The sequence below is a fragment of the Octopus sinensis genome, linkage group LG14 (assembly GCF_006345805.1).
Source record: "Octopus sinensis linkage group LG14, ASM634580v1, whole genome shotgun sequence".
In the NCBI taxonomy this organism is placed as follows: Eukaryota; Metazoa; Mollusca; class Cephalopoda; order Octopoda; family Octopodidae; genus Octopus; species Octopus sinensis.
This window is the reverse complement of record NC_043010.1, coordinates 64,244,004-64,532,361: the sequence shown is the minus strand read 5'-3', so window position 1 is coordinate 64,532,361 and position 288,358 is coordinate 64,244,004. Positions and strand designations below refer to the sequence as shown.

Genomic DNA, 288,358 nt, shown 5'->3' with positions numbered 1-288,358 from the left:
TATAATTTCTTTCAAAATCACACAAGTTTATGAATTCTTCTTTATTCTTAATCATGCTACAAGAAATATGAAGATTAACCAAACGTTTCCTACGCTACTTCATGGTAATATACGGTATGTAGAAAGTTTCTTCCAGTCCACTATAATCCACACATTGTACATTTTCGTATCATTCTAAATGTAAGCTTCGGGAAGAAGAGATTTGAAAAGGAAAACATTTTGTATTTTTTTATCACAATTTGAAACTTCGTAGAAGCTTTTCTCTTTTCTTGATCGTAATGTTATAACATCCATGTCCACGATACATTCTTTAAAACAATATTGTAAGAGAGAATATTGCAATTCTTATCAACTTCCAGTATCACACAATCCTTTGTTTTTATCGGTCCATATAGTCTTCCTCTTATACATACCGTACTTCAATCTATTTACGTGTACCAAGTGTTAAGAAGTTGCCATTTACTTATTGGAATGTTACTCGTTAGAATATTTCAACTGTGATGCAAACTTCAACATAACTCCACATTTCAGTGTGATGATAAATGATCGTTTGGCTGTTTTTTATCCTTTAAAAGAGGCTTCTTCGTGTTTTGAAAGCCACTATTTACACAGAATGTTCCGCACACGTACTATACAGAAAGATAAAGTGAATTGAGAAACAAATGTATATAACTATTGTTCAGTGAATAACATAAGTGAAATATAGGTATTTTCTTTGTATATCATTCTCGGACCGCGGTCATCTACATTCATTTCATCCCTTTATTTCACTCCTTGTCGTCTTTCTAGTACAACCAAAGAAAAATGGGCAGATGTAACATAGAGCAAAACTTATATAGATTGAGAAACAAATGTATAACTACTGTTCATTAATCTATACATGTGAAAAATAAGTATCATCTTTGTATATCCTTCTCCGATCCCGTCTATCTCCATTCACTTCATCTCTTTAACTTTACCTTCGTTCTCTATCAAACTAACTACCTGTCCCTCTCACACACACTCTCTCTCATTCTCTCTCTCTCTCTCTTTGTGTCTCTCCGCCTTCCTCTCTTCTCCCCCTCTCTTCTTCTCTACCCCTACTTCCTCTAGGACTGCATATATATATATACATATATATATATATATATATATATATATATATATATATATATATATATATATATATATATATATAGGAGCAGGAGTGGCTGTGTGGTAAGTAGCTTGTTTACCAACCACATGGCACCTTGGGCAATTTGTTTTTACTATAGGCTCGGGCCGACCAAAGCCTTGTGGGTGGATTTAGTAGACGGAAACTTAAAGAAGCCCGTCGTATATATGTATATGTGTGCGTGTGTGTTTTGTATGCCTGTGTTTGTCCCTCTAGCATTGCTTGACAAACGATACTGGTGTGTTTATGTCCCCGTTACTTAGCGGTTCGGCAAAACAGACTGATAGAATAAGTACTGGGCTTACAAAAGAATAAGTCCTGGGGTCGAGTTGCTCGATTAAAGGCGGTGCTCCAGCATGGCCGCAGTCAAATCACTGTAACAAGTAAAAGTAAAAGAGTAAAAGATATATATATATATATCGATATATATTTATGTTTGTATATCGATATAAAAATTAATCCCGCGTTCTCTTCTCCAACCCATATTTACCGCAGACTTACATTTTACCCTGTGGCTAAATGTGTCGCTCGGTTGGTTTATACGCATCATTATACATCTGTATATCACCGCTCCGTTTATGATACATGTGTCTTCATTTCTGGGTATATTACATTGTGTGTGAGTGAGACAGACAGACGGACAAAAGAGAGAAAGAGAGAGACGCAGAGAGACAGAGGGATTATGTGTGTCTCTGATTGTATGTGTGTGTATGTCTTCTCACGTGCATATGTATATATATATATGTACCTTATCTTTCACCACACAATTCATGTATACATGGCCGCAGTCAAATCACTGTAACAAGTAAAAGAGTAAAAGATATATATATATATATATATCGATACATATGTATGTTTGTATATCGATATAAAAATTAATACCGCGTTCTCTTATCCAACCCATATTTACCGCAGACTTACATTTTACCCCGTGGCTAAATGTGTCGCTCGGTTGGTTTATACGCATCAGTATATATCTGTATATCACCGCTCCCTTTATGATATATATGTCTTCATTTAAGGGTATATTACATTGTGTGTGCGTGAGACAGACAGACAGACAGACGGACAAAAGAGACAAAGAGAGAGACGCAGAGAGACAGAGGGATTATGAGTGTCTCTGGTTGTATGTGTGTGTGTGTCTGCTTACGTGCATATATATATATATATATATATATATATATATATATATATATATATATATATGTATGTATGTATGTACCTTATCTTTCACCACACAATTCATGTATACATGAAATATACATACGTACATAAAATACATAAAAACGTATATATATATATGTATACATACGTACATAAAATACATATACATATGTATACATACGTACATAGAATACATAAAAACGTATATATATATATATGTATGCATAGTATCTACATATGTTCGAGTGATCTGCAATATTATCAAACGTCAAATATATCTTTTCATGTAAACGACTTGGCAGAACAAGCTACACAAACGCTCACTTCTCTCAATTGCAACGCGGCTTGGTAAGACCACAGTTTCAGGCATGCGCACTTGTAACGTGTCTATCGTCTGCTTCTTGCTGATGAGAATCGACCGATGAAACATATGCACACCTTCGCTGACATTCCAACAAAATACTATAATTTCTTTCAAAATCACACAAGTTTATGAATTCTTCTTTATTCTTAATCATGCTACAAGAAATATGAAGATTAACCAAACGTTTCCTACGCTACTTCATGGTAATATACGGTATGTAGAAAGTTTCTTCCAGTCCACTATAATCCACACATTGTACATTTTCGTATCATTCTAAATGTAAGCTTCGGGAAGAAGAGATTTGAAAAGGAAAACATTTTGTATTTTTTTATCACAATTTGAAACTTCGTAGAAGCTTTTCTCTTTTCTTGATCGTAATGTTATAACATCCATGTCCACGATACATTCTTTAAAACAATATTGTAAGAGAGAATATTGCAATTCTTATCAACTTCCAGTATCACACAATCCTTTGTTTTATCGGTCCATATAGTCTTCCTCTTATACATACCGTACTTCAATCTATTTACGTGTACCAAGTGTTAAGAAGTTGCCATTTACTTATTGGAATGTTACTCGTTAGAATATTTCAACTGTGATGCAAACTTCAACATAACTCCACATTTCAGTGTGATGATAAATGATCGTTTGGCTGTTTTTTATCCTTTAAAAGAGGCTTCTTCGTGTTTTGAAAGCCACTATTTACACAGAATGTTCCGCACACGTACTATACAGAAAGATAAAGTGAATTGAGAAACAAATGTATATAACTATTGTTCAGTGAATAACATAAGTGAAATATAGGTATTTTCTTTGTATATCATTCTCGGACCGCGGTCATCTACATTCATTTCATCCCTTTATTTCACTCCTTGTCGTCTTTCTAGTACAACCAAAGAAAAATGGGCAGATGTAACATAGAGCAAAACTTATATAGATTGAGAAACAAATGTATAACTACTGTTCATTAATCTATACATGTGAAAAATAAGTATCATCTTTGTATATCCTTCTCCGATCCCGTCTATCTCCATTCACTTCATCTCTTTAACTTTACCTTCGTTCTCTATCAAGCTAACTACCTGTCCCTCTCACACACACTCTCTCTCATTCTCTCTCTCCCTTTCTTTCTTTCTCTCTCTTTGTGTCTCTCCGCCTTCCTCTCTTCTCCCCCTCTCTTCTTCTCTACCCCTACTTCCTCTAGGACTGCATATATATATATACATATATATATATATATATATATATATATATATATATATATATATATATATATATAGGAGCAGGAGTGGCTGTGTGGTAATAGCTTGTTTACCAACCACATGGCACCTTGGGCAATTTGTTTTTACTATAGGCTCGGGCCGACCAAAGCCTTGTGAGTGGATTTAGTAGACGGAAACTTAAAGAAGCCCGTCGTATATATGTATATGTGTGCGTGTGTGTTTTGTATGCCTGTGTTTGTCCCCTTAGCGTTGCTTGACAACCGATACTGGTGTGTTTATGTCCCCGTTACATAGCGGTTCGGCAAAAGAGACTGATAGAATAAGTACTGGGCTTACAAAAGAATAAGTCCTGGGGTCGAGTTGCTCGATTAAAGGCGGTGCTCCAGCATGGCCGCAGTCAAATCACTGTAACAAGTAAAAGTAAAAGAGTAAAAGATATATATATATATATCGATATATATTTATGTTTGTATATCGATATAAAAATTAATCCCGCGTTCTCTTCTCCAACCCATATTTACCGCAGACTTACATTTTACCCTGTGGCTAAATGTGTCGCTCGGTTGGTTTATACGCATCATTATACATCTGTATATCACCGCTCCGTTTATGATACATGTGTCTTCATTTCTGGGTATATTACATTGTGTGTGCGTGAGACAGACAGACGGACAAAAGAGAGAAAGAGAGAGACGCAGAGAGACAGAGGGATTATGTGTGTCTCTGGTTGTATGTGTGTGTATGTCTTCTCACGTGCATATGTATATATATATATGTACCTTATCTTTCACCACACAATTCATGTATACATGAAATATACATACGTACATAAAATACATAAAAACGTATATATATATATGTATACATACGTACATAAAATACATATACATATGTATACATACGTACATAGAATACATAAAAACGTATATATATATATATGTATGCATAGTATCTACATATGTTCGAGTGATCTGCAATATTATCAAACGTCAAAGATATCTTTTCATGTAAACGACTTGGCAGAACAAGCTACACAAACGCTCACTTCTCTCAATTGCAACGCGGCTTGGTAAGACCACAGTTTCAGGCATGCGCACTTGTAACGTGTCTATCGTCTGCTTCTTGCTGATGAGAATCGACCGATGAAACATATGCACACCTTCGCTGACATTCCAACAAAATACTATAATTTCTTTCAAAATCACACAAGTTTATGAATTCTTCTTTATTCTTAATCATGCTACAAGAAATATGAAGATTCACCAAACGTTTCCTACGCTACTTCATGGTAACATACGGTATGTAGAAAGCTTTCTTCCAATCCACTATAATCCACACATTGTACATTTTCGTATCATTCTAAATGTAAGCTTCGGGAAGAAGAGATTTGAAAAGGAAAACATTTTGTATTTTTTTATCACAATTTGAAACTTCGTAGAAGCTTTTCTCCTTTCTTGATCATAATGTTATTACATTCATGTCCACGATAAATTCTTTAAAACCATATTGTAAGAGAGAATATTGCAATACTTATCAAGTTCCAGTATCACACAATCCTTTGTTTTTATCGGTTCATATAGTCTTTGTCTTATACATACCGTACTTCAATCTATTTTCGTGTACCAAGTGTTAAGAAGTTGCCATTTAATTATTAGAATGTTACTCGTTAGAATATTTCAAAAGTGATGCAAACTTCAACATAACTCCACATTTCAGTGTGATGATAAATGATCGTTTGGCTGTTTTTTATCCTTTAAAAGAGGCTTCTTCGTGTTTTGAAAGCCACTATTTACACAGAATGTTCCGCACACGTACTAAACATAAAGATAAAGTGGATTGAGAAACAAATGTATATAACTATTGTTCAGTGAATAACATAAGTGAAATATAGGTATTTTCTTTGTATATCATTCTCGGACCGCGGCCATCTACATTCATTTCATCCCTTTACGTCACTCCTCGTCGTCTTTCTAGTACATCCAAAGAATAATAGGCAGAGGTAACAAAGAACAAAACTTATATAGATTGAGAAACAATGTATAATTGCTGTATATTAATCAATACATGTGAAAAATAAGTATCATCTTTGTATATCCTTCTCCGATCCCGTCTATCTCCATTCACTTCATCTCTTTAACATTACCTTCGTTCTCTATCAAGCAACTACCTGTCCCTCTCACACACTCTCTCTCTCTCCCTTTCTGTCTCTGTTTCTCTCACTTTCTTCTTTCTCTCTCTTTGTGTCTCCCGCCTTTCTCTCTTCTCCCCCTCTCTTCTTCTTTACCTCCTACTCCCTCTAGGACTGCATATATATATATATATATATATATATATATATATATATATATATATATATATATATAGGCGCAGGAATGACTGTGTGGTAAGTAGCTTGTTTGCCAACGAAATGGTTCGGTCTTCAGTCCCACTGCGTGGCACCTTGGGTACGTGTTTTTATCATAGCCCCGGGCCGTCCTAAGCCTTGTGAATCGATTTGGTGGACGGAAACTTAAAGAAGCCCGTCGTATATATGTATATGTGTGCGTGTGTGTTTTGTATGTCTGTGTTTGTCCCCTAGCGTTGCTTGACAACCGATGCTGGTGTGTTTATGTCCCCGTTACTTAGCGGTTCGGCAAAAGAGACTGATAGAATAAGTACTGGGCTTACAAAAGAATAAGTCCTGGGGTCGAGTTGCTCGATTAAAGGCGGTGCTCCAGCATGGCCGCAGTCAAATCACTGTAACAAGTAAAAGTAAAAGAGTAAAAGATATATATATATATATCGATATATATTTATGTTTGTATATCGATATAAAAATTAATCCCGCGTTCTCTTCTCCAACCCATATTTACCGCAGACTTACATTTTACCCTGTGGCTAAATGTGTCGCTCGGTTGGTTTATACGCATCATTATACATCTGTATATCACCGCTCCGTTTATGATACATGTGTCTTCATTTCTGGGTATATTACATTGTGTGTGAGTGAGACAGACAGACGGACAAAAGAGAGAAAGAGAGAGACGCAGAGAGACAGAGGGATTATGTGTGTCTCTGATTGTATGTGTGTGTATGTCTTCTCACGTGCATATGTATATATATATATGTACCTTATCTTTCACCACACAATTCATGTATACATGGCCGCAGTCAAATCACTGTAACAAGTAAAAGAGTAAAAGATATATATATATATATATATCGATACATATGTATGTTTGTATATCGATATAAAAATTAATACCGCGTTCTCTTATCCAACCCATATTTACCGCAGACTTACATTTTACCCCGTGGCTAAATGTGTCGCTCGGTTGGTTTATACGCATCAGTATATATCTGTATATCACCGCTCCCTTTATGATATATATGTCTTCATTTAAGGGTATATTACATTGTGTGTGCGTGAGACAGACAGACAGACAGACGGACAAAAGAGACAAAGAGAGAGACGCAGAGAGACAGAGGGATTATGAGTGTCTCTGGTTGTATGTGTGTGTGTGTCTGCTTACGTGCATATATATATATATATATATATATATATATATATATATATATATATATATATATATATATATGTATGTATGTATGTACCTTATCTTTCACCACACAATTCATGTATACATGAAATATACATACGTACATAAAATACATAAAAACGTATATATATATATGTATACATACGTACATAAAATACATATACATATGTATACATACGTACATAGAATACATAAAAACGTATATATATATATATGTATGCATAGTATCTACATATGTTCGAGTGATCTGCAATATTATCAAACGTCAAATATATCTTTTCATGTAAACGACTTGGCAGAACAAGCTACACAAACGCTCACTTCTCTCAATTGCAACGCGGCTTGGTAAGACCACAGTTTCAGGCATGCGCACTTGTAACGTGTCTATCGTCTGCTTCTTGCTGATGAGAATCGACCGATGAAACATATGCACACCTTCGCTGACATTCCAACAAAATACTATAATTTCTTTCAAAATCACACAAGTTTATGAATTCTTCTTTATTCTTAATCATGCTACAAGAAATATGAAGATTAACCAAACGTTTCCTACGCTACTTCATGGTAATATACGGTATGTAGAAAGTTTCTTCCAGTCCACTATAATCCACACATTGTACATTTTCGTATCATTCTAAATGTAAGCTTCGGGAAGAAGAGATTTGAAAAGGAAAACATTTTGTATTTTTTTATCACAATTTGAAACTTCGTAGAAGCTTTTCTCTTTTCTTGATCGTAATGTTATAACATCCATGTCCACGATACATTCTTTAAAACAATATTGTAAGAGAGAATATTGCAATTCTTATCAACTTCCAGTATCACACAATCCTTTGTTTTTATCGGTCCATATAGTCTTCCTCTTATACATACCGTACTTCAATCTATTTACGTGTACCAAGTGTTAAGAAGTTGCCATTTACTTATTGGAATGTTACTCGTTAGAATATTTCAACTGTGATGCAAACTTCAACATAACTCCACATTTCAGTGTGATGATAAATGATCGTTTGGCTGTTTTTTATCCTTTAAAAGAGGCTTCTTCGTGTTTTGAAAGCCACTATTTACACAGAATGTTCCGCACACGTACTATACAGAAAGATAAAGTGAATTGAGAAACAAATGTATATAACTATTGTTCAGTGAATAACATAAGTGAAATATAGGTATTTTCTTTGTATATCATTCTCGGACCGCGGTCATCTACATTCATTTCATCCCTTTATTTCACTCCTTGTCGTCTTTCTAGTACAACCAAAGAAAAATGGGCAGATGTAACATAGAGCAAAACTTATATAGATTGAGAAACAAATGTATAACTACTGTTCATTAATCTATACATGTGAAAAATAAGTATCATCTTTGTATATCCTTCTCCGATCCCGTCTATCTCCATTCACTTCATCTCTTTAACTTTACCTTCGTTCTCTATCAAACTAACTACCTGTCCCTCTCACACACACTCTCTCTCATTCTCTCTCTCTCTCTCTTTGTGTCTCTCCGCCTTCCTCTCTTCTCCCCCTCTCTTCTTCTCTACCCCTACTTCCTCTAGGACTGCATATATATATACATATATATATATATATATATATATATATATATATATATATATATATATATATATATATATATATATATATAGGAGCAGGAGTGGCTGTGTGGTAAATAGCTTGTTTACCAACCACATGGCACCTTGGGCAATTTGTTTTTACTATAGGCTCGGGCCGACCAAAGCCTTGTGAGTGGATTTAGTAGACGGAAACTTAAAGAAGCCCGTCGTATATATGTATATGTGTGCGTGTGTGTTTTGTATGCCTGTGTTTGTCCCCTTAGCGTTGCTTGACAACCGATACTGGTGTGTTTATGTCCCCGTTACATAGCGGTTCGGCAAAAGAGACTGATAGAATAAGTACTGGGCTTACAAAGAATAAGTCCTGGGGTCGAGTTGCTCGATTAAAGGCGGTGCTCCAGCATGGCCGCAGTCAAATCACTGTAACAAGTAAAAGTAAAAGAGTAAAAGATATATATATATATATCGATATATATTTATGTTTGTATATCGATATAAAAATTAATCCCGCGTTCTCTTCTCCAACCCATATTTACCGCAGACTTACATTTTACCCTGTGGCTAAATGTGTCGCTCGGTTGGTTTATACGCATCATTATACATCTGTATATCACCGCTCCGTTTATGATACATGTGTCTTCATTTCTGGGTATATTACATTGTGTGTGCGTGAGACAGACAGACGGACAAAAGAGAGAAAGAGAGAGACGCAGAGAGACAGAGGGATTATGTGTGTCTCTGGTTGTATGTGTGTGTATGTCTTCTCACGTGCATATGTATATATATATATGTACCTTATCTTTCACCACACAATTCATGTATACATGAAATATACATACGTACATAAAATACATAAAACGTATATATATATATGTATACATACGTACATAAAATACATATACATATGTATACATACGTACATAGAATACATAAAAACGTATATATATATATATGTATGCATAGTATCTACATATGTTCGAGTGATCTGCAATATTATCAAACGTCAAAGATATCTTTTCATGTAAACGACTTGGCAGAACAAGCTACACAAACGCTCACTTCTCTCAATTGCAACGCGGCTTGGTAAGACCACAGTTTCAGGCATGCGCACTTGTAACGTGTCTATCGTCTGCTTCTTGCTGATGAGAATCGACCGATGAAACATATGCACACCTTCGCTGGCATTCCAACAAAATACTATAATTTCTTTCAAAATCACACAATTTTATGAATTCTTCTTTATTCTTAATCATGCTACAAGAAATATGAAGATTCACCAAACGTTTCCTACGCTACTTCATGGTAACATACGGTATGTAGAAAGCTTTCTTCCAATCCACTATAATCCACACATTGTACATTTTCGTATCATTCTAAATGTAAGCTTCGGGAAGAAGAGATTTGAAAAGGAAAACATTTTGTATTTTTTTATCACAATTTGAAACTTCGTAGAAGCTTTTCTCCTTTCTTGATCATAATGTTATTACATTCATGTCCACGATAAATTCTTTAAAACCATATTGTAAGAGAGAATATTGCAATACTTATCAAGTTCCAGTATCACACAATCCTTTGTTTTTATCGGTTCATATAGTCTTTGTCTTATACATACCGTACTTCAATCTATTTTCGTGTACCAAGTGTTAAGAAGTTGCCATTTAATTATTAGAATGTTACTCGTTAGAATATTTCAAAAGTGATGCAAACTTCAACATAACTCCACATTTCAGTGTGATGATAAATGATCGTTTGGCTGTTTTTTATCCTTTAAAAGAGGCTTCTTCGTGTTTTGAAAGCCACTATTTACACAGAATGTTCCGCACACGTACTAAACATAAAGATAAAGTGGATTGAGAAACAAATGTATATAACTATTGTTCAGTGAATAACATAAGTGAAATATAGGTATTTTCTTTGTATATCATTCTCGGACCGCGGCCATCTACATTCATTTCATCCCTTTACGTCACTCCTCGTCGTCTTTCTAGTACATCCAAAGAATAATAGGCAGAGGTAACAAAGAACAAAACTTATATAGATTGAGAAACCAATGTATAATTGCTGTATATTAATCAATACATGTGAAAAATAAGTATCATCTTTGTATATCCTTCTCCGATCCCGTCTATCTCCATTCACTTCATCTCTTTAACATTACCTTCGTTCTCTATCAAGCCAACTACCTGTCCCTCTCACACACTCTCTCTCTCTCCCTTTCTGTCTCTGTTTCTCTCACTTTCTTTCTTTCTCTCTCTTTGTGTCTCACCGCCTTTCTCTCTTCTCCCCCTCTCTTCTTCTTTACCTCCTACTCCCTCTAGGACTGCATATATATATATATATATATATATATATATATATACATATATATATAGGCGCAGGAATGACTGTGTGGTAAGTAGCTTGTTTGCCAACGAAATGGTTCGGTCTTCAGTCCCACTGCGTGGCACCTTGGGTACGTGTCTTTTATCATAGCCCCGGGCCGTCCTAAGCCTTGTGAATCGATTTGGTGGACTGAAACTTAAAGAAGCCCGTCGTATATATGTATATGTGTGCGTGTGTGTTTGTATGTCTGTGTTTGTCCCCCTAGCATTGCTTGACAACCGATGCTGGTGTGTTTATGTCCCCGTTACTTAGCGGTTCGGCAAAAGAGACTGATAGAATAAGTACTGGGCTTACAAAACAATAAGTCCTGGGGTCGAGTTGCTCGATTAAAGGCGGTGCTCCAGCATGGCCGCAGTCAAATCACTGTAACAAGTAAAAGAGTAAAAGATATATATATATATATATCGATGTATATTTATGTTTGTATATCGATATAAAAATTAATACCGCGTTCTCTTCTCCAACCCATATTTACCGCAGACTTTCATTTCACCCTGTGGCTAAATGTGTCGCTCGGTTGGTTTATACGCATCAGTATACATCTGTATATCACCGCTCCCTTTATGATATATATGTCTTCATTTAAGGGTATATTACATTGTGTGTGCGTGAGACAGACAGACAGACGGACAAAAGAGAGAAAGAGAGAGACGCAGAGAGACAGAGGGATTATGTGTGTCTCTGGTTGTATGTGTCTGCTCACGTGCATACGTATACTATACATATATATATATATATAATATATATATATATATATATATATATATACATACATATATATATATATATATATATATATATATATATATATATATATATATATATATATGTACCTTATCTTTCACCACACGTTTCATGTATACATGAGATGTACATACGTACATAGAATACATAAAAACGTATATATATATATATGTATGCATAGTATCTACATATGTTCGAGTGATCTGCAATATTATCAAACGTCAAATATATCTTTTCATGTAAACGACTTGGCAGAACAAGCTACACAAACGCTCACTTCTCTCAATTGCAACGCGGCTTGGTAAGACCACAGTTTCAGGCATGCGCACTTGTAACGTGTCTATCGTCTGCTTCTTGGCTGTTTTTTATCCTTTAAAAGTGGCTTCTTCGTGTTTTGAAAGCCACTATTTACACAGCATGTCCCGCACACGTACTATACAGAAAGATAAAGTGGATTGAGAAACAAATGTCTAACTATTGTTCAGTGAATAACTTAAGTGAAATGTAGGTATTTTCTTCGTATGTCATTCGCGGACCGCGGTCATCTACATTCATTTCATCTCTTTACTTCTCTCCTCGTCGTCTTTCTAGTACATCCAAAGAATAATGGGCAGATGTAACATAGAGCAAAACTTATATAGATTGAGAAACAACTGTATAACTACTGTTCATTAATCAATATATGTGAAAAATAAGTATCACCTTTGTATATCCTTCTCGGATCCCGTCTATCTCCATTCACTTCATCTCTTTAACTTTACCTTCGTTCTCTATCAAGCTAACTACCTGTCCCTCTCACACACTCTCTCTCTCTCTCTTCGTGTCTCTCTGCCTTTTTCTCTTCTTCCCCTGTCTTCTTATGTACCCCCACTCCCTCTAGGACTGCATATATATATATACACACACACACACACACACACACACACACACACACACATATATATATATATATATATATATATATATATAATTATGTGAAATAGAAAGATGAATAATCTTGTAGTAGATTAATCAAAAGTTTAACCAATACCTTAGTAGCAAAAATCACAGCAGTAAACAGCACGGTTGGAGGTACAACCATATGGTGTTGCAACCGTGCGTTGGTGCGGATAATTGAAATTAAAACATTATTGGTGAATTGAAGAAATGGAGCTGAACGCAGATTGAACAGAAATCGTTTTATTTCATTCTACACGTGTTTCGAAAGGCACAAATTACCAAAATCCGATTGAATAATGGGACCATATTGTGTCTTTCTCTTCAGGAAGAAAATAGGAAATCCGTTGGAAAAACAAAAACAGAACAGTGGCGGAGCAAAAACAAATCGAACTATGCTCCTAAGAGCCCATGGCGAAACTGTTTATCAGTGTATGTTGAGAACCGGTGGCTGAAGAATTCAACGGGTCAGGCATCGGTCAATCATGTGGGTGAGGGTGTGTAGATGTTCTTTGTGACCGAGAATAAAGTTCTGACTATTTAAGGAATATTGGATGTTTTATAAGGGGCGAGAAAAAATCTACTTAGAGACGTGTGTGTGTATATACTGTTCTATATATGTGTGTGTTGGCGTAGGGGTAGAAAACATTTTTTGTGTACGTGTGTGCGTTTGATCGTTCGGCTGTCAGTGGCTACTGCCGTGAGAACCGTTGGGTGGCAGAAAAAAAAAATATATATTATGTTTTATGTGTGTGTGTGTTCATCTAAGCCTGCCTTGTCAAGGAAACACCCCGCTGTGAAAAAACCAAGCCCCGTTTGTCTTACAGGAGTAATTCCCCTTGCAGTGGTTAATCGTAGATATCTTAAAGGCTATTTCAGAATTGTTACCAAGGGCTATGGGTGCCGGTATTATTTATAAACACTATTTAAAAGCCAGATAAGTGTAACGCCGCCAATGGGGGCATCGAAAAGCCGACTGTAAAAGCCCGTTTACCATCCGGCCTCTGGCAAACAAAATATGGAAGAGTTCGGAGACACAAAGGTTGCACTGCCTTCTGCCCCTATCAAATGGGAGGGCCACCGACAAAATTGACCATTCCAGCCTGTAGCTTAAGTTCGTATCCTTCAGTCGCCATATTAGCTTACTGAGTCCCGTGGTCTGGCGCTTGTTCATGTCCCGAAAAGTTGCGTAATGGTTGGAGACACGCAAAGACAATCTTGAGGATGAGGCCCTACATAAGTGAAGACATCTGAGTCCGTGTAAACCTTGCATTGGTAGACGGCGTTTTTGATCTTGGAGTTCGCCGACAAACAAGCTACTTACCACACAGCCACTCCTGCTCCTATATATATATATATATATATATATATATATATATATATATATATATAATATATATATATATATATAGGAGCAGGAGTGGCTGTGTGGTAAGTAGCTTGTTTACCAACCACATGGCACTTTGGGCAATTTGTTTTTACTATAGCCTCGGGCCGACAAAAGCCTTGTGAGTGAATTTGGTAGACGGAAACTTAAAGAAGCCCGTCGTATAAATGTATATGTGTGCGTGTGTGTTTTGTATGCCTGTGTTTGTCCCTCTAGCATTGCTTGACAACCGATGCTGGTGTGTTTATGTCCCCGTTACATAGCGGTTCGGCAAAAGAGACTGATAGAATAAGTACTGGGCTTACAAAACAATAAGTCCTGGGGTCGAGTTGCTCGATTAAAGGCGGTGCTCCAGCATGGCCGCAGTCAAATCACTGAAACAAGTAAAAGAGTAAAAGATATATATATATATATATCGATATATATTTATGTTTGTATATCGATATAAAAATTAATCATGCGTTCCCTTATCCAACCCATATTTACCGCAGACTTACATTTTACCCTGTGGCTAAATGTGTCGCTCGGTTGGTTTATACGCATCAGTATATATCTGTATATCACCGCTCCCTTTATGATATATATGTCTTCATTTTTGGGTATATTACATTGTGTGTGCGTGAGACAGACAGACAGACGGACAAAAGAGACAAAGAGAGAGACGCAGAGAGACAAAGGGATTATGAGTGTCTCTGGTTGTATGTGTGTGTGTCTGCTTACGTGCATATATGTATATATATATATATATATATATATATATATATATATATATATATATATATGTATGTATGTACCTATCTTTCACCACATATTTCATGTATACATGAAATATACATGCGTACATAGAATACATAAAAACGTATATATATATATGTATGCATAGTATCTACATATGTTCGAGTGATCTGCAATATTATCAAACGTCAAAGATATCTTTTCATGTAAACGACTTGGCAGAACAAGCTACACAAACGCTCACTTCTCTCAATTGCAACGCGGCTTGGTAAGACCACAGTTTCAGGCATGCGCACTTGTAACGTGTCTATCGTCTGCTTCTTGCTGATGAGAATCGACCGATGAAACATATGCAAACCTTCGCTGGCATTCCAACAAAATACTATAATTTCTTTCAAAATCACACAATTTTATGAATTCTTCTTTATTCTTAATCATGCTACAAGAAATATGAAGATTAACCAAACGTTTCCTACGCTACTTCATGGTAATATACGGTATGTAGAAAGCTTTCTTCCAATCCACTATAATCCACACTTATACATTTTCGTATCATTCTAAACGTAAGCTTCGGGAACAAGAGAATTGAAAAGGAAAACTTTTTGTATTTTTTTATCACAATTTGAAACTTCGAAGAAGCTTTTTTCTGTGTTTTATTATAACGATATTACATTCATGTCCACGATACATTCTTTAAAACCATATTGTAAGAGAGAATATTGCAATACTTATCAAGTTCCAGTATCACACAATCCTTTGTTTTTATAGCTCCATATAGTCTTTGTCTTATACATACCGTACTTCAATCTATTTACGTGTACCAAGTGTTAAGAAGTTGCCATTTAATTATTAGAATGTTACTCGTTAGAATATTTGAAGTGTGATGCAAACTTCAACATAACTCCACATTTCAGTGTGATGATAAATGTTCGTTTGGCTGTTTTTTATCCTTTAAAAGAGGCTTCTTCGTGTTTTGAAAGCCACTATTTACACAGAATGTTCCGCACACGTACTATACAGAAAGATAAAGTGGATTGAGAAACAAATGTATAACTATTGTTCTGTGAATAACATAAGTGAAATATAGGTATTTTCTTTGTATATCATTCTCGGACAGCGGTTTATCTACATTCACTTCGTCTCTTTACATCTCTCCACGTTGTATTTCAATCTCTTTCTGTTTTCCTCTCTCCCTCTTTCGTTTAAAACAGTTGTATTCATGCTGGGGCACCACCTTTGAATGACCTACATGGGCACCTATATATATATAATTATATATACACACACACACATATATATAATAGATATACATATATCTATATGGACATTACTATATTATATATATATATATAATATATATACATACATACATACATACATACATACACATACATACATACATACATACTACATGTTTATATATATCAAATTTATATATATATATATATATATATATATATATATATATATATATCTATATAATATATATATGGCACTGTCATGCTTTTAGTTGTCAGAAGTGAAAGTAGTCAACTTTCGTGTATTTACGTCAGGTTTATACCTTCGTTAAGTTACGCCGTTTATTTACGTACCACCACGCTGTTAGGTTTATAAAATACTGTAATATCTTTCAAAACACGTTTATTGCACCTACTTTCATGATAACATATGGTATGTAGATAGGTTTCTTCCAATCTACTATAATCCACATATTGTGCAATTTCGTATCATTCTAAATCTGATAAGTAAGGTTTAGAAACTAGAGTACTGAGCAGAAAAAATTATTATTGTTCGACATTTGTAACTCCGTAGATGTTTTTCCTTTGTTTTATAATAATGATATTTCATTGATGTGAATAAAGCGTATTACAAGAGAGAGTATTACAATACTTATCAAGTTCCAGTAGCACACATTTCTTTATTTTTATAGCTCCATATAGTCTTTGTCTTATACATACCTCTCCCTTCGTTCTCTATCAGACTATATGTGTGTGTATATATATATATATATATAAACCATAAATCTTTCTCTCTAACCACCACCATACCAAGAACAACAACAACAACCACGACAACAACAACGTGTTTTCTCTTCAAATACTTTTCAACAGCAACAACAATGACAATCACCATCACCACAACAACAGCAACAACTGACCCAGCCTCAACCCCTAGCAATCCTTAATTCACCACTGTTTAATGATCTACATAATGAAACGGTCAACTTTTCGAATTCCATTTGTTACTCACCTGCGAAATCTTCAACAGCAGCAAAAACTACCACAACAAAGATTACCGACAGCTACAAAAACCATTTTACTGACCAGTTCTACAGTTTACCCACGCACATATGCGTTTGTAATTACCCTCATGTTTTCATATACCACTAAAATCAAAGGAAATTAAATTTATTGCCTCTTTAGCGAACTCAGATATAATGAAGATCTCGTTAAAGTGCTTAAAATTCGATAAAATGTCCACTAAAGGAAATATGAAGACTTTTTTCTTCTCTTCATTCGCAAAATGAGGCCCCCTTAATTTTGCTCAGCCTGCTTTCAATGGAATTAAAGTTGGCAAACTTGAGTAATTTTAGCCAATCAACAGACAGCGTGCCATTAGCAGCTTGTTACCATGACAACTGCACGTTGTGCTCTGGTTCACTGTTGATTTCACCAGTGTGTTTTGTTTTAATTTTTCAGCGTATATTACATATTTTTCTGTGCTTTTTCTGTGTTAGTATTTTTTAACATATTTTTCACTTCATATATTTTGGGGGCTCATTCACTCAGATAACTGGATTAATTTTATTCATAAAAATTTTAATTAGGAGTATTTCTTAAACCTTTAGCTTCACATTTCAACAGCTTAACTGAAAATTAGCCTACGTAACAGGAATTGTGAGGGATATCGTTGAACAGAGAAACTGTGGATGATACAGATAATTTGACATTATTTTTGAATTCTGCATGCAAAAACATAAGAAACAGGTATTCTTTTCCTTGGGACAAATTCTTTGTTGACCAGTGTTATTGTTATCGTAGTTTACAAATCCAAGCATGAAAACATTACTTAACTTTGGAGTTTTTGAGAGAGACAGCCCCTTTTCACACACACACACACACACACAACACATACACATACATACACACAAACACACACACACACATATGCTCTTATATATTAATGATGTTCATAATATATATATCTCTCTATATAAACGGCAGTTTGTCTGTGCGTTTTCTGTGTGTCTGTTTTCTCGTACCCTCACTTCTGACCACGGCTTTTCGACCGATTCTGATGAAAATGACACACACATAGCCCAATGTCATAATTCAAAACTAACGCAAGCGAAAATTTTGAAAAGTTCCCCCAGTTCTGAAAAAATCGATAATTCGACATGGGGTCGAGAATCAGAAACCCAAACCACAGACCGTCTAGGGGACGCAACTCCACCTTTTTTAACTCTCAAAAAAAATTTACCATCATTTTTTCCCCATTTTTTTGCTATTTTTTGGCTATAACTCTCTAAAAATGCTTTATAGTTATTTCCCTTACAAACCTGAGCAACGCCGGGCGATACTGCTAGTATATATATAAAGTAAACACATGCTGACAAATATATTAATAGAACAAATTTTTTAAAATGATAGAAACATACAATCAATGAAGTGACAAAAGAAACAGTAAGATGATACATGATGATTTTATTAGGTTTTTCTGTTTATTTAGAAACATACAATGAAATTAGGTATTTCTGTTTATTTGGAAACCTACAGTGAACTATAAATTTCACAGGGTACAGCCTTATAGTTGACACCGCTCCACTAAACGCGGAAAGTTTCTGTCTCGCTATAGGCTAAAAATACCCAGGTTTTATTTATTTTTTATTTATTTATTTATTTTTTTTTTTTTTTTTCAATTTTTAAATCTCAGTAACTTTTTTCTACAATTCTTTTCTCCACAACATCATACCTACAAAGCAATAATACTGAAAGTCTCCATTATTATAGCCTAGAAAAAAAAAAAAAACTAGATTCCAATTGTCTACTAACACACAAGCTGAGATAATGCATTCTTCCAAGAGTGAATAAAACAAATTCTCAAACTGGAGGGGCTGAAATTCTAACTGGCAGGGATGCCCAAGCACTGTATATCCCCCCCCCCACCGTGGCTACGTGCCTGCTCTGAACACATACACCCCACCCACATAATATCACTAACGTTCATAAAACGTATAAATAAAGGATAATAAAAACACATATCAAAATATATAAACATCAGTACACATACGCACACACACATGCATATATATATACATATGTGTGTGTGTGTGTTTGTGTATACATACACACACACATGTAAAAATACATATATAGAGATATATACATTTTCCCTCGTATTCACATGTATAAATGTACACATATAAAAAAATATGAATTAAAAATTACATATAAATATTGTAAATGGGATTGCTCAGAGAAGATAGGTGACAGCTGGCCAGATTTGGGTTTAATATGCTACAACAAACGTAATTTTATTAAAAAAATAACCTGAAGTCCAAGTATAGTGTAAAACAAGATAAAATAAAACAAAATAGGATAAACTGAAATAATATGAATAAAATTCGCAAGACCTTCAAAAATACCTTATAATGTTATTTACCTTTTTTTTTGCATGACACAAGTTTAAAAATATATAAATATATTTGCATGACATAAGTTTAAAAATAAAATAAATATAAGTTTTATACCACTAAATGTTGTATAAAACAGCAAAAGGTTCGTTTAAAAGCAATCAAAAAGGAAAATGGGATATAATAAATAAAATTCAAGTCGATAGCTTTAAAAAGTGATGGAAAGTACGCGATAAATTGTAAACAAAAAGTGTGGTTTATATGATTAAGTCCAAATTGGGCTATCCGTATGGAATCGTTTAGCAGCTCGCAAGGTACCTAGAAGAATGTCTACAAAAATCTAGGAGTTCCGACTTGCTGTTTAATCCATATTTATCTTGGAAAAAAACTTAAATACTTCTCGCTCAAGCATAATGGACGTCTCATTTAATTTCGGTATGATCCATGCCTGTCTGAGCTGGTCTTTTCCTGTATGGACCATTACATTTTAAGCAGGGCAGAGCCTGCTTTTTAACAACCATGTGTGTTTGGCTAATCCTTTGGAAAGCCGAATAAGAAGCTTCTATTCATTAACAAAGAATACACTTCACCCCTTTAGTAAAAGACGAAAGTAGAATGTTTAAGTCAACTAGAAATCTGATAGGGTGCCCCCTTACTAAAACGACGTACCTACAATTATACCCCGGGTGCCACTACACGAATAATTGTTCACGATCGATGTTACATTGAATACAGATAAAAGCATTCCTCGGGTTATCAGTTAGGCCCTTCTAGCCTCCGCATAAATATTAAAAAAATCGTTTGATAAACATACTTCAAAGATTAGTTTTTGATGTAATCCTGACATAAACCAGCTTGTATGTCATAATTTTCCCCCAACGACCGAGACTGGATGGCCATGCTTGGTAGTTCTGGGTCAATAAACTTTGATCTTGAGCATCTAAGATGAAGCCTTCGCTCTCTGTTTTTAGCCCTGAACTCCGTGGCCACTGATGGATGTGCTTCTGATCAATATCAGCTTGTTTGCTATGGGCCATATATTTTCCATGCAGAGGTTTTATGCTCCAGGCTATCAACCAACTGTTCTACACGCTTTTCCCCTGGCTAATTATCTCACCTTCTTTGCAACAACAGTTCAGCTTGGTATCATGCATAAACACAATAGCAAATTTTTGCTCCCCTTCATGACAGAATGAAGCTTCTTACGCCTCTCGTAATTTTCAACGTGTCTTAGTATCCAGATGTTTCAAGATATTTGGTCAGTCCAGTTGTGGTAGTTTTGTATGATATTTCAAACTGGATCAAGCCTCGACTTCTTTGGGTAAAGATGCTTAGCATCTGTCTTTAGATGGTGCATCTCATTGCAAGCTTATGAATTTTCCAGTCAGTTTTCTTTATTTCACTAATATTCCAGTTCAACACAGTGAAGCTTCATATGGAACTGCTAAAGCATTTATGGCTAATACTTTGCTGCATGCATTTTCAGGACTGCTCAAACTTTCTTGCAACATTCCTTTCTGATCTCTTTCATGGCTACATGCTGAAAGCATTTATTCATAGGTATTTGTAGGTTTGTTCATGCTCAAGATCTTTTATAATTATGTCATCATGTAACACAACTGAATTTGAAATTTTCAATTTCTCTTTCCTCGGTACATTTATGAAAACCAAACTCCATCCAGATGTCTTTACAGTACGTAATAGGCCTTCAAGTTCATCATTGTCTTTGCTATAGAGTTTTCAGTTATCCATGTAAAACAGATGGTTTATTTTCTTATTGTTATACCTTATTTTGTTAAGTTTATTTGTAAGGGATATTAGGAATATGCAGAAAGTTAGAGGTGAAAATGAGTCACTTTGGAAAATGCCATAGTTGTTGTTAATATTGTTTGGAGTAAGTACTCCATTAGAATTGCAGATTTGTATGCAGATATGTTATACTTCAGAAAGTTTGAAATTACAGGAGAAATTTTTGAAGATATCCAGAGATACCAAGATCCATTAATACGGTACACTGTCAAAGGCCTTTTTTATAATAATAATAATAATAATAATAATAATAAAAACTATAATAACAACATAACCATGTCTCACTACTACTATTTGCTGAAACTAGCTTTGGGAATCTACCATGCAAAGCTTTCTCCTGCCAGTCAGATAATTTGTTCTTTTTTCTGGTTTTTAAGTTCGTTTGATACTTTGGTTTCCCTATGTCTCGCTGTAACTCTAGCAGCTTTTAATAAACTTTCTTCACTATTACCTACATAGGAGTCAATATCAACTCTAGCTAACTCCGCGCAGTCTTCCACCTTCCTTTCTAGGTAGGTATAATCTTGCGACTCACACCCTTTGGTGGAGTCTTCCATTAATATTGAATTCCTTCCTTGTTCTTCTGTTCAGCTTTGTTAATTCAGTTTTTTTCCGATCTACAAAAGCTGCTGAGTATCTAAGTAATGATACTGTCCAAGTATTTACAGCCTTCACTAGATGCGGACCATTTAGCTTTGACTTCATTAGCTTCCTCACCCTTCTGATGTACTCCTCAATTTTCGTTTTTTTCATTTCTGTAGTTAGTACTCTGTCGGGTTCTAATACTCCTAGATACTTATAACTCTCTCTTCTTCTTTTCAATGATTTTAATGTCTAGCCATCTGGTATTTGAATTCCTTCGCTATTGACTATCTGTCCCCTTCTCATCACTAATATTGCATACTTATCTATGCCAAATTCCATGCCCACATCTCTGCTAAAGAGTCTTACAGTCTGTCTGTATTAAGAAATCTATCTCTTTCTCATTCTTACTAAAAAGCTTCAGATCATCCATGTAGAGCAAATGGTTAATTTTTCCATTACTATTTCTAAACTGATACCCTGCCTTTGTCTTCTTTAATACTGAACTGAGGGAGATCAAACATAGTACAAATATTAAAGAGGACAACGACTTCCCCCTGGAAAATTTCTTTTAATATTAACTATCTCTAAAGACTGTGCCACCTAAGAATAGATCTACTTTCCATTTCTTCATGCTAAAGCTAATTAATTCTCTTATGCTCTCTGCTATACTGAACATACTCAAACATTCACATATCCATAAGTGTCTGATCATGTCATAGGCTTTCCATGCTATTGTTAGATTTTTCTTTCCAGCTTTTACATCATTTAGAACTGCTTTCTCGATATATAATAGATCATACGTTATTCTAGCCTTCTTCCTGCAACATTTCTGTTCTTCTGGTAGTAATTTATGGCTGTCAAAGTGCTCGTAAATACTTTCTAAAAGCATTCCTGTTAACAGCATCCTCACTAATGGTGAAGCAAGTAATTGGTCTATAGTTGCTAGCTGTATTACCCTTGTTCTTATCCTTCATAATGAGTATTGTCCTCCTAGTCATCTAATCTGGTATTATTCCTCCATTAAGGCAATCCTGAAGTTGTTTCCTCAGCTTCCCATGTAAACTATTGATTTTTTTTAGCTGGTACCCTTGAACTAAATCTGGTCCTGGGGCTTTCCAATTCGGAATTTTTTCTAACACTTTACACATTAATACACTAGTTAATCTTAGATCTAGCTGTTTCTCACTCACTACTTCTTCCAATCTACATCTCCATTATGACTGACTGGCTTATCCCAAATATTACTCCAGAACTTTCTAGCCCTCTCTGCATTAGGTTTCTCACCTTCAGTACTTCGTTCTCCACTATTTATTTGGTTATAAAATTTCCTTTGGTCTGTCTCAAATGATCTATTCTTTTCTGATATCTGGGGAGCTTGCCTGCTACTGCTATGATACGCTGTTTCAACTCTTCTATTACTATTCCAAATTACTTTCTCTTTGACTAAATATCTTTTCTCGAGGGAAGATTTGCATCTTGTGTTTCCTAACTTATTCAGTTTCCTGGTTTCTATTCCACTCAGAACTTGTCTTAAAGTCTTCACTTTATTTTGTAGTCTCCTTTCCCACATTTGCTCTTTTTTAATCTTTTCCTGTGAGATATGTAATCTTCTGGTGACTACTACTCCACCTGAGTAGATCAATATGTTAGTGTCTTCAATGATTTTAGTATATATGCTACTGATAACAGAATCCACTTTCGAAGTCCTCTTGCTCTATTATCAGCTGATGCCGTATTAGGATGACAACTGCGGTCAGTCTGCATTTTTCCTGATCCACTGCCGAGCAAGAAGCCTTCCCTTAAAGGTCTAGCTTTACTGTCTTTGCAACTACAGTTGTTGCACTTCCATCATGCTGTTCAACTTGGGTATCATGCATAAACTCACTTGAAAATGCTTTGCTCTCCTTCATAACAGAATGAAGCTTCTTACGTCTTTCATGGTTTTCAAAGAGCTTTAGCATCCAATTATTAAATGTTTCAAGATATTTTGCCAGTTCAATTGTGATGATTTTGTAGGAGATTTCAAATTGGATCAAGCCTCAACTTCCTTGAGCTCTGGGTAGGTAAAGACGATCTGCGTCTACCTTTGAGTGGTGCATCTTATTGCAAGTCAGCAGCTTACGGATTTTCCTGTCAATCTTCCTTATTTTGCTCATATTCCAGTTCAACACATTGAATTGTAAATAGCAACTGGAACTGCTAAGGAGTTTATGGTTAAAACCTTGTTACGTGCATTTAACTCGAATTTTAGGACTGCTCGATCTCTTCTGTAACACTCCTTCCTGATCTTCTTTCATACTTGCATGCTGAATGCCAGAGCCCTCATTTATTCCAAGGTATTTGTAAATTTGTTCCTACTCGAGTTCTTTTATGACTGTGTCAACATCCAACAACTTGTGAGGTCTTCCATTTCTCTATCTGGACAGTTGCCATGGCACATTTATCATGACCAAATTCCATCCCAATGTCATCACTGAATGCTTTCACAGCATGTAGTAGCCCTTCAAGCTCATTATTGTCTTTGTCATTGAGTTTTAAGTCACCCATATAAAATAGGTGATTTATTTTCTTGTCGCCAATTTTATATTCATACCCTGTCTTAAGTTCTCTTGTAAGGGGTACTAGAGCTATGCAGAAAATTAAAGGTGAAAGTGAGTGACCTTGGAAAATACCACAGTTGATATTAATATTTTTTGTGGTCAGTGTTCCATTAGAATGGTATAATTCATTTTCCACATTGACATGTTGTACTTCAGGAAGTTTGAAATCACAGGAGGCCTACATCAAGCGCCTGGAAGAGATAGTGCTACTCCGGGTCAAGAGGGTTGCTGCTGGAAGACTCTGTGTCTGGCATCAGGATTCTGCACCATGCCACACAAGCAGGAGAACTCAGTCGTGGCTGTCAGATAATTTCTGTGACTACGTCACCCTTAACATCTGGCCACCTAACTCCCCAGATATCAGTGTTGAACGCAGTTGAGCAAGAAAGTAACAAAACTCCTTGTAACACAAACGATGAACTGAAGGCAAGGATTATGCACCATTCACCAACTTAAACAAGGAGACCATCTAGAAGATTTACAGAAGATTCTGAAGTCGTCTGGTGGCCGTAGTTGGCTATTTTATTGAATAAATTTACGCTTTAGTATTTCAAGATATTTTTATGGAATTTTGGTAAATATATCTGTTAAAATGAGCTATCAGTGTTATTTTCATTCTTGCATAATTTAAACAACAATTTATTCACTGCACGCTGTGTGTGTACGAGCATACTCTTTTATTATTTTACTTATTTTAGTCATGCCGGAGTACCACCATACATACATACATACATACATACATACATACATACATACATACATACATACATACATACATACGACATACATACATACATACATACATACATATATATATATATATATACACAGGGATGGCCACACATCACTTTACCCATTTCTCTATTATTATTAGAAATGGGTAAAGGGACTAATAGCCATCCCTGTGTCTCTCTCTCTCTCTCTCTCTCTCTCTCTCTCTCTCTATATATATATATATATATATATATATTAATTTATTTATATATTATATTTATACTCATATACATTGCATATATTTTGCCTGTATTTTGCTTCATTCATAGACGCTATAGTATAATTAACATGTGTTAACAATTCTTTTCTGTGCATGAATGTTTATTTAATGCTTATAACATATTTAATGATTACAAATAGGCTTCAAGTATAATATTGGTTTAGGTGTTTATGCGCTTGTTCCGAAACAACCCATTTTAGTGACTCGAATGAGTGATGTTTTCAGATTGGACTCATATTGAACAGCCATTCTACATTGTAACAGGATAAGGGATTTTAACAAATAGAAAGCGTTACAAAACTTTAGGGAGTGTCATGTATTACCAAACAATAGGGAACATCATAGAGCACGGTTATATGTAATATTTATAGCATACAAATATTGTTCATACAGGCTTAAACTTTCTCCCATGTATTGTATACTTCGCATATTCAAAGTGCAGTATTGGCAAATATTTATGAATTTCAGCACTTGGAATAAAGGGAAAATGTCTTGTAGTAATATTTCACAACTTCCCAGCAATATTGATACGATTTCTGAAAAAGATTGAAATTTCTTTAGTGTAGAAAAATAAAATTGTAACAGAATATTATGGTAAATAGAGCGTGTTGTTTGTTGAAAATATTTAGTCGATTAATTTATTTGTTCGTTTTAGTATTAAGCATTGTCGCGCATTACACACACACACACACACTCGCACATACATACATATCAGTGTTTATATATATATGTATGTGTATATGTGTGTGTGCATGCGTGCGTGTGTGTACCATATATATATATATATTATATATATATATATATATATGTGTGCTTGTGTGTGTTTGTGTGTAAAGCGAGCAGTGTTATGTATAAATGTGTACATAAAACAAGCAATTTTTAACTGAACAACTTGCGTATGAAATTAATGTGCAAGTGGCTGAACACTCACTCCACAGACACGTGTATCCTTAACGTAGTTCTCAAAGTTTCAACATGACACAGATTGTGATATGGCTGTACAACTAATTTTTGCCAGCTGAGTAGACTGGAGCAACAAGAAATAAAGTGTCTTGCTCAAGATAGAACGCGCCGACTGGAATCGAACTCAAAACATAACGATTGTGAGTCGAACATTCTAATCATTAAGCCATACGCCTTCTCCATTATATGTGTGAGTGTATGTGTGTGTGTGTTTGTGTGTACGTAAATAGAGAGGCTGTTTTTATCAATGCCCTTGTTTTACTTTGGTGAGCTGTAGCAGACGCATCCAGCATTGCTCGGGATTTAAATGGCATAGTTTGTATGTATGGTACAGTTAAGTTGAAACATGTGATACGGTGAAGTGCTGCATTGACGGCAAAAGCATTTGTGGAATAAATGATGAGCTAATTCGACTTAGTGACATGTAATGCGTCTGTTTGGGAGATTCAGGCCCTAACCTTGTCATGGAAAAGTGGGTGAGGCGTAAGTGATTTTTGCACCAAAAAATCTCAGTGGATATTCTCTCCTTTGCAGACATAGGAAGTACATCTATGTGATAAATTAAGCCTGTAGGCGCCTGAACAGCACCAAATGAGAGAAATCTACTTAAAAGAAAGGACGTAATAAGCAGGAAGATTGGCTGAAGCTGTCAATGCAGCATTTCTGGCCAAGCAAATACTATGCTCCTCATCGCTTTCCATTGCAGTAGCTGTACTTGCAGCATTTTGTGATTGTCTAAATAAAGCCTTATGTGACGATTCATCTGCTCTCCTGCTTTTCCATTTCTCTGCTGTTGCCGTTTTTCGACCAACGGGGGATCTCTTTGGAGACATTATGTCAAGAAATATGACCTAATAAACTAAGATGACGATTGTACGTTAATAATGAAATGTCAATAAAAATAAGTAAATAATATCAATATCTCTGCAAATTTTAAGTAAAAGTTACTTTGCAAAGAGTTACCTCCCTCTCCACAGTAGTACTTACCCCAGGAAAGGAGGTTTTCTGGCCCCAGAGGCCCCGTTACTCATTATGTAAAAAATTTTAAGAGTCTAAAAACCATCTCTGGAACATAATTAATGCATGTTCCCAGATTGAAGAAAATCTGTTGCAAACTTCAGAAGTTATCCAGTTTACACACACACACACATACTGAGTTTTATATATATACTAGCAGTATTGCCCGGCTCGTGCACTCGTGCATTCTCTGCACGCGCGAATTAAGCTAAACTTGGATGAAGTTCAATCAAAATTCAATTATTTTGGTTTTAAAATCAAGCATTTAATGCCCTCTATTTTTGCGCTTATGTGTTCCATTTCCTCAATAGGAAGTACGTAGAAGCGTTTCATAAATTTTTGTTGATCAAATAATTGCATTGTTGAATTATTCTTTTAGATCAGTATTTCTCAACAAGGATTTCAGGGGAGAGTTTCAGGGAGTCGCTGGCGATGTATCGTGATGATCAAAAATCCGGCCTGCTAAAATTTGGTTAAAGTGATTCAAACTGCAGACTCAACGCAAAATGGTCACATTTAATTCAAAGCGTTAAAAATGTTATGAAAACAATTGGTATGTGTTCACAAAGTCCAAACGATTAATACGAAAAAACCCTCCAGGCTACATCCCGAAAATTCATTTCTTTGCCGAATTTCTACAATGTTTACGGCGATTCGTTTTTATATCTTGAATTTTTATTTTTCATGCAATTTACGCATGCTTGCATGCGTGGTGAACACAGTTCACGTCAAAAAGCTGACTGAGTAAAGTTCACTATTCAATGCATGGGATAAGGCCTAAATAAGCACATTATCGATTTTTGCACTTGCGAGATTAATTTCGGAACAGAAATAGCGCAGTTCAATTTTCATTCGCCTAAACTTTAAGTGACCCATTTTTGGTGGTTCTACGATTTGTTGGCTAGGAGGAGATATGCCGGGAAGTTAAACACACAGACACACACACAGATACACACACAGACACACAAGTTGAGTTTTATATATATATATATATATTGATTATTTCTAAACAATATTCTCATTTTAATATTGGTTTCAAGTTTTGGCGGGCGCAAACCAGCAATTTCAGGGAGAGCTAAGTTGACTACGTCGACCCCCATCGCTCAACTAGTACTTATTTTATCGACCCTGAAAGGATGAAAGGCAATGTCAACCTCTACGTAATTTGAATTCAAAGCCTTCCAATTCCACTGTGGTTGATTTGTTTTTATCTTTTCAGCGTCGATAAAATAGATATCAATTGATCACTTGAGTCGATGTTATTGACTTATCCCCTGCCTTGAAATTGCTGGTTTTGCGCTAAAACTTTAGACCAATATTAATGGGAGACATACTTTTAAGCAAATTACACTTACAATATACTAGTACTTTTCTCACTGAAATCAAATTATGAGCGTATAACTTATTTGATTTAGATCTAATGATTTATGAATTTTAACAATTTATTTTATAAAAGTATTTCTTTTACTCTGGGAAATAATAACAAAATCAATTGAAATGTTATCTGTTTGAAAGGTATCACTCACATAATCAGCTACGATCTCGGGGTTCCTTTTCTTCTGTAATCGTATAAGTCTGACAATATTTATGAAGGTATCGTTTGACATTTTGTTCACAAGATTGTACAGTACACAAAATAAACCACTATTTTTCATTCCATCACTGTCAAAAGAAAATAATTTCACTGTATATGTAGGATTTTTCTTTTTTATGGTTTAATCTGAGGATGAACAACAAAATTTCTCTAATAATAAACCCTTGATCAATAGCGATATTTTGATGAAAAGCATTAATTAGGAACTGAATGGCACGTTTATTGTAAATACATTTTCCCTGAAGCTTTTTCCTTAATTTTCAAATAAAGTTAGAATTGTGTGATTCTTTTCATCCATGTTGTTTGATGTGATTGGTCACATTCGAGTAAACAAATATATTAAATGAAATCATAAAAATATCTTCAACGTGCCATTGAACTTCACTGATAACTTATAAAATTGCATTGCCAAAGTGAATTAGTGGAAGTCGAACAGAATATATCGAGATTATTAATTATATACACTTGCTAAAGTTATTTTTACTGAACTACTACAAGCCATGCATCTACCTGCCATGTACTGCGACTTGCTGGTGTTTCTGATCTTGTTGTCCACTGTTTAAGAAGGCGATAAATGACGCTATCTTATCAGGAGACGGGTAGGATTTGTCCGGCCATATAATCACTTGAAAGTGATTTATTATAAGTTGTGCAGCATTTTTCTGCAAAAAATATTAATTTAAGAATACGAGTCAAACGATTGAAAAACAGAGTATTATAATATTCCATCCATCATTTTGATGAATGCACTACAATGTCAATGACTGTTCAATGGTGACAATGTACAGCTTTCAGAAGACACCATTATTATTGGTGTTGTTATTTTAATTTCAATATTTTGTTCTTTTATTGTTGACATTGAAGACATAAATGTACTTACCCTTTCTTTGGAAGATAATTTTAAGACTCTGTGCACATACATGTCCTTCAAATCTAGACTTGTTAACAACTCTATGGTAAATTTTCCAATAATAATTTTGGAGTTGACTTTGCTTGGAAGATAGACAAGTGTATCCTTCAAAGAAATGATTATATGGATTAAATTCGTATAATAGTTTTGTTTCGGTAAATTATTATTATTTTTTTATTATTATTTAACAAGTCGCCAATTTATTAATGGGAAGTGTTTTACCGATTTCACAAGAGTGGCAAGAAACGCCGATTCTTGCAGGGCTTATACTCGGAACGTAGAGTGAAGAAAATAATATCTTAAAAGCATTCACTTATACTTCATTTTCACCAATCCCACCGACTCGGTAAATTTCTGAGCCAGAACATATCTTAGTAAATGATAATTAGACAACTAGCTAAAATATTAATTTAAAATAGGATTAGATAGACTTTAAATCAATAAACTGCTTCTTGCCTGTGTATTGTTGATTCTTCAACTTGATATTGTATATACTATTATTGTGAAGGAAAACAACAGTGAATTAGGACAGGGAGCCATGTTTAAATATTTCATTTTATGTGTAACCACTACAGTTCTGCTCACGTATATTAATTCTTACAAAATGTATGACATTCCAAATTTTATAAATCTTCTTCTTTAGTTTTTCGTGCTAAGTATCGAAAGCTGATTGACTGATTTCATAAAGGAATATATTCCAATTCTTATTTTTAAAATGTGCAGTGTTATATACTTGACACGAAAGGTGGGTTATATGTTTGCTTTTATTTCATCGTAATTTGCTTTATTCTGTCATTATATTTATATATATATATATATATATATATATATATATATATATATATATATATATATATATATATATATATTGTAGTTTGTAGATTGTCATTTATTTTCTCTATTCGGTATTATTAAATAGCTTCGACCGAAAGGAAAAGAAGTTTTTGTTACCTTTCTCAGGATTTCTAAGAAGCGAGGAAATAATCTTTGACTGTGATAAAAAGCTTGATCCCGAACCACGTGGTTCTGGTTTCGATCCTACTGTGTAGGACCTTGGGCAAGTGTCTTCTATTATAACCTCGGGCTGACCAAAGACTTGTGAGTGGGTTTGGTAAATGGAAACTGAAAGAATCCCGTAGGATTATATATATATATATATATATATATATATATATATATATATATATATATATATATATATATGTATATATATATATATATATATATGTATATATATATGTATATATATATGTATATATATATGTATATATATATATATATATGTATATATATATGTATATATATATGTATATATATATGTATATATATATATATATATATATATATATATATGTATATATGTATGTATGTATGTATATCTTTGTGTCTGTCCCCTACACGCTGCTTGACAACTGGTGCTCTTGTGTTTATTTCCCGTAACTTAGAAGTTCGGTAAAATAAACTTATAGAATAGGTACCAAGCACTTTGTTTTAATAAAAATGCCAAGATATTTGTACTGCTCAATTATTTAGCAATTATAAGAAAGTGCCATATTTCTTGCCGAACCTAAATATATTATTCCAAAGCCATTTTCCATACAATTGAATTATACTGGCTTCCAACAGAAACTTAATGGCTGACTAGGTTTTTCCGAGAGTTTATCACTGTTTGGTTGTTAGTCCTATAAACAATACGTTTAGACATACCTGGCATGAATTCGTAAAAGCAACAATTACTGGACATTGGGTTTGGAAAATAACACCGAGAAATTCCTCACTCGTGTCTTGTTTAGGTGACTTCATTAAAATCAGTTCATTTGACATCTTGTAACCCTGAAAAATATGAGAAAAAAATGTTAACAATTATCATACACTAGCCATTCTACAAAACAGCATGACAAAGATAATTAATTAATACAGCAAAAGCCAATTATTCTAACCAGAAATACTGTTAGTAAATGGTTATAGTTGCCGAAATAAATTAAGAACGAAAAACATTCGAAATATTGTCACACATCTGCTTAACGTATCAATTGGTTAGTTTTATTGAAAAGGCTCTGTCGCAAAGGGAGGCGAATGCCTGGTGATGTTGGCATGAACCCAACCTGCTTCGAGGTGTAGAAGTCATTATATTACTAAAAGAGAAAATAGACATGGGAAATAGTGAGTATGTGAGCCAATGACTGGAGCATGTCTGTGAGTGACTTTATGCCAATCAGTTGGGTGACCAATTTTGGGATGCAATTTAAGATGTGGGTGTGTGCAATAGCAGCACTATCCCAAATGCGGGTACAATATTCATTATTGGCCTCATCAGAGCTTTAAGATTTTAGCATTGATTGGATGATTTGTGCCGGCTTTCAAATTTTTAAATTTTTAATTTATATATGTGAATATGACATTTCTAATAATCATAGATCGGTATTTATCAAAGATAACCTCATGAGGCAACATTTTAATTAAAAGGTCTGATTAGAATAATTAACATTATAACATTATATACCAATTCCATGTATAACATTATATAAAGAGAGAGAGAATAGAATTCAATGGCGTCTACAACAGCCATGTCAAAGTGAAGAATGCGAATTAATAAACACTCGAATTATTTCAGCACAAATAAATACTATACCAAGTTCTGTAGCATATCATTTAAAGTTCACGAGCATACGAAACCTTAGAAGAAAAGTAGCAAGGAATTACGGCTGATACAAGTCACTGAAATCATGCAACAGATCTGAATAATATATTTTCTTATTAAACTTGGGAAGGAATTCCATAATCTGGTGGATCTTAGTGCGGTTCGTTAAAACTTTTACTTCATGCATTGTATTTAGTGAAGTTTACATGGAAACACCGTCCTCCAAAGCTTTTACCATTGTTGGGTCTATATACAGTACGAGCTAACGAAGATTATTTTAATATTCTAGCTCCTTAAAGCTGTAAATGTTGGTGCTGTTGTTGTGGGCGGTGGTGTTAAAGTATTGATAGATTTCAATAGAGCAATCCTGTGATCTAAAGCATTTCAGTAGCAATCATTCTCTCTTTATTTCCAATATTGAATCTCATTTTACAGTATTCAGTGTTTCTTTAATAATCCCAATTCCCAAGTTTGCTCTGGATCGGGATGCAAGTACCTATCAAGGACCCCAGTAATAGGTCAAACAGCAGAAGATGGTCCTGTGATTAAGGCGCAGATGACTGGACTCGGGGAAAGGCATGTTGGTGTGTGGACATTCTTTAATGTCGTATGAGCTAGGAACCCTGCCTCAAAGGTTAAATAGATCCTGTGCCACAATGATAAGCTCAAAAAAGCTTGTGACTAACACGGTAAACTATAAGTAAACTGGCAATAAGAAGCCATTGCTATATATTCTCTAAGCAATATGATAAATCTTCATAATTTGGCACGGAGGCCTCTAACGGCCTATTCCTGCAGTCATAGTGCATGAAAAAAAATTCTAGTAAATCAAGCGAAAGGATAGAAGACAACAGTCCGTTGGATCATGTTATACGATATCTACTCGTGATAACTATTATTATCAAAATATATTGAGTTGCTAAGTTATAACCACTATGTCAATGACAAGATCTAGTTGGCACTCTCCCCTAACCGTAATTTCTACAAATAAAAACTTCCATCGAATTTTATTATATTAGCCAGGAAATTTAAGTTGCTTACATCAAGGAAAACCGTATCTTCGGACAATATATTTAATGTTGTGGTAGCTGTAAGTAAAAGGAAAAACTGTTTCATAATAAAAAAATAAATTACATCAGAAGTATTCTTAATTCTTTACTGATTTACAATATATATGTGTGTGTGTGTGTGTGTATTCCCCACTCTCGCCTCCCAACAACATCACACAATACCACACTACACATCACAAAACACACCACCCACACACCAGCACTGACCAATTCCAATCCCCACATTTTCACACCTACACATACACACACGCACACATCAAGACCACCAGCCCTCTTTCACATGCACATAGTACTATCTTACGCTCACGCGCACCTTCGTTGTGGGATCACCTTTACTTTATTATCTCCCCTACTTCTTCGCTCTCCTGTGTGACACTTTTGTCCGGCAGTGGTCATGATAGATCAGTAGCCACTACACACAGTTTTTCTCTCCTTGTTTCTTTCTGTGTTCCTTTCTGTGGAAGAGCGTAGGCTCGCAACGTAAACGTTTTTTCAATTCCTGCACATTATACTAATACATCTGTTTGTTTTTTACACCACCTGTCTTCGTCTTTTGTTTTTTCGTGAATTCTCCCTATATATATATATATATATGTATGTATATATATATATATAGGCGCAGGAGTGACTGTGTGGTAAGAAGCTTGCTTCCTAACTTCATGGTTCCGGATTCAGTCTCACTGCGTGGCACCTTGGGCAAGTATCGACCAGAGCCTTGTGAGTGGATTTGGTAGACGGAAACTGAAAGAAGCCTGTCGTATATATATATATATATATACATATATTTGTTATTTGTGTCTGTGTTTGTCCCTCCCCCATCGCTTGACAACCGATATCGGTGTGTTTACATCCCCGTAACTTAGCGGTTCGGCAAAAGATCCCAATAGAATAACTACTAGGTTTACGAAGAATAAGTTCTGGGGTCGATTTGTTCAATTAAAGATGCTGCTCCAGCGTGGCTGCAATGAAATGATTGAAACAAGTAAAAGAATAAAAGAATATATCTTTACAAGGTTATTAATTTTATATCTCAGTTTGCGAAGAATAGCGTCGTTGGTCAAAGGCTTCCAGCAAGTGGCACTTTATCGGCTATGACGACGAGGGTTCCCATTGATCCGATCAACCGAACAGCCGGCTCGTAAAATTAACTTGCAAGCGGCTGAGCGCACCACAGACACATGTACCCTTAACGTACCTCAAGGAGATTTGGCGTGACACAGAATATGACAAAACTGGGCTTTTAAAATACAGAGCTACTTGTTCTTGCCAGCTGAGTGGATTGCAGCATCGAGAAATAAAGTGTTTTACTCAAGGACACAATACGCTGCTATGTAGTGATCTGACAACCATACAATTGAGAGTCGAAAATCCTAAACACTTAGCCACGCGCCTTCACAAAAGTTTCCGGCAATGCAGTCATTGATTCACAGTATTCTAATAGTGTGAATGACAAAACGAAATTTTAACTTGGTGCAGGAAACTTCATTCGTAAAGAACCGTGTTCCCCCAATTTTTCAGCTGATACTTATTCACTGCACTAATGATTCCTAACCTGTGCTCAAGCAGAACCCTTGGTAACCACGAATAAGGAGTCTGTTCAAAATTTCAAGAGATATATAGTACAAAATGCTTAATTACTTACGATAGGACTGACAAACTTTCATAATTTGAAAACCGTTTCTAAATCTGCAAGAATAGTCTCATATTTTTCTCTAGATGCTTTTTAAAAGATCTTTTGTGTTAAGTATAATTTTTCAGATCATTTATTCAAGATATTATGTAACTCAATGTGGCAGCATTGATCACATTTTGTTTATCACAACTTCTGATTACCTGTTGATGACACTCAAGGAAAATCTGGGATGTGATTTGTAGGTTAGAATTTTTAAGTTATGAGCTATATCTTATTTTGTGATCGTTATATTTTGGAACAGATGTTGAATTTTATGAATTCCGTTATTTTTAGTGGAGTGGGGTTGTAATGAGCGTGTTCATGAACAATTGCTCATATTCTCAAGTATGTTGGTTCTATCGCAGTGCTTATACGCAAGTTGCGTAACAGGAACCGATTACAATAAACAATCCCATGGCAGCATGATTATGAAATTAGAGTGTTTGATTATTTTAAAACAGTCTTATTAAACCTTTGTGTGACACCTCACTGAGTCCAAGTTTCATCCAATGTGACTTATTAGAGTAGTAAGTACTTGTGAGAAATGCGTACACAAGTGACATCCAAAGAACTAAGATAGTTAATGCGTACTCAGGATAGCATATGAATAAATAAGGTATCTAATGGGCAAGTAGATTTGACATCTAAAGCGCTGCACTGGGATACTTAATGAATTCAGTTCCCAGAACTGACATCTAAAGTACTGAGGTATTTTAATGAGTATACAGAATTAACATCTATAGTACTGAAATATATGAGTACCTAGAACTAACTTCCGTAGCACTGAGCCATTTAATGCTACTCCTCGCGGCATATTTATGTGATCAGGTTTACCCCCGACAGAAAAAGATGAGAAATCTGATCTAAACTTAAAACTGTTTGCCGTTAAACCGGAAAACCTCATGCTTCCCGAAATCCGTCGAAACTACACCTGATTATATATACACTTTAGATGAGTTGTAGTGCACCTGAGCACTGTACACAATTATTATTATTATTATTATTATAATGTCAAAAACAAGCAGTTTCAACAATCTCATTAAAGTAATTAATTACTTTTGTTTAAAGATGACATATATTTAATTGCATTTTAAGGAACATATATCTTTCGGGTGAAAGACGAAACTACGCAAGCGGAAAAATCAACAGATATTTCAAAATCAATTTGTATCGGCTGTGCCAAATTATTACCACGCTAACAATTTATCAGGTAAAACAAGGGATATGAGATCTTACTGAAAAATTTTCTCTAATACTCAATTGACCAATATCTTTGATGTTAAAATATTTCGTCTTAGCTCGTTCAAAATTTTCAGAAGTCTCAGTACACGCCTGACCTTGTTCCATCTATCATTGTTTCAAATCATTGCAATGTTACTAAGAAGGGGAGCTATTTATTAATTGTGAATAAGTCAAAAATGATTTTTAAGAAACGTGAAGAATTTTAACCACGAAAGATTAATAATTTTACAAATAAATGCAATTATGTTATAAATAATGAGAGGAAATTTTTTGTTGATTAAATATATGAATTAAAACTAAAGAAACATTTACTGCTTTCTCCCTCACCGTGTACCCACAGAATCTGAAATAAGGTGAAAAAGATAGTGAATAAAATAGAACGACGCACTGCAACACAATACTTGATGCCTCTTCTAGCAGACCGGAGGCTTGGAAAAAAAATTGGTAGACTTGAGGTGGTGGTAAACAGATTTAAAGTCTGGTTGATATATAACCTTCATGTAAATATAATAAAGCAGATGTATTCAAAAATAAGACAATTCTTATTCAATTGCAGCACGCTGTAATATGAAACTTGTAAGTTCGTTTTTAAAATCTTAATTAAGTCTACTCCCCTGTGTGTTTGTGTGCATGTGTGTGTGTGTGTGTGTGTGTAACCAGGGGGAACTGATATAATGCTCATCTATTCAACAGTAATTTCACCTGATGACCAACGGCGTTCTTATATATACATGAATGCATACATATATACATCCCATAACATCCCCTCCAATACCAGCCCAATTCCTTGTCCCACTAAAAACTACTTTTGACCATCTTCTCACCCCCTCTCCAGCCACTGAACCAGTCAACCCATTTCCTTCAAATAATACCCATCTCCTTTTCACTATCTCAACATTTAACTCTATAGCCTTCATACAAACTAGCACAAAAGTCATCATTCACATACTACCCTTCCTCCTTTCTCCCTTCTTCCATCTTTACTACTATCACTAGCTTCATTATTAACCCTAACTCTGAAATTTATTTTCTCCCCCCACTACGTTCTACCTAAACTCCCACCAAGTCCTCTTTCTAATACACTTAGTTCTCAAAATCATTCCATCTTTAAATTCCATTCTGTCAACACCTCAAATGTAAAATTCTTCCCTTAAGCCGGGGGGGGGGGTATTTTTCGATATTGGAATTAAGTTACAATCATTATTTTGGACCTCCAAGTCCTCAGAAATATTTGTTAGACTCGTAAAATTCTTACTCAACCCCTTTAATTCCGGATATCATTTCTATTCTGTGTAAGTCGGGCTTTTATTTGTGTACATATGTACATTTTTGTATTAAATGTATTTATTTTTTATGTTTTTTTTTGTATATCGACTCGCCTAATTTGCTTGTCATTACATTCACTCCTCTACCTACTCAAGTTCAAATCTCTTGATCACAACAAAGAATATTTCATTGAGAGGATATCTGTCTCTAATCTCTAAACTACATGCATACATACATATGTCGGTTCCTAAAAACAAAGCTCTACATTCTAATGAAAGAGCAATATCTAAAAGAAACGTCTCCCACTGCAGTTTTTCCTTGTAAGAAGACATGGGAGTAATAGCCAATAGAGATTTAAATGACAAATGTTTATTGATCTAACATACATGTGATTAATTGTGCGAAACTAAGGATGAAACAAGCCGAAACATGTCCATGGCTGTCATTAATCTGCCAAAGACCAGATTTTGTATCTCCTCATCTGAATTTTAGTTAATTGAGATTCTGATTCCTCAGTTCATTTGAAAAAAAATTCTTGCTTTCGGCTCTTTCCCTTGACATTGTTTGAGCAAAGTATTGTTCAACAATGTTTACCTCACTTCTATAATTGTGCAGTTTGGATTAATTAAAGTTATCATGAAGTATGTTAGTGGCTACTTCATTGTCAGTTTGTTATTTCGCAGACTCTAACTGAAACCGCTTTGCATAGATAAATGTATAGGCGTGCATATTCGTTCTGAGAGAACAAGTACGTCGTGTTTATAGCTTACTAGCAGTATTGCCCGGCGTTGCTCGGGTTTGTAAGGGAAATAACTATAAAGCATTTTTAGAGAGTTATAGCCAAAAAATAGCAAAAAAATGGAAAAATATGGTAAATTTATTTTTGAAAGTTAAAAAGGTGGAGTTGCGTCCCCTAGACAGTCTGTGGTTTGTGTTTCTGATTCTCGACCCCATGTCGAATTTATCGATTTTTTTCAGAACTGGGGGAACTTTTCAAAATTTTCGCTGCGTTAGTTTTGAATTATGACATTGGGCTATGTGTGTGTCAAGTTTCATCAGAATCGGTCGAAAGCCGTGGTCAGGGTGAGGGTACAACCTAACAGACACACAGAAACACACACAGACAAACTGCCGTTTATATAGAGAGAGATTAACCAGTTATGGGACGTCCATTTAAAGATGAAGTCAAAAACGGTAGCAGCTGTTCTATTTTTAAAGGCGAAAACATTTTTTAAAAATTTTTTATAAGTCATTTATTTCATGTCTAACAAGTGAAGGATTTGGTCTTGCATGTCATACCTTGCTACACTTGCATCTTTTGTCAAAATGTCCAGTAACTCAATGAATATGCAAACTGACGTTCGATGTACTTCAAAGAATTAATAAGAAAAGGTGGTCATCTTACCGTCAGGGCTCGACTCGATACTTTTGCGACATTCTTCAATAGTGAAAGGTTTGATTGATCTTATAAGGTCCTTGAATTAAAACGCAACAAGATTACATATCCATTTGTACATACAAATTATAAGTAATTTATATCAGCCAAAGTAACTTATCTAACACGTCTAAGATATATGTAATGAAGCAGAGTAATTTACAATGTGATGTATAACTTATTGTTGCAATAGCATTTACTTATTTAAAAGTCTATGTAAGTCTCTATTTAGGTATTTAACAATTCCCGTGCTTCATAAAGTAACATAAATGTTCCGAGATTTTTCAAGGAAATTTAAATTTCAAGCGAGGCATTTTATTCAGAAAGTTCATATTTTGTACAGAGTTCTAGCCATTGCATCTTCAGAACGTCTTAGGAACCTAAAAGTTTGATAATGAACAAAGTGACAAAATACTCTGAATTATCAAATATTTTCGAAGCTTACGGATATTTTGCTAAACAGGATAACTCGCACTGAAATAGCTAAAAGAACCTAGAAGTTCTGCAATGGTGTTGCTGTTGAAAAAAAAAGAAACCAATGTTTATACATGCATTTTTATAAAAGGAACAATTTCATTTTATCCCAATAGCTACTTATTCTTTTTAATGGCTTTGTTATCTGTTGGATATCCGAAAGCATAGCTAAAAATTTTAGGTGTTTACATTTTCCACAAAACGAACATATTCAGTACAGAAAGCATTAATGAACAGAATTATCTCATTATGTTTAGGTTGTTTTTGTTTGTTTCTTTCTTTGTTTTATGCATAAAAGCAGTGTTCAATCGAAAGCATTTTTACTTTCTTTCTGTCGATTTAAAAATTCTGACACCAGTTCTATCTAGCAAAGTCGCTAACCTTCTATAAGAAATTTTTCTGAACGTGAATAGACCCAAATTACCATTTACCCACAAATATATCTGGAAAAAACAAAATTGCTTGCACAATTTCAATTAATCTTAATAGTAATCAATATTCAATACACCAATATTTATTATCTTGATTGACTTAATTATTACTTTCATTTCAACAAAAGGTCACTTCTTCAACAATAAGTGAACACAAAATAAGATAAATTAAAAATTACTTGAAAAGTTATCAAAAACCCTACTTACCTGAAATTGCCCCTCAAAATTTGATATTCTCGTCACATTGTTTTGCTTCTTTAATCCCGCATATTGGCTCTCGATTTCATCGTGCCTGATAGTGAAGCGTTCGGTAATAATACCTTCAGCTAATGCCCGATAAATAAATTCTAGCTGGGACTGAAAGAAATTAACATACGAGAAATTAATAGGAAATAGGTGGTAGACATAATTTGTCCGCCAGTTTAATAGCGCTTGCTACCTAGGCTGTTTTGAGTAGAATCAAGTTTTAACCACCAGTCTCAGTAACAATGAAATGTTTTCGGTTATGAGCTTTCTCCTTTCAATAGAACATTAACAATATAAAGATAAATCTCTTAACTATCCTCTATAAGATTTGTTATTATTATTATTATTATTATTATTGTTATTATTATTATTATTATTATTATTCAGTAGTTTTATTTTTATAGCGTGCTTTCACTTCACTGCCGAGCGCAGCTCTGTGTGCCTTGGGTATGTGCTGTGATTTGTTGTGATGCTCTGATGGTTATTGTATGGAAAGTGTTCTGCGTAGGATGTGTGCAGTGCCTAGTAGTGCAATTTTCTGTATGTTATATGTGTTTGTAAGTCCTGGTGTTTTTGTTATGTATTTGTCTGAATATTTTTTTATCATGCCTAATGCACCTACTATGATAGGAATTGTTTCTGTTTTCAGATTCCACATTCTAGTTACCTCTATTTCCAGGTCTTTGTATTTTGAGAGTTTCTCCATTTCTTTTAGAGACACGTTGTCATCAGCCGGTATTGATACATCAATTAGAAAGCATTTTTTTCCTTCATGATCTCTGACAACTATATCTGGTCTGTTGGCCTTAATTTCTCTATCTGTGTGTATCGGCATATCCCAGAGTATGGTTGCTTTCTCGTTTTCTGTGACCTTTTCTGGTGTGTGCCTATACCATCTTTTTTCTGTTGTTATTCCATAATGTTGGCATAGCTTCCAATGTATGTAGGTTCCAACTCTGTCATGTCTGTGAATATATTCCTTCTTAGCCAGGACTGGGCAGCTAGAGATAATATGATTTATTGTTTCTTGTCCATCTCCACATATTCTGCAGTTACTTGTAATATTTCTTTTCATTACATGTTTTTGGTAATTTCTGGTGGGGAGGCTTTGGTCTTGTGCTGCAATTAAAAATCCCTCTGTCTCTGCTTTGAGTCCTGAGCTTCTCAACCACTGCTGGGATATTTTTTTGTCTATTTCTTTTGCGTTTAGTTTAGTCCAGTATTTACCATGAAGGGGCTTTTCTTGCCATCGTTTTATCATGGTTCATTGCTGTTCTATTTTTAGTTTGGATTTCATTTGTTTTATAGCTTTTGTTGTTTCTTCATCTTCTTCTTCTTCATGTTTATTAGGTGGTATGATTTCTTGTTTGTATTTGTCAGCTTCCTTAAATACTGAGAACAGTTTTTTGTTTTGCTCGTGTTTTGCCGCTATCTGGATCAGTTTTCCTTCCTTCTGAAGTAGATATTTTTGCAGTCCTATGGTGGTTATTTTATAGTAGTTTTCCAGCTGTTTAAGGCCTCTACCACCTTCTATACGTTGTATATATAGTCTTTCTATGTCAGATTTTGGGTGATGCATCCTAGATCCTGTCATTATTTTTCTTGTTTTCCTATCTATTTTGGTCAGTTCATTTCGTGTCCAGTTAAGGATATTGTAGCTGTAACTTATAACTGGGACAGCTAAAGTGTTGATACCTATTATCTTGTTTTTAGCATTGAGCTCTGTGTTTAGTATTGATCTAACTCGTCTATAATATTCTTTTTTATTTTCTCTTTCATTTGTGTGTGTTGTGTCTTATCTAGTTCATGGATTCCTAAGTATTTGTAAGTTTGGCTTTGGTCTAATTCTTTTATTTCATTGGTTTTATCTAGTGTGATGTTGTTACTCTTAACTAGTTTTCCTCTTTTCATGGTTACTTTGGCGCATTTTTCTAATCCAAATTTCATATCTATTTCTTTGGTAAATCCATGAACTGTCTTTAATAGTTCCTCTTCTAATGGGATGTCTTTGGTTTTCATGAGTCCCTACTTTTGTTTGGAGGTGTAGGACTGTTTGCCATTTATTCATAGAGTGCTCTATGAATTTATGATTGTTGGTGCTACTTTGTTATGGCTTTTTCGAGGATCCATGTGTGGGGGATGCTATCAAACCGCTTTTTGTAGTCAATCCAGCCATACTGAGGCCTTTTCTTCTTTCTGTAGCTGTCTTCAGTTATGGCTTTATTAATCATTAGTTGATCTTTACAGCCATATGAGCCTTTGCAGCATCCTTTCTGCTCTTCTGGGACCAGTTTGTTTTCGTCCAGGTGCTTGTTCAGCCTTTGTGATATCACTGCAGTAAAATGCCTTGAACATAGTAGGGAGGCAGGTTATTTGTCTGTAGTTTTCTGGTTTTCTGTTTCATTTGATTTGGGAATTAAGATGGTTTTCCCCTTCGTGAGCCATTCAGGCATTGTCTCTGGCTCTGCTCTTAGTACGTTGTTAAAGTTTTCAGCCAGCTTTTTGTGCATTCCTGTTAGATATTTCAAACCAAAGTTGGGGATCTTGTCATGCCCAGGTGCCTTCCAGTTGCTTAGTCTTGCAGTGCCTGGGTGACCTCTTCAGTTGTTATGGGGTCCAAAGTTGTTCAGAATGCCGAGTTTGTTATTTTGATACTCTTTTTTTTGGTGGTTCGTTCGCCGACCATATTTCTCTCCAGAATCTTCCAATTCTTCTGCTCGTGGTTGGTGCTGCAGTGACTTCTATTTTATTTTTGCCCAGTTCTTGGTAGAACTTTTTGGGGTGGGAGTTGAACTTTTTGTTTTCTTCAAAGAAGCGTTGGCGTTTCTTGTACCGGCGGATCCTTTGTGCTTTGGCAAGGATATCTTGCTTCAGCTTTTCTTTTATTTCAGCAGGCAAATCTTCTCTGTGATGTTATATTTGCGGAGTATTTTTGTTCTCTTTTTGTTGCTCAGTAGCGTTGATTGTTTGCTGATTTCATTAAGATTGACAGGTCTTTTCTTTTTTTAATTTTTTTTTGCTTTGGATGTTATTTATCCACAGGGTTTTGTTTGGGTGGTGGTACTCCTGTTTGGGCGGGTTTGGGTGAGTATCCAGCTTCTTTTGTGGCTGCAGTGGCTGCTGCATATATGAAGTTATTTAGCTCAGTGATATCACTTTTTTTTATTCAGTGGCTATCAGTTCAGTGACGCTAGGTTTATGCTGTTTATAATAGGTGGTGTTATTTCGTTTATTTTGATTCTTGGGAGGTATGGTCGGTGGTCCATTTTGAGCTCTGTGGTTTTCAGTTCTTTGATTATTTTATTTTTTATATTATCATAATCATTAGGCTCCCCTTCAGTTGTTACATCGTTGTTGTGCGGATGTTGCATTTTGACTTGGTGTTTACAAGTTTCAGTGTTTATATTATGGGCATTGTTGTGTGGCTTCTACAACTACATTGTCCTGGTTTATGTTTTCTTTATGGTGTATCTATTTCTATTTCTGATATTTTTTTTGTGTGAGAATGTATCTTCGTACGTTGGCTATTTATTAGGGTTCATTGCTGGATCCAAGTCTATATCTCTATTATTTTCCTTCCATATTTATATAGTATGTGTTGTTTGTATTTTCATTTTTTGGGTAGAGTACTGCTGGAAGTATGCGTGTAAGATAGAAATGTATTCCTCACGTGTCCATTTACGTTTTTGGGTTTTATTTGCGGGACATGAGGTACAACGTCCGGCCCATTATTTTGACGGTCGTCATTTTCGTAGGTAGGTACCGGTCCGTTTATTTCTGTGTGTCACATTATTTCGCACGTGTAGTTTTTTCGTACATTTTTTGTTGTAAGTTTAATGTACGTACCGCTCGATTGTTATTCTTGGGTTGAATAGTATCGGTGGCATTTAATTTCTTCGTAGTTCCTTTGTACATGGTGTTTGGGGTTGGGGATGATCGTGATGTTCCACGCATGTTTACATGTGTTGCGTTAGAGGTGGAGACGATATCGGGTCAAAATACATCATTTCGTTTCGAAAATAGTAATAAATTTCAATTAGTATTACTTACTCGGATACAGTCCAATTCTTTGTTAGTAAAACTTTGGCTCCATAGGATGTCCTTGTTTTCGATGTTTGTGGATAGATTTCGGAGCTCTGAATTTTCCTTCTTACATCTTAAACGTCCCCCTTATTATTATTATTATTATTATTATTATTATATTATTATTATTATTGTTATTGTTATTATTATTATTATTAAGGTGGCCAGCTGGCAGAATCGTTAGCACACTGAACGAAATGCTTAGCGGTATTTCACCCGTCGCTACGTTTTGAGTTCAAAGTCCGCCGAGGTCAACTTCGCCATTCATCTTATTGGTGTCGATAAAATAGGTACCAGTCAGGTACTGGATTCGATGTAATCAACTTATCCCCTCCGAACATTGCTGCCCTTTTGGAAAAATTTGATCCAGCTATGTGGTAGACTGTCTTTCCAGGATATCGACAAGTTCTTGTGTTGATTGTGCCAATCTTCCAAGATCATCTTATTAATAAGTAGCTGGTCTTTACAACCATAGGACCACGTTTACATGCTTTTTGCCACTTTCTATTAAAATAACTATAAGTGTACTCAGTCAAAACAGATGTTAGTATTTTATATATTGTTGTTAAGCAGGTTATGGGTTTATAATTTTTTAGTTCATTTGTTTCTTCATTTTTTTGAAAGAAGGAATGTAACACCATTAACTAATCAAAAGGGAATCGTACTAGGTTGTTGTAAAACACTGTTGTAAATTTTGTTAGCTTCATGACTCTCTGGGGATTTCCATTTGCTTGATGTTCTGAGAGCAGATCTTACATCCTCTACCTTGATACCCTCCCACTTTTGCTCTTCTAAGTAGTCTAAGTATGTAGATATTCTATCAATCCAAGGGGCCTTATTGTGTGTTTTTTCTTCTACCCAAATTTTATTCCCAAATTCCAGCACTTCTTTTGATGGGACAGACTTTACTGTAACAGGTTTACAGGAAGATTCCTGTAAACATTTTTGGGTTATTTTTCAACATGTTGACTTTGAAGAATCTAACACACTTTTCATACCTTGCTATGCGGGCAGCTTTAGCACATACCTTTTGCTCGATAGCTTCTATGCTGGTATCGATGTCAAATATGGTTTTCATATTACACCTATTCTTTTATTTTCAAACTTTTGTTGGTTTGATATTCTTGTCAAACTCAAGGTTTTTTAAACATTCGATGTCAGAACTAAGTGGTTGAATTTGGTGCTGAATACGCTCTTGCCAAATATGCTTTTTGTGTAAATGCTGTTGTTTTCTAATCTTTTCACCATATAAAATCGTTGAGATCTTCGCAGATGCATAGTACAGGCGGTTGAGATCTGTAATATCAATATCATTAAATGAAATTATATCTTTAAATGCAAGCGGAATTTACCAATTACTTTCAGGTTTTGGTTAGAATTACGAATTTTTGGGAGAGTGTCACGCTCATTCATATTGATGTATTTAATTTTCAGTCATTCAATCATGATTTTATTTTTTAGATTATGTAGCTCAGTTGGGTCAATTTCTGTGTGATTTTCTTCATCTTTATGGCGTCTATGGCTGGTTCAGAGAGTATTTCACTTGGCTTATCAGTTACATTGACTCTTTTTATCATTACTGCATTTTCATCAGACCTGGGTTGGTCTGTAATCATTTCCTCAGTAGAATCTTCTTCAGCTGCAACTTCGTTTCTTTTATCACTTACTGATTGTTTAATTTGGTCAATCTCTAATTCAGTTAGTAATTTCTTTTTAATAATGTTTCAACGGACGTTGGCAACTTTGTTACTATGTAGGGTCTTACTTCAGGGTGCTTCTCTCTCTAGTTTATGTAGGTTTGTTCAGTATTACATTTATTTATGGTGAAATACGATAGAAGGCTTTAAGAACTTCTTTATTATCTCTCCTTGACCATTTTCATTCTTTTTCTTTTGGTTATTTGAAGACGGGTATAGATGGCCATCTGTTGGAATATTCCAGTTGTTGGGTCTTCCAGCTCTTTGTTTCAGGAAGATTTGAACCCTCAGCTGATTTTTCAAACCCAGTCTGGTTCTTCACTCTGGTACGCGACCCTTGTTGACCCAGGTGACGGCAGATTCGATTTGTACTTCGTTTTGTTATCAATGAGGCATGACGAGCTCATGTCCTCAAGGGACATGCTCAACGGGTTAAGGTCAAACAATTGACAAGTAAATCTGTGGTATTGAGCAAAATATTTGCTGTAGCTCATCTTAACAAAGCTCAATTTTGGTCTTATTCCTGGTAGGATTTATGTGGGTAGCGGTTTACTACCTGTAACCTTAGGCATTCACACGTTTTTGGCAGCCTTTCAAGTGTTTAGAACCTTCCTGATAATCCTTGACGTCACTAAGAGGTAAACTTTCTATACAAGCTCTATCGAGCATTCTACTTAAATTTCCTTAAGCTATTTGTCTATATCTTAGCTTACTGTTCTGAACACACCAATTATTACAGCCAGACCTTTACTGTTCTCATGCTCCAAATTCTTCCTTTATAGGATTCTATTTTCTTTGTTTTTCTTCCTGGAATCAAACGGGCATGGTGGGTCGATGTGTAAGCAACTTCGTTTTTCTTTATCTAAGAATATAAGTCTGATCTATTGTTTTCTAACTTCTTGTCTGCTTGAAGAAGAAAGTCCCACAATATCTTGTATTTCTCCGACTCCAGTACTCTTTCAACTCAATGATTGTACTATGTGTTTCCAGCTTCAAATTTCCATTTCTGGCTAAGTCACCAGTGTAAAACGTTTACAACCTGGTCATGCCTCCATTTCTTATATTCTTCCTGTCCTAAATTGGGGCATTCTACTACAATGTCTGTCACTGTCTCGTTTCAAGTTCCACACGCTCTACTTTCTCTGATACATACTCTCCATATTTATTTTTCTTCAAGTAGTCTTTTATCGATTGATCTTGGGCTGTATTTAGGCTCTCTGTTTCTTTTTCTTTTTTTTTAATTGCCTGTTTCTTAACCAAGCCCGGAATTTTGTTCCACCTACATTGGTGTCTCTCCAAAATTGGCCTGCAGAGGTTTCTCTTCGATCTGTCTGGTGTGCTCCCTTTGTATTTCATTCTTGTCCTTTGCCCCTATTACGTGTTTGATCACCTCTTTTTTCTTAACTGCCTTTAGTAGGTTTTCTGTGTTGTTCTGTAAATACTCTACTAGAATTTTTTTCTATCTGTACACATTCTTCTACAGCTTTTAAGATTCATCCGCCAGGTCTCTCCTCAAATATAGCCAGTTGAAATCAGCTTTCGGATGGTGGGCCCCATACTTCGTTAATAACTTCCTAATTTTTGTGTCAAGTTTCTTTACTTCGTTTCTGATCCAGTCTATAATTCCAACTCCGTATCTGGAATCAGCTCCTGGTGTTGGCCTCCCTCTATTTCCTCAAATAGACACCTTCTATTAGATTGGAACAGTCTATTCTGTTCGAAACCTTTGCATCTAGCATCATATTTTTTCAATTTGACCTTTAATGCTGTCACCTGTTTGTCAGTTCTTCATGTACTGTTTGTTTTCCCCTTTCTTCTAACTTGTACTGTCCATTCAATTTTCTGATTACAACCTTATTTTTGAGCTCTCTTCTTATTATTCTATTCAATTGCCTCAGTTCTTTCCGGGTCCTCTCCAACTTCATCCGTATTCTCTTCCTCCAGTTTGGTTCTTTATTTTTATTTTATAATATATCTTCAGTTTTTCGCTTGTAGCTTACTATGATGTTGTTATTATTGTTAATATTGTTATTATCATTACTACTATTATTATTAGTAGTAGTGGTGGTGGTGGTGGTGTTGGTGGTATGAAGAGAACAGCGCATGTCATCAAAGCTTAGTCACGGGCATAATAGCATTAGTTTTAATTAGATGTAATATACTAACCCTGTTTTCAACAATGAAGGCCCTATCATCACGAAATCCTTGGATTGTTACCATTGGATCAAATGCTTTCCTCTTGAAATCCATATTTAACAATGTATCTATGCACACGTATATTCCACTTCGTCCCACTCCATTACTGAAAGTAGTTTTAATTATAAGTTTATTACACATAAATTGTTTGAGAAACGCAAAAGTAGCATTTATCCAATAGTTAGAAAAACTTAACCATCTACGTAACATGAACTGCAAATATACCAATTGCGTTTGCCATAAAATAAACTGATTACAAAATAATCCAACTCCACATGCTATTTGCAGGGAAAATACACAAATACACACGAGCACACACATAAATACACATACACACACACACACACACACACACACACACATATATATATATATTATATATAATAAATCTCTGAGCAAGGTATACACAGTAGCTGCACGACATCGTGAAGCATATTTGCCACTTAAATGTCGCTAACCCTTAAGGATGAATGCCACTGTAGCTTGTAGCCCCAAGAAGACATCTCCTCCAGCTGGCTATTGACACACTTTCTGTGCCCTATCAGTATTTGCAAAGGGAAGTCATCCTTCCCATCTTCAACCTGATGTGATACACACGGACCCGGGTTTCTGAGCATTGACCCGTCATCAGCGTGTAACAATCACCGGTTGCCGTTGTGAAGTGCTTTCCCGATGCAAATACATATATCCTTTTTCCAGTGACGAAAAGTGACTGATCTCGATAAAGTGTAAACAAGCAATAATAAATCTCTGAGCGAGGTATACATAGTATAGATCCTGTCGTGGTCTACAGATCCTATCATTAGAAGTACAGGTGACTTGCTTCATCCTAAATACGCTAACCCATTGCATTTTGATAATAGTGACGTTATCACCCCTGTTTCCACCTGTGAGACTAATGATAGTATAGACCACAATATAACCTATAAGGGGGCACAGTCTGCTGCCTTTAGGAAAATGTACAATATCAGGTTACCTTTAAATTGTCCACTGAATGGCAGTTTCTTGCGTTGTGATGTGTGTAAATGTACGGTCACAACACCACACACGTACCAGAGCAGTAAGAGCTACAGTTGAGGTACTATTGATTTTAAGTAGTGCCACCTTGAATATTTGAGCTCCATCTCATATATAGCCACGGAACAATCTACATCCTTCACCACACGCATACCCTATAGCTTGTACTGGTTCATAATTTGTAGCGAAACCCTTACACTGCAAATTGTTCTAAGTTGAAATTCCACCGAGATCAATTTTGCCTTTCATCCTTTTGGGGTCGATAAATTAAGTACCAGTGAAACAGTGGGGCTGATGTAATCAACTAATCCCCTACCCCAAATTTCAGGCCTTGTTCCTATAGTAAAAAGGATTATTAGTATTACTACTATCATTTGTATTCGCGTTGTCCGAGCTTGCAGCATTTACTAACAATATGGCTTATACTTTCTCTCTTCTCAGAACACATCCTCCCCTGTGGTGAGTCAGTGCTCTTATCAATGTGATATTTGGAATAGTTTGTTCTGAGAGCTTGTTCTTGCGCGCTGCACACTAATGCCTCAGTGAACCCTTTTAAGTCTCCTTTCTGCACCCATTGCCAGGTTCTATTCCAATCAATCACATCTTTATTCTTCAAGAACTGACTGTGCATTTTCTTGTCTTGCCAAAACTTCTTCATCTGCTCTCTCTCTCTCTCTCTTCTCTCTCTCTCTCTCTCTCTCTCTCTCTCTCTCTCTCTCTCTCTCTCTCTCTCTCTCTTTTTGGTCTTTCTTAAATTGTGCTGGATCTACGGCTGCTTTCACTTTTAAGGATCCCTACATTTTCATTGCTTCAATCATTATTTCTTTACTCCCCTTGGTATACGAAGCCAGGCTATTCTCCTCTTCTTTTACACAGCCTTCACAACCCACTAATCCCCGTCCTCCTTTCCTCTTTACATACAACTTGACAAATCACTCCTGGGGTGCAGTTCCTTGATCATTATCATTAATTTACGTGTCCTACGGTCTATCTCTTGTAATTCATGTTTCTTCCAAGATATTATTTCTGCTCCATGTCTCATCAAAGCAACCGGCCAAGTGTTAATTGCTCTCATCTTATAGCGGCCATTTAGCTTCGACTGGATTACAAGCCGAGTTCTCCTCAAATACTCTTTCATGTACACTTCTTTCCTCTTGTGTTCATTCATCTTATCTCTTTCAATGATACCCAGGTACTTATATCCTTCCTCTCCGACTTCCTTTATAGTTTCACCACTTTCCAGTTTGATCCCATGGCTTTTACTGATTTTCCCCCATTTGAGAATCATTGCACCACATTTCTCATGCCAGTATCTTTATCATCATCATTTTTTTCTTCTTCTTTCAAATTTGCTTCCATTTCTTGCCAAGTGTCTTCCTGACTCCTAGGGCAAAGAAACTCATAGTATACATTGGTAGGCCATTAAACTAAACTCACTAGTTCGTTCATTTTTTTTTTTTATAGAAATAAAGTTAAATTAAAATACATTGGTAGTAATAGTTCTCACATCGACAATGCTCTTCTCAATACGTGTGATGTACCAGTTAAGACAATCTTTTGCACTGCTTGCAGGGATGGTAAGCCAGGGATCATTCTCATATAATTTTCGGTTCCCTTCTTGATCATCCCTAGTGCTCCTACAATCACTGGTATTGTAACCGCCTTGGGATGCCACATTTTCTCAATTTCAATGAGCAGGTCTTTATATTTTCTGAGCTTGTCAAACTCTTTCGCCGAGATATTATGATCACAGGGGATGCTCATGTCGATCAATAAGCAAACTTTATTGTTTTGATCTTTCACAACAATATCCGGTTTATTGGCTTTGATGGTTCGGTCTGTATGTACTGGGAAGTCCCACAGAATCGTTACATTTTCTCCTTCAGTTACAGCTTCAGGGTGGTGATTGTCGGCAGTTTTGATATTGTAATGCCGACTTATTAGCCAGTGTAGATATTGGCCAACTCTGTCATGTCTTAATTTATACTCCACTGGTGCTAAGACTTTACATCCAGAGATTAGGTGGTCCACTGTTTCAATCATGTCGTTGCAGAATCGGCATTTTGGGTCTGCTCCATTTTTCATCACATTGGCCTGGTAGTTCCAGGTTAATAGGCTTTGATCTTGAGCAGCCAGGATGAAACCTTCGCTCTCTGCTTTTAGCCCTGAGCTCCGTAGCCACTGATGGGTTTGCTTCTGGTCAACATCAGTTTGTTTGCTACGGGCCACATATTTGCCGTGCAGAGGTTTCTCCTCCCACCTATCAGTCAATTGCTCGTGCGCTTTTTTCGTTGCCATTATTTTCACCTTCTTTGCAACAATAGTTGCCATACTTCCCTCGGGTTGTTCAGTTTGGGTATCCTGCACGAGATCAATAGCAATTTTTTTGCTTTCCTTTATGATAGAATGAAGCTTCTTTCGTCTCTCGTGATTTTCCACGAGCTTTAGCATCCAGTCATTCGTTATTTCAAGATATTTGGCCAGTCTAATTGTGGTTGTTTTGTAACCTAGTTCAAATTGGATCAGGCCTCGACCTCCTTGGGCTCTGGGGAGGTAAAGGCGATCTACGTCTGCCTTTGGGTGGTGCATCCTATTACAACTCAGCAGCTTGCGTATTTTCCTATCTATATTCTTTACTTCACTCATATTCCAGTTCAACACATTGTAGCTATAAGTAACAACTGGAACTGCTAAGGAATTTATAGCTAACACCTTGTTATGTGCATTTAGTTCAGATTTGAGGACTGCACGAATTCTCCAATAACATTCCTTTCTGATCTTCTCTTTCATGCTTGCATGCTGAATACCAGAGCCTTCATTCATCCCTAAATATTTGTAGGTTTGTTCTTGCTCAAGCTCTCTTATGACTGTGTCAACATCTAACACGACTGAATTTGTGGTCTTCACTTTCCCTTTCTGGAAAGTGGCCTTGGCACACTTCTCAAGCCCAAACTCCATCCCGATGTCATCGCTGAATGCTTTCATAGTGCGCAAGTTCATTATCGTCTTTACCATAGAGTTTTAAGTCATCCATATAAAATAGATGGCTTATTTTTTTATTGGCAATTTTATACCCATACTCTGTTCTGTTTAATTCACTTGTAAGGGGTATTAGGGCTGTGCAGAATATTAGAGGTGAAAGTGAGTCACCTTGAAAAATTCCACAGTTGATGTTTATATTCTCTGAGGCAAGTATTCCATTAGAGTGGTATAGTTAGAGATTCGTATTCCACAACGACATATTGTGCTTCAGGAAGCTTGAAATCACAGGGGAAATTTTGAAGATGTCCAGCGATCTCAAGATCCATGGATGCAGTATACTGTCGAAGGCCTATTTATAGTCAATCCATGCGGAGCTGAGATTTCTGCGCTTGTTGTGACAATTCTCAAGGATCATACGATTAATTAGCAGTTGATTTTTGCATCCGTATGAGCCTCGGCGGCACCCTTTTTGTTCAATGGGGAAAATATCGTTCTTCTCCATAAATGCATATGTTTTCTCCACCAGGATAGATGTTAGGATTTTATACGTGGTGGATAGACAGGTTATAGGCCCATAGTTTTTTGGAAGGTTGGTTTCGTTATTCTTTGGGAGTAGGTAAGTAATACCACATGCTAACCATTCAGATGTTTTCTTTGGGTCTCTCATAATTCCATTGAGCAGCTGAACTAGCTTACCGTGTGCGCATGGGAGCGATGAGAGCCAGAAATTCAGCACCCTATCTTTACCGGGGGATTTCCGATTATGGGCCTTCGTGAGTGCCTTTCTTAGGTCTGCTATTGTGATGTCTTCCCATGCTTGTTGTAAATTTTGGTAGGATCCTTCTGTTTGTATAATCCAGTCTGCATTTATGTTGTACGACTTCTTGTCACTCCAAATCCTTTTCCAAAAGTTTTGAACTTCTTCCATGGGAGGGGGATCTTAACGGTTACTTTCTCCTTCCCTATTTCTCTGTAGAATTTTTTGGCATTGGATGTGAACAGCTTATTTTGCTTGTAAAACTTGTTTCTCTTCTCAAATCTTCGTATTCTTTGGGCTTTTGCTTGGACTTTTTGTTTCAGCATTTCTTTTATTGATATCAGTTCTTCTCTTGGTGAGGATCCAAATTTTCTCTTCATCTTTCTTCCTGTTCTGGATCTTACATCATTTCCACATATTAGTTCATTTAATATTGATGTTCGCCAGCCTCATCTAGCACCTGTGTCGGTGGCACATAAAAACACCATCCGAAGACCCGGCAAGACTAGTCAGGCCATAACCCATGGCCCCTACCTGGGACGTAGTCAGTCCACCTGTGCATACCTTCCTTCTTGTGACACTTGTGAAGACCTGTTGAGGCAAGTGAAAATCAAATCAAATCAAATCAAAACAAATCAAAATAGATGAACATCAATGGAATTTGTATCTTTGTGGTACCAGTGCCGGTGGCACGTGCACATAAGAAAACCATCCGAACGTGGCCGTAGCCAGTACCGCATCGACTGGCCTCCGTGCTGTGGGCACGTAACAAGCACCATCCGATCGTGGCCGTTTGCCAGCCTCATCTGGCACCTGTGTCGGTGGAACATAAAAACACCATCCGAGCGTGGCCGTCTGCCAGCCTCGTCTGGCACCTGTGTCGTGGCACATAAAAACACCATCCGAGCGTGGCCGTCTGCCAGCCTCGTCTGGCACCTGTGTCGGTGGCACATAAAAAACACCATCCGAGCGTGGCCGTCTGCCAGCCTCGTCTGGCACCTGTGTCGGTGGCACATAAAAAACACCATCCGAGCGTGGCCGTTTGTCAGCCTCGTCTGGCACCTGTGTCGGTGGCACATAAAATCACCCACTACACTCTCGGAGTGGTTGGCGTTAGGAAGGGCATCCAGCTGTAGAAACACTGCCAGATCTGATGGACTGTGCACTTTCGGGCTCCCCAGACCCCAGTTGAACCGTCAACCCATGCTAGCATGGAAAGCGGACGTTAAATGATGATGATGATGATGATGATGATTTCCCCTCTCATAAATTCAATCTCTTTTTCAATTTTACTTCTCCAGGTTTGATTTCTTCCCAGGTTTGGTTTTCTTTGTTTTTTCGGGGGCATACAGCTGGTTTCAATTGCCCTAGCAGAAGCGTAAATGATTTCATTTAACTCAGTAAAATCAGGTTTTAATTCTTGTATTATTTCATTTGTTACATAGTTGCCAATTTTGATTTTTTTTATTATTTTGGTTTGTATTTGAGAATTTATGAAGTGGTTCTCTATCATTCATACTTGTATGTCTTACAACTTCAAGCGTATTCAGGATTTTCTGCCTCATTTCTGCCATAGACTCTCTGTGTTTTTCAGCAAATGCGAGATCTTCAATTACTGTTGTTTTATCATTTTCCTGGCTATCTTTAACAGGTTCAATAGAATTTCTTGTATCTTCAGGCCTTTGCATACTTAGGTCAGATGGCAGTCTTTCAATTAAGCCTCGTGGCGGGCTATTCTGTTCATCTCATTCTTCATTTCCTTTGTGTCTTATATTTATGTCATTTTCCATTGCGTGCTTGATCGCGCTTCTTTCACTGTCTGTAAGTCTGTTATTTCTAAGGATATCCCTCCTCACATTTGCCAATTTGTTCTCGCCCAAATAGGGCCTACTGTCTTGATTCCGTGTTCTCCATATACTGTAAGAGTTTGCGGTGTGTCTCTCTTGAGATGACCTACCTAATGCATAGTAATAAGCGTATATTACTTCTTTATACTCTTCTCGGGTCCATTTGTTCCGCTTACATTTTTCTTTCTGTGGTGGTTGTGGTGGTGAACTTGGAGGGATCGAGTTGGGGAATTTCCTGTTCAAGTGACCATCCATGTCCGTATTCGGAGAAGAGTTTGTGCCAGTTGATGACTTTTCGATCCCAGGCTGGCTCTTCCCTGGGGGACACGCTTCCAGATTAACCATAGGACAAGCAATTTGGTATACTGATTTAGTTTTCCTTTTAGTTTCCAAAAACATTTTGGTGCTACGATAATGTTATCATTTTTGAGCTTTGAGTGGCTCGTGGGGAGACGGCCATCATTGCCGTTACAATTATAATCGTACCATTATAGCAGCCGTAGTCGGCTTATTATTGTTATTATCATCACCATTATTATCACCACTATTACTATCATTATCATCATCATCACCATCACCATCATCATCATCATCATCAATGATATTGTTTTATGTGTAGTCACAGCAGTATCTTATTATTGTTATTTTGGTTTTTATCATTATCACCATCACAGTACGTTGGCAGCGGGTTGAGTTGTGTGTCTGTCTGTCTTGTTGGCTGGCTGGGTGGTTGGCTGGCTGGCTGGCTGGTTGGCTGGCTGTCTTCAACGCCAGAATTCTTGCCTGGCAGATGATACATTCGTATTTGGTTAACATCTAAAGAGCGGAGGTGAGGTTTGTGTTGGCTGAACTCTGTGTGTGTGTGTGTGTTTGTGTACGTGTGTGTAGATAGATAGATTATCAGCACTATTACTATCTATTATTATTATTATTATTATTATTATTATTATTATTATTATCACTATTGTTGTTGTTGTTATTATTATTATTATTGTTGTTGTTGTTATTATTGTTATTGTTATTATTATTATTATTATTATTATTATTATTATTATTGAGTGAGAGAGCAACGCATGTCATTAAATTGCCTCTGGGGTACAAACATACGAAGCTCAGTATGCCCATTATGACTACCCGTCTAATAAGAATACATCAGGCACATGCACCACAACCACATGTGCGCGACATGGTGATCTCACAAGATAAACAGCATATGACCTTGCAGGTGGCGCCAAATTAGAATTTTCTCCAGGTCCAGTTACCCATCCCGCTCAAAAGTTCCCTGTAAAAGGTTTAAGGATAATGAACGAAATAATTATGTTTCCATAGCTGAATCATTGAAAGCTCCAAAGAATTCCTCTCAGCACATGGCTATGATGCTCCCCATCTACTGCTCGTCATCAATGATGCAGATATCGTCAGTAACTAACGGACATGTTCAACTGGTTAAGGTCAAGCAACTGACAAGCAAATCTGTTATTGAGCAGAATATTTACTGTAGCCCGTCTTTTGTACCAAAACAAAACATGTACATGACAGTACTTCCAATTAGTTACTATCAAACGACATGAGGGCCACTGCCTGGTACTGCATAAGAGCATTTATTATTATTATTATTATTATTGAGTGAGAGAACAGCGCATGCCATCAGTATGATACACTGGAGTATGAATATACGAAATCCAATACACCTATCATGACTACCTGTTGTAGTCATCAAGATAAACAATGCATGACCTTGGAGACTGGGCCCAGTTAAAATTTTCTTCAGGTCAAGTAGCCTATAGCACTCAAAAGGTCTCTGCACATGATCAGAGATGCTCATACTGTCAGCCACTAAGATACATGCTCAACCGGTGTTTTTGTTATATATGTGTCTGAATATTTTTTATTACGCCTACTATGCTCCTAGTATGATAGGAACTGTTTCTGTTTTTAAACTCCACATTCGAGTAACCTCTATTTCCAGGTCTTTGTATTTTGAAAGTTTCTCCGTTTCTCTTAGAGAAACATCGTCCTCTATTAGTGTTGAAACATCGATTAGAAAGCAGTTTTTCTTGATGATTTCTGACAAGTATATCTGGCCTATTGGCCTTAATTTCTCTATCTGTGTGTATTGGCATATCCCATTGTATGGTTGCTTTCTCATTTTCTGTGACCTTTTCTAGCATGTGCCCAAACCATTTTTTTTATGCTGTCATTCTATAATGTTGGCATCGCTTCCAGCATATATAGGTCCCAGCTCTGTGAATATATTCCTTCTTAGCCAGGACTGGGCAGCCAGAGACAACTTAATTTATTGTTTCTTGTCCATCTCCACATATTCTGCCATTACCTGTATTTCTTTTCATCACATGTTTTTGGTAATTTTTGGTGGGAAGGTTTTGGTCTGACGCTGTAATTAAAAATCCTTCAGTCTCTACTTTGAGTCCTGAGCTTCTCAGCTATTGTTGGAATTTTGATTTGTCTATTTATTTTCTGTTAGTTTAATCCAGTATTTGCTATGAAGGGGCTTTTTCTGCCATCGTTTAATCATGATCCGTTGCTGCTCCAGTTTTAGATTGGATTTCAGTTGTTTTACAGCGTTTGTTGTTTCTTCTTTTTCTTCATAGTTGTTAGCTACTATGATTTCTTTCTTGCATTTGTCAGCTTCCTTAAAGATTGAAAACAGTTCTTTTGTTTTGTTCGTTGTTTGTGAGTAGCTATTTGTATTAGTTTTCCTTGCTTGTGAAGTAGGTGTTTCTATAGTCTTATGGTGGTTATGTTGTAATAGTTTTATAGTTGTATAAGGCCTCTACCACCTTCCATACATTGTATGTATAAACTTTCTATGTCAGAAAGGTAGTGCATCCTAAATCCTGTCATTATTTTTCTTGCTTTCCTGTCTATTTTGATTAGTTCATTTAGAATCCAGTTAAGTATATTGTAGCTGTAACTTATAACTGGGATGGTTAGAGTGTTGATACCTATTATCTTGTTTATCGCAATGAGCTCCGTTTTCAGTATTAATCTAACTCGCCTATAGTATTCTGTTCTTATCTTCTCTTCATTTGTATTTGTTGTACTGTAACTAATTCATTGATCCTTAAGTATTTGTATGTCTGGCTTTGATCTAATTCTTTTATTTCATTTGCTTTATCTAGTATGATATTGCTACTCTTAACTAGCTTCCCTCTTTTCAAGGTTGCTTTGGAACATTTTTCGAAGCCAAATGTCATGTTTGTTTTTTTAGTAAATCCATGTACTGTCTGTAGTAATGTTTTCAGCTGTTGTTGGCCGGTGGTTATGTGCCATCCATATATTGTAGACAATGTGTCTGTAAGTGAGTGTTTGTAGATAACTGACTACTTTCTGTAAACCGATAATATTACTGCTCAGTTATACTGACCTGCTTTGCACAACAATTGGTAGTTTCTTATTGAAAATGTTTGTAACAGCATTTCGAAAATCTAGAATGTGTTCTGGATCAATAGGTACACCTCGTTCTGGCCATTTCAAGAAAGTGAAATGATTAATTTCCCAACCTTCAGTTTTCACCAGTTCTTTCTGCAATGTAAATGTAACTTTCCAAATTTCAGTAATTTTGATAAATATAGTTTACTTACATATTACTCAAACGTCCTCACTCACTCACTCTCTCTCACACACGCGCGCGCTCACATACACACATGCACACACGCTCAAACACGTTCACACACACACTCACTCTCTCTCTCTCTCTCTCTCTCTCTCTCTCTTTACTTCATTCTCTCAAACTCTTTCAATTGACTTCATTCACTCTTTAACCTTTTTCTATACCTAGTTTTCTTTCACTCTCTCTTCCTCTTTATTACTCTCTCTATCCTTGTTTCTCTCTTTCTCAGTCTCTCTCTCCCTTATTCATTCTTTTTCGCTCATTCTTTTTACCTCTTATTTAATTCTTTTGCTCTGCTTCTTCCATCCTTCCCCTTCTTTTTATTTTCCCTTATGCATTTTGGCACTAAGATTTCGTCAGGGTCTTTTTTCTAAATAATGCATGCTATATGATCTATAACATGCAGCATGTTAGAAGATAGAAAACATACATTCCAGAACCTAAGTAATGATACAAGAGCCATAAAGATGTAGAAAGCACTGCATGTTGCTGTAAAAATATAAAATGCTACATTTTACACAATACAGAAACACTATATTATTAACTTCAACTTTATGAGCAATAAAAGTTTGCATGTTACACAATATAGGAAAATTATGCATTATCGGACCTAAATAATTCTACACGAACTAGTCAATCAACTCTTACGAGTTATAATCTAAAGAAAATACATCTTACAAATCCTGCACCAACTCGTATGAATAGAAAAATATGTGTCTTTTCAAAGAATGTTTGGCTACAGTAGATGTTCAAATCCAGCTACTGTCGTTTGCTTTGCTTATACGTTCTATGTCAAGAGTATAATATATGCGAAATCATGCTTGGAATTTGAGTTAGAAATCATCCTTTCACCCCGTGTGTGCGTGTGTGTGTGTGTGTGTGTGTGTGTGTGTGTGTGCGTGTGTGTGTGTGGTGTGTGTGTGTGTGTGTGTGTGTGTGTGTGTGTGTGTGTGTGTGTGTGTTTGTGTGTGTGTGTGCATGCAGTTTTACACATTTGTAAAAATAACCTTGGAATATATTTTCTGCAATGTCCAAATCACTCCTTTTCTCTTTCTCTCTCTTATATTCCTCTCTCGATCTTTCTCTCTTTCCCTCTCTATTATTCTCCTCTGTTTCTTCTGTTCCTTTGCTCTCCACGACTCTTTTTCTTTCTCCTCCCACTACCACGTGACCATCTAAGCCTGCGTCATTTTGTTTTGCTTTGCTGGCGACCAGGTCGATCATGCTTCTTCATGTTTCTTCATCTTTTTCCTATAAGGTTTGATTATTTCATCGTTCGTACTGCCCTTCTCGTGTTCCAGTCCTTCAGGACATTTTCGTTTTCCTTTGCGTTACCTATATTCATCTGTCTGGTACCCGCACAGCTTTGTTTGTTTTTGTCATTGTCCTATACGTCAATTAGCTATTCTCAGTGGCTTTTGGCAACTGATGCTTCCAAGAAGATAACGGCACCAAACTATTATGATCTCTTGAACGTTGACTGGTAAGAAATTAGCTACGAATTTTCCGTGTGCTGTGGCTTTTTCAAATTTTCCGTTTGTTGTTTTTATTAAATCCTAGATAGATAGATAGATAGATAGATAGATAGAGAGAGAGAGAGAGATAGAAAGATAGATAGATAGATAGAGAGAGAGAGAGAGAGAGATAGATATAGAAAGATAGACAGACGGACGGATGGATGGATGCAAAATTTCACAGCTCTAGTATCGCTCCTTTATAGTCAGCCTATGAACTTTTCAGCCCACCCTCGCATATTCTATTTTGTATTGACTATCAGAAGTAAGGGTACTCGATACCATAGTTAAGATTATTATAATTAAGGTTATTTGGTACACAGGGTTTTCAAGCAAGTTACGATATACAGTCGCAACTGGATATCCGCAGTCGAAACTAAAACTGGTCATTTAAGAAATACTAAAACAAACGCCAAAGAATATATCGAGTAGTACCAATATAAATAAACATTATATCAACTTTCTAAATAAACCCCTTAACAAAACAGATTGCTTCCATAAAAATAGGCCACCTTCCAAAATTACTAATTATCCCCATAAAGCAATAAATAAATTGAGTTCAATGCTGTGGTATATTGTAATATTTGGTAGGTAAATAATTACATTCCCGCGAAATTTTTGGCGGCTGGATAGGTGTTTCCTCTCTAAACATTCCTCGTTTCTCTGTTCTTTCATCTTCTCTGAACATCTTTTTCACCACCACACTCTATTCTGCTTAAAACTTATAAATATATGTATGTATACATACATACATACATACGTACATACATACGTACGTACATACATATGTACGTACATACATACGTACATACATACATACATGGTGGCTGCCCCCTCGTTATCAAGTATGGCCATTGCACAAAGCTTAATCAATGTTGTTATTGTGCAATGCCTGTGCAAGAAGATTTTTTTTAAAGTGAGGAAAGGCTGTGCCCTGAGTCAATCCCACTCACTAAGCAACAGCAGCCATAATCCGAAAAGAAGAACAAGTCAACATCATCGGTAACCACTGAGCCGCAGGTTTTATGTCGGAGTTATCCCAGTTACCTGAGTTACCTTCTCCTAGAAGGATGCCCTAACAAAGGCTAGGAGTCCTTCACTCCCAATGGTTTAACCGCCCGATCGGGTATTCAGTCCGATTATTTCTATGTCCCCGCACATGATACAGCCTTAAGACATTTATTGGATGGCTGTTGACCCTCAAGAGTTCCTCCGCCCATTGACGGGTTTTGTTTTTCATCCTGCAGGGTGTCCAATAAACACCCTCCTCACCAAGCAAGCTTGGTGGGGTTGCCGGTTTAGTCGCCGACGACCCGACCATGCTACAGGTTGTACTGGGTTACATGTTACCAGTAGCATTCGAAAGTGACCTGACATACATACATACATATAAATATACACATTTTTGAGAAGATTAATCGAAAGTGTGCACACGCACTAGGAATAAAGCTTGTTTCAAAAAGGTAACATCCAGATAAAAGATTTTATAATTTTTTTTAAAAGTAATTTTCACAAAGACATTCAAATATACATACATACATACACACACACACACACATATATATATATATATCATCATCATCATCATCATCGGTTAACGTCCGTTCTCCATGCTAGCATGGGTTGGATGGTTCAACCTGGGATCTGGGAAGCCAGAAGGCTGCACCAGGCTCCAGTCTTATCTGGCAATGTTTCTACAGCTGGATGCCCTTCCTAACGCCAACCACTCCGTGAGTGTAGTTGGTGCTTTTTACATGCCACTGATGCTTCTTAGGTACAACATTTCTCTCAAGGTACTAACGCTCTGTCGAGTATGTACACTGACATTACACATCCATCGGAGCATACTGGCTTCATTTCTCACGAGCTTACGCATGTCCTCAGCAGTCACGGCCCATGTTTCACTGCCATGTAGCATGGCTGTTCGTACACATGCATCAACAGTCTGCCTTTTACTCTGAGCGAGAGGCCTTTAGTCACCAGCAGAGGTAAGAGCTCCCTAAACTTTGCCCAGGCTATCCTTATTCTAGCAGTTACGCTTTCAGCGCACCCACCCCACTACTGACTTGGTCACCTAGATAACCGAAGCTATCAACTACTTCTAGTTTCTCCCCCTAGAAAGTGACGGAAGTTGTTTTCTGCAGATTTTCGGAGGTTAAGTCTCCCGAGCATCTGCCACACAAAAACTATCTTCCCAGTTAGCCTACCTTTGACATTGCTGCACCTCTTATGTGTCCATAGCTTACACTGGGTACATCTTATATATATATAACATACATACACATATATATACATACCTATACATATACATATATATATATATATATATATATATATATATATATATACTACATAAATAATATCTTTATAAACAAACCCGAATGGCTTTGCGAGTTACGGAGAGAAAGCTACTATGGAAGGTTCATAGTATAATAACTGTATATAATATCATTTGTGTTGTATCAAGACAGATTCGAAGCTCTTTCGTTGGAACTTCTACCCCAACACAGGGTATTTTTGTTTGTATGTATGTATGTATGTATGTATGTATGTATGTATGAATGAATGAAAGTATAGAGTGGAGTGAAGGCTTTTGAAGAATTCAAGATGACCCATCCAAAACTTAAAAGAAATTTAAAGAAAAATGCTGCGATCAACGAGAAAATAAATTCGAACTACCTTTTTTGTGTGCACAATATGTGGAAGACCATTCCTTTCTTTTGCTGGGCTCAAGTCTCATTTACAGACCCTTGAAAAACAAACCTCCACCAATTACTCTATCAATCTGTCTGTGCATATGTCACACAGTCTGCAAATCTAACAGTGGCCTCAAAAGACATTTTAAGATCAGAACTTAACTGCAGGTCTTGATAGTCTAAAGCAGATATGTAATATATGTGGGTGTCTTTTTAAAATATTGACTGGTTTAAAAAGCCACATTAGACGCCATGATAAATCTAAGGTGTAAGTAAAAGAGGTGGTCAGACTTTGTATAAGAAGTAAACAACCACCTTATATGTATGTATACAAAATATGTGTTTTGCGTGCAAACATTGATCATCCGTTCACATCGGTTGGTCTGGAATATAGACTATATCAAACCTGCAGATGAATCCTTCTGATATCAGTTTATATTTCCGTTTACAGTGCAAAATTGTAACAGACTGTCTAAAATTCTAAGAGACCTGTATTAAGTACTTTGCATTTTTATACGTAAATAAAAAATAAACACCCAAAACTCGTACATTCACACACACACACACACAATATATAAATATATATATGTATGTATGTATGTATGTATGTATATATATATATATATATGTATGTATGTATGTATGTACATGTATATATCCATCTCCTCCCTCCACTATTCCTGGGAGGATCGTAGTGGGTAGAGACCAGACACTCATTCCACTTGATTCATCTGGAATGAATTTATTTCTATCCCATTCATTCTACATATCGATCGGTGGTACACCATCCAAAGTCAAGGCTGTTAACTTTTACTGGCCCAGTTCATATGGCTATAAATAATTACATTATAAAAACTACAATTTTTTGGCTGTGAAATGTAAAACTTCGTATTCAAATTTATTTTGTTGTCTTGAAATGGTGATTTTGAAATTTTTGTTGGGGCAGAAATTGAGCTTGGAAAATATCACAGGGAGTAGCTTCAGTCCTGAACCTGAGACTACGGTCTAATCGTTTTCGTCAGTCGTGCTATTGTTTACTATTTCTTATTCTAATACGTTACAACTGGTGATGATACTTGGTGATAAACACCACAACAGACGTTACACTCTCCTTTTATTTCCTTCACTAGCTCTCTCTCTCTCTCTCACGCGCGCACATACACACACACACACACACATACATACATACTCTCATCCATCCACCCCCATACGCACACACGCACACATCCACTACTACGTAGATGTCTTGCTTATTTACGCGAGGTTTTCCCATATAATATTTTCTGCTAAGTGAAATCGAATTTATTAGGTTAGCACATTACCTTGAAGATGTGGAATTTCCTCTTTTCGTAGACTGCGTTTGTAGCTATACTAATGGTTTTAATTTTCATTAAACCATACTCCACTGTTTCTGTGACATTTGGCCAGTACTGAATATTTTTTATCTACAATCAAGTAAATCTATGTTTTAGTTATTATACACTGATAAATCTCAATTACAGCACCCATATCTGAGACCCAGCCAGTACACGAAGATAATAGTACTACATTAAGGAGTCAGATAATACTAGAAAATCTTACGTGTACAAGGTATAAAATATACTACTACTAAATAGAAGCTAGATAATAAAATAGTATAAAATGTTACATTTTACAAGTTATGTTATAACTTTTTATTCACATCTAGATTCTTTTACAGAAATATTATATTGACCCTAGAGTTGAATGCTACTTTATTTCATCAACTCTTGAATGATGGCAGTCAACGTTGAACTCAGTGGAACTTCAATTAACACTCTGATATATCTACTATATTTTAGCTGAGTCCATAGTTATTTTTCTATGAAATAGTTGAAACTTCTTAGCTTCATTCACATTTTGTCAGTCCTATACAGGGAAAAGTAAAGTTACAAAATACTTCTTTATTTTTCAACAGGCAATGTAATGACCAACATTAACCACTTGTTCACTAACATGAATTGGGGCAATAAAGGCGACCTATGACACTCATATCAGTAATGGCAACATGAAATGAAGTGGGAGAAAAAGTATTCCCTACATCATATTGCAAAAGTTCTTATTTGTAAGCATTTACATAGAACTAAAATACAAAAGTGCATATTCTTTTGGAATATCTGGAAGGACACACATAAAATTATAATAGCATATAAATATTGGGTTAAAAACCCTTTGGGGTAGAAAAAGGCAAATACTGCCTGTTAGATGGCAACCTACTTATTCTGTAGACATAACATTCATCCTACCATAGAAATCCTTCGAATTTATCAATCCATTTTTGAAATTTAATTCTTACCCACGAGAATTGTATGTTGTTGACGTCGTAAGAATTTTATAAACTTTCGAGACAACGTGAACTAGATTTTTTTTCTTTTCTTCTTTTTGAAAACCTTCAAGCTCGTAAATATTGGGTTGCAAAATCCTATTGGATAAAAAAAAATTCGAAAGCTAGCTGTAGAGCTCGAACCCGCATCTTCTGTAGAATGCCTGTCATGTCTACAAGATATGTAGGTTCGAGGCCCACGGGTAACTTTCGACTTTTTCTATCCAAAAGTATTTACGTGATATTATTTATGGCTTTGTGTGCTAAGAGATTTTCCAAAAAATAATTAGTTCATAAAATTTTTATAACAAAATGCATGTAAGTGACACGCCAATAACAGGAAGATTAAAGAAATTAAAATTTTGAGAAGCCCAATAAAAAAGGTTTGGCATTACAGTCATAAAAAAATTGATACCTTATAACAAATATCTAGCACTATTTTCAGGTGTATGGAACTGTCAGTCTAACATTTACTGAAACGCAAAATATAAGATCCAAAGCAATTCCAACAGCAACATATGAGGAGGTGCTAAGAATTTCCCCGCTTTAAGGGTATCGCGAAAGAGGAATTAGAAAAACTGAAGAATGCTACAATAAGTGTATCAATATGAGAGGAGAATATGTTGAACCGCTTGTATTTTCTTTTACCCAAAGCCATAAACTTTTCAGCATCCCTTCGTATTCAACAAACAGAAGAAGAAATAAGAAGTATCGCCAATTTATATTCTCAAAACAAGTCTAATAATGATAACACTATGAGCTCTAAGTCATAAAACGGCACACCCAAACAAGGAACTAGTTTTGAGCAAGAAAAAAAAACAGAATCTTAAACCAAACCAATAAGGGAGCCTTTACTGATCGTTTGATTTGCTAAAAATAACAGCGAAATCTCTCCAATCATACATACTCTTTTAAATATACAACGGATACATTAGAAAAATAGTCCAAGATAGATATCTTTTAAAAACGATATAATGGACACGGTTATAACAGCTTTGCTCATTGGTCTTCTCGATCAGCATTGACCTAAGGTGACGTAGTTACAAGAGTATTATAAAGTTTTCACAAAACAGTAGCATGTGATTAACTCTGAAGTGAAAAAGTCTTCAGTCATAAATAGCACCACTGTGGTATAGGTGAAATTAAATGCACCGTATCGGGTTTACAAGTCAAAACAATAAGCGTTTTATAGTTTCACGTTTTACTCATAAATCTAAGCATTCTCAGATGACTATGGCTAACTATCATCATCATCATCATCATCAATAGCAGCGGATGCTAACTGTTTTATCATCTAATTCAACAACAGTCACATCTGGAACGCATTTGGAACATAAACGTACTTCGTCGGTCCTCACCAAGGGTTAAACAACAACAACATCAAAAACTACAGCAACAACAACTTTGATCACTAATAGCTACTTCGCTGAAAACATAGCTACAGTAAAAATCAGGAGGAACGCCAACAACTAAATTAGAAGGAATGAGTAATTGTTCAGAGGAGCATTTACACAGCATTTCTACATCCTAGAAATAGCGATTGCATCTTCCTCAAATTACATCCCCATAAAAGAAGAAAACGTGTTTAGAGTAATATAGTCTTAGATATATTTTATCTAAAACTGAAGACAGAATGTTTATGGTTGGAATGATGTGGCTGGAATCATAAGTGCCCTCAGTCGCGACTGGTCTGGACCTAAACAACATCAATAACAACGCGGATCAAGTTGACCAATGGGTCACATCTATATGTTCGTGTGGCGACCTCTAATCTGATATTGTTTATCAAAGTTGATACAGGCAATTCAGTAGCAAACAAGACAATCTTTGTCACATAGTCCCCCGTACTACTAGGAACAGCAACAAAATCTCCTTACCATTTTGAAAGAGGAATGAAACACTGCATAATGTAGTTTTAAGTAGAGAATATCAGAGAGAGGAAAGAATCGGAAGGAGAAGGACAGAAAATCTTTGACTTCGTGTCTGCAGAGTGAGAGCTGACAAGGGGTCCAGCAACAAAATCACCAGTGCTAGACATACTGTTTACTACACCAAGAACAATTTGCATCGTATCAGAATAACTGATCCTGAAATGATGCTGATGCTTAATTTATCTTCGTCACCTTTCCTTTTTCTTCATATTCTGAAACATGATAATCGTTGTACATTCTTGTTGCCATATCATTCTCCAAAAATCTACAATGGTTTCTTTTAGAGGCCCTGTAAAAAGAGAAACATAAAATCTATGAGATCAACCAATTCATCAGGCGGATCTACAACTTGGATAAGATTTATTAGTATACGATAAATAATTGTCTCACGACCGGAAACACTAAACTTTTCAATAGATAGATAGATACATAGCTAGACAGACAGACGCATACATATATAACTACATACACACACACATATACATACATATATGCATACATATGCACACACATGCACAAACGCGCATGCGCACACACACATACACATATACACACACATTTAATAAAACTGTCACTTAGTTTTACATTGCTTAAAATTTCATGGGTGTACTAGGAATTCACCATATCAAATCGGAGTGCTCATAAAAACTTTAAACAAATATACTGGGACCTACTTTCTTTTGTTTGTGCACTCATTATATCATTGTACTTATAAAAAGCTAAGTTTGTTTGTACGTTGACCACTATTTTCACTAAATAGAATTGGTAGGAAGTTAGTTTTTGTATGTTTAAACTAATTTAACTTACGTCATGTTCACTATGGACCTTTTTTTTTCCCCCGAAAACGGGTTTAAGGTGGTTTAGGTTAGTTATCTTTACAATTTCAAGTTCCGAAGTGTAGAAGTTGAAAAGATAATTTATTGACAAGCCTCTTACGCTGGAAAAGAAAGCTAAAACAGCTAATGGAGTGGGAATGTGTAACAGAAGCTGATAATAAATGCAGGCGAACTAAAAGTTGCTGCTGTTTTAATCAAAATATACTGCAATTTTTTATGGTAAAATGATTAGTTTATCAGTTTCTCTCTCTCACACGCACACATACGCACACACACACAAACACACACATGTATATATATATATAGTCAATTCAAATAAATTATCATTCAAGTAAACGAATAAAATTAACGAACAGGACGTGCAAAAGTAACCTATTAGCTTGACGCTCGGTAAATATGTATACAAGGGAGTGTACAAAAGTAACCGGAAATGTTCTCTGTGGGACAAGCTAGTTGTAGTTCAGGCTTCTGACACTAGAAGCTACTTTGTGCGACCCTCAAACATCAGTCTGCCACTGGCGTTCTGTACAGATATCGTATTGCCACGTGGTGCATCTTTGTTTTCCATTGTTTCATCGATTTTTGTGATGGCTAAAACGAAAGAACAGCGTTCTTCCGTGAAATTCTGTTTCCTGCTCGGGAAAATGGCACCGAAACAGTTAAGCACTAAGTGCATCACTCTTAGCAGTTTGAAATGGCCTTAAAAAATCATGGATTAGATACCAAAAAGAAATAACATCAGATGCTGTGGATAGAGGAGAGTGCTTGGGGCAGTGGGGAACGTATAATTTCACCAATTTTGAATGAAATATAGACCAGAATTTTTAAACTATGACTAACCAACGACTCTACTCAGAAACTAGGATGCATCTTGTTACTCATTTAATTTGGGAGTGCCAGCTCAGATTGTTTGGCCATGTTGCTCGATTTCCCGAGTTAGATCTTGTTACAATGTTTTCTTCATTGAGGACCCAGATAGGTTGACAATTTGTATTGGTCGACCATATGCCACATGATCACGGAAGATAAGGCGGTGTCTCGTGGAGATGAAGACTGACTGGAACTCTGTTTGACGGGTCGCCCGGGAGAACTCGGGAATATACCGACAAATGGTGATTGCAGCATGTCCCCTCACCTGACCTGATTGTGTCAGAATCAAACCACTACACAAACCTCTATAGTCAGGTACTTTAATTATCATAATCAATAAGTTACAAAAGCATAACGCTACTGTTATTATTTAGCCCGTGGTTAGCCTTAATTGAGCAGGCCTACTTTCAAGATCATTTAAGCCGTGACCATTCCACCTATTTTCTGGGACTGCATTAAATTAACTTACGTGACCAATCTTTTTCTGACGAGTGTGACTTGAAGAAGATTTATGTGATATTTCTAACTGTTTGTTCTGCAGCATTGTAAGGCCCCTTCGTGAGCTTGGCATGTTGCTATTATTGTATAGTCCTAAGTAAACCTAATTGAGTTTAACTGTGGTCAAAAACGATCAAGCTGTCACCATCCTGTCCTTTTTGTATAGTAGGTACTACATTGTCCATTGCACTCTTCTGTTGATAGCATATCGAGTGACCACATAAAAGTTCCCAAAATATGCTGTATTGTGAAATTGAGAAATAACAATCACCACTTATAAATAAATATATTATTTATAATCTGAGAAAGCTATTGTTATTTTACATCAGCAAAGAAAATATATATAACAGATAATAAAATTATTAAAATAACATAAGTTCGTGATAGATTGCTATGTTCAGTCTGAACCCACTTACCTTGAGTTATTATGTACTTCCGATTCTGTAACAGAGAAACAGATTAAGCAAACAAGTGACAGAAAGAACATATAGCGTCAACAAAATAGCTAAAGTGAAAATACTTCCAAGCAGTTTCTACATATTAAATACAAATACCTAATATACATAGACAATTAGGCGTCGCGATGTACTCTTGAGCAATTCACTTCGTTTCATGTTAGTCTACTTTACTTAGATGTAATTAGTACCAGCCGTGTTCTGATGCAGCCCCATTTTCTCTCTCTCTCTCTCCCTCTCTCTCTCTCTCTTTCTCTCTCTCTCTATCTCTTTCGCTTCTTACCTCTTCCTCTCTGCGTCTCTCTCTCTCTCTCCTCTCTCTCGCCTCAGTTAAATTCTGGAGTTTCCGCTTGGTCAAAAGTGGAAGGACCAAGGGGGTATTAATATCTGCTCGCGACTTACGACTGTAGTTTACCGTGATTTGTTCTTATTACCAAGACACATGTCATGTTTCTTTAAACCAGTTAATCATAGAAAATTTCTTGGAATATTCATCAGCCGGAGTGAACGATAGAAATATTGAATTTACCTGAGTAAAACCATGAGATGCTAATATTTTGTTTAAAAGTTACAAAATTGAATCTTCCACATTCAAATGTCAATTTACTACCAGAGAAAAAATACGAAGAATAGAGATTATCAAAGAAATTTTCAGGCAGGAGCTCTTACTAAATGTTAAATCCGGCCAAGATGAAACCTTTGTCGACTAATTACAAGAATAAACTCATATAATTGAAGATTTTTATATTACGAATGTGATTTTGTATCACGTTATATAATGTGTATATTGCATATTACACATTATATTACATATGTGAGACCCTAACGTTTCTATCGTTGTTACCGAAGATGTGGTACATGCATCAACTACATACATGACAATGTTATTTTTGTTGTTGATGTTGTTGTTGTTGTTGTTGTTTAACCCCTGGTTAACTTTGATCAACAAAGTTTGTTATGAAGGTCGTGTTAGAGATGAGTATCCTGTTTTAAGGATATATGAAACTGCACTATCCACTGCACCCTTTTCTTCTTCTTTTACTTGATAAGTGAGTTTACAAGGGTGTTTGGCTACTATTGCTAGAAGGTCAGGTCGAGCAGCCACTTAGAAGCTCCACTTCAATTTTATGTAGTACATACAGAATATAGATACAAATATTTTATATCTAAGACGCCAATTATCAAAATATTTCTATTACAGCAAGTCACACGCATATGCTTGCGTGTGTATGTATGTATGTATGTATGTATGTATGTATGTATGTATGTATGTATGTATTTATGTATGTATGTGTTATGTTTGCATGTGTGCACGTATGTATGTATGTGTTTATGCATGTATTTATGTATGTATGCATGCATGTATGTGTGTATGTATGCATGTATGTTTGTGCATACATTCAGAACACATACATATAGAGTGATGTATCAGCGTGGATTTGGCCATGAAGGCTAAAAGCAAACTAAAGAGCTGATGAAATATTTCCTACACAAGATACACTACGCTTTCTACAGATATGTTGCAAAATGACGTGGCAAACGTTGTTTAACTCCAGCTCTGACTTGATTGTTCTGACCTATGAACACATCTTGATATTTGAAAGACATCTAGGACCACAGTATCCATTTTCATTTTTAAGATGTTTGGATTTTATTTCAAAGAACTACGTGGGTGTACTCTCGTTGGCTTATATTACATAATACTTGCTCATATGTGTGTATTTTGCTTAATGAATTAGAATATAGGTAAATAATATATAATATATTGCAAGCATATATTATATATGTCCATATATTCCAAAGATGGGTCATGTATACAAATATGACACAAAAATGTTTTAGGACATATATACGTTATATGTTGCATGTACACTATACGTATGGTACATCTTATATGCTGTCATGCCGTATAAAAATCTAAAGAAACATGTTGCATATAGTGTATGTAATGTAGAGATAACGTATATGTATTTCACACATATGTTAGACGTATTGCACGAACCTTTTAAAAGTCTTATAATAATATGCTATGTGTATTTTATAATATTAATATATAAGATAAAGATAAACGTATGGAATATAATGTTTAACGATCTAAACTGCATATAAATTACATTGAAGTGTACTCTAAATATATTCTTTGTAATACTTACGTTTAAATAGGATGCATTAATGTAATCTGAATATGATATCTCATCTGGATGCAGAATTATGCGAGAATGATCATCTGAAATAAGATAATATAATTATCAATAGTAATTACATAGACATAATATATAATGTGTAAAAACAAATGTACGTATATGTATGGTTATATGCATATATTTTTCATATAAATGATCGAACGCCACGCATCCATTTCCAAGTAAGTTATATATATATATATATATATATATATATATATATATATATATATATATATATATATATATATATATATACACATATATATATATACACACACACATATATATATATATATATACACCACCGTGACCGACCAGGCTATCAGATGTTGCTACACATCGCTGGTCACAATGCGCCTCGCATTGTTTCAGCCTTCAAATGATGCCATCCCGCTGGCTAGGCATGCAGGCCAACAGAAGAAAGAGTGAGAGAAGGTAGCGAAAGAGTACAGCAGGGATCGCCACCACCCGCTGCCGGAGCCTCGTGGAGCCATAGGTGTTTTCGCTCAATAAACACTCACAATGCCCGATCTGCGAATCGAAACCGCTGCCCTAAACACTGGGCCATTGTGTCTCCACACACACACACATATATATATATATATATATATATATACAGGCCAGGTAAGGTTGCGCTTGAGTGCTACTGGTACCATGTATTCCAGTACAACTTGTTCCATGGTCTGGTCGTCGGCGACTAAACTAGCAATGCCACCAGGCATGCTTGGTGACATGTGTGCTTGATGAACACCCTGCGAGACAAAAAATAAGACCCGTCAAAAGGCAGAGGAACTACAACGTAGTCAACGGCCATTCAAATTCGTGTGTTTGTGGAGTGTTTGCATGTGTGTATTGTAAATATTGCATTTTAGACTCTGTGTGTGTGTGTGTGTGTGTGTGTGTGTGTGTGTGTGTGTGTGTGTGTGTGTTGTGCATATTGTATTTCAGCATGTGTGTGTGTACATATTTTATATTGTGTTTTTAAATTGTATATGTTGTATGTCAATCTTATGTATTCCATATCGTATATTTTATGTATATATTGTATATCAATATTTTTATATATTGTAGATTTTTTTATCTAGTTTATCCAGCGTATGGCTGTATCTTGCGCGGGGACGTAGAAATAATCGGACTGAATACCCAATCGCGTGGTTAAACCATTGGGAGTGAAGGACCCCTAGCCTTTGTTAGGGCATCCTTCTAGGAGAAAGCAACTCAGGTAACTGGGATAACTCCGACATAAAACCTGCAGCTTAGTGGTTACCAATGATGTTGACTTCTTTTCGGATTATGGCTGCTGTTGTTTAGTGAGTGGGATTGACTCGGTGCACTGCCTTCCCTCACTTAAAAAAAATCTTCTTGCACAAGCATTGCCCAATAACAAAATTGACTGATTGATTGATTAATTAATTAACTAATTGATGATTGTTGATAGTGCTATGAATGTCAACCGAATGGCTGGCTGTAGCGTTAAAAAGCAAACAATCAATGATGTACCTAAACAGTATAAAAATAAATGGCAGTAAGGACTCTGGAACCATTTCAAATGAAAGAGTCTGGCCCGGCAGGGACTCCAGGGAATCACAGTCTGAACCCGGCCGTCATCGTGCTACTGTGATAGAACCAAATAAAATATTGAATATTGGCTGTTGTAATGTATGGACACTGCTTGACCGCGAGTCCTCAGAATGTCCTTAACGAAAGACTGCTCTTGTTGTGAAGGAGCTTCGATGCTATGATCTTGACATCATTGTTTAATCTGAGACGAGATTAGTTGGAGATGGTCATCTTACTGAATCTTGTGGAAAATATACATTCTTTTGGAAAGGGAGAGATGAAATATTTAGAGGAGAGGCTGGCGTAGCATTTGCTGCTAAGACTACTCTTGTGGACAAGTTGGAAGAATTCTCAGTCGGGATTAACGAGCGTCTGAGAATTCCTTTGATTAAAGGAAATTATGTGACCTTGGTGAGTGTGTATGCTCCAACTATCTGCTCTATTGATGACAAAAAGTTTCTTTTTGCCATGCTTTGAAGGGCATTATAAAAAATATCCTTCGAGCAGACAAAGTCATTGTACTGGGTGACTTTAATGCTAGAGTGGGTAGGGATTTTAATACATAGACTGTAACTGGAAAGCATGGGGTGGGAAAGTGTTATAGTAATGGTATGCTTCAGCTGCAGATGTGCGAGGATCTGCGTCAGTGTGTTACCAATACCATGTTTCAACAAAAGAATAAGTTTATGACTACATGGATGCAACCTGCATCTAAAGAATAGCATATTCTGGATTACATCCTTGTTAGGGTGCATGACAGACGAATGTGCAGTGTGTTCGTATTCTTCGTAGGGCTGAGTGTTGGACTGACCACAGTCTGGTACGTGCAAAAGTGAAATTAATCACAAAAGGTAAAATCCGTGCTGCAGGTATTACTCTGTCTAAAAGACTGAATGCTACTAGTCTTAGGCGTAATAGTGTGAAGAGAACTTTACGAGAGGAAATGAATGTAGCAGATATTGGTGAGGATTGGCCGACCCTTTAAAAGCCAGTTTATGATATAGGCAGGAAAGTTCTGGGATTGATGCAAAGAGCGCATCAAGATTAGTTTAAAGAAAATGATGAGCATATAGATGATTTATTGACTGATAAAAGATGTACTTTGTCACGCTGTTTGTCAGCAAAGCCACAGGAGAGAGTGTGTTGCATGGGGAACTCAAAGATGTGAAATTACATGTGAGGCAGAGGCTCTCTCAAATGAGGGATACGTGGTGGAGTAAGAAGGCTGATGAGATACAAGCGGCGTCAGATTCCAACAACATAAAGTTTTATGGTCTCTTGCGAAAAGTCTATGGATCGACTTCTCTGATGACACCACTTCGAAGCAGAGATGTTAAAGAACTCCATGATTCACAAGGGATTCTGCGAAGGTGGTGAGAACACTTTGATGAACTTTTGAATCAGCAGTCTGTAGTTAGTGAGGATATTCTCAATCTCATCCCTGAGTTACCTGTGAAGGTGGCTCTCGCGGAATCACCAATGCTGAAGAAGTTACTGTAGCTGTCTCAAGGATAAATAATGAGAGATCTCCGGGTATGGATGGCATACAGGCGGAGTTACTGCATGGCGGTGGGAAACTTCTGCAGCAACTTCACTCCTTGTTTGGCAGGATATGGGCTAGTGAATCTGTACCTGAGGACTGGAGAGATACAGTAATGGTGGTCTGATATTAGGAAAAGGGCAATAGGAATGATTGTGGTAACTATAGGGGAATATCATTGCTTTCTGTCGTAGGAAAGATTTTATGCAGGGTACTTCTGGATCATCTGCTGAAGCACGTTGCAGATTGTGTTCTTCCAGAAAGTCAATCTGGCTTTCGTGTGGGACACGGCACTGCTGAGGTGATCTACTCAGCTAGACAGCTTCAGGAGAAGTGTGTGGAACAGGGTCTGGATTTATATCAGTTTTTTGTCGATCTGACAAAGGCCTTTGATACCGTTAATAGAAATGCACTGTGGAAAATCCTCCAGAAACTTGGTTGTCCTAAAAAGTTCCTTGCTTTGGTAAGATCTTTTCATGAAGACATGAAGGGTAAGATTAATGTTGGAGGTAAAATGTCGGAGCCTATCTCAATACAAAATGGAGTGAAACGGGGATATTCTGGCACCGATCCTATTTGCCATATATTATTTGATGGTTTTCAGTATTGCGTTCAAAAACTGCAGATATGGTGTTTACATCCATTATCGAACCCCTGGCAGCATATTTAATATCAGGCGCTTTGCTGCAAAAACAAAGGTATTTACCACTATCATAAGAGACCGTTTGTATGCTGATGATGGTGATGTTGTAGCTCACACAGACATTTTGAATGCATTCTCCGATGCTTGCGCTGCTTAGGATTGACAGTCAGTTTCAAGAAAACTATTCTCATGTACCAGCCTGCCTCCGGTAAGCAGTATAGTGAACCAAATATCTATGTGTATGGTAAATGACTTGGTGTAGTGGATCAGTTTGTCTACCTGGGAAACACTGTTTATAGATATAGCAATTTGTATAGTTAAATTCCATACAGAATTAGGAAAGCAAGTAATGCTTTCGGAAGGCTAGAAAGGCGCCTCTGGAGTCGGTGAGACATATGTAGGAAGACAACGATATAGGTGTACAAGGCATGTGTGCTCTCTGCTCTTCTTTATGCCTGCGAAACCCGGGTCACATATCGATACCACCTTAAACAGCTGGAGCGTTTCCATCAGATGTATATCAGTGATCTTGAGATATTGAAAAGCTCTCGGTGTGAAAGTATAGAAGTTCTTGTGTTGAAGCAAAGGCTCTGATGTAGTGGTCATCTAGTCAGGATGAAAGATTCAAGAATGCCAAAACAACGCTTTTATAGAGAGTTAACTAAAGGAGAACGACCTCAACATAAACCAAAAAAGAGGTATAAAGACATGCCAAAGGCTTCATTGAAAGATGCTAGCATCTCTCCTGACACATAGGAGGGCATAGCTTTTGACTGTAGTATGTGGAGAGGGTTGTGCAAGAGGGACAGCTTCGTTTGAGAAATCTTGAGTTGCGCATGAGAAAGTAAGGAGGGATGTCAGGAAGGGCATCGCTGTTGCACTTCCAGACAAGGGTCCTCCTATGACTCTGACATGCAGTGTCTGTGCAAGACCGTACGCTGGTGGTGGTGTTACACACCATACTAATCATTTCTGTCAGGCATGAAGAAGGAAGTGTGATTCAATGGGAGGACTTAAATGACATGCAAAGGTACATGAAGCCCAATTACAATTACAGCCGGCTATTGCCAGTGAAGGTTTTAGCTGCCAATTCTGTCCAAGACATTGTAGATCTTTAGCTGTGCTAAGAAGTCACATTCGATCACAGCACCAATAACAGTTAAGCCATGTGCAATGGCCATACATACACATACATACATACAAATAAATAAATATACATATATATGCCGCAGGAGTAGAGTAGTTGTGTCCTAAGAAGCTTCCTTCCCAACCACATGGTTCTGGATTCAGTCCCACTACGTGGCACCTTGTGCAAGTGTCTTAGCTCCGCTCGAAACGTTAAACCCTTCTTCTTTCCTAAGCGTCCAATAATACTATACTTTTTCCACGTCCTTGCGTTGTGTTTTCATGTTTGGATTAACTTTATATATATATATATATATCGTACTTATATATATATTTGTATTTATGTTCACTTAAGCTTTTTATTTTCTATGTTCTTCTGAGGAAAGAGCTGATTTCTAACAAAGATACAAAGCTCCGTCGTTATGATGTTGATAGCAAAAACAATGTCACATTTTCAACTTCAGAAAAGCCTTCTATATTTTTAGTGTTCCACTTACAAATTGTTTTTGGAAATTGCGAGTTAGTTGGTTGATTCATTTTTCTGAAAACTCAATCTTATCCAGATTGTCACTTAGGCATTTGCTCACAAAACTAAGTGCACCAATTATTATTAATGCAAATTTGAATTTATGATCTAGACAAGATGGTACATAGTTTTTCTTGTCTGTCTCAAATAACAATGTCCGACCTGTTACGCTTTCACTTGACAGCTGTTTTGATGGGAATGTTCCATCTGTATTCCTTGTGTTGGTTTTTGTGTTTCTTAGTTGTCTGAAGAGACTATTCGACATTCAAAGCTATACCTTGATACTGTGTGGACTAAGATCGCCGTTGACAAACCGCTGGTATTTATAGAGTGTTAAACAGTTTCAGTACGGAAATTATGGACTCTTTCATAGAGTAACTGCTGCATTTGTTGAGTATATAAACAGTTTGGCTGATTGTTTCTCTGGAGACTGTCAGAATAGTGTAGACACCTCTGATGAGAACCCAATAAGGTTCGAAAAGAGATTTTTTTCAGTCTGCGGAGAAATGGTTAAAATTTGCCCTGTTTATAGTTATACCATATGTTATATATTTATATATATATATATATATATATATATATATATATATCACAATAGGAGAAAGAATGAATAAATATAATCTTGTATATGTGCATGTAGGTTTGTATTTCTTTTGCATGATTATTGAAATGAGGATGTGTGTTGAAACTGATGTTGTTATATTCTGGGAGTGCTTTTTGATTAAAGGCACACACATATACACACACACACATACATACTAAGTGTAATTCATTTAGTTATTGTTAATAAATAAATTGTTGATAAGGATGTGAAAGTCTTTATCCAGAGAGCTGTGATCTTCTCAGTGATTTTGTCTTCTACAATTGACTCAAAATCTAAGAAAGTTAAGATATTCACCATTGTAATAATTGTTATTTTAATTTATAATTACTTAAAGGAAGAGTTTATTTCATTTCTCATTTGATCATTTTTGTGGCTTCACGTTGTTTAGAACTCAGTCATCTTTCAGTTATATCTTGTACTTCATTGCAAGTTTTTAAAATTCACTACTTTTCCATACCACAAACAAAAGGAAAACCTTCAATATATAAGCAAAATATCTAACCACCCTAAAATTATCAGAAATATTTTAGTCAAAACACACCTGCAACGTATCTAAATTTACCTCTCCTTTAATATGAAAATCAAAACATCAGAAACAAAAGTATATATAGAAATGGCTTTCTCTAAATATATGTACAAATATTATTTTCCCAAATAAATTGCACTTCCTATTCAAAACTCCAACGAAGCTATAAAGTGTTATTCAGGTATTCAACTATGAGTTTATTGCATCTATAGCAGAAACAGTTGTAAGTTAATGAAGTACATAACATAATCATTATATTCCTTTGTTATTTCATGTTCTTATTACTACTCTATACTCGTCTAACACCTCGTTCTGAAGCATACGTATATGGAGTTCTAAGCTAATAATCTCGCAAGACCTGTGTGAAATATCAAGATACTGTGTGTGTGTAGCAAGAATGAATAAGTTTGATATTACGTAACTATATCCACTTACGAACGTTTCGAGTGCCTTAAGGAATTGTTTCCACGCTAAACGATGGCTTGCATGTATAATCAATCAATAAATCGATTTACCAATTAATCGATTAATTAACGGAACAGTTAGTCTCCAATCATTTTCTTCAGAACTTAAAAGATATAATGGCAGATTTTCAGATTCTGCCACAAATAAAACTTGCGTAAGATTGTAGAGCCATCTTTCATCGCCATCTGTATCCGTACTCCTCTTTCTCTCTCTCTCACTCTCTCTCTCTCTCTCTCTCTCGCAAACTGACCCTATATCGGTTTCCATTCCATTTACTTTCGACTTCCGTACTTCTTTGTAGTTCTCTGCCTCCACGCAAGTTTCTGTCTTGGCTATACCAGATATTACCCCTGAACACGGAAAGATTTTATGGCACTGTTGATACAACACTCTAAGCTATTCTCTTCTAAGAATATATAACATTCATAGCTTATTAGCCCTCATCTTTGTGTCTGGTTACATACAGCCTGTCAATATTGTTCTTGCTGTGGATTGCTCCGTGCATTGTGAGTAGATTCCTCTATTTTCGATGTAGCTTCTGTAACTTCTCTTTCCTCTCATTGAGGATAATTATCTCATACTTCACGAATGCAGTTGCCCATGTATTGATTGCTTGAAACTTTTTTCCTTCCATTACATTTTGACCGCATCACCCGTCTAATTCATCAGAGACACTCAAGCATAAGCCTTTTCTCCATTATTATTATCATCATCATCATTATTCAGTAGTCTTGTTTTATCACGTGCTTTCACTGCACTACCGAGCACAGCTCTGTGTGCCTTGGGTTGTGCTATGGTTTATTGTGATGCTCTTATTTTTACTGTATTGAAATTGTTTTACGTAGGATGTGTGAGGTGCCTAGTAATGCTATTTTTTGTATGTTATATATACTTGTTAGTTATGGTAGTTTTGTTATGTATTTGCCTGAATATTATTGTAATACCTAATGCGCTTACTATGAGAGGAATTGTTTGCATTTTTAGACTCCATATTCGAGTTACCTCTATTTCCAGGTCTTTGTATTTTGAAAGTTTCTTCATTTCTTTTAGAGAAACGTTATCATATGTTGGTATTGATACATCGATTAGAAAGCATTTTTCTTGATGATTTCTAATAACTATATCCGGCCTATTGGCCTTAATTTCTCTATCTGTGTATATTGGCATATCCCATAGTATGGCTGCTTTCTCATTTTCTGTGACCTTTTCTGGCGTGTGCCTATACCATCTTTTCTGTTGTTATTCCTTAGTGTTGGCATATTCCTTCTTAGCCAGGACTGGGCAGCCAGAGACAATATGGTTTATTGCTTCGTATCCATCTCCACATATTCTGCAGTCACTTGTGTCCTTTTTTTTTTCATTATATGTTTTTGGTAATTTCTTATGGGGAGGCTTTGGTCTTCCGCTGCAATTAAAAATCCTTCAATTTGGGCTGAGCCTCTCAGCCATTGTTGGGATTTTGCTTTGTCTATTTCTTTCGCATTTAGTTTTGACCCAGTATTTGCATGAAGGGGCTTTTCTTGACACCGTTTTATCATGATCCATTGCTGATTCAGTTTTAGTTTGGATTTCAGCTGTTTCTTCTTTTTCTTCATTGTTATTAGGTACAGGGACTTCTTTTTTGTATCTGTTAGCTTCCTTAAAGACTGAAAACAGCTTTTTGTAATGTTCATCTTTTGAGGCTATTTGTACTAGTTTTCCTTGTTTCTGAAGTAGGTATTTTTGTAGTCCCCTGGTGGTTATTTTGTAATAGCTTTCTAGCAGTATAAGGCCTCTACCACCTTCCACACATTGTATATATAAACTTTCATGTCAGATTTTGGTTGGTGCATCCTAAATCCTGTCATTGTTTTTCTTGTTCTCCTTATATTTTGATAAGTTCGTTTAGAGTCCAGTTAAGGATATTGTAGCTGTAACCTATAACAGGGATGGCTAGAGTGTTGATACCTATTATCTTGTTTTTCACATTGAGCTCTGTTTTCAGTATTAATCTAACTCATCTATAGTATTCTTTTCTTATCTTCTCTTTCATTTGTATCGTATCTTGTTCATTGATTCCTAAGTATTTGTATGTCTGGTTTTGGCATAATTCTTTTATTTTATTTGCTTTATCCAGTGTGATGTTGCTACTCTTGACTAGCATTCTTCTTTTTACGTTTGCTTTGGAACATTTTTCTAAGCCAAATTTCATGTTTATTTCTTTGGTAAATCAATGTGCTATCTGCAGTAATGTTTCCAGGTGTTTATCATTTGTAGTGTATAGTTTTAGATCATCTATATATAAGAGGTGGCTAATTGTTTTGCCGTAACCGTTGTATCCACATCCAGTTTTTTTAGCATATCAGATAAAGGTGTCAGTGCCAAGCAGAAAAGGAGTGGAGAGAGTGTCTCTCTGGAATATTTCTCTTCTAATGGGGATAGATTTGGTTTTATGAGTCCCTCATTTGTCTGGATCTCTAGCACTGTCTGCCATTTATTCATGAAATGTTTTATATATTTTATGATTATTGGTGTTACCTTCTTCATATTGGTGGTACCTTGTTCATGGCTTGTTTGTAGGATCCATCTGTGAGAAATACTATCAAAAGCCTATCGGTAATCGATCCAGGCCATACCCTTTGTCTTTCGGCGACTGTCTTCAGTTATGGCTTTATTGATCGGTAGCTGATCTTTACAGCCGTATGAATCCTTGCAGCATTCCTTCTGCTCTCCAGGAAATGGGTTGTTTTCTTCCAGATGCTTACTCATTTTCTGCAACGTTATTGGAATAAAGGCTTTGTAAACTGTATGGAGATAAGTTACCGGTCTGTAATTTTTGGGTTTGCTGTTTCAGTGAATTTGGGAATTAGGATAGTTTTCCCATCTGTGAGCCATGCCGGCTCTGATAGTATTTCATTAAATTTCTCAGCCAGCTATTTATGTATTTCAGTCAGGTATTTTAACCAGAAGTTGGGTGTCTTATTGTGCCCAGGTGTCTTCCCGTTGCTTAGTTTTTGCAGTGCCTGGGTGTCCTTTTCAGTTGTTACTGGAGTTCAGAGTTGTTCAGGTGCTGAGTTCGTTGTTTTGATAGTTCTTTTCTGAGGTTGTTCCTTCACTGACAACATTTCTTTCAGACACTATTCCACTTCTTCTGTTGTTAGTGCTGCATTGTTCTCTGTTTTGCTTTTGTCAAGTTCTTGGTAGACTCTTTTGGGGTTGGAGTTGAACGTTTGTTCAAAGAAACGTTGGCATTTTTCATACATGCGGATTTTTTGTTCTTTGGCGAAGATATTTTGTTTTAGCTGTTCTTTTATTATTATTATTATTATTATTATTATTATTGAGGGAGCAGTGCATGCCATCAAAGTGACACTGGGGTAAAATATACGAAGCCCAGTATACCCATAATGACTACCCGTCTAATAAGGGTACACCAGGTACATGCATCATAACCATATGTGCGCAACATGGTGATCTCATATCAAGATTAACAGTGCATGACCTTGTAGATGGGGCCCATTTAGAATTTTCATCAGGTCGAGTGACCCATCCCGCTCAAAAAGTCCTTGAAAAGGGGTTGTTTGAGGATGTTGGACGAAACACCCATGTTTCCAGAGGTGAATTATCCAAACATCAAAGAATTCCTCTCAACACATGGCTATGATACTCCCCCACTACTTCTGCTCACAATCAGGGATGCACATATTGTCAGTCATTAAGGGACATGCTCAACTGGTTAAGGTCAAGCAACTAACAAGCAAATCTGTCGTATTGAGCAGAATATTATCTGTAACCCATCTTTTATACAAAAACAAAACAATGTACATGAGAAGCCATGAAAGCCACTGCCTTGTACTGCATCAGGGAATATTACCGTTATTATTATTATTATTATTATTATTATTATTACCACCGCCTTAGCGAAGGCAGAGGTATTGTTTTCATTCGTGTTCGTTTGTTTGTTTGTTTGTCCGTGGACAAGATATCTCAAGAACCGCGGGATGGATCCGAAACGAACTGCAGGGATATTTGGCTTTGCAAATGGGACGGTCTCATTAAATTTTGGGGTCGATTCGGCACCGGACAAGGATTCTGGATTATTTTTCCGATTTTGTTTTACTTTATATGCATATGTAAAGTTTTACATAGTTTTCTTGTACACACACACATACACATATTTGTGGAATACCCCACCTGAGACAATCCATGCTTCGATATGTCGCACAGTGACATACCGTACAATCGGGTTAAAGTCAAGGAGGGTGGAAAGAGCCGCAGAGGCTCAAATATAACAAGCTTTAGGTTCAGTCTGGAATCTAAAGGAATATATACAGTAAGGAAAGACCTATGGAATGGTGGACGTTCAATTCTACACAGAGAAAGAAGCCAAACATCACTCTCTGAATCCCCTCAAAAATTATAATCCAGCCGGTGTGCCAGAAATAGCCATTCCTTGGCTAATTGCGGCAGTGCTGATAGATATTGAGGAAAACTCGAAAATCCTCGAAGCCTATCATACCATAAAGGAAGACTGCTCTGGGATGGCCGTAGAACTCCTCATTCAAACAACACAATAAAATGTGGATCTCTCCCAGGCTAGATCCTTCCTCCTAGAGGTAGCATAATTCCGTTCAGGGTTGATGGAAGAAAACCAAAAGGCTACTTTTGCTTTTCACCCAAGCATTTAAAAATTGACTGCCCTAAGATAAACGAAAAAGAGAGACGGGCACCTTCGCTCTCTACACCAACATCGGCCACCAGAACTCCAACGACAACAGCAGCAGCACCATCACCAGCAGTAGATTCAACCATAGCACCACCAACACTAACACCAATAACCATACCGACATCGAATTCACTCAAACACTTCTCATCGCCGGAAGATATTCCACTTCCCGATGCAGAGCGAGTGGACATCATAGCTGGAGAGACGGACCGCGATGAAGACTAGCAGTTAAAAACAAAAAAAAAAAAAACATAAGAGAGAGAAGGAAAAATAAACATATGGACAAACAACTACCACAACAATCCTCATCCACACAAGAAGTGGAGAAGAAAAAATCAAAACAGCAAAAACAAACACGCCCAAAACAAACACTGCATCGACACCACCACCTCTAACACCGGAAACACAAACCATTTCACACATGCAACAACAATCACAACCACCACCACCACAGCAACAACAACAACGAACACAAAATTCAAACAACGATGAATTAATGACATATATAACATGCACAAATATTACACCAAAAGATTTTACCACACTCAGATTCTCCGTACCTGCAAACATACAAATCATTCAAACAACACAAAGAATATACACACACACACTTTTCGCCAGAACATCACCAAGAGAGCTGTGGGTGATTTGCTGTTGGAAACACCCCCATACCAACGGGTGGGACGGGCAATCTACCACTCCAAACAAAACCAAGTAAGTTTTCCATTTCTTTTCTTCTCTTTTTCCGACAATATGGTCGTGTACAAAATCGACAGCGTGAAGGTACGTGGCCTGAGGTCGCCTTGGAAGCAGGTCACCTGCTCAACGACCCCAGGTAACTGAATGTTGACGTAGTGGCTATTAGTGAAACCAGAATTTCCAACTCACGGGACTTCCGACCTATTTTCCATGACTCTGAGGTGTACGCATCTCCAAGTCGTCCGGGAGTGGGAGGTGGTTCGGAAAAATCTGGGTTTTATAATACGGACGATCTTCCTGAATCCGGAAAGTAAGTCGGTGGTCTTAGACGTGAGAGACAGCGAAGGACATATTTTTAGGCTAGTTGCCGTCTGTGCCTCGACAGGGGTAGGACGGCTATATTTCTTTAGACACCTGGAATCTTTTCAAAGAGCGTCCCGCTCTTTAGCATTAGTGGGGTATTGGAATAGAGTTTTAAATGTAAAATGTGTCAAAAGAAAACATTATTGTAAACAAAATTGAAAACAAAATTGTAATTCGTAACTTTAACATAGTTTAATTCTACGAATTTTAACCAATGAAATCCTAGCATTCGAGCTCAAACCATTTGCTGCGTCTAAAAACTCACACACACACACATCTTATTCATCCTTTCTCTCTTCTGTCTTCTGTCGTCTGTCTTCTACATGTGCTAGAAATAACAGCTATATCTCTTAAATCGATGAATTTCGTCGCCCAATAAAAATATTAACGATGTATTTTGAATATTTTCTTTATTTTTTTTTTACCGAAAAGGCTTCTTCCATGGTTTTGAAGGGCCAGAAACAACAAAAACAAAACAATAATATGCCTAAAGCGGTCTAAAAAATTGCGAAATATTTTTTCATAAAAGGATGTCCCAGCTTGTCGGATGCTGTGATATAAAATGGGGAAAAAATCCTCGACACCAGTGCGTAATTGGTACTTAATTTATTGACCCCGAAACGATGAAACATTGACCCCCCCTTCTGGTTTATTTACCTTTTGTGTAAATTTGTTGCGGCAAGGGCCAACTCACGAACGTGTATGTATGCTTGTGTGCGTATGTGTGTGTATGTATATCTCCGTTTGTATGTGTGTGTATGTATATCTCCGTTTGTATGTGTGAGTACGCTTATATATTAATTGCTATGTGCTTGTGCAAATGTATATGCATGTGTTTGAGAGAGAGAGAGAGTGACAGAGAGTGTGTGTGTGCAAGTGTACGTGTGTATGTATCTGAATATGTGTGTGTGTGTGCGGCATGCGTCTGCTACGTTTCTTTATCAATATCGATAATGCAGCAAATGATTTGAGCTCAAATGCTCGGATTTCATTGGTTAAAATTCGAAGATGCTGGGATTTCATTGGTTAAAATTCGAAGAATTAAACTACGTTAGTTACGAATTACAATTTTGTTTTCAATTTTGTTTACAATAATGTTTTCTTTTGACACATTCTACCAGTATACGAAGTTTCAAATTTTTTAGTTAACTAGAAAATTCCGTCCATCAAAAAGAAAAGATCCACTCTATCTTTTCTTGAGAGATGTTTGCCAGTGGACCGGTGCAAGATCTGAAAGGTAAATCCCCCCAACACAAAAATAATATTTTAAAACCAGGGGATTTATCCCTCAATGAAGATGTAAATAACTAACTCTGAATGAAAAACTATTCTGTATAAAAGCGTTTCTCACAAGGAGAGAAAACTTAAATTTCCTACTCTGGCAGAAACAGAAAAAATTCCTCCAAACTATGTGATCCTCAGTGCTACACATATAAAGGAAAACAATATGGGACGGCAAGAGCTATGTGCAGCAGCAAGAAAGAAGGCAGAACAATGATAAAAATTACTCGCATGTCCCAGACCTTTATGATTCCTCATCATATGGGTAAAAGGTTGACTTGAATTCACGTCAAGAACGGGCTGGTTCATCGAGATCCGGCAAGAATCTGTCATTTTGGAGGAGCAAGGAGATATTGTGATGAAATCCACCCAACAATTCAACAGGAGGAGAATTCTTATGGAATTCCAGATATTAGTTCCTCCAGAAGAAATAAGTCGGATTCCCTTTTTTTTTTCGCAAATATTTCGTTTGAGGAAATACTAACCACCTTGAAGCCTTTTGCTCCGCAGTGGAGAAGGCACGATTTACTCTGCCACCGCTACCAACTCCTCAAGAAAAATTCCTTCCTTAAACAATAGGTGAGAATACTAAAACTACCTCACAACTGCGTCTTTCCTCTAACTGAGGCCTCACAAAAGCAAAGACCTCGTTGGGGATGAAGATCCGTTGAAATCTCACCATAAGGCCTTTGTCAGGGATAAGAGGAAGACTCAAATTCATATAAATAGAGGCCGGCCCAAATTGAAAGCCTTAAGACATGATGGCAATATAGTACATCCGTCACAATATCAAGTACCAAAACATCAACATCAGCACCTTCATCACAGCAAGGAAACCAGCTTTTAAAGACTTTCACAAGCACAAACGAATTAAAAATTGCGGAAAAAAAAAGAAACACCCGATCAACAAAATGACCAACAGTCACCAGCTTGTGTATGTACTTCTTTCATCAACTCCACTGTTGTTCAAAAGAGCAACATTGCGTTGATTGGAGAAGAGACTAACAACAAAAACATTCTGATAAGTGAGGAATGCTTTGCTGAACACCCCCTGAAAATTCCTTCAAACAGAATGTTAATTTAAATGTATCTGAATTTAAAACAGAAATTTTCCCAGGACATAGAAAACTCTTTCCACAACCTTCAGTCAAAAGTAAAGGCTGTTTCAACAGTCGTCCACGATGACGAAGATAAATAACTTAATTTTCTTTATTTTAACCTAAGTGGCTACACTTATAGTAAGATGTGCAAATGTCCGGAGTCTGGTTTCGGTTTGGAAGTAGGTCACTTGCTCAACGATCTCAAGTCGCTTGATGCAAATGTGACCATCATTAGTGCAAGAATCTTCTAAAAACCTTTTGCCTACAACAAAAGAGAGAAGGGAGTCCCCCAAATTTGCAGACACCTCCGCAACTACAATATCAACAGCACAAGCAGGGGCGGGGAACCACTACAACTGTAAAATCAACCGCAACTGCAACAGCGACTACAACAGCAGTAGCAGCAGCAACAACAAGAAACAACAGTGGAAGCAACTGCAGCAAACAGAACAGATAACTCACCAACATTTATGGCTTCCACATATCACACAGCAGCATAAACAACAGCATTAGAATCCCCTAAAACAAGAACTTTATTATCAACAGAACAATAGTAAAAATCTCTTTCAGATATGCCCCTTCCGTGTTCGGATCAGACATATTCAGTCGGTAGGTGTAAAACAAGAAAAAGAAATAAAAACACTCCGACACCAACAAAAAAACTGGTAGATATGATCAGAGGAGAGAGACGCTTTGCGAACAAATACACAAATGCCAACCACAACAGCAACCATACCAGTTCCGTCAACAACAACATCCCCATTACAATCATCACAGACACCACAATCAGAAACTCAACCCAGTTCAGTCACATAACTCTCAGAAAGCACATCTCAACACCAGCAATATTCAAATATCCTTAATTACACAGCAATAAACATGAACAATGAAGAACTGATTGAACACATATGAAGCTGTACAGACCTCAAACAGCGATTTTAGCACACCAACAAAAACATACGAACACGCATAAAATTCATCCTAACACCACAAAACACATACAGTTCCATAAAAACTAAATATCCCGAAGTAGTGGAATCTTTCGGGAGAAATATCAACAAAAGACTGTATAAACGACTGCTTGTGGAAACATTCATATATAATCATGGGAACGGAACATCTATCCCCACCTCGCCACAAAAATCACTGTAAGTAATCTTTTCTGCATCTATTCTTTATCTGACATTGCCTTGCTTAGGATAGGAAGTATATATGTGCCTGTTTTACACTGCTGGTCAATTCTAACTCTCCTGGATAGAAATTTAAAATTGTGGAACGTAATAACCTTCATATCGTTATTGTCTTTTTTATAAATGTATAATTAGAAAATCTCACATGGAAGTATAGATTTGTCGCGGTTTTTTCCTGTGTTCACTGTCTTACTAGCCGCTTTAGTAGGGTGGATTAGGCCTTTTGGTAACGTCTGCAAAATCATAGATATTTTAGCAACATGAATATTTAAGCATGTATTTAATTAATCGATTAAAAAATAAATTAATTCTAAAGGTCAATATATGAAGTGGAATGTTCTGGCAATGAAGAAGGATGTTTTAATGAAATGGTAATGTACAGATCGTCCCTATTTGCCTTTTTATAAGCCAAAACTTATTAGTACACTTTAGATCCTTGTTACAGATATTCGTTCTTTTTAACTTTTGGGCTACTCACCTGCCATAGACCAATGAAGATGGAAAATAAGTTGAAAACGCATTCCGAATAATGTACTACTGACTAAAAACTTGCTTCATTTTGAGATTACATGCTATATTTCTTGTCTGAAAGATTTAATCTCTAGATATGATCAATATCTTGATTTTAAAGCAGACGATATGTAATGGTGTAATGTTCACGCCTTTCTCAAGTGTATTTGCAACATAAATGAAAATTACAAATAAGAATTATATTCTAGTTTAAAAATTGTTGCTCACCAGCATTGAAAATAACATTGCACATTTTCAGGACGTTACACTAAAGTCTCCCATACTCTCCTATATGAGTGCAGATGTTGTTGCGTGGTAAACAAGTTCATTTAACAGCCACCATGGATCCACGTTCCCTTCCACGATGTGACGCTTTGAACAAGTGACTTTTGTCATGGCCTATAAATGGCCAATAAGTTGTGAATGGAATTTGGTACACGAAATCTTTTGCAGTCGTACATGTTAAATGTTCATGTATGGGTGCTTGCATGAGTGTGTGTGTGCGCGTGCACTTGTGTGTATGTATGTCTCTGTGTAGCCTTCATCAATGTATATCATTAAATGGTGTAACATCGATGAGAAACAAACATCGATTCTCTTTGAACAAAGTTTCTTGCGCGATTTGTTCGACATTGAATTAGACACTTCTTTATCCTTAACCTTAACCCTAACCCTGTCAAAAATGCAACGGGCCAGAAGGGTTTTTTTTTCACATTTTACAAGATGTATTTATAATTGTATTCAAATTAACAACTTAATGAAAACACTTACCAAAAAGTCATCTAAAAACGGTTCAGACAGTTGCAATTGTTGTTTTATGTATTTCATAATTGGTGGATCACTTAATGGCCGATAACTAGAAGTAATTTCGTCTTCAAACCTCACATGGTCCTTAGGTAATCCTCAGAAAACAACAGACCAAAAGAAGGTGGTTAAGAATTTATGCGGTTTTACCTATATTTTTACTACCCTCAACCAACAATGTATTATATTTAACGTTATTCACAATTTTCATCGTTCCAATATCTAATATCATTCATTTTTCCTATAATTTTTTTTTTTACTTTTTTCTATGGGACGGTAACTGAAGCGAGTTTAATTAAAGCAGTAATGCAGAATGAGTGGAAGGATGGGTGGAGAGAGGGAGGGAGCAAGCGAGGGATGGAAGTCTAGGAATGAATGGACTGGAATACGAACTAGCAGGAGCTTGGATATTATGTGTGTGTGTGTGTGTGTGTGTAAAAATGTATATATATATATATATATATATATATATATATATAATATACAAGCTCCTACCAGTTCGTATTCCAGTCCAATAAACACTATAGTTCCTGAAAGTTGCTATTTTTATATTTTCTACAGATTTAAGCTCACTTACTTCCTATACCTTAATCTTTGGATCTTAACTTTATATACCTATATAGATAGATAAATAAGTAGACAGATAGATAGATAGCTGGCTTGATAGATAGATAGATAGATAGATAGATAGATAGACAGACAGACATATATATATATATATATATATATATATATATATGTCTAAATATATATATAAGCATACACCTATGTGTATATGGGGATGAAGTTGCGTGCATATATACGTATATGTCTGTGTGCGTGTATGTATGTGTATATTTGTATGGGTACGTAAATGCACATATATATTTCTGTGTGTATGGGCATGTACTCATACGTTTGTGTAAGTGTGTACGTAAGTAGACGTTATAAACGCAGGTGGTTTTTATGTCAATGTATTATGAGAATATAGTTGCATGTATTTTTCTTTTTATATTTTTTCCTATTAGAGTAACTTTACTTTCATTCAACGGTTTTTTATAGCATCTATTCTCATAACAGCTGATGAGAATGCATCGTAGCTCTTAGCCCCGGCATTTGAAACTCTGAGTCCTGTTATGACAACTTACTGACAAAACTTACGACAAAACAATGTACATGATAACACTTCCAATCAGTTAAGATCAGAAGCCACGTGAGCCACTGCCTGGTACTGCATCAGGGCATATTATTATTATTATTATTATTATTATTATTATTATTATTATTATTATTATATAGATAACTTGCGTATGTGAATATGCATGTGTGTATGTATACAAAAATGATGGGTGTATGTGTGTGTATATATATATAAGTATATATAAATATGTATATATGAATATGTGTATTGTGCAATAAAATTGGTTATAGAACTGAATATTTATAGATTAAATTTAGGAATTTCAGTTAGATTATTTACTTATTTATGATTAGGCTCGCTCTTAAAAAGCGTTTTCGTAAAGCCTTAGCAGTTATAAATATTTTCATTTCTGATGAAGCATCTTTACATATTTAAACGGATTTGATTATTCTTGAAAAACTTTGTTTTATTAATGAAGTGGAAACAGTTGTTATTTATGAGATGTGTCATTTGTTTGTATAAAATATTTAAATTGAATTGAATTTATAGTTGTTCAATTTATTGTTTTCCATTTCTTATTTATATTTATACTAGCAGTATCGCCCGGCGTTGCTCGGGTTTGTAAGGGATATAACTATATAAGCATTTTTAGAGAGTTACTTCCCTTATAGATGCCAATTCGGGCTTTCTTAGCCATTTCTGTTTTGGTGTCTTCAAGCCATGAAGTCGTTGTTCTAAAAGAACGCTGGTCTCCTTGACAACGCTTTACGACGTTGATTTCCTTACACTCCCTTCCCCACAGCTTCACGAGGGAGGGAAGAAGGGGGAGAAGCAAACAGGTGCAGGTGTGACCATGGACGCCAACTCCGCCGCCATCGACACACGAAAAATTATGCATTAAAATGGAATAAAAAATGATGTTAAATTATTTTTAAAATCGTAGACTCATCGTAGACGCGCACTAATACCCACACGGGCTCGATATGAATCACGACTATAAGATACCCGAATTTGGTTAAACTGCACCGCAAAATGTGGGAGTAGTTAGGAATCTAAATCGAAGGGGACAGACACTCACACAACTACAGTTTTATATATAGAGATTTATATATTAATAAACTTATGTTTATTTTTTATTTACCTATTGGAATAACATTGTTATTGATATAGATAATATAAACCAGTAAAGTTTTTGGATATTTAATATCCCTTGCGTGAATTTTACACCTCGCTAAATTTCTTTTCTCATTCTTGTCTCTCCCTTCTTTATTCCCCCCCTCTCTCTCTCTCTCTCTCACTCGGTATATATATATATATATATAGAGAGAGAGAGAGAGAGAGAGAGAGAGAAGGGAAAGAGAGACAAGAATGATGGACATTGTTAGATAGATAGATAGATAGATAATCTTACCAATTATTTTTGTCCTAGGTATCAGCCCATACTCAGATATATGAAAATATTTAGATAACTCCCCAGTTGCCTGCTTGGCCTCCTCTTTCGGTGTCTCCTCGGACATTTCTTCAGATATCTCTTTACATTCAGGAATCTGTACCTCCCTACGTTTCTGGAAAAACTTAGATATCCTATTAAACCCAGGTAGCTTTATTTTCCAAGTTTTTGGTTGTTTTTCAGGAGTTCGTATTCTCTCAAATATCTGTTTATCTTCCGGAATCTGGATTGTTATTGATTTCTGCGATCTCTCAGGTACTTGATAATAATCAGTGTGTATTTTACCAGTTTTTGGTGTTTTTGCATGAATTTGTGTTTTATCGGATACCTGTTTATCTTCAGAAATCTGTATTCTTTCAGATATTGGCGTTCTCTCAGTCTTTTGTGTTTTCCCAGGTACCTGGAAATGCTCAGATATCTTTTTGCTTTCAAGTGACTCTATTCTACTAATTTTTGGTGTTTTTTCAGGAAAATGTATTTTCGCAGCTTTTTCTTTTTTATCAGCTATCTGTGGTTCCTCAGAAATCTTTTCCTTTCTGTATATCTCTTTACTCTCATATTTCTGTTTTATGTCGCGTATCGCTTTACTAAAAGGTCTCGCTTTGCTTTCAGGTATTCGTTCTTTTTCAGGCCAGTCTTTAATATCAGCTCTCTGGGGTTTTCCCCATTCCTCCTTACCCTCGGGTCTCCATGCCGTTTCAGGCCTCTCTTTACTCTCAGCTTTCCATGCTTTTTCCCGTTCTTCTTTACCCTCGGGTCTCCATGCCGTTTCAGTCCTCCCTTTACTCTCAGCTTTCCATGCTTTTAACCATTCCTCTTTACTCTCGGGTATCCGTGCCATTTCAGGCCTCCCTTTACTCTCAGCTTTCCATGCTTTTTCCCGTTCCTCTTTGCCCTCAGGTCTCCGTGCCTTTTCAGTCCTCCCTTTACTCTCAGCTTTCCATGCTTTTAACCATTCCTCTTTACTCTCGGGTGTCCGTGCCTTTTCAGTCCTCCCTTTACTCTCAGCTTTCCATGCTTTTAACCATTCCTCTTTACCCTCGGGTCTCCATGCCGTTTCAGGCCTCTCTTTACTCTCAGCTTTCCATGCTTTTTCCCGTTCTTCTTTACTCTCGGGTATCCGTGCCATTTCAGGCCTCCCTTTGCTCTCAGCTTTCCATGCTTTTTCCCGTTCCTCTTTGCCCTCGGGTCTCCGTGCCGTTTCAGTCCTCCCTTTACTCTCAGCTTTCCATGCTTTTAACCATTCCTCTTTACTCTCGGGTATCCGTGCCATTTCAGGCCTCCCTTTACTCTCAGCTTTCCATGCTTTTTCCCGTTCCTCTTTGCCCTCGGGTCTCCGTGCCGTTTCAGGCCTCCCTTTACTCTCAGCTTTCCATGCTTTTAACCATTCCTCTTTACTCTCGGGTCTCCGTGCCGTTTCAGTCCTCCCTTTACTCTCAGCTTTCCATGCTTTTAACCATTCCTTTTTGCCCTCGGGTCTCCGTGCCGTTTCAGGCCTCCCTTTACTCTCAGCTTTCCATGCTTTTTCACGTTCTTCTTTACTCTCGGGTCTCTGTGCCGTTTCGGGTCTCTCCTTACTTTCAGGCTTCCGTGTGGTTTCAGGTCTCTCTTTACTCTCGGGTTTCCGTGCGGTTTCAGGTCTTTCTTTAGTCTCGGGTCTCCGTGCCGTTTCGGGTCTCTCCTTACTTTCAGGCTTCCAAGCGGTTTCAGGTCTCTCTTTACTCTCGGGTCTCCGTGCCGTTTCGGGTCTCTCCTTACTTTCAGGTCTCCGTGCCGTTTCAGGTCTCTCTTTACTCTCAGGTTTTCGGGCTTTTTCCCGTTCCTCTTTAATCTCGGGTCCCCGTGCGATTTCAGGCCTCCCTTTACTCTCAGGTTTTCGGGCTTTTTCCCGTTCCTCTTTGCTCTCGGGTTTTCGTATCGCTTCGGGTCTCTCTTTACTCTCAGGTTTCCATGCTGTTTCAGGCCTCTCTTTACTCTCGGGTTTTCGGGCTTTTTCACGTTCCTCTTTACTCTCAGGTTTCCGTGCCATTTCGAGTCTCTCTTTACCCTCGGGTTTCTGGGTTGTTTCAGGCCTCCCTTTACTCTCAGGTTTTCCTGCTTTCTCGCGTTCCTCTCTACTCTCAGGCTTCCGTACTTTTTCACGTTCCTCTTTACTTTCAGGTTTCCGTGCTGTTTCAGGCCTCTCTTTACTCTCAGGTTTTCCTGCTTTCTCGCGTTCCTCTCTACTCTCAGGCTTCCGTACTTTTTCACGTTCCTCTTTACTTTCAGGTTTCCGCGCCGTTTCAGGCCTCTCTTTACTCACAGGTTTCCGTGCTTTTTCACGTTCCACTTTACTTTCAGGTTTCCGCGCCGTTTCAGGCCTCTCTTTACTCACAGGTTTCCGTGCTTTTTCACGTTCCACTTTACTTTCAGGTTTCCGCGCCGTTTCAGGCCTCTTTTTACTCTCAGGTTTCCGTACTTTTTCATGATCCTTTTTACTCTCAGGTTTTCGTGCTTTGTCTGTACTCTCTTTGCTTTCAGGTTTCCGTTCTTTTTCATTTTTTTCTTTACTCTCAGGTTTCCGTGCTTTATCAGGTTTTTGTTGATCCTCAACTTTAGGCTTTTTTTGGGGTTTCTCTTTGCTCTCAGGCTTCTTTGTTTCCTTTGGCTTTTCTTTACTCTCAGGTTTTGGGGCTTTTTTGGTTTTCTGTGTTTTATCATCTTTTTTAGTTTTACTTGGCTTTTCTTTAGCCCTATCAGTTTTCTCTTTTTCTATTTTTTCAGGTTTCTGTTTAGCCTTATCAATTTTCTGTTTTTCTATTTTTTCAGGTTTCTGTTTAGCCTTATCAGATTTCTCTTTTTCTTTCTTTTCAGGTTTCTGTTTAGCCTTATCAGTTTTCTCTTTTTCTTTTTTTTCAGGTTTCTGTTTAGCCTTATCAGTTTTCTCTTTTTCTTTCTTTTCAGGTTTCTGTTTAGCCTTATCAGTTTTCTCTTTTTCTTTCTTTTCAGGTTTCTGTTTAGCCTTATCAATTTTCTCTTTTTCTATTTTTTCAGGTTTCTGTTTAGCCTTATCAGATTTCTCTTTTTCTTTCTTTTCAGGTTTCTGTTTAGCCTTATCAGTTTTCTCTTTTTCTTTCTTTTCAGGTTTCTGTTTAGCCTTATCAGTTTTCTCTTTTTCTTTTTTTTCGGGTTTCTGTTTAGCCTTATCAGTTTTCTCTTTTTCTTTTTTTTCGGGTTTCTGTTTAGCTTTATCAGTTTTCTCTTTTTCTTTTTTTTCGGGTTTCTGTTTAGCCTTATCAGTTTTCTCTTTTTCTTTTTTTTCGGGTTTCTGTTTAGCCTTATCAGATTTCTCTTTTTCTTTTTTTTCAGGTTTCTGTTTAGCCTTATCAGTTTTCTCTTTTTCTCTTTTTTCAGGTTTCTGTTTAGCCTTATCAATTTTCGCTTTTTCTTTTTTTTCAGGCTTCTCTTTAGTCTTCTCAGGTTTCGGTTTTTTTTCGCGTTTTTCTTTACTCTTCTCAGCTTTGGTTTTTTTTTCAGGCTTCTCTTTAAACTTTTGGGGGTTCTTTTCTTTCTCAGCCTTTCGTTTCTTGGAAACCATTGATATACTACGAAAGAAAAAAGTTTTTTTCGAGATATTACGTTGCTTTCAGGTTCTCAGTGATATGTGTGTGTGGTGGGGTACATGTACATGTAAGAGTGCATGCAACATGTATTATTATGTACACGCATGATATATATAGGTATATATATATGTGTGTGTGTGTGTGCCTGTTTATATATATATATATATATATATATATATATATATATATATATACGTAAATCTATACATGTTCAGAATGTGTGTATGTGTGTAAGATATCGATTGTCTGCTACTATACAAGGACACAACTTGCAAGTCTGTTCATTATTTTACAACATATTTACATTTATGGAGATTATATATATATATATATATATATATATATATATATATATATATATATATATATGCACATATATATATACATACACTTACATATATATATACACACATATGCATTTATACATACACATACATATATATATGTATGTGTATGTATATATATATATGCATATGTATATATATATATATATATATATATATATATATATTTATATATATATAATATCCATAAATGTAAATATGTTGTAAAATAAGAAACAGACTTCATACCTGAACGTATTGTGGCAAGTCAAATACCAGACTACGATATATATATATATACTCAAAATAAGCAACAAGAATGTCTTCGGTAATCACCCCATAGATTTATATGGATAACACCGTACAAAATTCCGGTGCATCTGACTTAAGTACCATATTCATTTGAATCTAAATTTTGCTGAACTTACATATATATGTGTGTGTGTGTGTGTGTGTGTATGTACGTATGTATATATATATATATATATACACACACACACACACTATATATATATATATATATATATATACACATGTAAATATCGAACTATGAGAATGAGTGCTTAATACGACATAAAGATTATATATATATATTCTTTATCTGTGCTTTAAGGCTACCATTGATTTCCTGTTAAGAAAATCTTAAATATTCAACCCGATCATACAGAAAAATTGGTGTTCGTCTCCATTTAGTATTAAAGCTAGAAAAGTCACGGGAAGTCTCGCAAGCATTTTCGGTAAACAAAAACATCAAGGCGATGACTCTTGGGGAACAACTCATGGGTGATTATCACCCTCGGATTTGACTTTTGAGTAAAAAAAAATGAAGTATCAATCTTTTTGCACGCACGAATTTGTATTTATATTTTACACTTAAAAGCTTCTATTTACTTGTAAATATAGATAGATTATAATTATTGTTGTTGTTGTTTTTGTTATTATTATTATTATTATTATTATTATTATTATTATTATTATTATTATTATTATTATTGAGTGAGAGAGTAGTGCATGCCATCAAAGTGACACTGGGGTAAAATATACGAAGCCCAGTATACCCATCATGACTACTCGTCTCATAAGGGTACACTAAGCACATGTATCATAGCCATATGTGCGCAACATGGTGATCTCATATCAAGATAAACAGCGCATGACTTTACAGGTGGGGCCCAGTTAGAATTTTCTTCTGGTCGAGTAACCCATCCCACACAAAAGATCCCTGAATAAGGGTTGTTTAAGGATATTGAACAAAACACCCATTTTCCGGAGGAGAATTATTCAAACCCCAAAGAATCCCACTCAACATGTGGCTATGATGCTTCTCCACTACTTCTGCTCGTGATCAGAGATGCACATATCGTCAGTCACTAAGGGACATGCTCAACTGGTTACGGTCAAACTAACAAGCAAATCTGTGGTATTGAGCAGAATATTTGCTGTAGCGATCGCTAGTAGTTTCACTCTAGCGTTCTATAGAGGCTTATTGGATGAAAAGTGCGACGACATTCTCGGGGAAACTCTAAGTGTCGATGATGATCAGCTAAGCAGTCTATTTCGGAGAACTTTCAGGCCAGGGCTCATGGATAACTTCCAGAATTCCCCCGCCTGGCAGTGCTACCGAGGGGCGCTGCTTGTTTGGGATAAACTTTACAGGCACGGAGTGCCATCAGCCAGGCTTTCCCGAGGTGAGCTTAGAGCGATGAAACCGTTCTGCACACACTCGTCAGTGCCCGAGCATTACTGACCTGTGGGTTTATGTCGAACAGCTGCTGTTGCATGTAGGACGAATCCAACTGTCTACTGAATCCAAAGTGAAGATTGCCTCACCGGCCTCCTTTAACCGCGCGGGGAAGGCAATTTTCATTTGTCTGATGGCTGTAGCGAAAGAAATAGTATGGTGAGCCCGTTTGAAAAGGCTATTCAGACACTTTCCTCTTTAGCCAAGGCCTCATCAACGTTTTTAAGTTCCACTTGTAAAGGAAGATGAGAGTAGAGAGGGAAGTGTTGACTTCTAGCAAATTTATTGAAAGGAGAGTGAATGTCGGAAAAATGGCCAGCATGGAAGGACCAATTCTGAGAGTACACCTGTAATAAGAGGTATAAAAGGGAGAAAGGACTCTTGCTCTGTTGACCAGACACCCGTGGCTTTTATGGGTTTTTCCACGAGTAACCTTCAAAGCACCTCCCCCTATTGGGAGTTTTTACTTGCTATATTGTTATTTTCGTTATCAAATGTTTACACTGGTCTTTTTTTTGCAAAACCTTTTGTTTATCGTCTTTTTATTATTATTATTATTAGTATTATTATTATTATTATTATTATTATTATTGAGTGAGAGAGCAGTGCATGCCATCAGAGTGACACTGGGGTAAAATATACGAAGCCCAGTATACCCATCGTGACTACCCGTCTGATAAGGGTACACCAGGCACATGCATCACAACCATATGTGTGCGATATGGTGATCTCATATCAAGATAAACAGCACATGACCTTGCAGGTGGGGCCCAGTTAGAATTTTCTTCTGGTCGAGTAACCCATCCCACTCAAAAGGTCCTTCAATAAGGGTTATTTAAGGATATTAAATGAAACCAGAGGTGAATTATTTAAACCCCAAACAATCCCTCTCAACACATGACTATAATGCTCCCCCACTACTTCTGCTCGTGATCAGAGATGCACATATCGTCAGCCACTAAGGGACATGCTCAACTGGTTAAGGTCAAACAACTGACAAGCAAATTTGTGGTATTGAGCAGAATATTTGCTGTAGCCCATCTTTTATACCAAGACAAAACAATGTACATGATAACACTTCCAATCCAATGTACATGATAACACTTAACAATCAGTTAAGATCAGAAGCCATGAGAGCCACTGCCTGGTACTGCATTCAGTGAGAGGACAAGGCATGCCATCAAAGTGACACTGAGTACAAATATACGAAACCTAATATACCCACCATGATTACTCGTCTGATAAGGGTACACCAGGCACATGCATCACAACTATATGTGCGCAACATGGTGATCTCATATCAAGATAAATAGCGTATGACCTTACAGGTGGGGCCCAGTTAGAATTTTCTTCAGATCGAGTCGCCATCTTGCTCAAGAGAATAAGTTTTTTTTTTTTTAAGGAAAATGAACAAAACACCCATGTTTCCAGAGGTGAATTACTCAAACCCCAAAGAATTCCTTTCGACACATGGCTATGATGCTCCCCAACTACTTCTGCTCATGATCAGAGATGCACATATCGTCAGCTTCCAAGGGACATGCTCAACTGGCTGACAAGTAGATCTCTGGTATTGAGCAGAATATTTACTGTAGCCCATCTTTTATACAAAGACAAATCAATGTACATGATAACACTTTCAATCAGGTAAGCTCAAAAATCTAAAAATGATTATACTATAAAAATAATTCTGATGAACCAAATACGGTTTGATTTATTGCTCCATATGCAATACAAATTAAAAATAATATAATAAAATCCATATATTAGCCTATTTATAAGCATTTCAACATCGATAACAAACATAGTGAAATTACCAATTATAAACTTGTCCGAATTAGTTTTAGTCTAACCCATAACTTGTTCACAATCATATCATCTATTAATAACAGAAAATTAAATAAATTCTACACTAACAGAAATATCCAAGACAATAAATCATCGCAACTAAAACCTCCCACATTTATACAATAATACTAAAAGCCATAGATTCTATAACGACGGAAGGGAAATAACTTATACCCTCTCCCTTACTGCTAATTCTTCTAATAAATATGCACATAAAGATGGAAATGAAAATTGTGACTGCAAAGTTAGAACTAATTGTAAATTAATGCAGTGAAATATGTGTTCTCTAATTTTAATTTTAAAATATATAATTATATTGTAGGATAATGTAATTAGAAAAATATAATATTATTAACAAATTGAAATAAATATGTGCCCTTTTATTGGAAGAATTTTCAGAACCTTTTGGAGTCATCAATTCCGCTATTATAATTCTCTGCCTCCCGTGTATTTACACATAACTAAATAATATTGATTACAACACTTATATTACACATTATCGTTGGCTTCATGACCTTAAATTAATAGGTATAATTTAACATATTCTTACAAATTATTTAATTATCATTAACCATATATATTAATTAATAATCATTAACCTATATAACAAATTGAAATTAATATGTGCCCATTCATATGATGTTTTTTTTTTCTGAACCCATTGGAGCTATTATTTCCAATAACGTAATTCTCTTCTTCCCATATATTTACACGTAACTAAATGATATCAACTATACAACTTACAATACAACATATCGTTGCTTTTATTACCTTACATCAGCAACTATAATTTAACATATTCATTAAACCAATTTGCAAGCTATTAATCGCATATGAGTGTATGATTATACGCAAAATATATGTACTTATGTGAAAGTATGTGTATATCTGTACATTTATGTACACAAATATGTATATAGGTACGTATGTATGTATACATGAATGTATATGTATGCATATCTATATGTATGTATATATACGTGTGTATGTATGTATATCTGTGTATATATATATATGTGTATGTGTATGCATATGTATATATGTATATATATATATATATATATATATACCTATATATGTGCGTATCTGTATAGCTATATATGTATGTATACACGTGCTATTATAACTGCTAGTCTTATGACCACATAGCTCCACACATTCCCATATTTTGAATAAGCGTTATGACTAGATACATTTCTCTCTAGAGACGCTATTGCGTATGTACACTATTTTAAAATTTCTTCAACCAATTGGAACTGATTGATTAATACTGGGTTTGTATGTTAATTTTTTATATATGTAAGTGAGTATGAATATACAGGGTGCATATGGTATTTGAGGTCATACCTTTTTGGGGTCATTGCTGTATTTTTTTTTTTGCTAACTCTGTATAATCTTTGTTTCAGAAAATAATAATAGCAGACCCTCAGATTACTCAACAAATGAAGAGGCAGGCTGTTATTGTGGTTATAAAGGCTGGGCATTACGATTTAGAAATATCTCGATTTTTAAAAGTTGCCAGATCTTTCGTCTACAAAGTTTGTAAGAAGCTAGAGACTGAAGATGGAAATGTATCACCAGTGTCAAAGCATGAAAGGCACTCTAAAAGCATTCTAAAGGCATCCTAAAGCAAGTTCAACACACTATTGATTACAGTCCCAGAATGTCCATGAGGTCAATTGCAAAAGATCTCCATGTGTCAGAATGAAGAGTCAGAAATGTTGTCCACGGAAACATCGGATATAAGTTTAATATGATGAGAGAACATCAATTTGTCAGAAAAAGCAAAAGAAAATCACCTATATCAGATCTAAAAGGCTCTTAAACTAGATTTGATTTTGTTTTTCTCAATCGAGAAAAACTTTGAACAAGATCAAAACGTTAACAGAAGAAATGACAGATGGTTATGTGCAGACCCTTCTGAAGTTCCAAGTGCTATGCATACAAAATTTCTTGCAACTGTCATGGGTTTAGGGGTTGTCCGCAATGAAGGATATTTGATGCCTCATTACTTCTTTCCACAAGGCCTTAGAATTAACTCTGCCGCTTACACTGAGGTCCTGGAAATAATTGTTAAGCCCTGTATTGACAGTGTATGCAATGAAAGGTCATATGTGTTTCAGTAAGACTCTGCACTATCACACATGGCTCTAGTAACACAGGAATGAATAGCTGAAAATTTTCATGATCACATAACGCCTAACATTTGGCCTCCTAATTCCCCAGATCTCAATCCATTGGACTATTACATGCGGAGCTTTGTTGAGACAGAAGTCAATGAACACGCCCACAACACCAAAGATTCTTTGAATGCTACTATAGTCAGAGTATTGTCCAAAATGAACCAGGACCACTTGATTTGAGCATGTAAATGATTTAGATCTCATATAGAAACAGTAGTTGAAGCTGAAGGTAGCTTTATTGAATAACATTATAGAAAAGAAGGTTTATTTTTATCCTCAAAGCATTTTTTGATAAATAAAGTTATTATCCGTTATTATATATCTGCTTTTTTATAAACATAAATCTGTCCTCAAATATCTTATGCACCCTGTATATGTATTTACATATTCTTTTATATATCTCATAAATGGATATTCTTGTCCTTCCTTTTATTTACTTACTTTACACATATTTTATTTATTTTAAATTATCTTCATTTTATTATATTTCCATTTTTTACTTTATTTACTTTTTCTTTTGTATTCCATCTTATTCTTTACTTTACCACTCATTATATTCTAATTAATCCGTTAATAATAATAATAATAATAATAATAATAGTTAAGAGTAGCAACATAACACTAGATAAAGTCAATGAAATAAGAGAATTAGACCAAAACCAAACTTACAAATATTTAGGAATCCATGAACTGGGTAAGACACAACACACACAAATGAAAGAGAAAATAAAGAAAGAATACTATAGACGAGTTAGATCAATACTAAAAACAGAGCTCAATGCTAAAAACAAGATAATAGGTATTAACACTTTAGCCGTCCCAGTTATAAGCTATAGCTACAATATCCTTTACTGGACGATAAATGAACTAACCAAAATAGATAGGAAAACAAGAAAAATAATGACAGGATCTAGGATGCATCACCCAAAATCTGACATAGAAAGGCTATATATACAACGTATAGAAGGTGTTAGAGGCCTTATAAAGCTGGAAAACTACTATAAAATAACCACCATTTGACGGCAAAAATACCTACTTCAGAAGCAAGTAAAACTGATACAAATAGCGGCAAAACACGAGCAAAACAAAAAATTGTTCTCAGTATTTAAGGAAGCTGACAAATACAAACAAGAAATCATACCACCTAACAAATAAGAAGAAGAAGAAGAAGAAAAACACAACAAAAGCTATAAAGCAAATGAAATCAAAACTAAAACTAGAACAGCAACGAACCAAGATAAAACGATGGCAAGAAAAGCCCCTTCATGGAAAGTACTGGACTAAACTAAATGCAAAAGAAATAGACAAAGAAATATCCCAGCAGTGGTTGAGAAGCTCAGGACTCAAAGCAGAGACAGAGAGATTTTTAATTGCAGCACAAGACCAAAGCCTCCCCACCAGAAATTACCAAAAACATGTAATGAAAAGAAATATAACAAGTAACTGCAGAATATGTGGAGATGGACAAGAAACAATAAATCATATTATCTCTGGCTGCCTAGTCCTGGCTAAGAAGGGATATATTCACAGACACGACAGAGTTGGGACCTACAAACACTGGAAGCTATACCAACATTATGGAATAACAGAAAAAAGATGGTATAGGCACACACCAGAAAAGGTCACAGAAAACGAGAAAGCAACCATACTCTGGGATATGCCAATACACACAGACAGAGAAATTAAAGCCAACAGACCAGATATAGTTGTCAGAGATCATGAAGAAAAAAAATGCTTTCTAATTGTTGTATCAATTCCAGCAGATGACAACGTGTCTCTAAAAGAAATAGAGAAACTTTCAAAATACAAAGACCTGGAAATGGAGGTGACTAGAATGTGGAATCTAAAAACAGAAGCAATTCCTATCATAGTGGGTGCATTGGGCATGATAAAAAAATATTCAGACAAATACATGACAAAAACACCAAGACTTACAAACACATATAACATACAGAAAATTGCACTACTAGGCACTGCACACATCCTACACAGAACACTTTCCATACAGTAACCATTAGAGCATCACAACAAATCACAGCACATACCCAAGGCACACAGAGCTGCGCTCGGAAGTGAAGTGAAAGCACGTTATAAAAATAAAACTACTGAATGATAATAATAATAATAATAATAACTCCTAATATTTAGTTTGCTTGCATTAATGGATAGGTCAGCATGTAATATCTTAATGTATATTGTTTTCTCTGATGGAATTATGCTCATAACAAATGCAAATTTAAAGCATAAGTTTTTAATTTACCTATTGGGCACTAATGGAAACGGCTGTTGGAAGTAAAGATTACCAATTTTTTTAATAATAAATAAACATTAACTTTTAATTTTCCATTTTCTTTCCTTCAGTTAATGAACATGAATTATATGCTTAATACATACCTATTTATTTAAGGAAATTTCATTTCCCAAAAATACTACGTATAGAACCAGTCTTTCCTTAGATGCAACAAAACATCCCTTTGTGAGTTTAACATATTCTCCATGCAAATTAATATATATATATACATATACATATAATATGTATATGTGTGTATAACTTTTCCCTTTTTACTTGTTTCCACCATGGGCTGTGACCATGTTGGGGTAATGCCATTTTATTTACTAAACCCTCCCTCCGTGTTTTGTTCAAGTGAATGAGTTGGACAACACTGTCTTTATATGCCTTTCTTGTGTTCATCCGAAAACAAATTTTTGAACACATTCAGCTCTATGTTTTGTAGATACCTGGGGTGTTTTGTCAAGGTGTTGTAAAACTCTGGACTCATCTATTACAGTACTTTTTTCTTACTCTAGACTGAAATAATCAGCCCTTTGCTACCATGTAGTGGCGTCCAGTTTGGGGGTTGTTATCTCTTTCAGTCCTATATTTAGGCGATAGACCCTCCAGGATTTTTCGTATATATCCTTCACATCTTCTCTCTAGGGAGTATGAGCTGTTCTTTTAGCTTCTTCCAGTAGCTCATCTGTTTCACTGAGACAATCCTCGTGGTGTAACACTGTTGGATTGCCTCAAGCTCTGCTGTTAGTTTGGTGCAATTGGCATCTACAGTAGGGAGCGGTAGACTAGTCCAAACGACTGAGAATAAGGCCAACATGATTTCCCTTCTACTCGTTTTAAATTATCTTAGAATTCAACTAAAGTAACCTGCACATCGTCATCGTCTTAGAAATATTCTCATGGAACGATGTCTCATTACTCAGGGGGATTCCCAGATCACCACTGTGACTCCGTGATTACAATAGCTCCCCATCCCGGGATCTGCTTTATTGAAGTCATTTGCAAAGTCATATGTGACATCCTTGCTTAAATAAATTCAGTCATAAAGTTATAGTAGTTGTGTGGAACAGTTCTTTCTCGGACGGGAGCTGTGCTTTGTGTGAGTAAGCAAACGATTTTCTTCTAGGCATGTGATCAGCTCCCCTCTGACAATGCATTCTATGAGATCAGAAAGACAGGCATCTGCTCTGCTTCCTCCTTTATGGATTGTGTAGATTATATTCTATTTTAACACTTGGGGAATCTTGCCACATGAAAGGAATCCCTGGGAAGAGCTTCTTAACTTGTGTTTAACTGAATTTCTGGAAACATATCAGAGCCTGTTGTTGAGTTCAATAGTCATATTATTTTTATTGGAAGCTGGAACTTTTTGAAATGTTATTTTGAGTTTCATGTTGCCAATTATTGAAATTTATCAAGAAATAATGCAAAAATGCATTAGCAAAATATTCATATCGAAATATGTCTAGTTATCGAGAAGGTAACTAAAAAGGTAAGAAAATGTGCCACACATTTATCTATTTGATTAAAATACGCGAAGCATTAGATATTCATCTGTGGACATATACAAATACATGACACTTTCATGTCATGAGAATCATATGTATAAAACACACAGAAGCAAGCATTGTAGCTATTGTTAAAGTAGTTTTAGTGTTTCAATATATGGCCACATTTCAGGTTATGAGAAATCCATCACGGAAGAAATAATGTAATGTTTCCCAGTTGGTATTTGGAAAATTCTTCAATAAATATCGATAGATATGTCTGCAAAATTCAACAATTCCAATTTTTCAAAATTGCAACTGGTTTATAACATGGTGTTATACGTCTATGCATGACAATGGGCATATTCTGTACAATAATAGCTCTAATAGGTGTCATTTGAAATCGGTGACTTTTTGCAAAATTTTCTATTGATATTCACAGAGGAATTACTAAATACCTGAGGAAAATATTGCGTTTGAATATATGATGTTCTGCATATAATTGAATAAATGAATATCTGACACATTTTCTAACCTTTTTTCAGTGACAATTCAATTTTGATTTCACGAATATTTTCGAATATATATTGTTACAAAGTGTCTATTCTTCATTCCTTTAAAGAATTGGCAATTGTAAAATCATTGTAACGATTGAAGAAGTTTCAGCTTCTAATAGATTATGCAAACGCAGCCTTAAATATTCTGTACTTTGTCTTTATAAATACAAGCGTTCGTGAATCCTTAGTTTATGAGAGTGTGCATATGTGTGTATGCACTGATATGTTTTTGCATGTGTTGTGTTGTGTGTGTGTGTGTGTGTGTGCGTCTGTGTATGCATGCGTGTGTGCACGTGCATTCCAAGTTCCTTGTTGTTGGACTTAGGGTAATTGGGAAAAATATTTATGAAATTTAATCTATCCAGCATTCAGGGGAAATATTTGGACACCAATCTTACTTAGTAAGTACGAAAAGTATTGACACAGAATAAAACAAACAAAATTATACATATTGATGGTGGTGGGCATGAGAAGATATGTGTATATATAAAATATACGCACGGATGCGACCCGTTGGTACGGAACTCTTCTCTACTTCGGTCTTCGAAAGTTTCGTTCAAATAATTGCTACTACCACCGAGATCTGCACCTGCGATCGGTTTCATCCAGGATCGTGCTCATAGCACCGTCCTACTAGACCGAGCATCAGAAAGTCGCCTCACCGGTGATCGCGCAACCTGTCGCCCAGCAGGTCCGATATCGGTTGCTTGCTCGAGCCATATATTTTCGAAGCCAGTCGATTCGGCAGGAAATTGTTACACACTCCTGAGCGGATTCTGACAACCATGGCCATCATCCTGCCGTCTATCTCGACCGACATCCTTTCGGGGATCTAGAGTGCGAGGTGTAAGACACCTTAGCCGGACGTTCGGTTCATCCCACATCACCAGTTCTGCTTACTAAAAGTAGCCCACTTACCACCATGCGTTCGTGACGCATTACAATGGCTGCAATAATTTACGGCCACCTCCACGCAAGAGAAGCGGACCTTTTCGTCCGTTCGAGAGAGGATTGAGGCCCTCAACATCACTGGGTCCGCCAGCTTTACCGGACAGAGTTACAAATCGTTCTCGTGATTTCGCCAGCTGTGCTGAGGGAAACTTCAGCTCGATTCATGTTTTCATTCCTACATCATATTACAACGATTGATTTGCACGTCAGAGGCACTTCGAACTTACACCAGAGTTTCCTCTAGCTTCGTCCTGACCGAGCGTGGATCGCTATCTTTCGGCTCCCCAGCAACCTGCTACACTTGAGTTAGAGCGGGAATGTGCGGCCCTTGGGGGTAGACGTGAACTCGCGGACTAGACCAGGAAACGATACTTAGAAACGTTGTGCAACACACCGTTCCCAGGAGGAGCAACACAAGTACGATTACGTATCGCATTCTAGCTTCCCCTGTGCCGCCAGAGTTCACGAAGTCAAAGGCTGCAACGACTCACAGTTGACTGGGACTCCTAGGTCCATGTTTCAAGACCGGTCAGGCAGATTGCCAATGCTTGTCGCTGATCAGCAGCAGCGGGAAGCTTATATAAGTTCATGCAGAAATGTGAATAAGTGAACACCAGAGTGTGTAAAAATCTACAACGCAAGCAAAATAACTTAAGGTCGAACCCAGAACTACAAGTTTGCAAATGGAAATTCTTAACTTCACGAAATCGAACTGCACTTCGATATATTTGATTATCACATCAAAAATATCAAGGGGCAGTTCATTCGGCTAATATGAAAGATTCATTCAGCTTATATAAGATATTTATATGAGAGATTCATAAACTTAAAATAAATCGACCACTTACCAGCAGTAGACACACACAGCTATTAAAACTAGACACACTAGTATTCCGGTTCCAATAAGTTCGAATATATACGTTGCTGTAAAAAGTATAAAATCATTGACTGAGCTGAGCCTTTTCATTGAAAAAAGAGTGATGAATTATTAAAATGTTAACAGAATATTACGTTCACTGTCTCATTCACTTTAAACTATTCATATCTCATTCTCTTTATCGCTCGTCGCTTTCTTATGTGTGTAGATATATATGTGTATCATAATTATTTATATGTGTATCATCATCATCATCATCATCATTATTATTATCATCATTATTATTTACTTTTAATCTACTTGTTTGTTACAATCACTTGACGAGACACACCTAGCGTCTAGGGGCGAGTGAAGGATAGATGTTACAATATAACTGAAAGCTTGGGGAGGGAAAGTGGCAGGGGCAGTAGCGAAATATATTCATGTAATACAGCACACACATTTAAATTAATAATGTTTTTCTAAGGATGTGGGCAGTACTTGTCAGTACAATCTTTTGGATTTCTCTGAGACATGGTTCTCCTGGGATATTATCTAGATGTTTCTGACATCCCTTTCTTATCATAGCTAGGGCACCTACAATAACACGTCTTTTGTATTTCAATTTCCAGGTCCTTATATTTACTTAGTTTGTGAAATTCCTTGACAGATATATTTTTATCAGTGGGAACACTGACACCTATAAGTCTACAAGTATTTTCTTTCCTGTCTTTAATAATTATCAAAGTCGATTTGCCTTGATCGTTCTGTCAGTGTTGACTGGAAAATCCCGGAGGATAGTGACATTTTTACCTTCAAGAATTGGATCAGCATGATATTCATAACAGTAAGCAAGGGTGTTGATTTTGTAGTGTTTACATATTTTCCAATATAAATACTGCCCTATCCTATCGTAGCAATTTTTGTATTCGTTTGTTGTCAGCACAGAACATCCCGTAACAAGATGGTCAATAGTTTCGTCAAATGCACCGCAGAATCTGCATTTAGGGTCAGAACCGTTTTGAAGGACATTAGGCTTGTAGTCTTTAGTAAGTAAGCTTTGGTCTTGTGCCGCTAATATGAAACCTTCAGTCTCTGGTTTCAGTCCTGCACTTCTCAGCCACTGATGGGTCGTTGCTTAATCTACATCAACATTATTAAAAGTAAATAATAATAATGATGATAATAATAATGTTTCGACTTCGAAGTATATACTGCCCATTATTATTATTATTATTCTGGCTCCACCGCTCTTCAATTTCTGCCAGTTCTTTTTTTACCCGTTTCACTTGTTTTGTGACAATGGTTTCAGGTTCTTCATCTAATCCAGGGTTAATACCGAGTTCCCTTGCGAATTTGCAGGCTTCCTTGACAATAGAATGTGATTTTTTTCTGCTTTCGTGTTTGCACACAAGCTGCAGCATCCAGTCCTGTGTACTAGATACATACCTGTTCATTGCTGTTGTGGAGGTCTTATAGTAGTTCTACCTGCATCACTCCTCTTACACCATTACTTCTAGGTTGGTTCAGACGATCAACGTCTGCTTTTGGGTAGTGCATGTTCTTAGATGTTAGTAGTCTGCTTGACTTCCTGTTCAAGCGTTGGAGCTCTAACTTTCCAGTTAATGATGTTAAAGCTGTATTGGACTACTGAAAGTGCCAGGGTGTTAATGGCTTTGATGCGATGTTTGGAGTTGAGTTCAGTTTTTAGTATGAGCCTTACTCTCCTGTAATACTCCTTTCTTATTTTTTCCTTCATAATAGCATGTTCTATACCATCTCGTTCGTTTATTCTCAGGTATTTATAGCTTCCTTGTAGGGTAAAGCTCCTTGATGGTAGTATCGGTATCTAATGTAGTGAAGGCTGTTTGTTTGAGCTTGCCTCTTACAAAAGTTGCTTATCAAGGCTAAAATCCATCTGAATGTCATTTCTGAACTCTTTAACAGTTGTTAACAGCCCTACTAGCTCTTCGTCATTTCTAGCAAACAGCTTTAGATCGTCCATATAATATTATATACTTTGAACCCATACCTGATGTTTCTCAGTTCGTTTGAGGGTGGGATCAGTGCATTTATGAGCGTGTGTGCGGAAGTGTATACATTCTTGCATTTGTGTATAAACGTATGAGTGCGTGCAGGTTTGTCTGGATGAACATATGTGCGTACGAGTGTTTCGTCTGGTGTGGGCATGTGTGTGTGTTTACATATATATAAGTGTGGGCGCTTGTGTGTATAAGTATGTACATTCTTACATTTGTGTCATTTGAGTGTGTGCGTATATTCTTGTCTGGAAGAAAATGTATGCGTGCATGCTTGTCTGGAAGAAAATACATATGCATGCGTGTGTTTTTGTCTTGTGTGTGCATGTGCATGTGTATGTGTGTGTGTGAGTGTGACAAATGTATGATAGTTTTATATCCTTCTATTCCTTGGATGCACATATTTCATGAAGTGGGGATAGACATAACTGTCCTCACACGACTTACTTCAAATTACTCCAATAAATACAAATTCTCGTCAATCTCAATGACTTCCACGAACTCTCAGTGACTCCTACGACTTCTCTGTCGTCTGGACTAATACGCTACTTTTTCTAAGAGTTCGACTAATCCATTCTTCCAATCCCATAGGGCTGTCAGTGACTCTCGCCACAACATCTCCCCTTTTGAGATTGACTTCCGTTGGAAGTTAATGTTATTTTTTTTCTTCTTCTTTCACCACACCTCCCTTTTTGAGATTTTCTTCTTGGGGAAATTTAATATTTCTTCTGTTTAGGCTCTATTTCCAACCGTTCTGTTTGTTTCCTCTTTTTTGTGCTGTTACGCCTCGGTTCGACTTCTTGTGGCGTTGGCACTTCCATAGGTATCTCTTTTCTTTTGTCTGTATATCTATTTTTAGCTGGTTTAAATGTCTTGCGCTCCCATTTTTCGCCTCTTTTCATATACATCATTTTGTCTATTTCTTTTGTTACTACTTCGTCCACCAAACCTTCTCTTCCATTTTTATACTTTTAAGTACGAAAAGCAAAGCGAAAGTTTTTTTGTTAAATAATGCAACAAACTTGTTCGGTACTGACTGGATGGAATTGTTTCATTTATGGGACCTCCCTATAAATCTTATCTGTAAAAATATAAATGTTTTTTTCTTCCAGTAAAAACAAGTCATCAGGCAAACTGAAACAAAAAATAACAAAAATATTTTTCCTACAACTTCCACAAACTCTCAACAACTCCTACGACTTCTCTGTCGTCTCAACCAATACGCTCTTTTTTCTAAGAGTTCGGCTAGTCCATTCTTCCAATCTCACAGGGTTGTCAATGACTCTCGCCACAACAGATAGTATAGCTGTAAGAGCATTGCTGACGGGGGCAGGGAACAGGCATTGGACTGAGGTTGATGGTGTCTCTTGGGGAGGAAGGAGAGAGGTACACGTAGATCTGTGTATGCGTGGATAGGCATGTGTGTACAGACTTGTGTATGGGGATTGCATGCCTACACCACCTGAATGGAGGTGAATGTAGAGTGTTGCAGGGGATGAATGTCAGTCTACTGCCTGCATAGATATTGGTGATTAGGAACCCTGTTCTTGGTTATGGAGAAGCCAGTGTTGAGGGGTAGCCAATGTTAAGGTGGTATGTCTTTTACTTTTGATTATTTTGTGTATTTCGAATGCTTGCTTCATTTGAAATACAGAAAATAATCAAAAGTAAAAGCCAATCAAAGTCCCTCAAAAAATTCCTAACAATTGTTAAATTAACTTTCACAATTCCTACGCCAACAATCAAAAAGTGCGGCCGCCCCAATTGCGGGACCTTCATCAAATTTATTGAAGACACGACACACAAATTCAAATCAGGACAGACTTTTACCGAAAAAAATCACTTTACATGTTCTTCAGGCAATTTAATATACACTATCAAATGTCGAGGATGTAATGAAGATTTCATAGGTCAAACAAAACTTACTCTAAAAATAGACTGACCATTCACTGACAACAGCTACGAGACCCTAGTAGTAGACAGATTCCACTGAGTGGTCACATAGACCAATGTTCAAAAAGTAAGTCACTGAAATTCCAGGTCTTCTCACTCTACCTATGTTCAGCGAATATTACAGATGAAGCACAGATAAACAAAGAAAATACTTTCATACAAAAGTAAAAACCAAGACTAAACAAAGTTTAACAGAGTACATACACAAATAACTATTCACACACAAAATTCATTCTGCCACATATCATGATGAAGCTACACAGCTATCAACCTAAATTGTTGCCCCTGGACTACATACAAACGACTCCTGTCTACTCTCCCGCCAGACAGAGTAAATTTGGAGTGCCTTGATTATAACTAAACATGTTCACTCAACCGTGTCAGCCATCTATTTAGAACAAATGCACGAACATAGCAGGAGACGTACAAACGGTTATAAACTTAATCATGTGTTCATTCTCTACAAACACTTGACAAAAAACATTCAGAGCTTTGATTGTTTGAACTTATTCAGTTAAACGTGTCAGCCTTAACTTACGACACCAAACATTGACACTTGATACTAGCAAAGTCATGTGACTATCCTGTACCTATCAAATCCTGTTCAAGACGTATACTAGTTTGAGCCATGAACTCCCTATAAAAATAGGAAAGCTTCAAACACTAGTCAGAAGCAAGACAGCTGCGACATAAGCCACGTCTTTCTATTTGAGCTTTTTGTAAATCATTGTAAACTGTGAAACCGGTTAAAGCTTTAAATATATCAATAAAAAATATTTCAACTATTCTTGGTGCATTTTCAACTTCTATTTTTCCTATATTTCTACCTGTGTAGGATAAAATGATTTATAATATATGTGTATGTATGTATCTATCTATGTATGTATATATGATTTATAATATATATGTATATATATATATATATATATATATATATATATGATATAGATATATCATCACCATCATCAGCACTATCATAATGCTTACATTAATAAGAAAATACTTACGAGTCTGACAATCAGCTCCTGTGTAGGTGATTTCGCATCCATTTGAACAGTTACCATTCATTATGTAACAAGTAGCATTATCACGACAGTTGCAAACTCCTGTACAATCATAACCATAAGTCCCGGGTGCACATGCTGAAATTATAAATAAAGCATTTTATGATAGCAGATACATTCCATAGTGAAATAATTTCAGTGGGGACATACATTATACAGAGAAGATCATTAAGTTTGAAGAGAATAATACAGGGACCAAACTGCCATAGGGTCATATATATTAGGATGGTTACACAATCACGAAACTCTGGGTTCGATCCCCACAGCCCAGCATCGTAACATAATCCTCACAGAGTCATCGTGGTACTGTGTGACAAAGCTGAACCTTTGAATTAAATGTTTTAGCCATCCACTATCTATTCTAGTGTATACATGCTATCTTTAAGGTAGCATGTTTTACATTGGTTTGATATCATTGTATCATATACTTTTATAGTGTATATGTGCAAATATACATATAGTATGCATGTGGGGAGAATGCTGGCAAGGCATGCAATATGAAATGAAACAGCTCGAACATGAATAAGGGAAAACATAGAGCTATAACATAAAATGCAATCATATTGAAAGAACGTGCATTTATAAAGTAATGAAAAATGACTGAGTACCTGAGTACAGCCGATACACTTGTGTGTGTGTGTGTGTTTTGTATTTTGGAGTAATGTGTGTGTGTCAATTAGTGTGTTGAAGTACTCAATAGAGCACTGGCACAGTTTGTGCTACCTGGTATCATCCGTAGTCGGGGTATATTTCCGTTGGATCTACTTCAGAAACTCTGCAGTGTTGTTGAGATAATAACATTTTCTTAAGTAACGAGAAAATGGGTTTGGTGTTAATGTTTATTTTGTACAATGGTTGTTTCAACCCACCCTACTCTTGTCCCTTATGGGTGGGACTCCGATCAATATGTTGTGTTGCATCAATTTTGCAGTCAGGGTCTCTTCAGGTACATCTATACATAAAGTTGTGTCTGACTAAAGATCCTGAGTTTTGGCTGTCATCTTATACATATATAAAAGCAAGTTTTCTGTTTGTTTGTCTGTTTGTGTCAAGTTGCCGTCTACACCCATTAGCGAATTTTCGTGAAACTTTGCAAACATGCTAAAGTAGCATCCAGTTTGTTACTAGACTCATTGAAGTTTAATTTCAAAAAATCTATAATAGGATAGCTAGTGCCCCTAGAAGGGATCAGCAATACTCGCCAAGGGAAATAATCCATTCATTTTCCTATATATAATAAATGAAAACATATATAATAAATACTTCTCGATTTATTAAACAAACATTCTACATTACGAGGACTTTCTTACTAGAAATCGTCAGTCAGTGATTTTATTTGGTATAAATCAAGTTGAGTATGCTTATTTCTTCGTATTTGAACAGTTAGAGATATTTTCGCAATTTGAACTGTTCTGCTTTTAGACAAATGCACAGTCATCACAAAGGTTTACATATAGGAACACCTTCTTAATTTATATTGTCAGATGTGTTAATGTTTTGTAACAATATACTCTATGTAACAATCTACCACACAAGCAGACAGAAATCTTTATTTATCAATCAATAACATTGCAATCTGCACTGTATTCATACAGTTCACACACTGTTTGCATGTAGGAACATTTTCTTAATTCATATTGATAACTGTATTATGTTTTTTCTTAACATGCACCCTTTGCTTTTCTTTAATGGCCAAGGAAAAATGACTCATTTAAAATCCCTTATCTTTCTTTTCCGCCCACTGGTCATTGCAGTGTCATAAAGGTCACACGCTGTTTGCATGTAGGAACACTTTCTTAAAAAAGATCAAATTTGAGTTCTTGATCAGTGCACGCCCAAAAACTGCGGCAAAAGCGTTCAACAATAGATCCACTTACTTCGGTTTGTGACTTATTCACAAATATACCGTGAATGACTGTGCCTTTCATGTCACTTCAGCCAATTGGCAGGCGCTGCATGAAGAACTGTTCCACTTTTAGACAAATGCACTGTCATCAAAAATGTCACACCTTGTTTACATATACACCTTAATTTATATTGATAGTTGTGTTAATGTTTTGTAACGATGTACTCTATGTAATAACCAACCACACAAGCAGACGGAAATCGCCATTTATCTATCAATAACATTGCAATCTGCACTGTATTCATACAATTCACACACTGTTTACATGTAGGAACATTTTCTTAATTCATATTGATAGTTGCATTGATGTTTTCGAAAGAGTTGTAAATGTATTGATAATCTACATGCTGTTTTATTTTTAAATCTATATGCAAATTTATTTGTATGTCTACTATAAAACTAAATTTCAGACTGTTTCTACATTCATTGTAAATCTGATTCAACACTAGCGCTCCTGGGGTCAATATTCTCTGGGAACGCACAAAAACCTTTTTCAGAGTTATTTACTTTGAACTGTTATCTGATATCTGGTTAGCCTGTTATTATGTAACATACTTCATGATTTTGGTATACATACCTTATTGGTATTTCTTCCAAAGTTCTATATACTCTTGTAAACGCATTAAAGCCCTTTTCGGGGCTACTTTATTTGAATTCTTACAATCGTGTAACTAATTTGTGTTATTATGTAACTGACTTCATAATTTGGGTATTCATAACTTATTGGGATTTCCTAAAAACAACATCCTATGTAAGACAGTTCGGTATTTTCTGTAAATAGAAATAGATTAGGGGAGGAACTAGCTAGTAGACTAGAAGAAGCCATAAATAAAGGCATCACGACTGACGGGTTAGCGGCGAAACACCTGCTCAGTGGTTAAATTAAACGGCTGTCTATCGTAATCATTTAGCATCACACGCTCGCTCCATCAGGGTTACCCGCTGTCATCTCTTTTGAAGCCTCCGAAGCGGAGAAGGCCGGCTCCATTCTAAAGGAATATGAGTTGGTTGCAGGTGCCAAAATCAATGCCGACAAGTTGGTGGGCTGGAGAGGCAAGTCAATGCCGTCGAACACTGGACTGACGAACCAGTTAAACTGCTCCAGGTGGATAAAAACTGGGACGCGGTGTCGAAAAGTGTGGTCAGTCTTATCCAGAAATGGATGAAAGATAGACCAAGACTGGGTGCCCGGTACCTATAATGTTGTTAGGCACACACTGCCCTCTACCGGTCGGGTAATAGGATTGGTGGATGTCCCACTATAGTTATATAGAGAGGATTAGTAGCGGTGAAGTGTGACGACATGCTTTCGGGTAGACTCTGAGCGTCAATGAAAATGAACGAAAACGTCAACGAAAACGAACTTCCGGAGGACTTTTCGGTCAGGGACTACTATAGATAATTTCCAGATGTCTATGGCTTGGCAGTGCTACCAGGTGGCGCTACCGATTTGAGATAAACTCTACAGGCACGCATATGCTGTCAGACGGGCTTGTCCAGAGTGCGCATGGAGCGACGAAACCGTTCTGCATGCACTCGTACAGTGCCCTGTAATTGCTAACTTGTGGATTTATGTTGGACAGCAGCTGTTGCGTGTGGAATGGATCTATCTGTTGGTTGAGTCTATTGGGCAGGCAAGGCAGTTTTCCTTTGTCTGGTAGCTGTGGCAAAAGATGTTGTCTGGTTGATGAGGCTGAAAGGAATGTGGACAGAGGCATTCCTCTTCTGTAAAGCCCATATAGACTTTTTCAAGTTTCACTTCAAAAAAGAGTGAAGAGGCAGGTGCTGTCCTCGAGTGAATTTATTGAACGGTGGGTGAAAGTTGTGAAAATGGCAAGAATGGTACTGCTCTAAATGTAGACCCATAAGTCAGAGGAAAGGGGTTGGAGAAGGCACTTGTTCTTCGCATTCAGGGAGATCTTGGATGGCGGAGTTCCACGGTTATCCCTAGAGGTCCTACTGTATCAGGGAGGAACCCATCACTATCACATTTTTTTTTCTTTCTTCTACTGTCGTATACTATGTGTACTTACCTTCTTTTAATGTATAGCATAATACTTTTCTTTTTTATTTTAATCATTCCTTTATACGTAAATCCCCACATTTTAAGTCTGTCTATGTATTGTTCCCGCATCCTTTGCTCTGGTGTCAAATAAAATAAATCATTAGTAGTAATAGTAGTAGTAGTTGTAGTAGTAGTAGTAAGTATGATTTTTATGGCCGCCCTACTAGGGAGACACGGTAACTCGAAGCTCAGTAAGTTGTAGTAGTGTTCATAATTTTTTCGGAATTCTAAGGCACCGTTCTTTTGTTATTTTTATCACCACCTTGTTTCTGACATTGCCTGGACTGCGCTAATAGTATTTTTGCTTAGAAATGCATTCTGTTTTGCAGGGGATGCGCATCATTTTTTTTTTTCGCCAACTAATGGAGAAGACAAATATTTTCTTATTTTCCATATATATTGAAACATGGCTGATAAAGAAGTCATTATAATGTTCGACGATGGGGTGCGTTCCTTGTCAGAGAAAAAAGAGAATACTGGCATACCATTGACTACAGTATGTGACCACCGTGCCAGCGAAAAAGAAAACCGAGTTGAATACATCTTCGTCTCTAAACAATGCTGAAACAGTGAAGTAGCAATTAAACAAAACATATGAAGACGATGGTGACGATGACAACAACAACAACGTCAACAGCAATACCGATAATAACGAAGTGAAAGTTAAAGAAGGAAAGATAAACAAAGAAAATTTTAAAGGAAACGTGAACATCACTACCGCCATAGACGCCACAACAGTCTCCGCTGCAGCCGCAAAAGCAGCAAGGGATCCTGGAATTAGGATTTTTTAAAATTTTATTATTTTTTTTTTTGTAAATGCTACGAGAAATCTTGAAGATTTCCCCATTGACGAAGAAGAATTGAAATTGGCCCAAAAAATCGTTCAAAGAAATGGAAGAAAAGTTGCCCAAAACTCTCCACTCGACGTGATCGGAAACATCTTGAGATACTTGGTTACATACTGCTGCATTGGAGTAAAATCGCTCCGAATGAAAAATGTTTCTGAAAGCCAAATCCAGAAATGCTTTGAATGTGCATGACAACAGAAGACCCACATCATCCGAGGAAAGAAATTTGGGACGATTGAAGCTATTGCAGCTAACACCTTGCTAAAGCTGTGGTGACGAATGTGAAATATCGCCAGAAATATCCATCGCCAGATGGATATGTTGCCCGATGGTTAGTGGCCGCCGTCTTGGCAAGTATAGAGGAAGACAACGTGACTATCTTGGAGGTAAAGAAAATACCTCAACAAAACTGGTCATGTACAGGTATGAAACTAACATTACAATGTATGCAAACCTATATCGACGAGCTACCTAACCTAATAGGCCTCCCGGATGGTACTCACCTGTCAACCAAGATGCCATATATGTGAACCATTTAAAGGCTTTCTGCACTTAAGCAAGGAAAACAAAACTCCCACTGCTACCAACACCACAACCACCACAAAAACACAAAATCATGAAGACGTGCTCAAGATTCCTTTGCCCACACCAATACAAAGAAATCTACTCCCGGCTACCACGGAAATCAAGCTTCACCTGGACGTCCTGCCTCCCGAACCAACATCAACAGCAATGATATGGAGAGAGAAGAGCAGACCGAATAATGTATCATTAACACAAAAAAAAAGAAGAGACGAAAGGGGAGGAAAGTACATATACCTGCTCCAAGAACACAGCAAAAAGAAACTCAAACACCACTACTGCAACCCAATTCGCAACCACTCCAACAAAAATAACAACGACAACTTTTACAAAAACAGGAGCATCTTCAACAATAACTTGAAAACATAGAAACAGCCAATAATGAAACTGCAAAAACAAGAAAATACTTTCAATTTTAGGTGAAATGTATTCATCAATTTCACTTTGTGAACAAATGCAACAGTGAATTGATGGATTTTGTAAATGAAAATAAAATCAAAATTACAACACAGGGAAAGGAATTTAAGGATTTCATCTTCAAACTCCGAAGGACAGATTATTAGTTAAAATGTCCTCAGACTTTTAAAAACACTCAGCGAAAAATTCCTAATTAGTGTGGGATTTTTAAAAATCAATTGACAAAAGGCTTTTGGGAGGGCCTTTTAAAAAACATTTGCCAACAGAGAGGCCTGCAACTTCCGGGATTCTCGAAAATCAAGGAGAGCGACCTCTTTTCTTTCTCCAACTAGCACGACTATGATGAGAGTTGGAGCGTGAATGTGCGTGGCTTGGGATCAGCTTGGAAGCAAGGACACTTACTCAACGATCTCAGGTTTCTTGATTTAGATGTGGTTACCATTAGTGAAACAGTTGGGATGTACAGAGCGACTAATCTAAAAACACTACCTTCGCTATTGCTTACATCTAGGGCCATCAACTTACCATCCGGGCCCAGGAGGATCTGCCATACCTCGAAATGCAGGCCTTTGCTAAACAGCACTGCCGCTCTTTTTCCCATTCCAAGCCAAAAGATTCGTAAATCTTAAAATTGTCGAAAATAGGTGTTAGATCGCTGTGTCAGAAGTCCTGGTTTTGCTGACAGCCTTCACATCCGTCGTTAGTAACCTGAGATCGTTGAGCAGATAACCTTGATTCCAGGGCAAGTCATGAACATTTGTACAACTCACTCTTAAGCCCACCATGATGATCGGAAAGAGCTTGGAGGAAAACTTAGGCCTACATACTCACCAAGTGCCGCTGAAGGTCAGGTGGTTCAACTTCCATATCTTAGGGTTTCTTTGGGAACCCTGTTAAAGGCCTACTCATGGCTTTTACATTAGGAGTTGCCAATCCGTAGATTTTACATTAGGAGTTCCCTAATGCTTTTAAATGTTTCAACAGTCATACACACTATCATTAATGTTTCTGTCACTAGAATGGTGGTGGCGCCGACGATCTTACCCTCTCTCTCTCTCTCTCTCTCTCTCTCTCTCTCTCTCTCTCTCTCTCTCATATATATATATATATATATATGTAGGGAGAGTTTACGATAAAAACAAAAGACAAAGACAGGTGGTGTACAAAACAAACAGATGTATTAGTATAACGCTCAGGAATAGAAAAAATCTTTTACGTTTCGAGCCTACGCTCTTCTACAGAAAGGGACACAGAAAAACAAGGAGAAAAAAAACGTATATATATATATAAATGTATATATATATATATATATTTCTTTCCTTCATGCTGTGAGAACCCTCCTCACGAGCACTAAGTTTTGTGTTTGTGATTGGTTGTTATTGCTTGGGGTGTTTTCTTTTTGTGAATTGTTGCAGTGCTGCTAGTATTGGTGGAGATGGTTGTAATAGCGGTGGATGTGTTGGTAATCGTAGTACAAGAGAGGTTGGCGTTGCTGTAGGTGTGTTTGTGGATGTTGTGAGCATATTTTCGAGGATTTTGGCGTGCGTTGGCGAGGGGAATGATACTTTATGCTTTTTATATTTCTTTTTCAGGTGGGTTTTCTCCCTCGTTTTCACTTTGTGTTGCAGAGGTATCAGAATCTGTAGAATCAGGGTGCAAGTCTGTATGTATTTGACCTTAAAGGAGATGGAGTGGGGACAGGAGAGGCCGGGCTTCGTTGAAAGGGACACCCTGAGTGTCGGGTGTACGTTATAATTATTCTTTCTGCTGAGGGTGGTGGTGGTGGTGCATCTGTTACTCGCGTTATTGGTATTGTTGATGTTGTTGTATTCCTTGGTTTCTTCCAGCATTTGCTGATTTTGTTGTTCTTGTTGATGATGCTGTTGTTTCCAGAGTTGTTGCAGCCTTTATTGTTGTTCGCTGATAGCTGACTTGTGGCCTATGGGGACCTGGTATTGACTTGTGGCTTGTGGGGACCTGGTATTGACAATAAGTAGGCCCTATTGTTCCCTATCTTCTGTTTAGAAGAGAAAGCTTTCAAGTGGCCAACCCCCCAACCTCCACGTAGGTTGTGCCATGGCCTTCTAACATCAACTGTAAGATGCAGCACTTCTTCTCCAAGAATACCAAAGAGATCTGGGATCTTGTGGATTGTGTCTGGTTTAATGTAGAGTAGTACCTTCACACTAATCCCAGACCAATTTCCACGACGGGTTCGCTTCACTTCGAGGCGGCTGTTATTCCCTCCCAATACGACGCACGCTAAAATCCACCATAAATTTAACTCAGGTGGAATTCTTGAGATCTTCACTCTCACAGTCCTCCTTCCTAATACGATGGATAGAGAAGATGTCTTTCGCTTGGCTCTCGAGATGTGCTGAATGTCAGATATTATTTCTTTCTCCAATGTACGGACACTGAATTATTGCATGCAAGACGGTTTCGTCCCCCTGCATGCACCTCAAGCAGGCTCAGCTTTTGGATCTTCCATGCCTGAAGAGTTATTCTCTAACAGGCAATGTCTCACTGTAGTACTGCTATACCAAAGACTTTTAGAAATTGTCCATGAACATCGACCCGAAGATCTTCTGTCAAGGCCTAGATTCAATCCTAAACCATCATCGCTCACACCCTCAACTAGCTCCGCACCCCAGAGATCTTGAGGTGTTTTCCCGTTAATGGTTTTGTGCAGCTAATGCAATTCAATGAGTTCCTGGCTATATTCTAGATGCCAAATACTCAAATTTGGTCTTCGTTTGATCCACGACTAGAGTTCTGTCAACAAGAAATGCTGCAGAAAAGCTCCTTCTTATTTTCCCTGCCGTCGTTCACATCATCGCTGTGATTTACATATCTCTGTAGGTGATACAGCTTTAAGACTTGGCACTTCATCCTCAAAGATGTCATCCCAAGACTACCACAGTGTGAATGCCGGCATCAATTGGTTTTTCTGACCATAAGAATCAAAAAAATAAGCAATTCAATCTGATATAGGTTGTCTTAGGACAAGGTACGACAGTTAGGCGATAGTACACCACCGAGGCAATATATGCATTTGCTATAATGATAATGATGATTTCAAATTTAGGCACAAGGCCAGCAAGATCGAGGAAGGAAGTAAATAGATTACATCGACCCCAGTGTTCAACTGATACTTAATTTATTGACCACGAAATGATGAAATGGCAAATCGACTTCGACGGAATTTGAACACAGAACATAAGGTCGAACGAAAATACTGCTTACTATTTTACTTGGCATACTAATGATTCTACCAGCTCGCCACAATAATAATAATAATAATAATAATAATGATAATGATGATGATGACAATGACGACGACGACGACGATGATGATGATTTTGCAACAGGGACAGCAAGTTCGGGGTCGGTGATGAGTTGATTTCATCGACCTCAGTACTCAACGACTACTTACTTTATCGACCCTGAAAGGATAAAAGGCAAAGTCGACTTGGGAGTAATTTGAACGTGAAAAAGAAGAAGAAGAACAAGAACAACAACAACAACATGATCATCTTTATCATCATTAAGATATTTATGTACTGAGTGCATTAGATACGGAGAGGTAACTTTACCTGTGTGGGTGTTACTTCCACAAATTCTTGGATGTTAAACATGTCTGTTGTTCACATTTACTTCCCTCAGTTTTCATTAATAATCTCTATGTATATATACGGCAAAATGTCTGCGTGCGTGTCCTCTATACAAATCCACAATTTTTCAGTTAGAGGGCTCGCACTTTCTATGGTCATTCAAAACCGTCCAAGGGTGGTCGAGCACATCTTTACATTTCCCCGGTTACCCCGTAAAGACATTAAAAAATCAATAGAAGTGACTTTTTTGTGAATTTTCTTTCCAAAACTCAATCAAAATGCCTGAAACTTGATACGCCAATTGAATGCCAGCTAGCTGTATGTGATTGGTCGGAGATTTGGACAGTACTCGCGTGTATGTGTGCACACACGCAGCTGTATATGCATGCACTAGCACTAAGACCCGGCGTTGCCGGGTCATACTGCTAGTTCAACATAACTCAATACTTAGCAAAATAAGTAATTATATACTTATGCTCTTGTAGAGAGTATGACAACTTGAATTAATCAATACATGTATATACAATACATGTATATATACTATACCTATATACATGTATATAGGTGAGATAGACATTGTTAAAGTAAGATTATAACAATCAAAATTTTAAGTAAGACATCTCAATATCAAATAGTAAAAATTTTTGAATGAGTTTATGCACTTGTATACCAGTTAATTAAAGTTAAGAACAGATCATGTGTGTGAGTTGTGGGGAATTAGTTTGATTATTAGTATAGATGTATACTTACGTTCCTGACAGTCGAAACCCCCATATCCATGTAAACAGCCTCTAGGACATGCACCATGAATCGGGTTGCAGGCGTCATAATCAGAACATCTACATGTTTTGGTGCAATGTAGTCCATATGTGCCTTCGTGGCAGACTGTGAAACAAACGTATTATATCTTATATTGCGTAAAACGGTAAAGAACTCATTTCATAAATGAAAAGATGGCAAAAAATCAATCAATGACTGATGACCAAGACAACCATAATAGGAAATCATTTAACCAACTACGGCGCCTCAATATTTTCGATTGATCTGCTAGTAACAGCGACCAAATCTTCCTCAAACAATACCCTGTTAGACTACAAACAAGAAACATTAAACAATGGAGACCTAAATATCTCTTAAGATGGCCACGGGTGGAATATCTATAACCGTAGATTTTTTCTAATCAGTCAGGATTCATCAGAATATAAACAACAGCAGTAGTAGTGGTTGAATAACATGGGACTGCCTTCTTGATCTGAGTTTACCCAAATGTAAAAAACATCATCAACAACAACAAAAGCAATGATATACAAACAAATAAGAAAGCCAAATCTCTCAGCAATCGCTCAACTTGCTAGTACATCGTATCAACGAGGGAACTGACTTGGGCTTCATCTTTACCATAAAGTTTGAGGTCATCCATGAATAACAAGTGGTTGACTATTTGTTGCTGGCTTTTGAATACATACCCAGCTTTTGCTTTCCTGAGAATTAGTGTTAGTGGTATCAAGCACAGTACAAAGATCAATGGAGACAGGCAGTCCTCTTGGAAGATGCCTTTCTGATTTCTACTTTCCCTAAACTTCTTTCGTATGCTACCAGGTCCGTCCTCCAAATCACCATACTTTTTCCAAGCAAATCGCTCAACATTCGATGCAATACCAAATAGGTTCATACATTCCATAATCCAAGAATGTAGGATCATATCGTACACCTTACGATAGTCGATCCATGACATGGCTAAGTTACTTTTCCTCCTCTTACAATCTCTAAGAACAGTTTTGTCTATCAGGAGTTGATCCTTGGTACCTCTGCACTTACACTTGCAACCCTTCTGCTCATGTGGCAGGACTCCAAATTTTTTTCCAGATGTTCGTACATTGACTCTGCGAGTATTCCAGTTAATAATTTCCATGCAAGTGGCAAACAAGATATCGGCCAGTAATTGTGTACCATATTGCCTTTATCAATGTTTTTCAAGCACAGCACTGTCCTACCCAATGTCAACCACTCTGGTGTTACTTGTTCGGCATTTAACAAGGTGTTGATTTGTGCAGCTATTCGTGCATGACATTCACCAGATCTTTTGATCCAGTAGCCTTGAACTCCATCTGATCCCGGGGCCTTCCAGTTGCTCTTTTTTTTGTTTTTTTTTTTTGCTTATTTCCTTCACTTTCCGAACTGAAATGACTAGTTCTGTCTGTTTTGGACAGGCTACTGATTGTTTCAGTTCTTGCAACCATAACCATTCAGCATCCTTTTCGTGCTCCTTATCTTTGCTCCAGATGTCACTCGAACATCTTTGACTTTCATTGTTATCTGGTATCAACTTTTCATCTGTACATTCTCCATTTATTCCTTTATAGAATCTCTTCTGATCTACTCTAAATAACCCATGCTGGTGGTAACCCTTCCTTCTTTGGTCGTATCTTACCATCTTTACTTTCTTTGCAACGAAGTGCTGTTTCAGTTCTTCTATTACCACTTTCAGGCCCTTTCTTTCAGTATCATACTTCCTGTTCGGTGTCATGTATTTTTGTTTGTTTTTAAGTAACCTCTTCTCTTTTCGGTTTCACCAGTAATGTCTTTCGGGAACATATTTAACCCCACCTGTATTCTTCTTTTCTACCATGGATCATAGATAAGTTGTCGGGGTCCCCTAATATATGAACACCATTTTCGTCTACAGGGTTGCTCAGGTAGTAACATTCCATGACCACAGCATTGATTTATTAGTTCCATCTACTCTGTGTGGCTGGGTCCCTTGCTGGATAACGACAGGCTGGAGTTGGACCATTAGCTCTGAGCCTGCCAGGTGCAACGCTGTCACAATCATGGACTTCAGTTTCATTACTACCGTTATTCACAATATTTTTCATCGTCACTCATATGAGATAGCGATTATCAGATTGCACAATTACAAGTGTTTTTATTGTGACCCCATCACTAGATGTATCATCAATCAGAACATGGGAAGTTTCCAATCGCTTCCTATTATTATTATTATTATTATTATTATTAATATTATTATTACTATTATTATTATTATGTTTTTTTCCTTCTTTCTTCAAATTTTCTTCCGTTCCTCGCCGAGTGTATTCCATACACCTACGGCAGAGAAGGGCACTGTATGCATTCCCAGATTACACGCGCAAATTCACAGATAAAATATGTATTTAAAAATTAATAAATAAATAAATTCATGGATGGATGTTATTTTCACAACGATAGTGCTCTTCTCAGTAGATGAGCCGTTCCTGTTAATACGATTTTTTACACTTCCTGTAGGGATGGTAAGCCTGGAATCATTTTCAAATAGGTTTCAGTACCTTTTTTTATCATTCCTAGAGATCCTATAATCACTGGTACTGTAGTCGTCTTGAGATGCCACATTTTTTCAATTTCCTTTAGCAGGTCTTTATATTTACTAATCTTGTCAAATTCTTTCGCCGCTATATTGTGATCACGGGGAATACTCATGTCAATTACTAAACACATCCTTTTTGTCTGATCTTTTATAATGATATCCGGTTTATTAGCTTTTATAGTCCTGTCGGTCAACACGAGAAAGTCCCATAGAATCGACACATTTTCTCCCTCAGTCACAGCTTCAGGATGATGTTTATACCATTTGTCAGCGGTTTTGATTTTGTAATGCTGACATATTGTCCAGTGTAAATACTGGCCTACTCTGTCATGTCTTGCTTTATATTCTGCAGGTGCTATGACTCTACACCCTGAGATTAGGTGGTCTATTGTTTCAATCACATCGTTACAGAATCGGCATTTTGGGTCAGCTCCATTTTTCATCACTTTGGCTTGGTAGTTGCGGGTAAAAAAGCTTTGGTCTTCAGCAGCTAATATGAAACCATCACTCTCTGCTTTTAGCCCTGAACTTCGTAACCATTGGTGCATGTGTTTCTGGTCGATATCAGCTTGTTTGCTACGGGCCACATACTTGCCATGGAAAGGTTTCTGTTCCCATCTGCTAGCTAAATTTTCATGTGCTTTTGTCTTTGCAATTAATTTTATTTAATTACAGCTGTAGTTGGTGCATTTCCTTCACCCTGCTCAATCTGGTGGGTATCTAAGAGATCAGCAGCGAATTTTTTGCTCTCTTTGAGAATAGAGTGAAGTTTTTTAGGCCTTTCATGTTTTTTACAAGTTTTAGCATCCAATCGTTGGTTGCTTCAAGGTATTTGGCCCATCCGATTGTGGTGGTTTTGTATGTAAGTTCAAGCTGGATCAAACATCGACCTCCCTGAGCTCTGGGAAGGTAAAGGCGATCCACGTCTGCCTTTGGATGGTGCATCTTATTACAAGTCAGCAGCTTGCGGATTTTCCTGTCAATTTTCATAATCATCATCATCATCATCATCATCATCATCATCATCACTAATATTATTATTATCCTTTTTTTACTATTGTTAATATTTTCTCTGGTCCTACATGAGTTTTGACTTTATTATTATTATTATTACTACTACTACTACTACTATTATTATTATTATTATTATTATCATTATCATTATTATTATTATTATCATTATTATTATTATTATTATTATTGAGTGAGAGAGCAGTGCATGCCATCAAAGTGACACTGGGGTAAAATATACGAAGCCCAGTATACCCGTCTCATAAGGGTACACCAGGCACATGCATCACAACTATATGTGCACAACATGGTGATCTCATATCAAGATAAACAGCGCATGACCTTGCAGGTGGGGCACAGTTAGAATTTTCTACTGGTCGAGTAACCCATCCAGCTCAAAAGGTCTCTGAATAAAGGTTGTTTAAGGATGTTGAACAAAACACCCTTTCTACTTTTGTTAGCCACTCCGCACTTTCTTTATATCTCGCCGGCTTCTTCTACAGTCTTCCTCCAAATTCTTTACTTTCTTCCGCATCTCAAATCAGTTCTTAGTGTTGGCGTCCCTCTGATTCCTCATATAGATGCCTTCTATTTTATTGGAACGGTCTATGCTGTTCGAAACCTTTGCATTTATCATCATTTTTTTTTTAATTTGGCTTTTTTTTTTGGTGTCAATTCTTCCATCCGTTTCATATTCTTCATGTTTTACCCTTTCATTACCACTCTCTGCTACCGTTGTTTCACTCTCCTTCTGCTAATTTATTATTATGTTTCTCTGAATTTCTTCAATCTCTACTGCCATAACCCAGTCGTCCCCACATATTACTCTTGTTTAGTCTATCAGTCACAGGGCGGATGCTTCAAAGCCTCCTTTCTTCATCCCATATTCTCTTCATTTGATTCATGAAGCCTCTTTTATTTGGCTCACTTCTCAGTCAGTATTCGATTACTATTTAGTTTACTTCTTTTCCCCCATTTCATTCTTTTTATTTTGCACTTTTGACTGCGACTTTGGTCCTGACCAATAGCTTGATGACGATCTGCCGGAACTTGACCAGATACTCCCTGCCTGCCGAGCGCGACACCTTTACCGTTTACAGTTCCAGTCCTGTTAGCGCAGTTGTGGTTATTATTTAATTATGACATCACTCATGTAGAGGTACCATTTGTAAGATTGTGCAACCACCAGTATTTTTATTGTGACACCATCACTAGGTGAGTTGCTAGTCAAGGCTCTGATAGTCCACATCTACCCTCGTGTACAGTTTTTAGTGTCATTCTCGTTCATTCCAATGTTTTATATTTTTATATTTGACATTTTCACTCCTGGGAATTTTTGTTAAGGCGGCTAGCTGGTAGAGTCGTTAGCACGTTGGACGAAATGCTTAATAGTATTTCACCCATCGTTACATTCTGAGTTCAAATTCCATCGAGATCGACTTTGCCTTTCCTCCTTTCGGGGTCGATAAATTAAGAACCAGCGGAACACTGGGGTCGATGTATTTGACTAGTCCCCTCCCCCAAAACTTCAGGCCTTGTGCCTTTACTAGAAAAGATTATTGTTGTTGTTGTTGTTGTTATCTCAACTGAATCACAAGTGTCGAATCGTTGGCGACTAAACCAGCAACTCCACAGAACCTGCTCTGTGGAGAGTGTATTTTTCTTTCTATTTGCTAACCCTTCAGGATGAAATACAAGGCCTGTTGAAGAGTAGATGAACTCAGGGTAGTCAGCTGTCACCTACACAGCAACTTTTCATTAGTTGTGCATCCGATTAGATCATTCCCGCTCAGAAATAATAAACCAGATATAACAATAATAGAAAAGGAAAGGCGAAGTTGCTTACTAATTGATACATCGTGTCCGTTCGATTCCAGGATTGTTAAGAAAGAAGAAAAACATTTTAAAATCCAATCCTTTAAAATTTGAAATTGCAAGAATTTGGAGCATGAAATATGTAAAGGTTATGCCTGCAATAATTGGTGCATTAGGATCTGGGAGTAAGGATATAGATGAATGGTTGGAAGAGATTGGAATAGAATGTCCTGAAGAGCTTCCACAGAGAGTTTGCCTCTTAGGGACAGGAAAGATTATCAGAAGGGTTTTCATCACTTGAAAGATTAACGAAAGCTTGAGGATATATAAAGTTACTGGTTGTAACCCATTACCCACATAAATTCTAGCAAGAATAAGAACGAACCTGAGTCAAATAATATCTTTTATTGTTACAGGAACAACAAAAGAGTCGATTTCGCAAGGACAAATTAGAAAGCGAAACAAAAAAATATACTTCAAAAGAAAATCCTAAAGAGAGTAGGTTGACAGGGTAATTTTCAGTCAAATGAGGAAAAGAATTACACTAGGCCAATCACAGAAGGCCAGATAAATTCTGGCAGGTGAAGTCCTAACATAAAATTCGTCCATAAGTGATTTGAACTAAATATATTCACTTTGAAATTACTTCATAATTCCAATGGTATAATCAGTTGTTTCATACTCACATTCTTGACAGCTTTTACCCCGATATCCAGCAACACATCCATGAGCACAATGACCATAAACTGGGTTGCAAGTGTCGTTAATACAATGACAGTTGTGATGACATTCATCTCCATATGTGCCTTTAGGGCATACTGAAAAAAACCCCAGAAGAAACACATTTTAATTTACGAATTTATTGTTGCCTTTTAAATATCAGTAACATAATATTACTGGTATCATAGTTGACACCAACTGAAGACAGAAACATATTCTTTTGCAAATTTCACAGAGTTTTCCTGAAGCTTCCAGATGGTTTGTTTCATTCACAAGTCTTGAATCAAACCAGGAATTTCACAGAAGATATTTGCCAAACTTTTTTTGCATCGAAATCAAACCTTAAACTGGCTAAACTAGCTTCTTAATAAATTAACCAACCCAAAACTAAAAATGTATAAGACAGACGACTATTTCAAGCAATTAGTTAGATGTCTTCAGGCACACAATCTTCTGCCATCTCCCTCCTTAGTACACACTGTGCGACTCTTGCGTACTTTGTTATCTTCCCTGTTAGCACACATTCTTCGCCCATGTTAGTATACTATGTAGTCAACGTTGACAATACATGTTATTACTTCCCTTGTCATCACAAGTTGTCGTTCCCTGTGATGTACCCCTAGCTGTACCCCTTGTTAGTATACTTTGTTATGTTTTTAGCTTAGGCTGTTGTTTCTCTAGTTTGTATATCTTGTTGTCTCCCTTGTTTTTATATTTTGCTGAAAAAGCAAGTACATTGTTAGTACACTGTTCCATGTCACACACAGTACTGTCACCCTTGTTGGTAATCTTTGCTATATCTTGTATTAGCATCTCAGAATACATAACTGAAAAGAACAACAATTGCAATACACAATGACAACAGAAAGCAAACGTTATTAACCTTCTTTACAAGTGCCTGACGTGAAACCAGGTGGACATCCATGTGGGCATATTCCAGTGACTCTGTCGCACACGTCCTTATCTCGACAGTTGCATTCCTCATTACAGCCAGAACCATACTTTCCAGGAGAACACTCTGAAAAGAACAATTTCTGTTAATATCCACCAGATTTGACGTTAAACAGACTCTGTTAAAGTTTAGAATATCAGATACACTTCATTGACTACATGAATTAAGAATTAGAAGAGACAAGTTAAAAGCTACCGAAAGAATTATGTGAAGGATTTCCTTACGATGCCATTAATCAAATGCTGTTTCTGTTATTGCGGAGTTTAGTTTAAAATTAGATACGATGAGCATATCTATAATAGTTGATCGAAAGAGTAAGTGCAAGTCACAGATCTATTACACTTGATATACGAAGCCTTCACCACTTGGTGGGCCTTCGCACTAATACATCCTGAATATGAATTATTGTCAGTTGGGACATGTGTTTCTTTTTTTGCCCAGTCTATTTTTGTATGCTTGTCGGTTCAAGTGATGAACTCCTCGAGGACAAATGTGATATCCAGAGAGCGTTTAAGGTGGTTCTTGGAGTTGTTTGGCCCCAAAACAATGACCACCCAGCTTATTTTCAGAGAGTGTATACAGTATCTGAATAGCTAAATTATCTTATGTATTCTTTCTTTGTATACGAGGGTAGTGTGTGATTTGCAGAAGATTTGGCTACTATTTCTTGCAGGTCAGGATTGTGTGTGTGTGTGTGTTTCCCCTGGACGGATATTCTCGTCAGAATAGTGTTGAAATGGTTGTTGCATCTAGCACTGTTAGCCTTGAACAGACATCTAAGGTATTCCGTCATTCGCTGTTGGTTTTAAGTGTAAAATATCTTTTTAAGATGGAGAATGCAATTTGAATGGCATTTGGCTGCTATTTTTAACAAATCAATCAATCCTACAAAATTTCTTTTGTGGTCCTTTGGTGTTGTAGCAGTGTTGGGCTGTGTAACAGATATGTTTGAAGGAGTATGAGAGATTGATATTGCAGTAGTTGTGAAGGCGTTGTATATGCAAATGTTTGCTAACGGAGTTATAGAGATTGTAAGGGTTAGATTTTGCTGTACCAACACAATTTGTTCTTCGCTAGCTTTGGAGTGATTTAATTTTTAGGGCTAACTTAGAATGAGGAATGAAAGTAACGTATGATAGTGATGCATATCTGTTATTGGAAGTTATGTGCAGTTTAAGATTAAAAGGAATGGGTAGAGTTTGGGTCTTTGTGGTAACTATACGGAATTTCTCTTGTATTTCATGGCTTAAATATTTTTAAAATCTTTACTCTTATCTAAACATATATTTTGAGTAACTACTATACCAATAGTTGCCCCTGTTAAGTACTACTCAACAAAATCGCATATGTCTGCTTATAAACTGTCTGCTCTACAAGTCAGACACTTAGACTTCAGAAATCCGATCCTTTTCTTCCAAAGACTTGGCGGATTAAACTATCTTCTAATCTCTGTCATTAACTCTTTGTTGATTAATCCATTATCTCCAATTTGACAGAGAAATTAGGAGAGGTATTTTATTTCTTCAGAAACTGACCTTCTCTGATGTCCAAATTTACTTTTCTTTACTATATATGAACTTCTCTATTTTACAAATTTTAATATTCTTGTAATAATACCCAAACTGGGTGTTGCAATACAATGATGTACCTCGAGGTGTAATTAGATGTGCCACGATAATAATACAATATTTTAAAGCAGAAAAGACAAAATAATGTACTTAATATAAAGTACTTCCTTTATTTACTAGCATTACATGTAAAAAAAAATAGATTGAAGAAGAAATAAGGTATGTTTATCTTTAATAAATTCAAACATTGAAATATATTGATAAAAATATCAATATTGCTTTTCTCATTCATAACTAAATCCAAGTCAGTACCAAATAGATCCCTCTGGTTTAATTTGTTTATATTTCCTAGTTGTACAAGTAAGTAACTTGAATCAACTACATCGTGGAACAGCCATTTAATCAATAGCACACAAAACTGTTAAATCTTATAAAATTTGACGTGATTTTAAACGTATTGACGCACAACTGCGAATTGGTCACTAACTCAGCGTTGCAGTGGATCTATGTCAAGAACCATTTTACAGCTGCGTGACGAAAATTTTGATACCTCATGAAATAAATTTAGATTTATAATGAATTTAACAGTGTGTTATTAAATGGCTTCACAATATAGTTGATTATCTAATCATTTACATTTACATGCTAAAATATATTAATAGATTGTTGTTAAATAAATACATTATTTTACTTTATTTACTTTGAAGTGTACAGCAGATGAAAAGACATAAACTCTACTGATCGGATTCTTAGGACGTTAACTGTCAAACAATTTACCAATCAACAAAGAATAAGTTACATAGATTAGAATCTGGACAACCGGACCACACTGTGTTTCCTTTAATGTGTTTTGGTCATGTCAGTAGCATTTCTACCGACTGAGTCCACCAAGATGGATTTGAGTACACTGAACTAGGCAAGAATTTTGTAAACTGAATATGGTGTACACAGCCACTACCATAACCTAGAGAAATACAGTTTCGAAGTTAAGAATACAGATTACTCGTTGATGTATACATCTCATAAAGATGTCTTAAGTAGCTATTTTTGTTTCAATTCTGTTTGAAAATTTAATTAAATATAACTAGATTTAATACATGCACATCTTCATCATTTTAAACTTTGTGTATCCTATCTCCCACTAAGAGCCGATTTTTTCAAGAAGGAAAAAAAATTATTGGATTAGTTCTATATTCTTGACGCCAAAAGGATGAAAGGAAAAATTGACATCAGTGGTATTTGAAATCACTGTATAAATATTCTTAAGAAATACTGCAAGGTACTCTATTCGATGTTTTAACACCTCTGCCTATTCTGCGTCTATTGGCATTCATTATATTGGGAAAGTCATTTTTTATGTCAGGAATGTAGTGCAATGAAATTACCTGTAAAGTATATTACTGACACTAAATTTATCTTGTGGATTTCAACTCAAAGCCTGCAAACAAAAGTGAACTCTGTAATTTCTTTATTCGGTTGTTTTACTTTATCAACCATCGATTTTTGCTTGAAATATATGAATATGTTGATTTCTTTTTGTTTCCTTTTGATGAGACATAGAAAAAAGATACTAAATTGAAAGAATTGTTGCAGTGTATTGCAAAATCCTTGCAGTATTTAGCTTTGGCCATTTACGTCTGAAGTTCAAATTCTGTTGACATTAACTCCACTTTCCATCCTTCGAGAATTAATAATATTAAAAAAAATTTACCAATACTGGAATTGGTTTAATCGACTGATACTGATATCTCCCAAATTTTTGGAAGTATGAAACCTACGGCTGAAAATGAATCTTTAATGTCTTCATAGTCGTGTTTGCACTTTAAGATTGCGTGAGAATATAAATTCCAACAGCTATAGTATTCTTATATGAAAAAACCCAGGTATTATTAACTTTGAAACATATTCTACAAAATGTTAACGTAATAGTAGTAGTAGCAGTAGCATCAGCAGCAGCAGGAGGAATTCAAAAACTGGTGGAAGATACAGGGTAATTTATCCTCAGAACAGAGACGATCCGGAATGCGACAGGGTGGTTTCTTCTAAAGGCAGCCAAGGGGTAGGTCATGATGTTAAAATGTTTATGTAGTAGTAGTAGTAGTAAGTATAATTTTTATGGCCGCCCTACTAAGGAGACGCGGTAACTCGAAGCTCAGTAAGTTGTAGTAGTGTTCATAATTTTTTCGGAATTCTAAGGCACCGTTCTTTCGTTTTTTTTATCACCATCTTGTTTGTGACATTGCCTGGACTGCGCTAATAGTATTTTTGCTTAGAAATGCATTCTGTTTTGCAGGGGATGCGCATTAATTTTTTTTGGGGGGGGGGGCAACTAATGGAGAAGACAAATATTTTCTTATTTTCCATATATATTGAAACATGGCTGATAAAGAAGTCATTATAATGTTCGACAACGGGATGCGTTCCTTGTCAGAGAAAAAAGAGAATACTGGCATACCATTGACTACAGTATGTGACCACCGTGCCAGCAAAAAAGAAAACCGAGTTGAATACATCTTCGTCTCTAAACAATGCTGAAACAGTGAAGTAGCAATTAAAGAAAACATACGAAGTCGACGGCGATGATGACGACAACAACAACGTCAACAGCAATACCGATAATAACGAAGTGAAAGTTAAAGAAGGAAAGATAAACAAAGAAAATTTTAAAGGAAACGTGATCATCACTACCGCCATAGATGCCACAACAGTCTCCGCTGCAGCCGCTAAAGCAGCAAGGGATCCTGGAATTAGGATTTTTTAATTTTATTTCTTCATCAAAGAAGAATTGAAATTGGCCCAAAAAAATCGTTCAAAGAAATGGAAGAAAAGTTGCCCAAAACTCTCCACTCGACGTGATCGGAAACATCTTAAGATACTTGGTTACATACTGCTGCATTGGAGTAAAATCGCTCCGAATGAAAAATGTTTCTGAAAGCCAAATCCAGAAATGCTTTGAATGTGCATGACAACAGAAGACCCACATCATCCGAGGAAAGAAATTTGGGACGATTGAAGCTATTGCAGCTAACACCTTGCTAAAGCTGTGGTGATGAACGTGAAATATCACCAGAAATATCCATCGCCAGATGGTTAGTGGCCGCCGTCTTGGCAAGTATAGAGGAAGACAACGTGACTATCTTGGAGGTAAAGAAAATACCTCAACAAAACTGGTCATGTATAGGTATGAAACTAACATTACAATGTATGCAAACCTATATCGACGAGCTACCTAACCTAATAGGCCTGCCGGATGGTACTCACCTGTCAACCAAGATGCCATATATGTGAACCATTTAAAGGCTTTCTGCACTCAAGCAAGGAAAACAAAACTCCCAGTGCTACCAACACCACAACCACCACAAAAACACAAAATCATGAAGACGTGCTCAAGATTCCTTCGCCCACACCAATACAAAGAAATCTACTCCCGGCTACCACGGAAATCAAGCTTCACCTGGACGTCCTGCCTCCCAAACCAACATCAACAGCAAGGATATGGAGAGAGAAGAGCAGACCGAATAATGTATCACTGTGACAAACAGGAAGAGACGAAAGGGGAGGAAAGTACATACACCTGCTCAAGAACACAGCAAGACGAAAGTCAAACACCACTACTGCAACCCAATTCGCAACCACTCCAACAAAAATAACAACGACAACTTTTACAAAAACAGGAGCATCTTCAACAATAACTTGAAAACATAGAAACAGCCAATAATGAAACTGCAAAAACAAGAAAATACTTTCAATTTTAGGTGAAATGTATTCATCAATTTCACTTTGTGAACAAATGCTACAGTGAATTGATGGATTTTGTAAAGGAAAATAAAATCAAAACTATGACACAGGGAAAGGAATTTAAGGATTTCATCTTCAAACTCCGAAGGACAGATTATTAGTTAAAATGTCCTCAGACTTTTAAAAACACTCAGCGAAAAATTCCTAATTAGTGTGGGATTTTTAAAAATCAATTGACAAAAGGCTTTTGGGAGGGCCTTTTAAAAAACATTTGCCAATAGAGAGGCCCAAAACTTCCGGGATTCTCGAAAATCAAGGAGAGCGACCTCTTTTTCTTTCTCCAACTAGCACGACTATGATGAGAGTTGGGGCGTGAATGTGCGTGGCTTGGGATCAGCTTGGAAGCAAGGACACTTACTCAACGATCTCAGGTTTCTTGATTTAGATGTGGTTACCATTAGTGAAACAGTTGGGATGTACAGAGCGACTAATCTAAAAACACTACCTTCGCTATTGCTTACATCTAGGGCCATCAACTTACCATCCGGGCCCAGGAGGATCTGCCGTACCTCGAAATGCAGGCCTTTGCTAAACAGCACTGCCGCTCTTTTTCCCATTCCAAGCCAAAAGATTCGTAAATCTTAAAATTGTCGAAAATAGGTGTTAGATCGCTGTTTCAGAAGTCCTACTTTCGCTGACGGCCTACACATCCGAAGTTAGTAACCTGTGGTCGTTGAGCAGATAACCTTGCTTCCAGGGCGACCACAATTCATGAACATTTGTACAACTCACTCTTAAGCCCACCATGATGATCGGAAAGAGCTTGAAGAAAAACTTAGGCCTACATTCTCACCAAGTACCACTGAAGGTCAGGTGGTTCAACCTCCATATCTTAGGGTTCCTTTGGGAATCCCGTTAAAGGCCTACTCATGGCTTTTACATTAGGAGTTGCCAATCCGTAGATTTTACATTAGGAGTTCCCTAATGCTTTTAAATGTTTCCACAGTCATACGCACTATCATTAATGTTTCTGTCACTAGAACGGTGGTGGCGCTGACAATCTTACCCTCTCACCCTCTCTCTCTCTCTCCCTCTCTCTCTCTCTCTCTCTCTCTCTCTCTCTCGCTATATACTTATATATATATATATATAGGGAGAGTTTACGAAAAAAACAAAAGACGAAGACAGGTGGTGTAAAAACAAACAGATGTATTAGTATAACGCTCAGGAATAGAAAAAATCTTTTACGTTTCGAGCCTACGCTCTTCTTCAGAAAGGGACACAGAAAAAACAAGGAGAGAAAAAAATGTGTATATATTATATATATATATATATATATATATATATACATATATATGTATATATATATATATATATATATATATATATATATATATATATATATATATATATATATATATATATATATATATATATATATATATATATATATATATATGGAGGCGCATGGCTCAGTGGTTAGAGCGTCGAGCTTACGATCGTGAGGTTGTGAGCTCGAATCCCGGACCGGGCTGCGTGTTGTGTTCTTGAGCAAGACGCTTTATTTCACGTTGCTCCAGTTCACTCAGCTGTAGAAATGAGTTGCGACGTCACAGGTGCCAAGCTGTATCGACCTTTGTCTTTCCCTTGGATAACACTGGTGGCGTGGAGAGGGGAGGTCGGTATGCATGGGCGACTACTGGTCTTCCATAAAACAACCTTGCCCAGACTTGTGCCTCAGAGGGTAACTCTAGGTGCAAACCCATGGTCACTTATTTATATATATATATATATAAATGTATATATATATATATTTCTTTTCTTCGTGCTGTGAGAGCCCTCCTCACTAGCACTAAGTTTTGTGTTTGTGATTGGTTGTGTAAAGGGAACTGGTTGCTTCTTTACGCTTTTGGGGTGCAACACAATTTCCTTTCTTTTTGTTTCTAGAAACTACCAGTCAGGAACGAAACGCAAGTTTAAAAATAGATATAATTCTTTATTTTCTTGGTTCAACAATGAAACACGATGGTATGCTGGTATCCACCTACGAGGGGCGTTCAATAAGTAATGCCCCTGATCCACTTGAAGTTGTTCGATCTAGCTGAAATTTTGCATGTACAATTACTTATATCTCTATGGATTAAGTGGCAAATTACAGCTCTAAACTAATTGTGGTTTCTGATTTACAGGTGTTTGAACTGAGTCAAGTGTGAAATGGAGTCTGTTGAATGTCGAGCAGTGATCCAGTTTTTGTATTTGAGAGGACGCACACCACGGGAGACTTTTGATGAAATGAAAGTAACTTATTGTGATAATGCCCCATCATATGGACCTTGTAAAACGCTGACATCGTGAATTCAAACATGGTTGGAACTCTGTGGAAACAGCTCCCAGATCTGGTCGCCCCCTTCTGCCATTGATGAGGCATCTGTCAGTCAAGTTGAGGCTGCCATTTTGGAAGATCGATGCATAACTATTCGCAAAATAGCCCATGAGGTCAAGATTAGTACCGGGTCTGTGGAAACTATCATTCATGACCATTTGCATATGCAAAAGGTGTCTGCCAGATGGGTTCCCAGGTGGCTCATACCTTTCCAGAAGCAAGAACGCGTTGAGTGCTCGAGAATGAATTTGGAGATGTGCCAAGAAGATGAGTCAAAATGTTTCAAAAGACTGATTACACAGGATGAAACCTGGGCCCATCACTATGATCCAGAGACCAAAGCCCAGTCAATGCAGTGGAAGCACCGTGACTCCCCTTCTCCAAAGAAGGCAAGGGTGCAGCCCTCCGCTGGCAAGGTCATGCTCACAGTCTTCTGGGACCAGGACGGAGTAGTGATGACAGATTTCCTGGGAAATGGTGCCACAATTACAGGAGCCTATTATGCTTCACTTTTGAAGAAATTAAGAGAAGCTATCAAAATCAAGAGGCGGGGCAAGATCAGCGAAGGCATCCTCCTCCTGCAGGACAATGCTCTGGTCCACAACTCGCGTGTCACCAGATCAGAAGCACAGGCGTGCGGCTATGAACTCCTCCCCCATCCCCCTACTCTTCTGACCTTGCACCTTCTGATTTTCACCTCTTCCCAGCCATGAAGTTGTTTTTGAAAGGAAAGCGTTTCCCAGATGATGCAGCCTTGATTTCTGAAGTCACATCGTGGCTTGAGGACCAAACTGGTGTCTTCTACAGAAATGGTCTTCAGAGCTGTATCAAACGATGGGAGAAATGCGTAACTCTGGGTGGTTCCTATGTAGAAAAAGACTAATAACTATGCCAAGTTTCGTTGCTCTACTCCTTGGGAAGTGGGTCAGGGGCATTACTTATTGAACGCCCCTCGTAGTTCAACACAGCAAGGCTGAATTCAAACGTTTGTAAGCTTTACAACAATTCAGCAGCAATAGAACAGGTTAAATCCTAAGCGTCTGGGACAGGAGAATAGGCTAATCACAGGTTTCAAAATATACGTCCTTTCTCTTCTATCGCCGTGTCTCAAGTCCCCGGCGCTATTAAGGAACGCTATAGAATTTATTCTTCAGTCTCTAGTGCATGTGAATGAGGGAACTTCCTTATGCCTTTCCATAAGGTTCCAGAAAGCTCCAACCCCGTACACGCACACTGAAGAAGGACATTCCGCACACGCACACTGAAGAATGACGTTGCGTGTGCGCACACTGGCATATGACATCACTACAAAGGTGACGTTCCGCACACGCACACTGAAGAATGACACACTGCGTGTGCGCACACTGGAATATGACGTCACTACAAATTTTCCCCCTCGAGTGCGGAAGCACGAAACAAAATTCCTTGTAGTGGTTTCAGAATATAAGGTGGATACCAAATCACCAAAATAGCTCATAATATGACAAATTAAAACAACAACAAAAATCCATAATATAAACAAGCATGCAGCAAAGGAAAAGAAAAAAATAATACTCAAATGAACAAAGTTCAATTAGTATCATAACTGTCACTGGGAAGTCAATTGAGAATGTTAAATATAAATCGTCTTTGAAAGTTTCTTCGGCCAGTGAACAGTTGTGCCTGACCTCGTAACATAAGGTTTGTTCGAGGCAGGCTGCGACGACGAAGGTGGTGTTGCCGATGTTGGTGTTGATAAAGGTGCATGTGTAAATGGTGGTGTTTTCAAAGGTGCATGTGTGAATGGTGGTGTTGTCAAAGGCGCATGTGAAGGTTCAACGATGGTTGTGGCAGTGGGGTCATCAAAAGATATGGACACCTCAAAATATGCCCTTTTAAGACGATCTACGGAGACGGTCTCCGAACGACCGTTAATTTCAAGTTTGAATACCTTCGACGTGCGAGACATCACACGAAAAGGTCCTTTATAAGGAGAAACAAGAGGTCCTTTGACAGAATCATCACGAACAAAAACATGCGTCCAAGAATCAAGATTTGATGGCACATTAGAAGGATTTTGGTGTCGAGGGCCCATAGGAGGAAGGGCAGAAAAATATCTGCGTAGACGAGCAACATAAGACTCTAAATTAAGAGACTGTGACTTGTCTGGCACCAACATCATACCAGGCAATGCCAGTGTGGTACCATACAAGAGCTTGGCAGAAGAAAAAAACAAAGTCTGCTTTAATCGCAGTCCGACATCCAAGCAGGACGATAGGAAGAAATTCAGTCCACGACTGTGGATTTGGCGAGGCACGCAACGTGGCCTTAAGTTGCCTGTGGAAACGCTCCCCCATCCCATTACAAGCGGAATGGTAACTAGTGGTGTGTATATGATGCATTCCCAGGATTCGTGATAACTCACGAAATAAAAACGCTTCGAATTGTCGACCACGATCTGTGGTTAAACTGGACGGTACACCATACCTAGAAATCCAATTAGACATGAAAGCTTTCGCAACAGTTTCAGCAGAAATGTCTGCTATAGGAATAGCTTCCGGCCAACGTGAGAAACGATCAATACAGGTTAAAATATATGAGAACCCGCGACTCACAGGCCATGGTCCAACCAAATCAAGGTGGACATAGCGAAAACGGGCCTCAGGAGAAGAAAACTGTCCAAGTGGAGCACGAACGTGTCTATGGACTTTAGCACTCTGGCACCTCAAACAAGAGCGTGCCCAAGAGGTAATCGATCGTCGCATATTGGGCCAGAAGAACCGAGCAGTAACAAGCTTTACTGTGGCAGAGATACCCGGATGTGACAATGAATGAAGAGCTTCAAAAACAGAACGTTGATGTTTCTCAGGTACTAACGGTCTAGGAGAACCGGTGGATACGTCACAAAGAATAGAGCCTTCTGCTGAAGGGAGCGGTTGGTAGGCAAACTTACAATTGATAAACTTGGGCGAAGTTAAATCCAACTCCGCTAAAGGTGGTTGATCCTGCGAAATAGCAGTTAAGTCAATTTCTGCCGGAGAGGAAATGGAATTGACAGGGTGTCTAGAAAGAGCATCAGCTGGGACGTTCTCCTTCCCTGGCACATGTCGAATGTCTCTTGTAAACTGAGAAATATAGTCCAGGTGACGGAAAGCACGAGGAGAGAGTTTATCCGTTTTAGAAGATAGTGCAAAAGTAAGGGGCTTGTGATCAGTATAAATCACAAACTCTCGTCCCTCGAGCTGGTGCTGAAAATGCCGAACTGACAGATAGATTGCTAGTAACTCTCGATCAAAAGTACTATATCTGCGTTCAGCCGGCTTTAGCTGGCAAGAAAAGAAAGCCAAAGGTTTAGTTTCACCATCTACGGTGTGCTGCAAGACAGCGCCAACTGCAGAATCTGATGCGTCCACAGATAAAGTAAGTGAAGCATCAGGAGCTGGATGTGCTAAAACAGGAATTGAAGCTAGTTCCTTTTTAACTAACTCAAAGGCAGACAGTGCTTCAGCTGAAAGAGTAAGACGGGCGTCCTTTTTAGAATTGCCCTTTAGCAACTGCGTTAAAGGAAACAACTTGTCCGCACACCGATTTATGAAGCGTCGATAGAAATTAACTATACCCAAAAAATGGCGAAGTTGACGCAAAGAAGAAGGTGGTGCGATGCGCTGAATTGCATCGACTTTAGACGAGAGTGGTTTGATTCCACTCGAATCAATATAATGACCGAGAAAATCAAGAGATGGTTGCCCAAAAACACACTTGTCTGGATTAATGCGAACACCATAGTCGCGAAGACGCTGAAAAAGCTGAGACAAGTGCTGGAGATGATTTTCATGCGTATCACTTGCGATGAGAATATCATCGACATACGCGAAAACAAAATCAAGTCCACGAACAACTTCATCTATAAAACGTTGGAACGTACTAGTGGCGTTCCGCAAACCAAAACTCATATATAAAAATTCAAAACAACCAAAAGGAGTGGTAATAGCCGTTTTAGGAACATCGTCTGGGTTGACCGGTATTTGATGATAAGCACATATGAGGTCAACCTTAGAAAAAATGGTACAGCCATGGAGATTCGCTGAAAAGTCATTGAGATTCCTAATTGGATATCTGTCCGGAATCGTCACAGAATTTAGACGCTGATAATCTCCCACCGGGCGAAAATCTGTATCCCCTTTTCGAACTAAATGAAGGGGTGATGCCCATGGACTGGTGGCTAGGCGTATCAGACCAAGCTGGAGCATATGCTCAAACTCTTCTTAAGTTTGACTGCCTGTTATGCTTGGTCACGGATCACACTAACAGCTTAAGTCAAACTTTTTTCGTCGACGATGAAATTGCTGAAACTGCTTGAGACGACTGGAGACAAATTGTTGAAAGATAATGACTGCGGTGGGTTGATTGTTTCAGACTAGGTAGATTCTAGATTTCAGTTAAATGTTCTATGTTCGGGGTCACCACTGTAAAGGGAACTGGTTGCTTCTTTACACTTTTGGGGTGCAACTTGGGTGCAACACAATTTCCTTTCTTTTTGTTTCTAGAAACTACCAGTCAGGAACGAAACGCAAGTTTTAAAATAGATATAATTCTTTATTTTCTTGGTTCAACAATGAAACACGATGGTATGCTGGGTTTTTTTTCTTTTTTTTTTAAATATATATAATTCTTAATTTTCTTGGTTCAACAATGAAACACGATGGTATGCTGGTATCCATCTAGTTCAACACAGCAAGGCTGAATTTAAACGTTTGTAAGCTTTACAACAATTCAGCAGCAATAGAACAGGTTAAATCCTAAGCGTCTGGGACAGGAGAATAGGCTGATCACAAGTTTCAAAATATACGTCCTTTCTCTTCTATCGCCGTGTCTCAAGTTCCCGACGCTATTAAGGAATGCTATACAATTTATTCTTCAGTCTCTAGCGCATGTGCATGAGGGAACTTCCTTATGCCTTTCCAGAAGGCTCCAACGCCACACACGCACACTGAAGAAGGACGTTCAGCACACAAACATTGATGAATGACGTTGCGTGTGCGCACACTGGCATATGACATCACTACAAAGGTGACGTTCTGCACACGCACACTGAAGAATGACGTTGCGTGTGCGCACACTGGAATATGACGTCACTACAGTTGTTATTGCTTGGGGTGTTTTCTTTTTGTGAATTGTTGCAGTGGTGCTAGTATTGGTGGAGATGGTTGTAATAGTGGTGGATGTGTTGGTAATCGTAGTACAAGAGAGGTTGGCGTTGCTGTAGGTGTATTTGTGGATGTTGTGAGCATATTTTCGAGGATTTTGGCGTGCGTTGGCGAGGAGAATGATACTTTATGCTTTTTATATTTCTTTTTCAGGCGGGGTTTCTCCCTCGTTTTCACTTTGTGTTGCAGAGGTATCAGTATCTGTAGAATCAGGGTGCAAGTCTGTATGTATTTGACCTTAAAGGAGATGGGGTGGGGACAGGAGAGGCCGGGCTTCGTTGAAAGGGACATACTGAGTGTCGGGTGTACGTTATAATTATTCTTTCTGCTGAGGGTGGTGGTGGTGGTGCATCTGTTACTCGCGTTATTGGTATTGTTGATGTTGTTGTTTTCCTTGGTTTCTTCCAGCATTTGCTGATTTTGTTGTTCTTGTTGATGATGCTGTTGTTTCCAGAGTTGTTGCAGCCTTTATTGTTGTTCACTGATAGCTGACTTGTGGCTTGTGGGGACCTGGTATTGACAATAAGTAGGCCCTATTGTTCCCTATCTTCTGTTTAGAAGAGAAAGCTTTCAAGTGGCCAACCCACCAACCTCCACATAGGTGGTGCCATGGCCTTCTAACATCAACTGTAAGATGCAGCACTTCTTCTCCAAGAATACCAAAGAGATCTGGGATCTTGTGGATTGTGTCTGGTTTAATGTAGAGTAGTACCTTCACGCTAATCCCAGACCGATTTCCACGACGGGTTCGCTTCACCTCCAGGCGGCTGTTATTCCCTCCCAATACGACGCACGCTAAAATCCACCATAAATTTAACTCAGGTGGAATTCTTGAGATCTTCACTCTCACAGTCCTCCTTCCTAATACGATGGATAGAGAAGATGTCTTTCGCTCCGACAGGGAGCCACAGAGTATTTGACGGCCAGAACTTCAATCTTGAAGAGCAATCAAATACCCACAAATTGCTTGGCTCTCGAGATGTGCTGAATGTCGGATATTATTTCTTTCTCCAATGTACGGACACTGAATTATTGCATGCAAGACGGTTTCGTCGCCCTGCATGCATCTCAAGCAGGCTCGGCTGTTGGATCTTCCATGCCTGAAGAGTTATTCTCTAACAGGCAATGTCTCACTGTAGTACTGCTATACCGAAGACTTTTAGAAATTGTCCATGATCTTCGACCCGAAGATCTTCTGTCAAGGCCTAGATTCAATCCTAAAACATCATCGCTCACACCATGAACTAGCCCCGCGCCCCAGAAATCTTGAGGTGTTTTCCCGTTAACGGTTTTGTGCAGCTAATGCAATTCAATGAGTTCCTGGCAATATTCTAGATGCCAAATACTCAACTTTGGTCTTCGTTTGATCCACGACTAGAGTTCTGTCAACAAGAAATGCTTCGGAGTAATTTGAACGTGAAGAAGAAGAAGAAAGAAGAAGAAGAAGAAGAAGAAGAAGAAGAAGAAGAAGAAGAAGAAGAAGAAGAAGAAGAAGGAGGAGGAGGAGGAGAAGAAGAAGAAAAAGAACAACAACAACATGATCATCTTTATCATCATTAAAATATTTATGTACTGAGTGCATTAGATACGGAGAGGTAACTTAACCTGTGTGGGTGTTACTTCCACAAATTCTAGGATGTTAAACATGTCTGTTGTTCACATTTACTTCCCTCAGTTTTCATTAATAATCTCTATATATATAAACGGCAAAATGTCTGCATGCGTGTCCTTTATACAAATCCACAATTTTTCAGTTAGAGGGCTCGCACTTTCTATGGTCATTCAAAACCGTCCAAGGGTGGTCAAGCACATCTTTACATTTCCCTAGTCACCCTGTAAAGCTATTAAAAAATCAATAGAAGTGACTTTTTTGTGAATTTTCTTTCCAAAACCCAATCAAAATGCCTGAAACTTGATACGCCAATTGAATGCCAGCTAGCTGTATGTGATTGGTTGGAGATTTGGACAGTACTCGTGCGTAGGTGTGCACGCACGCAGCTGTATATGCATGCATTAGCACTATGACCCGGCGTTGCCGGGTCATAGTGCTAGTTCAACATAACTCAATGCTTAGCGAAATAAGTATTTATATACTTATGCCCTTGTAGAGAGTACGACAACTTGAATTAATCAATACATGTATATACAACACATGTATATATACAATACCTATATACAATACGTGTATATAGGTGAGATAGACATTGTTAAAGTAAGATTATAACAATCAAAATTTTAAGTAAGACATCTCAATATCAAATAGAAAAAAATTTTTTATGGGTTTATGCACATGTATCCCACTTGATTAAATTTAAGAACAGATCATGTGTGTCAGTAGTGGGGAATTAGTTTGATTATTAGTATAGATGTATACTTACGTTCCTGACATTCGGAACCCCCATATCCAAGTGCACAGCCTTTAGGACATGCACCATGAATCGGGTTGCAGTTGTCATCATCAATACAATTACATGTTTTGTTGCAATGTAGTCCATATGTGCCTTCATCGCAGACTGTAAAACAAACGTATTATACCTTATATTGCGTAAAACGGTAAAGAACTCGTTTCATAAATGAAAAGATGGAAAAAAATCAATGAATGACTGATGACCAAGACAACCATAATAGGAAATCATTTAACCAACTACGGCGCCTCAATATTTTCGATTGATCTGCTAGTAACAGCGACCAAATCTTCCTCAAACAATACCCTGTTAGACTACAAACAAGAAACATTAAACAATGTAGACCTAAATATCTCTTAAGATGGCCACGGGTGGAATATCTATAACCGTAGATCTTTCTAATCAGTCAGGATTCATCAGAATATAAACAACAGCAGTAATAGTGGTTGAATAACATGGGACTGCCTTCTCGATCTGAGTTTACCTAAATGCAAATAACATCATCAACAACAAAAGCAATGATATACAAACAAATAAGAAAGCCAAATCTCTCAGCAATCGCTCAACTTGCTAGTACATCGTATCAACGAGGGAACTGACTTGGGCTTCATCTTTACCATAAAGTTTGAGGTCATCCATGAATAACAAGTGGTTGACTATTTGTTGCTGGCTTTTGAATACATACCCAGCTTTTGCTTTCCTGAGAATCAGTGTTAGTGAAATCAAGCACAGTACAAAGATCAATGGAGACAGGCAGTCCTCTTGGAAGATGCCTTTCTGATTTCTACTTTCCCTAAACTTCTTTCGTATACTGCCAGGTCTGTCCTCCAATTCACCATACTTTTTCCAAGCAATCGCTCAACATTCGATGCAATACCAAATAGGTTCATACATTCCATAATCCAAGAATGTAGGATCATATTGTACGCCTTACGACAGTCGATCCATGACATGGCTAAGTTACTTTTCCTCCTCTTACAGTCTCTAAGAACAGTTTTGTCTATCAGGAGTTGATCCTTGGTACCTCTGCACTTACGCTAGCAACCCTTCTGCTCATGTGGCAGGACTCCAAATATTTTTCCAGATGTTCGTACATTGACTCTGCGAGTATTCCAGTTAATAATTTCCACGTAAGTGGCAAACAGGATATCGGCCAGTAATTGTGTACCATATTGGCTTTTTCGATGTTTTTCAAGCACAGCACTGTCCTACCCAATGTCAACCACTCTGGTGTTACTTGGTCGGCATTTAACAAGGTGTTGATTTGTGCCACTATTCGTGCATGACATTCACCAAATCATTTGATCCAGTAGCCTTGAACTCCATCTGATCCCGGGGCCTTCCAGTTGCTCCTTTTTTTTTTTTTTGCTTCTTTCCTTCACTTTCCGAACTGAAATGACTAGTCCTGTCTGTTTTGGACAGACTACTGTTTGTTTCAGTTCTTGCAACCATAACCATTCAGCATCCTTTTCGTGCTCCTTATCTTTGCTCCAGATGTCACTCGAACATCTTTGACTTTCATTGTTATCTGGTATCAACTTTTCATCTGTACATTCTCCATTTATTCCTTTATAGAATCTCTTCTGATCTACTCTAAATAACCCATGCTGGTGGTAACCCTTCCTTCTTTGGTCGTATCTTACCATCTTTACTTTCTTTGCAACGAAGTGCTGTTTCAGTTCTTCTATTACCACTTTCAGGCCCTTTCTTTCAGTATCATACTTCCTGTTCGGTGTCATGTATTTTTGTTTGTTTTTAAGTAACCTCTTCTCTTTTCGGTTTCACCAGTAATGTCTTTCGGGAACATATTTAACCCCACCTGTATTCTTCTTTTCTACCATGGATTTTTTTTCTTTTGTCACTCCCATTATATATCTTTTTCTTGACATCATCATCTACATTTTCTGCTACAGAAATACTTGCTGCCTTCATCAAATTTTTTGTTTCTGTAATGTTTTTTTGTTCTCGTGTATTTCAGAATTTCATGTCTCTCATCGAGCAAGTTATCACTGTTCCTTTCCTGTGGTTTATTAGAGATCTCACCTCTGCTTTCTACTATGAGATTACTTTTATCAGTATGAACAGCATTTTCATCGTTTCCTCTACTGCTGTTTCCCAATACCCGTCTTTTGATAGCTTTGAGCTATACTTCCATGAACCAACAATTTTTTTCTTATTTGTCTATCTTGATCACATAATCTCTGTTCTGTGTATTGAAACTATCCTCTTTCTCTTCCTTGATCATACATAAGTTGTCGGTATCTCTTATTATAAAAGGCAGATTTTATCTGCCTCCCTTTGGGAGTTATACAAATCTACAATATAGGATTTCTTCAATTACAATTTACCTAGCAATTTTAAGAGTACAATGCATCGCGTCATGCCAGCTCCAGTTTTTAAAATTTAAACTCCAATTAAGCAAAATTTACAGAAAACTCACATTCTGGTGTGTGTGTCAAATGCTTTTCTTAGTCTGGTTTACAGCACACGCAAACGCACACACACACTGTGTAACGAATAAAATGAAACTAGATGTAATATTTGTTACTGTCCATGAACGCTGATAGATACATGAGTAAAATGTATGGGAAGCTAACAAATAAGAGTGAGTGAAAATGTTCTTGGAAGAGAGTAAATTTGAAGCTTGAGAACAATCAGATACATTTGCAACACATCTGTTGAAAATATTATTATTCACACACATACATATACATATATACATACAGACAGACAGACAGATAGACACACACACACACACACACACACACACACATGATCCAGCATGGCCACAACCTCAAGGCTGAAACATATAAAAGAATAACAGAATATAAATGTGTGCATGTGTGAGAGAGAGAGAGTGTGTGTGTGTATATGTATGTATGTATGTATATATATATAATAATGCGGTTTTTTCAACAGCTTGAACTAAAAGTCAGAGGGGAATGGGATAAACTACTTATATTAACTTGCTATAAAAGCAGGTAGTAATTTTATCTTGTCCTTATTCATAGTGCAAGTTTTGAAGAGTGCATTTCGATTTTAACAGCTATTTTTTTCAAAGCTATGTTGGAAGTAACAAAGGAGCATATTTGGCATATTTTGCTTTATGACTTCAATAAAGACAACAACGCAACGGAAAGTACAAGAAATATTAATGCAGTATATGGGGATTGGACAATAAGCGTAAGGCAGTGTCAATGGTGGTTCCAGAAATTCCGAGCCATAAACTACAGCCTAGAAGACGAGCCTCATCCTGAAAGATCTGTAGAACTCGACAAGGACATCCTGAAAACCCTGGTGGAACAAAATCTCATCGTAACTGTTGAGGAACTAGCAGAGAAGCTTGGATTTGATCATTCAACCATTCATTGAGACCTGTGTGCTATCGGAAAAGTCAGCAAATTGGGTCAATGGGTTCCTCACGAACTTTCCGAGCCTAATTGCATGCAGAGAGTGAATGTATGCTTTTCTTTGCTGTCACATCTCACCACTACTGCGCTATGTATATCTATATATATAAAACTGTAGTTGTGTGAGTGTCTGTCCCCTTCGATTTAGATTCCTAACTACTCCCACATTTTGCGGTGCAGTTTAACCAAATTCGGGTAGCTTATAGTCGTGATTCATATCGAGCCCGTCTGAGTATTAGCGCGCGTCTACGATGAGTCTACGATTTTAAAAATAATTTAACATCATTTTTTATTCCATTTTAATGCATAATTTTTCGTGTGTCGATGGCGGCGGAGTTGGCGTCCATGGTCACACCTGCACCTGTGTTGCTTTTCCCCCTTCTTCCTTCCCTCGTGAAGCTGTGGGGAAGGGAGTGTAAGGAAATCAACGTCGTAATGCGTTGTCAAGGAGACCAGCGTTCTTTTAGAACAACGACTTCATGGCTTGAAGACACCAAAACAGAAATGGCTAAGAAAGCGTCTACATGAGTCTACGATTTAAAAAAAAAATTACCATCGTTTTTTTTCCATTTTAATGCATTTTTCGCTATTATATAAGGGAAGTAACTCTCTAAAAATGTCTACGATGAGTCAACGATTTAAAAAAAAATTTACCATCATATTTTTTCCATTTTTAATGCATATTTTGCTATTTTGGGGCTATAACTCTCTAAAAATGCTTATATAGTTATTTCCCTTACAAACCCGAGCAACGCCGGGCGATACTGCTAGTCCCCTAATATATGAAAACTATTTTCGTTTACAGGGTTGCTCAGGTAGTAACATTCCATGACCACAGCATTGATTTGTTAGTTCCATCTAATCTGTGTGGTTGGGTCCCTAGCTGGATAACGACAGGCGGGAATCGGACCAGTAGCTGTGAGCCTGCCAGGTGCAACGCTTTCACAATATTTTTCATCGTCACTCATATGAGATAGCGATTATCAGATTGCACAATTACCAGTATTTTTATTGTGACCCCATCACTAGATGTATCATCAATCATAACATGGGAAGTTTCCAATCGCTTCCTATTATTATTATTATTATTATTATTATTATTATTATTATTATTATTATTATTATTATGCTTTTTTCCTTCTTTCTTCAAATTTTCTTTTGTTTCTCGCCGAGTGTTTTCCATACACCTAGGGCAGAGAAGGGCATTATATGCATTCCCAGATTACATGTGCAAATTCACAGATAAAATATGTATTTAAAAATTAATAAATAAATAAATTCATGGATGGATGTTATTTTCACAACGATAGTGCTCTTCTCAGTAGATAAGCCGTTCCAGTTAATACAATTTTTTGCACTTCCTGTAGGGATGGTAAGCCTGGAATCATTTTCAAATAGGTTTCAGTACCTTTTTTAATCATTCCTAGAGATCCTACAATCACTGGTACTGTAGTCGTCTTGAGATGCCACATTTTTTCAATTTCCATTAGCAGGTCTTTATATTTACTAATCTTGTCAAATTCTTTCGCCGCTATATTGTGATCACAGGGAATACTCATGTCAATTACTAAACACATCCTTTTTGTCTGATCTTTTATAATGATATCCGGTTTATTAGCTTTTATAGTCCTGTCGGTCTGCACGGGGAAGTCCCACAGAATCGACACATTTTCTCCCTCAGTCACAGCTTCAGGATGATGTTTTACCATTTGTCAGCGGTTTTGATTTTGTAATGCTGACATATTGTCCAGTGTAAATACTGGCCTACTCTGTCATGTCTTGCTTTATATTCTGCAGGTGCTAAGACTCTACACCCTGAGATTAGGTGGTCTATTGTTTCAATCTCATCGTTACAGAATCGGCATTTTGGGTCAGCTCCATTTTTCATCACTTTGGCTTGGTAGTTCCAGGTAAAAAAGCTTTGGTCTCAGCAGCTAATATGAAACCTTCACTCTCTGCTTTTAGCCCTGAACTTCGTAACCATTGGTGCGTGTATTTCTGGTGGACATCAGCTTGTTTGCTACGGGCCACATACTTGCCATGGAAAGGTTTCTGTTCCCATCTGCTAGCTAAATTTTCATGTGCTTTTGTCTTTGCAATTAATTTTATTTTCTTTGCAGCTGTAGTTGGTGCATTTCCTTCAGCCTGCTCAATCTGGTGGGTATCTAAGAGATCAGCAGCGAATTTTTTGCTCTCTTTGAGAATAGAGTGAAGTTTTTTAGGCCTTTCATGTTTTTCAACAAGTTTTAGCATCCAATCGTTGGTTGCTTCAAGGTATTTGGCCAATCCGATTGTGGTGGTTTTGTATGTAAGTTCAAGCTGGATCAAACTTCGACCACCCTGAGCTCTGGGAAGGTAAAGGCGATCCACGTCTGCCTTTGGATGGTGCATCTTATTACAAGTCAGTAGCTTGCGGATTTTCCTGTCAATTTTCATTATTATTATTATTATTATTATTGTTACTTTTTTTTTCTTCTTTCAAATTTGCTTCCATTTCTTGCCGAGTGTCTTCCCGACTCCTAGGGCAAAGAAACTCATAGTATACTTTGGTAGGCCATTAAACCAAACTCAGTAGTTGGTTTTTTTTTTTTTTTTTTTTTTAAAGCTAAATTAAAATACATGAGCAGCAACAGTTCTCACATCGACAATGCTCTTCTCAATACGTGTGATGTACCAGTTAAGACAATCTTTTGCACTGCTTGCAGGGATGGTAAGCCAGGGATCATTCTCATATAATTTTCGGTTCCCTTCTTGATCATTCCTAGTGCTCCTACGATCACTGGTATTGTAACCGCCTTGAGATGCCACATTTTCTCAATTTCAATGAGTAGGTCTTTATATTTTCTGAGCTTGTCAAACTCTTTCGCTGAGATATTATGATCACAGGGGATGCTCATGTCGATCAATAAGCAAACTTTATTGTTTTGGTCTTTCACAACAATATCTGGTTTATTGGCCTTGATGGTTCGGTCTGCATGTACTGGAAAGTCCCACAGAATGGTTACATTTTCTCCTTCGGTTACAGCCTCAGGGTGGTGATTATACCACTTGTCGGCAGTTTTCATATTGTAATGCCGACTTATTAGCCTGTGGAGATATTGGCCAACTCTGTCATGTCTTAATTTATACTCCACTGGTGCTAAGACTTTACATCCAGAGATTAGGTGGTTCACTGTTTCAATCATGTCGTTGCAGAATCGGCATTTTGGGTCTGCACCATTTTTCATCACATTGGCCTGGTAGTTCCGGGTTAATAGGCTTTGATCTTGAGCAGCCAGGATGAAACCTTCGCTCTCTGCTTTTAGCCCTGAGCTCTGTAGCCACTGATGGGTTTGCTTCTGGTCAACATCAGCTTGTTTGCTGCGGGTCACATATTTGCCGTGCAGAGGTTTCTCCTCGCACCTATCAGCTAATTGCTCGTGCGCTTTTTTCATTGCTATCATTTTCACCTTCTTTGCAACAATAGTTGCCGTACTTCCCTCAGGTTGTTCAGTTTGGGTATCCTGCACGAGATCAATAGCAAATTTTTTGCTTTCCTTTATGATAGAATGAAGCTTCTTTCGTCTCTCGTGATTTTCCACGAGCTTTAGCATCCAGTCATTCGATATTTCGAGATATTTGGCCAGTCCAATTGTGGTTGTTTTGTAAGCTAGTTCAAATTGGATCAGGCCTCGACCTCCTTGGGGTCTGGGAAGGTAAAGGCGATCTACGTCTGCCTTTGGGTGGTGCATCCTATTACAACTCAGCAGCTTGCGTATTTTTCTATCTATATTCTTTACTTCACTCATATTCCAGTTCAACACATTGTAGCTATAAGTAACAACTGGAACTGCTAAGGAATTTATAGCTAACACCTTGTTACGTGCATTTAGTTCAGATTTCAGGACTGCACGAACTCTCCTATAACATTCCTTCCTGATTTTCTCTTTCATGCTTGCATGCTGAATACCAAAGCCTTCGTTTATCCCTAAATATTTGTATGTTTGTTCTTGCTCAAGCTCTCTTATGACTGTGTCAACATCTAACACGACTGAATTTGTGGTCTTCACTTTCCCTTTCTGGAAAGTGGCCTTGGCACACTTCTCAAGTCCAAACTCCATCCCGATGTCATCGCTGAATGCTTTCACGGTGCGCAATAGGCCTTCAAGTTCATTATTGTCTTTACCATAAAGTTTTAAGTCATCCATATAAAATAGATGGCTTATTTTTTTATTGGCAATTTTATACCCATACCCTGTTCTGTTTAATTCACTTATAAGGGGTATTAGGGCTATGCAGAATATTAAAGGTGAAAGTGAGTCACCTTGAAAAATTCCACAGTTGATGTTTATATTTTCTGAGGCAAGTACTCCATTAGAGTGGTATAATTGGAGATTCGTATTCCACAACGACATATTGTGCTTCAGGAAGTTTGAAATCACAGGGGAAATTTTGAAGATGTCCAGCGATCTCAAGATCCATGGATGCGGTATACTGTCGAAGGCCTTTTTGTTGTCAATCCATGCGGTGCTGAGATTTCTGCGCTTGTTGTGACAGTTCTCAAGGATCATATGATTGATTAGCAGTTGATCTTTGCATCCGTAAGAGCCTCGGCGGCACCCTTTTTGTTCAATGGGGAAAATATCGTTCTTCTCCATGAATGCATATGTTTTCTCCGCCAGGATAGATGTTAGGATTTTATACGTGGTGGATAGACAGGTTATAGGCCGATAGTTTTTTGGAAGGTTGGTTTCGTTATTCTTTGGGAGTAGGTAAGTAATGCCACTTGCTAACCATTCAGGTGTTTTCTTTGGGTCTCTCATAATTCCATTGAGCAGCTGAACTAGCTTACCGTGTGCGCATGGGAGCGATGCGAGCCAGAAATTCGGCACCCTATCTTTACCGGGGGATTTCCAATTATGGGCCTTCGTGAGTCCCTTTCTTAGGTCTGCTATTGTGATGTCTTCCCATGCTTGTTGTAAATTTTGGTAGGATCCTTCAGTTTGTATAATCCAGTCTGCATTTATGTTGTACGTCTTCTTGTCACTCCAAATCCTTTTCCAAAAGTTTTGAACTTCTTCCATGGGAGGGGGGTCTTTAACGGTTGCTTTCTCCTTCCTTATTTCTCTGTAGAATTTTTTGGCATTGGATGTGAACAGCTTATTTTGCTTGTAAAACTTGTTTCTCTTCTCAAATCTTCGTATTCTTTGGGCTTTTGCTCGGACTTTTTGTTTCAGCGTTTCTTTTATTGATATCAGTTCTTCTCTTGGTGAGGATCCAAATTTTCTCTTCATCTTTCTTCCTGTTCTGGATCTTACATCATTTCCACATATTAGTTCATTTAATATTGATATTTCCCCTCTCATAAATTCAATCTCTTTTTCAATTTTACTTCTCCAGGTTTGATTTCTTCCCAGGTTTGGTTTTCTTTGTTTTTTCGGGGGCATACAGCTGGTTTCAATTGCCCTAGTAGAAGCGTAAATAATTACATTTAACTCAGTAAAATCAGGTTTTAATTCTCGTATTATTTCATTTGTTACATAGTTGCCAATTTGGATTTGTTTTTTATTTTGGTTTGTGTTTGAGAGTTTATGAAGTGGTTCTCTATCATTCATACTTGTATGTCTTACAACTTCAAGCGTATTCAGGATTTTCTGCCTCATTTCTGCCATAGACTCTCTGTGTTCTTCAGCAAATGCGAGATCTTCAGTTACTGTTGTTTTTTCGTTTTCCTGTCAATTTTCATTATTATTATTATTATTATTATTATTATTGAGTGAGAGAGCAGTGCATGCCATCAAAGTGACACTGGGGTAAAATATACGAAGGGTACACTAGGCACATGCATCACAACCATATGTGCGCGACATGGTGATCTCATATCAAGATAAACAGCACATGACCTTGCAGGTGGGGCCCAGTTAGAATTTTCTTCAGGTTGAGTAACCCATCCCGCTCAAAAGGTCCCTGAATAAGGGTTGTTTAAGGATGTTGAAAGAACCACCCATGTTTCCAGAGGTGAATTATTCAAACCCCAAAGAATCCCTCTCAACACATGGCTATGATGCTCCCCCACTACTTCTGCTCGTGATCAGAGATGCACATATCGTCAGCCACTAAGGGACATGCTCAACTGGTTAAGGTCAAACAACTGACAAGCAAATCTGTGGTATTGAGCAGAATATTTGCTGTAGCCCATCTTTTATACCAAGACAAAACAATGTACATGATAACACTTCCAATCAGTTAAGATCAGAAGCCATGAGAGCCACTGCCTGGTACTGCATCAGGGCATTTATTATTATTATTATTACTATTATTATTATTATTATTATTATTATCATCATCATCACTAATATTATTATTATTATTATTACTACTACTACTACTATTATTATTATGATTATAATTATCATTATTATTATTATTATTATTATTACTACTACTATTATTATTATTATTATAATTATCATTATTATTATTATTATTGAGTGAAAGAGCAGTGCATGCCATCAAAGTGACACTGGGGTAAAATATACGAAGCCCAGTATGCCCCTCATGACTACCCGTCTGATAAGGGTACACCAGGCACATGCATTCCAACTATATGTGCGCAACATGGTGATCTCATATCAAGATAAACAGCGCATGACCTTGCAGGTGGGGCACAGTTAGAATTTTCTACTGGTCGAGTAACCCATCCCACTCAAAAGGTATCTGAATAAAGGTTGTTTAAGGATGTTGAACAAAACACCCTTTCTACTTTTGTTAGCCACTCCGCGCTTTCTTTATATCTCGCCGGCTTCTTCTACAGTCTTCCTCCAAATTCTTTACTTTCTTCCGCATCTCAAATCAGTTCTTAGTGTTGGTGTCCCTCTGTTTCCTCATATAGACACCTTCTATTTTATTGGAACAGTCTATGCCGTTCGAAACCTTTGCATTTATCATCATTTTTTTTTTCAATTTGGCTGCTTTTTTTGTGTCAATTCTTCCATCCGTTTCATATTCTTCATGTTTTACCCTTTCATTACCGCTCTCTGCTACCGTTGTTTCACTCTCCTTCTGCTAATTTATTATTATGTTTCTCTGAATTTCTTCAATCTCTACTGCCATAACCCAGTCGTCCCCACATATTACTCTTGTTTAGTCTATCAGTCACAGGGCGGATGCTTCAAAGCCTCCTTTCTTCATCCCATATTCTCTTCATTTGATTCATGAAGCCTCTTTTATTTGGCTCACTTCTCAGCCAGTATTCGATTACTATTTAGTTTACTTCTTTTCCCCCATTTCATTCTTTTTATTTTGCACTTTTGACTGCGACTTTGGTCCTGATCAATAGCTTGATGACGATCAGCCAGAACTTGACCAGATACTCCCTGCCTGCCGAGCGCGACATCTTTACCATTTACAGTTCCAGTCCTGTTAGTGCAGTTGTGGTTATTATTTAAATTTGACATCACTCATTTAGAGGTACTATTTGTAAGATTGTGCAACCACCAGTATTTTTATTGTGACACCATCACTAGGTGAGTTGCTAGTCAAGGCTCTGATAGTCCACATCTACCCTCGTGTACAGTGTTTAGTGTCATTCTTGTTCATTCCAATGTTTTATATTTTTATATTTGACATTTTCACTCCTGGGAATTTTTGTTAAGGTGGCTAGCTGGTAAAATCGTTAGCACGTTGGACGAAATGCTTAATAGTATTTCACCCGTCGTTACATTCTGATACAAACCCTCTAGAGAAAGTGTCTCGAATGAAAATACTGGTGGTTGTTAAATCACTTTCCTTTGTATGAGAGTAATGGATAAAAGTATTAATACAAACAACGGCGTAAATGTGGACGAAACTTCAGGTGACGGGCTCTTGCCTTGTGGGTGAGTAGCACAGGCCCGGTCGTCATTATATGTTTGCCAGGACAAAATGGTCTAAGGTGATGAAAATAGCTGCCATAGAATGTTATTTTTTTAGCAGACCTGTTGATGATGAAGGGAAACCTATAAAAGGATACAGAAAGAGAATGCGTGGCATTTGGATGGAGATGCTCAACTTAGATATTTCAGAGAGAGTCTACATGACCAAGCAAGGATAATAAGGAAGAAAGAATGGTTAACAGCATTAGAATTTGATGAGATTAAGAAGACGGGGACGATCAAAAACACTGTGAGTGAAGTTGTATTGTTACAGAAAATGTTGATGAGTTGTATTGAATGAAGTTGCTCTGGAGAATGGTGCTGACTTAAGTTTTGAGAATATCGAAGGATTGAGCGACGAGGATAGAGTAATGATTGAAGATATCACTAGTATCATTCAGAAAAATTTGAACATAGAAGTAAATGAATTCAAGAAAGTGGTATAATTTTGCTCAGCGGATTGACTCGGAAGATGAATAAAATACTGAAAGTAACTAAGAAAGATAATATAAATGCTACAGGTAGATTGGTTAAAACTAGTATCATCTATATAAGAAGAAAAGTAACCCTCAAACCAAATTGTAAAAGAGGAAATGAGACAAAAGAGCCTTGGAAGAAAAGAAGGATAATGTAATCAATGAATGAATCACGAAAGCATATCAACACTCTGAAAAGAAAGAAACAAGGTGAAATCAAATAGGAGAAATATCAAAACTAGAACGTAGGTTTAGTATCACGAAAAAGGGATTGAATGTAGCCCTGCAGATATACAAAAATCAAGGGATCTGACCACAGAATTTTACAACATAAAATCAATATATTGTTCCAGCCAGATCAGAAAATGGTTTATCAGCAGATGGAGAGGTTAGCAGCAATGAGAAACCGAACGCTGAAGAAAGTAGGAGTTTTTAGAGTAACATCTGAGATAATGGAAGAAATCATCAGAAAGATGCTTGAAGGAATTAAGATCCGAGAAAATTTAAATGGAACAGAGCAGTATACGAATATCAACTGAAATGTGACCGAGAAGACAACAATGATCTCAAACTGGAAGTGTCCTGGCCCGGATGGGGTTCAAAGGTAATGGCTGGAAAATTTCCCAGAATTATACAAAAGAATAGATATGCAAATGGATAAAATGATCAACAACAGGGTATAAATCCCAAAATGCATTACCACAGGGAAAACAGCTCTTTACCAAAAAGGACTCCAGTAAATGTAATGCAGTGGAAAATTACCGGCCATTCTCCTACTTACTACTGATTTGGAAGTTGATGTCAGGAATGTAACTAACTGTGCGTAAGACATGCTGAAAATAACTGACAAGCTGCCAGTGGAACAGCAGAGATGCACATAGGCATTGATATGTAGTACCCAGGAACAAACCCTGAGAAATAATTACTCCAAGGTCCAAATAGACAAGAACAGTGAATCGCTCCTTTGTGGGTTTATGGCATCAAAAAAACGAAATAATCTCACATATTGTGAGTGAATTTAGCAAACTAATCCAAAAGGAATACAAAAAGAGGCACGATAACAGGGCTAAGTTTGTTCACTAGAGATTGCATGAGAAGTATGGTCTTGAAAGAACACAGACAAAGCCTGTTAAAATATAGTAGGCTACTATAGAACAACACACAGAAAATACTAAAGGCAGTGAATAGAGAGCAGGTGGTCAAATGTGGAAATAGGAGGAAAAGATGAAAATGATATTCAAAGAGAGCATTATAAACAGATTGAAAAGAAACCTCTGCATGGTCAGTATTTGAAAGCCACTGAAGATGTACGTGAAACAAAAATCTGGGCTTCATTAAAAACAAAAGGACATTTAAAAAAAGAAACAGAGTGCCTTGTTAAAGCAGCTGAAGATAAAGCAATAAAAACAAATAATTTGAAAAAATATGTGTATGGGGAGGTGTCAGCAAAATGTAAAGTGTGAGGTATTTGAGATAAAACAATGGTGCACATTGTTGCAGAATATCCCAGGTTGGCTCATACAGAATATACGAAATGGAGACATGACCAAGTATTGCAAGTTTTTCACTGGGCGCTTCATCAGAAATGGGGATTTGAAGCTCAAAGTACTTGGTATCACCATTGGGTTGAGAGGGTGCTTGAGTCGGAGAAAGCAAGATTTTATGGGATTTTCCCATTCAAACAGATAAGAAGCTAGGAAATAATAAACCAGATATAACAATAATAGACAAGGAAAGGCGAAGTTGCTTACTAATTGATCCATCGTGTCCGTTCGATTCCAGGATTGTTAAGAAAGAAGAAAAACATTTTAAAATCCAATCCTTTAAAATTTGAAATTGCGAGAATTTGGAGCATGAAATATGTAAAGGTTGTGCCTGCAATAATTGGTGCATTAGGATCTGGGAGTAAGGATATAGATGAATGGTTGGAAGAGATTGGAATAGAATGTCCTGAAGAGCTTCCACAGAGAGTGTGCCTTAAGGGACAGGAAAGATTATCAGAAGGGTTTTCATCACTTGAAAGATTAACGAAAGCTTGAGGATATATAAAGTTACTGGTTGTAACCCATTACCCACATAAATTCTAGCAAGAATAAGAACGAACCTGAGTCAAATAATATCTTTTATTGTTAGAGGAACAACAAAAGAGTCGATTTCGCAAGGACAAATTAGAAAGCGAAACAAAAAATATACTTGAAAAGAAAATCCTCAAGAGAGTAGGTTGGCGGGGTAATTTTCAGTCAAATGAGGAAAAGAATTACACTAGGCCAATCACAGAAGGCCAGATAAATTCTGGCAGGTGAAGTCCTAACATAAAATTCGTCCATAAGTGATTTGAACTAAATATATTCACTTTGAAATTACTTCATAATTCCAATGGTATAATCAGTTGTTTCATACTCACATGCTTGACAGTCTATACCCTGATATCCAGCTGCACATCCATGAGCACACTGACCATATACTGTGTTGCAACTGTCGTCAATACAATGACAGGTTTTACTACAGTTATCTCCATATGTGCCGCTAGAGCATGCTGAAAAAAACCCCAGAAGAAACACATTTTAATTTACGAATTTATTGTTGCCTTTTAAATATCAGTAACATAATATTACTGGCATCATAGTCGACACCAGCTGAAGACAGAACATATTCTCTTGCAAATTTCACAGAGTTTTCCTGAAGCTTCCAGATGGTTTGTTTCATTCACAAGTCTTGAATCAAACCAGGACTTTCACAGAAGATATTTGCCAAACTTTTTTTGCATCGAAATCAAACCTTAAACAAGCTAAACTAGCTTCTTAATAAATCAACCAACCCAAAACTTTGTAAAGTCAAAAACTTTAACCAACAGAAATCTAAAAATGTATAAGACAGACGACTATTTCAAGCAATTAGTTAGATGTCTTCAGGCACTCAATCTTCTGCCATCTCCCTCCTTAGTACACGCTGTGCGACTCTTGCATTCTTTGTTATCTTCCCTGTTAGCACACGTTCTTCGCCCATGTTAGTATACTATGTAGTCAACGTTGATAATACATGTTATTACTTCCCTTGTCATCACAAGTTGTTGTTCCCTGTGATGTACCCCTTGCTGTACCCCTTGTTAGTATACTTTGTTATGTTTGTAGTGATCCTGCAACGGCGCGCGATCGCGCACCGACCATTTGTATTTCACGCGTGTTGGTGCCTTTGCCAAGGCAGAGAAAGGAAGGGCCCTCTCGTGCATGCGCGAACCACCGGAACCACGACCCGCTTGCCTATCGTGGTGGTTAGCGATGCAAGGGGGTCGTAGAACGTTTGACCACTAGCAGCAGCAAGCGGCGACTTGGGACCCAGCGATTGAAGGCAGCGGTCAGGCATATTTTCTCTCCGTTCGAACTGATTCTAGCAGTCCTTTGGCCGAAGACTTTTAACCAAATTGTTGCCGACCACATTCAACTTCCCTGTTCGACGCCATCTTGACCCCTTTCTGGTATAGCGGCTGGACATTGTAAATATTGCAATCTATTAACTTTCAGCCTTGCGCGCCCAGAATCAAGGACATCAGATAACACACTTATTGTTATTGTTACCAAGAAAGAGAATAAAGTAGTTATATATATTTCACGTCTGCGTCTTGTTGTTTCTGACGGGCAGAGATTCTGGATTATTAAAGCAACGGCTAGTGAGTGATTGCCTTCTTGTACCCCGAAAGTACAAGATAAGACTTTCACACTCTCGAAGTTCGTTAACACTGGTGGACCCCCGACGTGATTCTGGTCTAAAACCAGAGATCACTTATCAACAACAAAAAAAAATCCAGTTTTTCTGCGAAGTCGGAACACGATTTAACTCTACGCATTCATCTTTCGACGATTTGTTTCCGTCCTCTCGGACCGTTATAGAAGGAGCCCTTTTTCTTATTCTACAGCCATGATGACGAATGCCATCATATATTCGATGCCTTTTCTCCACCTTCGTCATCATCATCGTTGTCTGTCTACTTCACGTCGTCGCTATCTTCGTCGCTATCTTCGTCGCCATCATCACTAAGAACGATGTTGTCCCAAGTCCACTACAGTCGCCTTCCACCACCAACGTCGCCTTTCAACACCGTCGACCTCCACCAAGATGTACATAGCAACTCGCGGAAGTTTGGTCCACTTGCCGTTTGTGCATTAGCACACCAAGAATTCACAGCCCAGCACTATCTACGAGATTTCTTCTGTTCCAGTTAACCTATCACAGCATTGAAGCCACAACCGTTACACGATATGTGTTCAACCGGCATCTGCAGTTTGTGATTTCAACATTTCTGTTACAGAACGAACTGCTATTGTGCATCAGGCTATTATAGACTGGTAAACTAATTCCATTGTCTGGAATAGCCCGAGAGACATTTTTTCTATGCGCTGTTTTTATATTTTGCTCGCATTCACCTTGTATGTATTTCTGTCGCACACACGTACACACACATAAATGCTCTCTCTCACATACATACGTCACACATGCTTTTCTCGTTTGTTTTTTCCATGCTAAATTTGCCTTTTGTGGACACCCCTCATTTCTATAGACCCTAGGTCGGTCACGTATACATAGAGAGGGTTGTTTGTCCATTATAACGCGCCAGCATGTCATACCTTTGTTCCTGTACGAACGAGGCATATAATCGCTCAACCACTGGCATATTCTTGCTGTTTTTTGGTCTGGCAAGCACTATTGCATTTCATGCGCCTTTTGCTTCGCACGTGTATTGCCTTGTTTTTTGCAACACGTTTGCGTTAGCCTAATTCTTTTCCCGACTCATAGACGTCGGATGTTCAAATGCGCTGCGCCGATTTATAGGCGTAATTATTTTTCCCTGTTAGACCACTGTTTGGTCACGTAATTAACAGAAAATTATCTGTGTCGCGCATCACACCAGCATGTTTGCACTTTTGCCTTTTGTGTTACTAGCGAGCTTCTGTCAATTCCATTTCCTCTCCTGCAGCAATTGATTTAACTGCTATTTCGCAGGATCAACTACCTTTAGAGAAGTTTGATTTTAATTTCGTTTAGGTTCAATAACTGTGAGTTCTGCCTTTTCTTCCGCTCCCTTCAGCGGAAGGTTCTATACTTTGTGACGTATACACTTTCATGCCTGCACTCTTGATTTTTGCTCATTGAGTATTTTTTCTCTTTTTCCTTTAGTAAATTTCTTGTGTATGTTATAAATTTTGCCATTATATTATTGTGTGCTATTTGGTTATCTGGTGTCCACCTTGAGTTTTGCAGTCACTACAATAAGTTTCCTTTCGTGCGTACGCACTGGAGGGGAGCCTGTAGTGATCCTACAACGGCGCGCGCTCGCGCACCGTCCATTTGTATTTCACGCGTGTTGGTGCCTTTACCAAGGCAGAGAAAGGAAGGGCCCTCTCGCGCATGTGCGAACCACCGGAAGCACGACCCGCTTGCCTATCGTGGTGGTTAGCGAGGCAAGGGGGTTGTAGAACGTTTGACCACTAGCAGCAGCAAGCAGCGACTTGGGACCCAGCGATTGAAGGCGGCGGTCAGGCATATTTTCTCTCCGTTCGAACTGATTCTAGCAGTCCTTTGGCCGAAGACTTTTAACCAAATTGTTGCCGACCACATTCAACTTCCCTGTTCGACGCCATCTTGACCCCTTTCTGGTTTAGCGGCTGGACATTGTAAATATTGCAATCTATTAACTTTCAGCCTTGCGCGCCCAGAATCAAGGACATCAGATAACACACTTATTGTTATTGTTACCAAGAAAGAGAATAAAGTAGTTATATATATTTCACGTCTGCGTCTTGTTGTATCTGACTGGTAGAGAATCTGGATTATTAAAGCAACGGCTAGTGAGTGATTGCCTTCTTGTACCCCGAAAGTACAAGACAAGACTTTCACACTCACTAAGCTCGTTACATGTTGTTAGCTTAGGCTGTTGTTTCTCTAGTTTGTATATCTTGTTGTCTCCCTTGTTTTTATATTTTGCTGAAAAAGCAAGTACATTGTTAGTACACTGTTCCATGTCACACACAGTACTGTCACCCTTGTTGGTAATCTTTGCTATATCTTGTATTAGCATCTCAGAATACATAACTAAAAAGAACAACAATTGCAATACACAATGACAACAGAAAGCAAACGTTATTAACCTTCTTTACAAGCGCCTGTCTTGAAACCAGGTGGACATCCATGTGGACATATTCCAGTGACTCTGTCACACACGTCCTTATCTCGACAGTTGCATTCCTCATTACAGCCAGTACCATACCTTCCACCAGGACACCCTGAAAAGAACAACTTCTTTTAATATCCACCAGATTTGACGTTAAACAGACTCTGTTAAAGTTTAAAATATCAGATACACTTTACTGACTACATGAATTAAGAATTAGAAGAGACAAGTTAAAAGCTACCAAAAGAATTATGTGAAGGATTTCCTTACGATGCCATTTATCAAATGCTGTTTCTGTTATTGCGGAGTTCAGTTTAAAATCAGATACGATGAGCATATCTATAATAGTTGATCGAAAGAGTAAGTGCAAGTCACAGATCTATTACACTTGATATACGAAGCCTTCACCACTTGGTGGGCCTTCGCACTAATACATCCTGAATATGAATTATTGTCAGTTGGGACATGTGTTTCTTTTTTTGCCCAGTCTATTTTGTATGCTTGTCGGTTCAAGTGATGAACTCCTCGAGGACAAATGTGAAATCCAGAAAGCGTTTAAGGTGGTTCTTGGAGTTGTTTGGCCCCAAAACAATGACCACCCAGCTTATTTTCAGAGAATGTATACAGTATCTGAATAGCTAAATTATCTTATGTATTCTTTCTTTGTATACGAGGGTAGTGTGTGATTTGAGGAAGATTTGGCTACTATTTCTTGCAGGTCAAGATTGTGTGTGTGTGTGTTTCCTTGGACGGATATTCTCATCAGAATAGTGTTGAAATTGTTGTTGCTTTGACCACTGTTAGCCTTGATCAGATATCTAAGGTATTCCGTCATTTGCTGTTGGTTTTAAGTGTAAAATATCTTTTTAAGATGGAGAATGCAATTTGAATGGCATTTGGCTGCTATTTTTAACAAATCAATCAATCCTACAAAATTTCTTTCGTGGTCCTTTGGTGTTGTAGCAGTGTTGGACTGTGTAACAGATATGTTTGAAGGAGTATGAGAGATTGATGTTGCAGTAGTTGTGAAGGCGTTGTATATGCAAATGTTTGCTAATGGAGTTATAGAGATTGTAAGGGTTAGATTTTGCTGTACCAACACAGTTTGTTCTTCGCTAGCTTTGGAGTGATTTCATTTTTAGGGCTAACTTAGAATGAGGAATGAAAGTAACATCTGATAGTGATGCATATCTGTTATTGGAAGTTATGTGCAGTTTAAGATTAAAAGGAATGGGTAGAGTTTGGGTCTTTGTGGTAACTATACGGAATTTCTCTTGTATTTCATGGCTTAAATATTTTTAAAATCTTTACTCTTATCTAAACATATATTTTGAGTAACTACTATACCAATAGTTGCCCCTGTTAAGTACTACTCAACAAAATCGCATATGTCTGCTTATAAACTGTCCGCTCTACAAGTCAGACACTCAGACTTCAGAAATCCGATCCTTTTCTTCCAAAGACTTGGAGGATTAAACTATCTTCTAATCTCTGTCATTAACTCTTTGTTGATTAATCCATTATCTCCAATTTGACAGCGAAATTAGGAGAGGTATTTTATTTTTTCGGAAACTGACCTTCTCTGATGTCCAAATTTACTTTTCTTTACTATATATGAACTTCTCTATTTTACGAATTTTAATAATCTTGTAATAATACCCAAACTGGGCGTTGCAATACCATGATGTACCTTGAGGTGTAATTAGATGTGCCATGATAATAATACAATATTTTAAAGCAGAAAAGACAAAATAATGTACTTAATATAAAGTACTTCCTTTATTTACTAGCATTACATGTAAAAAAAAGTTGATTGAAGAAGAAATAAGGTATGTTTATCTTTAATAAATTCAAACATTGAAATATATTGATAAAAATATTGATATCGCTTTTCTCATTCATAACTAAATCCATTTACTTAATAAGGAAGTCAGTACCAAATAGATCCCTCTGGTTTAATTTGTTTATATTTCCTAGTTGTACAAGAAAGTAACTTGAATCAACTACATCGTCGAACAGCCATTTAATCAAGAGCACACAAAACTGTTAAATCTCATAAAATTTGACGTGATGTTAAACGTATTGACGCACAACTGCGAATTGGTCACTAACTCAGCATTGCAGTGGATCTATGTCAAGAACCATTTTACAGCTGTGTGACGAAAATTTTGATACCTCATGAAGAAAATTTAGATTTATAATGAATTTAACAGTGTGTTATTAAATGGCATCACAATATAGTTGATTATCTAATCATTTACATTTACATGCTAAAATATATTAATAGATTGTTGTTAAATAAATACATTATTTTACTTTATTTACTTTGAAGTGTACAGCAGATGAAAAGACATAAACTCTACTGATCGGATTCTTAGGACGTTAACTGTCAAACAATTTACCAATCAACAAACAATAAGTTACATAGATTAGAATCTGGACAACCGGACCACACTGTGTTTCCTTTTTCTACCGACTGAGTCCACCAAGATGGATTTGAGTACACTGAACTAGGCAAGAATTTTGTAAACTGAATATGGTGTACACAGCCACTACCATAACTTAGAGAAATACAGTTTCGAAGTTAAGAATACAGATTACTCGTTGATGTATACATCTCATAAAGGTGTGTTAAGTAGCTGTTTCTGTTTCGATTCTGTTTGAAAATTTAATTAAATATAACTAGATTTAATACATGCACATCATCATTTTAAACTTTGTGTATCCTATCTCCCACTAAGAGCCGATTTTTTCAAGAAGGAAAAAAAATATTGGATTAGTTCTATATTCTTGACGCCAAAAGGATGAAAGGAAAAATTGACATCAGTGGTATTTGAAATCACTACAAATATTCTTAAGAAATACTGCAAGGTACCCTATTCGATGTTTTAACACCTCTGCCTATTCTGCGTCTATTGGCATTCATTATATTGGGAAAGTCATTTTTTATGTCAAGAATGTAGTGCAATGAAATTACCTGTAAAGTATATTACTGACACTAAATTTATCTTGTGGATTTCAACTCAAAGCCTACAAACAAAAGTGAACTCAGTAATTTTTTTATCTGGTTGTTCTACTTTATCAACCATCGATTTTTGATTGAAATATATGAATATGTTGATTTCTTTTTGTTTCCTTTTGATGAGACATAGAAAGAAGGGTTAATATAAAGCGTTACGCCTTTCAGAAAATCAAAAAAAAATGTGTGTAACAAGTGTAAAACAACTTGCTCTAAACGAATATGATTAAAAAAATGCGCGCTCGCGAAAGCGGGGTTGGGGAGAGGCTTCGGAAATTTTCCATCTTCAGTCCATGGCCTTTAAACTAAGAAAAAATAGTGTAATTGGTATAAAACTACTTGTTCTAAACGAGTATCAAGAACACACACTCACTCATGAATCATAAACTCTGTATTTTTGTACATATTTCGCAAAAAAAAAAAATAAAGTGAAGAAATTCTGGAAAAAGTGAAGAAATGTTGGATCTCCGCCATGTGAATCAAAATACGTGTCAGAAACATCTTGAAATACTACAGAAATTATGTTACAAAAATGATAATGTATACATACCTCTTTGAGTGGTCCATCGACAGTGTTGATAAAGAAATGAGATGGGTTGCGTTTGGAGGAAAAAATTATTTCGGGCCAGGATAAAGACTTGTATGATAGAGAATGGCACTTTGCAATTCATGTGAATTAACATTACAGGATGGGATTCGCCGATTTACTAATGACAGTGAGGCATTAGATTTCTTTCGAAAACATAATATCATTCCCAACACAGTTGACTGCCCCAGATGCAATTTACCATGTACATTGCGCGAAAATACATACATCTTCCGATGTGGAAGGACTGTTCGCCGTCAAAGGCAAAGGCCAATGCAATGTAGATATTCAATATCCCTATACAGCAACACATTTTTGGAGCGGAGTCAGCTACCACCCTGTAAAATCCTGTTATTTGTGAATTACTTCCTTACAGACTGTTGGTCGCATGTATTAGTCGTTGGAAATTTGAACATTTCGTATCCGACCTCAATTGATTGGCAATCCTTCTGCTCCGAGGTTTGTCAGCATTGGGTAGAGAATTACCAGGACCAAATCGGTGGACCAGGAGTTGAAGTAGAGATCGATGAAACAGTTATTGTAAGGAGAAAATACAATCGCGGAAGACTCACAAAAACTATCTGGCTTTTCGGTGGGATAGAGCGAGTAGCCAAAAAGAAATTTTTGGTACCTCTTTCATCTGAGTGCAGTGAAGAGGAAAGGCGAGATGCCGCCACACTGATCCCCTCAATTAGCCGATATATACGCCAAGGGTCGGTAGTATATAGCAATTCTTGGGCTGCGTATAACTCTCTTGGAAATCTCGGGTATACCCACTTCCGCATCAACCACAGTAAAAACTTTGTTGATCCGACAAACGCGTCGGTGCACACACAGACGATAGAGAGATTGTGGAGGTCAGTGAAGAGATCGGTTGTTCGCCCAGGCATTCATGCCTGTTACTTAAAACAATACCTCGCGAAGTACCTTTATATGGACAGCATTAAACCTGCTGCCAAGAGAATACACATATTCTTATTGGCAGCAGCAACTCTGAAAGGCTTTATATTAACCGAAAAAAGATACTAAATTGAAAGAATTGTTGCAGTGTATTACAAAATCCTTGCAGTATTTAGCTTTGGCCATTTACGTCTGAAGTTCAAATTCTGTTCACATTAACTCCACTTTCCATCCTTCCAGAATTAATAATATTAAAAAAAATTTACCAATACCGGAATTGGTTTAATCGACTGATACTGATATCTCCCAAATTTTTCGAAGTATGAAACCTACGGCTGAAAATGAATCTTTAATGTCTTCATAGTCGTGTTTGCACTTTAAGATTGAGTGAGAATATAAATTCCAACAGCTATAGTATTCTTGTAAGAAAACACCCAGGAATTATTAACTTTGAAACATATTCTACAAAATGTTAACGTAGTAGTAGTAGTAGTAGTAGTAGTAGCAGTAGCAGCAGCAGCAGCAGCAGCAGCAGGAGGAATTCAAAAACTGGTGGAAGATACGGGGTAATTTATACTCAGAGCAGAGACGATCCGGAATGCGACAGAGTGGTTTCTTCTAAAGGCAGCCAAGGGGTATGTCATGATGTTAAAATGTTAACGTAGTAGTAGTAGTAAATATAAATTTTATGGCCGCCCTACTAGGGAGACAGGGTAACTCGAAGGTCTGTAAGTTGTAGTAGTGTTCATAATTTTTTCGGAATTCTAAGGCACCGTTCTTTTGTTATTTTTATCACCACCTTGTTTCTGACATTGCCTGGACTGCGCTAATAGTATTTTTGCTTAGTAATGCATTCTCTTTTGCAGGGGATGCGCATCAATTTTTTTTTTTTTTGCCAACTAATGGAGAAGACAAATATTTTCTTATTTTCCATATATATTGAAACATGGCTGATAAAGAAGTCATTATAATGTTCGAAGACGGGATGTGTTCCTTGTCAGAGAAAAAAGAGAATACTGGCATACCATTGACTACAGTATGTGACCACCGTGCCAGCGAAAAAGAAAACCGAGTTGAATACATCTTCGTCTCTAAACAATGCTGAAACAGTGAAGTAGCAATTAAAGAAAACATACGAAGACGACGGCGACGATGACGACAACAACAATGTCAACAGCAATACCGATAATAACGAAGTGAAAGTTAAAGAAGGAAAGATAAACAAAGAAAATTTTAAAGGAAACGTGAACATCACTACCGCCATAGACGCCACAACAGTCTCCGCTGCAGCCGCTAAAGCAGCAAGGGATCCTGGAATTGGGATTTTTTTTATTTTATTTATTTTTTTTTTGTAAATGCTACGAGAAATCTTGAAGATTTCCCCATCGACGAAGAAGAATTGAAATTGGCCCAAAAAATCGTTCAAAGAAATGGAAGAAAAGTTGCCCAAAACTCTCCACTCGACGTGATCGGAAACATCTTAAGATACTCGGTTACATACTGCTGCATTGGAGTAAAATCGCTCCGAATGAAAAATGTTTCTGAAAGCCAAATCCAGAAATGCTTTGAATGTGCATGACAACAGAAGACCCACATCATCCGAGGAAAGAAATTTGGGACGATTGAAGCTATTGCAGCTAACACCTTGCTAAAGTTGTGGTGATGAACGTGAAATATCGCCAGAAATATCCATCGCCAGAGGGATATGTAGCCAGATGATTAGTAGCCGCCGTCTTGGCAAGTATAGAGGAAGACAACGTGACTATCTTGGAGGTAAAGAAAATACCTCAACAAAACTGGTCATGTATAGGTATGAAACAAACATTACAATGTATGCAAACCTATATCGACGAGCTACCTAACCTAATAGGCCTCCCGGATGGTACTCACCTGTCAGTGTTAATAGAGGGTAGAAAACCAAGATGCCATATTTATGACTCATTTAAAGTTTTTCGGCCCTCAAGCAAGGAAAACAAAACTCCCACTGCTACCAACACCACAAACACAAAATCATGGAGACGAGCTCAAGATTCCTTCACCCACACCAATACAAAGAAGTCTACTCCCGGCTACCACGGAAATCAAGCTTCACCTGGACGTCCTGCCTCCCGAACCAACATCAACAGCAATGATATGGAGAGAGAAGAGCAGACCGAATAATGTATCATTAACACAAAAAAAAAGAAGAGACGAAAAGGGAGGAAAGTACATACACCTGCTCAAGAACACAGCAAGACGAAAGTCAAACACCACTACTGCAACCCAATTCGCAACCCCTCCAACAAAAGTAACAACGATAACTTTTACAAAAACAGGAGCATCTCCAACAATAACTTGAAAACATAGAAACAGCCAATAATGACACTGCAAAAACAAGAAAATACTTTCAATTTTAGGCGAAATGTATTCATCAATTTTACTTTGTGAACAAATGCAACAGTGAATTGATGGATTTTGTAAAGGAAAATAAAATCAAAACTACAACACAGGGAAAGGAATTTAAGGATTTCATCTTCAAACTCCGAAGGACAGATTATTAGTTAAAATGTCCTTAGACTTTTAAAAACACTCAGCGAAAAATTCCTAATTAGTGTGGGATTTTTAAAAATCAATTGACAAAAGGCTTTTGGGAGAGCCTTTTAAAAAACATTTGCCAATAGAGAGGCCCGAAACTTCCGGGATTCTCGAAAATCAAGGAGAGCAACCTCTTTTTCTTTCTCCATCTAGCACGACTATGATCAGAGTTGGGGCGTGAATGTGCGTGGCTTGGGATCAGCTTGGAAGCAAGGACACTTATTCAACGATCTCAGGTTTCTTGATTTAGATGTGGTTACCATTAGTGAAACAGTTGGGATGTACAGAGCGACAAATCTAAAAACACTACCTTCGCTATTGCTTACATCTAGGGCCATCAACTTACCATCCGGGCCCAGGAGGATCTGCTGTACCTCGAAATGCAGACCTTTGCTAAACAGCACTGCCGCTCTTTTTCCCATTCCAAGCCAAAAGATGCGTAAATCTTAAAATTGTCGAAAATAGGTGTTAGATCGCTGCGTCAGAAGTCCTGGTTTCGCTGACGGCCGTCACATCCGTAGTTAGTAACCTGAGGTCGTTGAGCAGATAACCTTGCTTCCAGAGCGACCACAAGTCAAGAACATTTGTACAACTCGCTCAGGAATAGAAAAAATTGATTACGTTTCGAGCCTATGCTCTTCTACAGAAAGGGACACAGAAAGAACAAGGAGAGAAAAAAAATGTATATATATATATATATATATAAATGTATATATATATATTTTTTTTTGTTCATGCTGTGAGAGCCCTCCTCACTTTAAGTTTTGTTTTTCTGATTGGTTGTTATTGCTTGGGGTGTTTTCTTTTTGTGAATTGTTGCAGTGGTGCTAGTATTGGTGGAGATGGTTGTAATAGCGGTGGATGTGTTGGTAATCGTAGTACAAGAGAGGTTGGGGTTGCTGTAGGTGTGTTTGTGGATGTTGTGAGCATATTTTCGAGGATTTTGGCGTGCGTTGGCGAGGGAAATGATACTTTATGCTTTTTATATTTCTCTTTCAGGTGGGTTTTCTCCCTCGTTTTCACTTTGTGTTGCAGAGGTATCAGTATCTGTAGAATCAGAGTGCAAGTCTGTATGTATTTGACCTTAAAGGAGATGGAGTGGGGACAGGAGAGGCCGGGCTTCGTTGAAAGGGACACCCTGAGTGTCGGGTGTGCGTTATAATTATTCTTTCTGCTGAGGGTGGTGGTGGTGGTGCATCTGTTACTCGCGTTATTGGTATTGTTGATGTTGTTGTTTTCCTTGGTTTCTTCCAGCATTTGCTGATTTTGTTGTTCTTGTTGATGATGCTGTTGTTTCCAGAGTTGTTGCAGCCTTTATTGTAGTTCACTGATAGTTGACTTGTGGCCTATGGGGACCTGTTATTGACAATAAGTAGGCCCTATTGTTCCCTATCTTCTGTTTAGAAGAGAAAGCTTTCTAGTGGCCAACCCCTCAACCTCCACGTAGGTGGTGCCATGGCCTTCTAACATAAACCGTAAGATGCAGCAATTCTTCTCCAAGAATACCAAAGAGATCTGAGATCTTGTGGATTGTGTCTGGTTTAATGTAGAGGAGTACCTTCACGCTAATCCCAGACCGATTTCCATGACGGGTTCGCTTCACCTCCAGGCGGCTGTTATTCCCTCCCAATACGACGCACGCTAAAATCCACCATAAATTTAACTCAGGTGGAATTCTTGAGATCTTCACTCTCACAGTCCTCCTTCCTAATACGATGGATAGAGAAGATGTCTTTCGCTCCAACAGGGAGCTACGGAGTATTTGACGGCCAGAACTTCAATCTTGAAGAGCAATCAAATACCCACAAATTGCTTGGCTCTCGAGATGTGCTGAATGTCGGATATTATTTCTTTCTCCAATGTACGGACACTGAATTATTGCATGCAAGACGGTTTCGTCGCCCTGCATGCATCTCAAGCAGGCTCGGCTGTTGGATCTTCCATGCCTGAAGAGTTATTCTATAACAGGCAATGTCTCACTGTAGTACTGCTATACCAAAGACTTTTAGAAATTGTCCATGATCTTCAACCCGAAAGATCTGTCAAGGCCTAGATTCAATCCTAAACCATCATCCCTCACACCCTCAACTAGACCCACGCCCCAGAAATCTTGAGGTGTTTTCCCGTTAACGGTTTTGTGCAGCTAATGCAATTCAATGAGTTCCTGGCAATATTCTAGATGCCAAATACTCAACTTTGGTCTTCGTTTGATCCACGACTAGAGTTCTGTTAACAAGAAATGCTGCAGAAAAGCTCGTTCTTATTTTCTCTCCCGTCATTCACATCATCGCTGTGATTTACATATCTCTGTAGGTGATACAGCTTTAAGACTTGGCACCTCATCCTCAAAGATGTCGTCCCAAGACCACCACAGTGTGAATGCCGGCATCAATTGGTTTTTCTGACCATAACAATCAAAAAAGTAAGCGCTTCAATCTGGTCTAGGTTGTCTTAGGACAGGTACGACAGTTAGGCGATAGTACACCACCGAGGCGATATATGCATTTGCTATAATGATAATGATGATTTCAAATTTAGGCACAAGGCCAGCAAGATCGGGGAAGGGAGTAAATAGATTACATCGACCCCAGTGTTTAACTAATACTTAATTTATTGACCACGAAATGATGAAATGGCAAATCGACTTCCACGGAATTTGAACTGAGAACATAAGGTCGAACGAAAATACTGCTTAGTATTTTACTCAGCATATTAATGATTCTACCAGCTCGCCATAATAATAATATTAATAATAATATCAATAATAATATTAATAATAATAATAATAATAATATTAATAATAATGGTAATAATAATGGTAATAATAACGACGACGACAATTTTGCAACAGGGCAGCAAGTTCGGGGTAGGTGATGAGTTGATTTCATCGACCTCAGTACTCAACGACTACTTACTTTATCGACCCTGAAAGGATAAAAGGCAAAGTCGACTTGGGAGTAATTTGAACATGAAAAAGAAGAAGAAGAACAACAACAACAACAACAACATGATCATCTTTATCATCATTAAGATATTCATGTACTGAGTGCATTAGATACGGAGAGGTAACTTAACCTGTGTGGGTGTTTCTTCCACAAATTCTAGGATGTTAGACATGTCTGTTGTTCACATTTACTTCACTCACTTTTCATTAATAATCGCTATATATATAAACGGCAAAATGTCTGCGTGCGTGTCCTTTATACGTATCCACAATTTTTCAGTTAGAGGGCTCGCACTTTCTATGGTCATTCAAAACCGTCCAAGGCTAGTCGAGCACATCTTTACATTTCCCCAGTCACCCTGTAAAACCATTAAAAAATCAATAGAAGTGACTTTTTTGTGAATTTTCTTTCCAAAACCCAATCAAAATGCCCGAAACTTGATACGCCAATTGAATGCCAGCTAGCTGTATGTGATTGGTCGGAGATTTGGACAGTACTCGCGTGTATGTGTGCATGCACGCAGCTGTATATGCATGCACTAGCACTATGACCCAGCGTTGCCAGGTCATAGTGCTAGTTCAACATAACTCAATACTTAGCAAAATAAGTATTTATATACTTATGCTCTTGTAGAGAGTACGACAACTTGAATAACTCAATACATGTATATACAATACATGTATATACAATACCTATATACAATACATGTATATAGGTGAGATAGACATTGTTAAGCTTAGATTATAACAATCAAAATTTTAAGTAAGACATCTCAATATCAAACAGAAAAAAAATTTTTAATGAGTTTATGCACTTGTATCCCACTTAATTAAAGTTAAGAACAGATCATGTGTGTGAGTTGTGGGGAAATAGTTTGATTATTAGTATAGACGTATACTTACTTTGCTGACAGTCGTAACCCCTGTATCCAGATGCACAGCCTCTAGGACATGTGCCATAAATCGGGTTGCAGTTGTCATAACCAGAACATCTACATGTTTTGGTGCAATATTGTCCATACTCGCCTCTCGCGCAGACTGTGAAACAAACGTATTATACCTTTTATTGCGTAAAACAGTAAAGAACTCGTTTCATAATTGAAAAGATGGCAAAAAATCAATGAATGACTGATGACCAAGACAACCATAATAGGAAATCGTTTAACCAACTACGGCGCCTCAATATTTTCGATTGATCTGCTAGTAACAGCGACCAAATCTTCCTCAAACAATACCCTGTTAGACTACAAACAAGAAACATTAAACAATGGAGACCTAAATATCTCTTAAGATGGCCACGGGTGGAATATCTATAACCGTAGATCTTTCTAATCAGTCAGGATTCATCAGAATATAAACAACAGCAGTAGTAGTGGTTGAATAACATGGGACTGCCTTCTCGATCTGAGTTTACCCAAATGCAAATAACATTATCAGCAACAACAAAAGCAATGATATACAAACAAATAAGAAAGCCAAATCTCTCAGCAATCGCTCAACTTGCTAGTACATCGTATCAACGAGGGAACTGACTTGGGCTTCATCTTTACCATAAAGTTTGAGGTCATCCATGAATAACAAGTGGTTGACTATTTGTTGCTGGCTTTTGAATACATACCCAGCTTTTGCTTTCCTGAGAATCAGTGTTAGTGAAATCAAGCACAGTACAAAGATCGATGGAGACAGGCAGTCCTCTTGGAAGATGCCTTTCTGATTTCTACTTTCCCTAAACTTCTTTCGTATGCTGCCAGGTCCGTCCTCCAATTCACCATACTTTTTCCAAGCAATCGCTCAACATTCGATGCAATACCAAATAGGTTCATACATTCCATAATCCAAGAATGTTGGATCATATCGTACGCCTTACTATTGTCGGTCCGTGACATGGCTAAGTTACTTTTCCTCCTCTTACAGTCTCTAAGAACAGTTTTGTCTATCAGGAGTTGATCCTTGGTACCTCTGCACTTACGCTAGCAACCCTTCTGCTCATGTGGCAGGACTCCAAATTTTTTTCCAGATGTTCGTACATTGACTCTGCGAGTATTCCAGTTAATAATTTCCACGTAAGTGGCAAACAAGATATCGGCCAGTAGTTGTGTACCGTATTGCCTTTTTCGAATGTTTTTCAAGCACAGCACTGTCCTACCCAATGTCAACCACTCTGGTGTTACTTGGTCGGCATTTAACAAGGTGTTGATTTGTGCAGCTATTCGTGCATGACATTCACCAAATCATTTGATCCAGTAGCCTTGAACTCCATCTGATTCCGAACTAAAATGACTAGTCCTGTCTGTTTTGGACAGACTACTGTTTGTTTCAGTTCTTGCAACCATAACCATTCAGCATCCTTTTCGTGCTCCTTATCTTTGCTCCAGATGTCACTCGAACATCTTTGACTTTCATTGTTATCTGGTATCAACTTTTCATCTGTACATTCTCCATTTATTCCTTTATAGTCGTGTCGGTCTGCATGGGGAAGACCCATAGAATCAACACATTTTCTCCCTCAGTCACAGCTTCAGGATGATGTTTATACAATTCGTCAGCGGTTTTGATTTTGTAATGCTGACATATTGTCCAGTGTAAATACTGGCCGACTCTGTCATGTCTTGCTTTATATTCTGCAGGTGCTAAGACTCTACACCCTGAGATTAGGTGGTCTATTGTTTCAATCTCATCGTTACAGAATCGGCATTTTGGGTCAGCTCCATTTTTCATCACATTGGCTTGGTAGTTCCGGGTAAAAAACCTTTGGTCTTCAGCAGCCAATATGAAACCTTCACTCTCTGCTTTTAGCCCTGAACTTCGTAACCATTGGTGCGTGTGTTTCTGGTGGACATCAGCTTGTTTGCTACGGGCCACATACTTGCCATGGAAAGGTTTCTGTTCCCATCTGCTAGCTAAATTTTCATGTGCTTTTGTCTTTGCAATTAATTTTATTTAATTACAGCTGTAGTTGGTGCATTTCCTTCACCCTGCTCAATCTGGTGGGTATCTAAGGGATCAGCAGCGAATTTTTTGCTCTCTTTGAGAATAGAGTGAAGTTTTTTAGGCCTTTCATGTTTTTCAACAAGTCTTAGCATCCAATCGTTGGTTGCTTCAAGGTATTTGGCCAGTCCGATTGTGGTCGTTTTGTATGTAAGTTCAAGCTGGATCAAACCTCGACCTCCCTGAGCTCTGGGAAGGTAAAGACGATCCACATCTGCCTTTGGATGGTGCATCTTATTACAAGTCAATAGCTTGCGGATTTTCCTGTCAAATTTTCATTATTATTATTATTATTATTATTATTATTATTATTATTATTATTATTATTATTGAGTGAGAGAGCAGTGCATGCCATCAAAGTGACACTGGGGTAAAATATACGAAGGGTACACCAGGCACATGCATCACAACCATATATGCGTGACATGGTGATCTCATATCAAGATAAACAGCACATGACCTTGCAGGTGGGGCCCAGTTAGAATTTTCTTCAGGTTGAGTAGCCCATCCCGCTCAAAAGGTCCCTGAATAAGGGTTGTTTAAGTATGTTGAAAGAACCACCCATGTTTCCAGAGGTGAATTATTCAAACCCCAAAGAATCCCTCTCAACACATGGCTATGATGCTCCCCAACTACTTCTGCTCGTGATCAGAGATGCACATATCGTCAGCCACTAAGGGACATGCTCAACTGGTTAAGGTCAAACAACTGACAAGCAAATCTGTGGTATTGAGCAGAATATTTGCTGTAGCCCATCTTTTATACCAAGACAAAACAATGTACATGAAAACACTTCCAATCAGTTAAGATCAGAAGCCATGAGAGCAGCTGCCTGGTACTGCATCACGGCATTTATTATTATTATTATTATTATTACTAACATTATTATTATCCTTTTTTTACTATTGTTAATATTTTCTCTGGTCCCACATGAGTTTGACTTTATTATTATCATCATCATCATCATCATCATCACTAATATTATTATTATCTTTTTTTTACTATTGTTAATATTTTCTCTGGTCCTACATGAGTTTTGACTTTATTATCATTATTATTATTATTATTATCATTATCATTATTATTATTATTATTATTATTATTGAGTGAGAGAGCAGTGCATACCATCAAAGTGACACTGGGGTAAAATATACGAAGCCCAGTATACCCAACATCACTACCCGTCTGATAAGGGTACACCAGGCACATGCATCACAACTATATGTGCGCAACATGGTGATCTCATATCAAGATAAACAGCGCATGACCTTGCAGGTGGGGCACAATTAGAATTTTCTACTGGTCGAGTAACCCATCCCGCTCAAAAGGTCTCTGAATAAAGGTTGTTTAAGGATGTTGAACAAAACACCCTTTCTAGTTTTGTTAGCCACTCCGCACTTTCTTTATATCTCGCCGGCTTTTTCTACAGTCTTCCTCCAAATTCTTTACTTTCTTCCGCATCTCAAGTCAGTTCTTAGTGTTGGCGTCCCTCTGTTTCCTCATATAGATGCCTTCTATTTTATTGGAACAGTCTATGCTATTCGAAACCTTTGCATTTATCATCATTTTTTTTATTAATTTGGCTTTTTTTTGTGTCAATTCTTCCATCCGTTTCATATTCTTCCTGTTTTACCCTTTCATTACCGCTCTCTGCTACCGTTGTTTCACTCTCCTTCTGCTAATTTATTATTATGTTTCTCTGAATTTCTTCAATCTCTACTGCCATAACCCAGTCGTCCCCACATATTACTCTTATTTAGTCTATCAGTCACAGGGCGGATGCTTCAAAGCCTCCTTTCTTCATCCCATATTCTCTTCATTTGATTCATGAAGCCTCTTTTATTTGGCTCACTTCTCAGCCAGTATTCGATTACTATTTAGTTTACTTCTTTTCCCCCATTTCATTCTTTTTACTTTGCACTTTTGACTGCGACTTTGGTCCTGACCAATAGCTTGATGACAATCTGCCGGAACTTGACCAGATACTCCCTGCCTGCCGAGCGCGACATCTTTACCGTTTACAGTTCCAGTCCTGTTAGTGCAGTTGTGGTTATTATTTAATTTTGACATCACTCATTTAGAGGTACCATTTGTAAGATTGTGCAACCACCAGTATTTTTATTGTGACACCATCACTAGGTGAGTTGCTAATCAAGGCTCCGATAGTCCACATCTACCCTCGTGTACAATGTTTAGTGTCATTCTTGTTCATTCCAATGTTTTATATTTTTATATTTGACATTTTCACTCCTGGGAATTTTTGTTAAGGCGGCTAGCTGGTAGAGTCGTTAGCACGTTGGACGAAATGCTTAATAGTATTTCACCCATCGTTACATTCTGAGTTCAAATTCCGTCGAGATCGACTTTGCCTTTCCTGCTTTCAGGGTTGATAAATTAAGAACCAGCGGAACACTGGGGTCGATGTATTCGACTAGTCCCCTCCCCAAAACTTCAGGCCTTGTGCCTTTACTAGAAAAGATAATTGTTGTTGTTGTTTTTGTTATCTCAACTGAATCACAAGTGTCGAATCGTTGGCGACTAAACCAGCAACTCCACAGAACCTGCTCTGTGGAGAGTGTATTTTTCTTTCTATTTGCTAACCCTTCAGGATGAAATACAAGGCCTGTTGAAGAGTAGATGAACTCAGGGGAGTCAGCGGTCACCTACACAGCAACTTTTCATTAGTTGTGCATCCGATTAGATCATTACCGCTCAGAGTACTGGGTTGGTGTACAATGCAAGATTGCTTACTTAAACTTTTAAAGGGTAGAGAGGCCCCGATGATTTTTTTGATACAAACCCTCTAGAGAAAGTGTCTCGAATGAAAATACTGCTGGTTGTTAAATCACTTTCCTTTGTATGAGAGTAATGGATAAAAGTATTAATACAAACAACAGCGTAAATGTGGACGAAACTTCAGGTGACGGGCTCTTGCCTTGTGGGTGAGTAGCACAGGCCCGGTCGTCATTATATGGTTGCCAAGACAAAATGGTCTAAGGTGATGAAAATAGCTGCCATAGAATGTTATTTTAGAATGATATTTCAGAGAGAGTCTACATGACCAAGCAAGGATAATAAGGAAGAAAGAATGGTTAACAGCATTAGAGTTTGATGAGATTAAGAAGACGGAGACGATTGAAAACACTGTGAGTGAAGTTGTATTGTTACAGAAAATGTTGACGAGTTGTATTGAATGAAGTTGCTCTGGAGAATGGTGCTGGCTTAAGTTTTGAGAATATCGAAGGATTGAGCGACGAGGATACAGTAATGATTGAAGATATCACTAGTATCATTCAGAAAAATTTGAACATAGAAGTAAATGAATTCAAGAAAGTGGTATAATTTTGCTCAGCGGGTTGACTCGGAAGATGAATAAAATACTGAAAGTAACTAAGAAAGATAATATAAATGCTACAGATAGATTGGTTAAAACTAGTATCATCTATATAAGAAGAAAAGTAGCCCTCGAACCAAATCGTAAGAGAGGAAATGAGACAAAAGAGCCTTGGAAGAAAAGAAGGATAATGTAGTCAATGAATGAATCACAAAAGCATATCAACACTCTGAAAAGAAAGAAACAAGGTGAAATCAAAACGGAGAAATATCAAAACTAGAACGTAGGTTTAGTATCACGAAAAAGGGATTGAATATAGCCCTGCAGAGCTACAAAAATCAAGGGATCTGACCACAGAATTTAACAACATAAAATCAATATATTGTTCCAGCCGGATCAGAAAATGGTTTATCAGCAGATGGAGAGGTTAGCAGCAATGAGAAACCGGACGCTGAAGAAAGTAGGAGTTTTTAGAGTAACATCTGAGATAATGGAAGAAATCATCAGAAAGATGCTTGAAGGAATTAAGATCCGAGAAAATTTAAATGGAACAGAGCAGTATACGAATATCAACTGAAATGGTGACCGAGAAGACAACAATGATCTCAAACTGGAAGTGTCCTGGCCCGGATGGGGTTCAAAGGTAATGGCTGGAAAATTTCCCAGAATTATACAAAAGAATAGATATGCAAATGGATAAAATGATCAACAACAAGGTATAAATCCCAAAATGCAATTCCACAGGGAAAGCAGCTCTTTACCAAAAAGGACTCCAGTAAATGTAATGCAGTGGAAAATTACCGGCCATTCTCCTACTTACTACTGATTTGGAATTTGATGTCAGGAATGTAACTAACTGTGCGTATGACATGCTGAAAATAACTGACAAGCTGCCAGTGGAACAGCAGAGATGCACATAGGCATTGATATGTAGTACCCAGGAACAAACCCTGAGAAATAATTACTCCAAGGTCCAAATAGACAAGAACAGTGAATCGCTCCTTTGTGGGTTTATGGCATCAAAAAAACGAAATAATCTCACATATTGTGAGTGAATTTAGCAAACTGATACAAAAGGAATACAAAAAGAGGCACGATAACAGGGCTAAGTTTGTTCACTAGAGATTGCATGAGAAGTATGGTCTTGAAAGAACACAGACAAAGCCTGCTAAAATATAGTAGGCTACTATAGAACAACACACAGAAAATACTAAAGACAGTGAATAGAGAGCAGGTGGTCAAATGTGGAAATAGGAGGAAAAGACGAAAATGATATTCAAAGAGAGCATTATAAACAGATTGAAAAAAAAATCTGCATGGTCAGTATTTGAAAGCCACTGAAGATGTACGTGAAACAAAAATCTGGGCTTCATTAAAAACAAAAGGGCATTTAAAAAAAGAAACAGAATGCCTTGTTAAAGCAGCTGAAGATAAAGCAATAAAAACAAATAATTTGAAAAAATATGTGTATGGGGAGGTGTCAGCAAAATGTAAAGTGTGAGGTATTTGAGATAAAACAATGGTGCACATTGTTGCAGAATATCCCAGGTTGGCTCATACAGAATATACGAAATGGAGACATGACCAAGTATTGCAAGTTTTTCACTGGGCGCTTCATCAGAAATGGGGATTTGAAGCTCAAAGTACTTGGTATCACCATTGGGTTGAGAGGGTGCTTGAGTCGGAGAAAGCAAGATTTTATGGGATTTTCCCATTCAAACAGATAAGAAGCTAGGAAATAATAAACCAGATATAATAATAATAGACAAGGAAAGGCGAAGTTGCTTACTAATTGATCCATCGTGTCCGTTCGATTCCAGGATTGTTAAGAAAGAAGAAAAACATTTTAAAATCCAATCCTTTAAAATTTGAAATTGCGAGAATTTGGAGCATGAAATATGTAAAGGTTGTGTCTGCAATAATTGGTGCATTAGGATCTGGGAGTAAGGATATAGATGAATGGTTGGAAGAGATTGGAATAGAATGTCCTGAAGAGCTTCCACAGAGAGTTTGCCTCTTATGGACAGGAAAGATTATCAGAAGGGTTTTCAGCACTTGAAAGATTAACGAAAGCTTGAGGATATATAAAGTTACTGGTAGTAACCTATTACCCACATAAATTCTAGCAAGAATAAGAACGAACCTGAGTCAAATAATATCTTTTATTGTTACAGGAACAACAAAAGAGTCGATTTCGCAAGGACAAATTAGAAAGCGAAACAAAAAAATATACTTCAAAAGAAAATCCTAAAGAGAGTAGGTTGACAGGGTAATTTTCAGTCAAATGAGGAAAAGAATTACACTAGGCCAATCACAGAAGGCCAGATAAATTCCGTCAGGTGAAGTCCTAACATAAAATTCGTCCATAAGTGATTTGAACTAAATATATTCACTTTGAAATTACTTCATAATTCCAATGGTATAATCAGTTGTTTCATACTCACATGCTTGACAGGTTATACCCCGATATCCAACAGCACATCCATACTTACAAGTACCATATTGTTTGTTGCATACGTTGTAACGACAATGACAGGTGTCCTTACAGTCATATCCATATGTGCCTCTAGGGCATACTGAAAAAAAACCCAGAAGAAACACGTTTTAACTTACGAATTTATTGTTGCCTTTTAAATATCAGTAACATAATATTACTGGTATCATAGTTGACACCAACTGAAGACAGAAACATATTCTTTTGCAAATTTCACAGAGTTTTCCTGAAGCTTCCAGATGGTTTGTTTCATTCACAAGGCTTGAATCAAACCAGGACTTTCACAGAAGATATTTGCCAAACTTTTTTTGCATCGAAATCAAACCTTAAACAAGCTAAACTAGCTTCTTAGTAAATCAACCAACCCAAAACTTTGTAAAGTCAAAAACTTTAACCAACAGAAATCTAAAAATGTATAAGACAGACGACTATTTCAAGCAATTAGTTAGATGTCTTCAGGCACACAATCTTCTGCCATCTCCCTCCTTAGTACACACTGTGCGACTCTTGCATACTTTGTTATCTTCCCTGTTAGCACACGTTCTTCGCCCATGTTAGTATACTATGCAGTCAACGTTGACAATACATGTTATTACTTCCCTTGTCATCACAAGTTGCCGTTCCCTGTGATGTACCCCTTGCTGTACCCCTTGTTAGTATACATTGTTATGTTGTTAGCTTAGGCTGTTGTTTCTCTAGTTTGTATATCCTGTTGTCTCCCTTCTTTTTATATTTTGTTGAAAAAGCAAGTACATTGTTAGTACACTGTTCCATGTCACACACAGTACTGTCACCCTTGTTGGTAATCTTTGCTATATCTTGTATTAGCATCTCAGAATACATAACTAAAAAGAGCAACAATTGCAATACACAATGACAACAGAAAGCAAACGTTATTTTACCTATTTTACAAGTGCCATCCTTGTAACCAGCTGGACATCCATAGGGGCATTTTCCATTGACTCTGTCACAATTCCAACGAAAAGGACAGGTGCATCTCTCTTTACAGCCAGAACCATACGATCCCTCAGGACACCCTGAAAAGAACAATTTCTTTTAATATCCACCAGATTTGACGTTACACAGACTCTGTTAAAGTTTAAAATATCAGATACACTTTACCAACTACATGAATTAAGAATTAGAAGAGACAAGTTAAAAGCTACCGAAAGAATTATGTGAAGGATTTCCTTACGATGCCATTTATCAAATGCTGTTTCTGTTTTTGCGGAGTTCACTTTAAAATCAGATACGATGAGCATATCTATAATAGTTGATCGAAAGAGTAAGTGCAAGTCACAGATCTATTACACTTGATATACGAAGCCTTCACCACTTGGTGGGCCTTCGCACTAATACATCCTGAATATGAATTATTGTCAGTTGGGACATGTGTTTCTTTTTTTGCCCAGTCTATTTTTGTATGCTTGTCGGTTCAAGTGATGAACTCCTCGAGGACAAATGTGAAATCTAGGGAGCGTTTAAGGTGGTTCTTGGAGTTGTTTGGCCCCAAAACAATGACCACCCAGATTATTTTCAGAGAATGTATACAGTATCTGAATAGCTAAATTGTCTTATTTATTCTTTCTTTGTATATGAGGGTAGTGTGTGATTTGAGGAAAATTTGGCTACTATTTCTTGCAGGTCAGGATTGTGTGTGTGTGTTTCCCTGGACGGATATTCTCTTCAGAGTAGTGTTGAAATTGTTGTTGCTTTGACCACTGTTAGCCTTGATCAGATATCTAAGGTATTCCGTCATTCACTGTTAGTTTTAAGTGTAAAATATCTTTTTAAGATGGAGAATGCAATTTGAATGGCATTTGGCTGCTATTTTTAACAAATCAATCAATCCTACAAAATTTCTTTCGTGGTCCTTTGGTGTTGTAGCAGTGTTGGGCTGTGTAACAGATATGTTTGAAGGAGTATGAGAGATTGATATTGCAGTAGTTGTGAAGGCGTTGTGTATGCAAATGTTTGCTAATGGAGTTATAGAGATTGTAAGGGTTAGATTTTGCTGTACCAACATAATTTGTTCTTCGTTAGCTTTGGAGTGATTTCATTTTTAGGACTAACTTAGAATGAGGAATGAAAGTAACATATGATAGTGATGCATATCTGTTATTGGAAGTTATGTGCAGTTTAAGATTAAAAGGAATGGGTAGAGTTTGGATCTTTGTGGTAACTATACTGAATTTCTCTTATATTTCATGGCTTAAATATTTTTAAAATCTTTACTCTTATCTAAACATATATTTTGAGTAACTACTATACCAATAGTTGCCCCTGTTAAGTACTACTCAACAAAATCGCATATGTCTGCTTATAAACTGTCCGCTCTACAAGTCAGACACTCAGACTTCAGAAATCCGATCCTTTTCTTCCAAAGACTTGGCGGATTAAACTATCTTCTAATCTCTGTCATTAACTCTTTGTTGATTAATCCATTATCTCCAATTTGACAGAGAAATTAGGAGAGGTATTTTATTTCTTCGGAAACTGACCTTCTCTGATGTCTAAATTTACTTTTCTTTACTATATATGAACTTCTCTATTTTACGAATTTTAATAATCTTGTAATAATACCCAAACTGGGCGTTGCAATACAATGATTTACCTCGAGGTGTAATTAGATGTGCCACGACAATAATACAATATTTTAAAGCAGAAAAGACAAAATAATGTACTTAATATAAAGTACTTCCTTTATTTACTAGCATTACATGTAAAAAAAAATAGATTGAAGAAGAAATAAGGTATGTATAAATCTCATAAAGATGTGTTAAGTAGCTGTTTTTGTTTCGATTCTGTTTGAAAATTTAATTAAATATGACTAGATTTAATACATGCACATCTTCATCATTTTAAACTTTGTGTATCGTATCTCCCACTAAAAGCCGATTTTTTCAAGAAGGAAAAAAAATATTGGATTAGTTCTATATTCTTGACGCCAAAAGGATGAAAGGAAAAATTGGTTTAATCGACTGATACTGATATCTCCCAAATTTTTCGAAGTATGAAATCTACAGCTGAAAATGAATCTTTAATGTCTTCATAGTCGTATTTGCACTTTAAGATTGAGTGAGAATATAAATTCCAACAGCTATAGTATTCTTGTAAGAAAATAGGTACGTTTATCTTTAATAAATTCAAACATTGAAATATATTGATAAAAATATCAATATCCGTTTCTCATTCATAACTAAATCTATTTACTTAATAAGGAAGTCAGTACCAAACAGATCCCTCTGGTTTAATTTGTTTATATTTCCTAGTTGTACAAGAAAGTAACTTGAATCTACTACCTCGTCGAACAGCCATTTAATCAATAGCACACAAAACCGTTAAATCTCATAAAATTTGACGTGATGTTAAACATATTGACACACAACAGCGAATTGGTCACTAACTCAGCATTGCAGTGGATCTATGTCAAGAACCATTTTACAGCTGCGTGACGAAAATTTTGATACCTCATGAAATAAATTTAGATTTATAATGAATTTGTTGATTTCTTTTTGTTTCCTTTTGATGAGACATAGAAAAAAGATACTAAATTGAAAGAATTGTTGCAGTGTATTGCAAATCCTTGCAGTATTTAGCTTTGGCCATTTACGTCTGAAGTTAACTCTTCATTAGGATCTGAAGTTAACTGACATTAACTCCACTTTTCATCCTTCCAGAATTAATAATATTAAAGAAAATTTACCAATACCGGAATTGGTTTAATCGACTGATACTGATATCTCCCAAATTTTTCGAAGTATGAAACCTACGGCTGAAAATGAATCTTTAATGTCTTCATAGTCGTGTTTGCACTTTAAGATTGAGTGAGAATATAAATTCCAACAGCTATAGTATTCTTGTAAGAAAAAACCCAGGTATTATTAACTTTGAAGCATATTCTACAAAATGTTAACGTAGTAGTAGTAGTAGTAGTAGTAGTAGCAGTAGCAGTAGCAGCAGCAGCAGCAGCAGCAGCAGGAGGAATTCAAAAACTGGTGGAAGATACGGGGTAATTTATACTCAGAGCAGAGACGATCCGGAATGCGACAGAGTGGTTTCTTCTAAAGGCAGCCAAGGGGTAGGTCATGATGTTGAAATGTTAACGTAGTAGTAGTAGTAGTAGTAAGTATAATTTTTATGGCCGCCCTACTAGGGAGACACGGTAACTCGAAGCTCAGTAAGTTGTAGTAGTGTTCATAATTTTTTCGGAATTCTAAGTCACGGTTCTTTCGTTTTTTTTATCACCACCTTGTTTGTGACATTGCCTGGACTGCGCTAATAGTATTTTTACTTAGAAATGCATTCTGTTTTGCAGGGGATGCGCATTAATTTTTTTTTTTGGGGGCCAACTAATGGAGAAGACAAATATTTTCTTATTTTCCATATATATTGAAACATGGCCGATAAAGAAGTCATTATAATGTTCGAAGACGGGATGTGTTCCTTGTCGGAGAAAAAAGTGAATACTGGCATACCATTGACTACAGTATGTGACCACCATGCCAGCGAAAAAGAAAACCGTGTTGAATACATCTTCGTCTCTAAACAATGCTGAAATAGTGAAGTAGCAATTAAAGAAAACATACGAAGACGACGGCGACGATGACGACAACAACAACGTCAACAGCAATACCGATGATAACGAAGTGAAAGTTAAAGAAGGAAAGATAAACAGAGAAAATTTTAAAGGAAACGTGAACATCACTACCGCCATAGACGCCACAACAGTCTCCGCTGCAGCCGCTAAAGCAGCAAGGGATCCTGGAATTAGGATTTTTTTTATTTTATTTATTTTTTTTGTAAATGCTACGAGAAATCTTGAAGATTTCCCCATCGACGAAGAAGAATTGAAATTGGCCCAAAAAATCTTTCAAAGAAATGGAGGAAAAGTTTCCCAAAACTCTCCACTCGACGTGATCGGAAACATCTTAAGATACTCGGTTACATACTGCTGCATTGGAGTAAAATCGCTCCGAATGAAAAATGCTTCTGAAAGCCAAATCCAGAAATGCTTTGAATGCGCGTGACAATAGAAGACCCACATCATCCGAGGAAAGAAATTTGGGACGATTGAAGCTATTGCAGCTAACACCTTGCTAAAGCTGTGGTGATGAACGTGAAATATCGCCAGAAATATCCATCGCCAGATGGTTAGTGGCCGCCGTCTTGGCAAGAATAGAGGAAGACAACGTGACTATCTTGGAGATAAAGAAAATACCTCAACAAAACTGGTCATGTATAGGTATGAAACTAACATTACAATGTATGCAAACCTATATCGAAGAGCTACCTAACCTAATAGGCCTCCCGGATGGTACTCACCTGTCAGTGTTAATGGAGGGTAGAAAACCAAGATGCCATATATGTGAACCATTTAAAGGCTTTCTGCCCTCAAGCAAGGAAAACAAAACTCCCACTGCTACCAACATCACAAACACAAAATCATGGAGAAACGTGCTCAAGATTCCTTCGCCCACACCAATACAAAGAAGTCTACTCCCGGCTACCACGGAAATCAAGCTTCACCTGGATGTCCTGCCTCCCAAACCAACATCAACAGCAATGATATGGAGAGAGAAGAGCAGACCGAATAATGTATCACTGTGACAAAGAGGAAGAGACGAAAGGGGAGGAAAGTACTTACACTTGCTCAAGAACACAGCAAGACGAAAGTCAAACACCACTACTGCAACCCAATTCGCAACCACTCCAACAAAAATAACAACGACAACTTTTACAAAAACAGGAGCATCTTCAACAATAACTTGAAAACATAGAAACAGCCAATAATGAAACTGCAAAAACAAGAAAATACTTTCAATTTTAGGTGAAATGTATCCATCAATTTCACTTTGTGAACAAATGCAACAGTGAATTGATGGATTTTGTAAATGAAAATAAAATCAAAACTACGACACAGGGAAAGGAATTTAAGGATTTCATCTTCAAACTCCGAAGGACAGATTATTAGTTAAAATGTCCTCAGACTTTTAAAAACACTCAGCGAAAAATTCCTAATTAGTGTGGGATTTAAAAAAATCAATTGACAAAAGGCTTTTGGGAGGGCCTTTTAAAAAACATTTGCCAATAGAGAGGCCCGAAACTTCCGGGATTCGCGAAAATCAAGGTGAGCGATTTCTTTTTCTTTCTGCAACTAGCACGACTATGATGAGAGTTGGGGCGTGAATGTGCGTGGCTTGGGATCAGCTTGGAAGCAAGGACACTTACTCAACGATCTCAGGTTTCTTGATTTAGATGTGGTTACCATTAGTGAAACAGTTGGGATGTACAGAGCGACAAATCTAAAAACACTACCTTCGCTATTGCTTACATCTAGGGCCATCAACTTACCATCCGGGCCCAGGAGGATCTGCTGTACCTCGAAATGCAGGCCTTTGCTAAACAGCACTGCCGCTCCTTTTCCCATTCCAAGCCGAAAGATGCGTAAATCTTAAAATTGTCGAAAATAGGTGTTAGATCGCTGCGTCAGAAGTCCTGGTTTCGCTGACGGCCGTCACATCCGTAGTTAGTAACCTGAGGTCGTTGAGCAGATAACCTTGCTTCCAGAGCGACCACAAATCATGAACATTTGTACAACTCACTCTTAAGCCCACCATGATGATCGGAAAGAGGTTGAAGAAAAACTTAGGCCTACATACTCACCAAGTACCACTGAAGGTCAGGTGGTTCAAATTCCATATCTTAGGGTTCCTTTGGAAACCCCGTTAAAGGCCTACTCATGGCTTTTACATTAGGAGTTGCCAATCAGTAGATTTTACATTAGGAGTTCCCTAATGCTTTTAGATGTTTCCACAGTCATACGCACTATCATTAATGTTTCTGTCACTAGAACGGTGGTGGCGCCGATGATCTTACCCTCTCACCCTCTCTCTCTATCTCTCTCTCTCTCTCTCTCTCTCTCTCTCTCTCTCTCTCTCTCATTCCCTCTCTCTCTCTCTTTTATATATATATATATATATATATATATATATATATATATATATATCAAGATATATAGGGAGAGTTTATGAAAAAAACAAAAGACGAAGACAGGTGGTGTACAAAACAAACAGATGTATTAGTATAACGCTCAGGAATAGAAAAAATCCTTTACGTTTCGAGCCTACGCTCTTCTACAGAAAGGGACACAGCAAAAAAACAAGGAGTGAAAAAAAATGTGTATATATATATATATATAAACGGATGTATATATATATATTTCTTTTCTTTGTGCTGTGAGAGCCCTCCTCACTAGCACTAAGTTTTGTGTTTGTGATTGGTTGTTATTGCTTGGGGTGTTTTCTTTTTGTGAATTGATGCAGTGGTGCTAGTATTGGTGGAGATGGTTGTAATAGCAGTGGATGTGTTGGTTATCGTAGTACAAGAGAGGTTGGCGTTACTCTAGGTGTGTTTGTGGATGTTTTGAGCATATTTTCAAGGATTTTTGTGTGCGTTGGCAAGGGGAATGATACTTTATGCTTTTTATGTTTCTTTTTCAGGTGGGGTTTCTCCCTCGTTTTCACTTTGTGTTGCAGAGGTATCAGTATCTGTAGAATCAGAGTGCAAGTCTGTATGTATTTGACCTTAAAGGAGATGGAATGGGGACAGGAGAGGCCGGGATTCGTTGAAAGGGACACCCTGAGTGTCGGGTGTATGTTATAATTATTCTTTCTGCTGAGGGTGGTGGTGGTGGTGCATCTGTTACTCGCGTTATTGGTATTGTTGATGTTGTTGTATTCCTTGGTTTCTTCCAGCATTTGCAGACTTTGTTGTTCTTGTTGATGATGCTGTTGTTTCCAGAGTTGTTGCAGCCTTTATTGTTGTTCACTGATAGCTGACTTGTGGCCTACCGGGACATGTTATTGACAATAAGTAGGCCCTATTGTTCCCTATCTTCTGTTTAGAAGAGAAAGCTTTCTAGTGGCCAACCCCTCAACCTCCACGTAGGTGGTGCCATGGCCTTCTAACATCAACTGTAAGATGCAGCAATTCTTATTCCAAGAATACCAAAGAGATCTGGGATCTTGTGGATTGTGTCTGGTTTAATGTAGAGTAGTACCTTCACACTAATCCCAGACCAATTTCCATGACGGGTTCGCTTCACCTCCAGGCGGCTGTTATTCCCTCCCAATACGACGCACGCTAAAATCCACCATAAATTTAACTCAGGTGGAATTCTTGAGATCTTCACTCTCACAGTCCTCCTTCCTAATACGATGGATAGAGAAGATGTTTTTCGCTCCGACAGGGACCACAGAGTATTTGACGGCCAGAACTTCAATCTTGAAGAGCAATCAAATACCCACAAATTGCTTGGCTCTCGAGATGTGCTGAATGTCAGATATTATTTCTTTCTCCAATGTACGGACACTGAATTATTGCATGCAAGACGGTTTCGTCGCCCTGCATGCATCTCAAGCAGGCTCGGCTGTTGGATCTTCCATGCCTGAAGAGTTATTCTCTAACAGGCAATGTCTCACTGTAGTACTGCTATACCAAAGACTTTTAGAAAGTGTTCATGATCTTCGACCCGAAGATCTTCTGTCAAGGCCTAGATTCAATCCTAAACCATCATCGCTCACACCCTCAACTAGCCCAACGCCCCAGAAATCTTGAGGTGTTTTCCCGGTAACGGTTTTGTGCAGCTAATGCAATTCAATGAGTTCCTGGCAATATTCTAGATGCCAAATACTCAACTTTGGTCTTCGTTTGATCCACGACTAGAGTTCTGTCAACAAGAAATGCTGCAGAAAAGCCCCTTCTTATTTTCCCTGCCGTCGTTCACATCATCGCTGTGATTTACATATCTCTGTAGGTGATACAGCTTTAAGACTTGGCACCTCATCCTCAATGATGTCATCCCAAGACCACCACAGTGTGAATGCCGGCATCAATTGATTTTTCTGACCATAACAATCAAAAAAGTAAGCGCTCCTATCTGGTCTAGGTTGTCTTAGGACAGGTACGACAGTTTGGCGATAGTACACCACCGAGGTGATATATGCATTTGCTATAATGATAATGATTATTTCAAATTTAGGCACAAGGCCAGCAAGATCGGGGAAGGGAGTAAATAGATTACATCGATCCCAGTGTTCAACTGATACTTAATTTATTGACCACGAAATGATGAAATGGCAAATCGACTTCGACGGAATTTGAACTCAGAACATAAGGTCGAACGAAAATGCTGCTTAGTATTTTACTCGGCATACTAATGATTCTACCAACTCACCATAATAATAATAATAATAATAATATATAAAATAATAATAATAATAATAATAATAATAATAATGATAATAATAATAATGATGATGATGATGATGATGATCATGACTACGATGATGATGATTTTGCAACAAGGGCAGCAAGTTTGGGGTCGGTGATGAGTTGATTTCATCGACCTCAGTACTCAACGACTACTTACTTTATCGACCCTGAAAGGATGAAAGGCAAAGTCGACTTGGGGGTAATTTGAACGTAAACAAGAAGAAGAAGAAGGAGGAGGAGGAGAAGTAGAAGAAGAACCAGAACAACAACAACAACAACAACATGATCATCTTTATCATCATTAAGATATTCATGTACTGAGTGCATTAGATACGGAGAGGTAACTTTACCTGTGTGGGTGTTACTTCCACAAATTCTAGGATGTTAAACATGTCTGTTGTTCACATTTACTTCCCTCAGTTTTCCTTAATCTCTTATTATAAAAGGCAGATTTTATCTGCCTCCCTTTGTCTCTTATAGAAATCTACAATATAGGATTTCTTCAATTACAATTTACCTAGCATTTTTAAGAGTAAAATGCATCGGGTCGTGCCAGGTCCAGTTTTTAAAATTTCAACCCCAATTAAGCAAAATTTAGAGAAAACTCACATTGTGGTGTGTATGTCAAATGCTTTTCTTAGTGTGGGCTACAGCACACGCACACACACACAAACGGAGCGAACTGTTTCACTGACGCTATCACCCTAATTACTCCTTTCTCTTTGCAAGTGTGCAACGATTAAAGTGAAAACAGTGAATCCGACAGCGATAAAGAAAATGAATTGGCACCTGAATGGAGTGAAAATTTAAAAACTGTTTCTTTCGGTGATTTTTCTGAAGAAACTGGACCAAGCCACAGACTTTCCCAGAAGAGTAAAGCCTTAGACTATTTCCTTTTACTTTTTCGAATGAGCCTATTTGAAATCATTACGGCGGAAACGAACTGTTACGCTAAACGTAAACAAAGCGAAAGAAAGGATAGTTTGTTATTTCCCATAACCTTAAATGAAATTAAGGCCTATTTTGCCATAAATATTATTATGGGTATCAGAAAGTTACCCAGAATAACAAATTCTATCGTAAAATTTTGTTGTATACCCAATTGAATATTAGCTAATAACCCATTTTCTATAGCGATGTTTGAACAAAATTTTAATAATTTTATATATTGTTGAATTTACCTGTATCTACCTTTGTGACAAAAATTATAGTATAAAATTGGTTGAGAACATTTCATTAAATTATCTTCCAAAATTCATGTTAATATATTGATAAATAAAAAAGTTATTGTTGTTTAATGAAACCAGACTAAATTTATGATTACGTTAGAAAATAATTGAAACACATAAGGGGTGTATTTTGGTCAGAAATATAGTAACGAAAGGGTTAAGAAAAACCAAAAAATATTTTATTCTTTATAAATGTTGTGTTCAAAATAACATTTTCTTTTAAGAATGTGTATATAACAAAGTATGTGTATATAACTACGTGGCTTATATTTTTATTTATATATGAAACTGAAGTTGTGTGTCTGTCTCCTACAATTTAGATTCGTAACTACTCCCACATTTTGCGGTGCAGTTTCACCAAAAGCGGGTATCTTAAAGTCGTGAGTCATATCGAGCCCTTCTGGGTATTAGCGCGCGTCTACGATGAGTCTACGATTTTAAAAAAATTTACCATCATATTTTTCCATTTTAATGCATTTTTTTCGCTATTATATAAGGGAAGTAACTCTCTAAAAATATCTACGATGTGTCTACGAATTAAAAAAAAAAAATTTACCTTAATTTTTTTTCCATTTTTAATGCATTTTTTTGCTACTTTTGGGCTATAACTCTCTAAAAATGCATATATAGTTATTTCCTTTACAAACCCGAGCAACGCCGGGCGATACTGCTAGTAAGCTCTATATATATAAACGGCAAAATGTCTGCGTGTGTGTCCTTTATACGTATCCACAATTTTTCAGTTAGAGGGCTCGCACTTTCTATGGTCATTCAAAACCGTCCAAGGGTGGTCGAGCACATCTTTACATTTTGCCAGTCACCCTGTAAAGCCATTAAAAAATCAATAGATGTGACTTTTTTGTGAATTTTCTTTCCAAAACCCAATCAAAATGCCTGAAACTTGATACGCCAATTGAATGCCAGCTAGCTGTATGTGATTGGTCGGAGATTTGGACAGTATTCGCGTGTATGTGTGCACGCACGCAGCTGTATATGCATGCACTAGCACTATGACCCGGCGTTGCCGGCTCATAGTGCTAGTTCAACATAATTCAATACTTAGCAAAATAAGTATTTCTATACTTATGCTCTTGTAGAGAGTACGAAAACTTGAATTAATTAATACATGTACGTACAATACATGTATATATACAATACATGTATATAGGTGAGATAGACATTGTTAAAGTAAGATTATAACAATCAAAATTTTAAGTAAGACATCTCAATATCAAATAGAAAACAATTTTTAATGAGTTTATGCACTTGTATCCCACTTAATTAAAGTTAAGAACAGATCATGTGTGTGAGTTGTGGGGAAATAGTTTGATTATTAGTATAGACGTATACTTACTTTGCTGACAGTCGGAACCCATGCGTCCCATTGCACAGCCGCTAGGACATGCGCCATGAATCGGGTTGCAGGCGTCATTATTCATACAGTTACATCTTTTGGTGCAACGTAGTCCATATGTGCCTCCTTGGCAGACTGTGAAACAAACGTATTATATTTTATATTGCGTAAAACAGTAAAGAACTCGTTTCATAAATGAAAAGATGGAAACAAACCAAGCAATGACTGATGAACAAGACAACCATAATAGGAAATCGTTTAACCAACTACGGCGCCTCAATATTTTCGATTGATCTGCTAGTAACAGCGACCAAATCTTCCTCAAACAATACCCTGTTAGACTACAAACAAGAAACATTAAACAATGGAGACCTAAATATCTCTTAAGATGGCCACGGGTGGAATATCTATAACCGTAGATCTTTCTAATCAGTCAGGATTCATCAGAATATAAACAACAGCAGTAGTAGTGGTTGAATAACATGGGACTGTCTTCTCGATCTGAGTTTACCCAAATGCAAATAACATCATCAGCAACAACAAAAGCAATGATATACAAACAAATAAGAAAGCCAAATCTCTCAGCAATCGCTCAACTTGCTAGTACATCGTATCAACGAGGGAACTGACTTGGGCTTCATCTTTACCATAAAGTTTGAGGTCATCCATGAATAACAAGTGGTTGACTATTTGTTGGTGGCTTTTGAATACATACCCAGCTTTTGCTTTCCTGAGAATCAGTGTTAGTGAAATCAAGCACAGTACAAAGATCAATGGAGACAGGCAGTCCTCTTGGAAGAAGCCTTTCTGATTTCTACTTTCCCTAAACTTCTTTCGTATGCTGCCAGGTCCGTCCTCCAATTCACCATACTTTTTCCAACATTCGATGCAATACCAAATAGGTTCATACATTCCATAATTCAAGAATGTAGGATCATATCGTACGCCTTACAATAGTCGATCCATGACATGGCTAAGTTACATTTCTTCCTCTTACAGTCTCTAAGAACAGTTTTGTCTATCAGGAGTTGATCCTTGTAACCTCTGCACTTATGCTTGAAACCCTTCTGCTCATGTGGCAGGACTCCAAATTTTTTTCCAGATGTTCGTACATTGACTCTGCAAGTATTCCAGTTAATAGTTTCCACATAAGTGGCAAACAAGATATTGGCCAGTAGTTGTGTACCATATTGCCTTTTTCGATGTTTTTCAAGCACAGCACTGTCCTACCCAATGTCAACCACTCTGGTGTTACTTGGTCGGCATTTAACAAGGTGTTGATTTGTGCAGCTATTCGTGCATGACATTCACCAAATCATTTGATCCAGTAGCCTTGAACTCTATCTGATCCCGGGGCCTTCTAGTTGCTCCTTTTTTTTTTTTTTGCTTCTTTCCTTCACTTTCCGAACTGAAATGACTAGTCCTGTCTGTTTTGGACAGACTACTGTTTGTTTCAGTTCTTGCAACCATAACCATTCAGCATCCTTTTCGTGCTCCTTATCTTTGCTCCAGATGTGACTCGAACATCTTTGACTTTCATTGTTATCTGGTATCAACTTTTCATCTGTACATTCTCCATTTATTCCTTTATAGAATCTCTTCTGATCTACTCTGAATAACACATGCTGGTGGTAACCCTTCATTCTTTGGTCGTATCTTACCATCTTTGCTTTCTTTGCAACGAAGTGCTGTTTCAGTTCTTCTATTACCACTTTTAGGCCCTTTCTTTCAGTATCATACTTCCTGTTCGGTGTCATGTATTTTTATTCGTTTTTAAGTAACCTCTTCTCTTTTCGGTTTCACCAGTAATGACTTTCGGGAGCATATTTAACCCCACCTGTATTCTTTTTTTCTACCATGGATTTTTTTTCTTTTGTCACTCCCATTATATATCTTTTTCTTGACATCATCATCTATATTTTCTGCTACAGCAATACTTGCTGCCTTGATCAAATTTTTTGTTTCTGTAATGTTTTTTTGTTCTCGTGTATTTCAGAATTTCATGTCTCTCATCGAGCAAGTTATCACTGTTCCTTTCCTGTGGTTTATTAGAGATCTCACCTCTGCTTTCTACTATGAGATTACTTTTATCGGTAAGAACAGCATTTTCATCGTTTCCTCTACTGCTGTTTCCCAATACCCGTCTTTTGATAGCTTCGAGCTATACTTCCAGGAACCAACGATTTTTTTCTTATTTCTCTATCTTGATCACATAATCTCTGTTCTGTGTATTGAAACTATCCTCTCTCTCTTCCTTGATCATACATAAGTTGTCGGTATCCCCTAATATATGAACAATATTTTCGTCTACAGGGTTAGGGTTGCTCAGGTAGTAACATTCCATGACCACAGCATTGATTTGTTAGTTCCATCTAATCTGTGTGGTCGGATCCCTTGCTGGATAACGACAGGCGGGAGTCGGACCAGTAGCTGTGAGCCTGCCAGGTGCAACGCTGTCACAATCATGGATTTCAGTTTCATTACTACCATTATTCACAATATTTTTCATCGTCACTCATATGAGATAGCGATTATCAGATTGCACAATTACCAGTATTTTTATTGTGACCCCATCACTAGATGTACCATCAATCAGGACATGGGAAGTTTCCAATCGCTAAGCAGCTAATATGAAACCTTCACTCTCTGCTTTTAGCCCTGAACTTCGTAACCATTGGTGCGTGTGTTTCTGGTCGATATCAGCTTGTTTGCTACGGGCCACATACTTGCCATGGAAAGGTTTCTGTTCCCATCTGCTAGCTAAATTTTCATGTGCTTTTGTCTTTGCAATTAATTTTATTTAATTACAGCTGTAGTTGGTGCATTTCCTTCAGCCTGCTCAATCTGGTGGGTATCTAAGAGATCAGCAGCGAATTTTTTGCTCTCTTTGAGAATAGAATGAATTTTTTTAGGCCTTTCATGTTTTTCAACAAGTTTTAGCATCCAATCGTTGGTTGCTTCAAGGTATTTGGCCAGTCCAATTGTTGTGGTTTTGTATGTAAGTTCAAGCTGGATCAAACCTCGACCTCCCTGAGCTCTGGGAAGGTAAAGGCGATCCACGTCTGCCTTTGGATGGTGCATCTTATTACAAGTCAGAAGCTTGTGGATTTTCCTGTCAATTTTCATTATTATTATTATTATTATTATTATTGAGTGAGAGAGCAGTGCATGCCATCAAAGTGACACTGGGGTAAAATATACGAAGCCCAGTATACTCATCATGACTACCCGTCTGATAAAGGTACACCAGGCACATACATCACAACTATATGTGCGCAACATGGTGATCTCATATCAAGATAAACAGCGCATTACCTTGCAGGTGGGGCACAGTTAGAATTTTCTTCTGGTCGAGTAACACATCCCACTCAAAAGGTCTCTGAATAAAGGTTGTTTAAGGATGTTGAACAAAACACCCTTTCTACTTTTGTTAGCCACTCCGCACTTTCTTTATATCTCGCCGGCTTTTTCTACAGTCTTCCTCCAAATTCTTTACTTTCTTCCGCATCTCAAGTCAGTTCTTAGTGTTGGCGTCCCTCTGTTTCCTCATATAGATGCCTTCTATTTTATTGGAACAGTCTATGCTATTCGAAACCTTTGCATTTATCATCATTTTTTTTATTAATTTGGCTTTTTTTTGTGTCAATACTTCCATCCGTTTCATATTCTTCCTGTTTTACCCTTTCATTACCGCTCTCTGCTACCGTTGTTTCACTCTCCTTCTGCTAATTTATTATTATGTTTCTCTGAATTTCTTCAATCTCTACTGCCATAACCCAGTCGTCCCCACATATTACTCTTATTTAGTCTATCAGTCACAGGGCGGATGCTTCAAAGCCTCCTTTCTTCATCCCATATTCTCTTCATTTGATTCATGAAGCCTCTTTTATTTGGCTCACTTCTCAGCCAGTATTCGATTACTATTTAGTTTACTTCTTTTCCCCCATTTCATTCTTTTTACTTTGCACTTTTGACTGCGACTTTGGTCCTGACCAATAGCTTGATGACAATCTGCCAGAACTTGACCAGATACTCCCTGCCTGCCGAGCGCGACATCTTTACCTTTTACATTTCCAGTCCTGTTAGTGCAGTTGTGGTTACTATTTAATTTTGACATCACTCATTTAGAAGTACCATTTGTAAGATTGTGCAACCACCAGTATTTTTATTGTGACACCATCACTAGGTGAGTTGCTACTCAAGGCTCCGATAGTCCACATCTACCCTCGTGTACAGTGTTTAGTGTCATTCTTGTTCATTCCAATGTTTTATATTTTTATATTTGACATTTTCACTCCTGGGAATTTTTGTTAAGGCGGCTAGCTGGTAGAGTCGTTAGCACATTGGACGAAATGCTTAATAGTATTTCACCCATCGTTACATTCTGAGTTCAAATTCCATCGAGATCGACTTTGCCTTTCCTGCTTTCAGGGTTGATAAATTAAGAACCAGCGGAACACTGGGGTCGATGTATTCGACTAGTCCCCTCCCCAAAACTTCAGGCCTTGTGCCTTTACTAGAAAAGATAATTGTTGTTGTTGTTTTTGTTATCTCAACTGAATCACAAGTGTCGAATCGTTGGCGACTAAACCAGCAACTCCACAGAACCTGCTCTGTGGAGAGTGTATTTTTCTTTCTATTTGCTAACCCTTCAGGATGAAATACAAGGCCTGTTGAAGAGTAGATGAACTCAGGGGAGTCAGCGGTCACCTACACAGCAACTTTTCATTAGTTGTGCATCCGATTAGATCATTACCGCTCAGAGTACTGGGTTGGTGTACAATGCAAGATTGCTTACTTAAACTTTTAAAGGGTAGAGAGGCCCCGATGATTTTTTTGATACAAACCCTCTAGAGAAAGTGTCTCGAATGAAAATACTGGTGGTTGTTAAATCACTTTCCTTTTTATGAGAGTAACGGATAAAAGTATTAATACAAACAACGGCTTAAATGTGGACGAAACTTCAGGTGACGGGCTCTTGCCTTGTGGGTGAGTAGCACAGGCCCGGTCTTCATTATATGGTTGCCAAGACAAAATGGTCTAAGGTGATGAAAATAGCTGCCATAGAATGTTATTTTTTTAGCAGACCTGTTGATGATGAAGGGAAACCTATAAAAGGATACAGAAAGAGAATGCGTGGCATTTGGATGGAGATGCTCAACTTAGATATTTCAGAGAGAGTCTACATGACCAAGCAAGGATAATAAGGAAGAAAGAATGGTTAACAGCATTAGAGTTTGATGAGATTAAGAAGACGGGGACGATCGAAAACACTGTGAGTGAAGTTGTATTGTTACAGAAAATGTTGACGAGTTGTATTGAATGAAGTTGCTCTGGAGAATGGTGCTGGCTTAAGTTTTGAGAATATCGAAGGATTGAGCGACGAGGATAGAGTAATGATTGAAGATATCACTAGTATCATTCAGAAAAATTTGAACATAGAAGTAAATGAATTCAAGAAAGTGGTATAATTTTGCTCAGCGGGTTGACTCGGAAGATGAATAAAATACTGAAAGTAACTAAGAAAGATAATATAAATGCTACAGGTAGATTGGTTAAAACTAGTATCATCTATATAAGAAGAAAAGTAACCCTCAAACCAAATCGTAAAAGAGGAAATGAGACAAAAGAGCCTTGGAAGAAAAGAAGGATAATGTAATCAATGAATGAATCACGAAAGCATATCAACACTCTGAAAAGAAAGAAACAAGGTAAATCAAAATGGAGAAATATCAAAACTAGAACGTAGGTTTAGTATCACGAAAAAGGGATTGAATATAGCCCTGCAGAGCTACAAAAATCAAGGGATCTGACCACAGAATTTAACAACATAAAATCAATATATTGTTCCAGCCGGATCAGAAAATGGTTTATCAGCAGATGGAGAGGTTAGCAGCAATGAGAAACCGAACGCTGAAGAAAGTAGGAGTTTTTAGAGTAACATCTGAGATAATGGAAGAAATCATCAGAAAGATGCTTGAAGGAATTAAGATCCGAGAAAATTTAAATGGAACAGAGCAGTATACGAATATCAACTGAAATGGTGACCGAGAAGACAACAATGATTTCAAACTGGAAGTGTCCTGGCCCGGATGGGGTTCAAAGGTAATGGCTGGAAAATTTCCCAGAATTATACAAAAGAATAGATATGCAAATGGATAAAATGATCAACAACAGGGTATAAATCCCAAAATGCATTACCACAGGGAAAATAGCTTTTTACCAAAGACGACTCCAGTAAATGTAATGCAGTGGAAAATTACCGGCCATTCTCCTACTTACTACTGATTTGGAAGTTGATGTCAGGAATGTAACTAACTGTGCTTTTGACATGCTGAAAATAACTGACAAGCTGCCAGTGGAACAGCAGAGATGCACATAGGCATTGATATGTAGTACCCAGGAACAAACCCTGAGAAATAATTACTCCAAGGTCCAAATAGACAAGAACAATGAATCGCTCCTTTGTGGGTTTATGGTATCAAAAAAACGAAATAATCTCACATATTGTGAGTGAATTTAGCAAACTAATCCAAAAGGAATACAAAAAGAGGCACGATAACAGGGCTAAGTTTGTTCACTAGAGATTGCATGAGAAGTATGGTCTTGAAAGAACACAGACAAAGCCTGCTAAAATATAGTAGGCTACTATAGAACAACACACAGAAAATACTAAAGGCAGTGAATAGAGAGCAGGTGGTCAAATGTGGAAATAGGAGGAAAAGACGAAAATGATATTCAAAGAGAGCATTATAAACAGATTGAAAAAAAAATCTGCATGGTCAGTATTTGAAAGCCACTGAAGATGTACGTGAAACAAAAATCTGGGCTTCATTAAAAACAAAAGGGCATTTAAAAAAAGAAACAGAGTGCCTTGTTAAAACAGCTGAAGATAAAGCAATAAAAACAAATAATTTGAAAAAATATGTGTATGGGGAGGTGTCAGCAAAATGTAAAGTGTGAGGTATTTGAGATAAAACAATGGTGCACATTGTTGCAGAATATCCCAGGTTGGCTCATACAGAATATACGAAATGGAGACATGACCAAGTATTGCAAGTTTTTCACTGGGCGCTTCATCAGAAATGGGGATTTGAAGCTCAAAGTACTTGGTATCACCATTGGGTTGAGAGGGTGCTTGAGTCGGAGAAAGCAAGATTTTATGGGATTTTCCCATTCAAACAGATAGGAAGCTAGGAAACAATAAACCAGATATAACAATAATAGACAAGGAAAGGCGAAGTTGCTTACTAATTGATCCATCGTGTCTGTTCGATTCCAGGATTGTTAAGAAAGAAGAAAAACATTTTAAAATCCAATCCTTTAAAATTTGCATTTGCGAGATTTTGGAGCATGAAATATGTAAAGGTTGTTCCTGCAATAATTGGTGCATTAGGATCTGGGAGTAAGGATATAGATGAATGGTTGGGAGAGATTGGAATAGAATGTCCTGAAGAGCTTCCACAGAGAGTTTGCCTCTTATGGACAGGAAAAATTATCAGAAGGGTTTTCAGCACTTGAAAGATTAACGAAAGCTTGAGGATATATAAAGTTACTGGTAGTAACCCATTACCCACATAAATTCTAGCAAGAATAAGAACGAACCTAAGTCAAATAATATCTTTTATTGTTACAGGAACAACAAAAGAGTCGATTTCGCAAGGACAAATTAGAAAGCGAAACAAAAAATATACTTGAAAAGAAAATCCTCAAGAGAGTAGGTTGGCGGGGTAATTTTCAGTCAAATGAGGAAAAGAATTACACTAGGCCAATCACAGAAGGCCAGATAAATTCTGGCAGGTGAAGTCCTAACATAAAATTCGTCCATAAGTGATTTGAACTAAATATATTCACTTTGAAATTACTTCATAATTCCAATGGTATAATCAGTTGTTTCATACTCACATTCTTGACAGCTTTTACCCCGATATCCAGCAACACATCCATGAGCACAATGACCATATGCTGGGTTGCAACTGTCATCATTACAATGACACTGTTTATGACATTTATCTCCAAATGTGCCTTTAGGGCATACTGAAAAAAATAACAGAAGAAACACGTTTTAACTTACAAATTTATTGTTGCCTTTTAAATATCAGTAACACAATATTACTGGCATCATAGTCAACGCCAATTCAAGACAGAACCATATTCTCTTGCAAATTTCACAGAGTTTTCCTGAAGCTTCCAGATGGTTTGTTTCATTCACAAGTCTTGAATCAAACCAGGACTTTCACAGAAGATATTTGCCAAACTTTTTTTGCATCGAAATCAAACCTTAAACAAGCTAAACTAGCTTCTTAATAAATCAACCAACCCAAAACTTTGTAAAGTCAAAAACTTTAACCAACAGAAATCTAAAAATGTATAAGACAGATGACTATTTCAAGCAATTAGTTAGATGTCTTCAGGCACACAATCTTCTGCCATCTCCCTCCTTAGTACACGCTGTGCGACTCTTGCATACTTTGTTATCTTCCCTGTTAGCACACGTTCTTCGCCCATGTTAGTATACTATGTAGTCAACGTTGACAATACATGTTATTACTTCCCTTGTCATCACAAGTTGCCGTTCCCTGTGATGTACCCCTTGCTGTACCCCTTGTTAGTATACTTTGTTATGTTGTTAGCTTAGGCTGTTGTTTCTCTAGTTTGTATATCTTGTTGTCTCCCTTGTTTTTATATTTTGCTGAAAAAGCAAGTACATTGTTAGTACACTGTTCCATGTCACACACAGTACTGTCACCCTTGTTGGTAATCTTTGCTATATCTTGTATTAGCATCTCAGAATACATAACTAAAAAGAACAACAATTGCAATACACAATGACAACAGAAAGCAAACGTTACTAACCTTCTTTACAAGTGCCTGACGTGAAACCAGGTGGACATCCATGTGGGCATATTCCAGTGACTCTGTCGCACACGTCCTTATCTCGACAGTTGCATTCCTCATTACAGCCAGAACCATACTTTCCAGGAGAACACTCTGAAAAGAACAATTTCTTTTAATATCCACCAGATTTGATGTTAAACAGACTCTGTTAAAGTTTAAAATATCAGATACACTTTACTGACTACATGAATTAAGAATTAGAAGAGACAAGTTAAAAGCTACCGAAAGAATTATGTGAAGGATTTCCTTACGATGCCATTTATCAAATGCTGTTTCTGTTTTTGCGGAGTTCAGTTTAAAATCAGATACGATGAGCATATCTATAATAGTTGATCGAAAGAGTAAGTGCAAGTCACAGATCTATTACACTTGATATACGAAGCCTTCACCACTTGGTGGGCCTTCGCACTAATACATCCTGAATATGAATTATTGTCAGTTGGGACATGTGATTCTTTTTTTGCCCAGTCTATTTTTGTATGCTTGTCGGTTCAAGTGATGAACTCCTCGAGGACAAATGTGAAATCTAGAGAGCGCTTAAGGTGGTTCTTGGAGTTGTTTGGCCCCAAAACAATGACCACCCAGCTTATTTTCAGAGAGTGTATACAGTATCTGAATAGCTAAATTATCTTATGTATTCTTTCTTTGTATACGAGGGTAGTGTGTGATTTGAGGAAGATTTGGCTACTATTTCTTGCAGGTCAGGATTGTGTGTGTGTGTGTGTGTGTTTCCTTAGATGGATATTCTTTTCAGAATAGTGTTGAAATTGTTGTTGCTTCGACCACTGTTAGCCTTGATCAGATATCTAAGGTATTCCGTCATTCGCTGTTGGTTTTAAGTGTAAAATATCTTTTTAAGATGGAGAATGCAATTTGAATGGCATTTGGCTGCTATTTTTAACAAATCAATCAATCCTACAAAATTTCTTTCGTGGTCCTTTGGTGTTGTAGCAGTGTTGGGCTGTGTAACAGATATGTTTGAAGGAGTATGAGAGGTTGATATTGCAGTAGTTGTGAAGGCGTTGTATATGCAAATGTTTGCTAACGGAGTTATAGAGATTGTAAGGGTTAGATTTTGCTGTACCAACACAATTTGTTCTTCGCTAGGTTTGGAGTGATTTAATTTTTAGGGCTAACTTAGAATGAGGAATGAAAGTAACATATGATAGTGATGCATATCTGTTATTGGAAGTTATGTGCAGTTTAAGATTAAAAGGAATGGGTAGAGTTCGGACCTTTGTGGTAACTATACTGAATTTCTCTTATATTTCATGGCTTAAATATTTTTAAAATCTTTACTCTTATCTAAACATATATTTTGAGTAACTACTATACCAATAGTTGCCCCTGTTAAGTACTACTCAACAAAATCGCATATGTCTGCTTATAAACTGTCCGCTCTACAAGTCAGACACTCAGACTTCAGAAATCCGATCCTTTTCTTCCAAAGACTTGGTGGATTAAACTATCTTCTAATCTCTGTCATTAACTCTTTGTTGATTAATCCATTATCTCCAATTTGACAGCGAAATTAGGAGAGATATTTTATTTCTTCGGAAACTGACCTTCTCTGATGTCCAAATTTACTTTTCTTTACTATATATGAACTTCTCTATTTTACAAATTTTAATACTCTTGTAATAATACCCACACTGGGCGTTGCAATACCATGATGTACCTCGAGGTGTAATTAGATGTGCCACGACAATAATACAATATTTTAAAGCAGAAAAGACAAGATAATGTACTTAATATAAAGTACTTCCTTTATTTACTAGCATTACATGTAAAAACAAATTGATTGAAGAAGAAATAAGGTATGTATACATCTCATAAAGATGTGTTAAGTAGCTGTTTTTGTTTCGATTCTGTTTGAAAATTTAATTAAATATGACTAGATTTAATACATGCACATCTTCATCATTTTAAACTTTGTGTATCCTATCTCCCACTAAGAGCCGATTTTTTCAAGAAGGAAAAAAAATATTGGATTAGTTCTATGTTCTTGACGCCAAAAGGATGAAAGGAAAAATTGACATCAGTGGTATTTGAAATCACTGTACAAATATTCTTAAGAAATACTGCAAGGTACCCTATTCGATGTTTTAACACCTCTGCCTCTTCTGCGTCTATTGGCATTCATTATATTGGGAAAGTCATTTTTTATGTCAGGAATGTAGTGCAATGAAATTACCTGTGAAGTATATTACTGACACAGAAAAAAGATACTAAATTTAAAGAATTGTTACAGTGTATTGCAAAATCCTTGCAGTATTTCGCTTTGGCCATTTAAGTCTAAAGTTCAAATTCTGTTGACATTAACTCCACTTTCCATCCTTCCAGAATTAATAATATTAAAAAAAATTTACCAATACCGGAATTGGTTTAATTGACTGATACTGATATCTCCCAAATTTTTTGAAGTATGAAACCTACGACTGAAAATGAATCTTTAATGTCTTCATAGTCGTGTTTGCACTTTAAGATTGAGTGAGAATATAAATTCCAACAGCTATAGTATTCTTGTAAGAAAACACCCAGGAATTATTAACTTTGAAACATATTCTACAAAATGTTAACGTAGTAGTAGTAGTAGTATAGTAGTAGTAGTAGTAGTAGTAGTAGTAGTAGTAGTAGTAGTAGTAGTAGTACCAGTAGCAGCAGCAGCAGGAGAAGGAATTCAAAAACTGGTGGAAGATACGGGGTAATTTATACTCAGAGCAGAGACGATCCGGAATGCGACAGAGTGGTTACTTCTAAAGGCAGCCAAGGAGTAGGTCATGATGTTAAAATGTGTAGTAGTAGTAGTAAGTATAATTTTTATGGCCGCCCTACTAAGGAGACACGGTACCTCGAAGCTCAGTAAGTTGTAGTAGTGCTTGAATTTGAACAGTGCATAGCAGCCAATCCTGACAGCAAGGTTTTCTGGATATATGTGCATTCAAAGCAGAGACCTCACTCTCCAGTGGGCCCTCTTCGCAACCCTCACACAAATCAGATCACTGACGACCCCAAGGAATGCGCAGAACTCATTGCCGAGTGCTATTCAAACATATTCACTGTTGAAAGTCAAAATGTACCATCTTCACCATCACTAACAGCAAATTCCATAACAACTATGGAATTTACACCTGCAATGCTGCGACGTCACCTTCAAAATAAGTGCAACTATGCCTCCCCTGGTCTTGATGGAGTTACATACCTGCTTCTCAAACGTGGCAGGTACTTCCTTTTATACCAGCTTTCTATTTTCTTCCAGTACTGTCTCAACAATGGTGCTACTCCGGAGCAGTGGAAAACTGCCAGTGTCATTCCTCTGTTCAAAAAGGGCGACCGCACATCACCTGTCAACTATCCCCCAGTCAGTCTCACTAGCTGTATTGCAAAACTGATGGAATCGTGTGTCAGAGAAACACTCTGGAACTTCTGGAGCTCTCACAGTCTCATCCGACCCTCACAATATGGATTTGTCCCTGACACAAGCTGCAGTGATCAGCTTGTCGAGTTCCTTGAGGACATTACTCAGATCACTGACAGTGGCTCATGGGTGGATGTTGTCTACCTTGACTTTGCTAAGGCTTTCAACTCTGTGCCACACAAAAGGCTTATGGTGAAACTCTCTGCAATGGGTGTGAGGGATGACCTTTTTAACTGGTTGAAATCCTTCATTCTTAGCCGAAAGGAGGTAGTCACAGTTCTAGGACAGCATTCTACACCATATGAGATGTCATCGGGTGTACCACAGGGATCTGTCCTTGGTCCCCTCTTGTTTGTGGCATACATTAATGACATAGATGCCAATTTAAAGAATGCCACAATATTGAAATATGCAGACGACATCAAGCTGTACCTTGAAATCAAGAGGACAGATCCTGATGTCTACAACTCTTTCCTGCAATCAGACCTAGACACAATGCAGCAATGGATCACAGACTGGCAACTGAAACTGGCTGTGGACAAGTGTACCACCATGCATTTTGGGAGAAAAAACCCTGCGTCCACATACTCCCTCCACAACACTGATATCAAGAAATCCTCCTGCGAGCGTGACCTAGGCATCACTGTCAGCAGTGATTTGCGTTGGACAAAGCATATCTCTAAAATTGTCGAGAAGGCCGAGGGTGTCTTGGCATCATTCAGCAAGACTTTTCTTAGCCACTCTCCAGCCATCTATTTAAAACTGTATACAGCTATGGTACGACCACACTTGGAATTCGCATCATCAGTTTGGAACCCCTATCTTGCTCAGAACATTGACCTCCTGGAATCTGTCCAGAGACGTGCAACCAAACGCATACCCTCCATCAGACACCTACCATATTCTGAGCGCCTTGTTTCCCTGGGCATGGATTCACTGAAGCTCCGGCGTCTGGTGACGGACTTGATAAGCACCCACAAAGTTATCAACCACCTCACCAACAACAACACTGAACGCCTTCTTGATCTCCATGTGTCTAACACATGTGGACATGCCTACAAAGTCAGAAAACAACACAGCTACCATGACTTTCGGGAACGTTTTTTCACGCTCAGAGTTGCTGAAGCATGGAATAAACTGCCTGCGTCAGTTGTTGACTGCCATGACACTACATCCTTTAAGGCCCTCATGCTTTCCGAAATCCGCCGAAACTACACCTGATTGTATATACACTTTAGATGAGTTGTAGTGCACCTGAGCACTGTACACAATCATTATTATTATTATTATTATTATTATTATTATTATTATTATTATTATTATTATTATTATTATTATTATTATTATTATTATAATCATTATTATTATTATTATTATTATTATTATTATTTTAATAATAATAATAATAATAATAATAATAATAATAATAATAATAATAATTTTTTCGGAATTCTAAGGCACCGTTCTTTCGTTTCTTTTATCACCACCTTGTTTCTGACATTGCCTGGACTGCGCGAATAGTTTTTTTGCTTAGTAATGCATTCTGTTTTGCGGGAGATGCGCATCAATTTTTTTTTTTCCGCCAACTAATGGAGAAGACAAATATTTTCTTATTTTACATATATATTGAAACATGGCTGATAAAGAAGTCATTATAATGTTCGAAGACGGGATGCGTTCCTTGTCGGAGAAAAAAGAGAATACTGGCATACCATTGACTACAGTATGTGACCACCGTGCCAGCGAAAAAGAAAACCGAGTTGAATATATTTTCGTCTCTAAACAATGCTGAAACAGTGAAGTAGCAATTAAAGAAAACGTATGGAGACGATGACGACAACAACAACGTCGACAGCAATACCGATAATAACGAAGTGAAAGTTAAAGAAGGAAAGATAAACAAAGAAAATTTTAAAGGAAACGTGAACATCACTACCGCCATAGACGCCACAACAGTCTCCGCTGCAGCCGCTAAAGCAGCAAGGGATCCTGGAATTGGGATTTTTTTTATTTTATTTATTTTTTTTTTGTAAATGCTACGAGAAATCTTGAAGATTTCCCCATCGACGAAGAAGAATTGAAATTGGCCCAAAAAATCGTTCAAAGAAATAGAAGAGAAGTTGCCCAAAACTCTCCACTCGACGTGATCGGAAACATCTTAAGATACTCGGTTACATACTGCTGCATTGGAGTAAAATCGCTCCGAATGAAAAATGTTTCTGACAGCTAAATCCAGAAATGCTTTGAATGCGTGTGACAATAGAAGACCCACATCATCCGAGGAAAGAAATTTGGGACGATTGAAGCTATTGCAGCTAACACCTTGCTAAAGTTGTGGTGATGAACGTGAAATATCGCCAGAAATATCCATCGCCAGAGGGATGTGTAGCCAGATGGATATGTCGCCAGATGGTTAGTGGCCGCTGTCTTGGCAAGTATAGAGGAAGACAACGTGACTATCTTGGTGGTAAAGAAAATACCTCAACAAAACTGGTCCTGTATAGGTATGAAACTAACATTACAATGTATGCAAACCTATATCGACGAGCTACCTAACCTAATAGGCCTCCCGGATGGTACTCACCTGTCAGTGTTAATGGAGGGTAGAAAACCAAGATGCCATATTTATGACTCATTTAAAGTTTTTCGGCCCTCAAGCAAGGAAAACAAAACTCTCACTGCTACCAACACCACAAACACAAAATCATGGAGACGAGCTCAAGATTCCTTCGCCCACACCAATACAAAGAAGTCTACTCCCGGCTACCACGGAAATCAAGCTTCACCTGGACGTCCTGCCTCCCGAACCAACATCAACAGCAATGATATGGAGAGAGAAGAGCAGACCGAATAATGTATCATTAACACAAAAAAAAAGAAGAGACGAAAGGGGAGGGAAGTACATACACCTGCTCAAGAACACAGCAAGACGAAAGTCAAACACCACTACTGCAACCCAATTCGCAACCACTCCAACAAAAATAACAACGACAACTTTTACAAAAACAGGAGCATCTTCAACAATAACTTGAAAACATAGAAACAGCCAATAATGAAACTGCAAAAACAAGAAAATACTTTCAATTTTAGGTGAAATGTATCCATCAATTTCACTTTGTGAACAAATGCAACAGTGAATTGATGGATTTTGTAAAGGAAAATAAAATCAAAACTACGACACAGGGAAAGGAATTTAAGGATTTCATCTTCAAACTCCGAAGGACAGATTATTAGTTAAAATGTCCTCAGACATTTAAAAACACTCAGCGAAAAATTCCTAATTAGTGTGGGATTTTTAAAAATCAATTGACAAAAGGCTTTTGGGAGGGCCTTTTAAAAAACATTTGCCAATAGAGAGGCCCGAAACTCTCTGGATTCTCAAAAATCAAGGTGAGCGACCTCTTTTTTTTCTGCAACTAGCACGACTATGATGAGAGTTGGGGCGTGAATGTGCGTGGCTTGGGATCAGCTTGGAAGCAAGGACACTTACTCAACGATCTCAGGTTTCTTGATTTAGATGTGGTTACCATTAGTGAAACAGTTGGGATGTACAGAGCGACTAATCTAAAAACACTACCTTCGCTATTGCTTACATCTAGGGCCATCAACTTACCATCCGGGCCCAGGAGGATCTGCCATACCTCGAAATGCAGGCCTTTGCTAAACAGCACTGCCGCTCCTTTTCCCATTCCAAGCCAAAAGATGCGTAAATCTTAAAATTGTTGAAAATAGGTGTTAGATCGCTGCGTCAGAAGTCCTGGTTTCGCTGACGGCCTTCACATCCGTAGTTAGTAACCTGAGGTCGTTGAGCAGATAACCTTGCTTCCAGGGCGACCACAAGTCATGAACATTTGTACAACTCACTCTTAAGCCCACCATGATGATCGGAAAGAGCTTGAAGAAAAACTTAGGCCTACATACTCACCAAGTACCACTGAAGGTCAGGTGGTTCAACTTCCATATCTTAGGGTTCCTTTGGGAACCCTGTTAAAGGCCTACTCATGGCTTTTATATTAGGAGTTACCAATCCGTAGATTTTACATTAGGAGTTCCCTAATGCTTTTAAATGTTTCCACAGTCATACGCACTATCATTAATGTTTCTGTCACTAGAACGGTGGTGGCGCCTATGAACTTACCCTCTCACCCTCTCTCTCTCTCTCTCTCTCTCTCTCTCTTCTCTCTCTCTCTCTCTCTCTCTCTCTCTCTCTCTCCCTCTATATATATATATATATATAGATAGGGAGAGTTTACGAAATAAACAAAATACGAAGACAGGTGGTGTACAAAACAAGCAGATGCATTAGCATAACGCTCAGGAATAGAAATAATCTACAGAAAAAACAAGGAGAGAAAAAGAATGTATATATGTATATATATATATATATATATATATATATTATTATATATATATATATATATATATATATATATATATATATATATTAATGTATATATATATATATATATATTAATGTATATATATATATATTTCTTTTCTTCATGCTGTGAGAGCCCTCCTCACTAGCACTAAGTTTTGTGTTTGTGATTGGTTGTGTAAAGGGAACTGGTTGCTTCTTTACACTTTTGGGGTGCAACTTGGGTGCAACACAATTTCCTTTCTTTTTGTTTCTAGAAACTATCAGTCAGGAACGAATCGCAAGTTTAAAAATAGATATAATTCTTTATTTTCTTGGTTCAACAATGAAACACGATGGTATGCTGGTATCCACCTAGTTCAACACAGCAAAGCCGAATTCAAACGTTTGTAAGCTTTACAACAATTCAGCAGCAATAGAACAGGTTAAATCCTAAGCGTCTGGGACAGGAGAATAGGCTGATCACAGGTTTCAAAATATACCTTTCTCTTCTATCGCCGTGTCTCAAGTCCCCGACGCTATTAAGGAACGCTATAGAATTTATTCTTCAGTCTCTAGCGCATGTGAATGAGGGAACTTCCTTATGCCTTTCCAGAAGGTTCCAGAAGGCTCCAACCACGCACACGCACACTGAAGAATGACGTTCCGCACACGCACACTGAAGAATGATATTGCGTGTGCGCGCACTGGAATATGACGTCACTACAGTTGTTATTGCTTGGGGTGTTTTCTTTTTGTGAATTGATGCAGTGGTGCTAGTATTGGTGGAGATGGTTGTAATAGCAGTGGATGTGTTGGTAATCGTAGTACAAGAGAGGTTGGCGTTGCTGTAGGTGTGTTTGTGGATGTTGTGAGCATATTTTCGAGGATTTTGCCATGCGTTGGCGAAGGGAATGATACTTTATGCTTTTTATGTTTCTTTTTCAGGTGGGGTTTCTCCCTCGTTTTCACTTTGTGTTGCAGAGGTATCAGTATCTGTAGAATCCGGGTGCAAGTCTGTATGTATTTGACCTTAAAGGAGATGGAGTGGGGACAGGAGAGGCCAGGCTTCGTTGAAAGGGACACCCTGAGTGTCGGGTGTACGTTATAATTATTCTTTCTGCTGAGGGTGGTGGTGGTGGTGCATCTGTTACTCACGTTATTGGTATTGTTGATGTTGTTGTATTCCTTGGTTTCTTCCAGCATTTGCAGACTTTGTTGTTCTTGTTGATGATGCTGTTGTTTCCAGAGTTGTTGCAGCCTTTATTGTTGTTCTTGTTGATGATGCTGTTGTTTCCAGAGTTGTTGCAGCCTTTATTGTTGTTCACTGATAGCTGACTTGTGGCTTGTGGGGACCTGGTATTGACAATAAGTAGGCCCTATTGTTCCCTATCTTCTGTTTAGAAGAGAAAGCTTTCAAGTGGCCAACCCCCCAACCTCCACGTAGATGGTGCCATGGCCTTCTAACATCAACTGTAAGATGCAGCACTTCTTATTCCAAGAATACCAAAGAGATCTGGGATCTTGTGGATTGTGTCTGGTTTAATGTAGAGTTATACCTTCACACTGATCCCAGACCAATTTCCACGACGGGTTCGCTTCACCTCCAGCCGGCTGTTATTCCCTCCCACTACGATGCATGCTAAAATCCACCATAAATTTAACTCAGGTGGAATTCTTGAGATCTTCACTCTCACAGTCCTCCTTCCTAATACGATGGATAGAGAAGATGTCTTTCGCTCCAACAAGGAGCCACAGAGTATTTGACAGCCAGAACTTCAATCTTGAAGAGCAATCAAATACCCACAAATTACTTGGCTCTCGAGATGTGCTGAATGTCGGATATTATTTCTTTCTCCAATGTACGGACACTGAATTATTGCATGCAAGATGGTTTCGTCGCCCTGCATGCATCTGAAGCAGGCTCGGCTGTTGGATCTTCCATGCCTGAAGAGTTATTCTCTAACAGGCAATGTCTCACTGTAGTACTGCTATACCAAAGACTTTTAGAAATTGTCCATGATCTTCGACCCGAAGATCTTCTGTCAAGGCCTAGATTCAATCCTAAACCATCATCGCTCACACCCTCAACTAGCCCAACGCCCGAGAAATCTTGATGTGTTTTCCCGTTAACAGTTTTGTGCAGCTAATGCAATTCAATGAGTTCCTGGCAATATTCTAGATGCCAAATACTCAACTTTGGTCTTCGTTTGATCCACAACTAGAGTTCTGTCAACAAGAAATGCTGCAGAAAAGCTCGTTCTTATTTTCTCTGCTGTTGTTCACATCATCACTGTGATTTACATATCTCTATAGGTGATACAGCTTTAAGACTTGGCACCTCATCCTCAAAGATGTCATCCCAAGACCACCACAGTGGGAATGCCGGCATCAATTGGTTTTTCTGACCATAACAATCAAAAAAGTAAGCGCTCCAATCTGGTCTAGGTTGTCTTAGGACAGGTACGACAGTTAGGTGATAGTACACCACCGAGGCGATATATGCATTTGCTATAATGATAATGATTATTTCAAATTTAGGCACAAGGCCAGCAAGATCGGGGAAGGGAGTAAATATCAACTGATACTGATACCACATGGAAATGATGAAATGGCAAAACTTTCAGAATTTGAACTTAATTTTACTTAGTATTACTCGGCATAATAATAATAATAATAATAATAATAATAATAATAATAATAATATTAATAATAATAATAATAATAATAATAATAATAATAATAATAATAATAATAATAATAATAATGATAATAATGATGATGACGACGACGACGACGATGATTTTGCAACAAGGGCAGCAAGTTTGAGGTAGGTGATGAGTTGATTTCATCGACCTCAGTACTCAACGACTACTTACTTTATCGACCCTGAAAGGATAAAAGGCAAAGTCGACTTGGGAGTAATTTGAACGTAAACAAGAAGAAGAAGAAGGAGGAGGAGGAGAAGTAGAAGAAGAACCAGAACAACAACAACAACAACAACATGATCATCTTTATCATCATTAAGATATTTATGTACTGAGGGCATTAGATACGGAGAGGTAACTTTACCTGTGTGGGTTTTACTTCCACAAATTCTAGGATGTTAAACATGTCTGTTGTTCACATTTACTTCCCTCAGTTTTCCTTAATCTCTTATTATAAAAGGCAGATTTTATCTGCCTCCCTTTGTCTCTTATAGAAATCTACAATATAGGATTTCTTCAATTACAATTTACCTAGCATTTTTAAGAGTAGAATGCATCGGGTCGTGCCAGGTCCACTTTTTAAAATTTCAACCCCAATTAAGCAAAATTTAGAGAAAACTCACATTGTGGTGTGTATGTCAAATGTTTTTCTTAGTGTGGCTTACACCACACGCAAACGCACACACACACAAACGGAGCGAACTGTTTCACTGATGCTATCACCCTTCTCCTCCTTTGTCTTTGCAAGTTGGCAGCTATTAAAGTGAAAACAGTGAATCCAACAGCGATTAAGAAAATGAATTGGTACCTGAATGGAGTGAAAATTTAAAAACTGTTTCTTTCGGTGATTTTTCTGAAGAAAGTGCACCAAGCCACAGACTTTCCCAGAAGAGTAAAGCCTTAAACTATTTCTATTTACTTTTTCGAATGAGCCCATTTGAAATCATTACGGTGGAAACGAAACGTTACGCTAAACGTAAACAAAACGAAAGAAAGGATAGTTTGTTATTTCCCACAACCTTAAATGAAATTACGGCCTATTTTGCCATAAATATTATTATGGGTATCAGAAAGTTACCCAGAATAACAAATTCTATCGTAAAATTTTGTTGTATACCCAATTGAATATTAGCTAATAACCCATTTTCTATAGCGATGTTTGAACAAAATTTTAATAATTTTATATATTGTTGAATTTACCTGTATCTACCTGCAATTAGAGTCACTTTGTGACAAAAATTATAGTATAGAATTAGTCGAGAACATTTCACTAAATTATCTTCCAAAAATCAGATTAATATATTCATAAATAAAAAAGTTATAGTTGTTTAATGAAACCAGACTAAATTTATGATTACGTTAGAAATTAATTGAAACACATAAGGGGTGTAATTTGGTCAGAAATATAGTAACGAAAGGGTTAAGAAAAACCAAAAAATATTTTATTCTTTATAAATGTTGTATTCAAAATAACATTTTCTTTTAAGAATGTGTATATAACAAAGTATGTGTATATAACTACGTGACTTATATCTTTATATATAAAAGTGATGTTGTGTGTCTGTCTCCTACAATTTAGATTCGTAACTACTCCCACATTTTGCGGTGCAGTGTAACCAAAAGCGGGTATCTTATAGTCGTGAGTCATATCAAGCCCTTCTGGGTATTAGCGCGCGTCTACGATGAGTCTACGATTTTAAAAAATTTACCATCATATTTTTCCATTTTAATGCATTTTTTTCGCTATTATATAAGGGAAGTAACTCTATAAAAATATCTACGATGTGTCAACGATTTAAAAAGGAATTTACCTTAATTTTTTTTCCATTTTTAATGCATTTTTTTCCTATTTTTTGGCTATAACTCTCTAAAAATGCATATATAGTTATTTCCCTTACAAACCCGAGCAACGCCGGGCGATACTGCTAGTCTCTTATTATAAAAGGCAGATTTTATCTGCCTCCCTTTGTCTCTTATAGAAATCTACAATATAGGATTTCTTCAATTACAATTTACCTAGCATTTTTAAGAGTAGAATGCATCGGGTCGTGCCAGGTCCACTTTTTAAAATTTCAACCCCAATTAAGCAAAATTTAGAGAAAACTCACATTGTGGTGTGTATGTCAAATGCTTTTCTTAGTGTGGGCTACAGCACACGCACACGCACACACACACAAACGGAGTGAACTGTTTCACTGAATCTATCACCCTAATTACTCCTTTCTCTTTGCAAGTGTGCAACGATTAAAGTGAAAACAGTGAATCCGACAGCGATAAAGAAAATGAATTGGCACCTGAATGGAGTGAAAATTTAAAAACTGTTTCTTTCGGTGATTTTTCTGAAGAAACTGGACCAAGCCACAGACTTTCCCTGAAGAGTAAAGCCTTAGACTATTTTCTTTTACTTTTTCGAATGAGCCTATTTGAAATCATTACGGCGGAAACGAACTGTTACGCTAAACGTAAACAAAGCGAAAGAAAGGATAGTTTGTTATTTCCCACAACCTTAAATGAAATTAAGGCCTATTTTGCCATAAATATTATTATGGGTATCAGAAAGTTACCCAGAATAACAAATTCTATTGTAAAATTTTGTTGTATACCCAATTGAATATTAGCTAATAACCCATTTTCTATAACGATGTTTGAACAAAATTTTAATAATTTTATATATTGTTGAATTTACCTGTATCTACCTTTGTGACAAAAATTATAGTATAGAATTGGTTGAGAACATTTCATTAAATTATCTTCCAAAATTCATGTTAATATATTGATAAATAAAAAAGTTATAGTTGTTTAATGAAACCAGACTAAATTTATGATTACGTTAGAAAATAATTGAAACACATAAGGGGTGTATTTTGGTCAGAAATATAGTAACGAAAGGGTTAAGAAAAACCAAAAAATATTTTATTCTTTATAAATGTTGTGTTCAAAATAACATTTTCTTTTAAGAATGTGTATATAACAAAGTATGTGTATATAACTACGTGGCTTATATCTTTATATATAAAACTGAAGTTGTGTGTCTGTCTCTTACAATTTAGATTCGTAACTACTCCCACATTTTGCGGTGCAGTTTCACCAAAAGCGGGTATCTTAAAGTCGTGAGTCATATCGAGCCCTTCTGGGTATTAGCACGCGTCTACGATGAGTCTACGATTTAAAAAAAATTTACCATCATATTTTTCCATTTTAATGCATTTTTTTCACTATTATATAAGGGAAGTAACTCTCTAAAAATATCTACGATGTGTCAAAGATTTAAAAAGGAATTTAGCTTAATTTTTTTTCCATTTTTAATGCATTTTTTTGCTATTTTTCGGCTATAACTCTCTAAAAATGCTTATATAGTTATTTCCCTTACAAACCCGAGCAACGCCGGGCGATACTGCTAGTAAGCTCTATATATATAAACGGCAAAATGTCTGCATGTGTGTCCTTTATACGTATCCACAATTTTTCAGTTAGAGGGCTCGCACTTTCTATGGTCATTCAAAACCATCCAAGGGTGGTCGAGCACATCTTTACATTTCCCCAGTCACCCTGTAAAGCCATTAAAAAATCAATAGAAGTGACTTTTTTGTGAATTTTCTTTCCAAAACCCAATCAAAATGCCTGAAACTTGATACGCCAATTGAATGCCAGCTACTTCAACATAACTCAATACTTAGCAAAATAAGTATTTATATACTTATGCTCTTGTAGAGAGTATGACAACTTGAATTAATCAATACATGTATATACAATACATGTATATATACAATACCTATATACAATACATGTATATAGGTGAGATGGACATTGTTAAAGTAAGATTATAACAATCAAAATTTTAAGTAAGACATCTCAATATCAAATAGAAAAAAATTTTTAATGAGTTTATGCACTTGTATCCCACTTAATTAAAGTTAAGAACAATCATGTGTGTGAGTTGTGGGGAAATAGTTTGATTATTAGTATAGACGTATACTTACGTTCCTGACAGTCGGAACCCGTGTATCCAGTTGCACAGCCTCTAGGACATGCACCATGAATCGGGTTGCAGTTGTCATCATCAATACAATTACATGTTTTGTTGCAATGTAGTCCATAAGTGCCTTTATCGCAGACTGTAAAACAAACGTATTATACCTTATATTGCATAAAACGGTAAAGAACTCGTTTCATAAATAAAAAGATGGCAAAAAATCAATGAATGACTGATGACCAAGACAACCATAATAGGAAATCATTTAACCAACTACGGCGCCTCAATATTTTCGATTGATCTGCTAGTAACAGCGACCAAATCTTCCTCAAACAATACCCTGTTAGACTACAAACAAGAAACATTCAACAATGTAGACCTAAATATCTCTTAAGATGGCCACGGGTGGAATATCTATAACCGTAGATCTTTCTAATCAGTCAGGATTCATCAGAATATAAACAACAGCAGTAGTAGTGGTTGAATAACATGGGACTGCCTTCTTGATCTGAGTTTACCCAAATGCAAATAACATCATCAGCAACAACAAAAGCAATGATATACAAATAAATAAGAAAGCCAAATCTCTCAGCAATCGCTCAACTTGCTAGTACATCGTATCAACGAGGGAACTGACTTGGGCTTCATCTTTACCATAAAGTTTGAGGTCATCCATGAATAACAAGTGGTTGACTATTTGTTGCTGGCTTTTGAATACATACCCAGCTTTTGCTTTCCTGAGAATCAGTGTTAGTGGTATCAAGCACAGTACAAAGATCAATGGAGACAGGCAGTCCTCTTGGAGGATGCTTTTCTGATTTCTACTTTCCCTAAACTTCTTTCGTATGCTGCCAGGTCCGTCCTCCAATTCACCATACTTTTTCCAAGCAATCGCTCAACATTCGATGCAATACCAAATAGGTTCATACATTCCATAATCCAAGAATGTAGGATCATATCGTACGCCTTACGATAGTCGATCCATGACATGGCTAAGTTACTTTTCCTCCTCTTACAGTCTCTAAAAACAGTTTTGTCTATCAGGAGTTGATCCTTGGTACCTCTGCACTTACGCTAGCAACCCTTCTGCTCATGTGGCAGAACTCCAAATTTTTTTCCAGATGTTCGTACATTGACTCTGCGAGTATTCCAGTTAATAGTTTCCACGTAAGTGGCAAACAGGATATCGGCCAGTAGCTGTGTACCGTATTGTCTTTTTCGTTGTTTTTCAAGCACAGCACTGTCCTACCCAATGTCAACCACTCTGGTGTTACTTGGTCGGCATTTACAAGGTGTTGATTTGTGCAGCTATTCGTGCATAACATTCACCAATCATTTGATCCAGTAGCCTTGAACTCCATCTGATCCCGGGCCCTTCCAGTTGCTCTTTGTTTTGTTTTTTTTTTGCTTATTTCCTTCACTTTCCGTACTGAAATGACTAGTCCTGTCTGTTTTGGACAGACTACTGTTTGTTTCAGTTCTTGCAACCATAACCATTCAGCATCCTTTTCGTGCTTCTTATCTTTGCTCCAGATGTCACTCGAACATCTTTGACTTTCATTGTTATCTGGTATCAACTTTTCATCTGTACATTCTCCATTTATTCCTTTATGGAATCTCTTCTGATCTACTCTGAATAACCCATGCTGGTGGTAACCCTTCATTCTTTGGTCATATCTTACCATCTTTGCTTTCTTTGCAACGAAGTGCTGTTTCAGTTCTTCTATTACCACTTTTAGGCCCTTTCTTTCAGTATCATACTTCCTGTTCGGTGTCATGTATTTTTATTCGTTTTTAAGTAACCTCTTCTCTTTTCGGTTTCACCAGTAATGTCTTTCGGGAGCATATTTAACCCCACCTGTATTCTTCTTTTCTACCATGGATTTTTTTCTTTTGTCACTCCCATTATATATCTTTTTCTTGACATCATCATCTACATTTTCTGCTACAGCAATACTTGCTGCCTTGATCAAATTTTTTGTTTCTGTAATGTTTTTTTGTTCTCGTGTATTTCAGAATTTCATGTCTCTCATCGAGCAAGTTATCACTGTTCCTTTCCTGTGGTTTATTAGAGATCTCACCTCTGCTTTCTACTATGAGATTTCTTTTATCAGTAAGAACTGCATTTTCATCGTTTCCTCTACTGCTGTTTCCCAATACCCGTCTTTTGATAGCTTCGAGCTATACTTCCGTGAACCAACGATTTTTTTCTTATTTCTCTATCTTGATCACATAATCTCTGTTCCGTGTATTGAAACTATCCTCTCTCTCTTCCTTGATCATAGATAAGTTGTCGGGGTCCCCAAATATATGAACACCATTTTCGTCTACAGGGTTGCTCAGGTAGTAACATTCCATAACCACAGCATTGATTTGTTAGTTCCATCTAATCTGTGTGGTCGGATCCCTTGCTGGATAACGACAGGCTGGAGTCGGACCTGTAGCTCTGAGCCTGACAGGTGCAACGCTGTCACAATCATAGATTTCAGTTTCATTACTACCGTTATTCACAATATTTTTCATCGTCACTCATATGAGATAGCGATTATCAGATTGCACAATTACCAGTGTTTTTATTGTGACCCCATCACTAGATGTACCATCAATCAGGACATGGGAAGTTTCCAATCGCTTCCTATTATTATTATTATTATTATTATTATGTTTTTTTCCTTCTTTCTTCAAATTTTCTATCGTTTCTCGCCGAGTATTTTCCATACACCTAGAGCAGAGAAGGGCATTGTATGCATTCCAAGATTACATGCGCAAATTCACAGATAAAATATGTATTTAAAAATTAATAAATAAATAAATTCATGGATGGATGTTATTTTCACAACGATAGTGCTCTTCTCAGTAGATAAGCCATTCCAGTTAATACAATTTTTTGCACTTCCTGTAGGGATGGTAAACCTGGAATCATTTTCAAATAGGTTTCAGTACCTTTTTTTATCATTCCTAGAGATCCTACAATCACTGGTACTGTAGTCGTCTTGAGATGCCACATTTTTTCAATTTCCTTTAGCAGGTCTTTATATTTACTAATCTTCTCAGATTCTTTCGCCGCTATATTGTGATCACAGGGAATACTCATATCTATTAATAAACACATCCTTTTTGTCTGATCTTTTATAATGATATCCGGTTTATTAGCTTTTATAGTCCTGTCGGTCTGCACGGGAAAGTCCCATAGAATCGACACATTTTCTCCCTCAGTCACAGCTTCAGGATGATGTTTATACCATTTGTCAGCGGTTTTGATTTTGTAATGCTGACATATTGTCCAGTGTAAATACTGGCCTACTCTGTCATGTCTTGCTTTATATTCTGCAGGTGCTATGACTCTACACCCGGAGATTAGGTGGTCTATTGTTTCAATCTCATCGTTACAGAATTGGCATTTTATCTCAGCTCCATTTTTCATCACTTTGGCTTGGTAGTTCCGGGTAAAAAAGCTTTGGTCTTCAGCAGCTAATATGAAACCTTCATTCTCTGCTTTTAGCCCTGTACTTCATAACCATTGGTGCGTGTGTTTCTGGTGGACATCAGCTTGTTTGCTACGGGCCACATACTTGCCATGGAAAGGTTTCTGTTCCTATCTGCTAGCTAAATTTTCATGTGCTTTTGTCTTTGCAATTAATTTTATTTAATTACAGCTGTAGTTGGTGCATTTCCTTCAGCCTGCTCAATCTGGTGGGTATCTAAGAGATCAGCAGCGAATTTTTTGCTCTCTTTGAGAATAGAGTGAAGTTTTTTAGGCCTTTCATGTTTTTTACAAGTTTTAGCATCCAATCGTTGGTTGCTTCAAGGTATTTGGCCAATCCGATTGTGGTGGTTTTGTATGTAAGTTCAAGCTGGATCAAACCTCGACATCCCTGAGCTCTGGGAAGGTAAAGGGGATCCACGTCTGCCTTTGGATGGTGCATCTTATTACAAGTCAGAAGCTTGTGGATTTTCCTGCCAATTTTCATTATTATTATTATTATTATTATTATTATTATTGAGTGAGAGAGCAGTGCATGCCATCAAAGTGACACTGGGGTAAAATATACGAAGCCCAGTATACACATCATGACTACCCGTCTGATAAGGGTACACCAGGCACATGCATCACAACTATATGTGCGCAACATGGTGATCTCATATCAAGATAAATAGCGCAGACGACTATTTCAAGCAATTAGTTAGATGTCTTCAGGCACACAATCTTCTGCCATCTCCCTCCTAAGTAGACGCTGTGCCACCCTTGCATACTTTGTTATCTTCCCTGTTAGCACACGTTCTTCGCCCATGTTAGTATACTATGCAGTCAACGTTGACAATACATGTTATTACTTCCCTTGTCATCACAAGTTGTCGTTCCCTGTGATGTACCCCTAGCTGTACCCCTTGTTAGTATACTTTGTTATGTTTTTAGCTTAGGCTGTTGTTTCTCTAGTTTGTATATCTTGTTGTCTCCCTTGTTTTTATATTTTGCTGAAAAAGCAAGTACATTGTTAGTACACTGTTCCATGTCACACACAGTACTGTCACCCTTGTTGGTAATCTTTGCTATATCTTGTATTAGCATCTCAGAATACATAACTGAAAAGAACAACAATTGCAATACACAATGACAACAGAAAGCAAACGTTATTAACCTTCTTTACAAGTGCCTGACGTGAAACCAGGTGGACATCCATGTGGGCATATTCCAGTGACTCTGTCACACACGTCCTTATCTCGACAGTTGCATTCCTCATTACAGCCAGAACCATACTTTCCAGGAGAACACTCTGAAAAGAACAATTTCTTTTAATATCCACCAGATTTGATGTTAAACAGACTCTGTTAAAGTTTAAAATATCAGATACACTTTACTGACTACATGAATTAAGAATTAGAAGAGACAAGTTAAAAGCTACCGAAAGAATTATGTGAAGGATTTCCTTACGATGCCATTTATCAAATGCTGTTTCTGTTATTGCGGAGTTCAGTTTAAAATCAGATACGATGAGCATATCTATAATAGTTGATCGAAAGAGTAAGTGCAAGTCACAGATCTATTACACTTGATATACGAAGCCTTCACCACTTGGTGGGCCTTCGCACTAATACATCCTGAATATGAATTAATGTCAGTTGGGACATGTGTTTCTTTTTTTGCCCAGTCTATTTTTGTATGCTTGTCGGTTCAAGTGATGAACTCCTCGAGGACAAATGTGAAATCTAGAGAGCATTTAAGGTGGTTCTTGGAGTTGTTTGGCCCCAAAACAATGACCACCCAGCTTATTTTCAGAGAGTGTATACAGTATCTGAATAGCTAAATTATCTTATGTATTCTTTCTTTGTATAAGAGGGTAGTGTGTGATTTGAGGAAGATTTGGCTACTATTTCTTGCAGGTCAGGATTGTGTGTGTGTGTGTGTGTTTCCTTAGACGGATATTCTCTTCAGAATAGTGTTGAAATTATTGTTGCTTCGACCACTGTTAGCCTTGATCAGATATCTAAGGTATTCCGTCATTCGCTGTTGGTTTTAAGTGTAAAATATCTTTTTAAGATGGAGAATGCAATTTGAATGGCATTTGGCTGCAATTTTTAACAAATCAATCAATCCTACAAAATTTCTTTCGTGGTCCTTTGGTGTTGTGGCAGTGTTGGGCTGTGTAACAGATATATTTGAAGGAGTATGAGAGATTGATATTGCAGTAGTTGTGAAGGCGTTGTATATGGAAATGTTTGCTAACGGAGTTATAGAGATTGTAAGGGTTAGATTTTGCTGTACCAACACAATTTGTTCTTTGCTAGCTTTGGAGTGGTTACATTTTTAGGGTTCACTTAGAATGAGGAATGAAAGTAACATATGAAGGTGATGCATATCTGTTATTGGAAGTTATGTGCAGTTTAAGATTAAAAGGAATGGGTAGAGTTCGGGTCTTTGTGGTAACTATACTGAATTTCTCTTATATTTCATGGCTTAAATATTTCAAAAATCTTTACTCTTATCTAAACATATATTTTGAGTAACTACTATACCAATAGTTGCCCCTGTTAAGTACTACTCAACAAAATCGCATATGTCTGCTTATAAACTGTCCGCTCTACAAGTCAGACACTCAGACTTCAGAAATCCGATCCTTTTCTTCCAAAGACTTGGTGGATTAAACTATCTTCTAATCTCTGTCATTAACTCTTTGTTGATTAATCCATTATCTCCAATTTGACAGAGAAATTAAAAGAGGTATTTTATTTCTTCAGAAACTGACCTTCTCTGATGTCCAAATTTACTTTTCTTTACTATATATGAACTTCTCTATTTTACAAATTTTAATATTCTTGTAATAATACCCAAACTGGGTGTTGCAATACAATGATGTACCTCGAGGTGTAATTAGATGTGCCACGATAATAATACAATATTTTAAAGCAGAAAAGACAAAATAATGTACTTAATATAAAGTACTTCCTTTATTTACTAGCATTACATGTAAAAAAAAATAGATTGAAGAAGAAATAAGGTATGTATAAATCTCATAAAGATGTGTTAAGTAGCTGTTTTTGTTTCGATTCTGTTTGAAAATTTAATTAAATATGACTAGATTTAATACATGCACATCTTCATCATTTTAAACTTTGTGTATCCTATCTCCCACTAAGAGCCGATTTTTTCAAGAAAGAAAAAAAATATTGGATTAGTTCTATATTCTTGACGCCAAAAGGATGAAAGGAAAAATTGGTTTAATCGACTGATACTGATATCTCCCAAATTTTTCGAAGTATGAAATGTACGGCTGAAAATGAATCTTTAATGTCTTCATAGTCGTATTTGCACTTTAAGATTGAGTGAGAATATAAATTCCAACAGCTATAGTATTCTTGTAAGAAAATAGGTACGTTTATCTTTAATAAATTCAAACATTGAAATATATTGATAAAAATATCAATATCGCGTTTCTCATTCATAACTAAATCTATTTACTTAATAAGGAAGTCAGTACCAAATAGATCCCTCTGGTTTAATTTGTTTATATTTCCTAGTTGTACAAGAAAGTAACTTGAATCTACTACCTCGTCGAACAGCCATTTAATCAATAGCACACAAAACCGTTAAATCTCATAAAATTTGACGTGATGTTAAACATATTGACACACAACTGCGAATTGGTCACTAACTCAGCATTGCAGTGGATCTATGTCAAGAACCATTTTACAGCTGCGTGATGAAAATTTTGATACCTCATGAAATAAATTTAGATTTATAATGAATTTGTTGATTTCTTTTTGTTTCCTTTTGATGAGACGTAGAAAAAAGATACTAAATTGAAAGAATTGTTACAGTGTATTGCAAAATCCTTGCAGTATTTAGCTCTGGCCATTTACGTCTGAAGTTAACTCTTCATTAGGATCTGAAGTTAACTGACATTAACTCCACTTTTCATCCTTCCAGAATTAATAATATTAAAAAAAATTTACCAATACCGGAATTGGTTTAATCGACTGATACTGATATCTCCCAAATTTTTCGAAGTATGAAACCTACGGCTGAAAATGAATCTTTAATGTCTTCATAGTCGTGTTTGACACTTTAAGATTGAGTGAGAATATAAATTCCAACAGCTATAGTATTCTTGTAAGAAAACACCCAGGAATTATTAACTTTGAAACATATTCTACAAAATGTTAGTAGTAGTAGTAGTAGTAGTAGTAGTAGTAGTAGTAGTAGTAGTAGTAGTAGTAGTAGTAGTAGTAGTAGTAGTAGCAGCAGCAGCAATAGCAGGAGGAATTCAAAAACTGGTGGAAGATACGGGGTAATTTATCCTCAGAGCAGAGACGATCCGGAATGCAACAGAGTGGTTACTTCTAAAGGCAGCCAAGGAGTAGGTCATGATGTTAAAATGTGTAGTAGTAGTAGTAGTAAGTATAATTTTTATGGCCGCCCTACTAAGGAGACACGGTACCTCGAAGCTCAGTAAGTTGTAGTAGTGCTTGAATTTGAACAGTGCATAGCAGCCAATCCTGACAGCAAGGTTTTCTGGATATATGTGCATTCAAAGCAGAGACCTCACTCTCCAGTGGGCCCTCTTCGCAACCCTCACACAAACCAGATCACTGACGACCCCAAGGAACGCGCAGAACTCATTGCCGAGTGCTATTCAAACATATTCACTGTTGAAAGTCAAAATGTACCATCTTCACCATCACTAACAGCAAATTCCATAACAACTATGGAATTTACACCTGCAATGCTGCGATGTCACCTTCAAAATAAGTGCAACTATGCCTCTCCTGGTCTTGATGGAGTTACATACCTGCTTCTCAAACGTGGCAGGTACTTCCTTTTATACCAGCTTTCTATTTTCTTCCAGTAATGTCTCAACAATGGTGCTACTCCGGAGCAGTGGAAAACTGCCAGTGTCATTTCTCTGTTCAAAAAGGGCGACCGCACATCACCTGTCAACTATTGCCCAGTCAGTCTCACTAGCTGTATTGCAAAACTGATGGAATCGTGTGTCAGAGAAACACTCTGGAACTTCTGGAGCTCTCACAGTCTCATCCGAGCCTCACAATATGGATTTGTCCCTAACTCCAGCTGCAGTGATCAGCTTGTCGAGTTCCTTGAGGACATTACTCAGATCACTGACAGTGGCTCATGGGTGGATGTTGTCTACCTTGACTTTGCTAAGGCTTTCAACTCTGTGCCACACAAAAGGCTTATGGTGAAACTCTCTGCAATGGGTGTGAGGGATGACCTTTTTAACCGGTTGAAATCCTTCATTCTCAGCCGAAAGGAGGTAGTCACAGTTCTAGGACAGCATTCTACACCATATGAGATGTCATCGGGTGTACCACAGGGATCTGTCCTTGGTCCCTTCTTGTTTGTGGCATACATTAATGACATAGATGCCAATTTAAAGAATGCCACAGTATTGAAATATGCAGACGACATCAAGCTGTACCTTGAAATCAAGAGGAGAGATCCTGATGTCTACGACTCTTTCCTGCAATCAGACCTAGACACAATGCAGGAATGGATCACAGACTGGCAACTGAAACTGGCTGTGGACAAGTGTACCACCATGCATTTTGGGAGAAAAAACCCTGCGTCCACATACTCCCTCCACAACACTGATATCAAGAAATCCTCCTGCGAGCATGACCTAGGCATCACTGTCAGCAGTGATTTGCGTTGGACAAAGCATATCTCTAAAATTGTCAAGAAGGCCGAGGGTGTCTTGGCATCACTCAGCAAGACTTTTCTTAGCCGCTCTCCAGCCATCTATTTAAAACTGTATACAGCTATGGTACGACCACACTTGGAATTCGCATCATCAGTTTGGAACCCCTATCTTGCTCAGAACATTGACCTCCTGGAATCTGTCCAGAGACGTGCAACCAAACGCATACCCTCCATCAGACACCTACCATATTCTGAGCGCTTTGTTTCCCTGGGCATGGATTCACTGAAGCTCCAGCGTCGGCGACGGACTTGGTAAACACCCCACAAAGTTATCAACCACCTCACCAACAACAACACTGAACACCTTTTTGATCTCCATGTGTCTAACACACGTGGACATGCCTACAAAGTCAGAAAACAACACAGCTCCTATGACTTTCGGAAACATTTTTTGACGCTCAGAGTTGCTGAAGCATGGAATAAACTGCCTGCGTCAGTTGTTGACTGCCATGACACTGCATCATTTAAGGCCCTCATGCTTTCCAAAATCCGCCGAAACTACACCTGATTATATATACACTTTAGATGAGTTGTAGTGCACCTGAGCACTGTACACAATTATTATTATTATTATTATTATTATTATTATAATAATAATAATAATAATAATAATAATAATAATAATAATAATAATTTTTTCGGAATTCTAAGGCACCGTTCTTTCGTTTCTTTTATCACCACCTTGTTTCTGACATTGCCTGGACTGTGCGAATAGTATTTTTGCTTAGTAATGCATTCTGTTTTGCGGGAGATGCGCATTAATTTTTTTTTTTTTTGCCAACTAATGGAGAAGACAAATATTTTCTTATTTTCCATATATATTGAAACATGGCTGATAAAGAAGTCATTATAATGTTCGAAGACGGGATGCGTTCCTTGTCGGAGAAAAAAGAGAATACTGGCATACCATTGACTACAGTATGTGACCACCAAGCCAGTGAAAAAGAAAACCGTGTTGAATACATCTTCGTCTCTAAACAATGCTGAAACAGTGAAGTAGCAATTAAAGAAAACATACGAAGACGACGGCGACGATGACGACAACAACAACGTCAACAGCAATACTAATGATAACGAAGTGAAAGTTAAAGAAGGAAAGATAAAAAAAGAAAATTTTAAAGGAAACGTGAACATCACTACCGCCATAGACGCCACAACAGTCTCCGCTGCAGCCGCTAAAGCAGCAAGGAATCCTGGAATTAGGATTTTTTTTATTTTATTTATTTTTTTTTTTGTAAATGCTACGAGAAATCTTGAAGATTTCCCCATCGACGAAGAAGAATTGAAATTGGCCCAAAAAATCGTTCAAAGAAATGGAAGAAAAGTTGCCCAAAACTCTCCACTAGACGTGATCGGAAACATCTTAAGATACTCGGTTACATACTGCTGCATTGGAGTAAAATCGCTCCGAATGAAAAATGTTTCTGACAGCTAAATCCAGAAATGCTTTGAATGCGCGTGACAACAGAAGACCCACATCATCCGAGGAAAGAAATTTGGGACGATTGAAGCTATTGCAGCTAACACCTTGCTAAAGTTGTGGTGATGAACGTGAAATATCGCCAGAAATATCCATCGCCAGATGGTTAGTGGCCGCCGTCTTGGCAAGAATAGAGGAAGACAACGTGACTATCTTGGAGGTAAAGAAAATACCTCAACAAAACTGGTCATGTATAGGTATGAAACTAACATTACAATGTATGCAATCCTATATCGAAGAGCTACCTAACCTAATGGGCCTCCCGGATGGTACTCACCTGTCAGTGTTAATGGAGGGTAGAAAACCAAGATGCCATATATATGACTCATTTAAAGGCTTTCTGCCCTCAAGCAAGGAAAACAAAACTCCCACTGCTACCAACACCACAAACACAAAATCATGGAGACGTGCTCAAGATTCCTTCGCCCACACCAATACAAAGAAGTCTACTCCCGGCTACCATGGAAATCAAGCTTCACCTGGACGTCCTGCCTCCCGAACCAACATCAACAGCAATGATATGGAGAGAGAAGAGCAGACCGAATAATGTATCACTGTGACAAACAGGAAGAGACGAATGGGGAGGAAAGTACATACACCTGCTCAAGAACACAGCAAGACGAAAGTCAAACACCACTACTGCAACCCAATTCGCAACCACTCCAACAAAAATAACAACGACAACTTTTACAAAAACAGGAGCATCTTCAACAATAACTTGAAAACATAGAAACAGCCAATAATGAAACTGCAAAAACAAGAAAATACTTTCAATTTTAGGTGAAATGTATTCATCAATTTCACTTTGTGAACAAATGCAACAGTGAATTGATGGATTTTGTAAATGAAAATAAAATCAAAACTACGACACAGGGAAAGGAATTTAAGGATTTCATCTTCAAACTCCGAAGGACAGATTATTAGTTAAAATGTCCTCAGACTTTTAAAAACACTCAGCGAAAAATTCTTGATTTAGATGTGGTTACCATTAGTGAAACAGTTGGAATGTACAGAGCGACAAATCTAAAAACACTACCTTCGCTATTGCTTACATCTAGGGCCATCAACTTACCATCCGGGCCCAGGAGGATCTGCCGTACCTCGAAATGCAGGCCTTTGCTAAACAGCACTGCCGCTCTTTTTCCCATTCCAAGCCAAAAGATGCGTTAATCTTAAAATTGTCGAAAATAGGTTTTAGATCGCTGCGTCAGAAGTCCTGGTTTCGCTGACGGCCTTCACATCCGTCGTTAGTAACCTGAGGTCGTTGAGCAGATGACCTTGGTTCCAGGGCGACCACAAGTCTTGAACGTTTGTACAACTCACTCTTAAGCCCACCATGATGATCGGAAAGAGCTTGAAGAAAAACTTAGGCCTACATACACACCAAGTACCACTGAAGGTCAGGTGGTTCAACTTCCATATATATTTGGGTTCCTTTGGGAACCCCTTTAAAAGCCTACTCATGGCTTTTACATTAGGAGTTGCCAATCCGTAGATTTTACATTAGGAGTTCCCTATTGCTTTTAAATATTTCCACAGTCATACGCACTATCATTAATGTTTCTGTCACTAGAACGGTGGTGGCGCCGATGAACTTACCCTCTCACACCCTCTCTCTCTCTCTCTCACTCTATATATATATATATATATATATATATATATATATATATATAGGGAGAGTTTACGAAATAAACAAAAGACGAAGACAGGTGGTGTACAAAACAAGCAGATGTATTAGTATAACACACAGGAATAGAAAAAATCGTTTACGTTTCGAGCCAATGCTCTTCTACAGAAAAAACAGGGAGAGAAAAAAAATGTATATATATATATGTATATAAATGGATATATATATATATTTCTTTTCTTCGTGCTGTGAGAGCCATCCTAACTAGCACTAAGTTTTGTGTTTGTGATTGGTTGTTATTACTTGGGGTGTTTTCTTTTTGTGAAGTGTTGCAGTGCTGCTAGTATTGGTGGAGATGGTTGTAATAGCAGTGGATGTATTGGTAATTGTAGTACAAGAGAGGTTGGCGTTGCTGTAGGTGTATTTGTGGATGTTGTGAGCATATTTTCGAGGATTTTGGCGTGCGTTGGCGAGGGGAATGATACTTTATGCTTTTTATATTTCTTTTTCAGGTGGGGTTTCTCCCTCGTTTTCACTTTGTGTTGCAGAGGTATCAGTATCTGTAGAATCAGAGTGCAAGTCTGTATGTATTTGACCTTAAAGGAGATGGAGTGGGGACAGGAGAGGCCGGGCTTCGTTGAAAGGGACACCCTGAGTGTCGGGTGTACGTTATAATTATTCTTTCTGCTGAGGGTGGTGGTGGTGGTGCGTCTGTTACTCCCGTTATTGGTATTGTTGATGTTGTTGTATTCCTTGGTTTCTTCCAGCATTTGCTGATTTTGTTGTTCTTGTTGATGATGCTGTTGTTTCCAGAGTTGTTGCAGCCTTTATTGTTGTTCGCTGATAGCTGACTTGTGGCCTATGGGGACCTGGTATTGACAATAAGTAGGCCCTATTGTTCCCTATCTTCTGTTTAGAAGAGAAAGCTTTCAAGTGGCCAACCCCCCAACCTCCACGTAGGTGGTGCCATGGCCTTCTAACATCAACTGTAAGATGCAGTAATTCTTCTCCAAGAATACCAAAGAGATCTGGGATCTTGTGGATTGTGTCTGGTTTAATGTAGAGTAGTACCTTCACACTAATCCCAGACCAATTTCCACGACGGTTTCCCTTCACATCCAGGCGGTTGTTATGCCCTCATAATACGACGCACGCTAAAATCCACCATAAATTTAACTCAGGTGGAATTCTTGAGATCTTCACTCTCACAGTCCACCTTCCAAATACGATGGATAGAGAAGATGTTTTTCGCTCCGACAGGGAGCCACAGAGTATTTGACGGCCAGAACTTCAATCTTGAAGAGCAATCAAATACCCACAAATTGCTTGGCTCTCGAGATGTGCTGAATGTCGGATATTATTTCTTTATCCAATGTACGGACACTGAATTATTCCATGCAAGACGGTTTCGGCCCCCTGCATGCACCTCAAGCAGGCTCGGCTGTTGGATCTTCCATGCCTGAAGAGTTATTCTCTAACAGGCAATGTCTCACTGTAGTACTGCTATACCAAAGACTTTTAGAAAGTGTCCATGATCTTCGACCCGAAGATCTTCTGTCCAGGCCTAGATTCAATCCTAAACCATCATCGCTCACACCCTCAACTAGCCCAACGCCCGAGAAATCTTGATGTGTTTTCCCGTTAACAGTTTTGTGCAGCTAATGCAATTCAATGAGTTCCTGGCAATATTCTAGATGCCAAATACTCAACTTTGGTCTTCGTTTGATCCACGACTAGAGTTTTGTCAACAAGAAATGCTGCAGAAAAGCTCGTTCTTATTTTCTCTGCTGTTGTTCACATCATCGCTGTGATTTATGTATCTCTATAGGTGATACAGCTTTAAGACTTGGCACCTCATCCTCAAAGATGTCATCCCAAGACCACCACAGTGTGAATGCCGGCATCAATTGGTTTTTCTGACCATAACAATCAAAAAAGTAAGAGCTCCAATCTGGTCTAGGTTGTCTTAGGACAGGTACGATAGTTAGGTGATAGTACACCACCGAGGCGATATATGCATTTGCTATAATGATAATGATTATTTCAAATTTAGGCACAAGGCCAGCAAGATCGGGGAAGGGAGTAAATATCGACCCCAGTGTTCAACTGATACTTAATTTATTGACCACGAAATGATGAAATGGCAAATCGACTTCGACGGAATTTGAACTCAGAACATAAGGTCGAACGAAAATGCTGCTTAGTATTTTACTCGGCATACGAATGATTCTACCAGCTCGCCATAATAATAATAATAATAATGATAATGATAATGATAATGATAATGATAATGATAATGATAATAATAATGATAATAATAATAATAATAATAATGATAATGATGATGATGATTTTGCAACAAGGGCAGCAAGTTTGGGGTAGGTGATGAGTTGATTTCATCGACCTCAGTACTCAACGACTACTTACTTTATCGACCCTGAAAGGATAAAAGGCAAAGTCGACTTGGGAGTAATTTGAACGTAAAGAAGAAGAAGGAGGAAGAGAGGAGGAGAAGTAGAAGAAGAAGAAGACGAACAACAACAACAACAACATGATCATCTTTATCATCATTAAGATATTTATGTACTGAGTGCATTAGATACGGAGAGGTAACTTTACCTGTGTGGGTTTTACTTCCACAAATTCTAGGATGTTAAACATGTCTGTTGTTCACATTTACTTCCCTCAGTTTTCATTAATAATCTCTATATATATAAACGGCAAAATGTCTGCGTGCGTGTCCTTTATACAAATCCACAATTTTTCAGTTAGAGGGCTCGCACTTTCTATGGTCATTCAAAACCGTCCAAGGGTAGTCGAGCACATCTTTACATTTCCCCAGTCACCCTGTAAAGCCATTAAAAAATCAATAGAAGTGACTTTTTTGTGAATTTTCTTTCCAAAACCAATCAAAATGCCCGAAACTTGATATGCCAATTGAATGCCAGCTAGCTGTATGTGATTGGTCGGAGATTTGGACAGTACTCGCGTGTATGTGTGCACGCACGCAGCTGTATATGCATGCACTAGCACTATGACCCGGCGTTGCCGGGTCATAGTGCTAGTTCAACATAACTCAATACTTAGCAAAATAAGTATTTATATACTTATGCTCTTGTAGAGAGTATGACAACTTGAATTAATCAATACATGTATATACAATACATGTATATATACAATACCTATATACAATACGTGTATATAGGTGAGATAGACATTGTTAAAGTAAGATTATAACAATCAAAATTTTAAGTAAGACATTTCAATATCAAATAGAAAAAAATTTTTAATGAGGTTTATGCACTGTATCCCACTTAATTAAAGTTAAGAACAATCATGTGTGTGAGTGTGGGGTTTTAGTTTGATTATTAGTATAGACGTATACTTACGTTCCTGACAGTCGGAACCCGTGTATCCAGTTGCACAGCCTCTAGGACATGCACCATGAATCGGTTGCAGTTGTCATCATCAATACAATTACATTTTTGTTGCAATGTAGTCCATATGTGCCTTTATCGCAGACTATAAAACAAACGTATTATACCTTATATTGCGTAAAACGGTAAAGAAAAACTCCTTTCATAAATGAAAAGATGGAAAAAATCAATGAATGACTGATGACCAAGACAACCATAATAGGAAATCATTTAACCAACTAATATTTTCGATTGATCTGCTAGTAACAGCGACCAAATCTTCCTCAAACATACCCTGTTAGACTACAAACAAGAAACATTAAACAATGGTAGACCTAATATCTCTAAGATGGCCACGGGTGGAATATCTATAACCGTAGATCTTCTAATCAGTCAGGATTCATCAGAATATAAACAACAGCAGTAATAGTGGTTGAATAACATGGGACTGCCTTCTCGATCTGAGTTTACCTAAATGCAAATAACATCATCAGCAACAACAAAAGCAATGATATACAAATAAATAAGAAAGCCAATCTCTCAGCAATCGCTCAACTTCCTAGTACATCGTATCAACGAGGGAACTGACTTGGGCTTCATCTTTACCATAAAGTTTGAGGTCATCCATGAATAACAAGTGGTTGACTATTTGTTGCTGGCTTTTGAATACATACCCAGCTTTTGCTTTCCTGAGAATCAGCGTTAGTGGTATCAAGCACAGTACAAAGATCAATGGAGACAGGCAGTCCTCTTGGAAGATGCTTTTTCTGATTTCTACTTTCCCCTAAACTTCTTTCGTATGCTGCCAGGTCCGTCCTCCAATTCACCATACTTTTTCCAAGCAATCGCTCAACATTCGATGCAATACCAAATAGGTTCATACATTCCATAATCCAAGAATGTAGATCATATTGTACGCCTTACGATAGTCGATCCATGACATGGCTAAGTTACTTTTCCTCCTCTTACAGTCTCTAAAAACAGTTTTGTCTATCAGGAGTTGATCCTTGGTACCTCTGCACTTACGCTTGCAACCCTTCTGCTCATGTGGCAATGACTCCAAATTTTGTTACTCTGCGAGTATTCCAGTTAATAATTTCCACGTAAGTGGCAAACAAGATATTGGCCAGTAGTTGTGTACCATATTACCTTTTTCGATGTTTTTCAAGCACGGCACTGTCCTACCCAATGTCAACCACTCTGGTGTTACTTGGTCGGCATTTAACAAGGTGTTGATTTGTGCAGCTATTCATGCATAACATTCACCAAATCATTTGATCCAGTAGCCTTGAACTCCATCTGATCCCGGGGCCTTCCAGTTGCTCTTTGTTTTTTTTTTTGCTTATTTCCTTCACTTTCCGTACTGAAATGACTAGTCCTGTCTGTTTTGGACAGACTACTGTTTGTTTCAGTTCTTGCAACCATAACCATTCAGCATCCTTTTCGTGCTCCTTATCTTTGCTCCAGATGTCACTCGAACATCTTTGACTTTCATTGTTATCTGGTATCAACTTTTCATCTGTACATTCTCCATTTATTCCTTTATGGAATCTCTTCTGATCTACTCTGAATAACCATGCTGGTGGTAACCCTTCATTCTTTGGTCATATCTTACCATCTTTGCTTTCTTTGCAATGAAGTGCTGTTTCAGTTTCTTCTATTACCACTTCAGGCCCTTTCTTTCAGTATCATACTTCCTGTTCGGTGTCATGTATTTTTATTTCGTTTTTAAGTAACCTCTTCTCTTTTCGGTTTCACCAGTAATGTCTTTCGGGAGCATATTTAACCCCACCTGTATTCTTCTTTTCTACCATTTTTTTTTTCTTTTGTCACTCCCATTATATATCTTTTTCTTGACATCATCATCTACATTTTCTGCTACAGAAATACTTGCTGCCTTGATCAAATTTTTTTTTTCTGTGTAATGTTTTTTTGTTCTCGTGTATTTCAGAATTTCATGTCTCTCATCGAGCAAGTTATCACTGTTCCTTTCCTGTGGTTTATTAGATATCTCACCTCTGCTTTCTACTACGAGATTACTTTTATCAGTATGAACAGCATTTTCATCATCGTTTCCTCTCTTCTACTGCTGTTTCCCAATACCCCGTCTTTTGATAGCTTTGAGCAATACTTCCGAGAACCAACGATTTTTTTCTTATTTCCCTATCTTTATCACATTACTACCGTTATTCACAATATTTTTCATCGTCCCTCATATGAGATAGCGATCTATCAGATTGCACATTTACCATTTTTTAATTGTTACCACCCCTCCACATCACTAGTGTACCATCAATCAGGACATGGGAAGTTTCCAATCGCTTCCTATTATTATTTATTATTATTATTATTATTATATTATTATTATTATTATTATGTTTTTTCCTTCTTTCTCTTCAAATTTTTCTAAATCGTTTTCTCGCCGAGTGTTTCCATACACCTAGAGCAGAGAAGGGCATTGTATGCATTCCCAGATTACAACGGCGCAAATTCACAGATAAAATATGTATTTAAAAATTAATAAATAAATAAATTCATGGATGGATGTTATATTCACAGATAGTGTCTTCTTCAGTAGATAAGCCGTTCCAGTTAATACATTTTTTTGCACTTCCTGTAGGGATGGTAAACCTGGAATCATTTTCAAATAGGTTCAGTACCTTTTTTTGTATCATTCCTAGAGATCCTACAATCACTGGTACTGTAGTCGTCTTGAGATGCCACATTTTTTTCAATTTACATTAGCAGGTCTTTATATTTACTAATCTTCTCAATTCGTTCGCCGCTATATTGTGATCACAGGAATACTCATATCAATGAATAAACACATCCTTTGTGTCTGATCTTTTATAATGATATCCGGTTTATTAGCTTTTATAGTCCTGTGGTCTGCCTGGGAAAGACCATAAATCGACACGTTTTCTCCCTCAGTCACAGCTTCATTATGATGTTTATACCAATTGTCAGCGGTTTTGTTTTGTAATGCCGACATATTGTTCCATTGTATACTGGCCGACTCTGTCATGTCTTGCCTTTATATTCTGCAGGTGCTAAGACTCTAAACACCCTGAGATTAGGGTGGTCTTTGTTTCATCTCATCGTTACAGAATCGGCATTTTGGGGTCGCTCTCCATTTTTCATCACACTTTGGCTTGGTAGTTGCGGGTAAAAAAGCTTTGGTCTTCAGCAGCTAATATGAAACCTTCACTCTCTGCTTTTAGCCCTGAACTTCGTAACCATTGGTGCGTGTGTTTCTGGTGGACATAGCTTGTTTGCTACGGGCCACATACTTGCCATGGAAAGGTTTCTGTTTCCCATCTGCTAGCTAAATTTTCATGTGCTTTTGTCTTTTGCATTAATTTTATTTAATTACAGCTGTAGTTGGCGCATTTCCTTCAGCCTGCTCAATCTGGTGGTATCTAAGAGATCAGCAGCAATTTTTTGCTCTCTTTTAGAATAGAGTGAAGTTTTTTAGGCCCTTTCATGTTTTTCAACAAGTTTTAGCATCCAACCGTTGGTTGCTTTCAAGGTATTTGGCCAGTCCGATTGTGGGTCTTTTGTATGTAAGTTTCAAGCTGGATCAAACCTCGACCTCCCTGAGCTCTGGGAAGGTAAAGGCGATCCACGTCTGCCTTTGGATGGTGCATCTTATTACAAGTTAGTAGCTTGTGGATTTTCCTGCCAATTTTCATTATTATTATTATTATTATTGAGTGAGAGAGCAGTGCATGCCATCAAAGTGACACTGGGGTAAAATATACGAAGCCCAGTATACCCATCATGACTACCCGTCTGATAAGGGTACACCAGGCACATGCATTCCAACTATATGTGCGCAAGATGGTGATCTCATATCAAGATAAACAGCGCATTACCTTGCAGGTGGGGCACAGTTAGAATTTTCTACTGGTCGAGTAACCCATCCCGCTCAAAAGGTCTCTGAATAAAGGTTGTTTAAGGATATTGAACAAAACACCCTTTCTACTTTTCTTAGCCACTCTGCGCTTTCTTTATATCTCGCCGGCTTCTTCTACAGTCTTCCTCCAAATTCTTTACTTTCTTCCGCATGTCAAATCAGTTCTTAATGTTGGCATCCCTCTGTTTCCTCATATAGACGTCTTCTATTTTATTGGAACAGTCTATGCTATTCGAAACCTTTGCATTTATCATCATTTTTTTATTAATTTGGCTTTTTTTTTGTGTCAATTCTTTCCATCCGTTTCATATTCTTCCTTGTTTTACCCTTCATCAATACCGCTCTCTGCTACCGTTGTTTCACTCTCCTTCTGCTAATTATATTATTATGTTTATCTGAATTTCTTCAATCTCTACTGCCATAATCCAGTCGTCCCCACACATTACTCTTGTTTAGTCTATCAGTCACAGGGTGGATGCTTCAAAGCCTCCTTTCTTCCAAATATTCTCTTTATTTGATTCATGAAGCCTCTTTTATTTGGCTCACTTCTCAGCCAGTATTCGATTACTATTTAGTTTACTTCTTTTCCCCATTTCATTCTTTTTATTTTGCACTTTTGACTGCGACTTTGGTCCTGACCAATAGCTTGATGACAATCTGCCAGAACTTGACCAGATACTCCCTGCCTGCCGAGCGCGACATCTTTACACCGTTTACAGTTTCCAATCCTGTTAGTGCAGTTGTGGTTATTATTTAATTTTGACATCACTCATTTAGAGGTACCATTGTAAGATTGTGCAACCACCAGTATTTTTATTGTGACACCATCACTAGGTGAGTTGCTAGTCAAGGCTCTGAGAGTCCACACTCTACCCTCTTGTACAGTTTTTAGTGTCATTCTTGTTCATTCCAATGTTTTATATTTTTATATTTGACATTTTCACTTTAGCAGCAATGAGAAACTGGACGCTGAAAAAGTAGGAGTTTAGAGTAACATCTGAGATAATGGAAAAATCACCAGAAAGATGCTTGAAGGAATTAAGATCCGAGAAAATTTAAATGGAACAGAGCAGTATACGAATATCAACTGAAATGGTGACCGAGAAGACAACAATGATCTCAACTGGAAGTGTCCCTGGCTCGGATGGGTACAAAGGTAATGGCTGGAAAATTTCCCAGAATTATACAAAAGAATAGATGCAAATGGATAAAATGATCAACAAAAGGGTATAAATCCCAAAATGCATTGCCACAGGGAAACAGCTCTTTACCAAAAAGGACTCCAGTAAATGTAATGCAGTGGAAAATTACCGGCCATTCTCCTGCTTACTACTGATTTGGAAGTTGATCAGGAATGTAACTAACTGTGCGTATGACAAGCTGCCAGTGGAACAGCAGAGATGCACATAGGCATTGATATGTAGTACCCAGGAACAAACCCTGAGAAATAATTACTCCAAGGTCCAAATAGACAAGAACAATGAATCGCTCTTTGTGGGTTTATGGCATCAAAAAACGAAATAATCTCACATATTGTGAGTGAATTTACAAACTAATCCAAAAAGAATACAAAAAGAGGCACGATAACAGGGCTAAGTTTGTTCACTAGAGATTGCATGAGAAGTATGGTCTTGAAAGAACACAGACAAAGCCTGCTAAAATATAGTAGGCTACTATAGAACAACACACAGAAATACTAAAGGCAGTGAATAGATAGCAGGTGGTCAAATGTGGAAATAGGAGGAAAAGACGAAAATGATATTCAAAGAGAGCATTATAAACAGATTGAAAAAAAAATCTGCATGGTCAGTATTTGAAAGCCACTGAAGATGTACGTGAAACAAAAATCTGGGCTTCATTAAAAACAAAAGGGCATTTAAAAAAAGAAACAGAGTTCCTTGTTAAAGCAGCTGAAGATAAAGCTATAAAAACAAATAATTTGAAAAAATATGTGTATGGGGAGGTGTCAGCAAAATGTAAAGTGTGAGGTATTTGAGATAAAACAATGGTGCACATTGTTGCAGAATATCCCAGGTTGGCTCATACAGAATATACGAAATGGAGACATGACCAAGTATTGCAAGTTTTTCACTGGGCGCTTCATCAGAAATGGGGATTTGAAGCTCAAAGTACTTGGTATCACCATTGGGTTGAGAGGGTGCTTGAGTCGGAGAAAGCAAGATTTTATGGGATTTTCAGCTCAAAGTACTTGGTATCACCAGGGTTGCTAGAGGGTCTTGAGTCGGAGAAAGCAAGATTTTATGGATTTTCCCATTCAACCAGATAAGAAGCTAGGAAACAATAAACAGATATACCACTAATAGACAAGGAAATGCGAAGTTGCTTACTAATTGATCCATCGTGTCCGTTCGATTCCAGGATTGTTAAGAAAGAAGAAAAACATTTTAAAATCCAATCCTTTAAAATTTGAAATTGCAAGGATTTGGAGCATGAAATATGTAAAGGTTGTGTCTGCAATAATTGGTGCATTAGGATCTGGGAGTAAGGATATAGATGAATGGTTGGAAGAGATTGGAATAGAATGTCCTGAAGAGCTTCCACAGAGAGTTTGCCTCTTAGGGACAGGAAAGATTATCAGAAGGGTTTTCAGCACTTGAAAGATTAACGAAAGCTTGAGGATATATAGAGTTACTGGTAGTAACCCATTATCCACATAAATTCGCATGGACAAATTAGAAAGCGAAACAAAAAATATACTTGAAAAGAAAATCCTCAAGAGAGTAGGTTGGCGGGGTAATTTTCAGTCAAATGAGAAAAAGAATTACACTAGGCCAATCACAGAAGGCCAGATAAATTCTGGCAGGTGAAGTCCTAACATAAAATTCGTCCATAAGTGATTTGAACTAAATATATTCACTTTGAAATTACTTCATAATTCCAATGGTATAATCAGTTGTTTCATACTCACATGCTTGACAGTTTATACCCTGATATCCAGCAACACATCCATGAGCACACTGACCATATATTGGGTTGCAACTGTCGTCAATACAATGACAGGTTTTACTACAGTTATCTCCATATGTGCCTTTAGGGCATGCTGAAAAAAACCCAGAAGAAACACGTTTTAACTTACGAATTTATTGTTGCCTTTTAAATATCAGTGACACAATATTACTGGCATCATAGTCGACACCAACTGAAGACAGAACCATATTCTCTTGCAAATTTCACAGAGTTTTCCTGAAGCTTCCAGATGGTTTGTTTCATTCACAAGGCTTGAATCAAACCAGGACTTTCACAGAAGATATTTGCCAAACTTTTTTTGCATCGAAATCGAACCTTAAACAAGCTAAACTAGCTTCTTAATAAATCAACCAACCCAAAACTTTGTAAAGTCAAAAACTTTAACCAACAGAAATCTAAAAATGTATAGACAGACGACTATTTCAAACAATTAGTTAGATGTCTTCAGGCACACAATCTTCTGCCATCTCCCTCCTTAGTACACGCTGTGCGACTCTTGCATACTTTGTTATCTTCCCTGTTAGCACACGTTCTTCGCCCATGTTAGTATACTATGCAGTCAACGTTGACAATACATGTTATTACTTCCTTGTCATCACAATGTGTCGTTCCCTGTGATGTACCCCTTGCTGTACCCCTGTTTTAGTATCTTTGTTATGTTGTTAGCTTAGGCTGTTGTTTCTCTAGTTTGTATATCTTGTTGTCTCCCTTGTTTTTTATATTTTGCTGCAAAAGCAAGTGCATTGTTAGTACACTGTTCCATGTCACACACAGTACTGTCACCCTTGTTGGTAATCTTTGCTATATCTTGTATTAGCATCTCAGAATACATAACTAAAAAGAACAACAATTGCAATACACAATGACAACAGAAAGCAAACGTTATTAACCTTCTTTACAAGTGCCTGACGTGAAACCAGGTGGACATCCATGTGGGCATTTTCCAGTGACTCTGTCGCACACGTCATTATTTCGACAGCTGCATTCCGCATTACAGCCAGTACCATACTTTCCACCAGGACACTCTGAAAAGAACAACTTCTTTTAATATTCACCAGATTTGACGTTACACAGACTCTGTTAAAGTTTAAATATCAGATACACTTTACCGACTACATGAATTAAGAATTAGAAGAGACAAGTTAAAAGCTACCGAAAGAATTATGTGAAGGATTTTCTTACGATGCCATTTATCAAATGCTGTTTCTGTTATTGCAGAGTTCAGTTTAAAATCAGATACGATGAGCATATCTATAATAGTTGATCGAAAGAGTAAGTGCAAGTCACAGATCTATTACACTTGATATACGAAGCCTTCACCACTTGGTGGGCCTTTGCACTAATACATGCTGAATATGAATTATTGTCAGTTGGGACATGTGTTTTTTTTTTTGCCCAGTCAATTTTTTGTATGCTTGTCGGTCCAAGTGATGAACTCCTCGAGGACAAATGTGAAATCTAGAGAGCGCTTAAGGTGGTTCTTGGAGTGGTTTGGCCCCAAACCATGACCACCCATGATTTACATGTTATTTTCTCTATACAGTATCTGAATAGCTAAATTTCTTATGTATTCTTTCTTTATAGAGGGTAGTGTGTGATTTGAGGAAGATTTGGCTACTATTTCTTGCAGTCAGGATGTGTGTGTGTGTGTGTTTCCCTGGATGGATATTCTCTTCAGAATAGTGTTGAAAGTATTGTTGCTGCTTCGACCACGACCACTGTTATTGATCAGATATCTAAGGTCATTTCGCTGTTGGTTTTTAAGTGTAAAATATCTTTTAAGATGGAGAATGCAATTTGAATGGCATTTGGCTGCTATTTTTAACAAATCAATCAATCCTAACAAAATTTCTTTCGTGGTCCTTTGGGTTGTAGCAGTGTTGGGGTTGTGTAACAGATATGTTTGAAGGAGTATGAAAAATTGATATTGCAGTAGTTGTGAAGGCGTTGTATATGCAAATGTTTGCTAATGGAGTTATAGAGATTGTAAGGGTTAGATTTTGCTGTACCAACACAATTTGTTCTTCGCTAGCTTTGGAGTGATTTAATTTTTAGGGTTCACTTAGAATGAGGAATGAAAGTAACATATGATAGTGATGCATATCTGTTATTGGAAGTTATGTGCAGTTTAAGATTAAAAGGAATGTGTAGAGTTCGGACCTTTGTGGTAACTATACTGAATTTCTCTTATATTTCATGGCTTGAATATTTTAAAAATCTTTACTCTTATCTAAACATATATTTTGAGTAACTACTATACCAATAGTTGCCCCTGTTAAGTACTACTCAACAAAAATCGCATATGTCTGCTTATAAACTGTCCGCTCTACAAGTCAGACACTCAGATTCAGATAGAATCCGATCCTTTTTCTTCTTCCAATGGCGGATTAAACTATCTTCTAATCTCTGTCATTAACTCTTGTTGATTGATCCATTATCTCTCTAATTTGACAACGAAATTAGGAGATGGTTTATTTCTTCGACTGACCTTCTCTGATGTCTAAATTTTACTTTTCTTTACTATATATGAACTTCTCTATTTTACGAATTTTAATAATCTTGTAATAATACCCAAACTGGGCGCGCAATACAATGATTTACCTTGAGGTGGTAATTAGATGTGCCCACGAACGAATAACAATATTTAAAGCAGAAAAGACAAAATGATGTACTTAATATAAAGTACTTCCTTTATTTACTAGCATTACTATGTAAACAAAAAATTGATTGAAGAAGAAATAAGGTACGTTTATCTTTAAAAATTCAACACTTGAAATATATTGATAAAAATATCAATATCGCTTTTCTTTCATTCATAACTTAATCTATTTACTTAATAAGGAAGTCAGCAAAATAGATCCCTCTGGTTTTGTTTATATTCCTAGTTGTACAAGAAGTAACTTGAATCAACTACATCGTGGAACAGCCATTTAATCTAGAGCACACAAAACCGGTAAATCTCATAAAATTTGACGTGATGTTAAACATATTGACGCACAACTGCGAATTGGTCACTAACTCAGCATTGCAGTGGATCTATGTCAAGAACCATTTTACAGCTGCGTGATGAAAATTTTGATACCTCATCATCATCATCATCATCGTCGTTTAGCGTCCGTCTTCCATGCTAGCATGGGTTGGACGGTTCTACTGGGGTCTGTGAAGCCAGAAGGCTTCATCAGGCCCAGTCAAATCTGGCAGTGTTTCTACGGCTGGATGCCCTTCCTAATGCCAACCACTCCGTCAGTGTAGTGGGTGCTTTTTACGTGCCACCCGCACAGGTGCCAGACAGAGCTGGCAAACGGCCACGAACGGATGGTACTTTTTATGTGCCACCGGCACAAGGGCCAGGCGAGGCTGGCAACGGACACGAAACGGGGCGGTCCGTTGCCAGCCTCGCCATAATGAATTTGTTGATTTCTTTTTGTTTCCTTTTGATGAGACATAGAAAAAAGATACGAAATTGAAAGAATTGTTGCAGTGTATTGCAAAATCCTTGCAGTATTTAGCTTTGGCCATTTACGTCTGAAGTTCAAATTCTGTTGACATTAACTCCACTTTCCATTCTTCCAGAATTAATAATATTAAAAAAAATTTAGCAATACCGGAATTGGTTTAATCGACTGATACTGATATCTCCCAAATTTTTCGAAGTATGACACCTATGGCTGAAAATGAATCTTTAATGTCTTCATAGTCGTGTTTGCACTTTAAGATTGAGTGAAAATATAAATTCCAACAGCTATAGTATTCTTGTAAGAAAACACCCAGGAATTATTAACTTTGAAACATATTCTACAAAATGTTAACGTAGTAGTAGTAGTAGTAGTAGTAGTAGTAGTAGTAGCAGTAGCAGCAGCAGCAGCAGCAGCAGCAGGAGGAATTCAAAAACTGGTGGAAGATACGGGGTAATTTATCCTCAGAGCAGAGACGATCCGGAATGCGACAGAGTGGTTTCTTCTAAAGGCAGCCAAGGGGTATGTCATGATGTTAAAATGTTAACGTAGTAGTAAAGTAGTAAGTATATATTTTTATGGCCGCCACTAGGGAGACACGGTAATCGAAGCTCAGAAGCTCAGTAAGTTGTAGTAGTGTCATCATAATTTTTCGGAATTCTAAGGCACCGTTCTTTTTCGTTTTTTTTTTTATCACCACCTTGTTTCTGACATTGCCTGGACTGCGCTAATAGTATTTTTGCTTAGAAATGCATTCTGTTTTGCGGGAGATGCGCATCAATTTTTTTTTTTTCGGCAACTAATGGAGAAGGCAATATTTTCTTATTTTCCATATATATTGAAACATGGCCGATAAAGAAGTCATTATAATGTTCGACGACGGGATGCGTTCCTTGTCGGAGAAAAAAGAGAATACTTGCATACCATTGACTACAGTATGTGACCACCGTGCCAGCGAAAAAGAAAACCGAGTTGAATACATTTTCGTCTCTAAACAATGCTGTGCGCCCTACTAGGGAGACACGGTAACTCCGAAGCTCAGGTTGTAGTAGTGTTCATAATTTTTTCGGAATTCAAAGGCGGCTCTCTTTCGTTAGTTTCGTTTTTTTTTTTTCACCACCGATTGTTTCTGACATTGCCTGTGCGCTAATAGTATTTTTGCTTAGAAATGCATTCTGTTTTGGCGTGAGAGTGCGCATCAATTTTTTTTTTTTCGGCAACTAATGGAGAAGGCAAATATTTTCTTATTTTCCATATATATTGAAACATGGCCGATAAAGAAGTCATTTATGTGCGACGACGGGATGCGTTCCTTTCGGAGAAAAAGAGAATACTTGCATACCATTGACTACAGTATGTGACCACCGTGCCAGCGAAAAAGAAAACCGAGTTGAATACATTTTCGTCTCTAAACAATGCTGAAACAGTGAAGTAGCAATTAAAGAAAATATACGAAGACGACGGCAACGATGACGACAACAACGACGTCAACAGCAATACCGATAATAACAAAGTGAAAGTTAAACTAAGAAAATATTAAAGGAAACGTGAACATCACTACCGCCATAGACGCCACAACAGTCTCCGCTGCAGCCACTAAAGCAGCAAGGGATCCTGGAATTGGGATTTTTTTTATTTTATTTTTTTTTTTTTTTGTAAATGCTACGAGAAATCTTGAAGATTTCCCCATCGACGAAAAAGAATTGAAATTGGCCCAAAAAACGTTTCAAGAAATGGAAGAAAAGTTGCCCAAACCTCTCCACTCGACGTGATCGGAACCTCTTAAGATACTTGGTTACATCTGCTGCATTGGAGTAAAATCGCTCCGAATAAAAATGTTTCTGAAAGCCAAATCCAGAAATGCTTTGAATTTCCCGTGACAAGAAGGTTAAACGAGAACGTCGACTCAGAGATATTGCTTGGGCTGAATTCAAAAATCTGGATTCGACTGCAGCTTTTGAGGTGTACACAACTCAACGAGACTGAGCGTGAAAATTGAAAGAAAGAATGCTTCAGTTATGAATACAAAATCGCGGCAAATGCCAGTAGCAATCCAAAAACCTTCTTTGCCCATGTCCAGCGAATTCCCGCTTGAACAACCAGATTGCAACGTTGAGACTCACAGGCGTATCGATTGAGGACCCTTATCACACAACAGTCAATTATTTGCCGAGCTTTTTCTACTATTTTCAAACAATATGATGGTCATGAACCCCCTCCATTGATAGATCGGTACCCTCCAATGCTTCGATTGATCATCACGCGGGACCAATCAAACGTGTTATTCAAGGCCTCGATGTCAACAAGGGTCACGTCCCTGACGGCATACACCCACGGGTTATCAAAGCGTTGGCTCCGGTCATCTGCGAGCCCTTAACACAACTATTCAATATGTCTTGGGACGGGTGTTATACCTGCAGACTGGAGAACAGCGATAATTTGCCCAATTTTCAAGAAGGAGCCGCGAGAACCGCTTAAAATCCTAAACCACCGACCGTTTCCCTTACATCAATAATCAGCAAAATGTTCGAAACCATCCTTAAGAAAAGTATGATGCTCTTCCACCTCCTAAACACAGCCTCGATCACTGATTCCCAACACAGCTCGTGTGCTTGACCAACTTACTAGTAATGGAAGAATTGGTATGCGCATCCTCGATGATAGTGATGCTGTTGACATCGTTTTTTGGACTTTGCCAAAGCTTTTGACTCGGTAAACCACCGCCTACTACTTGTCAAGCTTCAAGCATATAGTTTTCCATCCGGATATTGTACGATGGGTTGGTGCTTCCTCTCAGATCGTTCCTTCCAAGTTCAAGTTAATGGTTCGCGTTCCGACGTCTCCAGTGCGAGCAGTGGCGTGCCTCAAGGTTCAGTGCTTGGGCCCTTGTTGTTCTTAGTCTTCATAAATGACTTGCCCGACGACCTCACGCAACACACCCTTCTATTTGCCGACGATATCAAACTGGTCGCTCCTCGCAGTAGTATAGAGGATCTTCGTCGATGCCTCCACCAAATGTGGAAGTGGTCTAAACGATTGGACCTGTGTCTGAACGTGTCAAAGTGCTGTCATCTGCCTGTCGTCTCTCTTCTCCTGCAACTCAACTTGATTTCGAGCCGGGTCGTCTGCTGCTGGAGAGGACCGATCAGGTAAAGGACCTGGGTATCTTGGTGGATTCCTCCTTTTCCTTCTTCGCCTTCGGCCCGTGCGTCCATGCTGCAACAAAGCGCGCGGAATTCTGCTTTTGATTCGACGGTCATTCGGATGCTCACAGCAGCCATATTCCTGCCACTCTATGTCACGCTGGTGAGACCCATATTGGAGTATGGGATTCAAGCCTCTTCTCCTTATCTATCTCCTCAAAGACATCAGCACCTCGAAAGAGTCCAGAGGCTGGCTACCCGCATGGTTCATGGTCTCAAAAATTTGTCCTACGAAGAAAGGCTGAGGACGCTCGACCTTTATTCTCTTGAAAGACGCCGCCGCCATGGTGATCTCATTCTCGCCCACAACATCATAAGCGGGAAGTGTAACCTCTCGAAAGAGCTGTTCTTCACTCCTGCTCCGGAGCGTCGGCTGCGGGGTCATTCTGAAAAGCTCTACCTGCGACGATTTCATCTCAATAAAAGGAGAGGAGCTCTCTCCGTCCGGGTTGCGGATCCGTGGAACAAGCTGCCAGACGAGATGGTGAAGATGCTGACGACCGCTTTGTTCAAAGCCTCCCTGGACCTCAAGTGGCCTGAACTCTTTACATGAACACCACCCTGTACTTATCTCCATGTCCCCCTACATGGCCTTGCTATTTGCTTTTGAGCCAAATTAACTAACTAACTAACTAACTAACAACAGAAGACCCACATCATCCGAGGAGAGAAATTTGGGACGATTGAAGCTATTGCAGCTAACACCTTGCTAAAGTTGTGGTGATGAACGTGAAATATCGCCAGAAATATCCATCGCCAGATGGTTAGTAGCCGCCGTCTTAGCAAGTATAGAGGAAGACAACGTGACTATCTTGGAGGTAAAGAAAATACCTCAACAAAACTGGTCATGTATAGGTATGAAACTAACATTACAATGTATGCAAACCTATATCGACGAGCTACCTAACCTAATGGGCCTCCCGGATGGTACTCACCTGTCAGTGTTAATGGAGGGTAGAAAACCAAGATGCCATATATATGACTCATTTAAAGGCTTTCTGCCCTCAAGCAAGGAAAACAAAACTCCCACCTCTACCAACACCACAAACACAAAATCATGGAGACATGCTCAAGATTCCTTCGCCCACACCAATACAAAGAAGTCTACTCCCGGCTACCACGGAAATCAAGCTTCACCTGGACGTCCTGCCTCCCAAACCAACATCAACAGCAATGATATGGAGAGAGAAGAGCAGACCGAATAATGTATCATTAACACAAAAAAAAAGAAGAGACGAAAGGGGAGGAAAGTACTTACACTTGCTCAAGAACACAGCAAGACGAAAGTCAAACACCACTACTGCAACCCAATTCGCAACCACTCCAACAAAAATAACAACGACAACTTTTACAAAAACAGGAGCATCTTCAACAATAACTTGAAAACATAGAAACAGCCAATAATGAAACTGCAAAAACAAGAAAATACTTTCAATTTTAGGTGAAATGTATTCATCAATTTCACTTTGTGAACAAATGCAACAGTGAATTGATGGATTGTGTAAATGAAAAGAAAATCAAAACTACGACACAGGGAAAGGAATTTAAGGATTTCATCTTCAAACTCCGAAGGACAGATTATTAGTTAAAATGTCCTCAGACTTTTAAAAACACTCAGCGAAAAATTCCTAATTAGTGTGGGATTTAAGAAAATCAATTGACAAAAGGCTTTTCGGGGGCCTTTTAAAAAACATTTGCCAATAGAGAGGCCCGAAACTTCCGGGATTCTTGAAAATCAAGGAGAGCAACCTCTTTTTCTTTCTCCAACTAGCACGACTATGATGAGAGTTGGGGCGTGAATGTGCGTGGCTTGGGATCAGCTTAGAAGCAAGGACACTTACTCAACGGTCTCAGGTTTCTTGATTTAGATGTGGTTACCATTAGTGAAACAGTTGGGATGTACAGAGCGACTAATCTAAAAACACTACCTTCGCTATTGCTTACATCTAGGGCCATCAACTTACCATCCGGGCCCAGGAGGATCTGCCGTACCTCGAAATGCAGGCCTTTGCTAAACAGCACTGCCGCTCCTTTTCCCATTCCAAGCCAAAAGATGCGTAAATCTTAAAATTGTCAAGAATAGGTGTTAGATCGCTGCGTCAGAAGTCCTGGTTTCACTGACGGCCTTCACATCCGTACTTAGTAACCTGAGGTGGTTGAACAGATGACCTTGCTTCCAGGGCGACCACAAGTCATGAACGTTTGTACAACTCACTCTTAAGCCCACCATGATGATCGGAAAGAGTTTGAAGAAAAACTTAGGCCTACATACTCACCAAGTACCACTGAAAGTCAGGTGGTTCAACTTCCATATCTTAGGGTTCCTTTGGGATCCCCGTTAAAGGCCTACTCATGGCTTTTACATGAGGAGTTGCCAATCCGTAGAGTTTACATTAGGAGTTCCCTAATGTTTTTAAATGTTTCCACAGTCATACGCACTATCATTAATGTTTCTGTCACTAGAATGGTGGTGGCGCCGACGATCTTACCCTCTCCCTCTCTCTCTCTCTCTCTCTCTTTTTATATATATATATATATATATATATATACATATATATATATATAGATATATAGGGAGAGTTTACGAAAAAAACAAAAGACGAAGACAGGTGGTGTACAAAACAAACAGATGTATTAGTATAACGCTCAGGAATAGAAAAAATCTTTTACATTTCGAGCCTACGCTCTTCTACAGAAAGGGACACAGAAAAAACAAGGAGAAAAAAAACATATATATATATATATATAAATGGATATATATATATATTTCTTTTCTTCATGCTGTGAGAACCCTCCTCACTAGCACTAAGTTTTGTGTTTGTGATTGGTTTTTATTGCTTGGGGTGTTTTCTTTTTGTGAATTGTTGCAGTGGTGCTAGTATTGGTGGAGATGGTTGTAATAGCATTGGATGTGTTGGTAATCGTAGTACAAGAGAGGTTGGCGTTGCTGTAGGTGTGTTTGTGGATGTTGTGAGTATAGTTTCGAGGATTTTGGCATGCGTTGGCGAGGGGAATGATACTTTATGCTTTCTATATTTCTTTTTCAGGTGGGGTTTCTCCCTCGTTTTCACTTTGTGTTGCAGAGGTATCAGTATCTGTAGAATCAGAGTGCAAGTCTGTATGTATTTGACCTTAAAGGAAATGGAGTGGGGACAGGAGAGGCCGGGCTTCGTTGAAAGGGACACCCTGAGTGTCGGGTGTACGTTATAATTATTCTTTCTGCTGAGGGTGGTGGTGGTGGTGCATCTGTTACTCACGTTATTGGTATTGTTGATGTTGTTGTATTCCTTGGTTTCTTCCAGCATTTGCTGATTTTTTGTTGATGATGCTGTTGTTTCCAGAGTTGTTGCAGCCTTTATTGTTGTTCTTGTTGATGATTGTTTTCCAGAGTTGTTGCAGCCTTTATTGTTGTTCGCTGATAGCTGACTTGTGGCCTATGGGGACCTGGTATTGACAATAAGTAGGCCCTATTGTTCCCTATCTTCTGTTTAGAAGAGAAAGGTTTCAAGTGGCCAACCCCCCCAACCTCCACGTAGGTGGTGCCATGGCCTTCTAACATCAACTGTAAGATGCAGCACTTCTTCTCCAAGAATACCAAAGAGATCTGGGATCTTGTGGATTGTGTCTGGTTTAACGTTGAGTAGTACCTTCACACTAATCCCAGACCAATTTCCATGACGGGTTCGCTTCACCTCCAGGCGGTTGTTATGCCGTCATAATACGACGCACGCTAAAATCCACCATAAATTTAACTCAGGTGGAATTCTTGAGATCTTCACTCTCACAGTCCTCCTTCCTAATACGATGGATAGAGAAGATGTTTTTCGCTCCGACAGGGAGCCACAGAGTATTTGACGACCAGAACTTCAATCTTGAAGAGCAATCAAATACCCGCAAATTGCTTGGCTCTCGAGATGTGCTGAATGTCGGATATTATTTCTTTCTCTAATGTACGGACACTGAACTATTCCATGCAAGACGGTTTCGTCCCCCTGCATGCACCTCAAGCAGGCTCGGCTGTTGGATCTTCCATGCCTGAAGAGTTATTCTCTAACAGGCAATGTCTCACTGTAGTACTGCTATACCAAAGACTTTTAGAAAGTGTCCATGATCTTCGACCCGAAGATCTTCTGTCAAGGCCTAGATTCAATCCTAAACCATCATCGCTCACACCCTCAACTAGCCCCATGCCCCAGAAATCTTGAGGTGTTTTCCCGTTAACAGTTTTGTGCAGCTAATGCAATTCAATGAGTTCCTGGCAATATTCTAGATGCCAAATACTCAACTTTGGTCTTCGTTTGATCCACGACTAGAGTTCTGTCAACAAGAAATGCTGCAGAAAAGCTCGTTCTTATTTTCCCTGCCGTCGTTCACATCATCGCTGTGATTTACACATCTCTGTAGGTGATACAGCTTTAAGACTTGGCACCTCATCCTCAAAGATGTCATCCCAAGACCACCACAGTGTGAATGCCGGCATCAATTGGTTTTTCTGACCATAACAATCAAAAAAGTAAGCGCTTCAATCTGGTCTAGGTTGTCTTAGGACAGGTACGACAGTTAGGCGATAGTACACCACCGAGGCAATATATGCATTTGCTATAATGATAATATTATTTAGGCACAAGGCCAGCAAGATCGGGGAAGGGAGTAAATAGATTACATCGACCCCAGTGTTCAACTGATACTTAATTTATTGACCACGAAATGATGAAATGGCAAATCGACTTCGATGGAATTTGAACTCAGAACATAAGGTCGAACGAAAATACTGCTTACTATTTTACTTGGCATACGAATGATTCTACCAGCTCGCCACAATAATAATAATAATAATAATGATAATGATGATGATGACAATGACGACGACGACGACGATGATGATGATTTTGCAACAAGGGCAGCAAGTTTGGGGTCGGTGATGAGTTGATTTCATCGACCTCAGTACTCAACGACTACTTACTTTATCGACCCTGAAAGGATAAAAGGCAAAGTTGACTTCTGAGTAATTTGAACGTAAAGAAGAAGAAGAAGAAGAAGAAGGAGGAGAGGAGGAGGAGGAGGAGGAGAAAAAAGAACAACAACAACAACAACAACAACATGATCATCTTTATCATCATTAAAATATTTATGTACTTCCACAAATTCTAGGATGTTAAACATGTCTGTTGTTCACATTTACTTCCCTCAGTTTTCATTAATAATCTCTATATATATAAACGGCAAAATGTCTGCGTGCGTGTCCTTTATACAAATCCACAATTTTTCAGTTAGAGGGCTCGCACTTTCTATGATCATTCAAAACCGTCCAAGGGTAGTCGAGCACATCTTTACATTTCCCCAGTCACCCAAAAAGCCATTAAAAATCAATAGAAGTGACTTTTTTGTGAATTTTCTTTCCAAAACCCAATCAAAATGCCCGAAACTTGATACGCCAATTGAATGCCAGTTAGCTGTATGTGATTGGTCAGAGATTTGGACAGTACTCGCGTGTATGTGTGCATGCACGCAGCTGTATATGCATGCACTAGCACTATGACCCGGCAACGCCGGGTCATAGTGCTAGTTCAACATAACTCAATACTTAGCAAAATAAATATTTCTATACTTATGCTCTTGTAGAGAGTACAACAACTTGAATTAATCAATACATGTATATACAATACATGTATATATACAATACATGTATTTAGGAGACATAGACATTGTTAAAGTAAGATTATAACAATCAAAATTTTAAGTAAGACATCTCAATATCAAACAGAAAAAAATTTTTTAATGTGTTTATGCACTTGTATCCCACTTAATTAAAGTTAAGAACAGATCATGTGTGTGAGTTGGGGGAAATAGTTTGATTATTAGTATAGACATATACTTACGTTGCTGACAGTCGTAACCCCTGTATCCAGATGCACAGCCTCTAGGACATGCGCCATGAATCGGGTTGCAGGTGTCAGAACCAGAACATCTACATGTTTTGGTGCAATATTGTCCATACTCGCCTCTCGCGCAGACTGTGAAACAAACGTATTATACCTTATATTGCGTAAAACGGTAAAGAACTCGTTTCATAAATGAAAAGATGGAAAAAAATCAATCAATGACTGATGACCAAGACAACCATAATAGGAAATCGTTTAACCAACTACGGCGCCTCAATATTTTCGATTGATCTGCTAGTAACAGCGACCAAATCTTCCTCAAACAATACCCTGTTAGACTACAAACAAGAAACATTAAACAATGGAGACCTAAATATCTCTTAAGATGGCCACGGGTGGAATATCTATAACCGTAGATCTTTCTAATCAGTCAGAATTCATTAGAATATAAACAACAGCAGTAATAGTGGTTGAATAACATGGGACTGCCTTCTCGATCTGAGTTTACCCAAATGCAAATAACATCATCAGCAACAACAAAAGCAATGATATACAAACAAATAAGAAAGCCAAATCTCTCAGCAATCGCTCAACTTGCTAGTACATCGTATCAACGAGGGAACTGACTTGGGCTTCATCTTTACCATAAAGTTTGAGGTCATCCATGAATAACAAGTGGTTGACTATTTGTTGCTGGCTTTTGAATACATACCCAGCTTTTGCTTTCCTGAGAATCAGTGTTAGTGAAATCAAGCACAGTACAAAGATCGATGGAGACAGGCAGTCCTCTTGGAAGATGCCTTTCTGATTTCTACTTTCCCTAAACTTCTTTCGTATGCTGCCAGGTCCGTCCTCCAATTCACCATACTTTTTCCAAGGAATCGCTCAACATTCGATGCAATACCAAATAGGTTCATACATTCCATAATCCAAGAATGTAGGATCATATTGTACGCCTTACGATAGTCGGTCCATGACATGGCTAAGTTACTTTTCCTCCTCTTACAGTCTCTAAGAACAGTTTTGTCTCTCAGGAGTTGATCCTTGTAACCTCTGCACTTACGCTTGAAACCCTTCCGCTCATGTGGCAGAACTCCAAATTTTTTTCCAGATGTTCGTACATTGACTCTGCGAGTATTCCAGTTAATAATTTCCACGCATGTGGCAAACAAGATATCGGCCTGTAGTTGTGTACCGTATTGCCTTTTTCGATGTTTTTTAAGCACAGCACTGTCCTCCCCAATGTCAACCACTCTGGTGTTACTTGGTCGGCATTTAACAAGGTGTTGATTTGTGCAGCTATTCGTGCATGACATTCACCAAATCATTTGATCCAGTAGCCTTGAACTCCATCTGATCCCGGGACCTTCCAGTTGGTCTTTTTTTTTTTCTTTTTTTTTTTTTTGCTTATTTCCTTCACTTTCCGAACTGAAATGACTAGTCCTGTCTGTTTTGGACAGACTACTGTTTGTTTCAGTTCTTGCAACCATAACCATTCAGCATCCTTTTCGTGCTCCTTATCTTTGCTCCAGATGTCACTCGAACATCTTTGACTTTCATTGTTATCTGGTATCAACTTTTCATCTGTACATTCTCCATTTATTCCTTTATAGTTGTGTCGGTCTGCATGGGAAAGACCCATAGAATCGACACATTTTCTCCCTCAGTCACAGCTTCAGGATGATGTTTATACCATTTGTCAGCGGTTTTGATTTTATAATGCCAACATATTGTCCAGTGTAAATACTGGCCGACTCTGTCATGTCTTGCTTTATATTCTGCAGGTGCTAAGACTCTACACCCTGAGATTAGGTGGTCTATTGTTTCAATCTCATCGTTACAGAATCGGCATTTTGGGTCAGCTCCATTTTTCATCACATTGGCTTGGTAGTTCCGGGTAAATAAGCTTTGGTCTTCAGCAGCTAATATGAAACCATCACTCTCTGCTTTTAGCCCTGAACTTCGTAACCATTGGTGCAGCTTGTGTTTCTGGTGGCTAGCATTTTCATGTGCTTTTGTCTTTGCTGCAGCTGTAGTTGGCGCATTTCCTTCACCCTGCTCAATCTGGTGGGTATCTAAGAGATCAGCAGCAAATTTTTTGCTCTTTTTGAGAATAGAGTGAAGTTTTTTAGGCCTTTCATGTTTTTCAACAAGTTTTAGCATCCAATCGTTGGTTACATCAAGGTATTTGGACAGTCCGATTGTGGTGGTTTTGTATGTAAGTTCAAGCTGGATCAAACCTCGACCTCCCTGAGCTCTGGGAAGGTAAAGGCGATCCACGTCGGCCTTTGGATGGTGCATCTTATTACAAGTCAGTAGCTTGCGGATTTTCCTGTCAAATTTTCATTATTATTATTATTGAGTGAGAGAGCAGTGCATGCCATCAAAGTGACACTGGGATAAAATATTCGAAGCCCAATATACCCATCATGACTATCCGTCTGATAAGGGTACACCAGGCACATGCATCACAACCATATGTGCACGACATGGTGATCTCATATCAAGATAAACAGCACATGACCTTGTGGGGCACAGTTAGAATTTTCTTCAGGTTGAGTAGCCCATCCCGCTCAAAAGGTCCCTGAATAAGGGTTGTTTAAGGATGTTGAAAGAACCACCCATGTTTCCAGAGGTGAATTATTCAAACCCCAAAGAATCCCTCTCAACACATGGCTATGATGCTCCCCCACTACTTCTGCTCGTGATCAGAGATGCACATATCGTCAGCCACTAAGGGACATGCTCAACTGGTTAAGGTCAAACAACTGACAAGCAAATCTGTGGTATTGAGCAGAATATTTGCTGTAGCCCATCTTTTATACCAAGACAAAACAATGTACATGATAACACTTCCAATCAGTTAAGATCAGAAGCCATGAGAGCAGCTGCCTGGTACTGCATCAGGGCATTTATTATTATTATTATTATTATTACTATTATTATTATCATCATCATCACTAATATTATTATTATCCTTTTTTTTACTATTGTTAATATTTTCTCTGGTCCTACATGAGTTTTGACTTTATTATTATTATTATTATTATTATTATTATTATTATCATTATCATTATTATTATTATTATTATTATTATTATTATTATTGAGTGAGAGAGCAGTGCATGCCATCAAAGTGACACTGGGGTAAAATATACGAAGCCCAGTATACCCATCATGACTACCCGTCTGATAAGGGTACACCAGGCACATGCATCACAACTATATGTGCGCAACATGGTGATCTCATATCAAGATAAACAGCGCATGACCTTGCAGGTGGGGCACAGTTAGAATTTTCTACTGGTCGAGTAACCCATCCAGCTCAAAAGGTCTCTGAATAAAGGTTGTTTAAGGATGTTGAACAAAACACCCTTTCTAGTTTTGTTAGCCACTTGCGCTTTCTTTATATCTCGCCGGCTTCTTCTACAGTCTTCCTCCAAATTCTTTACTTTCTTCCGCATCTCAAATCAGTTCTTAGTTTTGGCGTCCCTCTGTTTCCTCATATAGATGCCTTCTATTTTATTGGAACAGTCTATGCTATTCGAAACCTTTGCATTTATCATCATTTTTTTTATTAATTTGGCTGTTTTTTTTGTGTCAATTCTTCCATCCGTTTCATATTCTTCCTGTTTTACCCTTTCATTACCGCTCTCTGCTACCGTTGTTTCACTCTCCTTCTGCTAATTTATTATTATGTTTATCTGAATTTCTTCAATCTCTACTGCCATAACCCAGTCGTCCCCACACATTACTCTTGTTTAGTCTATCAGTCACAGGGCGGATACTTCAAAGCCTCCTTTCTTCATCCAAATATTCTCTTTATTTGATTCATGAAGCCTCTTTTATTTGGCTCACTTCTCAGCCAGTATTCGATTACTATTTAGTTTACTTCTTTTCCCCCATTTCATTCTTTTTATTTTGCACTTTTGACTGCGACTTTGGTCCTGACCAATAGCTTGATGACAATCTGCCAGAACTTGACCAGATACTCCCTGCCTGCCGAGCGCGACATCTTTACCGTTTACAGTTCCAATCCTGTTAGTGCAGTTGTGGTTATTATTTAATTTTGACATCACTCATTTAGAGGTACCATTTGTAAGATTGTACAACCACCAGTATTTTTATTGTGACACCATCACTAGGTGAGTTGCTAGTCAAGGCTCTGAGAGTCCACATCAACCCTCGTGTACAGTTTTTAGTGTCATTCTTGTTCATTCCAATGTTTTATATTTTTATATTTGACATTTTCACTTTAGCAGCAATGAGAAACTGGACGCTGAAGAAAGTAGGAGTTTTTAGAGTAACATCTGAGATAATGGAAGAAATCATCAGAAAGATGCTTGAAGGAATTAAGATCCGAGAAAATTTAAATGGAAGAGAGCAGTATACGAATATCAACTGAAATGGTGACCGAGAAGACAACAATGATCTCAAACTGGAAGTGTCCTGGCTCGGATGGGGTTCAAAGGTAATGGCTGGAAAATTTCCCAGAATTATACAAAAGAATAGATATGCAAATGGATAAAATGATCAACAACAGGGTATAAATCCCAAAATGCATTGCCACAGGGAAAACAGCTCTTTACCAAAAAGGACTCCAGTAAATGTAATGCAGTGGAAAATTACCGGCCATTCTCCTGCTTACTACTGATTTGGAAGTTGATGTCAGGAATGTAACTAACTGTGCGTATGACATGCTGAAAATAACTGACAAGCTGCCAGTGGAACAGCAGAGATGCACATAGGCATTGATATGTAGTACCCAGGAACAAACCCTGAGAAATAATTACTCCAAGGTCCAAATAGACAAGAACAATGAATCGCTCCTTTGTGGGTTTATGGCATCAAAAAAACGAAATAATCTCACATATTGTGAGTGAATTTAGCAAACTAATCCAAAAAGAATACAAAAGGAGGCACGATAACAGGGCTAAGTTTGTTCACTAGAGATTGCATGAGAAGTATGGTCTTGAAAGAACACAGACAAAGCCTGTTAAAATATAGTAGGCTACTATAGAACAACACACAGAAAATACTAAAGGCAGTGAATAGAGAGCAGGTGGTCAAATGTGGAAATAGGAGGAAAAGACGAAAATGATATTCAAAGAGAGCATTATAAAAAGATTGAAAAGAAACCTCTGCATGGTCAGTATTTGAAAGCCACTGAAGATGTACGTGAAACAAAAATCTGGGCTTCATTAAAAACAAAAGGGCATTTAAAAAAAAGAAACAGAGTGCCTTGTTAAAGCAGCTGAAGATAAAGCAATAAAAACAAATAATTTGAAAAAATATGTGTATGGGGAGGTGTCAGCAAAATGTAAAGTGTGAGGTATTTGAGATAAAACAATGGTGCACATTGTTGCAGAATATCCCAGGTTGGCTCATACAGAATATACGAAATGGAGACATGACCAAGTATTGCAAGTTTTTCACTGGGCGCTTCATCAGAAATGGGGATTTGAAGCTCAAAGTACTTGGTATCACCATTGGGTTGAGAGGGTGCTTGAGTCGGAGAAAGCAAGATTTTATGGGATTTTCCCATTCAAACAGATAAGAAGCTAGGAAATAATAAACCAGATATAACAATAATAGACAAGGAAAGGCAAAGTTGCTTACTAATTGATCCATCGTGTCCGTTCGATTCCAGGATTGTTAAGAAAGAAGAAAAACATTTTAAAATCCAATCCTTTAAAATTTGAAATTGCAAGAATTTGGAGCATGAAATATGTACAGGTTGTGTCTGCAATAATTGGTGCATTAGGATCTGGGAGTAAGGATATAGATGAATGGTTGGAGAGATTGGAATAGAATGTCCTGAAGAGCTTCCACAGAGAGTTTGCCTCTTAGGGACAGGAAAGATTATCAGAAGGGTTTCAGCACTTGAAAGATTAACGAAAGCTTGAGGATATATAAAGTTACTGGTAGTAACCCATTACCCACATAAATTCTAGCAAGAATAAGAACGAACCTGAGTCAAATAATGTCTTTTATTATTACAGGAACAACAAAAGAGTCGATTTCGCAAGGACAAATTACAAAGCGAAACAAAAAATATACTTGAAAAGAAAATCCTCAAGAGAGTAGGTTGACGGGGTAATTTTCAGTCAAATGAGGAAAAGAATTACACTAGGCCAATCACAGAAGGCCAGATAAATTCCGTCAGGTGAAGTCCTAACATAAAATTCGTCCATAAGTGATTTGAACTAAATATATTCACTTTGAAATTACTTCATAATTCCAATGGTATAATCAGTTGTTTCATACTCACATGCTTGACAGGTTATACCCCGATATCCAACAGCACATCCATACTTACAAGTACCATATTGTTTGTTGCATACGTTGTAACGACAATGACAGGTGTCCTTACAGTCATATCCATATGTGCCTCTAGGGCATACTGAAAAAAAACCCAGAAGAAACACGTTTTAACTTACGAATTTATTGTTGCCTTTTAAATATCAGTGACACAATATTACTGGCATCATAGTCGACACCAACTGAAGACAGAAACATATTCTTTTGCAAATTTCACAGAGTTTTCCTGAAGCTTCCAGATGGTTTGTTTCATTCACAAGGCTTGAATCAAACCAGGACTTTCACAGAAGATATTTGCCAAACTTTTTTGCATCGAAATCGAACCTTAAACAAGCTAAACTAGCTTCTTAATAAATCAACCAACCCAAAACTTTGTAAAGTCAAAAACTTTAACCAACAGAAATCTAAAAATGTATAAGACAGACGACTATTTCAAACAATTAGTTAGATGTCTTCAGGCACACAATCTTCTGCCATCTCCCTCCTTAGTACACGCTGTGCGACTCTTGCATACTTTGTTATCTTCCCTGTTAGCACACGTTCTTCGCCCATGTTAGTATACTATGCAGTCAACGTTGACAATACATGTTATTACTTCCCTTGTCATCACAAGTTGTCGTTCCCTGTGATGTACCCCTTGCTGTACCCCTTGTTAGTATACATTGTTATGTTGTTAGCTTAGGCTGTTGTTTCTCTAGTTTGTATATCCTGTTGTCTCCCTTGTTTTTATATTTTGTTGAAAAAGCAAGTACATTGTTAGTACACTGTTCCATGTCACACACAGTACTGTCACCCTTGTTGGTAATCTTTGCTATATCTTGTATTAGCATCTCAGAATACATAACTAAAAAGAGCAACAATTGCAATACACAATGACAACAGAAAGCAAACATTATTTTACCTATTTTACAAGTGCCATCCTTGTAACCAGCTGGACATCCATGGGGGCATTTTCCATTGACTCTGTCGCAATTCCAACGAAAAGGACAGGTGCATCTCTCTTTACAGCCAGAACCATACGATCCCTCAGGACACCCTGAAAAGAACAATTTCTTTTAATATCCACCAGATTTGATGTTAAACAGACTCTGTTGAAGTTTAAAATATCAGATACACTTTACTGACTACATGAATTAAGAATTAGAAGAGACAAGTTAAAAGCTACCGAAAGAATTATGTGAAGGATTTCCTTACGATGCCATTTATCAAATGCTGTTTCTGTTATTGCAGAGTTCAGTTTAAAATTAGATACGATGAGCATATCTATAATAGTTGATCGAAAGAGTAAGTGCAAGTCACAGATCTATTACACTTGATATACGAAGCCTTCACCACTTGGTGGGCCTTTGCACTAATACATGCTGAATATGAATTATTGTCAGTTGGGACATGTGTTTCTTTTTTTGCCCAGTCTATTTTTGTATGCTTGTCGGTTCAAGTGATGAACTCCTCAAGGACAAATGTGAAATCTAGGGAGCGTTTAAGGTGGTTCTTGGAGTTGTTTGGCCCCAAAACAATGACCACCCAGCTTATTTTCAGAGAGTGTATACAGTATCTGAATAGCTAAATTATCTTATGTATTCTTTCTTTGTATACGAGGGTAGTGTGTGATTTGAGGAAGATTTGGCTACTATTTCTTGCTGGTCAGGATTGTGTGTGTGTGTTTCCCTGGACGGATATTCTCTTCAGAATAGTGTTGAAATTGTTGTTGCTTCGACCACTGTTAGCCTTGATCAGATATCTAAGGTATTCCGTCATTCGCTGTTGGTTTTAAGTGTAAAATATCTTTTTAAGATGGAGAATGCAATTTGAATGGCATTTGGCTGCTATTTTTAACAAATCAATCAATCCTACAAAATTTCTTTCGTGGTCCTTTGGTGTTGTAGCAGTGTTGGGCTGTGTAACAGATATGTTTGAAGGAGTATGAGAGATTGATATTGCAGTAGTTGTGAAGGCGTTCTATATGCAAATGTTTGCTAATGGAGTTATAGAGATTGTAAGGGTTAGATTTTGCTGTACCAACACAGTTTGTTCTTCGCTAGCTTTGGAGTGATTTCATTTTTAGGGCTAACTTAGAATGAGGAATGAAAGTAACATATGATAGTGATGCATATCTGTTATTGGAAGTTATGTGCAGTTTAAGATTAAAAGGAATGGGTACAGTTCGGATCTTTGTGGTAACTATACTGAATTTCTCTTATATTTCATGGCTTAAATATTTCAAAAATCTTTACTTTTATCTAAACATATATTTTGAGTAACTACTATACCAATAGTTGCCCCTGTTAAGTACTACTCAACAAAATCGCTTATGTCTGCTTATAAACTGTCCGCTCTACAAGTCAGACACTCAGACTTCAGAAATCTGATCCTTTTCTTCCAAACACTTGGCGGATTAAACTATCTTCTAATCTCTGTCATTAACTCTTTGTTGATTAATCCATTATCTCCAATTTGACAGAGAAATTAGGAGAGGTATTTTATTTCTTCGGAAACTGACCTTCTCTGATGTCTAAATTTACTTTTCTTTACTATATATGAACTTCTCTATTTTACGAATTTTAATAATCTTGTAATAATACCCAAACTGGGCGTTGCAATACCATGATGTACCTCGAGGTGTAATTAGATGTGCCACGATAATAATACAATATTTTAAAGCAGAAAAGACAAAATGATGTACTTGATATAAAGTACTTCCTTTATTTACTAGCATTACATGTAAAAAAAAAATTGATTGAAGAAGAAATAAGGTACGTTTATCTTTAATAAATTCAAAATTGAAATACATTGATAAAATATCAATATCGCATTTCTCATTCATAACTAAATCCATTTACTTAATAAGGAAGTCAGTACAAAATAGATCCCTCTGGTTTAATTTGTTTATATTTCCTAGTTGTACAAGAAAGTAACTTGAATCAATTACATCATGGAACAGCCATTTAATCTAGAGCACACAAAACCGTTAAATCTCATAAAATTTGACGTGATGTTAAACATATTGACGCACAACTGCGAATTGGTCACTAACTCAGCATTGCAGTGGATCTATGTCAAGACCATTTTACAGCTGCGTGATGAAATTTTGATACCTCATGAAATAATTTAGATTTATAATGAATTTGTTGATTTCTTTTTGTTTTCCTTTTGATGAGACGTAGAAAAAGATACTAAATTGAAAGAATTGTTGCAGTGTATTGCAAAATCCTTGCAGTATTTAGCTTTGGCCTTTACGTCTGAAGTTAACTCTTCATTAGAATAATAAATTTAAAAAAAATTTACCAATACCGGAATTGGTTTAATCGACTGATACTGATATCTCCCAAATTTTTCGAAGTATGACACCTATGGCTGAAAATGAATGTTTAATGTCTTCATAGTTGTGTTTGCACTTTAAGATTGAGTGAGAATATAAATTCCAACAGCTATATATTCTTATAAGTATAATTTTTATGGCCGCCCTACTAGGGAGACACGGTAACTCGAAGCTCACTAAGTTGTAGTAGTGTTCATAATTTTTTCGGAATTCTAAGGCACCGTTCTTTCGTTTTTTTTTATCACCACCTTGTTTCTGACATTGCCTGGACTGCGATAATAGTATTTTTGCTTAGAAATGCATTCTGTTTTGCGGGAGATGCGCATTAATTTTTTTTTTTTTTGCCAACTAATGGAGAAGACAAATATTTTCTTATTTTCCATATATATTGAAACATGGCCGATAAAGAAGTCATTATAATGTTCGACGATGGGATGCATTCCTTGTCGGAGAAAAAAGAGAATACTGGCATACCATTGACTACAGTATGTGACCACCGTGCCAGCGAAAAAGAAAACCGAGTTGAATACATCTTCGTCTCTAAACAATGCTGAAACAGTGAAGTAGCAATTAAAGAAAACATACGAAGACGACGGCGACGATGACGACAACAACAACGTCAACAGCAATACCGATAATAACGAAGTGAAAGTTAAAGAAGGAAAGATAAACAGAAAATTTAAAGGAAACATGAACATCACTACCGCCATAGACGCCACAACAGTCTCCGCTGCAGCCGCAAAGCAGCAAGGGATCCTGGAATTGGGATTTTTTTTATTTTATTTTTTTTTTTCTAAATGCTACGAGAAATCTTGAAGATTTCCCCATCGACAAAAAAGAATTGAAATTGGCCCAAAAAATCGTTCAAAGAAATGGAAGAAAAGTTGCCCAAAACTCTCCACTCGACGTGATCGGAAACATCTTAAGATACTCGGTTACATACTGCTGCATTGGAGTAAAATCGCTCCGAATGGAAAATGTTTCTGAAAGCCAAATCCAGAAATGCTTTGAATGTGCATGACAACAGAAGACCCACATCATCCGAGGAAAGAAATTTGGGACGATTGAAGCTATTGCAGCTAACACCTTGCTAAAGCTGTGGTGATGAACATGAAATATCACCAGAAATATCCATCGCCAGATGGTTAGTGGCCGCCGTCTTGGCAAGAATAGAGGAAGACAACGTGACTATCTTGGAGGTAAAGAAAATACCTCAACAAAACTGGTCATGTATAGGTATGAAACTAACATTACAATGTATGCAAACCTATATCGACGAGCTACCTCACCTAATAGGCCTCCCGGATGGTACTCACCTGTCAGTGTTAATGGAGGGTAGAAAACCAAGATGCCATATATATGACTCATTTAAAGGCTTTCTGCCCTCAAGCAAGGAAAACAAAACTCCCACCTCTACCAGCACCACAAACACAAAATCATGGAGACATGCTCAAGATTCCTTCACCCACACCAATACAAAGAAGTCTACTCCCGGCTACCATGGAAATCAAGCTTCACCTGGACGACCTGCCTCCCAAACCAACATCAACAGCAATGATATGGAGAGAGAAGAGCAGACCGAATAATGTATCATTAACACAAAAAAAAAGAAGAGACGAAAAGGGAGGAAAGTACATACACCTGCTCAAGAACACAGCAAGACGAAAGTCAAACACCACTACTGCAACCCAATTCGCAACCCCTCCAACAAAAATAACAACGATAACTTTTACAAAAACAGGAGCATCTTTCAACAATAACTTGAAAACATAGAAACAGCCAATAATGAACTGCAAAAACAAGAAAAATACTTTCATTTTAGCCGAAACGTATCCATCAATTTCACTTTGTGAACAAATGCAACAGTGAATTGATGGATTGTGTAAATGAAAAGAAAATCAAACTACGACACAGGGAAAGGAATTTAAAGATTTCATCTAGTCAACACCCACTTGCAACCCAATTCGCAACCACTCCAACAAAAATAACAACGATAACTTTTACAAAACAGGAGCATCTTCAACAATAACTTGAAAACATAGAAACAGCCAATAATGAAACTGCAAAAACAAGAAAATACTTTCAATTTTAGCCGAAACGTATCCATCAATTTCACTTTGTGAACAAATGCAACAGTGAATTGATGGATTGTGTAAATGAAAAGAAAATCAAAACTACGACACAGGGAAAGGAATTTAAAGATTTCATCTTCAAACTCCGAAGGACAGATTATTAGTTAAAACGTCTTCAGACATTTAAAAACACTCAGCAAAAAATTCCTAATTAGTGTGGGATTTTTAAAAATCAATTGACAAAAGGCTTTTAAAGAACATTTGCCAATAGAGAGGCCCGAAACTTCCGCGATTCTCGAAAATCAAGGTGAGCGACCTCTTTTTCTTTCTGCAACTAGCACGACTATAATGAGAGTTGGGGCGTGAACGTGCGTGGCTTGGGATCAGCTTGGAAGCAAGGACACTTACTCAACGATCTCAGGTTTCTTGATTTAGATGTGGTTACCATTAGTGAAACAGTTGGGATGTACAGAGCGACTAATCTAAAAACACTACCTTCGCCATTGCTTACATCTAGGGCCATCAACTTACCATCCGGGCCCAGGAGGATCTGCCGTACTTCGAAATGCAGGCCTTTGCTAAACAGCACTGCCGCTCCTTTTCCCATTCCAAGCCAAAAGATGCGTAAATCTTAAAATTGTTGAAAATAGGTGTTAGATCGCTGCGTAAGAAGTCCTGGTTTCGCTGATGGCCGTCACATCCGTAATTAGTAACCTGAGGTCTTTGAGCAGATAACCTTGCTTCCAGAACGACCACAAGTCATGAACATTTGTACAACTCACTCTTAAGCCCACCATGATGATCGGAAAGAGTTTGAAGAAAAACTTAGGCCTACATACTCACCAAGTACCACTGAAGGTCAGGTGGTTCAACTTCCATATCTTAGGGTTCCTTTGGGAACCCTGTTAAAGGCCTACTCATGGCTTTTACATTAGGAGTTGCCAATCCGTAGAGTTTACATTAGGAGTTCCCTAATGCTTTTACATGTTTCCACAGTCATACGCACTATCATTAATGTTTCTGTCACTAGAACGGTGGTGGCGCCGACGATCTTACCCTCTCACCCTCTCTCTCTCTCTCCCTCTCTCTCTCTCTCTCTCTCTCTCTCTTTTTATATACATATATATATATACATATATATATATAGATATATAGGGAGAGTTTACGAAAAAAACAAAAGACGAAGACAGGTGGTGTACAAAACAAACAGATGTATTAGTATAACGCTCAGGAACAGAAAAAATCTTTTACGTTTCGAGCCTACGCTCTTCTACAGAAAGGGACACAGCAAAAACAAGGAGAGAAAAAAAATGTATATATATATATATATATAAATGTATATATATATATATATATAAATGGATATATATATATATTTCTTTTCTTCATGCTGTGAGAACCCTCCTCACTAGCACTAAGTTTTGTGTTTGTGATTGGTTGTTATTGCTTGGGGTGTTTTCTTTTTGTGAATTGATGCAGTGGTGCTAGTATTGGTGGAGATGGTTGTAATAGCAGTGGATGTGTTGGTAATCGTAGTACAAGAGAGGTTGGCGTTGCTGTAGGTGCGTTTGTGGATGTTGTGAGCATATTTTCAAGGATTTTGGCATGCGTTGGCGAGGGGAATGATACTTTATGCTTTTTATATTTCTTTTTCAGGTGGGGTTTCTCCCTCGTTTTCACTTTGTGTTGCAGAGGTATCAGTATCTGTAGAATCAGAGTGCAAGTCTGTATGTATTTGACCTTAAAGGAGATGGAGAGGCCGGGCTTCGTTGAAAGGGACACCCTGAGTGTCGGGTGTACGTTATAATTATTCTTTCTGCTGAGGGTGGTGGTGGTGGTGCGTCTGTTACTCGCGTTATTGGTATTGTTGATGTTGTTGTATTCCTTGGTTTCTTCCAGCATTTGCTGATTTTGTTGTTCTTGTTGATGATGCTGTTGTTTCCAGAGTTGTTGCAGCCTTTATTGTTGTTCGCTGATAGCTGACTTGTGGCCTATGGGGACCTGGTATTGACAATAAGTAGGCCCTATTGTTCCCTATCTTCTGTTTAGAAGAGAAAGCTTTCAAGTGGCCAACCCCCCAACCTCCACGTAGGTGGTGCCATGGCCTTCTAACATCAACTGTAAGATGCAGCACTTCTTCTCCAAGAATACCAAAGAGATCTGGGATCTTGTGGATTGTGTCTGGTTTAATGTAGAGTAGTACCTTCACACTAATCCTAGACCAATTTCCACGACGGGTTTGCTTCACCTCCAGGTGGCTGTTATCCCCTCCCAATACGACGCACGCTAAAATCCACCATAAATTTAACTCAGGTGGAATTCTTGAGATCTTCACTCTCACAGTCCTCCTTCCTAATACGATGGATAGAGAAGATGTCTTTCGCTCCAACAGGGAGCCACAGAGTATTTGACGGCCAGAACTTCAATCTTGAAGAGCAATTAAATACGCACAAATTGCTTGGCTCTCGAGATGTGCTGAATGTCAGATATTATTTCTTTCTCCAATGTACGGACACTGAATTATTCCATGCAAGACGGTTTCGTCCCCCTGCATGCACCTCAAGCAGGCTCGGCTGTTGGATCTTCCATGCCTGAAGAGTTATTCTCTAACAGGCAATGTCTCACTGTAGTACTGCTATACCAAAGACTTTTAGAAAGTGTCCATGATCTTCGACCCGAAGATCTTCTGTCAAGGCCTAGATTCAATCCTAAACCATCATCGCTCACACCCTCAACTAGCCCCATGCCCCAGAAATCTTGAGGTGTTTTCCCGTTAACGGTTTTGTGCAGCTAATGCAATTCAGTGAGTTCCTGGCAATATTCTAGATGCCAAATACTCAACTTTGGTCTTCGTTTGATCCACGACTAGAGTTCTGTCAACAAGAAATGCTGCAGAAAAGCTCGTTCTTATTTTCCCTGCCGTCGTTCACATCATCGCTGTGATTTACACATCTCTGTAGGTGATACAGCTTTAAGACTTGGCACCTCATCCTCAAAGATGTCATCCCAAGACCACCACAGTGTGAATGCCGGCATCAATTGGTTTTTCTGACCATAACAATTAAAAGAATAAGCAATTCAATCTGGTCTAGGTTGTCTTAGGACAGGTACGACAGTTTGGCGATAGTACACCACCGAGGCGATATATGCATTTGCTATAATGATAATGATTATTTCAAATTTAGGCACAAGGCCAGCAAGATCGGGGAAGGGAGTAAATAGATTACATCGACCCCAGTGTTCAACTGATACTTAATTTATTGACCACGAAATGATGAAATGGCAAATCGATTTCGACGGAATTTGAACTCAGAACATAAGGTCGAACGAAAATACTACTTAGTATTTTACTCGGCATACTAATGATTCTACCAGCTCGCCACAATAATAATAATAATAATAATAATAATAATAATAATAATAATAATAATAATGATAATAATGATAATAATGATAATGATAATAATGATAATAATGATAATTATGATAATAATGATAATAATGATAATAATGATAATAATGATAATAATGATAATGATAATAATAATAATGATAATAATGATGATGATGATCATGATCATGACGACGATAACGATGATTTTGCAACAGGGACAGCAAGTTCGGGGTAGGTGATGAGTTGATTTCATCGACCTCAGTACTCAACGACTACTTACTTTATCGACCCTGAAAGGATAAAAGGCAAAGTCGACTTGGGGGTAATTTGAACATAAAGAAGAACAAGAAGAGGAACAACAACAACAACATGATCATCTTTATCATCATTAAAATATTTATGTACTGAGTGCATTAGATACGGAGAGGTAACTTAACCTGTGTGGGTGTTACTTCCACAAATTCTAGGATGTTAAACATGTCTGTTGTTCACATTTACTTCCCTCAGTTTTCATTAATAATCTCTATATATATAAACGGCAAAATGTCTGCGTGCGTGTCCTTTATACAAATCCACAATTTTTCAGTTAGAGGGCTCGCACTTTCTATGGTCATTCAAAACCGTCCAAGGCTAGTCGAGCACATCTTTACATTTCCCCAGTCACCCTGTAAAGCCATTAAAAAATCAATAGAAGTGACTTTTTTGTGAATTTTCTTTCCAAAACCCAATCAAAATGCCCGAAACTTGATACGCCAATTGAATGCCAGCTAGCTGTATGTGATTGGTCGGAGATTTGGACAGTACTCGCGTGTATGTGTGCACGCACGCAGCTGTATATGCATGCACTAGCACTATGACCCAGCGTTGCCAGGTCATAGTGCTAGTTCAACATAACTCAATACTTAGCAAAATAAGTATTTATATACTTATGCTCTTGTAGAGAGTACGGCAACTTGAATTAATCAATACATGTATATATACAATACCTATATACAATACATGTATATAGGAGAGATAGACATTGTTAAAGTAAGATTATAACAATCAAAATTTTAAGTAAGACATCTCAATATCAAATAGTTAGAATTTTTGAATGAGTTTATGCACTTGTATCCCACTTAATTAAAGTTAAGAACAGATCATGTGTGTGAGTTGTGGGGAAATAGTTTGATTATTAGTATAGACGTATACTTACTTTGCTGACAGTCGGAACCCATGCGTCCCATTGCACAGCCTCTAGGACATGCGCCATGAATCGGGTTGCAGGCGTCATTATTCATACAGTTACATCTTTTGGTGCAACGTAGTCCATATGTGCCTCCTTGGCAGACTGTGAAACAAACGTATTATATCTTATATTGCGTAAAACAGTAAAGAACTCGTTTCATAAATGAAACGATGGAAAAAAATCATTCAATGACTGATGACCAAGACAACCATAATAGGAAATCGTTTAACCAACTACGGCGCCTCAATATTTTCGATTGATCTGCTAGTAACAGCAACCAAATCTTCCTCAAACAATACCCTGTTAGACTACAAACAAGAAACATTAAACAATGGAGACCTAAATATCTCTTAAGATGGCCACGGGTGGAATATCTATAACCGTAGATCTTTCTAATCAGTCAGGATTCATCAGAATATAAACAACAGCAGTAATAGTGGTTGAATAACATGGGACTGCCTTCTCGATCTGAGTTTACCCAAATGCAAATAACATCATCAGCAACAAAAAAGCAATGATATACAAACAAATACGAAAGCCAAATCTCTCAGCAATCGCTCAACTTGCTAGTACATCGTATCAACGAGGGAACTGACTTGGGCTTCATCTTTACCATAAAGTTTGAGGTCATCCATGAATAACAAGTGGTTGACTATTTGTTGCTGGCTTTTGAATACATACCCAGCTTTTGCTTTCCTGAGAATCAGTGTTAGTAGTATCAAGCACAGTACAAAGATCGATGGAGACAGGCAGTCCTCTTTGAAGATGCCTTTCTGATTTCTACTTTCCCTAAACTTCTTTTGTATGCTGCCAGGTCTGTCCTCCAATTCACCATACTTTTTCCAAGCAATCGCTCAACATTCGATGCAATACCAAATAGGTTCATACATTCCATAATCCAAGAATGTAGGATCATATTGTACGCCTTACGACAGTCGATCCATGACATGGCTAAGTTACTTTTCCTCCTCTTACAGTCTCTAAGAACAGTTTTGTCTATCAGGAGTTGATCCTTGGTACCTCTGCACTTAAGCTTGCAACCCTTCTGCTCATGTGGCAGGACTCCAAATTTTTTTCCAGATGTTCGTACATTGACTCTGCGAGTATTCCAGTTAATAATTTCCACGTAAGTGGCAAACAAGATATCGTCCAGTAGTTGTGTACCATATTGCCTTTTTCGATGTTTTTCAAGCACAGCACTGTCCTACCCAATGTCAACCACTCTGGTGTTACTTGTTCGGCATTTAACAAGGTGTTGATTTGTGCAGCTATTCGTGCATGACATTCACCAAATCATTTGATCCAGTAGCCTTGAACTCCATCTGATCCCGGGACCTTCCAGTTGGTCTTTGTTTTGTTTTTTTTTTGCTTATTTCCTTCACTTTCCGTACTGAAATGACTAGTCCTGTCTGTTTTGGACAGACTACTGTTTGTTTCAGTTCTTGCAACCATAACCATTCAGCATCCTTTTCGTGCTCCTTATCTTTGCTCCAGATGTCACTCGAACATCTTTGACTTTCATTGTTATCTGGTATCAACTTTTCATCTGTACATTCTCCATTTATTCCTTTATGGAATCTCTTCTGATCTACTCTGAATAACCCATGCTGGTGGTAACCCTTCATTCTTTGGTCATATCTTACCATCTCTGCTTTCTTTGCAATGAAGTGCTGTTTCAGTTCTTCTATTACCACTTTCAGGCCCTTTCTTTCAGTATCATACTTCCTGTTCGGTGTCATGTATTTTTATTCGTTTTTAAGTAACCTCTTCTCTTTTCGGTTTCACCAGTAATGTCTTTCGGGAGCATATTTAACCCCACCTGTATTCTTCTTTTCTACCATGGATTTTTTTTCTTTTGTCACTCCCATTATATATCTTTTTCTTGACATCATCATCTACATTTTCTGCTACAGCAATACTTGCTGCCTTGATCAAATTTTTTGTTTCTGTAATGTTTTTTTGTTCTCGTGTATTTCAGAATTTCATGTCTCTCATCGAGCAAGTTATCACTGTTCCTTTCCTGTGGTTTATTAGAGATCTCACCTCTGCTTTCTACTATGAGATTACTTTTATCGGTAAGAACAGCATTTTCATCGTTTCCTCTACTGCTGTTTCCCAATACCCGTCTTTTGATAGCTTCGAGCTATACTTCCGTGAACCAACGATTTTTTTCTTATTTCTCTATCTTGATCACATAATCTCTGTTCTGTGTATTGAAACTATCCTCTCTCTCTTCCTTGATCATACATAAGTTGTCGGTATCCCCTAATATATGAACACCATTTTCGTCTACAGGGTTGCTCAGGTAGTAACTTTCCATGACCACAGCATTGATTTGTTAGTTCCATCTAATCTGTGTGGTCGGATCCCTTGCTGGATAACGACAGGCTGGAGTCGGACCTGTAGCTCTGAGCCTGCCAAGTGCAACGCTGTCACAATCATGGATTTCAGTTTCATTACTACCGTTATTCACAATATTTTTCATCGTCACTCATATGAGATAGCGATTATCAGATTGCACAATTACAAGTGTTTTTATTGTGACTCCCATCACTAGATGTATCATCAATCAGGACATGGGAAGTTTCCAATCGCTAAGCAGCTAATATGAAACCTTCACTCTCTGCTTTTAGCCCTGAACTTCGTAACCATTGGTGCGTGTGTTTCTGGTCGACATCAGCTTGTTTGCTACGGGCCACATACTTGCCATGGAAAGGTTTCTGTTCCCATCTGCTAGCTAAATTTTCATGTGCTTTTGTCTTTGCAATTAATTTTATTTAATTACAGCTGTAGTTGGCGCATTTCCTTCAGCCTGCTCAATCTGGTGGGTATCTAAGAGATCAGCAGCGAATTTTTTGCTCTCTTTGAGAATAGAGTGAAGTTTTTTAGGCCTTTCATGTTTTTTACAAGTTTTAGCATCCAATCGTTGGTTGCTTCAAGGTATTTGGCCAATCCGATTGTGGTGGTTTTGTATGTAAGTTCAAGCTGGATCAAACCTCGACCTCCCTGAGCTCTGGGAAGGTAAAGGCGATCCACGTCTGCCTTTGGATGGTGCATCTTATTACAAGTCAGTAGCTTGCAAATTTTCCTGTCAATTTTCATTATTATTATTATTATTATTATTATTATTATTGAGTGAGAGAGCAGTGCATGCCATCAAAGTGACACTGGGGTAAAATATACGAAGCCCAATATACCCATCATGACTACCCGTCTGATAAGGGTACACCAGGCACATGCATCACAACCATATGTGCGCGACATGGTGATCTCATATCAAGATAAACAGCACATGACCTTGTAGGTGGGGCACAGTTAGAATTTTCTTCAGGTTGAGTAGCCCTCCCGCTCAAAAGGTCCCTGAATAAGGGTTGTTTAAGGATGTTGAAAGAACTACCCATGTTTCCAGAGGTGAATTATTCAAACCCCAAAGAATCCCTCTCAACACATGGCTATGATGCTCCCCCACTACTTCTGCTCATGATCAGAGATGCACATATCGTCAGCCACTAAGGGACATGCTCAACTGGTTATGGTCAAACAACTGACAAGCAAATCTGTGGTATTGAGCAGAATATTTGCTGTAGCCCATCTTTTATACCAAGACAAAACAATGTACATGATAACACTTCCAATCAGTTAAGATCAGAAGCCATGAGAGCCACTGCCTTGTACTGCATTAGGGCATTTATTATTATTATTATTATTATTATTATTATTATTATTATTATTATTATTATCATCATCATCACTAATATTATTATTATCCTTTTTTTTACCATTGTTAATATTTTCTCTGGTCCTACATGAGTTTTGACTTTATTATTATCATCATCATCATCATCATCATCAACATCACTAATATTATTATTATTATTATTATTATTATTATTATTATTATTATTATTATTATTGAGTGAAAGAGCAGTGCATGCCATCAAAGTGACACTGGGGTAAAATATACGAAGCCCAGTATACCCAACATCACTACCGGTCTGATAAGGGTACACCAGGCACATGCATCACAACTATATGTGCGCAACATGGTGATCTCATATCAAGATAAACAGCGCATGACCTTGCAGGTGGGGCACAGTTAGAATTTTCTACTGGTCGAGTAACCCATCCAGCTCAAAAGGTCTCTGAATAAAGGTTGTTTAAGGATGTTGAACAAAACACCCTTTCTACTTTTGTTAGCCACTCTGCGCTTTCTTTATATCTCGCCGGCTTCTTCTACAATCTTCCTCCAAATTCTTTCCTTTCTTCCACATCTCAAATCAGTTCTTAGTGTTGGCGTCCCTCTGTTTCCTCATATAGACGCCTTCTATTTTATTGGAACAGTCTATGCTATTCGAAACCTTTGCATTTATCATCATTTTTTTTTTTAATTTGGCTGTTTTTTTTGTGTCAATTCTTCCATCCGTTTCATATTCTTCCTGTTTTACCCTTTCATTACCGCTCTCTGCTACCGTTGTTTCACTCTCCTTCTGCTAATTTATTATTATGTTTCTCTGAATTTCTTCAATCTCTACTGCCATAACCCAGTCGTCCCCACACATTACTCTTGTTTAGTCTATCAGTCACAGGGCGGATACTTCAAAGCCTCCTTTCTTCATCCAAATATTCTCTTTATTTGATTCATGAAGCCTCTTTTATTTGGCTCACTTCTCAGCCAGTATTCGATTACTATTTAGTTTACTTCTTTTCCCCCATTTCATTCTTTTTATTTTGCACTTTTGACTGCGACTTTGGTCCTGACCAATAGCTTGATGACAATCTGTCAGAACTTGACCAGATACTCCCTGCCTGCCGAGCGCGACATCTTTACCTTTTACAGTTCCAGTCCTATTAGTGCAGTTGTGGTTATTATTTAATTTTGACATCACTCATTTAGAGGTACCATTTGTGAGATTGTGCAACCACCAGTATTTTTATTGTGACACCATCACTAGGTGAGTTGCTAGTCAAGGCTCCGAGAGTCCACATCAACCCTCGTGTACAGTTTTTAGTGTCATTCTTGTTCATTCCAATGTTTTATATTTTTATATTTGACATTTTCACTCCTGGGAATTTTTGTTAAGGCGGCTAGCTGGTAGAGTCGTTAGCACGTTGGACGAAATGCTTAATAGTATTTCACCCATCGTTACATTCTGAGTTCAAATTCCATCGAGATCGACTTTGCCGTTCCTCCTTTTGGGTCGATAAATTAAGAACCAGCGGAACACTGGGGTCGATGTATTCGACTAGTCCCCTCCCCAAAACTTCAGGCCTTGTGCCTTTACTAGAAAAGATTATTGTTGTTTTTGTTATCTCAACTGAATCACAAGTGTCGAATCGTTGGCGACTAAACCAGCAACTCCACAGAACCTGCTCTGTGGAGAGTGTATTTTTCTTGCTATTTGCTAACCCTTCAGGATGAAATACAAGGCCTGTTGAAGAGTAGATGAACTCAGGGGAGTCAGCGGTCACCTACACAGCAACTTTTCATTAGTTGTGCATCCGATTAGATCATTACCGCTCAGAGTACTGGGTTGGTGTACAATGCAAGATAGCTTACTTAAACTTTTAAAGGGTAGAGAGGCCCCGATGAGTTTTTTGATACAAACCCTCTAGAGAAAGTATCTCAAATGAAAATACTGGTGGTTGTTAAATCACTTTCCTTTTTATGAGAGTAACGGATAAAAGTATTAATACAAACAACGGCGTAAATGTGGACGAAACTTCAGGTGACGGGCTCTTGCCTTGTGGGTGAGTAGCACAGGCCCGGTCGTCATTATATGGTTGCCAAGACAAAATGGTCTAAGGTGATGAAAATAGCTGCCATAGAATGTTATTTTTTTAGCAGACCTGTTGATGATGAAGGGAAACCTATAAAAGGATACAGAAAGAGAATCCGTGGCATTTGGATGGAGATGCTCAACTTAGATATTTCAGAGAGAGTCTACATGACCAAGCAAGGATAATAAGGAAGAAAGAATGGTTAACAGCATTAGAGTTTGATGAGATTAAGAAGACGGGGACGATCGAAAACACTGTGAGTGAAGTTGTATTGTTACAGAAAATGTTGACGAGTTGTATTGAATGAAGTTGCTCTGGAGAATGGTGCTGACTTAAGTTTTGAGAATATCGAAGGATTGAGTGACGAGGATAGAGTAATGATTGAAGATATCACTAGTATCATTCAGAAAAATTTGAACATAGAAGTAAATGAATTCAAGAAAGTGGTATAATTTTGCTCAGCGGATTGACTCGGAAGATGAATAAAATACTGAAAGTAACTAAGAAAGATAATATAAATGCTACAGGTAGATTGGTTAAAACTAGTATCATCTATATAAGAAGAAAAGTAGCCCTCGAACCAAATCGTAAAAGAGGAAATGAGACAAAAGAGCCTTGGAAGAAAAGAAGGATAATGTAATCAATGAATGAATCACGAAAGCATATCAACACTCTGAAAAGAAAGAAACAAGGTGAAATCAAAACGGAGAAATATCAAAACTAGAACGTAGGTTTAGTATCACGAAAAAGGGATTGAATGTAGCCCTGCAGAGCTACAAAAATCAAGGGATCTGACCACAGAATTTTACAACTTAAAATCAATATATTGTTCCAGCCGGATCAGAAAATGGTTTATCAGCAGATGGAGAGGTTAGCAGCAATGAGAAACCGAACGCTGAAGAAAGTAGGAGTTTTTAGAGTAACATCTGAGATAATGGAAGAAATCATCAGAAAGATGCTTGAAGGAATTAAGATCCGAGAAAATTTAAATGGAACAGAGCAGTATACGAATATCAACTGAAATGGTGACCGAGAAGACAACAATGATCTCAAACTGGAAGTGTCCTGGCCCGGATGGGGTTCAAAGGTAATGGCTGGAAAATTTCCCAGAATTATACAAAAGAATAGATATGCAAATGGATAAAATGATCAACAACAGGGTATAAATCCCAAAATGCATTGCCACAGGGAAAACAGCTCTTTACCAAAAAGGACTCCAGTAAATGTAATGCAGTGGAAAATTACCGGCCATTCTCCTACTTACTACTGATTTGGAAGTTGATGTCAAGAATGTAACTAACTGTGCGTATGACATGCTGAAAATAACTGACAAGCTGCCAGTGGAACAGCAGAGATGCACATAGGCATTGATATGTAGTACCCAGGAACAAACCCTGAGAAATAATTACTCCAAGGTCCAAATAGACAAGAACAATGAATCGCTCCTTTGTGGGTTTATGGCATCAAAAAAACGGGATAATCTCACATATTGTGAGTGAATTTAGCAAACTAATCCAAAAAGAATACAAAAAGAGGCACGATAACAGGGCTAAGTTTGTTCACTAGAGATTGCATGAGAAGTATGGTCTTGAAAGAACACAGACAAAGCCTGCTAAAATATAGTAGGCTACTATAGAACAACACACAGAAAATACTAAAGGCAGTGAATAGAGAGCAGGTGGTCAAATGTGGAAATAGGAGGAAAAGACGAAAATGATATTCAAAGAGAGCATTATAAACAGATTGAAAAGAAACCTCTGCATGGTCAGTATTTGAAAGCCACTGAAGATGTACGTGAAACAAAAATCTGGGCTTCATTAAAAACAAAAGGGCATTTAAAAAAAGAAACAGAGTGCCTTGTTAAAGCAGCTGAAGATAAAGCAATAAAAACAAATAATTTGAAAAAATATGTGTATGGGGAGGTGTCAGCAAAATGTAAAGTGTGAGGTACTTGAGATAAAACAATGGTGCACATTGTTGCAGAATATCCCAGGTTGGCTCATACAGAATATACGAAATGGAGACATGACCAAGTATTGCAAGTTTTTCACTGGGCGCTTCATCAGAAATGGGGATTTGAAGCTCAAAGTACTTGGTATCACCATTGGGTTGAGAGGGTGCTTGAGTCGGAGAAAGCAAGATTTTATGGGATTTTCCCATTCAAACAGATAAGAAGCTAGGAAATAATAAACCAGATATAACAATAATAGACAAGGAAAGGCGAAGTTGCTTACTAATTGATCCATCGTGTCCGTTCGATTCCAGGATTGTTAAGAAAGAAGAAAAACATTTTAAAATCCAATCCTTTAAAATTTAAAATTGCGAGAATTTGCAGCATGAAATATGTAAAGGTTGTGCCTGCAATAATTGGTGCATTAGGATCTGGGAGTAAGGATATAGATGAATGGTTGGAAGAGATTGGAATAGGATGTCCTGAAGAGCTTCCACAGAGAGTTTGCCTCTTATGGACAGGAAAGATTATCAGAAGGGTTTTCAGCACTTGAAAGATTAACGAAAGCTTGAGGATATATAAAGTTACTGGTAGTAACCCATTACCCACATAAATTCTAGCAAGAATAAGAACGAACCTGAGTCAAATAATATCTTTTATTGTTACAGGAACAACAAAAGAGTCGATTTCGCAAGGACAAATTAGAAAGCGAAACAAAAAAATATACTTCAAAAGAAAATCCTCAAGAGAGTAGGTTGCAGGGTAATTTTCAGTCAAATGAGGAAAAGAATTACACTAGGCCAATCACAGAAGGCCAGATAAATTCTGGCAGGTGAAGTCCTAACATAAAATTCGTCCATAAGTGATTTGAACTAAATATATTCACTTTGAAATTACTTCATAATTCCAATGGTATAATCAGTTGTTTCATACTCACATTCTTGACAGCTTTTACCCCGATATCCAGCAACACATCCATGAGCACAAGTACCATATGCTGGGTTGCAACTGTCATCATTACAATGACACTGTTTATGACATTCATCTCCAAATGTGCCTTTAGGGCATACTGAAAAAAAACCCAGAAGAAACACGTTTTAACTTACGAATTTATTGTTGCCTTTTAAATATCAGTAACACAATACTACTGGCATCATAGTCAACGCCAACTCAAGACAGAACCATATTCTCTTGCAAATTTCACAGAGTTTTCCTGAAGCTTCCAGATGGTTTGTTTCGTTCACAAGTCTTGAATCAAACCAGGACTTTCACAGAAGATATTTGCCAAACTTTCTTTGCATCAAAATCGAACCTTAAACAGGCTAAACTAGCTTCTTAATAAATTAACCAACCCAAAACTAAAAATGTATAAGACAGACGACTATTTCAAGCAATTAGTTAGATGTCTTCAGGCACACAATCTTCTGCCATCTCCCTCCTTAGTACACACTGTGCAACTCTTGCATACTTTGTTATCTTCCCTGTTAGCACACGTTCTTCGCGCATGTTAGTATACTATGTAGTCAACGTTGACAATACATGTTATTACTTCCCTTGTCATCACAAGTTGTCGTTCCCTGTGATGTACCCCTAGCTGTACCCCTTGTTAGTATACTTTGTTATGTTGTTAGCTTAGGCTGTTGTTTCTCTAGTTTGTATATCTTGTTGTCTCCCTTGTTTTTATATTTTGTTGAAAAAGCAAGTACATTGTTAGTACACTGTTCCATGTCACACACAGTACTGTCACCCTTGTTGGTAATCTTTGCTATATCTTGTATTAGCATCTCAGAATACATAACTAAAAAGAACAACAATTGCAATACACAATGACAACAGAAAGCAAACGTTATTAACCTTCTTTACAAGTGCCTGACGTGAAACCAGGTGGACATCCATGTGGGCATATTCCAGTGACTCTGTCGCACACGTCCTTATCTCGACAGTTGCATTCCTCATTACAGTGAGTACCATACTTTCCAGGAGAACACTCTGAAAAGAACAATTTCTTTTAATATCCACCAGATTTGATGTTAAACAGACTCTGTTAAAGTTTAAAATATCAGATACACTTTACCGACTACATGAATTAAGAATTAGAAGAGACAAGTTAAAAGCTACCGAAAGAATTATGTGAAGGATTTCCTTATGATGCCATTTATCAAATGCTGTTTCTGTTATTGCGGAGTTCAGTTTAAAATCAGATACGATGAGCATATCTATAATAGTTGATCGAAAGAGTAAGTGCAAGTCACAGATCTATTACACTTGATATACGAAGCCTTCACCACTTGGTGGGCCTTCGCACTAATACATCCTGAATATGAATTATTGTCAGTTGGGACATGTGTTTCTTTTTTTGCCCAGTCAATTTTTTGTATACTTGTCGGTCCAAGTGATGAACTCCTCGAGGACAAATGTGAAATCCAGAGAGCGTTTAAGGTGGTTCTTGGAGTTGTTTGGCCCCAAAACAATGACCACCCTGCTTATTTTCAGAGAGTGTATATAGTATCTGAATAGCTAAATTATCTTATGTATTCTTTCTTTGTATAAGAGGGTAGTGTGTGATTTGAGGAAGATTTGGCTACAATTTCTTGCAGGTCAGGATTGTGTGTGTGTGTGTGTGTGTTTCCCTGGACGGATATTCTCTTCAGAATAGTGTTGAAATTGTTGTTGCTTCGACCACTGTTAGCCTTGATCAGACATCTAAGGTATTCTGTCATTCGCTGTTGGTTTTAAGTGTAAAATATCTTTTTAAGATGGAGAATGCAATTTGAATGGCATTTGGCTGCTATTTTTAACAAATCAATCAATCCTACAAAATTTCTTTCGTGGTCCTTTGGTGTTGTAGCAGTGTTGGGCTGTGTAACAGATATATTTGAAGGAGTATGAGAGATTGATATTGCAGTAGTTGTGAAGGCGTTGTATATGCAAATGTTTGCTAATGGAGTTATAGAGATTGTAAGGGTTAGATTTTGCTGTACCAACACAATTTGTTCTTCGCTAGCTTTGGAGTGATTTAATTTTTAGGGTTCACTTAGAATGAGGAATGAAAGTAACATATGATAGTGATGCATATCTGTTATTGGAAGTTATGTGCAGTTTAAGATTAAAAGGAATGGGTAGAGTTCGGTCTTTGTGGTAACTATACTGAATTTCTCTTATATTTCATGGCTTAAATATTTTTAATATCTTTACTCTTATCTAAACATATATTTTGAGTAACTACTATACCAATAGTTGCCCCTGTTAAGTACTACTCAACAAAATCGCATATGTCTGCTTATAAACTGTCCGCTCTACAAGTCAGACACTCAGACTTCAGAAATCTGATCCTTTTCTTCCAAACACTTGGCGGATTAAACTATCTTCTAATCTCTGTCATTAACTCTTTGTTGATTAATCCATTATCTCCAATTTGACAGAGAAATTAGGAGAGGTATTTTATTTCTTCGGAAACTGACCTTCTCTGATGTCTAAATTTACTTTTCTTTACTATATATGAACTTCTCTATTTTACGAATTTTAATAATCTTGTAATAATACCCAAACTGGGCGTTGCAATACATGATGTACCTCAAGGTGTAATTAGATGTGCCACGATAATAATACAATATTTTAAAGCAGAAAAGACAAAATAATGTACTTAATATAAAGTACTTCCTTTATTTACTAGCATTACATGTAAAAAAAAATTGATTGAAGAAGAAATAAGGTATGTTTATCTTTAATAAATTCAAACATTGAAATATATTGATAAAAATATCAATATCGCGTTTCTCATTCATAACTAAATCCATTTACTTAATAAGGAAGTCAGTACCAAATAGATCCCTCTGGTTTAATTTGTTTATATTTCCTAGTTGTACAAGTAAGTAACTTGAATCAACTACATCGTGGAACAGCCATTTAATCAAGAGCACACAAAACCGTTAAATCTCATAAAATTTGACGTGATGTTAAACGTATTGACGCACAACTGCGAATTGGTCACTAACTCAGCATTGCAGTGGATCTATGTCAAGAACCATTTTACAGCTGCGTGACGAAAATTTTGATACCTCATGAAGAAAATTTAGATTTATAATGAATTTAACAGTGTGTTATTAAATGGCTTCACAATATAGTTGATTATCTAATCATTTACATTTACATGCTAAAATATATTAATAGATTGTTGTTAAATAAATACATTATTTTACTTTAGTTACTTTGAAGTGTACAGCAGATGAAAAGACAGAAACTCTAGTGATTGGATTCTTAGGATGTTAACTGTCAAACAATTTACCAATCAACAAACAATAAGTTACATAGATTAGAATCTGGACAACCGGACCACACTGTGTTTCCTTTAATGTGTTTTGGTCATGTCAGTAGCATTTCTACCGACTGAGTCCACCAAGATGGATTTGAGTACACTGAACTAGGCAAGAATTTTGTAAACTGAATATGGTGTACACAGCCACTACCATAACTTAGAGAAATACAGTTTCGAAGTTAAGAATACAGATTACTCGTTGATGTATACATCTCATAAAGGTGTGTTAAGTAGCTGTTTCTGTTTCGATTCTGTTTGAAAATTTAATTAGATATAACTAGATTTAATACATGCACATCATCATTTTAAACTTTGTGGATCCTATCTCCCACTAAGAGCCGATTTTTTCAAGAAGGAAAAAAAATATTGGATTAGTTCTATATACTTGATGCCAAAATGATGAAAGGAAAAATTGACATCAGTGGTATTTGAAATCACTGTACAAATATTCTTAAGAAATACTGCAAGGTACTCTATTCGATGTTTTAACACCTCTGCCTATTCTGCGTCTATTGGCATTCAGTATATTGGGAAAGAAATTTTTTATGTCAGGAATGTAGTGCAATGAAATTACCTGTAAAGTATATTACTGACACTAAATTTATCTTGTGGATTTCAACTCAAAGCCTGCAAACAAAAGTGAACTCTGTAATTTCTTTATTCGGTTGTTCTACTTTATCAACCATCGATTTTTGCTTGAAATATATGAATATGTTGATTTCTTTTTGTTTCCTTTTGATGAGACATAGAAAAAAGATACTAAATTGAAAGAATTGTTGCAGTGTATTGCAAAATCCTTGCAGTATTTAGCTTTGGCCATTTACGTCTGAAGTTCAAATTCTGTTGACATTAACTCCACTTTCCATCCTTCCAGAATTAATAATATTAAAAAAAATTTACCAATACTGGAATTGGTTTAATCGACTGATATTGATATCTCCCAAATTTTTCGAAGTATGAAACCTACGGCTGAAAATGAATCTTTAATGTCTTCATAGACATGTTTGCACTTTAAGATTGAGTGAGAATATAAATTCCAACAGCTATAGTATTCTTGTAAGAAAAAAAACAGGTATTATTAACTTTGAAACATACAAGGGACGTTCAATAAGTAATGCCTCTGACCCACTTGCAGTTGTTTGATCTAGCTGAAATTTTGCATGTGCAATCATTTATATCTCTATAGAGTGAGTGGCAAATTACAGCTCTGAATTAATTGTGGTTTCTGATTTACAGGTGTTTGAACCGAGTCAAGTGTGAAATGGAGCCTGTTGAGTGTCAAGCAGTGATCCGGTTTTTGTATTTGAAAGGACGCACACCACGGGAGACTTTTGATGAAATGAAAGTAACTTATGGTAATGATGCCCCATCATATGACCTTGTAAAACGCTGGCATCGTGAATTCAAACATGGTCAGAACTCTGTGGAAACAGCTCCCAGATCTGGTCGCCCCCTTCTGCCATTTATGAGGCATCTGTCCGTCAAGTTGAGGCTGCCATTTTGGAAGATCGACGCATAATTATTCGCCAAATAGCCCATGAGGTCAAAATTAGTACCGGGTCTGTGGAAACTATCATTCATGACCATTTGCATATGCAAAAGGTGTCTGCCAGATGGATTCCCATGTTGCTCACACCTTTCCAGAAGCAAGAACGCGTCGAGTGCTCGAGGGTGAATTTGGAGATGTGCCAAGAAGATGAGTCAATATTTTTCAAAAGACTGATTACACAGGATGAAACCTGGGTCCATCACGATGATCCAGGGACCAAAGCCCAGTCAATGCAGTGAAAGCACCGTGACTCACCCCCTCCAAAGTAGGCAAGGGTGCAGCCCTCCGCTGGCAAGGTCATGCTCACAGTCTTCTGGGACCTGGACATAGTAGTGATGACAGATTTCCTGGCAAAGGGTACCACAATTGCAGGAGCCTATTATGCTTCACTTTTGAGGAAATTAAGAGAAGTTATCAAAATCAAGAGGCGGGGCAAGATCAGCAAAGGCATCCTCCTCCTGCAGGACAACGCTCCGGTCCACAACTCGCGTGTCGCCAGATCAGAAGCACAGGCATATGGCTATGAACTCCTCCCCATCCCCCCTACTTTCCTGAGCTTGCACCTCTGATTTTCACCTCTTCCCAATCATGAAGTTGTTTTTGAAAGGAAAGCGTTTCCCAGATGATGCGGCTTTGATTTCTGAAGTCACGTTGAGGTTGGAGGACCAAGCTGGGTTCTTCTACAAAAACGGTCTCCAGAGCCGCATCAAACGATGGGAGAAATGCGTATCTCTGGGTGGTTCCTATGTAGAAAAAGACTAATAACTGTGCCAAGTTTCGTTGCTCTACTGCTATGGGAAGTGGGTCAGGGGCATTACTTATTGAACGCCCCTCGTATTCTACAAAATGTTAACGTAGTAGTAGTAGTAGTAGTAGTAGTAGTAGTAGTAGTAGTAGTAGTAGTAGTAGTAGTGGCAGTAGCAACAGTAGCAGCAGTAGCAACAGTAGCAGCAGCACCAACAGCAGGAGGAATTCAAAAACTGGTGGAAGATACAGGGTAATTTATCCTCAGAACAGAGACGATCCGGAATGCGACAGGGTGGTTTCTTCTAAAGGTAGCCAAGGGGTAGGTCATGATGTTAAATAGGTAGAAAGACTACGTTTACAACTCATTCAGTTGACAATATAGAATAAACAAGTAAAAAGAAAAGCAATTTAATTTGGTTTTCTATAATGATCACTTACCTTTGCAACCCCCTTTATCGCTGTCCCATGAATAACCGTCAAGACAATCTATTGTACAGCGGCCATCGAAATCATTACAGTCATGATTTATGCAAGGAATGGAGCATTGCTTTGTACACATTCTTCCGTGGTATCCATGTTTGCATTCTGAAAAAGACACATCGATTATGTGCGCGTATGCGTGTGCGTGTGTGTGTGTGTGTCTGTTTGTGTCTGTGTGCATAGTATCATATATATTCCCATACACACGAGTACACGTACATATGCATACAAATAAACTTAGATACATACGAGGGTCTGCTGAAAAGTTCATAGGCTCACTAGGATACTCTCATGGAAGGTGACCAAATATGGTTTATTTTTCAACTTACAGTGCATACACTTCTTCCATCAATATTTCAGTGCTTGGACCCCATTAGTGAAGAAGATTTCATCCTGTTGCTCAAAAAAGTCATCAACAGCAGATATGACGCCAACATCACAGCAATACTGCTTCCTAGCCAATTGTTTTTTTTTTTATGTTAACGAACAGGTGATAGCCAGATGGGATCAACCAGTTGAAAACCATAGTTATGCACAGCAGCCATTGAAACCAAGGACTTGCATGCTATAACATTGTCCTAATGAAACAAAACCTCTTTCGTCAGTTTTCCTAGGTATTTGGCCTTGATATACTTTCGTAATTGTCTCAGTATGCTGGCATAGTACTTTTCATTGATGGTATGGCCCTTTTGAAGATAGTCAATTAGCGTAATGCCTTTTGCATCCCAAAAAACCGAGATCATCTTCTTCCCTTCAGATGAAACGAACTTGGCTTTTTTAAAAGAGTTGAGAAGGAACGTTTCCACTATATGGATTGTTTGTTTTTTTTGGGGGGTGGGGAGTTGCCTCTGGCTCAAAGTGATGACGCCAGCACTAATCTTAGCTTAGGAAACGTTCAAGGATCTAACTCAAACAATGTCAGATTTTGCCGTGATGTGATCAGCCTGCTACGCTTTTGATCAGGTATCAGAACACATATCAACGGCAGAGCAGAAACCTTCATCATGCCAAGTTCATTGTGTAGAATATCCTCAACTTTTTCACAGGATATGCTAATAGCATTGGCTATTTGATTTATAGTCCATTGCTTTTTCTCCATCACTATGTGGTGACCGCGATCAATATTTTCCTTGGCGGTGGCAGTTGCAGGACCTCCAGAGCTTGGGTCATCTTTAAGATCCTCCCTTCTCCTAAATTTAGATGCCTACATTTGCACTGTTGATAAAGCTGGAGCATCGCCATAATTTAGCAACCATGTCAGCCTGAATTCCCTTGTGGACTAAATGCATTTTTCTATAGTATCTGACAACACTACTATGTCAAAGTTTTCCATTTTCAAGAGAAGTCGTTACTATTTACTATTGAAGTCTTCTTTGAACAGTCATACATCAGTTTACTTGGAAAAACAATGCAGTTATTAATACAAACGTTGAAATTAATGCATGCATGATTTCACAGCTCTAGCATCACTCTTTCATAGTCAGTCTATGAACTTTTCAGCCCACAAGTTGAACTTATCTCTCAATATACTTAATGCCCTGAGCATATTATATATAACTCTCATGATTTGTTTGGGCCTTATGATAATTGTATTAGTCATATATAAGCACATATACATATGATCCTATACATACAGAACACGTCTGTGCAGTATTTGTTTGATAGTGGTACTGGAATTTGTTCATGAAATCGGCATTGCAGTCACTGATATATTCCAGCTTTAATATATTTGAAATCAAGAATTAACGCAGGTTATGGTGGTGTCAATAAGAAACTCGTTTTCAAATCCCATGGGTTCGAACTCGAAACCATCGTGAGATGCCTAAAGCAAGTGCTTTCTACCATAGATTCGCGTCAACCATCATCTTCTGGGTGAAATTTGGTAGACGAAAACTGTACAACACCCATCGAGAGAGAGAGAGAGAGTGTGTGTGTGTGTTGTAAATATAAGGCGTGAATAAAAATGGGTGAGTATTAATTTTCGATAAATGTTCAAATTGCTCGATCAATATTTCCTATTTATATATTTAGCGTTTGGATGACACCTACACATACTCTTTTCTTAATTATTAGAAATAGCGTGACGAATGTACGTTTCCCTTTGTACATAAATGAAAACAGTAAACGAAGATGATAAAACGGGAAATAATCTCCCTTTCTTGACTATGTTACTGGCATATCTTTGTCACTTACACTGCCATAAATGGAGGGGTGCGAGGGAAAGCTGCAACACAGTGGTACAGTGAGAGATTAGGTTAGAAAAAATTCCTGTCGCGTTTCCAAATGGAAATAAATGCTTCTTTGCTCTTGATATAATTTACCAAGATAATATTTACCCTTATTACTGATAATATAATCCCATATATTGGCAAACTGTCGATCTCTTGGGCATAAATCCTTTCAGGTTTCAAAGCAAAGAAACATTCAATATTATTTTCAACCTCTCTGGAATTAATAAACAATTTCCCTCAATTTCCTTCTAATTCATGTTGCAATGATCTGAAACGATGATAGACATGCGGAACAAAGTCAGTAAAGTAAGGAGGATGGAGCAAAACTTCCATATTTAGAGCCATAATCTTTTCCCATGTGACTTGGGTAATGTGTGGTCTTGCATTTATCGTGCAAGAGCAACGCCTCTTCATGATAGACCAATTATGAGTGCTTTTCTACAAATTTTTTGCAACGCTTTCCAGTTGGTGACAATACTTCGCATTTCGTTTTGGACAACACCCTTCATATCCCACTCTACCCACCAGATTATTTCAGGTGTACTTTGCCTTGGGGATGGATTTCCCTTTTTTCATTGGGTGCTAACTATGGTCGTCTTTTTTGGCTATAATTATAGAGAAACTATCACTAGTGATAATTATATCCAATAGAGGCTTAGTAGCAAGTTTACTCATCAATGACAAGAAGAAGGCAACACTTGAAGTTGAGAAGCAGTCAAATGGTGTGTGACATGCTGAACAAGTTTAGACAGTTTTCTAACTTCATGAAGATGTTTTATAATTGATTTGAACTGATTTGTTAATTCGTGTTCAGTTTCCTTTGAAGTTTCCTCAAGTACCCTTTTCAGAAACTCAATATCGACAGATCTTTATCATCCAGATCGAAAATAATCTGCAAAACAAAAATTTTCCAAGCGATGGACAAACCATCTTTGGCATGTCTTGACATTTAAAACTTCATTTTCAAGACAGAGTGAGTATTTCTTCAGAGGCTCTACAGCAATGAAAGCAACGAGAGATAGTGCCACTTATATTGCTGAAGAGCCTCTTCTAAATTCATACAGCATGCAGTGTCTGATATGGGTCCGATCTAAACTCATTTTAAAAGGTAAAATCGACATAATTTCACCATTATGGTATAAAGCAGTCTGCAATGAAAGAAAAGGACAATATGAAATTTATGCTTATTTTACAGCAGGTATTGAAAACATATCCTCAAAGTGATCATATCAAAAATGAGACAGGTCTTTCATTCCTGCCTGCTACAAAAATAAGTAGGCCGACATAAAAGCTTTTGACAGTATCTACTTAAAAGAATTTCTCGGTCGTCCCTAATAGTGAGATATATATATATATATATATATATATATATATCATAAACATTTCTCCAGACGCGTAGTAGATGAGGCGTGAACTACCCCGATGCGCGTTAAAAGAAAATAAATTTTCTATAAACTGAATATGACTGAAACGAAATAATGCTCTTTTTCTGTACAAACTAAAGTTTCTATGACAGTATCTAACCTCTTTTCCACATACACCATCCTACTTTCAGATATTTTAATCAAGTACAGTCTCATATTACGGACTGTCACGTCAGGCAGCGACAAAATTATAGAAGAAAATATTATTTTCCTTAATATTTATCTAAACAAAAGAAGTCTGAATTCGGAGAATCGTTTTCGTAAGTTAATGTGAAGTATACGGTTTAAAGGTCACATATAGCCAAATCGATAGAATGTTGTATATCTACTTTTCCAGCTTTTTAACTATCGCCCTTTTATTTTGTTCA

At 37.5% G+C, this 288,358-nt stretch overlaps 3 protein-coding genes across 3 annotated transcripts in view; all 3 read right to left on the bottom strand.

Annotated features, from left to right (window-relative positions):
- Positions 1-64,532: 64,532 nt before the first annotated feature.
- LOC115219450 lies at positions 64,533-189,486 on the bottom strand. Its single transcript, XM_036509407.1, has 25 exons — positions 189,451-189,486; positions 188,432-188,582; positions 183,714-183,821; positions 174,872-174,994; positions 163,923-164,057; positions 160,184-160,315; positions 145,975-146,109; positions 140,727-142,473; positions 140,341-140,506; positions 130,653-130,770; positions 129,736-129,867; positions 123,610-123,744; positions 113,371-113,505; positions 108,364-108,439; positions 95,092-96,114; positions 94,495-94,587; positions 93,340-94,098; positions 93,102-93,195; positions 92,492-93,038; positions 89,928-90,058; positions 88,792-88,879; positions 72,287-72,360; positions 70,095-70,119; positions 67,667-67,763; positions 64,533-64,647 (listed from the first exon to the last, which is right to left on the bottom strand). Exons 1-25 carry the CDS (start codon positions 189,484-189,486, stop codon positions 64,644-64,646), a joined length of 6,264 nt encoding a protein of 2,087 aa, XP_036365300.1. The 3' UTR covers positions 64,533-64,643.
- A 13,018-nt stretch (positions 189,487-202,504) lies between these two features.
- LOC118766126 (multiple epidermal growth factor-like domains protein 10) lies at positions 202,505-241,890 on the bottom strand. The gene is made up of 8 exons (XM_036509406.1): positions 241,824-241,890; positions 241,532-241,666; positions 240,583-240,714; positions 233,803-233,843; positions 229,292-229,442; positions 218,005-218,139; positions 203,500-203,634; positions 202,505-202,680 (listed from the first exon to the last, which is right to left on the bottom strand). The coding sequence occupies exons 1-8, from the start codon at positions 241,888-241,890 to the stop codon at positions 202,505-202,507; spliced, it is 972 nt and encodes a 323-aa protein (XP_036365299.1).
- Positions 241,891-248,667: 6,777 nt separating this feature from the next.
- LOC115219448 (multiple epidermal growth factor-like domains protein 6) overlaps positions 248,668-288,358 on the bottom strand; it is a 99,398-nt gene continuing 59,707 nt past the window's right edge. Inside the window, exons 5-13 of the mRNA XM_029789613.2 lie at positions 284,294-284,440; positions 279,099-279,233; positions 278,182-278,313; positions 269,483-269,617; positions 260,404-260,538; positions 259,453-259,584; positions 253,179-253,313; positions 249,264-249,362; positions 248,668-248,708 (exon numbers count right to left, since the gene is read on the bottom strand). Of these exons, the coding sequence (XP_029645473.2) occupies positions 248,668-248,708; positions 249,264-249,362; positions 253,179-253,313; positions 259,453-259,584; positions 260,404-260,538; positions 269,483-269,617; positions 278,182-278,313; positions 279,099-279,233; positions 284,294-284,440 (1,091 nt within the window). The remainder of the gene's footprint in view (positions 248,709-249,263; positions 249,363-253,178; positions 253,314-259,452; positions 259,585-260,403; positions 260,539-269,482; positions 269,618-278,181; positions 278,314-279,098; positions 279,234-284,293; positions 284,441-288,358) is intronic.

Bases quoted from the DNA above. Each gene is read 5' to 3' on its own strand.
- LOC115219450 (XM_036509407.1), bottom strand. From the start codon at position 189,486: ATGGAATTTGAACCACCTGACCTTCAGTGGTACTTG. The intron at 164,058-174,871 runs GTAAGTATACGT...TGTTCTTTTCAG, and splicing joins GGGTTACGACTGTCAGCAAA to GGTGTCCTGGTGGAAGGTAT. The intron at 123,745-129,735 runs GTGAGTATGAAA...TTTGTTTCACAG, and splicing joins GGGTAAAAGCTGTCAAGAAT to TCTGCCACGAAGGCACATAT.
- LOC118766126 (XM_036509406.1), bottom strand. From the start codon at position 241,890: ATGCTCATCGTATCTGATTTTAAACTGAACTCTGCAATAACAGAAACA. The intron at 229,443-233,802 runs GTAATTGTATTG...TTGTTTTTGCAG, and splicing joins GACTACATTGCAACAAAAAT to TTTCATTATTGGCTGTTTCT. The intron at 218,140-229,291 runs GTATGTACTTTC...TTTGTTTTACAG, and splicing joins TGCTGTGTTCTTGAGCAGGT to TCTGCGATAAAGGCACTTAT.